This window comes from Mauremys mutica, chromosome 3 (assembly GCF_020497125.1).
Source record: "Mauremys mutica isolate MM-2020 ecotype Southern chromosome 3, ASM2049712v1, whole genome shotgun sequence".
In the NCBI taxonomy this organism is placed as follows: Eukaryota; Metazoa; Chordata; order Testudines; family Geoemydidae; genus Mauremys; species Mauremys mutica.
In genome coordinates, this window is record NC_059074.1 from 106,161,265 (window position 1) to 106,449,622 (window position 288,358).

Genomic DNA, 288,358 nt, shown 5'->3' on the forward strand with positions numbered 1-288,358 from the left:
GCAAACGGACGCTCCGGAGCCCAGCCCCAGACATGCCGCTTCTACGAGGCACTGCATGCCATTCTAGGTGGGTCTGCCACCACTGCCCCACCAGTGACCGTGGACTCTGAGGATGGCATAGTGTCAATGGGCAGTTCCTCGGCGATGTTCGCCGATGGGGAAGATGAGGAAGGGTTTGTGGAGGACGACGCAGGCGACAGCGCTTACAATACCGCTTTCCCCGACAGCCAGGATCTCTTCATCACCCTCACAGAGATCCCCTACCAACCCTCCCCGGCCGTTAACCCGGACTCAGAATCAGGGGAAGGATCAGTCGGTAAGTGCTATAAACATGGAAACATTTATTTTTTAAAAAACAGGAATAAAAACTATATAAAAACTATATAAAAAGTTTTCCATATAAAACTATATAAAAAGAAGGCCCACACATATAGGGATGGAACAGAAATCCTCTTGGGACACTTCCACGAAGCTCTCGTAGAGGAGCTCGAAAAGCCTCCGCAGGAGGTTCCTGGGGAGAGGTGCCTTATTTGGTGCTCCGTGGAAGCACACTCTTCCGCGCCAGGCCATCCTAACGTACAGCGGAATCATTGCCTCGACCAGCATGGCAGCGTACGGTCCTGGTCTGTGCAGGGATTCTCGCAGCATTCTCTCTCTCTCTCTCCGAGTGACCCGCCTCAGGGTAATCTCGTTCGGCGACTGCTGCATCTAATTAGGGCAATTAGTGTACTGTTACTATTGTGAATGCTTGACTTTTACTTTGCATAGCAATGACCTTCGTTTAACAGCCACGTGTTGGAGGCCGCAGAGGAAAAGCATACAGTGATCTTTCCCGGGCACAGCCGCGAGGGGCTGGAACAGGGTCAGACTTTATGCTTTCCAGATTGCCTTCAGCGGGAGGGCACAGCTATCCATTAACTGTTAAGCAGCCTATAGTGTAGTGCTTACCAGGCCTGGCTGCTACACGGATTCAGCTGTACCGCCCCGCTTGTCCGATCTCCTGTGCAAGACCGCAGCCAATGAAAGCGTATTCCGAAATCTCGAACTTGTCCTGAGAGCTCGTGAGACTAAGTGCCCTGTATGGTCTTGTTCACAGAAACTGAGTAGACTGTGTTCAGTGTTCGCAAACATGTATCTTTTCAAGGAAATCACTTCCTTTTTCCCATCACACAGCTGCGGCTCTTTCCCGAACTGCCCCGGCATCCCCCTCACAGAGGCTGGCGCAGATTAGGCGGCGAAAGAAAAAGACTAGGGACGACATGTTCTCGGAACTGATGGCCTGCTCCAGAGCCGAGGCGGCCGAGCAGAGACAGTGGAGGGAGACCCTATGTCAGCACCAGCGCTCACACAGCGAACGGGAGGACGGGTGGCGGCAGGAAGACCAGCAGGTGACTCAAACGCTGCTTGGGCTAATGAGGGAGCAAACGGACACGCTCCGGCGCCTTGTAGATGTTCTGCAGGACCGCAGGCAGGAGCAGAGAGCCCCCCTGAACTGTATCTGCAACCGCCCTCCCCCGCCACAAAGTCCTGTCCCCCCCTCACCCAAAATCACAAGAAAGAGGGGCGCTAGGGGCCGTGAAAACTGTCACTCCACCCCAGCAGAGCGCTCATGTACCAAACAGCTCTCATGCCATAAATTTTGAGAAGTGCTTCCCTTCCTGGATCACCCAGTCCCAAATCCAAGTTTCATCCCCCCACTGTGTAGTTGAGTATTAAAAGTAGTTTGTTGTTATTCACTGTTTCCGTCACGTTTTCCTTGTCAGAAGACTTTGTGTGAAGGGGGGGGGAGGGGTTTTTTAATTGCATAGGACAGCCTCCATTACCAGGGTACAGACTTGGGGGCAGGATCAACAGCAGGACACACACAGACTGCAGTCACTAGGCACCAGGGTCAGTCTGTGAGGTGTATGCTGCCCCGGGTCAGTCTGTGAGGTGTATGCTGCCCCAGGGTCCTAGCGCCTGCCATCCACAAATGGCAAGGCAGGCTGCCCTTACCATGCCCTTCCACCCTAGCCACGAGCCTCTCCGATGCCCTGAGCCCCAGCAAGAGCCCTCATCCACGGACACATACTCACCCTTCCCACACACCCCTCACCCCTTCCTACGCCCCAACCCCCAGCCCAGAGCCTGCATCCAAACTCTGTCCCAAAGACGGCACCCCTTACCCCTTCCTGCAAACCCATCCCTTCCTGCACACCCACCTGCAACCGTCCTCCCCCCAGAGACAGCTGTAGGAGCAGGAGCCTGTCATTCCTCTAGTGTAGAAGCGGTCTGTACATCAGTGCACACCGTACCCACCACAGTCTGCGTCCATGTTTCAACCCTTGAACAGGAATTCATAATTAAAGAAAACTTTGTTAATAATCAGTGTTCCATTAAATTTATTTAAAACGTGTGTTGGAAGGGGGGAAACCTGGAGAACGGGGTATGTAACCGCAGATCGAAGTCAACAGTCACTGAAACAGGCTCAGGTTCAGCTTCTCTGTAAATCAAGTGGACAGTCATAGGTTACCCTGCTCTCCGAGGAACCTAGCTTTCAAAGCCTCCCGGATGCACAGCGCTTCTATCGGCACGGCTGTCTGGCTGAGCGTAATCAGCAGCCAGGCGATTTGCCTCAACCTCCCATCCCGCCATAAAGGTCTCCCCCTTGCTCTCACAGAGATTGTGGAGCACACAGCAAGCAGCAATAACAACGGGGATATTTTTTTCGCTGAGGTCCGAGCGAGTCAGTAAGCTCCGCCATCTCCCCTTGAGACATCCGAAAGCACACTCCACCACCATTCTGCACTTGCTCAGCCGGTAGTTGAAGAGTTCCTTCTCACTGTCCAAGGTGCCTGTATAGGGCTTCATGAGCCAGGGCATTAGCGGGTAGGCTGGGTCCCCGAGGATCACTGTAGGCATCTGCACATCCCCAACCGTTATTTTGTGGTCCGGGAAGAAACTACCTGCCTGGAGGCGTTTAAACAGACCAGAGTTCCTGAACACATGCGCGTCATGAACCTTGCCCGGCCACCCGACGTAGATGTTGGTAAAACGTCCCCTATGGTCCACCAGTTCTTGCAGCACCATAGAAAAGTAGCCCGTTCGGTTAATGTACTGGCTGGCCTGGTGGGCTGGTCCCAGGATAGGGATGTGAGTCCCATCTATAGCCCCACCGCAGTTTGGGAATCCCATCGTGGCGAAGCCATCTCTGACGACCTGGACGTTTCCTAGAGTCACTACCTTTGAGAGCAGTTGCTCAACGATTGCGTGGGCTACTTGAATCATAGCAAGCCCTACGGTAGATTTGCCCACGCCAAAGTGGTTCGCTACTGACCGGTAGCTGTCTGGCATTGCAAGTTTCCAGAGGGCTATGGCCACTCGCTTCTGCACAGTCAGGGCTGCTCGCATCTGGGTGTCCTGGCGCTTCAGGGCAGGGGACAGCAAGTCACAGAGTTCAAGGAAAGTGCCCTTACGCATCCTGAAGTTTCGCAGCCACTGTGATTCATCCCAGACCTGCAGCACTATGCGGTCCCACCAGTCCGTGCTTGTTTCCCGGGCCCAGAATCAACGTTCCACACCATGAACTTGACCCATTGCCACCATGATCTCCACTGTGCGGCGTACCCTGCTTTGTGAGAGGTCTGCGCCACTCTGTGACTTCCTGTCCTCACCGCGCTGACGGAGCCTCCTCGCCCGATTTCTCAGCAGCTGACTGTGGAAGAGGTGGACGATAAGGTGCAAGGAGTTGACAACGGCCATAAGTGCAGCGATGATCGCAGCGGGCTCCATGCTTGCAGTGCTGTGGCGTCCGCGCTGTAACTGACCAGAGAAGGGCGCGAACAGATTTCCCGCCGGCGCTTTCAGGGAGGGAGGGCGTGATTGACGGTTCAGTGATGACAGTTACCCAAAACCACCCTCGACACATTTTTTCCCCCAGCAGGCATTGGGGGCTCTACCCAGCATTCCAATGGGCAGCGGGGACTGCGGGAACTGTGGGATAGCTTCCCACAGTGCACTGCTTCCAAAGTCGACGCTGGCCCCGTTACTGTGGACTCAGACAGTCGAATTAGTGTACTTAGTGTGGATACACAAATTCGACTTCATAAGGTCGATTCCACAAATTCGAGTTAAGTAGATTCGAAATAGTCTTGTAGTGTAGACGTACCCTTAGTCTCTCTCTGAGCTTCTCTGTGCTGTGAAATAGGGATAATAGTACTTCCCTACCTCACAGGATAAATACACTCATTAAAGATTGTGAGGTGCTCAAATACTATGGTAATGGAGCTAATGTAGTTAGCCTAGTCTACTTACAATAGATATTCCTCCCTATTACCTCCCCATCTTCTGCTTTTTGTTTTTCAATTTATACACCCTGTCGCAGGTCATGCACGCCCTGTCTCCTTTTGGGGACATGGTCAAGTCTGCGTAATGCCCTCTGGGTCTCAGAGTAATATGGCCTAACTGCAAAAGTCAATCCACCTGCCCTCTCTATCATGGCTGTGCGGCCTAGCGGCCAGAGTCTGTAGAGCAGCCCTCACAATCCGGACTGTACGGCCTAGCGGCCAAAGTCCATAGGGCTGGTAAGGCAGGCTGCCACCCCAGGGTGGGTGGTGGCCAGGATAGGGGGGCCCGGGCCATTCCTCTCCTGGTCCCAATCCAGGGCCCTGACAGTGGCGGGGTTGCCCACCACCAGCTCAGTGGGGATCTGGCTGAAACATGCCGAGCTAGTCTCTAGTTCTCCAATCACCTCCCTGCAAAGTCTCCCTGGGTTATTTCGTACCTGCTTCTCCATGGTTTGTGGTCTTGGAGTTCCCCCCGGTCTTGCCTCCCTCTGTGGCATCCAGTGCCTGGGGGTCACGGGTCACTGCTGCCTGGCTGGCCTCTGTGTCGTCAAGTGTCAGCAGTCCTTCAGCAGGAATCTGCAGCACACCTCCTTCCTCTCTGGCAGTCAACCTCAAATGAACTCGGCTGTTCCCTTTTATACCTTGCCTCCAACCGGAGCATGCCCAGAAGGGTTGAGGGTGTGTGGCCTCCTTAGCCCAAAGAGAGGAATTATTCCCTGCAGTCCCACTGTGGGACATGCACGCCCTGTTACACACCCTTTCCACTATGTTCTGGTGGAATATGTTTCTGTTCTTAGAGAAACACACCTTGATGAATACTGATGTCTGAGTAAGTGTTGCGGAAGAGGTACCTAATGGTATTTTTTCTATGAAACTTCCACAAAAAGTAATCATGCAGCCATTCATTAATAAGACCCAGTTGCTTTATGTCACTATATAGAGTATAGATCACTGTGTAGAGTATGGGGCTCATATTTGACTATAATACAGCACTGAAGAACTGCGTCTACATAGTCAGATGTTGATGCTACTGCTGCCACTTCTGAGTCCCCCCGCCCAAAAGCTGCTGCTAATAAATTACTAACACATTTGCTCTCATTAATCATTCTTTGAAATGGCAGAGCAGTCCTTGCTGATTGAAAATAATTATTAGCTTCTCAAAAGGATTAAACAGCCTGTTTAGATTTTCATTTATATCGCCATTTTGATGGAGTGATGTGGGGGTATATACACAGCCTTTGTCTTAAAAGTAATAATAATAATTAATGCTGTTTAACAAAGAGTTACAGAAAGTCACAGTACAAAGGGAGAAAGAAAAGGCAGACAAGGTGAGCAGCGGAATAAAGTAGGACACAGAAGACAGCATAAGATTGTGTTGGACAGGAAGCCTCCTACTGTAGCAGAGGAGTGATAAACACAAAGGAAAATGCAACATTCCCAACATAGCAGTGGAGAGACTTGAAATTTCTGGCTAACATTAAAATCTGAGCAGTGTAATTAATCTGGAATTGAAAGAATACCACAGATGTTTAAAATTATTTTTTTCTACTGACTCAGTATCCTGCACGTTTACAAATTGTAGGCTGTGGATTAATAGCCCCTGAGGTTCGTTGCCCAATGGGCTTTGCTCCAAGCTTTGTATTTGCACTCAGTGAAGCTCATTTAGAGTTAGACTCTCGCCTGAGATCAGGCTGTAAGAAGTTTTTAAAAATAAAATCTGTTTGGTCTCACATTGTTCCACAGACTCTGTGGGATGGGTTTACTCATATGAAAAACAAACAAACAAAAAGAATAAAATTGCTGGGTGAAGAGGAGAGGCTGGAAAGCAGCAGTGTGACTGCATAGAGGTTTTGTGGGATTCTGGCTTTGGGATAGGAGGGGCTGCAGCAGAATGAGGGTAACTAATAATAGCTCAGATTGGCCTGATTCTTCAGAATCAAAATTGCGACCCTGCCAGAGCATCCAGTTGGACTGCTTACTACAAATACTAAAAGTTAGGAGATGTAAAATATAACACTTTTAACTGGGCCTTTCATATGAGGATCTCGACATGCTGTACAATCCTGAATGGAACATCACACAACACTTTTTTGAGGTAGGGAGGTGTTTTTATCCCCATTTGACAGATAAGGGAACTGAGGCACAGACAAAGCACTGTGGCTTGTCCTCACTTCGCTCAGAGTCAATGTCATAGTTGGGACTAAAATCCAAGAGTGCTGACACCCAATTCCCTGCTCTAAACACTCAGTCACACTTCTTCCCCACTAAAAGAGAAATCTAATACGGCTCCCCTAAAGCATTGCTTCTTTTGTTCTTCAGCCTGAATTTGTATTGGATTCCAAAATATAAAAATCTACCTATAAAAACCTGATAGCTTTTATAGCTCTGGACTGGGACTCAGGAGAGGCAGCTTCAATTCGTGTGAGCTTGGACATGTCACTGAACTAGTCTCTATGCCTCCCTCTCTGTAAAATGGGAATAATATCACTTCATTTCTCCCACACTTTGTCTATTTAGACTGAATGCACTTTGGCCAGGGACCATTTCTTAGAGCATATAGTGCCTAGTGCAGTGATTTCAGATGGGCCCTCTAGGTACAACCGTAATACAAGTAATAACAACATAGGACGTGACAGAGGCCCTGTACAGAGGTTCTGTACAAACATGGAATTAAAGACAGTCCTTGTCCCAGGGAACATACAGTCTAAATAAAAGTGGGTTTTTAGCAGCTATCCACATAATTCTGATGTAAATATGAAAACTGTCTGTGCAAATGTTTGGAAGTAAAAAAATGGTTCCTTCTCCCAGAGTTAAATATTTGACTGACTATATTTGTTTTCTCATCCAGTGTCTATGGGTTAGGTCCAGATGGGGGGGTTATTTAATACACATTTTAATGTAATCACGAACAAATGTTTTGTATGGTTATCATATATGTGTAGTATATCCTTTTCCCACTCTTCCGTGTCTTTAGATTCCTACATGCAGGATCTATTTTGAGTGTATTCTTAGCACTGGAGGTTTTGTTTTTCAGAGTTCCCTTTTCTACTCTGAGATCTCCTTTCTGAGAACTCACAGTACTGAAACAGGGTCATGACCTTTCCTTTTCTTTCACCAGCACACTCACTAAGTTTTGCGTTAGTACTACACCACATTCATTTCTATTACACTATGTGCATATTCTTAATCAAGCATTTCCATGCTTTACTTTTTTGTTTAAATGTATGCACATTAATATGAAGAAATATATCTGCCAATTACATTTTATATATTCCCCTTGCATAGGCCCATTGATTTCACTGGGAGAAGGAGCCAGTCTAAACCTATAAGTAGCTAAGTCATGGGTCAGTGCCTTCTCTCATGAAATCAATGGCAAAATTCCCTTGACTTCAATAACAGCAGGATTGGGCTCAGATTAATTAACCTAAGGAAAATATGTGTCCTACCTTTAAATTTATCTACCATGTAAATAAAACAATACAATTTATTCATATCCTCCATACTGCATCCTAATTCCATTGGGCTCCATTGTGAGCTGCTTTATGCACCCATGCAGGGGAGTATGCCCCTGTGTGGGCTCCCCTCATCCCAGCCTAAGCAGGAGAACAGCATCGCTGCCATGGCCATTTGTTCCTTTCCAGGACTAAGGAGTGGGGAGTGAATGAACAGAGGCAGGGAATAGGAGGAGCCGTGACTCCACCTCCCCCGATGCACTGGCTAGCAGAGTTGAACCAGTGCGGAGGAGGAGGGAAGCAGAGAGCGGTATAGGGTTAGTGCAGCTTACCTGGACAAATGGGGAAGGAGGAACCAAATGTCAGCTTTCTGATCTACTGGTGCGATTCACGAGTAAGACAAGAAGATTGCATATTAGCTCCCATTTATATTTATACACTACTAAGATGATATGTCTATTAGAATTAGATGGTGCCTGGTGAGTACTTCAACCTTTGGGCTATCAGGGCTACTAACTGTGAACTATATACAACAAATATAATTACAAGCCCAACAACCCTACAATAACAGTGCAAGAGCACAAGGATGGAGAAAAAATGGTGGTAAAATAGCTTGTCTGTCTTCTCTATAAACTTCAGGATGATTTACTGAATGTCAAGCTGTATATATGGGATATCTTTTTGGATTTTATAGAGCAGAACACATTTGCAACTGCTAACAGCATTGAGGAAGTGGGAGTATACAGGGAAGCAGTATATACTCAATTTTAATGTGGTCTTTCATTATTAACTTGCATTACCATGTCTGTTTTATCATCAGTTGTATTTATTATTATGATTGTTATGTTCTTTGGGCCTGATACTGTACTTGTTACTCAGGAAAAAACATGTAATGGCAGTTTTTCCTGAATAGGGAGTACAAGATTTTCCTCCTTTGTCTGTTGTTTTGTCTCCTTTTGTTCATGCAATTAATAATTTTCCACAATACTGATTGCAATTATTTTATATTGGAAAATAATAAACTTAAAATTAAAGAATCAAAAAGATTTCACTTTCAAGAGGGTTGTTAACAGGAAAGAGTGAAAAATCCCTATAACGTCAATAGAAAGTATTCTGACAGTGCTCTTTTATATTTAACAGGAGCCAAATACATTTTGTGGGATGAAGCTAAAGTGCATTTAGACTGTTTTATTTTCAGCACATTGTCTGGTGCTAAGACAGAATGTAAAACCAACTATATTCATCCAAAGATAACTTAAGTTTCTGTTCTCATTTAGATTTCATCATTTGTTAGAAATCTCCTAGGTGATTAAACTAATGCCCTGTAAAAGAATGAAACAGTCCCGCAGAGCACGTCTCCATACAGTGAATAACTTGCTCAGTTAAACACTATTGGAGTTTTACCAAATTAAAATCCTAGGACTTTTTTAATATAATATATTTTATCTGTAAAAGCGGAACAAAATTTTGTGCGACTCTTAAACTAAATTCCTTCTGTCATTAATAAAAAAGATTTTAGTACATTTCTGTTAGTGTCTTCTCTGACCAATTTAATAACTTATTTTCCTAAAAGAAAAAAACCCTTCTCTTTCAAGGCTTGTGGTAACACTGGGATACACCATGAAATTATAGAGTATCACACAGTTCATATTTCTTTGTTGGGAGAAGATAAATTCAGTCTGGGAATTTAACTTTTACTGTTTCAGGTGAAACACTTTATTATTATTTAATATTTATATTGTAGTAGCTACCTATATTGCAGTAGAGCCCAGAGGCCCTGATCAGGAGGATCAAGGCTTCAGTGAGATAGGAAATGTGCCTACACATATAGAGATATGGCCCCCTTCACATAAAACTTACTGTTTGGGGGCATGATCCTGAGACTGCTCGCCTGCTTAAAGTTGGCTCATTGAGATTACTCACATGCTTACAGTTAAACATGTACATATATATTTGTTGGCATGGGGCCTTAAAAGACAGGTGAAATTTTATGTATATGGGAGGGGAGCCAAAGATATGCTCAAATATATATCCTTGTTACATACATGTACACATTTGCTTTTTTATTATTATAAGTAGATAAATTGTTAGTTATCCCCACCTGCTTCTGGAAAATTTCTTTTAAATGGTGGAAGAAAGGTTGGTATTGAGTAGGGATTTGAAGGAGAGAGCAGTAACCTTATCAGTTCAGAGAGAGAGTCCCATGAGTGTAAGGTAACATGGAAGAAGGGGTGGACATATTTTTGAATTGACCTGAGGACTGGCTTGGTTTTTGGGTTTTTTTTGCATCTTGCACACCCAATTTAAACCATTCCTGTTCATCATGATCACATCACAATATGTAACGGTGGAGTAAGACTATCTGAAGCCTGGATACAACTCAACCTCTCATGAAGTGCTCATGAATGTGTGCATTTCCTGACTGTCGCAATCCGTTGCACAGTTATGGCTATGTATGGCCACTTGTCGGTCCATGGCCATCTTGTCCTGTTAAAAGGACAAGGCAGCCTCCATCTTGGACCAGGTTCTTGTTGTATAGGAGAGGGCAGAGAGTCAATCCTGCCCAGCAACACTGGCTGTGTATGCTCTCTTGTGTTTTTTGTTTTTTTTCTTTTTCTGTTGCTGGGCCATCTAAAGGTCAGGCTAGTTCTGTGTATGAAGGCCTGATTCTGCCCAGCAACCTGTTTTTTTTGGGTCGGTCGTCTGGAGGTCAGGTTAATTCTGCCCAGAGACTCACTTTCCTGCTCTTTTTGGACCCAGTCATCTAAGGGTCAGGTTTGTTTACTCGTCAACTCCAGTGTGCCGTGTGCAAACCCTTCTGACGTGGGGTGGCAACAGCTCGAAACCTGAAGGGAGGAGGGACCAGGGAGCCAATCAGATGCTGACACGAGGGAGTGAGACCTTTCTATAAAACTAGATTTCCCCCCAAAATTTGTGTGGAGCATCCGCGTGTTAGCTGAAGGACCTGATCACTCGTTCGGCCAGGGTCTCCTCCCGGTAAAGTGCACTCGTGTCGTATCGTTTGGATTCGTTGTCATTTGGACCCGATCCCTGTCTGCTCGTCATGCTTCTGGTGTCTGTTCTGCTGGTCAGCTGCGCCTGGAGTGCGGTATTTGCTTTTTGATATCTGACAGTTAGCTTCTTTAGCCTCTTATTTTTTCCCCTCCCTAACTTGGTACCAAATATCTACTCAGGATATCAGGATTGCATTAGTGAGCTCAGAATTGCACAATTGCTTAGCTAGCTTGTATAATAGTTCTAGTTGTTATTAAATTGTTAATTGCCAACTGCTTTATGTGTTTGAATCACTGCTCTGTCTGTGTCCAGTGTGTGTGTGTTTAACTGGGGAGCTGCCTCTACTTAGAGGGTAGCTGACCAAGGGGGTCCAGTCCCCGCGGTCTGAGTGAGTGGAATCTGCCCAGCTGCAGCCGCACCACTCTCTGGGTTTACCCTCTGTGTGAAAGCAAGGGTGGCTGAGGCAGTGGCCCGTGGGTCTCTTTTCTGTGTTTGCACCGGGCACCGCCCTGACGAACCCGATTCCTATCTGTGTGATTGGTGTGTCTGCCTATTTGGTGTGGTGTGGTGAGCAGTATAAAGTGTATTATTACTGTGTTTTGGGGTGTGTTTGTACTTTTGATACCATCCCAGCCCTAAAGTTGCCTACTCCCCCAGCCCACGTTGTAATTATCCCCTAAATAAACGCAGCCACTTGGCTTTTCAGTGTTACCCTGGTCCTGCCTGTCTTTTCCTCACTCAATACCAAGCTTGAACGAACCCCCAGCTAATTCAGACACTGACTAATTCTAATATACACTTTGATTTACAGCAGTAGAAAACAGGAATAATTACTTCATCTGTTTCATAGGACAATCTCATTTCTTAGGCCTGGTCTACACTACGGGGTGGGGGGTCGAACTAAGGTACGCGACTTCAGCTACGCGAATAGCGTAGCTGAAGTCGAACTACCTTAGTTCGAATTTCCTACCTGTCCAGACGCCGCGGGATCGAACTCTGCGGCTCCGCCGTCGACTCCGCCACCGCCGTTCGCGGTGGTGGAGTTCCGGAGTCGACGGGAGCGCGTTCGGAGTTCGAACTATCGCGTTTAGACGCGATAGTTCGAACTCCGAGAAGTCGAACTCTCCGCGTCGACCCGGTGGGTAAGTATGGACCTATCCTTAGTTTTAAAATTTCATACAAACATATTAACATAGTGCACCCTCTAAGTGCGTTCACAATATGCATGCTTTGGTACATTGCTATATCAGTGCCAAATCTGACTAGAGCTGATTGAATTGTGGGAAAAAGTGTATGCAATCATTCATTTGAATTCAAAAGCAAATTTTGATCTGATCATGTCCACAATCCTTTCTGTGAAAACTCAAGCACGATTGTTACAATTGTGACTACTCCAGAAAAGCTAATTTTAAGATTGAATGCTTGAATATTTACTAAATTTTAGCAGTATAGTCACAAAGGGGTGACTCAGTTCTCCTTCAGTAAACCCTCTGAGGGTATTGAGGGCCAATGCTTGTTTGAGATAGTTGACTTGAGTTGGGGATCATTTTTTCCCAAGTTCAGTAGACCTATGCCGTGCTTTCTAGTAAACTAAGTTGATACTTTTTCCTATGAGAATATTACAGAGTGCACAGGGCTCTGTCAGAATGATTCAACTTTTAAGAAGTTCCTCTCATGAGCTTTGATCTTGAGGACTTCAAAGCTGTCTGAGGGATGAACATTTGCTGGAAAAGGATTGGCCTATCTGGAAGAAGGAGGAGTGCCACAGATATTCAGCAAATGAGGCTCTTAGCCTCTTGGGGAAAATTAGAATCATCTGGCAATTGTCTCGCTGTGCTTTATTTAGTCTCTTCCAGATCAGTGGGGGTAAATAAAATATCTGCTATTCAGGGGACTGAGAGAGCCTCCTGATTTCAGGTTTTTGGCTTGAGGTATGTACTGCCCTGTGAGCAGGAAGTGCTTGGACTGGGATGCAAACAGTCCATGGAAGGAAGACAGCTATAGGAGATACAGTTCTGAAGATTCCCGGGTGAATGACCATTCCTCCAGGTTCCTTCAGTCACCCTGGAGGTTCTGTTTCTCCAGAATGTGTAATGTGGAAGAAAAGAGCTGATTCTAGCAACAGGATCTCACCCTTTGTTCTGCTTTGGTTGTTCAGATAGGTGACCACTGTTGTATTGTCTGTTCTAACAAAATGTGGTGGTTGTTATAGGACTCCTTGAAGATCAGAAGGGCTAGTTGGACCATCCACAGCTCCAGGATGTTGATGTGAAGCCTATGTTCCCATGATGAGCATTGTTCCTGGTGCACATCTCCATTCCAGGAGACTGATACTGGCTAATAGATTAAGTCAGGGCAAATCCTGAAGGAGGCACCCTTTCAGAGGATGGCATTTTGACATCCACCAGGTTAAGGAATTTCACCTTTAAGGCAATGAAGACTTGGGAGTTAAGGGTCTCTCTGCTCATCTGATGAGATGACACTATAAATTGCTGAAGAATCCAAACATGATAAAGCGATCAGCTAAAAATAGCAATATGCCCCAGATGGTATATGCCCAAGAATTCTGAATGAACTTAAGAATGAAGTGGCAGCTAGTAAAAAAATATGCAATTTCTTATTGTCAGCTACTATAGCAGGGGTTCTCAAATTTCATTGCATCACAACCCCCTTCTGACAAAAAAAATTACTACATGACCCCAGGAGTGGGGGACCAAAGCCTGCATCTGCCTGAGTCCCACCACCCCGGGGTGGTGGCAAAACCTGAGCCTCACTGTTCTGGGTGGGGAAGAGGTCAAAGCCCAAGCCCAAGGGCTTCAGCCCTAGCCAGGGGGCCTGTAACCTGAGCCCCACCGCCCAGGGCTGTGGAGCACGGGCTTCAGCCCTGAGCCCCAGCAAGTATAAGTCAGCCCTGGTGACCCCATTAAAATGGGGTCACAACTCACTTTGGGATCCTGACCCACAGTTTGAGAACTGCTGTACTATAGCAAAAGATTGGAGGGTAGCAAATATTGTACCTACATTTAAAAGAGATAGAGCAGTGATTGGGAGAATTACAGACAAGTAAGCCTTACTTTTGTCCTTGGCAATTTGGTTGAAGTGATAATTAAAAACAGAATTACAAAAGACCTAGATGATCATGATACATTGGGGATATAATAAGCATAGCTTTTGCAAAGGAAAATTGTGCCTCACTAAGCTGTTCAGATCCTTGAATGTGACAATAAAATAGTGGATAAATGGGAACCAGACGATATAATTTATTTGGACAAAGTCTCTCTCAAGAGGCTACTAAAGTAACTAAGTAGTTATGATGTGTAAAGTAAAGTATTGTCATGCGGAAACTGGGTAAGAGACACAAAACAAAGAGAAGAAAATGGTCAATTTTCATCATGGCAAAAGTTTACCTGTGGGATGCCTCAAAGACAAGTATTGGGTAGTATACTTATTAATAATCTGGAAAAGGGGGTGAACAGTGTGTGAGGTGAGCCTGGAGAAGACTATGAGGAACTTCAGCAGGACTTAACCAAGCTAGGCATATGGCTAACAGGATGAAATTCAGTGTTGCCTAAAAAAAAGTGATACATATTGGAAGAAATAATTAGAACTATTTGTACATTTTATTGAAATCTGAGTTACATAAACTCAGGGAAAAGACCTGGGCATCACTCTTCACAGTGAAGGAAGACCTCTGCTCAATGTGTAGTGGTGGTCAAAAAAGCAAACAAAATGTTAAGATTCCTGGTAATGTGTGCTTAGAACCACGGAGGGCCTCCTGACTCCCACCCCCTATCCACTGGACCATGTGTCTCTCTATCAAGACTGCAGCTTTAATTTGATTAAGGGCTTTAAATATCAGGAACCTTGAGGCTGTTCTAGTTGTAAGGACCCTGAGTGGTGAATGGAACTAGAAACCTGCACTTGGGCAGAATATAGTTTGAATACTTGCATTTTATGCCATTAATTGTCTATCAGCTCTACTTCAAGTTTGTCAATTTGTGCTCAGCTCCTTCGTTATACCCCTGCACTGAAGATGGAAGGGAAAGAAATTCTGGAGCCATTAGAACATACCACCTTTCAATCTAATTTCCTCCCTTTTACTTACAATTTAAAAAATTCAAATGGATGGGCTTCTGAGGCTTGCTGGGTGGCACGTGCTTGAAGAAGCATCTGGGGTGCAATATACTCAATGCAGTAAGAGGTGATATCGCAAACTCTTCCACACCCAGGGTACAGTTATTAATCTCTTGGTAACTGTGTTCACATTTGAACTGTCTGTTTCTTTTGTGAGATCCAATAATCTTTGCTTTTTCTCCTTTTCTAGGACTAATTTTCCAAATCATTAATTTTCAGTGGCCAGGCTTCAATTAGCTTAATCAGGCATTGATTAGATTTCTCAACTCCCTGACATTTATTTTCCACCTTGCCTATATGGTTCCACGACTCCATTACCCGATTGTTCACTTATTGCGTATCAGGTTTATTACTCTCCATTAAGACTACCTGATGAGAGGTCTCTTTTAGCCATCCAACTAGCCATTTCCATTAGCGATGCTGTCATTTCTCCATCAAGGCCAGATTCTACCATCCTTACACTGAATAGTGTTTCCTTCTAAGTAGTGCCCTTAAGATCAGTAGACTCGTCACAGAGTAAGGTATTATTTACCATGAGAAGTGGTAGCAGACTGACCAAAAAGGAAAGTGTTTGACTTGGCACACTCTTAGTAACCATTGCTTAAAAACTTGTGAGCCTTAGAAAACTTACCATAGAAGCAGACTACTGTTATTTTTCATAATATGCAACATCCCTTCAGTTTCCATTGTTGTTTTCAGCTGCTTTTGTCAGTTTCAAGACCTACACTATTAAAACAAGAACAAAAATCTTCAGCATAATACTTTTTCATAAACAGTACTTCCACTTTCTGAGGGAAATTCATTAACTGATGCAGTTTCACTCTTTTTGCTGCCCTCATCTCATGAAGACATCTAACTCCCTTCCTTTATTCCTTTAAGGGTTTCACAGATACCATATGTGTTATGATAGCTAAATCTTCATTCTGAAGTGTAAACTTTACTATTATTAGTAATAATAATAATAATTCGATTCCTGCTTAATAATCGCTTCAAAAGTTCAGAGTTAGCACAGATTAATGATTGATAAAATCAAACATTGTTTTAAGGAATGATTTGCCTAACTGCATAGTAGACATGGTGTAATGTCCAGAGAAAAGAATTAGTCAGGACTCCTGGGTTTTGATTTTATCAAAATGTAGCAAAGGGAAAGAAAAAACAAAACCAGACCTCTGTGTTCTTCAGTTTTCCTATTTATAAAATGAGAATAAAATAGGGCTTTGATCTTTGAGCTTTCTGGATCAGCTCCTCATATAAAAAAGTATTATTGTAATACACCTCAATGTATTTCATTATATATTTGTAGCATAATATATAATCATATACCAGTATTAGTACATACATATGCCTCTTTATTTAAATTATAAAAAGATCTTTCTACAGATTTGTATTTCACCTCTTTCCTTCAAATTGTGACCAATAATAGTATGAGAATTAGTTTCAGCCCTTTACCCTCTCATTTTTACCAGGCAAATTTAATCTTTTTTTAAACCCTTTTCCTGGTCCTTTTTCTCCTTTCTGATGATGGAGAATAGTGATTGCATTTCAGTTCACTATTGCTATTACATTCACTTCCTCTGGCCTTATTCCCCTTTTTAAAGAGTTAGTTGCAACTCACAAGTACATCACTTGTATGCGTGCATACTTGGCTCACTGTGTCAGCAGTGCACGTACTCACCAGAAATACTTGTGATGATGAGCAGCTCGAAGAAATCCCAGTGTGCAATCCGCTACTGTCCAGCACACTGTCTTTTGGGAAATTTTTGCAATGCATGATGGGACAGAAACGAGTCATGCAGGGGTGAATGGGAGGAAGGGGTCAACTTATCAGCCCATAATGTCAGCCCAACTGTCTCCATCCCATAATGTCATCTATATCCCATAATTTTCACGCCTTTTTAAAAAATCTCACAAACTCACATGGCCCTACTTTCTGTCCACCATCTCTGACAGAAGCATGGAGCCTGCACAGCTCTTCACTATTGTCATGAGCATTGCAAGCACAGGGTGCACGATTCTGCAGTATCTGCAGAACCATAAGAAGAACCAGATCATCAGGGAATATGACAATTTCTGGGAGGGCAGATTGGTGTGGTAACTAGCGAAAACCTATTCAAGGTTTCTGGTGGCTTTCACAGAGCAGCTGCAGATGGTGGGTCCAAGAAACAAGCACTGACTGGTGGGACTACTTCATAATGCAAGCTTGGGATGATGAGCAGTGGCTACAGAACTTTTGGATGCACAAGGCCACATTCCTGGATCCGTGCCCTGAGCTCGCCCCAGCCCTTCAGCACAGGGACACCAAAATGAGAGCTGCACTAACAGCAGAGAAGTGAGTGGCAATTGCAATGTGGAAATTTGCAATTCCAGGTTGTTGCCAAACAGTTGGGAATCAATTTGACATAGGGAAATCCACCTCAGGGCCGTTGTTCTGCAAGTGTACAGGGCCATCAATCACCTCCTGCTACTCAGGACTGTGACTCTCGGCACTGTGCAGGACATAGTGGATGGATTTGCAGCAGTGGAATTCCCTAACTGTGGTGAGGCGATAGATGGCACACATATCCCTATTTTGGCATCCGACCACCTTGCCACAGAGTACGTCAATAGAAAGGGCTACCTTTCTATGGTAATGCAAGCATTAGTGAATCACCAGGGCCACTTCACTCACATCAGTGTTGACTGATCAGGAAAGGTGCATGGTGCTTGCATTAAGAACACAGGACTGTTCAGAAAGCTGCAAGCAGGGACTTTCTTGCATGACCAGTGGATTACCATTGGGAATGTTGAAATGCCAATAGTGATCCCGATGGCCAGTCTACACATTGCTCCCTTAGCTTATGAAGCTGTACACCGGCCACCTCAATAGCACCAAGGAATGATTCAACTACCAGCTCAGCAGGTGCAGAATGACAGTTGAATGTGCTTTTGGTCGCTTGAAGGGATGCTGGCATTGTTTACACACCAGACTGGATCTCAGTGAGAAAAATATCCCAATGGTTATAGCTGCCTGCTGTATCCTGTATAATATATGTGAAACAAAGGGGGAAAACTTTCCACCAGGACAAAGAGTAGATGTGGAGTAGTTGTCTGCTGAGTTTGAACAGCCAGACCCAAGGGCTATTACAGTAGCTGAATGTGGAGATATACGGCTCAGGGAGGCTGTGAAAGATCATTTTAACAGTGAACATTTTGTTGTACTATGCTCTACCTGGCCCTGCTCTTTTGTGGCCTGTAAGGAATTGTATGGTGATTGCTGTACATGTAGGAATATAACATTGTCAATACAGCTATTAATTTTGTTTGTGGCTTATCCCATGAGTTGTGTCACACTGTTAGTAACAACTAATTGGTTGCTTTCAGACCTGGTAAGCACTTGGTAGCAGATGTTGCAAACTAATAAAGATGAGTTATGTTTTAAATAATGGATATTTATTTTGTAACAGAATTCAGTGCAAAAAATTAAATTAAAAAAAGTTATCGCTGACTGGCATGGGAAAATGTCCTTCCAGGAGGAAGAAATAAGTTTGTCCTCCCTAGAACCCTGCAGAGGATTGCAGAGTACCTCCATGAAAGATTCATTGAGAGCTCTAAGGAGAATACAAGGGACATTCCTGTGTACATAAACAAACTGCTCTGCATGCCCTTGCCCCCTCTCCTGCCCCCTCCCCGCTTAATTCTAGAGGAGACTCAGACAGATAGCAACTCTATCTCTCTTGGTTGTAGCACTGCCTCTGATAGCTTGAATAAGTTAATGAAAAGTCAAAACTGTGTCCTTCTATTTTGGGGGGTCCATCCCTGTAATGGAACATTTATGTTCACAGTTACCTGAGCTTCCTTTTCCTGTTCTGGGCTTGCCCATGCTCAACTGGCTGGACTGCGGTGGAACCAAAAATAAATTCTGACTCTATGCCCAGGTAGATTCCCAGTCACCTGTCCCCCTTCCTCCTACTCCTCTTCCTTGTCCATCTCCTCCTCCTTGCTGCTCACGGTAGAGGCCTGCAACTTGGGTTCCTTAGAGGTATCAATGGTGTTGTGGGGGAGGGGAATAGGGATCTCTGCTGAGTATGGCATGCAATTCATTGTAAAAGCAGCAGGTCTGTGGCTCTGCACCAGCTTGATTGCTGGCCTCCCTGGCCTTCTGGTATGCCTGCTGCAGCTTTTTGACTTTCATGCGGCAATGCTGGTGCTCCCTGTCTTATCCTTTCTTCTGCATCCCCCAGGTATTCTGCTAGTAGATGTCTATGTTTCTATGATGGGTTTGAAGCTGTGCTTGCACAGTCTCTTCTACCCACAGGCCCAGGAGATCCAATATCTCTTGTCTACTCCAGGCCATATCTGAAGCATGTAGCTGGCATGGTCAGCTGGGCAATTGCACACAACAATGTATAGCTGCTAGGTGTCCTTGCAAAACTGAGCAATGAGGAAAAGGAGTTTCAAAAATTCGCAGGGCATTAAAAGGGGTGGGGACTTCCTGTCTACATGGCCACTGGGCAGTGGAGTTCACAGTGGTGACCAGAGTGGTCAGTGTGGGGTATTGTGGGACAGCTGCTGGAAGACTTTTAGAGTTGATGTAGGTAACGCAATGTCTACATAGGCGTTGCTTCAACTTCCATACATTGACCTTGGCTCAGCACCTCGTGGGGAGATGGTGTTATTTTGTCGGTGTAACAGACCACTTACATCAGCGGGAGACAAATTTAAGTGTAGACACATGAACAACTCGGTCGACACAAGGCAGCTTACATTTGACATAGCTTTGTAGTGTAGATCTGGCCTTAGACTATTTGTAGTGCTGTATGAATGGATGCTGGGGTAAGGTGCTCGTAATCTTTAAGGAAACTATTGTGAGGCTCTCCTTGCTCAGGAATCCATTCAACCTTGCCAACTATCAACATGTTTCTCATTTTCTCTTTTTTTGGGCAAGGTCATTAAGAGGTTGTGGATGGATGACACAGAAAATACTAATCTTTTTAGATGTGGCCTGTCTTGCCATTGACCACAAGATTTTATGGCCATCTGTGGTCCCTAGCAGATGTGGAAGTATTTGCCCTTGAGTGACTCTGTTCTTTTCTTCTGAGAAGTTCCCGAGAGGTTTCCAGAGGGTAGTGTTGGGAATGGCACTTGGGCCTCAAGGTACGCCATTAGTGGTGTATCACAGGAATCTGTCCAATGTGTACATAAAAGTGTGATGGAGGGTTAGTGACACCTCCTCATCAATTATTGGGAGTGGACTACATCCACCCTGATTGAATTGGCCCTGTCAACACTGGTTCTCCACTTGTGAGGTAACTCCCTTCTCTTCATACGTCAGTATATAATGCCTGCAGCTGTAATTTTCACTCCATGCATCTGAAGAAGTGGGTTTTTTACCCATGAAAGCTTATGCCCAAATAAATCTGTTAGTCTTTAAGGTGCCACTGGACTCCTTATTTTTTTTGAGAACACACAGATCCTCAGTGCAGGGGGTTGTTAGACTTGTGCTGCTGCTGAATACTCAGGTAGGAGCTGTAGCCAATGTTGCTTCCTCCCCCCCCCCCCCACATTTGCACTTGGTGAGGCAATTGTAATGATTTATTTATTATACAGACCCTAAAAACATTTATATCCATGCCTTTGTCATCTCAGGACCAATCTACAGTAATGTAGTCTACGTGGAGCAATATCTGGAGCCCATTTGAAAATTGAAGCTAGGGTGACTGCTTGGTTATTGAACCAAGTTTCTCACAGAGAGCCTGCTACACTGCAGAGTTGGCAGCTCAAATTGAAGCTCAAGTTATTGATTTTAATGAGACCTGCTCAGAACACAGACCAAATTTCGGGAAAATTACCCCACCATTTCATTTCAATTTTTCATCAAAACATTGTTTCTGATTAAATTTTCTGAGCAGCTCTAAACTGAAACAGTTTGTAACCCATTTCCTGAGAAAGTATCCCTCTCACCATGAGATATTGGCAAAGCTGTAAATTTCAACAGTGGCAGTCATTTTAAATGAAAGACACTGGCTGTCAGAGTTTTTTGTTTGAAGACTCCTTTGGAATTTGGCTTCGCCAGCTTTTCTATAGGCATTTGTGGAAAGGTTGGGTTGATGGACTGAGAAATAGAGGTTTGTGTCTGTGTATGTGTGGGGGAGGCTTCTATGTCAATTCAATTAATAGATTAATGGTTAGAATTTTTGAATTCAATATTGTTGTTTTAAAATTTTTTAAAGTGCCAAGAGCCTGATTCTTAACAGTGCAAAGCACTCACAAGTTCAGTTGACTTCACTGGAAACTGTGGATACTCAGCGCTTTTAAAAAGCAGGCCCAGAGAGTCTGAGATTGGTGCTATACAATCTAATTATATACACAAAATAAATAATATGGTCCAAGCTTCCTTTGACTGGAGAAAGTCAGGATGTATCCCCTCTTCAAACTGCACACCAGTACACAAAGTGTCTTATTCCACAGGGTTTTACCTTTCTGCCTCCGCAGTGCTCCCGCTTCTTTGTTGTCTTTGTTCACAAACAACCAAATAGAAGTCAGTGGAAGTATGACACTCTGATAATCCTCAGATTATTGACATAATAGATTGTAGGGCCCCACAGGGCTGCACTATCTACTGTGTCAATAGGTTTTGTGTATTAAAATGTAGTAATTTGTGTAATTTATGTACTATAGCTCCCATCTGAAAAACTCTTAGGGTAGGTTTACACTTACCTTCCGGGTCGACGCAGTGAGTTCGACTTCTCGGAGTTCGAACTATCGCGTCTGATCTAGACGCGATAGTTCGAACTCCGGAAGCGCTGCGGTCGACTCCGGTACTCCACCACTGCAAACGGCGGTGGCGGAGTCGATGGGGGAGCCGCGGAGTTCGACCCCGCTGTGTCTGGATGGGTGAGTAGGTCAAACTAGGGTACTTCGAATTCAGCTACGCTATTCACGTACCTGAATTTGCGTACCCTAGTTCGACCCCCCTTCTTAGTGTAGACCAGGCCTAAGAAACATGAGTTACTTTGCACATAGGAGCAGTCCCACTGAATTCAATAGTACAACTTGCATGCGTGAGAGTGTGCAAGATTGGAGCCATAGCGTGCATTCACACACAGTACCACACATACTTGAAGATAAGTTAGATGCTTAGTCTTGCTCAATATTTGCAGGATCATACTATATATGGGCTGTTTTAAAGATACAGTTATGATTAAGGCTAAGATTTTTTCATGGTTATTTTTAGTAAAAGTCACGGCCAATAAACAAAAATTCACAGATGCCGTGACCTGTCTGTGACTTTTGCTGCTGTGGCTCCATGGTTTCCCCTGCCACCATGGTGGCTGGGACCTGTGGGGTTCCCCCTCTGCCCGTGGCAGCTGGGAGCTGCAGGGTCACCATATTTCCCCAAGAGAAAATGGGACACTCCCAGCCCCTCGCCTGAAGTGTCCCCCTCGCCCAGTGTGAGGCTGTTGCCCCTCACTGGAACCCCCAGGAGGGCCCACTCAGGAGTCTGTCACCTGTGGGTGAAACCTTGTAAGGGGGCCCCTGTTGCCTGTCACTGCTGTCACCGGAACCCTGCCAGGGCCCTGCTAGCTGCGAGATCCAGAGTCTGGCAGCTCCTGGGGCTGAAGTAGAGAATGTCATGGAGGTCTCTGGAAGTCACTTCCATGATGTCCGTGACATAAATGTAGCCTTAGTTATGATAAATCAGGTAACTACAGGTGACTCATTATAATGAGCATGCAGTGTGCCAGAATGGTGCCATCTATGATGATGACAACAATAAAGAAAGCTGCAGCTACTACCATATGGAGGATGCTTTGCATGAAGACATCAGTGCAGACAGTATATTAATAGCAGGCTTCACCATTTGTTTGATAACTCTCTGAATTGCAGATGTTGGGTTTCTGAATTGCTCTCATCAGTGTACAGCTGACTACTGTGCTGTTAATAAAACTCTGTGAAGCTTTGGGATGTTGACCTGAGCTTTTGTATTTTTGTTGTTTTGTCCTGCAAATTAATAAACTGCCTTACAACGAGGTACTCGTTTTTTACCTTCAGATGTGTCTACGCAGCTGAACTTCTACTGAAGTCAAAGGGCTAGACTTGAAATGCCTAAGCCTTAAGTGGCTGTTCAGAGGAGTGGTGAGGAGTAACCTACCCTGCTGCGAGGTTTTGTTAGGGCAACTTGGGTCACAGTTCTGAGTCCCCTGCAGAGTTAAGGCTCTGCCCTGCTCCTGCTCTTCCCAACGTGGTGGCTAGGGCAGGGAGTGGGTGGAACCATGGCTCTGCCACCACTTATGCTCTAGCAACTGGAACTGGCTGGGCATGAAGATAGAAGTGAGCTGAACCCTTATCAAAACTGCAAAAAAATTATTATTCTCCCCCTGCCTTGATCAGGAAAAGAGCAGGGGAGGGATTGTGACATAGTCACAGTTCCTTCTCAATGCTCCTCCTGTTGAGGCACAGCTACATGCTGAGCCTAAAGGCTCAGCCTAGCCCCAGAGGAGTTGAACATATGGGTTTGAGCACAGAATTTGATTTTTATATATTCTGTTGTTTCAAAACACACAAAACCCTGGACACACTTCCTGCATCCCCTCCTCCCTACACTTTATTGAGTAGTTTGAATACAAACTTTATGGCTCAGGCCCACCTCTCTATAAAATAAGAGCTGTACAATTTTCATTTTCATAAAATGTCTCACATTTTGCTTGTCTCCGAAAAATGGTAAATGTTAGGCTTATTAATATGAGCATTAATGCTGTGAATTAGAAATTACTACATACCTCATTAACTGCTTCAACTTATGTGATAATTAGAAATGAGAAGACATATTTTCTGAGTGGAAAGAATAATTTATTGCACTAAGTATTATATATATATATATAAAATGCAAGGTGGTATGATGTGGCACAAAGGTTATATTGAGACATATCTGGGATGACTCACTCAATAATTCACTCAGTAATAATGTAATTAACCCAAGTCATGCTATATATATATATACATAATCATGTATATATATATATATATATATACATATGTACATAATCTTATATATATATAATGTATATAATCTTAGCGCATATATATATATAGTATGACTTGGGTTAACTACATTATTACTGAGTGAATTATTGCAGGTCATCCCAGATATGACTCAATATAACCTTTGTGCTACATCACACCACCTTGCATTTTGAATGGACTACCTGTGTTATGCCAATAGAAAAACTATTTGAGAAATGAGTTCAAGAGTTTGAAAAACGATATCAGAGTAATTTCATGTTTGTGTCTGTCTGCAAACCCAGATGCATTAGTTACTATGAGTCTATCTGTATAGGTCTCAGTGGGAGCTACAAAAACCTCTGAAAATTAGCTAAAAACTTCAGGAGGTTGAAATGTGATATGTCAGGAAATTTTCAGGGCTGGAAACAAGCCTTGGATCCACTGGGAAAATGGCAGTGTTTCCTGTTTGGTGCCCTGCAGGGCTGCAAGGTAGCAGGTTTTAAATATGTGACATTTTAATGACTATAATATCTGTCATTGGTTCAGTACAGAATTTGCCCCTCTTGGTCCTTAGGTAAGTGCAATTTTGGGAGGAAGAGAAGAAGAATGATTTTTTAACTGATACTTTTTTGAAGCTCCTTCTGGTTCTGGAATGTTAGATTAAGTTCTATAGAGATGGATTAATGGGTCAAGAGGAAAGATGTGCAGAGGTTGAAGGTGCATGATAATTTATAATATTACACAAATATTGGCCACAGATCAGAGTTATACCACACCATATATTCAAACTGCAGTTATTTTATAAGTTGGGTGTGTATGAAAAATACTACATTTGGGGAGAGAAGGAAGAAATGTTTTTCTGACAGATTGGCTTAGAAAGGAACTGGTTGCTGTTAGATACTACTGAGTTTTTCAATGTTTAACTAACTCTGAAGGAAAGGGTGGAAGGACGGATTAGTGGGCAGATAATGCAGTGAAAGGGGAGTGATGAATACATGTATCATATGACTGTCCAATTTACCAATTACCCTTCCAGTCCATCACATGTACAAGCAGGGTCTAAATGAACTCTCCACTGACATCTGGGGAGCAACACCTCCAGTGCCAGAGACTGACCAACCTGCCCTATTATTGAGACTCCTCCACTAACTGCTGACACCACTGAGAGCTGTGTTAAGTGGTGGGACCTTGCAGGAGCTGTAGTAGAGTGACACAGCGTCCAGTGGTCCAGCAGCACAGAGGCAGAGTGAATGACAATGCAGTGGCCAGTGATGGAATGGATGACGGTGCAGCGGCCAGTGTGGAGTGAATGCTGGAGTGGTTGTGGCAGCAGGTAGCCCTGCAGAGTGAGCAGCGCAGCAGTTCAGGCACTGCTCAATGACTCCTCCCACTGGGGTGGGAGGTGAACTCACGCGAACGCTCCTCTGAACTCTGGGTCTTTGCTGACCAAGGACAACAACTGTGAGTGGGGTGTGGTGAAGGGAGAGGGGAGTGGCATGTTAAAGGAACATTTGTTTCTTGGATTTTCACACCGTGAGGTGAGAACCTGAGGCAAAAGCCCAACATTCTCTGGGGTAGATGTTTTGCTTGTCGTCATATGTTTGTGGTGTTTCCCCAAATTAATGCCAGGTTCATTCCCTCTTTTTAATAAAGGTTTAAGACTCAGTGCTTGCAAGAGGGGAAGTATTCCCTCTTAAAGGCACCCAGGGGTAGTGTGTAATTTTCCCAGAATACTAGGTGGGGTGGGCAAGCCAGTTCTATGTTGTATTGTTAAAAGGAACCCCTAGATATGGAACCTGGCCCTTGTTACTGCCAACTCCACCTGGAAGAAAGGCTACACATGTATATTACCACCATCTTTGAATCCCTGTATTTGCATCACATTAAACTTCCCAGCTTCACCTATAGGGTCCTACTTAGTTAAATTTCCACCTATATTTCCTCCTATTGCCCTTCTCATTCCCTATGATCTTCCCTTGGTCTCCTTCTCCTACACTTGGCTTTATGCTTTCTACCATGCTGCCCTTACAGCTGAAACAAATCTTCTTGCCCCACCTTGCCTCCTCACTCCAACCAATCCTTTGTCCTCTCACTATCTATAATCTTCTCCCACTACCTCTTCTGAAATGCCCTTTGTTTCATCTTCTGTTTGCCTTACATTATATAGATTGAAAGCTCTTTGGGGCAGCATATGTATCTTTTTTATTTATGGTGTGCGATAAATTAATTACAATAATAATTAATAATGTATACAATAGAGATGGACCTGAACCCAGAATCTAAACACCCTGACAATTTTGGTGGACAAAGTTCACAATCCAGCTCCAAAACCCAGCTCCATATTTTTCAGATGACACCTTACTTCTTTATAATTATGGCCCTACCAAATTCCTGGTCCATTTTGATAAATTTCTTGGTCATATGATTTAAAAAATCTTATATTTCATCATTTCATAGATTTAAATCTGAAATTTCACAGTGTTGTAGCTGTGGGGTCCAGACCCAAAAAGGGGTCATGGGGGCGGGTCACAAGGCTATTGTAGGGTGATCGTAGTATTGCCACTTTTACTTCTGCACTGCTGCTGGCAGCGGTGCTGCCTTCAGAGATGGGCAGCTGGAGAGTGGTGGCTGCTGGCCAGGAGCCCAACTCTGAAGGCAGCGCCATCACCAGCAGCAGTGCAGAAGTAAGGGTGGCATGGTATGGTACTGCCACCCTTACTTCTGTGCCGCCGCCGGAGGTGGATGTTATCCGGCCCCAGGAGCAGCCCATGCAGGGGGAGAGGACGTTCTGTCCCTCCTCAGCCTGCTCAGGACTAGCAACTGGAGCCTGGTGTTTAGTAGGAGCCATGCCCTGCTCCTCCCCAGCACTCAGGGATTAGAGGGGCCTTGGGCTGACTGTGTGTGTATAGGGGTGACCACACCGCCCCCTTGAACATGGCACCCTGGGGGTTCGCCCACATAGGCCAGCCCTGCACCACCTCAAAAAGTGACAACCCCCCATACTATGCCACCCTCACTTCTGCGCTGCTACTGGTGGCGGCGCTGCCTTCAGAGTTGGGTGCCAGGCCAGCAGCCATTGTTCTCCGGGTGCCCAGCTCTGAAGGCAGTGCAGAAGTAAGGGTGGTAATACTGCAATCCCCCTACAGTAGCCTGATTTCCACTGGGAAGACAAGATTTCATGGTCCATGATGCGTTTATCATGGCTGTGAATTTGGTTAGGACTGTATTTATAATGGACTATGCCAAAACTCAGAATTCAGCCTACCCTGGAACTTACAGATTTGGATTCAAATTTTATATCTTGATCTTATCTCTAGTATATTCCCCTAGATGTGTCCATCTGTAAAGGTTTCTAGGTTTAAAGTGTGAAGTGGAGAAAAATAGAGGAGGAATCTCAGGGATTCAATAGGGATATAAGGAACTACTACCCTATTCTCCTTTCCTCCTCCATATGAACAGCTTGTGGCAATTATTTTTTCCCGTCAGAATTTTTTTCCACACTTAGCAACATTATGCCATAAATAGTAATAAATACAAACAGGAACCCATTTATCCAGTCACCCCCCACTCCCAAAACTTTGGGGGCAGGATTAAATGGGCATGCAGATATCAAACCTTCCCTTATTTTGACTTTTTAAGCCAAAACCCCGACTGATGATTTTTACAAAATAAACCAAACCTCTCCCCCACCACAAAAACACCAACCAACCAACCAACCAACCAAATACGCCCCCCTCCCGGGTTCTGTTTCAAAAAGAGATGGGGGATAGCTTCATTTAACTCCTCTTTCCCCCAACTAATCTTTGGAGGTTTGCATAAGATGGGGCCTGCAGCTGAACAACCCCTAGTTTAGCAAAACCCCAAACCCATTTTCCCCCATCAAACAAACAACATTATATTTTGAACCCTGTTGTTAGTACTACTAGAAACTACAGGTTTTTGTTTAACTAAAATTGCTCTTTGAATGTTTATTTTTACTTTCAAATTATTTTCTTAATAATTAAGACTAGTAAATTTGAATGGTCTCTTTTTACAGGAAGTAATAGGTGTAATAAGATATCCAGCTTAAAAACATTAATCAATCAAACTAATTAAAAACTGTAATTTCTGTGCATTCCAAACACTGGGTGAAAAAAAAGTTCTTTCCTGAGTGTAAGCAAATGCTTGACATATGGACTAAGTCAAATTCCAAAATGTAGCAAAACAGTGCCTGCATATTTGGCAGGAATTACAACCAGTTCAGGTCAGTGTCTGTTTCAGCAGAAAGATGAGGCTCTGCTTGTGACACAGGGCTAGGAAAATAATTCAGAGGAAAACATGAGGAACAACATGTGACATTTTGTAACTGCAGCAGGACTGTTACCCAAGGAACAACATTTTGCAGTCACTCTCAAAACACTTCCTTCTATGCAACCGAGTTTGAACACATTTTTTTTCATGGGGGGAGGGGGGAGGAAGAGGTCAGGATGTTCAAGCTGTTACCATATAAATGAGCTAAATGGTGAGTGTGACTTTTTAAAAATCTCTCACAGCAACACACACATCAGAATCTTCCACGGCAAACGCGACATACAGACACTACTTAAGTATTTAATCCAAATAGAGGCAGTCCCACATTCCACTGGAGTAAAAGCCAGGCTAGGTTTGGGGTAAAGGGGAAGAGAAATGCTGCATATGCCCTTTAAGGATCCAATCCTGCAATGTCTAGTACATGGGTGGACTGCTGGGCCTGCGGGAAACCCCATGTTTTCCACACAAACATAGCAGTTCACCCACACACTATTCACTGCAGGATTTGGGCCTAAATGAATCTAGCCTCTCCCTTCAGATGGTTGCAAGACATCTTTATTTCCAGGAGCTATTGTTATTTAGATTCCACACTCTCTATATTCAATCATTGAAGGGTCAGATTCTGCCCTTGCATATGCACCCATTGACACCAGTGAGAGATGCCTGTATCTGAGGGCAAAATTTGTTCTATAATTAATTTAGGAACAAAACAGGTTTTTAAGTCTCTCCCACTCCAAGTTTTTAAGTTGCATTGTTTGGGTCATTGTCTTTATTTATTTTTTTAAAATTTACATTTATGTGCAATCTACTTATGTTAAACTGTTTTCGTTGCTGAGGAGCTGATATTTCTTCAGAGATGCGACTGAATCACTTGTTATTGTAACACTTATTGGTGATAAAGTTCAGACTAAAAATTAAGCAGCTGCAATGTTGCAGCACAAATTAGTTTAATGTAAGCAGTCAGGAGCAGCTGTTTGGCTTGGGACTCGGATTTAGCAGTGGGGGAAGGGTTCTGTGATGCTGACAGTGTTTTTTTCCCCTCTACATAAACATTTTTGGCTGTTACAGCTTTTGTGCTGATCATGTGACAGTGTCCCTAGGCAGATAATTTATTTCTGTAGCTTTCATGAGCAATCATTAACCTTCAGACACTGAGCTTGCTTTCTGCTTTGTGGCATTTGTTATATTATTTATTTATTTATTTATTTATTTGGTATCCTAACTAGTTTAATTCATAGAGCGTCAGGAGAAAATTACAGCCAATTTACAATAGACTGTAATGCATAATACTTATGTTTCTATTAAAACAAACCTTTGCTTACAAGATCACTCTTATGGCTTAGCTTGTGTCCCTGGATCAGAATAATTATTTTCAGTGATGTAAGTGCAGCTGTCATCATGATACTCCCTTAGTGTCTTATTCGAGAGGCAAGGCCTTGCGGTGTCCTGATCTGAGACCACCCTTTTGAGTTCCCCCCTCATTCCCCGCCAGAGCAGTGACACCTGGGGAGTTTTTGGAGATACAACAGGGTTGGTTTTGGGGGGAGAGCATCCGTTTTATCATTGTGACAATTCCCATTGCCCCAGGATGGCTGATCTATTGAACTGGTATTGATGGCAATCTCAGAAAATGTGTCTGGAAGAAAGGTGATGCACTGGTAATAACAATAATAGTTTGCATACGTACAAGCCTGGCTGAAGACCTCAAAGCATTTTGCAGACACTGATCAATCTCACAACACTCCTGTATGTTGGGAAATTGCTGAATTCTTATGCCCATTTTACAGCAAGGTAAAAAAAATCTGTGAATTGACTTGGTGAAGATCAGAGAATAAATTAGTGTCGGCACAAGAACTGCATCCACATGTCCTGTGTTTTGGCCACTACAAAGAAGATGTTCAGAGATTGAAAATACTGTGTTCAGACAAAAGAAATAAGAAGTAGGCAACACAAATCTGCTAAGAAGCTGGATGAAAAAAAAGTCAAGAGCTCAAAAACAAGAGCACTGTTGCTACTAATGCTATTTTTATTCATTTCTGAATGTGTCTCTTGCTATTGTTCCTGAGCCATTTGGCTAGCCTAATTCTTTCCGCTAGCTGGTAATTCACTATTTACACTCTTGAGCTCATCTTTTGATGTTAGTGAGTTGAATAGTCTACCTGAACATGCTTTCAGGCTGGGGCTCTCCATCTACGATTCTTGTATTGCGGTAGCACCTACCATCCTCAGTCTCATCTGGAGGTCTGTTATGCTAGGTGCTGTACTGACATTTAGCAACAGACAAAAATCATGCAATCTAAACAGACAGGACAAAGGATAGAGGAGAAACAGGGCCAGAGAGGTGAAGTGACTTGTTTGGCTTGTCAAACAGAGGGAAACAGACTTGTTCAACAACACACAACTGGTCAGTGGAAGAGCTGGAAATGACTGACACTTTAGTTCCTTGTCCACTGGACCACACTGCCTCTCATGACTCATTGGGCTCTTGGTATATCTTGCTGATTATTTGTTTATTTATTAAGAGGCATGTAATCTGAATAAGACCAAATGTACCAAAGCCCAGAGAAGATGTAGTTACTCTAAGATAAGACAGTGATGGATGCCATATGACCTCATTAAATAGAAAGATGAATCGACAGATTCTGCTGTCAACACCAGGAAACAAAATGAATCTTTCTTCCTTCATTAATTTTAAAAATTCAATAATTGGTGCGTGATTGATCCTAGCATTCCATTTGGAAGGATGAAGAAAGGGCTGGCTCACAGAAAGGTTTTCTGAAACCTCCATCTTTCAAAATGTTTTATGCAAATGAAAACTTGATACATGGCAAATGTGATGTGGAACCAGGAAGAGAAAAGGAAAAGACTGGGACACTCCATCTGTAATTGTTACAGTCCTAACAAGACATGGAGATTGTGACCGTGCTAACCTTTGGAGTATTAGTAGTGTGCTCGATGCTGTATATACATAGAAGATGATATGGGGTAAAATTTTCAAAAGCATCTAAGTGAGTTAGATCTGGAATCTATGAGTATGTCTACACTGTAAATAGACACTTGTGGCTGGCTTGTGCCAGCTGACTCGAGCTCGTGAGGCTCGGGGTACGGGGCTGTTTCACTGCAATGTAGACTTTCAGGCATGGGCTAGAGCCCAGTCTCTAGGCCCCTGTCAGGTGGGAGAGTCCCAGAACTCAGACCGCAGCCTGAGTATGGAAGTCTGCACTGCAATGAAACAGCCCCGCAGCCTGAACCCCATGAGTCTGAGTCAGCTGGCGTGGGCCAGCCACGGGTTTTTATTTGCAGAATAGTTATACCTCAAGTTCTATTGACTTTTAATGAGATTTAGGATCCTAAGTTCCTAAATCACTCTTGAAAATAAAAGTGAGGCTCCTAAGGCATTTAGGTGCTTTGGAAATTTTATCTCTGATCCCTGTCCCTCCCTGCCAGGGGATTCATTTGCAATAAGGTGAGTCATATGTGGCTTCCTTGTGCTTACCACTTTGAATCATACAATTCAGATCTACACTAAAAACACTCATGATAGTCTGAATGTAACATAACCCCTTTTCCTAAGACCATTCTTTTTTTTTTTAAATTAACCCCCTTTTTTTTATGTGTTTAAAAGGATTCAGAAAGCAGTGGGGCAGAATGAGGGTTGGCTTGAAGGGGTCATTTCTGTGGCCTTGTCTTCACTAGGTTTTCGCCTGAAAACAATTCCCAACATTGCTCACCTCAGTACATCTCCACCGGTGGTAGCAACAGTCGGTGTTCTAATGGAAACTCTGTGTTGTGTAGACCTACTCTTAGCAGGTTTAGACAAAATGGTGGACAAGACACCACCAGCCATCTGGAATTTTGTCCATAGCAGCATATTCACTGAGGGAGCTACCACTGAGGGAGCTGTACTACTCTTAGCAATGATGGAAATTCTTCAGAAGAAAGGCTAGTTTTCATGCAGCTAGTAGGTAAATACATGCTGACAAAAAATTAAAGTCACCTAGGCTGCCACTTCAAATGCAATCAAAAGATGAAATGAGATTGTCAGCATCCGACCTACTGGAATGCTTCATTTGCTGTAATTAAAGTAAAATGTACTGTAATGTTTCACATGGTGAATTTCTTGTTATTGCTGTCTAAAATCCATCCCTTGTTAGGAAGCATGAGCAGGAATAGCAGCCTGTGTACGTATAGCCAACATATTAGATAAATCTATTTATACTGTTTCTCTTGTTGGCAGCTTTATACCAAGGTCAGTTTCCATTTCCATTATGAACCCTTATGTTTCAGAGTTTAATTGACAATTCTAAAGCTTTGCTGGAGTGAAATAAACACTTGCCAGCTCATATCAGCATTAACTTTCAAAAACATTAGGGCCTAACAAAAAAACAAATGTTAGAAACTCAAGTAATTCAGAGTTAAGGTTGCAGTTTCACAAACCACAGCATCCACTCAAATAGTCAGTGTGGCACTGCACCCCATATTCTTCATAGTGATATTAGTGTGATATAATTATATCATAATTATGATGTATTTTATGCAAGGTAAGGCATGTGAGGTGTCATTGGAAAGGTTATGGTTTGCTGAATATGATTATCCTATTTGTATGCATGTATCATTTTTGTATCCAAAGTTATGAATATTGACTATGTATCTAATTTCACGTGTAGCTATTCCTGGCAACATCCACTGGGCAAAATGCTTTCAGTCTAGAAGGCTGGCTGGGAAGGGTCCATTCAGGTTAATGAGCCATTAGGAAGAAAGAATAGGCCTTAGGAGAAGCTGATCTCTCACCTGGTGAGCCTTCCTGTGAACACTCCAAACAGTCAGTGGGCGATGGCTGCTGTGATTCTACAGGGACATTTGACCAGGTCACCTGGTGCTGGACTCCATCTTGGGATGTCAGTATTTTTCCACTGACTGGTATGGGAACCAAGCTTTGAAACAAAGGGTCCCTGGCATATGCAAAAACGATATAAGGCAGATGAGTGACATCATCTTGGTTCTTCACTGACTCCCCACCCAAGAAGACTCCTGGAAACACCTGAGGAACAAAGACTGAACTGGGGGAAGTGCTGGACCCAGGCTAAAGGGATTTTTAGCCTGTGAATGAAACACCTGAGGATTCCAATCTGTAAGCAAGTGGAGCTTGCCCCTTAAGAATCTGCAGCCTGCCTGTGTCATCACTTACATCACTGCTATTCAGATCCAATCTATTTAGTATATTAAGGTTAGTTTTCATTTTTTGTTTATTTGCTAGGTAATCTGCTTTGATCTGTTTGCTATCCCTTATTATTATTTAAAATCTATCTTTTGTAGTTAATAAATGTGTTTTTGCTTTATCTAAACAGTGCATGGAAATCATAACTCAGGGGCAGAAAGCTGTTGCTTTCCACATTGAGGAAGGGGGAGAATTTTATGACCTTATGCTGTACAATTCCCTGTGCAGTGCAAGATGGTATATTCTGAGTTTATACTACAGAGGGGGTGCATGCCTGAGGAACTGGGAGGTGCCCTAGCTGAAGCCTTCCCAGGCAAGGGCTGGTCAAAGAGCCTGCCTGCATGTAACTTCATGAAGAACATCTTGGAAGTGAAGGTGCACCTTCTCCAATCACCGATAAATGGTCTGACAAACCAAAAATAAGTCACTGGGACCAGCGAGTCAGAGCAACATTACTATTAGGATTTAGAATTACTTGTCAAATTAACTGCAATCAAATCACTTTTATTTGTGTACAATAGAGCCTAGCTAAGAGAGTCCAATAAAAAAGGTGTTGAGATCTCTTCTTTTTGGTTTCTTGTTACAACATGGCAAGAACATTAGTACAGTTTTGGAATTCTGGTGAATACCTTGATTTTTAGGATATCAATACAAGAACTTGTTCAATTCATTTCAAATAAGATAAAACATTTCTACCTCAGCCTTTAGATCTAACTGGCCAACTTTGAGGTTGATAAGACTTCTTTGTATTTTGGAATGGGACGTGTGTAAGTGTGTGTGTGTGAGAAAGAGAGAAATCCATTTGTGGGTCAATTCTGGTGGGTTAGCTGTGGTGCTATGGATGGATGAAGGGCACCTGAACTTAGTCTCTTACTTGCTGGGCTGGCAAGGTCTGGAAGTACTGCAGATCACTCACCCCCTGGGGAATGTAATCCCTTGTGTCAACACCAATCTTTGCTGACAGTTCTGGCTCACTGGGAGTTTAGGGCAGTTGGCACTAGACAAGAGACAGGCGACAGAGCTATCTCAGGTGCTGGCCCAAGACTGTAGAATGAACTCCCACAGGAATGACGGGCCATCACTAATCTTATCACCTTCCACTCTTTGACCTTGCCTATAATATCTCCAAACCAAATCACTCCATTGCACACACATCTTCTCCCAAAGAGAGGAAGAGAGATTAAACATGTGACAGATGTGTCGTCATGGTGCTTAATGCACTACTGGAAGATGCTCGGATACTACAGTAATGAGCGTGGTATAATGACCTGGATAGAATGGAATAGACCAAGACCTGAAAGGGTGAGTATTGATGGGTTTCTTTATTTTTCTCTCTCTTTTTTTCTTTTTCTTTTTACCCATTTCAGAAAAAACAAAGAAGAAATAAAAACACAAGAACATATAAAGCAACTAATTTGAAATGCCTAACTTACACACAGCCTAGGAAATTCGCAGATGGAATCTACCTTTCTCCAGTAACAGACACACTGGGCTTCACCTTTTACTACTAAATACCTATGATTTAGTTACACACTTTTTTACCGTAGCAATTTAGTTTTGCAGAAAGAAAAAAAATGAAGTTTGCCACATTTATTCCATTCATTTTCTTCACTGCTACACAACAGGACATCCTGCTGACTAGTTCCAAAGGGCTCTAACGGTTTTGAACTGTCTATCATTCCAGAATGTGTATTAAAAATAAAGAAGGCTGAGCAAATGGAACCTATTTTCACTAGACAAAGGGACACTTATAGAGGACCAAATGTTTATATTATAACTTTTGAAATTTTGAAGAGTTTCACTTAATCCAACCCTCTGCCTTTGCAATGCATAAAGGGACTTGACCGTATACAACAGGAAACAAGGACTAAGTGTATATTTTTGACAAAACTATTTTGCTCAGAAAATTAATAATACAAATAGATACCAAGGTCTCAGAAACCAGACACATTGGCCCTGGATGCCTAAAGTTGAGTTTTTATTTTGGCTACCTAACTACTGAATTAAGTGCTGAGCTCTGGAGTTAGGGACCTAACTTTAGGAACTCGGGTGTGACCCTTTTGGCCAAGGTTCTTTTTCCAACTGAGGATGAGTGCAGATATGCTTGAAAAGGGACAGACAGACTACAGAGAACGAAGGGTTGTAAGCTTGAAAGAAGAAGGCATGCTGAGCTGAGTGTCCTTTTCCGGTGTCTGTGTTCCAAATCAAAGGCTACAACTCTGAAACAAAAAGCCATAACATTTTTACTATTAAACATTTCATTAGCTGAATTTAAGGTTAACACTAAACTCCTGAAACTTACTTGTTCTTTTGCGCGCTGATGGTTTGGTTTCTCTTTCTCCCATCGTGGGTTTAAGTGTTAGATAAAAAGATAAGTGTGCATTTCCTTTCCTGGTATTTTTCTACTGTTTTGTAGCAAAAATGCATGAAAAATTTTAAAGGCTTTTCAACAAAGTCCTCAACTTTCTTTACACAGGCATGAAGGGTTAAGCTGCTGGAGTCCCTAAGGGATCGTGAAAGCACAGAAGAGTGGAAGAACAATAATAATTAACATTTTCAAGAAATTATGCCCTTCACTGTAATATCTGGGTGTACGTTACAAGATTTAATAACCCATGATGGTTAAGTGACCCTCCACAGAACTGACCTTGCCTTCCACACAGCTACATGAAAGGAGGTCCTGGAATCTGCAGTTATCGTGAAATAGGGCATAAATGGGATTAAAGTGGTACATAGGCCTGTGCCAATCTTCTGCATAGAGATGATTTTCACTCAGATAATAATTTGGACAAATATATGATTTGCATCATGTCCTGTAAGAGGGAATAGACATTTTTACCCCTTAAATGTGAACTACAATGCAATTTGCCTAGCAGCTCCAGAAGGTTAGATTAGCCAGGGGTGGGTGGGGAGGCAGATTGGGGTCTGAATTGTTTTCTAAGTCCCCAAGTGAATTTGAGAGGCAGACAGCCTTGTATGTGCAAAAACCTAACATTTGGTAGGGGAGGGGAGAATAAAGTGTTCGTTCCCCCCCCCCCCCCCACACACACCGAATTTAAGTATCAGATTAATTTTTTTGCTCATTGTCTAGGGATAAAAGGACTTTATTGTGGCAAACCAAATGCTGTCTTCTCAGTTTACATCCAGTAACTTTACTGAAGTTGGGATTTAGCCCAATATCTCACTCCAGTAGGAAAGAAATGCTTATTGGCATGTGAGATTAAATGACGAAATAGAATCTTATATGAACCATATGAAATGGGCCAGCAGGATATAACTAGACCCTGGTCTACAATTTGGGTGGGGGGAGTTCGATCTAAGTTACGCAGCTTCAGCTATGTGAATAACATAGCTGAAGTCGACATACTTAGATCGACTTACCTTGGTGTCTTCACCGCGGTGAGTCGACTGCTGCTGCACCCCCGTCGACTCTTCCTGCGCCTCTCACAGCACTGGAGTATGGGAGTTGACAGGAGAGTGCTTGGGCATTGATTTATCACATCTAGACTAGACGCGATAAATTGATCCCCGCTGGATCGATTGCTGCCTGCTGATCCGGTGGGTAGTGTAGACATACCCTAGGAGTAATGGGATGAAACTGAATGAAGAAAAAAATATGCAGATCCCCAGAAAAAAAATCCTAGTAGTGAAAGTTGTGAGGTTGTGGAATAGTGTCCCAAGGGAAGCGATGGAACTCTCATTGCTTGAGTAATTTAAAACTGAACAAAATAGTCAAGGATACTAGAGGGAGAAAGCCTTAATTAATAAGAAGACAGGAAAAAAATGACCAAATCGGTCTTTCCCCATCTCTAACAGTCATAGTTTTGTTATTTTAAGGGAAACTAGGTTGGGCAATAAAATTATAGATTTCTAGCCATTCACTGCAATTGCTGTGCACTTTTTGTTCCAGAATAACAGCATTACTTTCTCTCCATAAACTTTGTATTTTATTTGTACTTAAAAAAATTATAGTATTACCTATGGACTAGAAGAGATGTTGCCTAGCTGAAAGGATGTGTTGCTCTGTGAGCATGGTGGAGATGATGTTTCACTTTTGCTGGCACCTCTTGATTTACTGGGCCATGTTCACATGCCCTTGTGCAGGTGGCATCATGTTAACATTCCAGGTGAGATGCTCCCTTTGTCGTGAAAAGATACACAAATAAAAAGGGACAGGAGCTTAAAAAATTTCCTCCAAAACGGAGCTGCATAAATTAATATGTATCATGACATTCAGTCATGAGAAAAAAGTGTTTGCAGTTGCAGGGAGTGGGCATGGCCGAATATTGTACAGAAGAAATGTAAGAAATTGATACTAGGCCCAAATATTCAGTGTGATTCAGGCAGCTTAGCCAACCACTGAAGGACTCCCTATGTAATAGGAGACTTCATGGGTGGCATAGAGCTGCCACAGCAGCTCTGACATCACCCCTCTCCTGATGATTGGGATAGGAAGTATGGGCTGGGGCAAAAGGAGGCATTGCTGGGGTATTACTATGCTCCAGCAATCCTCAGCTCTCTGGGGGAAATGTCAGCTGGAAATATTTAGAATAACCTGAATTTTTCTCTAATTTATTCAGAGGACTGGATTGACACCTCAGTATCCCAGGGCCAGTGAGTGTAAGGCAGTGTTTGTACCTTGCCCCCTCTTGATTTGCACCAACACTGCCCAGTCAGACCCCAGGATTAGGACCAATCTGTTAGGCAAAAGGCTAAGTATTATTAGACTTACTGTACATCAGCATCCGAAGCAAGAAGCCATGGCAATATTGAAATACATAGCCAATGTATTTAATGCTTGTTGGTTACTACAAATAGATATTATATTAAAGATTGGATGGCATGATATATATTAATCCATGCAACACAATTTGGTAGTAAATATTTAATGCTCTTTACACTCTTTGAGCGGCTCTTTATGACCCAGTCTGGTAATAAGATGCCAGTGAGTGCAGAGGGCTTCCATGTTATAATGAAAGCTATTTTGCTATGGTAGATTTACACTTTCGTTTGTCAACTGAGTAGCAAGAGATCAGAAATTAATGGTGAAATTCTACTCTCCCTTACAACCAGGGAACTCCAGTTTAAGTTCATGGATTTCCACAGGTGTTATCGAATGGAATTTGATTCCAACGAATCATGACGATAATGTCCACATTCACATGATGTGGAGACTATCCATTTCTGCAATATGAAATGGTGTGATTGTACCAGTGGCAACATGAACAGGTACAATAATGATAGTATTTGGGGGGCTGGATCCTCTGCTACATTACTCCAGATTTATGCCACTGATTTCCATGGTTTCACACCAGCATAAAACTGAAGTAAGGCAGCAATGAGTCAGGCCATATATCTTCAAAGAGCTGTGCAAACATTTACCAATTAATCTTCACAACATCTTTATGAGCTATCTACTATTGTTGCTGGTTTAGCAAATCAGACAGAGGTAAAATGCAAGAAATTCAGGTTGTTTTGTTAAAATAATATAACAAAATTAAGCAAATTGTAATGAAGTCAATACTATAAAAATGGCCCTAGATTGTTTTTTGAGTGCAATATGATGATGATGGTGTGAGGATAAAATGGAGAGTGCTAATGTATACATTAGTGATTTACTGTGATGACTGTTCACCCAAGAGTTAATCCAGGAATATCCAAACCACTGTAATTATCCCTGCACAAAGGCTCTCTATTATTTGCCTGCTAAATAACAAAGCCTTCTCATTATCTGACACTGACATAACTTTAGCAGTAAGGGTAGGTAGAGTGAATGAGCATTCTTTGTTTGTGGGGGAGGAGGCATTGAAAACAATCTATGGAATAAAAAAACCCAAGCAGAGTACTAATGGGGTGACCAGAAGATTTCCCTGCACGAAAAACAATATAATTGCTAACACACGGAAATGTTGGGTCACAAACAATAAAAGTTTTAGGAGCAATATGAAAAACATAGAATTTCTTTATCTCACATAGGAGGGAAAATCTAGAAGTACTGGCCACAAAAATGTATCAAATGGGAAAAGGTCCAAAAATTGCAGTAGCTCTCTAATCTGCCACATGAGCAAGGATTTTCAGTATGCTTTGCATTCCTCAGAAGGCTTTGCTTTGCAACTCTTATGCAAGTGGTGATGCGCTATATTGCATTCATAATGATTTCAAAGATATGAATGCTTCCAGGGTTTGACCTATTTTACCGCTCATGCATTATACACTGAGTAAAGCTATACTCATAAGGCATAGTCATTAGTGCTTAAAATGTATCATTTTACTGCTAACCTTTTTTGGTGTAAACCTGAACATTTTTTTTAAAATTCTGAATCAGTTTTTCTTTTCAGGAACTCATATATATTGAGGTATCTTTCTAATGCCATCTATGGGAGCCTGGCATTTTAAGTATAAGCAAGAGGTTTGGTCTTATCAGGGACCTCTCTAGTTGTGTTTTGTATTTAACCTCAGAAAGAGAATGATATTTAGGGTAGTGATGTACATGCCAACATAACCAGGGCCAAATTCTGTCCTTGGCTTTGTGTGCAAGAAGCTCAGGAGGAGTGGCACATACATATGTGAAGACAGAATTTAGCTCATGGAGCTAGTTTTGGTGGTTCCAACTGATATTAACTAAGATCAAGGGTTTTTAAAGTGAAGGTTAAATTCTCTATTGCATTCTGTGGTTTATGGAGGACAGAAAATACAGAGAAATGCTTCACATCAAGAGCACCAATGCAGCAGCAGAGAAAGGTCCTTCTTACGGCAAAGCACTTAAAAGACATGCATATGTGCTTAAATCCATTCCTGTTCAGCAGATCATTTAAGCAAATGCTTAATTTTAAGCAAGTGCTTCAGGGCCACCAAAGTCAAGGGACTTAAGCACAGGCTTCAGTGTTTTGCTGAATCAGGGCCCAAGTACTCTCTTGAACACTAATAGAGGGACCCAGTTAATGAAGCCGCAGAGCTGGACTAACAGTATACGACTGGGCATGCTGGTTTTCATGTGTATGGTGTAGTAGGCATTGCAAGGGCACACCTTACTGTTCCTTTTGGAAGTAGCCGTATTGTGTGCTCTCAAGCTCACGCCCCTCTGGACTCCATGGGTCAACCTGCCCTGTACTGGTAGGATGGCTCAGTAACCATGATCTGCAAGGCTGGCACTGATTTCCCCACCCCTTTGCCCAGGGCAAGATAGTAAAGGCATGATTCTGTCCTATGCTGTTCTAAATATAGGACAGACAACCCTCCTCTGACTGTCTGAGAACTGTGCACTTAAGGCTACTTCTTCAGGCCTATGTAAGCAGGGGCATAGGATGCATTAACACTTTACGCCAGCTCATTTGGTATCGCAATCAGCCTTACTGATTTCAAGCATCATGAGGTCTATGCGGAAAGTGCTGCAGAGAGGCTCAGTGCTTAGCTTTGTTGTGGGGACCCATGGAGTTTCTCAGGGGTAGGTAGCTGATGCAAATGAGCACCCTCTCCCCCAAAGATCTTGCTGTTTGCTGACCAGTCTCCCTCTAGCTCCCCAAAAGCTGTAGTAAGCTCCAGAGAGCAGCTGCAGGATGAAAAGAGAACAAGATCAGAATTGTTTTCTTAAATCTGTCCCCAGCCTTCAGATGAAAAATACCTGCGTGGGAAGGGTGATGAGGTGTGCAGATATGCCCTTTACCTATTCTTTCCCACCTGGAGTTTCTTCACAGTGATACCATCACTTCCATCTTATCTACTCCTTATTTTTGGAACTGCCACCTGATGGTAAACTTGGGGCTGTGTGGTCCCCTCAAAATCCTCTAGTGCTGTACTGCAGAAGACCATCCTGTCACCATCTCAGGGCCAGAGAGGTCTAGTACATGCACAAGACTTCTCCAATATCGTCCCCTTGGGGTGAATTCACAGATTTCTCTGGCCAGGACAATGGGGGTTTGCAGTCATGGTACACAATCATCACTCTAAATCCCCCTTCAAAATTCCAGTTCTGCTTCTTGACTCCCTGGCCAGGCCATGGAGTTCTGGCTGGCTCTGTGCTCCAAAATGCCACGGGGCTAAATTTGGCCTCTAATGACAAGCGGAGTGAGACCGTCACTGTCACTCTGGCCTGCCACAAATGAGAGTGAAGTGAAAATGGGATGCTAAGGTCAATGTTCCAGTGATAATGGTTTTTAAAAAATCTGTGGAAAGTATGAAAGAAGAAGCAGACTTGATTGGAAATGAATACATGAAAACAAAACTAGTGGAATTTTCAGGTCATTTACTTTTACTTTTAACCTTTAATGGTGAGTTTTAAATTAAAGAAGAAAAGGATAAAAAGGACTTCAGTGTAACTCATTTAAGTGTTACTTGATTCTTGAAGCCCTAAGCAAAAACTGAACATTTCGACAACTTTATAATAAATTAGTGAAGCACAGTTATGGTGCTCTGTGTTTAAAAAAAAGCTGTTGAATAAAAGAACAATAGCTCTGCAGAAATTTATTTCAACTGAAAAATGAAATCCCAGCACAGAGTGATCTATGAGATTCTGCAGGAAATCTGCATTATAATAGTACATTTTCCTTTTCAGGGAGGACTAGCAGAATGGCACACTAAGGGGAAAAAAAACCCTTTACCCTCTATGCTTAGGCTTTATGCTTAGATAATGGGCTTGATCCTACTACTCTTATGCTGAATTACTCCATGGAAACTCCTACTGAAATGAATGGGAGTGTTTGTTGAGTAAGGGCATGAACAAGGGAGACAGACTCAGTCCCTGGATAGATAACCTAATGATAATGTAGAGGCTTTGGCTTAGTGGACAGAACTATTTGCTCTTAAGCACAGTCCTTAACATGAATCACTTTTCTTTGTGTCCAAATTCCAGACTGGTACACAAGATGATTGGGCCCAGTCCTGGACTCCTTATTAACACAATGGGAGAAAGTGATTGAAGTCACTAGGAAACTTGGGTGGAATTAGTACCAAATAAAAACTGTGTAAGCACTTCAGGATTTGATCCAATAGGAGTTTTGTGTGAGGGAGTGCTTCAGGCTCAGGAAACTCGAGTGGTAGAAAAAGAAAAATAGTTTCTATAAGATTTCAATAATATTGAGAAAATAATGACTTGAGTCAAACATTTAATGATCAATGGCTAATTACTGACATGGATGTGCAAGGGTGAAGTCACTGCTCTCTTTTCTTGGAAATAGCCACAGGAAACAGGAGGTAATTAAATGGATGAGTAGCAGGCTTCTGATTCTGGCCTCACTTCTGCCAGTTTGACTCTTGTGTAAATCCATTGTTGTCAGTGGAATTACTCTAGTGAGACCAAAATCAGGCCACATATTGACATGAATGCTATTTTAGGTCATTTATTAGGTGTTTTAAATTTGTTATAAATTCCATAAGGGAAAAAGAGAAGAGGGACCAAGACTTGAATTAGGTTTTCCAAATATAATTTGGGAGAGGGATTCTACTTTGGGGGCATATAACTGGAAGGTCTCTCTCCTCCCCAATCATCATATAGGTACCCAGGAGAAAGCTTGATTAAGGAATTATCAAGGAGGAGATTTATGGTCTTTTACAGTAGACACCTAGCAGATATCTGGGCCTGGGTTCTAATTCCAGCTCTGATACCAACTTCCTATATCACTTTGTGCTTGATGTTGTTCCATCTGTAAAATGAGTATAATTATATCCACTGCCCTTCTGAGAGTGGTGTGGCCCCTAGCTAAGTAAGCTTTGTAAAATAGTATAAAGCTCAAGGCCAGTGAATAGAAGAGCTGGGAACAGAATTCTGTGCCTCCTAGCTCCCAGTTCCCTCTTGTAGGCGATTGGGGCTTATTGTTAGGAAAGCAGGAGCAGAATCTTCCCAGATCACTTACATTCTCATGCAGTTTTATGTGGCTGCATGCATATAAAGTGTTGACGAAGAACAATATTGCCTTATTTAATCTTCAATATTGTTCTGGATAAATATGAGGCTGTTTGTACAACATGCAGTATGAAAGTGTGCTACTCTTGTAATAAATTCACTTTATTTCTGCAATAATGACTTAGAAGGTAATTTCCAGGGCTATGTGGAGGGGCTGCAGAAGGCCCATGACACTCTGGAATGGCTACTGTGCTGCTCTCTGGAGCAGGAGATGCAGAAGACCATGCGGATGAACTTACCAGTTTTTTATGAATCCTGGATCTAACCTCCTACAACAGCACACTGTACATGTCAGCATAGGAGTTATGTGTGGGGCAGACTCAGGAGCAGATCTGTTTGGCCCAGTCTCCATGTGGTGGGGAATACAATAGGATAAAGGTGCTACCAAACCCATAGGCTGTAGGAAGCAGATGGGGGGCAATCTATGTAGATGATTAGTGCCCAGGATACCATCCTCCTTCACCCCATATTGATCCCACACACAAGCAGGGACGCCTGGTCAGGCAAATATTTAAAGTAAGAAAACCCTAAACCAGACAACTGCTAGCTATTTCTGCTGTCAGTGTTTTTGTGAATAGTGATGAGGGCACAAAGGCTGACCATGACCTTGATTCCTGGGAAGCAGAAGACTTGTCCTGAGGATAGGTCACAGTCCGTTCTAGAACTTTGGTATTTATACATGAGTCTGTTTAGATTGCCAGCTTTTTCTTATATTTCAGCAGTGGCTCTGTAATTCTCCTGAAATATAGTCCAGTCAGGAGTACTGTCAAGTGAAATGTTTGTCTGACTTACACACACATCATGTGCAAAGCTTACCTTGCATAAGATAACCTGCTAAATAAATCAAAGTGGGAATTTCAGCTCCAAATTAAAGTGCATTCTGGAAAGAGCAATGATTGGGTCTAAAGTGGTTCTATTAAATTCATGAGACTCCATACACTTTTATTCATGTAATCTTCCACTCTTGCCTGAAAGACGTTTTTAAAAAAATTCCTAACTACTAGCAGAGAAATTTGCAAAATACTATGAAAGGAAGGGCAAAGGTCACTTCTCTTGCCAGCCTTTTTTGAGTTTCATTTTTGTTTTTTCCCCCTCCTCCTTGCAGTTTGCTTGTGTACATCTGCTAAACTTAAATGACAGAAAGTAGGAGTGGATATAGTCTCTTATTCAACTGTGCTGAGCTGGTATTTTCATGAATGACATTAAACTCACATTTAGCATGAAAATTCAGAAAGTCCACAAACAGAAGCATGCAGCAGTTCTTTTCTTCCATTTTTCTTTTTCTACACATAATACTTTTTAAAATTAACATCTATTTCTGTGTAGCTAGATAAATTTGTTATCATTAAATACAGCAGCACTGGTTCTGTACAGATACTTCAAAGACGAGACCATGAAACAGTTGCAGTATACATTTTCTTAAATAAGGTAGATGGTCCATTGCTCTGTGTATAGGAGTTGTTTGTACAACTTAAGTTCAAATTCCAAACTTGCTTGCTTAACTCTTGCAATACGTGAGCAGGGCTGCCAAACGGAGGGGCAAGTGGGCAATTTGCCGCAGGCCCTGGGCCCCTCAGGGGCCCCCATGAACATATAGTATTCTATAGTATTGGAACTTTTTTTTATGGAAGGGGCCCCCGGAATTGCTTTGCCCCAAGCCCCCTGAATCCTCTGGGCGGCCCTGTATGTGAGAACTGGCAAGAGGATTTTTAAAAGCAAAAGCTATCATTTTCAAATGTGGGTGCCTTCATGCCAGGCATCGGAGCCCAAACTTAGGCACTTGGATAAATGGCATGATTTTTCAGAGGCAGTGCACATTTGCAATTCCTTCTGATTTCACTTGGAGTTGTGATTCTCAGCAACTCTGAAACTCAGATCACTTATGTAGGTGTCTAACTGTAGGTTGTCAGTTTGAAATTTTTTGTCTAAACCTTTTTTAGCAACAGGTCTCACATTCAGACTTCAGCAAAGCACCTAAACACATGGCTAATGTTACACACATACTTAAGTATATTGCAGAGCAAAAATATATTTAAGCATGACTTAAGTGCTTTCCTGAACCAAAGCCTCATTGTTTATTATAATTTTGCCTGTCTTGAAATGAGATGTCCATGCATTTTCAGAAGCATATGCAGAAGTTGTGTAGTTTCATAACAGTATCAATAGATATCTCTCCATCTTTTACTGTATCGTTGGTTTGCACCTTCTTATTGCTATAGGCCTTCATGACTCATAACGGATGAGTCATGATATCCCGACTGCAGGAACTGTACCCTAAAGGGACTGTTTTTCTTTGAGACTCTACGATTGGAAGTAAATCATTGTTGAAAAGTTGTGCTAAATAAGAACAGAAACAGCTGTGTTTCTAAAAAGATACCAATCAATAGACCAGGACCCAGTTGTACCAACTCTCACACAAAAGTCTGCATCAGTAAAAATTCAGTGGAACTGGCAGAGAAATGGTGTGTGTTTCATTTGCAAAGAGTGAAGCTGAACGTAGGTTAAGTTGAACAAGTAGAACATTATTAAATCCTGTGGACTGCTCTGACCATATGGCTAAGTGCTTCCAGCCTAACTCCCCACATTTCCTGGTCTGCTGGTATCCCTCAATAACAGCCCTTTCAGGATTTGGTCCTTAGTCCCTTCAGTGTTTGTGCTGGACTGTGTTGGCACCTCTGTGATGGGGTAGTCCTGTGTGCTAAGAAGTGGTCTGTGTAACTGTCTCTTAAGCTGTTTACACAGCTGATTCCACCTTACCATTATTCTGTGGCTATGTTGAGGAGGAGGTATGATGGTCAGACTCCCATTTGCATGCAAATTGCATGCAAACTGGGGGTCCAGAGTCAGTGACTACCATGTGTGGAATGCCATATCTTGCAAAGCAGGCCCCAGTTTGCTAATCACTGGCTTATTTCTTGTAGCAGGCAGGACATCGACCTCCCAAAAGTTTGAATATAAGTCCATTGTAATCAAGTACTGTTTTTCATTGACGGTAATGAGTCTGCTACCACCATTTTCCATGGTCAGTTGGGCAGCTCATATGGTGAGTCTCTTTCTGTTGGCGATTATCACATAGATTCAGAGACTCTAAGACCAGAAAGGACCACTGTGATCATCTCGTGCTGAGGTTCTCCAGCTGTGGACTGTGACCTCAAAATGGCGGCTGAAGCCTGGAGCACCCAGCTGGGCTGAAGGTAGGAGGTTGCAATTTTTTCTAGTAGGGGGGTCAAGATGATGTCCCTAGCCTCTGTTTGCCAGAAGCTGGGAATGAGCGACAGGGAATGGATCACTTGATGATTACCTGTTCTGTTCATTCCCTCTGGGACATCAGGCATTGGCCATGTTGGAAGACATGGTACTGGGCTAGATGGACTTTTGGTCTGACCCAGTATGACTGGTCTTATGTTCTTAAGATTATTTTTTTTTAAGTGCAAATGGCACACAAAGTTTGAGGAATGCTGATCTGGTCTGACCTCCTGTATAATATAGGCCACAGAACTTCCCTAAGTTAATTACTAGTTTTCGTTTTAGAAAATTGCCAGTGATGGAGAATCCTTAGTAAGTTGTTCTAGTGGTCAAACTGTTAAAAAATTACACCTTATTTCGAGACTGAATTTGTCTAGCTTCAACTTCCAGTCATTGGATTGTGTTGTATCTTATTTCTGCTACATAGAAGATCCCACTACCAAATATCTGTGGGTACTTACAGATTGTAATCAAGTCACCACTTAGCCTTCTGTTTGTTAAGCTAAATAGATTGAACTCCTTGAGTCTATTCCTTTAAGGCATGTTTTCTAATCCTTTGATCATTCTTGTGGCTCTTCTCTGAACCCTTTCCAATTTCTCAACAGCCTTAGGGTATGGCTACACTGGCGATTTGCAGCGCTGGAAAGCCTCCACCAGCGCTGCAATTAGTAAGTGGCCACACCTGCAGGGCACTTCCAGTGCTGCAGCTCCCTGGCTGCAGCGCTGGCCGTACACCTCACTCAGCATAAGGAATAAGGATTCCAGCGCTGGTGCTGCAGTGCTGGTCATCAAGTGTGGCCACACACCAGCGCTGTGATTGGCCTCCAGGGTATAAGGATGTATCCCAGAATGCTTTTATAAATTACTCTCTTTGTTTTGTTATGCAGCCTCTCTTTGTTTTGTTGTGAACGAGCTCCGTGCGGAGCTCCGTTGCCGTTGCCGCTGCTGCTTATCTAAAAAACAAACAGAGCTCCTGTTTGCTGTGATCATCTGTACCTGGCTGTAAACAATCAAATGAGATTGCAGGCAGGGAGTGAATGAAACAGCGGGGAGTCGTGTTGGCTGCAGGCTGTTTGCAATTAAGAGTTAAGACTAAGGGGTTGGAAACATGTTCTGATTTTTCAAGGCAGGAAGCTAAACACACAGTGTTGGCTCCAAAAATCCACTCTCTCTCTCCCCCCGCTCCCTGTCACACTAGACCCCACTCCACCCCCCTCTTTTGAAAAGCACGTTGCGGCCACTTGAATGCTGGGATAGCTGCCCATAATCCATCACTCCCAGCAGCGCTGCTAATGCTGCAAATGTGGCCACACACCAGCGCTGGTAGCTGTGAGTGTGGCCACACACCAGCACTGCTCCTACACAGCTGGATGACCAGCGCTGCAAACCGTAAGTGTAGCCATACCCTTAGTGAATTGTGGACACTAGAACTGGATATTATATTCCAGAAATGGTCAAACCAGTGCCAAATACAGAGGTAAAATAACCTCTCTACCCCTACTTGAAATTCCCCTATTTATGCATCCAAGGATTGCATTAGCCCTTTGGACACAGTATTGCACTGGGAATTCATGTTCAATTGATTAACCATCACGACCCCCAAATCTTTTTCAGATTCACTGCTTCCAAGGATAGAGTCCCCCATCCTGTAAGAATAGCCTACTTCTCTGTTCTCTGATGTATACATTTACATTTAGCAGGATTAAAACACATTCTGTTTGTTTGCACTTAACTTACCAAGTGATCCAGATCGCTCTGTATTGATGAAGTGTCCTCTTCATTATGATGATTTTATGTTTTCTTCCAGGTCATTGATAAAAATGTTAAATAGCATAGGGCTAAGTACTGATCCCTGTAGGACTTCACTAGAAACACACCTGTTGGATGGTGATTCCCCACTTACAATGTTCTTATCAGTTATCCAGTTTTTAATCCATTTAATGTGTACCATTTTAATTTTATATCTGTCTAGTGTTTTATTCAAAATGTCATGCAGTACCAAGACAAACTCCTTACAGAACTCTAAGAAGATTACGTCAACACCATGACCTGTATCAACCAAACTTGTAATCTCATCAAAAAACGTTATCCAGTTAATTTGACTTAAAGAAGAGTGCTGTGTAAGCTCGAAAGCTTGTCTCTCTCACCAACAGAAGTTGGTCCAATAAAAGACATTACCTCACTCACCTTGTGTCCCTAAAATCCTGGGACCAACATGGCTATAAAAAACACTGAACATGTATACACATTCATGTGAAATAAATCCCGTTCTCTCTGTTGGTTTCCTGCTAAGTCCTGTCTTAGCTAGGTCTACTTTCTAAATCGTAAGATCTTTTGGACAAGGACTTCCGTGAACTGTAGATTGTGCAGTACTGAATATGAAAGTGGTGTTTAACAAATAATAAAGGAAACTAATTTTGTTTGTCAATGTATGTATGTGGAATGTTTAAGGCTGCATAAACGGTACATTTGGTTGGAAGTCTTACACACAGTTGTTTGTTTATCTTGTTAAACTTTGCTGTTTACCTTTAAAACCAATAATTTCTTAGCATCCTAGAAGCAGAGTAGAGGTAAAGGCAGGTGATTAAATGAAACAGATTGAAACACAGAATACAAAGATCTTAAGTTTGGTCTACACTACAAAGTTAGGTTGATGTAAGCTGCCCTGCGTCAAGCTAGTTGTGCATATGTCTACACTTAAATTTGTCTCCCACCAATGTAAGTGTTCCGTTACAATGCAGTAATACCACCTCCCCGAGATGTGATGAGCCATGGTTGATGTACTGAAGTTGATGCAATGCAGGTGTAGACACTGTGTTGCTTATGTCAACCCAAACAGTCCTTCAGCAGCTATCCCACAATGCCTGACACAATTGTGACCTCCACTGTGCAGGGGTCATGGAGAGTGGAAAGTCTCCCCCCTCTTTAAATCCACACAAATTTTTGAAATGCATTTTCCTGATTGTCCAACTTGGCGAGCACACCTAGCAGCTCTCCATTGTGTGCAACTGCCCTGCTGACCGTGCCAGGTACACACTCCAGATGCCCTCCGGCTTGGAGTAGTCATTCTGCACCTGCTCAGCTGGTAGTTGAATCTTTTCTTGGTGCTGTAAAGGTGGCTGGTGTATAGCTTCATGAATCAGGAAACCAAGGGGTAGGCTGGGTCACTATTGGCATTTTAACATCACCAGTGGTAATCCACTGGATGGGAAAGAAAGTCCCTGCTTGTAGCTTTCTGAACAGTCCTATGTTCTTAAAGATGCGTGTGCCATGCAGCTTCCCTGACCAGCCAACATTGATGTCAGTGAAGCATCCCCGGAGATCCACCGGAGCTTGCATGATTATAGAAAAGTAGCCCTTTCTGTTAATGTACCGTGACAAAGTTCCTCCTCTACCTTGGTGGGTCCCGCGCTTATTTGGCAGATTTGCTCATCTCAGTGATCTTCCCCACAGTCTGGGTCAACTTCTCCTGTGTCTGATCAGGAGTTGGGAGGTTTGGGGGGAACCCGGGCCCGCCCTCTACTCCGGGTTCCAGCCCAGGGCCCTGTGGATTGCAGCTGTCTATAGTGCCTCCTGTAACAGCCGCATGACAGCTACAACTCCCTGGGCTACTTCCCCATGGCCTCCTCCAAACACCTTCTTTATCCTCACCACAGGATCACCTCCTGGTGATATCGCTTGTACTCCTTAATCCTCCAGCAGCACACCCTCTCCTTCTCACTCTCAGCTCCTTGCGCCTCTTGCTCCCAGCTCCTTACACGCACTTCCTCTCCTCTGGCTCCCCCGTCCCTGACTGGAGTGAGCTCCTTTTTAAACCCACGTGCCCTGATTAGCCTGCCTTGATTGGCTGCAGGTGATCTAATCAGCCTGTCTGTCTTAATTGGTTCTAGCAGGTTCATGATTACTCTAGTGCAGCCCCTGCTCTGGTCACTCAGGGAACAGAAATCTACTCATCCAGTGACCAGTATATTTGCCCTCTACCAGACTCCTGCACCCCACTGGCCTGGGTCTGTCACAGTACTCTGTGGCAAAGTGGGCTGGTGCCAAAATAGGGATATGTGTGCCATCTATCGCCCCATCACAGTTCAGGAACCTCATGGCTGCAAATCCATCCACTATGACCTGCATAATGCCAAGAGTCACAGTCCTATGTAGCAGGAGATGACTAATGGCCCTGCACACTTGCATGACAATAGCTCCCACTGTGGATTTTCCAACTCCAAAATAATTTCCCACTGACTAGTAGCAATCTGGTGTTGTAAGATTTCCACAGGGCAATTGCCTCTCACTTCTCTGCTGTCAGTGCAGCTCTCGTTTTGGTGTCCCTATACTGGAGGGCTGGGGCGAGCTCATTGTACAGATCCAGGAATATGGCCTTTTGCAATCGAAAGTTCTGCAGCCACCACTTGTCATTCCAAGCCTGCATTATGATGTGATCCCACCAGAGCTTGTTTCTCAGATCCAGAAATGGTGCTCCACCATCTGCAGCTGCTCTGTGAATGCCACCAAAAACCTTGAATAGGTTTTTGCTAGGTACCACAGCAATCTGTCCTCCAAGAAATTGTCATGTTCCCTGCTGATTTGGTTCTTCTTATGGCTCTGCAAATACTGGAAGATCATGTGCCTGTGCTTGCAATGCTCATGACAATAGTGCAGAGCTCCATGCTTCTGTCAGAGATGGTAGACAGTGAGGAGGGCTGCCCGGATTTGTGCGATTTAAAAAAAAAAAGGCTTGGAAAATTATGGGGTATAGATGACATTATGGGATGGAGACAGTTGCACACTGGGAAGTTGACCCCTTGCTCATAGTCACCCCATGTGCCTTGTTTCTACCTCACCATGCATTGCTGAAACTTTCCAAAAGATAGTGTGCTGTATGGTGGCAGGTTGCACACTGGGATACCTACACATGCTACACTGCACCATACATTGACTCAAGCACTCCTGGTAACAGGGCCAGCTTTAGGAACTGCGGGGCCCGATTCGAATACCTGGCGGTGGTCCGGGTCTTCGGCAGCACTTTGCTGGCAGGGGGTCCTACACTCGCTCCGGACCCCCCGCCGCCAAAATGCCACTATAGACCTGGAGCGAGTGAAGGACCCCCCACCACCGAAATGCTGCCGAAGACCCGGACCGCCGCTGGGTATGTAAAAAAAATGAAAAAATTAAAAGGCGCCTAAGGCGCGGGGCCCTCTTAGGTGCAGGGCCTGATTCTGGGGAATCGGGGGAATTGACCCAAAGCCTGCCCTGCCTGGTAAGTACATGCAGCACCAATTCAAGTATACACATGTACAAGCAATATATCAGCTGTGGCAGCTTTATGCCAATTTAACTTGCATTGACCAAAGTTTGTAGTGTAGACACAGTCTGAGTCTTCTAGTAATTTTATGCCTCTGTTTTTTCCATGAACATCAATTCATTTCACCTACCAGAGGCTCACAATTAGAATTCTAGTCCCCCTGTCTAATCAAGCCAGCTAATCCACTGAATTATATACAGTTAGAAATAATCAAGGAAGGCTGTGAAATGAATCCAATTTTGTTTATAATGATAAAATGAGACATTTTATCTCCTTCCTCAAATACATGTCAGTTCTTGAAGAGTTTATATTTGGCCTGCTTTCTCCTCCTTGTGCATGCTTACCCTGGGCTCTGCCCCCACACTTTCTGGCCAGAGGTTCTAGCCAAGTATGAGGTGCCAGGGGGAGAAATAAGCTGCACAGTTGCAAGGACTGCAGCATCTTACATCCCCCACTCTCAGAGTAAGAGTGGGATGGGGAGGTGGTGTGACTCAGAGGCCTTCCTAGGACTGCACCTGGGACAGTGCAGTAGTGTGTCATCTCTTATTCATGGCCAAGTCCTAAAGGCTCAATCTAGCCTAGGGAGAAAAGAATTGAAGTCTATACACTTGATTCTATAACTTATATGTGCCCTTAGCTCCAACTTAAACCAAGGGACTAAATGTAACCCTGGAATGAGTGTGCTTATGTCCCACTGAGCTGACTTCTATGCTGTGTCTGCTCACACCATGGCTGAATTTGTCTAATACGCTCCCATTCACATGCAAGCTGTGCTTGAAAATCCACCTGCATCAAGGTGAAATAGGAACTGCTTCCATTTTTGTATACAAGTCAGAGGTTCACCCCATTGGACTGGGGTGTTTTTGTAACCCAGTCATACTCAAGTCAATTACATAAAACCAATACCAATGGAATTTCTACCTCACTCCTGTACAACATCAGGAATTTGATTGGTGCCGAGCTCTTAACTGGGTGCAGACAACAAGGAAAACAAGTCCTAGCAGTGGTTTCTTTACTGAGCCTAACAAACCACAGCTGATAAGCTATATAATTTGCTGCAGCAATTTGTGCCAAAAATAAATGGCACAGTCCTACAGCACAGCACTGTTTCTGAGAAAAACAGAACCCCACCCCTTCCCTTAGTAGCATCTTTCTTTGTTTTGCTTCCTCTTGCTTTTGCTTTGTCAGTGAATGAAGGATGCCATGATATGTCTTCCACCTAGTTGATTGACTCCACCTGGGTGCAGTGCAGAGAATCAGGCTATGTCCTCCCCTGTTTACCCGAGTCTCCCTCTGCCACCACGGTAAATCTGAAGCATTACCAAAGGCAGAAAGACCGGCATGTTTTAAACAAAATGACAGTTACACAATGACTTTAACAGGGTAGTAGATTCTTAGCTGAGTGGCCCTGACTAGAGGAGAGAAAGCTCAAGAGCTCTAAATCATCAATTAAAGACATATCCAACTATTCCAGAAAACCAGCTTCTGTTTTGTTGTTAATATGACAAAGTTATTTGAAACTTTTTGTACTTCTGTTTACGGGGGCAGAGGGTGGAGGAACCACACAGACACAAAGTTCTGAAACATGCAGACTGCCGGTTGCCCTGTGACATAATTTAGAGATTAAATGAGAATCCCTGCAGCATGTTCTCTAATTTGGATTTTGCCCAGGGTATCGCACAAACCTTGATGTTTTTTGCAGTATTTACAACAAAAATTGCAAATCTGCTTCTCGGTTATTAAAAGCAAAGGCTAGAAAAAGAGGGTGGGGAAGAATAAAAGGTCAATGATTTTAATTCTACCTCACTGAATTCAAATGTTTGAAGGGATATATATTTGCTGGAAAGGTCACGCTATGGAAGGTAAGCACCGTGAATACAGCTTGTTCTGAGGTTTGCAGTGAGATAAACAAAAAGGTAACTTGTCTAGGTTGTTTGTGTGTCAAAGGTGACAGGGAACTTGTCTTTCCTTTCAAAGTCTCTCAGCCCTGTACAAACTTACTGGGATCCGAGCTGGCAACAGACTGGTGTTTGCTTTTAACTCCTTACATAAACCCAAGCTCCAGAAGCATTAGTGCCGTCAGCCCCTGCCAATATTACATTTCTCTTTTGAAAGTGACTGAAGGAGGGAGGCAATTGGCTGCATGTCTGAGGAATCCTTAAAGCTCTTGAGTCTTGCCTTTTTGTTTCGTACAAATAAATATAAGAAACTTAGAAAAACAAACATCTTTCAGGGCAGAAAGACACGTGTCACAGTGGCTTAGATTTATATAATGCCAGAAAAATATCAGTTCTGATGATGCTTGACTAAGTTTTGGAGGTCAAGCAGCACCGGCTTTTCATTCTGCATTTGTAAAGTGCCTGGCACAGTGGGGTTCTGGCCCATACCTGGGGCTCCTAGGTACTACGATAAAACAAATAGTAACTATTAATAATATTAGATGTTCTTTAATTATGGTCAATTGGAGGGGAGTGAGAACCATCATGATTTCAAGAAGCTCCCTATTTTAGATCACCCCTCCTATTTTTATGTATGCCTCATCATCATGAATGCATTTTAGCTGCATAACAGCGTTCTGAGGAAAGGAAGTACTAGCCCCATTCTATAGATGGAGCACTGAGGCACAGACTGAGGCTGCGCCGCTGTAAGGTCTCCTGTGTAGCTGCTCTGTGCCAGCGGGAAAGAGCTCTTCTGCTGGCATAATTAAACCACCCCCAACGAGTGACGGTAGTTATGTCGGTGGGAGATGCTCTCCCACTGACATAGCACTGTCCAACCGGCGCTTTAGTCGGTGAAACTTTCGTGTTTTTTTTCACACCCCGACCGACAAAAGTGCTAGTGTAGACAAAGTCATGCAGAAAAAATGTGTCTGAAACAGGAATTGAATTCAGGATACTTGAGTGCATATCCAATACCCTGTCTGCTAGACTACCCTTCCTACTTACTCATGTAAACAGAATAGAGCTACATTAGGAAACCATTATTAAGGATGTAAACTCAAGCACTCAGAAGTTAGGAAATGCCAGAATTAAGGTTGCCTGTGCAGCCCCTTTGGGCATAGGCATTATTACACAGTCTTTAATTACACTATTATATATCATATATTTCAAAATCTAAAATAGTCTCTACGAAGCATGTATGAATTGCAATTTTTCAAAGGTTTGTAACTTTATCACATGTGGTCAGATTTTGATGGGGATGCCAAAAGGCATGTCTCTGACACAAAGGCCAACCCCCTGCCAAAGTTCGAGTCTCTGATCCAAAGCCTGGAAGCCTGAGAGCTTTCCAAAGAAAGAATCACCAGAATTCTTTAACCTGGGTAAGGAAATGTATTTTTCCCTAGCCTCATTCTCAGAAATGGAGGCCTGAGGCCGAAATCCAGCATGGAAAATTAACCGTTAAAGTTTGGCAAAGTTATAAGGAATCTCAAACAGGATCTTATAATGGGAAGTGTTGAGCAACCTTAGTAAGAGGCGGTGCTAGCAGCCTGTACCCCTGAAACCAATTGGAGTTTTGCCACTGCCTTAAATGGAAGCAGGATTGGGCCCTCCAGCAGGGACCCCTATTTCATGTGAAGACTTACTCAGTGACCATGTTTTGGAAAAATATCAGAATGACCTTTTAAAAATGTGCCCAAAAAATGCAAAAAAAAGGAAGGGCTTTGGGAACTGCCAACTAGGAAACATTGTTTTGTTTGCTTAAAAAAAAACACCAGCAACCCTGGCCAACATTTTTTGTGTAGGTTACAGGCTAAGTCACTCTCTCCTTTATAATCACTTTTTAAACTTTTTAAAGGATACTATGTTTTCAGTGAGGGTAGATAAAACTCTGGCAATATTCTTTCTGGCTCAGTGTTTGGATTTGGTCCTCTTGAGGCTCGTCTGACTCCATAAATTTCCAGCTCCTAAATTCAGTGCAAGCTCACCCAGGAAAGAAAAAAAGCAAGAAAAACCTGGCAAACTGCACAATAAAAATCCAAGTTGCAGCTTCTGTCATGACTCAGTGAAGAAAATGTTAGCAATGGCCAAGAAGAGCAATAAAATGCTATAAATCAACCAGCATTATTTCCTGTACGGGAACCCAAAATACAGATGAAGTTCTGGCAATCTCTAGCCACATACAGACTTTGCAAGTGTGATCATTTCATCAGATTCTAATGTGTTTAACATTAACAACTATCTCCTACAGTACCTTGAATACAGACCTAAATGTGAAAAGCAGTACAGTATATACTTTTCCTTCTCCTTTTGCTTCCCTTCCCATTCCTTTCTCCCTTCCCCCACACCAGCTGTTTTGCAGCGTCAGCCTTTCCATGCATGATCAGTTAGCTACAATCTAAGGAAAACCCCTCCGCAGAGCTTGGAATCCTTGTACAAAGCCCTATTACTTAGCTTATGGTGCATCTCTTATCCACATGTCTCTCACTGTTTATATGTCAGCTCATTTCTCACATTTATGTTTGCATGGAAGTAAAAAAGATGCTATTAAGTAACGGGGACCTTTTAAACAGCACTGAAGTAATATTTCCCCATTGTTCTTTTCTAATGTGACCCTGAAACATGCTGAATTTTTACCAGGGGTTGTCAACATAATTAGCTTTTAATAGCTGCATAACTATTTTAATGACATTTTATGTTAGTGAATAAAACTGTTCAAAGTACATTATGAATTATTTTATTGGTAATTTCTAATGTAAGTGGAATAATTGCCTTTTCATTAAACATAAGTCAGTCTGACAAAACCATTATTTCATATATTTCACTGAGAGCTTAGCAATGTTTCTTATGCTGTTTGTCCAGGGTTCAAAGAGACATGGTCATTTAGTTGAGACCCAACACTTAAGCCACTTTAAAGTTGGTTCTAATTCCATAAGGAATTTCCTCTGTTTTACAGATACCTGTTGTTTTTAATCATGCCATTTATCACAGAGTAATAAAAAAAATCTTCAGTTGTCAATGTTTATATAGGACCTATTCAAAAGCAACATTTTATGCTCATTCTACCTATGTGGCACCAATCAGCTAACAAATCACTGAGTAAAAATTCTGCCTCTGTAACACACACTCAATGTCTGTTGACCTTAACAAGAGTGCCATGCATAAGTCTGAGGGCGGAATCTGTTCCATTATTTCCACAGAGAGAGGCCACATAGGTGGCTTTTTGTGTGTGTGTGCTTTGCTTTTTTGATTGATGATAATGGTGCACCAGCACAAACAAGTGTGGTACATATACAGACATGAATGCAATGTTAATTTCAAGGTCTATTAGAAACACCAGGAAAAAAATAATGTTTGATAGGACAAAATCTGCAGGGGAAAAAACAAACATTATTCTCAAGCTTCTAAGAGGTTATTATTACAAACAATGGAGAATCAATAAGTAATATTTAATACTATTAGATGTACTTGACAGTGTTCTTTTGAGTAAGTACAGTGAGGTTCTGAACAATATGTGATTTGTACTCCAGGCCTCTTTAACTGTTTATTAGGTCAAGTTAAGAACAATCCTTAGAGCATTCTTGGAAAGGCTGTTGGAAAGCAGTCTGTACCTAACACACACATTAATAACTGAGAGACAGTCTCTTTTCTGAGTTTATTATGCTTAAGTTTTGAATTGGTGAAGTAGGCTGGAGTATGCCCTCGGTTTTTATTTGCAAGCAAAGGGGAAGACTAAAGCAGACTTTTGGCTATGAAAAGATGACCTTCCTTGTAAAGAATTTAAGTCTTTTAACTTCAGAGGGGAATGAGACTGGAATGCTGTTTGTATCAGAATTCCAACATGAAGAAAGAGCGGGGGATGGGAGCAGCATCTTCCCCTTCCTATCAGCCTGGTGGCTTTCAAAGTTCCTGATTCCCCAGAACTCTCCCTTTAGCAGGAAATATAATGATTAGCAGCTGTTCAAACAAACAAACACACACACAAAAATAAAAGAAAGCCCACACTGGGACTGGCATGGCTGCATAAGCCTGAATGCTCTGATAGTTACATAGAAACCTCGTAAAGAGCCCTGTTTTTCTCACACCACCCGTCATAGTGAGGCATGGTATAGCAAGGGCTTGGTAAGGCTGAATGCAGACTAAAAATGGCTACCAGATGCATTTTTTTAAAGATCATTCCAGTTAAAAATGAAGAACCTCTGTGTTTGAGGAGTAAAGCAATGATTCTCTTCTCCTCAAGCCTCCCATCATCTGCTTTCCAATAAATAAAGGGCAAAAGAGATGATTTGCTGCAGATTAAGGGGAAACGCAAAGAAAGAACAAATACAAAAATCTTGATGACTCAGAGATACTACACTATGGATTACTCTCATGATTTTACCACAAATCTCACAAAATTTGTCGTCTTTGTTTTTAAAGCCCCCGTTCCTGAATCATACAATTACATGAGAATCTCAATTTTTTTTAAAAAGGAAGTTTCTGATCCTCATGATTGTGGAGGAAAACTTGCAAACATAACCCCTTAAAATCAGAAGGCAAATAAACGAATCCTAAATTTAGTATTTATTACATTTTTCTGATTTTTAAGCCAATCTTTAAGGCCCTACTTGAATTGAGGGATGATTGCCAAAAAAGTGCAGCTGAGTTGCGGACAAGCCATGGAAAATTGCAGAAGAGTAATAATGGACCTTATTATTTATGGCAATAAAGCCCACCATTATTTTTCTGCGATTTTCCGCTGTTGGCCACCCAGGGCTTACAGCAGCTTCCTGGGGCTGACAGCAGGGGCTCCTGCTCTCAGCCCTGTGGAACCTGGGGCTCCCACTATCAGTCTCGTGCACAGCGGGATTCCCACTGTCAAAATTGCAGTGGAAGCCTAATACTGAGGAATCCGCAATTTCTGCAATATCACAAGTGAAGCAGGGCCTTGCCAATCTTATTTTTGTGTGTGGCCAGATTCATAATATTTGAATGTTCAAGGACAGCAATATTAACACAGAGTGAGAACCTCAAACATTCTGCACCTGAAATGAAACACAAAATAGGAGCTACAGTAGATCTAGCCTCTTTAGGAGGAAGGGAGATGCCTCAACGTTTAAATTTACAGCACACAGAAGCAGAATAGACATTTTCTACATTATCACAGTTGTCATTATCTGTGTGGACTGGCGAGTGGGCAAGTGGCAAACCGTTTAATAATAATTAGAGATGGGCCTAAACCCTTGAACTTTGTGGAAGCTTAAATTCAGGTTTAAACCTTATGGCAGTCCCCATAGTATATACTGGGCCAAACCGGAATACTGGATCCAACTATCCCCAAACTTTGCAGCTTGGAACCATCTCCAGTAATAACCCTGGTCACTCTTGTTATCATGGACTTATTCCTTTGTCCTTTTCCTGCCTACTAGGCAAAGAAAGTATGCTGCATAAATTTTCTTCTTGACCCTCCTTGTCCTTTTCTCAAGTGTCTCTTATGTTGGCTAGATAAAAGGTAGCACTGTTCTAAAATGCTGTGTCTGTAGTTTTGCGATGTAAAATGACATTAATCCGAAAGAGTGGTAAGAAAATAATGATCTCATTAGAAGAGAGTTTAGCTGTGGAGAAGTGCTTCCTCTCTGCTGCGGAGATTAAATAGCAGCTAACTACAAACAATAGTCATTTAAACAAAGAACCCACATCAAAGTTATTATCTCGGTTTCTGCCCTTTAAGAACATCATCAGAAATTGATCCTCTCACCACTGCACATTTTCATCAAAAGGCCCCGAATTTTAAGCTTGAAACACTAATTGTTTTGGGGTTTTTTTTTGTCCTCAAACTGGTTCCTTGGGTTGGTGTTTTTAACTAATTATTGGTGACATTTCACTTTTCTTTATAATGAACTTCCTCAATTGTTCTTTTTTCTCCCTGGGAAAGAAATTAAAAAAAGGCTTGACACGATACCAGAGGTGAAATGCCAGAAATAATTAAAGGAAATAATAGTGTAAGCAGCTTTCCCTCCGCCACATCTAAAGAATGCATGAAGTACGTGTCCACTGGAAATTTGGGAAACTGAGCTCGAGTGATGTCTCAAAAGAAAGTTCAGGCGAAGTCAGGCAAGTCCCCAATCCCTGCATGACAAGAAGGGTGGATGGTACGATAATGATAGCCTCCCTCTGGCTGAATGTACCAATTCAGCTCCCAACCCATCTGAACTTTAAAGCTTGGTTGCAAGATGAACAGCTAATAAGTAGCCCTTTAAAATAACAACTAAAATAGCAGGAAGATATTAACTACATCACTTACCACTGGAGGGGCCTTCACTTAAACAGGAGTTATCCGCATGTATTTTGTCAGTAGGTTGCTACCCTTAGTAATCATACCTCCTTTTCCCCCTCACCCATGTTACAACGCCATGGGCAAGAAGACATTCCCAGCAGGACAAAGACTGGGGGAGGGGGAGGGGGAGATACGATGACAGTAAATCAATTAGCATGGGTGAAGCGTTGCTGCTGGTGCTGTTATATGGCTGCCACGTAGCACCATAAAGGTGTGTACATTTCAATGATGAGAAGGTGAGGCAAAAATGATCTCTATGGGTGTGTGTATATAGTACAACTCCAATTATCCATCTTCTGGTTGATTAAAGATCAGGAACATGTTCCATCAGCAGTGCATACAGTGAAATGCACCTCCAAAGTCTTTTTCATCTCCCATACCCCATACCATAAACAAATCAATAAAAAACAGCATATTAGGCTTTGCACTTTATTGGGAACCAGTGAAAGTGCTTACATGGTAAACCCACTGTCATTAGCTATTATATCAGCAGAGGCCTATCACACAGGGCTAACAACAACATAACAAACAAAAAAAGCCAAACTTCTGTATGGATACAAATCTCAAGACTGGAGATGGCAAACATTGTTGATTATTTTTCATGGGGAGTTTTTTAAAATGTGCAGGTTTTTGTTTTTGTCAAAAATGTTCATCAAAAAAACTGAAAAACAATCTGTTCTCAGAAAACATTTTTTGTTTGGGACATTCACCAAAAATATTCAGTTTTTGGTGGAAAATATTGTCAAAAATTAATGTTCATGTTCAGAGAAAAAAAGTCAACCAACTTGACTCAAGACATAAGAATACAACAATGCTAATAGCAGGGCTACATTACTGGCTTCTGATCAGGAGAAGGGTCCTGAAGGCACAATGATGAGGGACATGAAAGAGGCAACTAAATATAATTAAAATAAAATAATAGTGACTTCAACTACCCACAGGAGTCAGCAGAGAGGTTATTTAAGAATATTGTATCAGAAGCCTGGTCTACACTAGGCGTTTAAATCGGTTTTAGGAGCGTAAAACCGATTTAACGCCAAAACCGTCCACACTAGGAGGCACCTTATATCGATTTTAATGGCTCTTTAAACCGGTTTCTGTACTCCTCCCTAACGAGAGGAGTAACGCTAGTATCGGTATTAACATATCGGATTAGGGTTAGTGTGGACGCTGATCGACGGTATTGGCCTCCGGGAGCTATCCCACAGTGCACCAGTGACCACTCTGGACCGCAATCTGAACTCGGATGCAGTGGTCAGGTAAACAGGAAAAGCCCCGCGAACTTTTGAATATTTCCTATTTGCCCAGCGTGGAGCTCCGATCAGCACGGGTGGCGATGCAGTCCGAAATCAAAATAAAAAAAGAGCTCCCGCATGGACCATGCGGATGTGATCGCTGTAAGGGCAGGCAAATCCGTTCTATCAGCGCTCCGTTACAGAAGATGAAATTCAGAATCCTTTTTTAAAAATCTCCAGACAGACGCCATAGCAGGGACTCAGCGCACTGCAGTGTGACAAGCGTAACGGAAAGCCAAAGAATCAAATGGATGCGCATGGACTGGAGGACTGAAGCTATCCCACAGTTCCTGCAGCCTCCGAAAATTATTTGCATTCTTGGCTGAGCTCCAAATGCTTCTAGGGTCAAACACAGTGTCCGCGGGTCAGGGCATAGCTTGGCAATCTACTCACCCACCCCCCACCCACCCCCAGAAGCGAAAGGTAAAACAATCCTCTGACTCTTTTACATGTCACCCTATCTTTACTGAATGCTGCAGATAGACGCGATAGTGCAGCACTCAACACCAACATCCTTGCTCCCCCCCCCCCCCGCCATGGGCGGCTGATGGTACAATACGATGGAAATCCATCCTCATCATCAGCATAAGCTGATCGTACAAAAAGATGGAAATCCATCCTCATCATCAGCCTCAGCTGATGGTACAAAAGGACTGGTAACCGTCCTCGTCATCAGCCTATTGGCCCTAATTTTTTCTGGTGGATGGATGGTGCAATATGGCTGGTAACCATCCTCATCATAGCAACAGGGGGCTGAGCTCCATCAGCCCCCACCCTTCATGTGTAAAGAAAAGATTCAGTTGCCCCTGGACTAGCAGTGGGATGCTGGGCTTCTCTCCTACACACTGCTTAATGTCCTGTCTGGACTATCATAGCAGCTGGAGGCTGCCTTCCACTCATTTCTCACTAACAAGTCAGTGTGTCTTATTCCTGCATTCTTTATTAATTCATCACACAAGTGGGGGGACAATGCTACGGTAGCCAAGAAAGGCTGGGGGAAGAACGGAATCAACAGGTGGGGTTGTTACAGGAGCACCCCCTGTGAATAGCATACAGATAATAATTTCTGCAGGCTCTGACACAGAGCAGCTGTGCTCTCTGGTTCTATGATACGGTGGTTCTCTAGCACACTTGCCTATATTAGGCAGCACTGATTCTATTTTTAGATACCAAAAAGGAGGGATTGACTCAGGGAGTCATTCCCAATTTTTGCTTTTGCGCCCCTGGCTGATCGGCCAGGGGCACTTATGACAGCAGCTAATGGTACAAAACGATGGAAGGTGCAATATGGCTAGTAACCAATCTTGGCTTTTGCGCCCCTGGCTGATTGGCCAGGGGCACTAGCAGCAAATGGTACAAAAGGACTGGTAGCCATGATCATCCTCAGTTCCAATTTATGGAAGGGTTTGGATGGTGCAATATGGCTAGTAACCATCTCTGCTGTCATGCAAAAGCAAAAGCATGCTTCTGTGTAGCGCTGCTGAATCGCCTCTGTGAGCGGCATCTAGTACACATACGGTGAGAGTCACAAACGGCAAAACAAGCTCCATGATTGCCATGCTATGGCATCTGCCAGGGCAATCCAGGGGAAAAAGGCACGAAATGCTTGTCTGCCGTTGCTTTCCCAGACGAAGGAGTGACTGACGACATTTACCCAGAACCACCCGCGACAATGATTTTTGCCCCATCAGGCACTGGGATCTCAACCCGGAAGTTCCAAGGGGCGGGGGAGGCTGCGGGAACTATGGGATAGCTAGGGAATAGCTACCCACAGTGCAACGCTCCAGAAATCAACGCTAGCCTCGGACCATGGACGCACACCACCGATTTAATGTGCTTAGTATGGCCGCGCTCCACCCGATTTTATAAATTCTGTTTTACAAAACCGGTTTATGCAAATTCGGAATAATCCCGTAGTGTAGACGTACCCAGAGACACAGAAGGCATCAGAAAAGGAAGCTGGGAGGCAAGAATAAATCCCACTATGATTAAATAGCAAAGTTCAAGATGCTATTTGAGCCAAACAAGTATCCTGCAGATAATGACAATCCAGCACAGATGAAACCAATAGAAAGCAGAATAAACTAGGACAGGTAAGCAGTAAAATGGAAAGTCTGAGGAAGAGCAATTAGTCATAGATATAAAAACAATTAACAAGGAATTATTTTAGTATATAAGCAATGGGAAGCCTGTTAGAAAATAGGTAGGGCTGTTGGACTATCAAGGAGAGAAAGAGAGCAATTGAGGAGGATAAGGATATTGCAGAGACGTTGAATGGTTTCTTTTCATGTTATCAGGGCAACATAACCACCTTTCCTTTCTGCATGACCCCCTTAAACCCCTTTCTACTCTCTCACCATATAGCAGAGGGTATCTACAGAGCCATCACTGAAATCAACGATAGCACCATTGAAATCAATTTACTGATTTACACAACTGAGAATCTGGCGTTTGTCTTATCAGGATGACTAATGGGCATACAGTGGATCCCTTCACTACATAGTGTGAAAGCAGGGCCGCCCAGAGGGGGGGGCAAAGGGGGCAATTTGCCCCGGGCCCCGGGCTCCGCAGGGGCCCCCAAGAGAAGAGCGGAGGCTCCCGCCTCCGCCCCTCTCCTGGAGCCTCGGCGCATGAAGCGCCGAGACTCCGGCCGAGCCCCTGAGCCCCGCCCCAAGCCGCGTGGTGAGAGGGCGGGGCTGGGAGCTCCAATGGGGCCTGAGCCCCGCCCCGCTCAGAGCGCCGTGGGGAGGGGGCGGGGCAGCTGCCTCCGCTCGGCGTGGCGCGCCCAGCCCCGCCCCCCCCCCCCGCGGCTCTGAGCGGGAGGGAGCTCAGGCCCCGCGGGCGACGCGCTCGGTAAGGGGCCGGGGCCGCGGGCGGGTGGGCGAAGCCGGGGCCGGGGCCGCTGCCGGCCTGGCGGGCGGGCGAAGCCGGGGCCGGGGCCGCTGGCGGGCGGGCGGGCGAAGCCGCGGCCGGGCGGGCGGGAGAAGCTGAGGCCGGGGCCGCGGCCGGGCAGGCGGGCGAGGCCGGGGCCGGGCCGGGGGGGAGAAGCGGGACCCGCCGCCGAAGCGCAGCCCGGTCTTCGGCGGCGGGGGGCCCCTTCTGTTCCGGGACCCGCCGCCGAAGTGCTCCGAAGACCCGCGGCGGGGGGCTCCCGCCGCGGGTCTTCGGGGCACTTCGGCGGCGGGTCCCGGAACGGAAGGGCCCCCCGCCGCCGAAGACCCCGGGCCCCCGGAATTCTCTGGGCGGCCCTGTGTGAAAGTGATGCTGTGAAGATGCCTAATTTTTACCCTCCACATCTGCTGAACAGGAGTTCAAAGATCCTGCGGAATGGTCTGTCTAAGCGGCATATGCCCGTCTTAAGGAAGCATATGTTATGATGCAAAAAGCATTGCCCTGTGCAGCAATAAATTCACCTCTGTGACATTTATCTAACTTGGATGGCATGGGGGCAGGGGCACAGCTAAAAGTAGCTGGATAGGAACAAGAGCAATGCTGCAGCATAGAAGCATGTGGGAAATGTGGATGGGCTGAGATCCTCTAGATGGGAACTGGACCATTTATCCCTGTGGCTTCTGACATTCTGCTCCACACTTCTGATCACTTAGCTCTGCTGCTTGTCCTGATTACTGCAGAGGAAAATGCATTGGAGTGGCAATCCAACTAAAAGTGAACAACTGTGCAGGGTCTGAACTACCCTTTGTCATTGTTTTATCCATGGCGGCTCCAAATTTGAAGAACCTACTAGATAGTTATTTTTTGGGCTCCCTGTTGGCTGTTTACTTCATGATACCTCCTCCATCCTCAATACAAGTTTTAATACACTCTGATACAGTGCCTGGCTACTGTACCTTGACTTTCAATTACATTAAATCCTATTATAATCACTTTCTTTGTAACAAATCCTCTTTAACACCTGAAAAGCTCAGCTCCCATGGGTAAAATGCTATGTTCTCGAAATCAAAACCAGAAGAATTCTAATGGAAATGAGTTAACTATGTGGAGTACTTTGAAAATGTGACTGGCATGAAAGGCCTTCAACATGCAGTTTATATTCATAGTTAGCAGTGGAAGAAAAAAATATCCAGAACCAGCCACTTGTACGTTATCTGCCTTAAGACAGAGCATCTGAATCACTGTGTTATCATGCCAAAACATCTTGTATGGAAAATCATCACTGTCCAAAGACAGGTCAAGTACAAGTTACCCAAGTACTATTATTATAGAACTGAATGTTCTCCATCAAAACTGGAGCAAGAATTTGAAGAGATTTACAATGATCCCCAAAGAGCTCTGTGGTATAGTGAATAAAGGATGACCCTTCTTTACGATTTTGTAATTTATTTTTTGGTTGGCAAGATGGATCTAGAGGTATTATATCAGTTTCTGTGAGAGATCTGTTCTTTTGTTCTACTGACCTGGAAAAATAAGAGGTTTCACACACCATTCACATGGTGTTTGGTTTTCCCCATATGAAAACACCTTACATTTACCATACAGTTATCTACCATCACTGTACCAATTTTTGGGGGAGTGGCATCTGGTGAAATCTGGGCTAATATAGCTCTCGGATTGGCTGGTGGAGGATTATTTCTTATAGTCCTTCAATATAGATGTAAATCTAGCACCTTCAACAAAAGAAGTGGAAATTTCTCAATGTACATAGTATATGATTTGCATCAGAAATGCTGAATCAGCAATCTAAGATTACAGAAAATATTACTTTAAGAAATTAATCCAAAATTATGCATTTTTTGTCCTGTGACCCTCATTTTGATTCTTTGTCTCACATTGGCAGGGATTACTAAGAAAGATCCCACCTGACTGCTCCATTCCTTCATTTTCCAGTCACTCTCAGATGCCTCAACATCCACTAGCCAAATAGACCAGTCATCAAAAATCAGCTGGTGTCTTTATCTATGATTCCCATATAGCAGCTATCTTACAAAATCCTCACAATGGCTGAGCACCTAACTTTTCACCTCTGTGGATTCAATTCATGTCCATATTGTACCCTGCATCAAATTGCAGGGACAGCAATTGCATTAAATGGCTTGTTACACCTCTGATCCTTGCAACAGCTTAACATGCCCGCAGAGCAACACATGCATTTAGGTGCGTGCACACACAGCATGACTTACAACTGTTGATCCTGCTTCCTGAAACATCTCTCTCATGATGGCTAGCACTGTTGCTGAGATCAAGAGCACTTCATTGTGAGAGATAGGAGGACTGACTGAATAAGCTAAAACACTACAATGGAGCTACAACCCTTACAGCTTCATATCCACACTGAGGAGAAAACTTTATAAACTGATAGTTGAGCTAGACCTGAGCTACAGATCTTGTACTAGCCACTACAATGCATTAAAACAAACACTTGGGAAATGCTTGTAGCAGCTGTTGTATGCAGTTGCCAGGGGTTGTACATGTATAATCTAGGTATTAAAAGACAATGTCTTTTTCAATAACCTTTCATTTAGTGTAGACAGGGTAATAGAATTGGCCCTAGGTAATGCAGTGTGGTCTAGCAGATGAGTTGCTGATCTCTGAGTCAAAAGACCTACTTACTAATCCTAGTTCCGCCATTGACCTTCTGTGTCACTATGGGCAGGCCCTTTAAATCTTTGTGTTTTCCTTTCCCCTCCCATTCCCTAGTTACTTAGATTATAAACTGTACGGGGGTGGGATTTCCTCATCATGTTTGTACAGCCCCTAACACAATGGGTCCTCAATCAACTATAAATTGTCATATTATATATACCTGCTGCATACATGACTCTGTCAAATGTCATACATATAGGTTTACAAAAGACAGGAGAGACTGGACAGTTGCACAGTTTTAGCCAAAATATTCAGAAGCTGTCATGGATTTTGGTTGTCTCAGTGTGCATGTGCCTGGATTTGAGACAGCTTGGACTTCATTTTAAGAGCTTCTGAGCACCCACAATTACCACTAATTTCAGTTGAACCTGTGGGCGATCAGCAACTCCAAAAATCAGGCTCAAGATATCTGAAGCTGGGCAGCCAAAAATTGAAGCACCCCAACTTAATGGCTACTTCTGAAAATGTAGCTAGACTAAGGGCCACAGTCTGTCATTGAGTATGTACACATTTCCCATGGTCTCAAAGGTAGGGAGACCTCAGTTCTGTGGTTAGGATCTGCCATAATAGAAAAATGGTCACAAATAGGAGAAAGACTGATGGTTTCGCTGCCAGTTTCTGCACCCTCAGTATTGCTACATTTCCAAAAGGTTACAACCTGGAAAAACTATTTTTTTATAAAAACTTTTTATAGATTATCATCCACATAGATCTTCTTAACAAGCGATGCAATTCTTTTAGCAATGCAAAGCTCCAAAAGTTATCCTGTGATTTTTGTGAACAGGTTATGTAACTGTACTATTACCTTAAATAGTATTTTTTATTTGAACTGCCAACTTTTTCATCAGCAGCAAAGAAAAAAATGCATATTTCAGGCATAAAGATAATTTTCAAAGGGTTGTAATTAGCTCATGATCACTATTTTTTGCCATGTCTTCTCTGGTGAACTAGAAAGAATGTGGACTTCTTTCATTGTTAAAACCAAAATATGGCACCTGTGGTGTGATAGCCTAGACAAACCATAAGACAAATTGAGTTTGAGGGTTTGCTCTAGCTCTGTGGAAAATGATAGTGCAGTAATATTGTGAATCCTTGAATTTTTACTTAGATTATCAGCTTTGGAAAATCGGAAGTGGCAACTGGCACCTATTTCTGTTCCTCTCTAGTGTAAGTACCTATTTTTATTGCCAAAGAGGGAGAAAGAGTTTCAACACCAATGAGAAAACGTAATGGGAAATAGGAAGAGAAAAGGGAATTAAGGCCCCAATCCTCCAAAGACAGAAGCATGTGCTTAATTTTAAGCATGTGAGAAGCCCCACTGTGTCCCAAAGGTAAGCACGTGTGTAGCAAACATCTTTGAAGGATCAAGATCTAAGTGTCTGATCCAGATAGGTGCAGAGTTTCCTGAATTTCCATTCAAGTTAAAGGGCCAGATTCTCAGCTGATGGAAACCTGCAGAGCTCCACTGAAGTCAGCTATGTTTTTATTTTCACCAGCTGAGGATCTGGCCCAATGTGAGTTGAAGTTTCTCCATGGGCAGTGGGTGAAGTGTCCCCTGCGGGAGGCTAGCTCCCTGTCTTGCCTCTTCCATCAGCAGCCTCGCCCCAGGCCCCCCTCTTCGGTCCCTTCCCTGCTCAACCCCCGGCTGCTGCTTGTCACTTCCCTCCTCTCTTCCCCCCCATGAGGCCCCCACCACTTGACTTCCCCTCCTCTCCTCCATCCCCCCCCCCACAGGAGCAGGGTCTGAGGGGGGATGCGGTGAGTGGTGGTGGTGGGTTCTCACGGGGAGAGGGTGGAGGACAGGAGCGATGTGGTGAGCGACGGGGAACTCCAGAGGGAGGGGAGGTGGAGTGGAGGAGAGGAGCGAGGAGGAACTCACCAGGCAGCAGCGGGTGGTGGGGCCTCTCAGGAAAGGGGCAGAGTGCAGGTGGGGCCACCACGGCCCAGGCATCTGCCAGCGGGTTGGTGGCAGCTGTGCCAGGGGAGCTTAGCCTCTGCTGGGCTATTAGTTTCTCAGCTTTTGAATCTGACCCTAATTAGAAGGACAAAGATGATAGTGGTGGATGGAGAGATACTAGGGAAGGGAAGAAACAATTTATGGAAAAATCATAGTTTTAGCAATAACCTTCTCAGTCCTTTATCCAATTTTGGGAACATTCTATGTAGACATAAAATACTTTACTGTTGCCTTTCATAAAAATTCTTGCATAGTAAAGTTTTTGTCCTAATTCTGCCCTCAGACATGCAGCCAATTCACATAACAAAGAGAGAGAGATTGTTTGAGTGTGGGGAGAGGGAAGAATAGGTGGAAGCTTCATCCTTTCTCACTCACCTTTCCTTCTTGTGAATGTTTATAGCAAGGCATGGAAAATCTGCAATTTCTTTTATAACAACAATCATGATGCAACCAATCCTGTTATATTCGCCAGACTATGACATTGGAGTAAGAATAATCAGGAGGAGGAAGAAGTGTCCTATGAAGGACAAAGGGTCCTCTTTACATACAAGTAGGCTCCAGCTACAAAACTCAAATCCAGATTTAGAAAACCTCCAATTTTCAGGGTATTTGGAACCATGTGTTTTGTCTCAGCTCATCATAAAGATAGAGGCTGTTTGTTCATTTCACATCACACTTCACATTATGAATGCATCTAAAGTCTGGAGTTTGTATGAGATTCCATACTTCAGTTTGGGCCCATCTCTAGTGGATGAATGAAATCATCAAAAGTTATTAATTTGCCAATTACAATCTAATCAAGTGGCATCCATAATATACATTGAGCCATTATGATAATAAAATTGGTGTAGGTAGGAAAAAATATAAGAATATTACAAGATGCTACACGTGCATCGAAGAAGTATTGAAAACTGTGGCATATGGAAAACGGTGCTAAAGTTACAAAAGTATCACTTCAGTTTGCAAGGCATTTCCTGGTCCTGCTTGCAGTGTAGGGGGCTCTGTAGGGAAGCGTGCCATCGGAGTGGGCCTGCAAAGAGCCAGCCTCAGTCAAGATGTACTGAGTTGTGCCTCTTTGCTTAGGGGTGAGCAGCCTGCTTTGTCTCTCTCTCTCTGTTGTTTGCTCTGGATTTTAAGAGAGAAAGTTGTGCTATTTTGCAACCTTCCATTGAGAATGTTTCTATCTAACTTCTCTCTGTGTATCCTGTGAACAAAAATAGTATACAGTAAAAAGAATGAGGAGTACTTGTGGCACCTTAGAAACTAACACATTTATTTGAGCATAAGCTTTCGTGGGCTAAAGCCCACTTCATCAGATGCAGATGAAGTGGGCTTTAGCCCAGTGGTTCTCAAAGTTGGTCCGCCGCTTGTTCAGGGAAAGCCCCTGGCAGGCCGGGCCAGTTTGTTTACGTGCCACGTCTGCAGGTTTAGCCGATCGCAGCTCTCACTGGCTGCGGTTCGCCGCTCCAGGCCAATGGGGGCTGTGGGAAGCGGCATGGGCCGAGGGATGTGCTGGCTGCCCTTCCCGCAGCCCCCATTGGCCTGGAGCGGCGAACCGCGGCCAGTGGGAGCTGCAATCGGCCGAACCTGTGGACGCGGCAGGTAAACAAACTGGCCAGGTCCGCCAGGGGCTTTCCCTGAACAAGTGGCGGACCAGCTTTGAGAACCACTGCTTTAGTCCATGAAAGCTTATGCTCAAATAAAATTGTTAATCTCTAAGGTGCCACAAGTACTCCTCGTTCTTTTTGCTGATACAGACTAACACGGCTGCCACTCTGAAACCTGTCCCCATACTATACAGTGTTATATTGTATTATGTGAGAAGCAACATGGGATCCTGTAACTGAAATCTGTTTCAGGATTCATACACACAAGGAAGGGCAGGTAGAGTTATGGTAACAAATGGTGTAACTCAGTACATGGAGCTATGTGAAATTACAATGACTGAGGATCTGGACCTCAGAGTGTTTTATTTTGATTTCAGAGTGTTTAAACTTCTGAAAAAGTTAATAACACATCCAGACTCCCCACCGCCCCAACATAAAGCAAGAAGCCTAGTGACAAAAAACTAGGCTGATTTTTGAGAATGTATCAAACACACTTTTTCCCAGAGAGCCACTCCGGACCTCCCAGCCAAATCTCTTGAATCACTGGTTTGAGGACATAGAAGAGGGGAGCTTGCCTGGGAAATTTGGAAGAAGGGCCACAACATGTATGGTAGACGGCTAACACCCTTCCATACCGTACACTAGAATATTAACTGTTGGAAAGAAAATGGGTTAGGGTTCAGAGGAGGTATAGGGTGATTCTTAATTTTTATGACTCTATTTGCCCATCCTTAGTAGCGATGACTCAAAGTCTTATTGCTTTTCTGCTTGGGTGACAGCATTTAGCTCTTATGCCCTCAAACAATGATTCTTCAGCAATAGAAAATAATATAATAATAAAATCCCGAGTGAGGTATATAATTCAAAAGTCAGGATCTGATTGACATCCGCACCAGGATCCAATCCTCAAAGTGCTGAGCACCCACTGAGGGACCTCAGCACTTTACAGGATTGGACCCTTAAGCAGGAGACAATTCATTTACGTTAGAGTAATATCTCTGTGAGTGAAGAATTAGGCCCTCAGTCTCTGTCAAGCAAAAGGAGAGTGATTTACAAAAGGAAAAGTACAACGTTTACAGAATTGGTATTCAAAATTTGTGAGACAGCATTTTAGAAATTTTAACCACCTTCCTGTATAGCTTCGTCATACTACCCAGGACATAAAAGGAGAATTGGATCAATTAATGACAGGCAGTTGAATCTTTTCAAATAGCAGACTTCCTTTAAGTCTCAGAGATGATATCCTATGCTTTTGGCAAAGGTTGATAAGTAATATAAATTCCTTGTGTGTTCAACATGAGGATCAGACTAAAATTAACCCCACTCTTAGATGGGAGGTAGCCAGCTTGACTCTGTGATCCATTATGTGAAAAGAGGAATGCTTCTGTCTATACCCAGAGGTAAACTCCACAGACAAGAAGTCATTGAAATGAATTATGTCGCCAATCTTGCTAAACCTAGGTCAGTAGCAGAGATACCTCTCTATTTCTGTATGCCCACCACCTAAGTACATTTAGCCTTTAAACTTTGAGACTTCCCTGGGCCCTTTTTTAAAATGTCACCTGCTGTAAAATTCCAGTAGTTTGTATTTTTAGATGCTGGGGTCAGGATGAGTGCAAAAATAATGACATTTCTGGTCTAATAAGTAATTCCTTCATTTTACTGTTACTAGAAATGAAGCATAATATGGATTGAGGAGAACTGCTTCTGCCCATTTTAACCTCTTATGGTCCGAGATAGAAAATCAGAAAAAATGAGCACCTTCCTGACATAAAAGGCTACACATATCATATCACCTGTGTGGAAAAAAAAAAAAATTCTCTGTGTAATTCCAGTGTAGCTGATCTTTGTGGTGTGTTCTAAACCATAGTGTAGTGTAGCGAGGCGGTGGGATACCACACAGCCCCGATGAAGGACGAGCCTCCCCTAGCACCAACGTGGGCGGAGCCAATGGATCCTGCACCCGCCCCCCCAGAGGTCATGGCGCAGGACAGGAAGTAGAAAAGCCCCGCTGCAAAGCTCAGTTAAAAGCAAGCTGCCGGAGAGGCCAGATGCCTGTGGCCTAGCTCCGGGTTGGGGGATGCCGGCAGGCTGCGGCCGACCTGACGACTGGCCGGGCCAGCTGTGCCTACCCCTCGCCAGCTACCCCGAGGAGGAGCCGCGCCCTATCCCTCGCCAGCTACCCCGAGGAGGAGCCGCGCCTACCCCTCGCCAGCTACCCCGAGGAGCAGCCGCGCCCTACCCCTCGCCAGCTACCCCGAGGAGGAGCCGCGCCCTACCCCTCGCCAGCTACCCCGAGGAGGAGCCGCGCCCTACCCCTCGCAAGCTACCCCGAGGAGGAGCCGCGCCCTACCCCTCGCCAGCTACCCCGAGGAGGAGCCGCGCCCTACCCCTCGCCAGCTACCCCGAGGAGGAGCCGCGCCCTACCCCTCGCCAGCTACCTGGAGGAACCGATGGTGCTGGGAACTGCTGATGACGCCGGCCAAACCCAGGTACCTTACGAGGGGGAGTCTGGAAGTAGCCCGGGGGCAGCCGACCCCGGCCTGGCCGCAGCAGGGCCAGAACCAATGTCAGTGTGTTGCGATCAGGATCCTCACTGATGCAGCAGCGAGTCTTCTGCCGCTGTCAGGGCCCCGGGCTGGGATGCAGTGGAGCGGGTGGGCCTGTGTCCCCGCTGCCACCCCACTCACAGGTGGCAGTCTCCCCCTCGCACCAAACACTCAGAAACCTGAGCTCCTGACTGTGTGTTTGCTGCCCTGCCCTGACCTAGGGCCTGGGCTCCGATTTGACTATTGGCTCAGCCCCGCCTAAGGGCCCTGAGCCCCTGACTGTGTGTTTACCAGCCAGCCCTGTCTCAGGACTTGGGCCAAGAGCGAACTAGTGCGAGACGGTGGGATACCCCACAGCGCTGCTGAAGGACGAGCCTTGGCCAAGCCCGTCTGCATGTAGATTTAATTTTCACTCTTGCTACCTTGATTCTTCTCCTGAAAGCCATCTTAACTCAGAAAACTTTCTGCCCTCATGCTAAAACTATTCTTGTCTACCTTGACTATTTTTCATCTTCCAGAGCAAGGGGAGATGCATGCTCCAGGCCCCTCTCTTGGAACAAGGATCCCACCTTTTTATTACCTTTATACATAAGGCCCTCCACTGCTCTGAGCCTATCTCTAGTGAGGAAATTCAGCTGCATCTCGCTGTAGAGCCTGTCATTATCCATTGATCTTTGAACAGAGTAGGTGGGGAGGAGAGGGGCATTGCTGGAAAGCACTTCCTTCTGCTTTCACAAAGGTCCCTGCTCAGTTTCCCCACACCCAATACATAAATAAGTGCAGCTATTGTACATGCCTACTAGGTTCCAAGGCTGGTCATACAGAGTCTAAATAAAGGCTTCTGGGTGTAACCATGCTTCAGAGAGGGACCGTGGATGGGGGAGCCCTGGGTTTTAGTCTCAGCTCTGCCACTGATCTACTATATGACTTTGAACTAATGCCTCCATTTCCCCATCTGTGAAATGGGGGAAATAGTTATTATCTATCCTTAGATGGCAAGAGATATACAAGTTCAACATAAACATTCTTTTGCTTGCAGTTGCTAAGCCCTTCATTAGCTTAGAACAATATAGATGGCCTTCCCCTACACATCCCCTTTAAACACTAATGGCAAGAATTATTTAAAAAAAAAAGACATCCTCTGAGGCATATTCTCAGAAAGATCCATTAAAAATTTCTGGGGAATGTTTTTATACAGATCCAGTTCATAATACGGCTATCTAGCAGTGAGTTAGCCTGGTTTACTTTGCCACAAGAGGATACATCCAAGTGTGGTGGTGGAATAGAAAAAAGCATGTGTTTTTTATTAAGCTCTTCTAGCCTTTTACCATTTTGTAAGGGAACACCACTGCAAATCATAACTGAGCTAGAGAGAGATCATATTTTAAATGAAATCCTATGCAAACAATGATGATTTTTCATGCGTTTTCATCACTTTTATTAGTATTTAAAAACATTAATATAGAATATTTCAAGCTATTAAAACCTTAAAGCCCTCTATAAAACCCTGCACTCAACTAAAAATTTCAAACCATTCACTATCGTTTCAATGTATGTCAAAAACAGGACTTAAAATAGAAATGATGGCGAAATTACTCGTCGATCTATTTTTAGTCTAATCAGGCTTTTGAATGAAGTTTTTAGGCTCATATTTTCATAATTGTGTGTGTGTGACTGATTGTAATTTTATGGCAGGCAAGTTTTCCTTGAGGGGAGGGAGATGGATTACTAAGTCAACATTTGAGCACTCATTTGGTTTGGTTTAATATTATTGGAAAGCACACAGTGGCAACCATGATAGGTACTTTGTAGTTCAACAAACAGAACAAATAAATACATTTGCGCAGTCTGCAGCCACTTGATTTTGCATGGCTAGTATCTGGGAACTACAGTTTAAAGCTTTTATCACAGGATCTTTACTCACGTGAGTAGATTTTTTGCTCTAATCGAAACACTATGTAAATTAGTGCTACTAACTAGTATTATTTGCTTGAGAAAAGGTTGCAGGATAAGGTTTTATGAGGACTGACTTATACTTTCTAGACTTTCAAACTCTGACCCCCTTTCTGTGCCCTTCCTGAAATGCTATGTACAAATGGTGTAAGAGAAACACTAATGGATGTCGTGATATGCTTTATGGTAAACATAAAAGACAACACATTTTAAGGTGTTTGGTTTTATTAAGTGAGAACTCTTTAAAGATTAAAAAAAATCCACTATTCCTGCTACCCAAAATGTGGCCTTCTTAGAGCAGAGTGCCCTTAATGTCAAACAGTTTTGGTTTTGGTCTTGAACATATCTCCAGGAAAAAGAGAGAGTGAGTGAGCAAATAATATATTTTCCAGGTCATCCTAGCAGGATACAGGTGACCCTTAGAATGCTGTTGCCTACATATAATATTTTAAGGATTCTGGGAAACTCATTAAGGAGTTGCACTTCTGGAAGCAATACTGTCCTGTCAGAGCTTGTAAAGCGTTACAAACAAGAAATATTCCATGGACCTCAAAAGTTCAGTCCAGTCAGATTTCTCTAGAAAGGCGACACCCCTGCTGCCTTCGTCCCTGAGTAAAAGTATGCCATGCCCTCTGATAAAATAAAGCCCTGCATCAAGGGGCATTGTCAATTACAGTTGTTGAAGGCCCAGATTTAGTTTTCTTTTTGAAGGTTTTATAAAACCTGATATTTATTGAAATATATGTATATTTACTCTCTGAAGTTATTTCTAGGAAAGCAGACTGGGCCCAGTTCTACATTCCTTGTGCTCCCAAAATTCTCACATAAATCACTTTGTTTACATTTATATATATTTTACATGATACAAGACCACTGGTTTTTGGAAGCCCAACTGGAGATACCTGGGGCCCGATTTTTCAGAAGTGTTGAGCAGCCACACCTCCCATTGATTTCAGTTTGAGTTATCAGTACTCAGCACTTCTGAAATCTTGTCTCAGGCATCTAAACTGGGCTTCCCAAAATAGAGGCATTTAAAATCAGTGGCCATTTGTGAAAGAGTGGCCTTAATACTTTGCTGCTTGTCTGCACTAATACACCCACCATGACAGTGTTAACATCAGGACATTTTTCAGCAAAAAAGGGCCAGTCATTAACCCTGTGTCAGTCTAGGCTAATAATAATAATACCTAGTTGTTATATAGTGCTTTTCATCAGCAGATCTCAAAGTGCTTTACAAAGGACTCATTTTACAGGTAGGGAAACTGTGGCATAGAGAAGTAAAGTGTCTTGCCCAAGGACACCCAGCAGATATGGAAACAGAACTCCTCCTGAGTGCCAGTACAGTGTTTATCCATTGGCCACACTGCCTCCAGACTAAAAAACACTCTTTGCTAACATAGTTATAGAACCGTATTTCCCATCCACATTGGCAATGAAAAAACATATAGTAGCCCACAGTCTTGTTTCATAACCATTTGTAATTATTGTGACTGACCAAGATACCAAACAGCTAGGGTGCTGGTAGCATACCAGTGGTACTGCAACTCAGAAATAAGCACTGTAGGTGCTTTAGCAGCTAGATTTTATAGGCGCTAGCCCTGGTGGATCCCAATAGCCACTCAGACACATGACTAAGGGAAAGAGTATTGTACTAGGGCTGGCAGGAAACAGACAGGTTGCAGATGCTCTAGGTACAGAGGCTTTAAAAATGACAGTTCAGAGTGAGCAGTAGCAGTTCCTGTTTGGGTCCCTGGGCAATCCAATTGAGAGTCAGGGCTGTTCAGGCCTAGGGCCTGGGGTGCCCTCTCCAGTCCAGTCTCTATTCCATAAAATAGGTGCTTGCAGGGGTCCAGGCCAGACTCTGTTAGCGTTTCTCATTGGGCCCCTCTGCATCAGCTACCTCCACAGCTGATCCCACATAAACTCCATATAGACCTGAACCCAGCTGTAATATCCAGCACTCACAGCCTGTTCCACGTGAGGCTCTGCATCTTTTTTCCTGAGCCTCTACAGCTTCCTGATGCCATGCAAGTCCCACTTCCAAGCAGAACCCAGCCACTTCATTCATGACCTCTTCCCTTACTTGCACAGGGGAAAGTGAAGTGCAGGGGTGGGGGCTCATGGGAGTTGTAGTCCCTGCTTTACAGATCCAGCACATGTTTTTAAACAGGGTTATTTTAGTCAGTGACATAGGGCATAACAAGAGCGTCCATTAACCCCTCATGCCAATTATCCACTGACTATGCACAAGAATGATTTTTCAGTTGCTTACCATTTAATATTTTCTTATCCCACAGCAAGCATAGGCAATTGTCCTCAATGACGATTATGTCCATGCTAGGTTTCACATCTCAAAATGAGCAATTTTTGCTGTAGCCATGTTAGAAATTTTTATAATGAAAAAAGTGTATTTTTTCTCATGTTCCATAACTCATAAAACTGCTGAAGGCCTTTTCCACAAAATTTCCTCACAAAACAAAAACATCAGTTCAGGCAGTGTCCAATAACTGAAAAACTGAAAATATCAGCCTAATGACCAAATATTTGGGAAAATTATGTGTGTGAAATGAGGGTTTCCTAAAAACAACATTTAGATTTTGGGCATACCCTGGATGTGGCAGTAAGCAATGGATGTATCACCTCCACATTATTAGAAATGGAATGCTGGTCTGGCAAAGCATGCTGTCATTTTCCTCCAAAACAGTGTGTTTCCTCTGGACTGATTGTGCTTTGCCCATACTGAGGCTATGAGGAGTCAAGAACCCAGAGTAAACTATGAGACCTACAACTAAATGAGACCTACAACAAATCTCCTGGGAACTAGACAAAGGCACCAGCCTTCGTCATCAAGACTAACAAATTAAACTTATGTTATTTTGGGCTTATGATGGGTCAAAGAAAGTTAAGAAAGTATTTGAGAAGTGAGATCACATCTTTTTTTTTACAAAAAACCCTGTCATACCTTCCAAATGTCCTGTTTGATTTGCTTCAAACTTTCAGGAAAAAAAAAATCTATCCTGATGGAATAGACATAACATCACCCCTATAAAATTTCAGGTGGATTGGTTTAGCTTTGCATCGAGTTTGGTGAAGTTAGTGTATGTCCAAAACTAGCATTATATCATTAGGTTAACTTCATCCTTAACTATGAAGAAACTATGTTTTCTTTTTGCCATTTTTTTTCTGACAGTGGGTAGGAGAAGAGGAGAGATAGAGAGAGAAATGACATGAAAAAAATCTTTATTTTCATAAAATTACATTAAAACTATTTAAAATGTTATAATTTTACAATATATACACAAACGATATGAATAAAATAAAGCAAAACATCTTAAGCAAACATACATAGATCATTAAAACATCATCATCACCAAGTTTATTCAAAATCTTAACACATCAAATCAACTAAGAAGTGTCCAGGTACAAGTCAATTTATACAAGATGTAATCAATCCGCAGCTGGGCCACAATCAGTGCGCTGAACAGCCCCAACACATCACAACCCTAGCCATTCTGTTCTGGTTAGATTTCAAAATGGCTAGTTTTGCTTGACCCAGCACAAAGTTAGCCAGACAGGAAATCAGCCAAATATGAGTACTGTATCTCACTTGGAGAACTACCAGTCCCAAACCTTGGAAAAGCTGCTGTAAAAAAACCAAAGAGAGGAATCAGTTGGGTGCAATGTAGGAAAAAAATGAAACACTACGTCTGAAGCCAAACAGAAAGGGGACTACACAGACATCTCAAGGGTAATATGGTACACAAAATAATTGGTTGACATGATATTATGTGGGACCCGATGAGCTTTGGAAGAGGAGCTTTGTACAACGTCCTCCAGGCCTGGGCTATAGAGTCACCCAAGTACAGAGGCACCCTCCAGGCTGTATCATGGAGATTAGAGAAGGTGGCATAATTCTGCACCTTGACACATACCATAGAGCTGTTTCTTGGTCCTGATTACAAAAGGAACATATTCACCAAACTCTTCCAGGACAACAATCTGCCTGGTTGCACAAAGATCTCATCAACAGAAGGGGAGACAGCTATTGAGGGGAACACAGGATTTCCGCCTGGAAGAACTATTCCTGCAAAAACTTTCTGGAAAGACCGAGCAGTCCACTGAGGGAGCGCTGCCTGGAATTCAGAGAGGATCTTATCCAAAAATCACACAGGCCGGATTCTAAACAGCAAGAGCTGTCGCTGACTTCCAGCTTGACCAGCTAGGAACAATGAGGTGGTACAGCTTGGTCAACCCAGCCTGAATAAAGGCAGAAAACAGACTTCTGGAAGAGAGAGCTTTAGTGGGAAAAAGAGGGTTAAAAACAGCGGCTCTTCTGATTACACACTCTGGAGAAGTCGCCAGGCATCAAAAAGGCCATTATAGAATGGAGGCAAATCTAGATTCTGTAATCAACCAGGTGCCAACAAGGTGAGAGTCAAAGCCCATCCCCTCAGCACAATGGAGGAGAGAGAAGGAAAAGGATTTTCCAGGCCAGTAGAGAGTAAGGGCTTGGCTACACTTACAAGTTGCAGCGCTGGTGGAGGCTTTCCAGCGCTGCAACAACACCCCGTCCACACTTGCAGGGCACAACCAGCGCTGCAACTCCCTGGTTGCAGCGCTGGCTGAAAACCCATCCCGGCAGGGGTATAAGGAGTGCAGCGCTGGTGATCCAGCGCTGCCCAGCAGGTGTGGACACTCACCAGCGCTTTACCTGTCCTCCAGGGAATAAGGAGGTATCCCAGAATTCCTGTTCAGCCACTCTGCACATCAGTTTGCACTCTACTGCTCTTGCCTCAGGTGACCCGCCCTGTAAATGCCCCGGGAAATTTAAAAATCTCCTTCCTGTTTGCTGCAGCCAGGTGTGGAGTGCAATCAGTTTTAATCAGTTACAGGTGACCATGCCTCCACGCGGCAAACGAGCCCCAGCATGGAGCACTGGTGAATTGCAGGACCTCATCAGTGTTTGGGGTGAGGCATCTGTTCAGGCACAGCTGCGCTCCGGCCGTAGGAATTACGATATCTTTGAGCAGATATCAAGGGCCATGCTGGATCGGGGCCATGATCGGGACGCAGTACAATGCAGGGTGAAAATTAAAGAGCTGCGGAGTGCCTATTACAAAGCCCGAGAGGGGAATCGACGATCCGGAGCTGCTCCCACGACCTGCCGTTTTTACAGGGAGATGGATGAGATACTTGGGGGTGACCCCACTGCCAATCCCAGGATAACGATGGACACTTCTGAGCAGGCTGGGGGACAGGAGGAGGAGGCGGAGGAGGCGGCGGAGGCGGAGGCGTGGGGGGGGGAGGAAACCGCGAGTGAAGCTCCTGGCATGGGGGAAGAAACCGCAGATTCCCTGGAGGCATGCAGCCAGGAGCTCTTCTCAAGCCAGGAGGAAAGCACCCAATCGCAGCAGCCAGCAGTTGCAGAAGGACAAGCAGAGGAGCGTGTTACCGGTAAGCGGCTTTTATTTTCTGGGTGAAATGTTTCTGGAGAGGAGGGGGGGTTATGGATGCATGCATGCCAGCCTCTAGATGTGGAATAGCCCGTTGATGTGGTCTATCACGTCGCGGTAATCTGCCTCAGTTATCTCAGCAAAAGCTTCATCCAGAGCGTGGGCAATATGCCTGCGCAGGTTTATAGGCAGAGCCACTGTGTCCCTTGTCCCAGTGACGGTGACGCGTCCGCGCCACTCTTCTGCCAGTGGTGGGGGGACCATTTCTGAACACAGGCAAGCCGCATAGGGTCCCGGGCGGAATCCACATTGCTCTAAAAGAGCCCCCCGCTGTTCCCTAGTGACTCGCAGTAGGGAAACATCTTCCAGGATTAAGTCCTGTGAAAAATGTTGGGAGACTCTTTAGTGAAGAGATAGGGAGATAAGATCACCCCTGCATCTGCATCTTCATTTCACTCAACCCCTCTAGCACTCCAGATTACCCGAAGCAACCAGCTCCCCTCTTACACCCAAGCCCCACTTCTCCCCATATAAGCACTGCTCACTCACCATGTCGTGGCTTCTGTAGTGTTATGCGTGTGGGTAAAAGAATGCTTAAATAAGAACTCACTCCCTCAGTGTAACAATTCATGTCTGGAGATAGTGGATACAATGCTGCCCGTGTTAAATGTTGTCATTTCTGTTTCTACAGTGACCTTGACTACTGGACTGCCCAGATGTTCAACATCACAGAGGCTTCAAAATTTGAGAAAAAATCCCCGAAAGAGCAAAGAAGACATGCTGAAAACTGTTCTTAATCAGTCTGCTCGAGAGAGTAAGGACTTGAAGGATTGGCGAGAGAAAGAAAGCAGGACACGCAAGAGAAATGCAGTGGCCAAGAGGAAAACCACGGAGCGGCTGCTAAGCATCCTGGAGCGCCAAGCGGAGTCTATAGAGTCACTCGTTGCCATGCAAGCAGAGCACTACCGTGCTACTCCCCCACCCGCCCCGTCCTTTGTGCCTTGTGCCCCAATGTCAGCTCAAACCACCTTTCCCCAGCATCCAGGTTCTTACCACCACCAGCTGCCTCCAACACCTGTATGTTCCCCAACCAGCCCTGATACCTACCACCACCCTTACCCTCTGCATTCAACCCCCATCACCATGCAGTATATGAACCCTGAAGTGCAGGATTCATTAAACAGCAATCCAGACAGGGCATATGCAAACTTGTGACTGTACAGTTCACCAACCCACACCCCTGCCCTCTTGTGTTCATGAAATGTTGTGTGTCTGTCTGTCTGTCAAGGAAGTTTTTTTCTTTTCAATAAAACAATTCTTGGCTTTGAAAACAGTCTTTATTATAGCAGATAGTGAAAGATACCTTAGCCCAGTAAAGAAAGAGGCACTACAAATCATATTATTATTATGGATAATAGAATAACAGTGTAAGCAGTGCAATTCACTCCCATGCAAGGCAGCAAACATTATTGTTGGCTTTCAGCCTCAAATTCTTCCCTCAAGGCATCCCTAATCCTTGTAGCCCTGTGCTGGGCCTCTCTATTAGCCCTGCTCTCTGGCTGTGCATATTCAGCCTCCAGGACTTGAACCTCGGTGGTCCATGCCTCACTGAATGTTTCACCCTTCCCTTCACAAATATTATGGAGGGTACAGCAAGCGCATATAACCGCGGGGATGCTGCTTTCCCCCAAGTCTAGCTTCCCATACAAGCAACGCCAGCGGGCTTTTAAATGCCCAAAAGCACACTCCACAGTCATTCTGCACCGGCTCAGCCTGTAGTTGAACCGGTCCTTGCTCCTGTCAAGCTTCCCTGTATAGGGTTTCATGAGCCAAGGCAGTAACGGGTACGCGGGGTCTCCAAGGATCACAGTGGGCATTTCGACATCCCCTACTGTGATCTTCCTGTCTGGGAAAAAAGTCCCTGCCTGCATCTTCCTGAACAGGCCACTGTTCCGAAAGATGCGTGCATCATGCACCTTTCCAGGCCAGCCTGTGTAAATGTCAATGAAACGCCCGCGGTGATCCACAAGCGCCTGGAGAACCATAGAGAAATACCCCTTCCGATTAACGTACTCTGATGCCAGGTGGGGGGGGGCCAGAATAGGAATATGCGTCCCATCTATCGCCCCTCCACAGTTAGGGAAACCCATGTGTGCAAAGCCATCCACAATGTCCTGCACGCTCCCCAGAGTCACGGTCTTTCTTAGCAGGATGCGATTAATTGCCTTGCAAACTTGCATCAAAACGATTCCCACGGTCGACTTTCCCACACCAAACTGGTTCCCGACCGACCGGTAGCTGTCTGGAGTTGCCAGCTTCCAGATTGCAATAGCCACTCGCTTTTCCACCGTCAGGGCAGCTCTCAATCTTGTGTCCTTGCGCCGCAGAGTGGGGGCGAGCTCAGCACACAGTCCCATGAAAGTGGCTTTTCTCATACGAAAGTTCTGCAGCCACTGCTCATCATCCCAGACTTCCATGACGATGTGATCCCACCATTCAGTGCTTGTTTCCCGAGCCCAAAAGCGGCGTTCAACGGTGCTGAGCATTTCCGTAAATGCCGCAAGCACTTTAGTGTCACACGCGGCAGGCAAATCCATATTGATATCATCGTCGGAATCCTCACTGTCACTTTGGAGCTGAAGGAATAGCTGGACTGCCAAACGTGTTGTGCTGGTGACACTCATCAGCAGAGTCCTCAGCAGATCGGGCTCCATTTGCCACAGAAATCGCGATTCACACAGAGAGTAACAGAAAGACACTCACAATGGCGCCAAACGCTGCTGGAAAGAGTGAATGCTGGGATGTGAAGCGATGCACCACGGGGCGCTGGCAAACAGGAAGCGGAATGACCCGCACACTTCCTTCCCCTTCCCACAATACTCAGCGCCAAAACGGCGCCAAAACGGGACGAGGTGCTCTGTGGGATAGCTGCCCACAATGCACCTCTCAATACAGCGCTGGAAAGTGCTGCAAGTGTGGCCACACTGCAGCGCTGGTAGCTGTCAGTGTGGCCACACTCCAGCGCTGGCCCTTCCACAGCTGCATGACCAGCGCTGTAACTCCCAGCGCTGCAACTTGTAAGTGTAGCCAAGCCCTCAGAGTACAGGAGTACAGCAACCACTCAACAGACCGGAGGCAAAAGGCTTCCACCCTGCTGATTAAATCAATGAGCCTCTGACCCCCTTTATCTAATGGAAGGATCAGCAAAACAGGGCACAACCATTGGTAACTATTTTCCCTCCCCCCAAAAAAATGGTTACCATGCCTCTGAATCCACTCTAAAAGGACTGTGTGTGTGTGTGTGTGTGTGTGTGTGTGTGTGTGTGTGTGTGTGTGTGTGGTCCAGCTACACTAGCTGGAGCAACAACATTGAGACCACAAGGTTGTTGGCAATCCAAATCCGTCCCCAAAAAGAGAATCCAGGAAGGAGCCAGCCCCATTTCTGCAGGTGGCCTTGCATCTTCTCCTCAGGCCACTCCCAGTTTTATTAGCATATATTGTTCAGAGCCAAAAAAGCCCCCAACACCTTAATCCAAGAGGTGCCCCATTGCAATTGTTTGGGCAATAAAGGGGGATGGATGCACTGCCAAGGGTCCAGTAAGATCAAATTGATCTTAGCTCAGTTAATGCAGGCAGAAGATGCCTGTTCATACACTTGTAAACAAGCACAAAGTAACTGTCAAATGTGATAAAGACTGAGATATCATCTGCATAATCTGACAGATGAAACAGGAAAGCGTTCGGCACTCCTGGCACAGAAAGGGCAGTCAGACGGCTTCTCAGGTGGTGCAGGAATGGCTCCAAACTAAGATCGTGCAGCATTCCAGACAGACAACACCCCTGCCGAATGACTCTGAGCACTGGGAAGCAGTGTCTAAGACCCCCATTAATCTTTAGAACACTAAAACATTACGGTACAATAAAGAAATATGTGAAGAGAACACTGGCCCAATCCCAAAGCTTCTAATGTCTTTAAAAGATAACTATGGTTAACTCCTTCAAAGGCCTTCTCCTGGCCCATTGAAACAAGCTGCATATCCAGAGTACAAAGTTTGCTAACAGTAAAAACATCACAAATTAAAAGCAAATTATCAAAAATACAGCTGTTAGAGATACTATACGTTTGATCAGGGTGTATCAAAGAATCCAGACAGTCCTTCAGCCAGTTGGCTCAGGCCCTGGATGAAATCTTATAATCAGAGCAGAGAAGGGAAATAGGTCTCCAGCTCCGTAAATCCCAAAGTTCCCCTTTTTGTGCAGCAGGGTCATTACCACCCTGCAGCAACTAAGGGACAGCTATTTCTTCTGGATACACTCCAGTACCACTAGAAAAAAACAGTCAGGACCAATAAGATGCCAGAAATGCTTGTAAAATTCAGATGGCAGCCCATCAATACTTGGGACCTTGCCTGCAGAGAGCTGATGGACTGCAAGAGAGCCCCTTTTCCTAACCCCAGTGCAGCTCCTCCATTGCCAGCCCATCACAGGCTTTAGGTAAGTGCAGAGTACTGTAAAAAGAAACCGCTGCTTTCCAGGTCTCAGCAGGGTCAGCCATCAGATGACCATCTGGCAGCAGCAGGCAAAAATCTGCCCATGGTCCATAGACTTTTTTTCCAACCCAAGAAAGAACCTTGTAGGAGCATCAGTTTCATGCAGCTCAGTAAAACAGGCCTGAACCAGGGCTCCTTGCACCTTCTCTTCCAACAAGCACCTCAGGGGCCAGTACTCAGTTAAGGTTTGGTGAATCTGCACTGTGTTTCCCACATGAAGATTGCCATGAAGTTCCAAGATGTCTCGTTCCAGAGCACTCATGGCCTGATGCAAGGACAGCATGGCAGCCTGGATATGCTGTTGGCATAACAGAACAGTTGGATCTGTATCTTTCCCACATCCCAACACTGTCTCAGAGATTCATACAGGGCCTTGTGCTGTTACCAATGCTCCCAAAACACAGCAACCATCTAGGTGAAATTCAAGTCCTGTAATAATTTGGTATGAAAGCGCCAGTGGGAAGCACAGACAGGAAGAGGGAGGGACACATTGACAGAGACATAATGATGATCAGACAAGTGAGTGGGAGACATGGAAGACTGAAAAAACATATTCACACTAGCCTGCCTGGAATAAAAGCAATCCAATCTAGCTCCTGAGACTTGGTTGGGAGACCCTTCAGCCAAGAGCACGGCCTAACAGTGGGGTGAGAGATCCTCCAGACATCTACTAGTTCAAAAGTCTGCAGGTGACAACACAGTTCCCTGCCTGACTGAGCGTGTGGCTCCTTGTGGTTCCTGTCTAAAACATAATCTGCAGTGCAATTGAAATCCCCTCCCAGGACAATAATAGTATCAGGCTCATGGCCAAGCATGGTCTGGGCAAGTGTCTGCAGAAGGAGTCACGATCTCAGGGTAGTGACATTCACAATAAAAATATTAAAAACAATAGTGCCAATACATGCCTTCATCTGGAGGAGCTGGCCCTGCAAATCTTCCCAGAGAGGATCTGTGTCCTGGCACCCTGGGGAAAAGAAAACAGCAACCTCAGCCAGGGCTCAAAAAAGCTTCCCCTTCCCATTCATTCAACCAGTTCCCCTGATTATCAGGGTCTGAGTGCATCTCTTCCAAAAGGACATCAGTCCATTTTTGTCGGAGAAATTCAGAGTTGTGCCCTTTTATGAACATCCTTCATCCATTAATATTTAGAGAGCCATAGAGACTAGAAGGAGAGAGCCAAGCAGCAGAGAGAGACAATGGAAAGTGGAAGTACTTTGAAGAAAATGAGCCTCTTTATCTTGAATAATCCCTGTACGCTTCCTCACCTTCCTCAACAACTTTTGGAGAAGGAAATGTTTCCTACAATCAACTGAGGTCTCTCTCAAGACAAGGGCAGCTCAGTGAAAATCAGGGAACTAGGCCTCAACCTCAACCCCTCGCTTCCTTTTAGTGCTATCCAAAAAGTCACTATCTCTTTCACACTGTATCCACCCTTCCTATCTAGCTGACTGTGTGGGACATTAGGAACCAGTGATGACTCAGAGAGCTCTTCATAATCCTCTTAATCTACCTCAGACTCCATCAGCTCAGAAGAACCATTGAGCTGCCACTGTAACATTCTCATCATTCACAAAGGAGGGACATTCAGTGGGAGTAGCTAGCATATCTATTTTCCCAAGAGTGGGAGGCAGTGCAGCCCCAGGCTAGGACCCAGTGTCATCACTGCAGCATGGAGGATTGGCAGCGGGAGGAGTTGCCTTACCAGGAAAAGACAGGACCCCACTGGGAGCCTTAGACATGGAGCTATCACCCAATGCAATGCTGTCCTCCTCCTTAGGGCACACAGCTCCATACTCAGCCACTGCCAGCAGTTCAGAGGACTCCAATGTCTTAGCCTTTTTAGAAATTGTCCTGCATAAATCCATATTGTCTGTCTGTCCTTCACCCCCATATCTGGAACGTATTTCTACTTCCTCTGCAGGGAGGTGCTCCTCAACCTCCAGGACTTGCTTCTGTGCAGGCACAAGTGATCAGGTCACAACAAAGCATTCCTCTGGAGGTGGGCTGCTCCTTGGACAATGGCAGACCACAGAGTGGGGGAGATGGAATCTGGCAGTGCAGATGCAGGCTCTGTCTCCTGCTGGTCCCTTGATGTCCTAGCCCCCTCTGCACTATCTTCCCAGGGACCCCTGAGCCAGTAGTGCATGGCCAGGAACCCCTCAAATGACCTGGGTCACCACATAGGAAACATTTCATGTTTTCAGAAGTAGCAAATACTATATAAACTGCTCCATCTATATGGTGCTTGAAAGACAGGTTCAAGGGCTGTTCAGGGTTATTTAGAACCACATAAATCTGGTGCAGGAACAACATGACATGCCTCACATCTGGGTTCTCACAGCCTAACAGAATCCTCATAACACCAGAAACTACTTTCCCATAATGGGAATGATCACACACTAGCATCTTGTTGTGGAAGTTGGGCGGGGGGGGACATTGGAAAAAAACCTGCTTTAGTAGCAGGTGTAAACAAGGGGAAAACTTGAACAAAAGATTCCTTGACCCCGAGTCCCTCCTGTACCAAACAATTCACTGCTGCTCCTGGGCCAAGAAAATCACTAGATTTGCTCATTCAAGAGGCACATTTTATATGAGCACAGCCAATAACCTTACCTACACACAGCAACACATCCTCCATAGTGCAGGAGACAGGAGACAGCAGGCACATGCCGAACCCCATGCTTGTGGGTCAAATCACTAAACTCATCTGAAGTGGACCCCTCATCCAACCCTAAGGAAAAGGGGTGGGGGAACAAACAACATCCATAAAATGAAGAAACACAAGTAACAAACACACACACACAAAACCCCCCAGTCTAACAGAAATCCAGTATGTACCAAACACAGCCTCACTCTCAGAAACTCCCTCAATCCCGAGAGAGAGAGAGGGAGAGGGAGAGGGATGTAAGATGGAAGGGTAAAAGATAGTATAAGAAACAGACTGGGTCAAATTAATCTCTTGTGTAACTTCACTGATGTCAGTAGAATTACAGCAGAGGTGATCTGGGCTTAGTGTCTTTTACCAAAATTTCATGTTTGTTATCTTCTCCAAAGAACACCTGTGCTCACGGTTGTCACCACCAGTCTGAGAGTTGTGACATACTTTCTATGCAGTCTGATTTTTCACACTAGAATAATATTTACTACTCTTACAGTCATATCCTGCCATCGAGTTTCACACAAAGTTGCCATTGACTTCAATGGGAGTTCCGCGTGTGGAACAATGACAGGATATGCCTCCAGTACTGTACATACTGACACTGTATCCCATGAAGGCGCCAAAAGAATAATAACTAAGGGCTTAATTTGCCAATAAAATTATGTCTGGCTTCTCTGTTATTTCTCATGAGGTTTCCATGGCATTAGGTGTGAACTTTTGGGCTGTTAGTTTTGGGCATCCTTTTTACTGAAATTAGGTCCTAATAATATGGCAAAAGCATAACAGTTCTACGGACCTAGCATGAAATGAAAAAGCTTCTAATCTAATAGTGTACACTATTGAAACGTGTACACTATTGGATTCTACTACTAAAAAGGAAATTAAACAACTTTGTTTTACTAAAATTAAACAGTGAGCACTGACAACAGGAATGAAACTGGACTTGATCCAAAGCCTATGGGAAGTCAACAGAAAGACTCTTATTGACTTCAATGGCTTTTGGATCAGGACCATTCTGAGTTAAAGATGGAGTGTGAGCATTACTACAAAAATGTCCTTGCTCTTCTGTTCTCTGTGTTACACACCTAAAGTTCACATTATGTACATGTTTTTCTATTTAATTTCCTTTTTGGTAATGGCACAATGAAAAATAAGAAGCCAGTTTTACAGTATGTATATAATTCATGGTCAGAAAACTCATTAAAAAAAATTGTCAAAACCCACAGTTGCAAAAAAGTTTGATCCAGGGACTTTGCATCCTTCTTCTTTCCTTGACTCCTGAGTTCTGATAGGTGGAATATGATACTGGAGAGCAAAGCGGTAGCACATTTCATTCTTGTTGGTTGATTTTCCAGATACATGGGTATTTTGTCTCCCTTTTCCCAACTAGTGTCTCAGCAAGGAATTCTATCTGGGCACAGATTTCCATCTCAGAAATCTCTTTGGTTAGAGAATTTCCCACTTCAAATGGCCTGCATCTTGCCCATATTCTGACCCACTTGCATCCCTTAGAAAAAAACAAAAACCAGCAATCTGAGTCTGAGAAACCCAGAACTTGTTTAGTCATGTAATCTGCCCTCTGGATTGAGGATTCATGTGAGTAATTTAATGCTCACAAATGTGTCAGCTCAGTGCAGAAAAAACAGTTATGCTAAAAGCAGCAAAGAGTCCTGTGGCACCTCATAGACTAACAGACGTAGTGGAGCATGAGCTTTCGTGGGTGAATACCCACTTCGTCGGATGCATGCATCTGACAAAGTGGGTATTCACCCATGAAAGCTCATGCTCCAATACGTCTGTTAGTATATAAGGTGCCACAGGACTCTTTGCTGCTTTTACAGATCCAGACTAACACGGCTACCCCTCTGATACTTGACAGTTATGCTAAAGTTCTCAACTATAGCAGCTAATAACTTTTGTTTGTTAGTGAAACCACTATTTCAGCATGAGTTTTAATACTATGTGCTTCTCTTAGGATGAATATTGTGCTTTGAAATGATAGTTTCCTCTATATAAATTGCGGTCAAATTACCCACATACATAAACTAACAGCAGGATGACTCCAGACATCCAAAGAATTTATATTTATGTACAGGAGGAAAACATATATATTTTAAGATCACATTGCAACATATCAGATAATGTTAGCCCTCATCATTGAATTCAGTCCATACTGTGCCCATAAATCACTCAATCTGACATAAGTGCAAAGAACATTCATTTTTCTCTTTGAGCAGAATGCAATCATACCTCAGATACAGCCTTAAAACTGGTGAGGAGTCATATCCAATAACTATCCCAATTATCCCTTGGCACAATGTTTTCCACCTGCAAGGAATGGTTATGTGTCAGTTATGATGATAAAGTCCTTAGAGTGATGTTGATGCCTCATGGAAAAAATTGAAAGACATATTGTTTAGAGACAGTTCTGCTTATAGACTGTATCATATATTTAATGTATTTCTTTTCCCTATTTTTTTATTACTAAGGACACATGCACAAAAAGACAGTGTCTTGGGAAAATAATGATTATGTAGCTAAAGTATAGAGCTGACACTCATGAGATATGGATTCCATTTGTGCACTGCTACAGACTTCCTGTGTAACCTTGGGGCAAATTGCTTAACTGCTCTGTGCCTTGATATTGTCATCTGTAAAATGGTGATAATACTTATATACCTCACAGTGAGCTTGAGGATTAATTCACTGGAATTCAAGATGACCTTGACAAATTGGAGAAATGGTTTGAAATCAACAAGATGGAAATTCAATGAAGACAAGTGCAAAGTACTTCACTTAGGAAGGAAACATCAAATGAACAGCAAAATGGGGAATAACTGAAACTAGCCAATAGTACTGCTGAAAACAATCTGGGAGTTATAGTGAATCACAAATTGAATATGAGTCAACAATGTGATGCAGTTACAAAAAAGGTTAATATAATTCCGGGGTTTATTAATGGGAGTATTGTATGTCAGTCATGGGAAGTAATTGTCCCACTCCACTCAGCAGTGGTGAGGCCTCAATGCAGTGTCCACTTCTGGGACAGTGTCCACTTTAGCAAAGATGTGGCTAAACTGGAGAGAGTCCAGGGGAGAGCAAGAAAGATGATAAAAGGTTCAGAAAACCTGAACTGCCAGGAAAGGTTAAAAAAAGCAACTGGGCATGTTTAGTCTTGAGAAAAGAAGTGCTCCTCAAAATGGGTTCCAAAATCCACATATAAATATTAAGTGTAAGTAGCTTGATTTTCAAAGGTGCTGATCACCTGCAGTGCCTATTGACTTTAGCAGGACTTATGGGTGCTCAGCACTTCTGAATATAAGGTCACTTCTATTTGGTTGTCTATATATTGATTTAGATGCCTAACTTTAGGTCACCAGGTTGGGGAATTCTGGCTGAAAATATTGCAGGAAAGCTGTTATGATAAGATTTACAGTTCAATTAACAGGCTACAAAGGTTTCCACAATCACCTGAACGTTTAGTTAAATCTCTGAACCGAATTAACCCCTGAACATTTTGAAGTTTACCCATCCTTAGTTGTAATTTACTATGCTCTGAAATCTGGCTGCCCCGGTGCAAATTATATTTTTTAATGGTTTCAATAACATTGTATATGCATGGCAGACAGTCTCTAGAGTGAGTTAAGGATAGCATGTCAGCCTTAATTGTCTGACTTAATACTAAATTTCCTTGCTTTTGTGGGTTTAAATCAGATTCTTAATGCTACCTGAAATCTTTTTTGTGGTTTCATTTTAATGCTTTTGTGCTAAACCTTCCAGAACAATGTGCTTTCCAGGCAGCAGATACACTGAAACCACTAGTGTCAGAGGGAAAAAAAATGTCATTGAAATGTATGAGAGTTTGAATGACAGACTGTACTCTCAACTCAGACATTCATAAAATGTGTATTTTATCCTTGCCAGATTGCAATGGCTGCTTTGGAGTAATTGTGGTCCCATGTATCACATCAGTCCATAGTGTCAGAGCCATTATGATTTTAATAGAGATATGCATATTAAAAAAAACTCAAAGAAAAAAAGTAATTTCATATGCACAGCAGCTGACATTTATATGATAATAATGTCTATTTTAATTTTAAAAAAGACAAAGAAATACCGAATTGAACAGGACTATTACATTTACTAAGGTGACTGGCTACAAAATTTCATTTAAAAAAAAATCAAACTTTTTCATTTAAAAAAAATCCAACTCCAAAGAACCGGTTATTGTCCAGAAAATTTCATAATTTATGAGATATGCTAGATTGGCAGCCCTGGAATCTCTGCTCACTCACAGAACAGGTATAGCATCAGCAAAGACAATACAAGGTTCCCCACACTGCACTGCCAACGTGCTTCAGCCTTGACTTTGAGTGACTGTCTCTAGGGATAACTCATTCTTTATGTCCACTGAACACTTAACCTCTCTGCTGAGGTTGACAACTAGTGACAATTGTGGTGGCTTTACACCTGGACATTAGGTCCTCAACTGAGATAGAGTCAATTCATTTCATATAGAGAACTGAACAACATTAATGAATTTTGGCCTGTAACCAACTGATTCTCCCCTCTCCCCCCATTAACCTACATCCCATTATCAATCCCTTGATTCAGTCTGTCTGTAAACATGTGCATATATGCTTAATTCTTTTATAGTACTGGGATGGTACATAGAAAACCCCAACGCATGACTTTAAAATGCCAGGAAGGATTTGTTTGATATAGAATTATTTAAAGAAATGTGCTTTAAGACTCGTCCTGCACCCATCGCCATTGCATCAGAGTGTCTGCAAGTTCACATTTCATTCCTTACTCACCTCCATAAAAAAAAAGAAAAAAAGAAAGAAAGAAAAAGGGAATGATGTGACTATTAGATTAGTACAAATACATTCAACAACAGTGGAAAGTGTTGTGTATTTGGTTGTCATCGTTTTTGTCGCTATGGCAACTGAGTTAGATTATTATGGGTTAGCTCAGCCAGCTTCAGCCGGCTGAGTGAGCTCTCTCTCTCTGTAAATAAAATGGTGGTTTTGTTAGCTGTCAGCTCTCTGGCCTCAACTGATTTCTTCCTAAACCGGCTCCCCCCAAGGATATAACAAGTGGCGACGAGGGTGAGATTCCGGTGCTGCTCCAGTAACAGAAGGAAGTAGAAGTCAAGGTAAAGAACAAACAAACAAAAAAGCTGCTTGTTTGCACTGACTGTGAAAGTGAAACTAAAATCATGGCTACTCTGACCAGGCCACTGGAACCTTTTGATGAGAATATAGAGCAGTGGCATGTGTATACTGAGCGTTTTGAGCTTTTTTTTTATTGCAAATGACATTACAGAAGCGAAGAAGGTGCCAATATTCTTAAGTGTTGTAGGGGCTAAAACCTACTCCCTGCTACGCAGCTTACTACACCCTGTTAAGCCAGCAACTAAATCTTACAGTGACATTGTGGAAATCCTGGGGTCCCATTTTTCCCCAAAACCACTGGTAATTGCTGAAAGATATAGGTTCCACAAAAGAGACCAAAAGGAAGATGAAATAGTTGTACAATTTGTAGCCATTTAAAAAAAGCTAGCAGAACACTGTGAATTTAAAGAAATGTTAAATGATGCCCTGCGTGACAGGTTACTGTGTGGCCTCTACAGTGAAGCTATACGGAAGCGCCTACTGATAGAGGCTCAGCTGACCTTACAGAAGGCTGTTGATATTGCTGTCTCCATGGAACTGGCTACAAGGGAGGCGCAATACATCAGTGCATCCCCTAGGGTGCAAAAAGTGTTACAAGAACCGACCCACAAAACTGTGCAGAGTCAAGAATGTTACCGCTGTGGTAAGCCGGGTCACCAGGCATCAGAATGCTGGTGTAAGGACCTGGTGTGTCGACACTGTGGCAAAAAGGGACACATTGAGTGTGCCTGTAAACAAAAGAAAAAGAGGCCTGTGGTCTGGCCGACAAAAAGAGGAACCCTGCATACCCTAGAGCAGACCCAGGATGATCAAGGTGACACCTCATCGCAAGAGGAAGTGCTACTGCATGTTTTGTCTTTGGCAATGGGCTCACATGAATACTGGATAACCCCGTTATTGGATGGCAAACCTATACGCATGGAACTGGACACCGGTGCAGCTGTCTTGCTGGTCTCAGAGACTGTGTATAAAGAAAAGCTACAGCATCTTCCGCTTAAGGCAACAAAAACTGTTCTGAAGACGTATACGGGAGAAGCTGTGCCCATGTTGGGCACTATTGATGTTAAGGTGGAGCTCAATGGACAGGCTGCTAAATTGCCACTGTTTGTGGTGAGAGGTAACTACCCAGCCCTAATGGGTAGGTCTTGGCTTGGGAAGATTCAACTAAACTGGGCAGAAGTGCACCGGATGACTAAAGAAGAAACCAGTCTAACCCCTATACTAAGGAAACATGCTGCTGTTTTTGGAGATGATTTGGGAAGTATGAAGGGAATCACGGTGACATTGAACATTAAACCTGACAGTCCACCAAAATATCTGAAAGCCCGAACTGTGCCATATGCCATCAGGCCAAAAGTTGAAGCAGACCTGGAGCGCCTGGTCACCAATGGAGTCCTAATACCAGTTACCCATAGCTCATGGGCCACTCCTGTCGTTCCAATCGTGAAGAAAGATGGCTCTCTCCGGATTTGTGGTGATTTTAAAGTCACTGTCAACCCAGTGTTGTGTGCAGAGCAATACTCGCTTCCCCGCATCGATGACCTCTTCGCAGGCCTGGCTGGGGGACAAAAGTTCAGTAAGATTGATCTGAGTCAAGCATATTTACAGATGCACGTTGATGAAAAGTCCCAAGAGCTGTTGACTATTGCGACTCATAAGGGGCTTTATCGATACTGTCGCCTACCCTTCGGAATAACATCTGCTCCCGCCCTGTTCCAGAGGGCTATGGACCAGATCTTGTGTGGCTTGTCAGGAGTTCAGTGCTATCTGGATGATATCCTGGTCACTGGAAGAAATGAAGAGGATCACTTAAAGAATTTAGAGGCTACCCTACTGTCATGGGTCTACCCTCACTTGAAACTGGGGGGTTTCAAGGTGAGGACCCGCATGCCACCATGTCAAAGGTCTCACCCCCACTTGGAGCTGTTCGGCTCCAATGTGGGGACCTGACTTGGTTTCCCTCTAAATGTCAAAGTCTACACTCACTTGAAACTGGGGGGTTTCAAGGTGAGGATCCGCATGCCACCATGTCAAAGGTCTCACCCCCACTTGGAGCTGTTGGGCTCCAATGTGGGGACCTGACTTGGTTTCCCTCTAAACTAAAATCCTAGTTTAGATCTAGTAAGCTGCCACCACTCAATTAGGAAATGTGAATTGAGACACAGTCCTTCCCCAAAATCCTAGGGGATTCCAAGAGCCCCAAATCCATGGAGTTCTTACACCCAGGAGAAACAAACCATTCCCCCTGCTTCCTCCCCCATCCCTTTTCCTAGGAGAGATACCGGGATCTAACTACAGAGGGATACCTCCCCCTTCTCTTTCCCTGAGAATCCACCCAAGGAAAGACCAAACAAGTCCTTAATAGAAAAGAATTTATTAAGAGAACAAAAAGAAAGTACAGAATCTCTATGAGCCCAAGCTGGACACTCATAGGGGATAACCTTATCAATCTCTGGAGAGAATTCCCCCTCCCCCCTTTCTCAGTCAAAGCAAAATCAGCAAACAGGAATAAAGCATTTCCTTTAGCAAACACACAATTGCAAATATAGAAATTAAATCATAAGACTAATTCGCCTTTCTAATTAATACTCACTATTAATTAGTAGAAACTACTCCAGGAGAACTTGGAGACATGACTGTCCTCTTAGATCCAAAAAGAGTTCTCTCACAGACAAAGGCTTCCCTCCACAGAGATTTGAAAAAATCTTATCTCTGATTGGTCCTCTGGTCAGGTGGTCACCAGGTACTACATGTTAACCCTTTACAGGTAAAACAGACCTTAACCCTTAACTATCTGTTTATGACACCTACAAAGACTGGAAGAGTATGGCCTACGAGTTCGCAAAGACAAGTGTGAATTCTTCAAGCCCTCTGTTGAATATTTGGGACACATCATTGATTCTGCAGGTCTTCATAAGGCCCCTGCAAAAGTTAAAGCTATTGTGGAGGCTCCCCCACCTCGAAATGTAAGCCAGCTGCGCTCGTTTCTAGGACTCCTGAACTATTATGGAAAGTTCATCTCACAGTTAGCCACACTGCTAAAACCACTTCATGAGCTCCTTGGGCAGAAAAAGGCCTGGAAGTGGACTGAAGCCTGTGATGTTGCATTTAACAAAGCTAAGGATGCATTGCTAAATTCTGAAGTTCTAACGCACTTTGATCCATCCTTACCACTGCAATTGGCCTGCGACGCCTCCCCTTATGGAGTGGGAGCAGTCGTGTCACATATTATGCCTTCAGGAGAAGAGAGACCTATTGCTTTTGCTTCACGCACTCTAAGCAAAGCAGAAACTAACTACGCCCAAATCGAACGTGAGGCATTAGGAATTGTTTTTGGAATTCGGAAGTTTCATCAGTACCTGTTTGGGCGAAAGTTTACTCTTCTCACAGACCATCGACCTCTGACATCAATTTTTGGACCCTACACAGGCATTCCCCCATTAGCTGCTAGTCGTATGCAACGTTGGGCATTGTTACTTTCAGCACACACATATGAAATCAAATATCGGAAATCCACTCTGCACGGCAATGCAGATGGCCTCTCAAGGTTGCCTTTGCCGGTCAAACACCAAGATAGTGCCCAGAAGGAAATCTTCTACTTTGAACAGGTAGAGAATACACCCATCACTGCTTTCAGATAAAGAAGGCAACTCGCGTTGACCCAGTATTGTCCCAAGTTATGGACCTGGTGATGCATGGAAAATCTCGACAAACCTCTCCGGTCTCATCCGACCTTGTTCCCTACATGTCCAAGCGGACGGAGTTATCGGTCCAATCTGGTTGTTTGTTGTGGGGGAGACGTGTCATTATTCCACCACCACTGAGATCACAGATGTTAGAACAGCTACATTCCGGTCACTGTGGAATAGTGCGCATGAAGGAAATTGCTCGAAGCTATTTTTGGTGGCCTGGATTGGACAGCGCTATTGAAGAGAAGGCAAAAGCTTGTATGTCATGTCAGGGTGTGAGGAATGCACCCCAGTGGGCACCCCTACACCCATGGGACTGGCCTGAAAACCCGTGGCAACGTATTCACGTTGACTTTGCTGGCCCCCTTGAAGGAAGCATGTTCTTGGTGGCAATAGATGCCCATTCTAAATGGCCAGAAGTCTCTATAATGCAGTCCACTTCTGCAGAGAGTACTATCCAAAAACTACGAGGACTCTTTAGTCGTTTTGGTCTGCCAGAACAACTTGTGAGCGACAATGGACCGCAGTTCGTTTCTCAGGAGTTTCAAAATTTTATGAAGGCAAATGGGATACATCACATCACGTCAGCACCATATCATCCGTCCACCAACGGATTAGCTGAAAGATTTGTGCAGACAGTGAAAAACGCTTTGAAATCAGCAAGGGGACAACACTCCATTCAAAAGCGTCTGGATACCTTTTTACTTTCCTACAGAAACACACCTCATGCTACGACCCATGCATCTCCGGCCTTTCTAATGATGGGACGACAGCTGCGCACTTGCTTTGATCTCCTGAAACCTTCTGAACCCCGACAAATTGTGCAACATCAGCAGCAATATCAAGTCATCAGACGGGCACCCAGAGAAAAAGACCGAACCTTTAGCCCGGGACAGCTAGTTTTGGCTCGGAATTATACTTCCAGAGCTAAATGGGTCCCGGCCACAGTCATCACTCAAACAGGACCTGTTTCCTACACAGTCCGGACTGCAGAGAATCTTACCTGGCGGCGACATGTAGATCAGCTGTTGCCAGGTCATGCCAGTCCTCAGGACCCATCTGCAGTTGAGGGGTCTGACTTCACCTCTTCTGGTGAGGCACCGAATCATGAGTCACCTGTTCCTGACTGTTCTCCTCCATTACTGCTGGTGGCTGAGATACCCCTTTGCCCAGCACGAGCTGATACCACCTCCTCACCCGTTCGTGCTGCGGACCCTGAGCCCCTAGTGCTTTTGGGTGCAATAACACCAGAAGTTCGCTGTAATCCACCTAGAGACAGAAGGCCTCCTCATCGGCTGGATCTTTAGCTAGGGCGAACCCACGGTTATGCGGCAAAATAATCCCCAGGGTTTAGCCGGGAATGGAGGCAGTCTACCCTCCTTCTCTAGTCTAGTGTGTGTTTTATTTAGGGGATGTTCTTACTAGGGGGGGAGGAATATGTTGTGTATTTGGTTGTCATGGTTTTTGTCGCTATGGCAACTGAGTTAGATTATTATGGGTTAGCTCAGCCAGCTTCAGCCGGCTGAGTGAGCTCTCTCTCTCTGTAAATAAAATGGTGGTTTTGTTAGCTGTCAGCTCTCTGGCCTCAACTGATTTCTTCCTAAACCGGCTCCCCCCAAGGATATAACAGAAAGGGTCTTTACATTTTGGCATGGGAAACACAAACATACACCTCAGTTTTAAACTCTCAGGGGAATGCTGTTCAGTCAAGGAAATGCTGAGGAGTTGATGATGGCTACTGACAATGATCGAACAAAGGTTTTGGATTGAGAAGAGGGAATCTAGTGACTGTTACAGCTGCTGAACAAAGAAACAGAACTTGCTCTTCCAACATATGTTGAACAAATACCAGAGTGAGTGGGTCCCAGACAGATCTTGAAAAGCATTTGAAATTCTAGCTTTGGAAAGCCAAGCCTCTTGGCCTGTGTCTTTACTGCAAGAAACCTTTGCATAGTACAGAAAAAATAATATTAAGGGGGGAGTTAAGCAAGCTATTAAAACTTAAAAATAGAATAGATTGTGAAGAGTGGATGTATTAGCTGTGAATATTTAAGATGTCTGTACCCTAGTAATGGGGTTCTTGATATGAGTAAAAGAAAGAAAAGGAATTGTGAATGGGTCTCCCATATATTTAGGGTGACCAGATGTCCCAGTTTTATAGGGACAGTCCCGATTTTTGGGTCTTTTTCTTATATAGGCTCCTATTGCCCCCCACCCCCGTCCTGATTTTTCACACTTGCTGTCTGGTCATCCTACATATATTCGAAGTCAATTTCAGTAACAGGATGCAAAATTTGTCAACACAGGATGGACACAGAGAAATGGATGCTTGCTACTAACTGGACACTCAATTTATAGACAGGAGTGTAGTAGATTGTGACAGAAATAAAAAAAGCCCAAACCTGAATGACTGAGGGAACAGGTAAGAATTAGAACTAGAAATGAGGAAGAGAACATGGGTTAGAAAGCAAAGCATGGTATAAAACCAAATTAGGAAGCTGCCAAAGAACGGAGAACACAAAGCCGTGGGTGAGGCAGACTGCCATGCTGTGACCGTGTTCTGCTTCACTCCCTCTCCCTCATGTACCCTCTATGTGGATGTGATAGATCTGGCTATACCCAATGTTTCCTGTTAGTGGGGGAAATCTATGGCTCCCCTTTCAGAGAAACTTTCTGATAGCAGCAGGCAGAGCGGGAGCCAAGAATCTGGTCCAATGTGTATAAGACTAAGAACTGTTCCAAGACATTTGTTACACCTAAGGAAAAAATAAATAGTTATTGATAGAATGATAGCCCCAACTCAGACTCTTTAATTTTGTGGGTTTAGGGTCAAGCCATGAAATGTAGTTTCCTGTATTTAATCTAAATCCCATATGTCAAAAATATTTATTTCCATGTTATATTTTAAATAAAACAGGCCCCATATATATATTTAAGTTATATTGACAATGTATGATATAAATGAAAGTCTGTAAAACATAATGAGATTGACCAATTTTCATTACTTTGCGAATATATTGTGTGTCAGGTTATATTTCACCTATTTGTATGACCGTGCATGCTGCAACTTCTGCTGTATAACTAGGACACTTGCGAATACAACATGCTAATGTGCTGCAACTACATGCTGGGGAAAGCATTTATGTATCTCAGAGATGGGATGTCATCAGACTTTAGAAACGGAATTAAAGTAGAGGCTGAAAAAAAATGGAAGTAAATCAACACTATCAAACTGTATCTCCTAGCACCAATTAAGGCAGCTCCATTCCAAATTCTGGGAAAATGTGATGGGCATTAAAACTGAACAAAATATTTGTTACATTGAAAATTGACAATAATGCTCTTGTTTCATGGAATTAGCTGAATACCAGCTGTGATTTAGAAGAAATCCAATTTCTATCAACTGTATCTATCTACCTAGGTATTTACCCCTGCTATGGCATGGTATTGCATGCATTATGGATAAAGATAAAAGGCCCAAGATGGATCTGGAGTTGGAAAGTTTGGATGGGCATTTGGAGCTAGGATTTTAATCCAGCCAATTATAGAGCTAGGCTTTAGCTACTACATTTGGATCTGGCTTTAGATTTACAATTCCCACAAAATGTGTGGGCATTTAGATCAGGGATTCTGGTTGTTGCAAGTCTATAATAATCATGTGTATGGAGTTATGTTTGGAGGGGATTAGTGAGCCATACACAAAGCCAAAAGAAGGGAGCGGGAGGGAGACCATGAGGAAGGGGGTTGGAGGAGTTGGAGCAAACAGCCAATCAGCACAGGGAGAGAATGTTTAAAACACAAACTACTGAAAGCAGTCTGATGATGTCACCAGTGTCTGTTGGTCCCTGCTTGGGTTATTTATTAATTGACCAATTTACTTTATCAAATTATACAGTATTTGGATTATAGCTCGTACCTACCCTATCTGGCATTGCTGCTTCATAGCTAGTTCACATGCATGAACCCTTTGTTCTTTACAAAGGCCTGAATTAAATTACATTTCTAATTGTATTTCAATGAGAACCATTGTTTTTTAATCAACCTTCAGCAGTGAATGATTGAAGGAGGTTTAGAAGTCTTGGATTTTCTCAGGATATATTGCAGATGAACTTACATCCTGTGTCCTTGTTTCATTTGAAAAGAATAATTACTAATCAATAGTGAAGGGCTAGGTGACAAAGTAGGTTAATACACTAGCCTTTTGCCTCTGGAGAGCTCGATTGTAGCTTAGGTCATATGTAACATGGGTTCGGTGGTTTCAGTCTCGTCCCTAGTGGGTGTCTGGCCATACCACAAAAATCAAGCCACAATTTGATATGTGTCACATGGCTGGCAGTTTCTGCTCAAAGAAGTCCTGAGATTGGAACAATAAGGGTGTTGCAGACCAGACAGGATCGGGATGTATTGACATCAGTGTGAGGAAAATACTATACAAGATTCTGCCAAAGCATCATATATGTATATACATTATAAGCAGCACAGGTAATGCTACTGATCACTAAAGTTCCCTGGCACTTCTCATGATTTAATCCTGATTCAGCTTATAATTTTGCCTAAATTTCACCATTCAAACGGATGTTTTCCCTGGGTGGGTGCCTCAGGCTGAATTTTATTTTGAAAGGCTCAGCAAAAATGATTCAGCTATTTCCAGGAATGAGATTAGGGGAAAATATGTTGTTTTGCCCATGTAAAAAAAATTCTTATAGCTACAGTATTTTGTTGAAAAGTTCTAGTGCCTCTGTGTTTTGGTGCAGGGACTTGAAATTTGGCAGGGACATCACCCTGGTGTCAGAGACATACTTTTTGCCATCCCAGTGAAAATTCACCCAAATTTGGCCAAGTTATGAGTCTGGAAATTCTCAATTTGCACATACCTGGTGGAAACTTATGGGAGCTTGAAATCTAAATTCTCCAAAGATTCTATTTGCACTGAGCATGCTCCAGCACCTCATAATTTCTACATATCAATCTGACCGTGCCTCTGACATCCTCACAGACGCACTGAGCATGCTGTGTCCTGGAGCTGAGCAGGACTTCCCTGCAATTGCTCCTTCTTTCAGCCGGGGGCAACTGTGGTGCGGGCAATGGAATAGCTGCGGTCTCAATGCTCCCCTTCTCAACACCCAGACAGCAAGAAGGAAACAGCTTGACTGACATGCAGGGGTGGGGTGAGGAATGGCAGGGGGTTCTAGGTTGAAGGGAACCAGAAAGGGAGGGTATAAAAGCCCAGAGTGGGGAAGGGTTGAGATAGATAGGCACCAACGTGCAAGGTGGTGGATAGGAAGGGTAAAGGCAGGACAAAAGGGGATAGAATCTGGGAAGAAAGTAGGGTTAGAGCTGGAAGGGGATAGATATGGATAGAAGGAAAGGGACAGGAAGATCTAACCACAAGTAACTAACACTCCCCTTCAGTACCTGGAATTGAATGCAGGAGTCCTGAGTTCCTACATTCTTCTGCTGTCAGTAAATAGCTGCAAAATTCACTGACAAAGTGTGTGCCTCATCCCCTTCTAGCGCTGGTCCACCTGCATAATATAACAGCCTACTACTGCTACCAGTTAAGCTGTGAGTTCAAGCACTAGAGATCTGTGCTGTGGATCTAACAGTCCAAACCCCGCTGATGACCCACTTTGGGAGTCAGTATGATTCCACATGAGATAATTTCTATTCTTTATTTATTTTTTAAACTAAGAAATTACATTTTAAAAAAACCAACCTGTATTAAAAGAATGTTAAGGCTGCATAGCCAAGCATTCAAAAGTTAGGAAATTCCAGAATTAAGGTTGCCTGTGCAACCTTAATTCAATCCCTGTGTGCATATGCATTATGTTACAGTCTTTAATGACCTGATCACATATTATTTTTTCCAGAGGATCCTTGCCTCATTCAGTGCACAGGATGATGGTGCTCTGTGGAGGAATCAGGGCCATGTAGGAAACAAGGCTGTTGTCTGTAGGACCCCTGGTTAAGACAGCTGTGTGCTGCCCTGGAGAATTGGAATCTATCCCTGCCTGTGCCTATATGATGCTAGGCAAGTCACTTAAATCAAATGTTTCACAGGTGGCCACTAGCTGTGTGTTTCTCATTTGCCCAACATGATTTGCAGAAGTGCTGAATGCACAGAACTGCAACTGGAGTAAGTGGGCACTGTTATTTGAACATGTGAAGTGCTATAAAAATGCTAAGTATTCTGGAAAATCAGGTCCTTGGTGTCTCAAGTTGAGAAACCAAAATTAATAGACATTTTTGGCAATTTTGGCCTTAATCTCCCTGTGCCTCAGTTCCCTTTCTGTAAAATGGGAATAATAACACCTCTTCTCACAGGGGTGTTCTGAAGATATATTCATTATTTGTGAAGCACTCAGATACTATGGTGAAAGCACTCTAGAAACCCTCACGGGAAATTAATAGTTCTGTATTCAGTGAAAGGCTTGGAGGTGGTGTGTGTTAAATAAGGCTTGGGGCCACACATCAGATGAGGAGGATAGCAACAAGTATCTACCCATTCACTGAATGAGATAGGAATCCTGTGGAAAAAATAGTATGTGATCATGTAATAAAAGACTGTACCATAATGCATGTGCACAAGGGACCAAATTAAGGTTGCACAAACAACCCTCATTCTGGCATTTCCCACGGCAATGTTCTTTTAACATAGTTTTTTGTATGTAATTTAATTATTGTGCTTAATAATTCTTACATGGACAGCCAGCCTCTGATGGCTCTGTGTGTGTGTGGTTTTAGGGAGTGCTGCTTCTTGCCTATTACTAGGTGGTGACTACATCATAATTTTCATATTGCCTGGCTGGCTATGCTAAGGGCTTTGCTGACTCTGCCTAGCAACAGACTAGCTGTAGTACATACACCAATACCACAGTTTGTGTATCTGTTTGGAGGAGTACTGTACTGTTTTTGCTGGTTGCTTGCAGGAGCAGCCTCTGAGCAAACAGGCTAAGCTGACTAACCTTTCTACATGAGCAGTGAGCTGGAATGGAAGATGCTCCCCGTAAGGGCCAAATGCTGTCTGCCTTACCCTGATAGCTTCAAAGAGACTTCTGGTGTGAGGAAAAAGGAATCTGGATTTGACCCCACAATTAATTGTTGCATATTTTTAAAATGCTTAAATATTTCAAAAATGAATTTATGGAGCATAGTTCTAGTTCTGCAGTATATATATGGGACTCCTCATATCATGCATTTTAATTGTAAGTTCTAATTGACTGGTTTAATGATACTTTGCAAAGTAAACTCCACATGTAGGTCCTAAGTTCACAATGAATGAATCCCTGGATGTTTACCAAACGCCAAAATTAAATTACATTCTTAATTGTTTTGCAAATACTTTGGCCTAACTAATTAAACAGGAATGACTTTCTGCATTGCTATAGTGCAAGGAATATTAAAGCCTTTAGGACTCGTTTCAAATTAGCAAACTCTACTTGTTTCATTTTACACTATGTGGTCAACTGACACTTTAAAAAATCTGGTATCATGATACAACTTAAGTTGCCAGAGAAAGCTGTTAAAAACAATTACTGTACTGAGGCTCACTGTACAAAGGGACTTGGCATTGCAATGCTGAGCATTGCATCACTTAACTTTTAGGCACCTAGCCACCCTGTAGAAGCCACACAGCCTGAGTTAGGCATGTAGGTTCCCTATGCAATGCATGGGGCAAGATAGGTGCCTGGGAGTGGGCGGGGAGCTGCTTAAAATAGCCAATGGGAGATGCTGAGGAAAGGGGTGGGACCTGAGCCCCACCCTTTTCATGGAGTGTGGCACCTAAATCCAGGCTGGAAGGATGTATTTTTTCTCTGCTTGCGATTCACAACCAGCAATCCTATCCTGGAATCAGATGTTCTTGCAAGAACAGTGGCAGTGCATGCCTGATGCTACACAAAATGGCCAGGGGGAAATAGCAGCAGGGACAGCAGCCTCCCTTATAACCTTTAGCCCAGTGGTTAAGGAACTAACATGGGATATCAAAGACCAGGCTTCTATTCCCTTCTCTGCCTGCTGAAGAGAAGGAAATTGAATCTTTATCTCCCACCTCTCAGGTGAGTGCCCTACCACTGGGCTATAGAGTCAGTCATTCTAACACCTTCTCTTACACACTGCATATTGAATTATTTATACACAGTGGAACAGCTGCAACAGGAGAAAGACCCTCTTCAGACTATCACATAGCCTAGTGGTTAGGGCACTCACCTGAGAGGTGGGGAGCCATGTTTAACTCCCTTCTCCACATAAGGCAGAGGGAGGAACTGAAAGCAGGTGTCCCCCAGCCATTTTATGTGGGGTTAGGCATGCATTGAGAATGCCTACCAGATCAGTCCCTGCAGGTAAGGTACACTTCATGTGTGATGACTGTGCTGGGACTTCGGCATGAGGTAAACACTCAGGTGTCTATACTGAGGCAGTGTGTGTGTGTGTCAGAAATTTAGGTGCCATGGGGACTTTTATGGAAAAAATTTAGGTGCTGAGGGATTTTAAGCACTTCCAGAGTTAGGTGGCCACTGAGCAGGTGTTTTAAAGATCTCAGTGGCACCAAAATTTTGGACTTAGGTGCCTAAGTCTTTCTGTGGCTCTGGGAGTGAGTGCTTTCAGTATTATTAAATTTTTATCTGATATTTAAGACAGACTTAACTTAGTTAGGTTCTTATGGTTCCCTGTGGTGACCTAGCAACTCCCAGAATTATACAGTGTATGGATATTGTACTGTGTATATCTTTCTCAATATTCCTTCAGTCAGTAGGAATCTGTGCTCATGTGTATTTGGGTGCTGGTGTTATTGGGGAAGGATGGGTCAAAAAGTGGGTTTCTGTTAAAGTGTTGAGGTTTATTGCCATCTTGATCTCTTGCAGGAGTGAGCTCCAGATTCATGGGCCAGTTGCAAAGAAAGCTCTCTGTCCTCCAGAAGTGAGTTTCTCCCTTGAGGGTAACAGTTTCATTGTTCCAGTGGAAGGGAATACGGTTGTCGTGGGAGGGCATGATCATACATAGTGAGGCAATCACTCAGGGAATTAGGGCTGTTCTCATGGAAGTCTTTGAAGATGAAGACTGAAATCTTGAATATCTCCCAGTATTCAACAAAGAGCAGAGAAGAGAAGTGACGTGCTGTCAAGGGCCTGTGATACTGAGCAGATGGGCTATTGTGTTCTGAACCATTTGGAGCTTTTTGTTTCTTTCTTTTTTTGTAAGGTAGATATTAGCTCCAACGGGTTACAATGAGGTCCTGAATGCGTGGATCACTGTGACTACATCTTAATCCAACAGGAGGGGACGCAGTCTCATAGCACGCTCTATATAGAAACATATATTTTTCACAGCCATGGCTATTTGTGCACCTAGAAGCAGTGGGGAGCAGAGCTGTGGACTCTTTGAAGGATATGAGGGTCAGACACTGTTCCTGGAAGGTGATGTTATAGTGGTGGCAAGTAGAGCTATCCGGAGGATGAAAATTCTGTTTCATGGCAACGTTAGACATTTATTTTTCTTCCACACTGGAGCAAAACCATGACTTTTTCTAATATTTTTGCAAAAAATGGCTGTTTGAAATGTGTGCGTAGCCTGGTCATCAGGGATGTGGGAGACTCGGGTTGATTCATGTCTCTGCTCTGCATGATTCATAGCACAGTTTTTCATCCCAGATCATTCTGAAGCAGGCAAAGCAGGGATATGAACTAGCCTGGGTCTCCCACATCGCAGGCTGTAGTCTGTCTTCCTCTCAACCTTTCTGATGAAACTTCACTGAAACAGGTACAGCTCCGTGAAATATTTCAATTTTGACAAAATTCCTTTTTGTGCCCTGCTAGAAGCTGATACACTGTTTGGGTGTAAAATGATCAAAAAGGGCCAGCTAACCAAGTTATAGTCTAAGGAGAAATTCCTGACCTTTAGGATTTTTATGGGATGTGTTTTGCAATGTTTAATCTGAAAATCCATCACAAATAGACATCCTTAAAGCTGTTGCAGGTGCTATGGTTTTGGGTGTGGCATAAGCACCTGAATAGAATAGAATTGAACCACATCATCTTCCAAGAAAACAACAACAGAGCAGTGACGTGAAAATCCAAGTTGTGAGGGGAATAATGTGTCAGAGACCTTAAGAGTAAAACTTTCCAAACTCTACACAAAATAAGGGTTTGGATTTAGGTATTTGCACAGGCAATTCATATGTGCCACAGGGGTCACTGTATGTATAATTTTTATTGTTTTGATGTTAGGGTTGAGGAAAACAGACAAATGCATCCCTTTTTTAAACAAGGCTCTCACTTTTATCATACAATGGTGGATGACAAAAAGCCAATTGCCCCATGGAATATTAAGAGGTTGTATTTTATATGTGTGAAACATCATGTTCTATGCCCTATATCTTATTTTTGTGGTAGGGCCTTGACTTGTTCTGCATTCAGCATACTGGAGATAGAGTGGGGCGTAATCTTCTTTGTACAGAGATTGTGCCAAGCAACTTTAAAAATATGATTGTTCTAAGTTTAAGTATATATATTATTTTAAAGAAAGTGTATTTGATTTATATCACACATCCTTTTAAGACTGTCTTGGCTAGTTAGGCAACACCTGTGTCCTATATTTCTATCCTGCTGGGTGAAACCTGATATGAAGGTTGAAAGAGTTGCTTTTGTTTTTAAAACAAAAAGTATGAATTGGGCAATCTAATTTTGATAATGAATGGTTGAAAAGAGTTTGTCTTTTGTCTGCTAAGCTCCATTTTCAAAAGCTATATTTTAAAAAAGGGCATGCAATAAGCCCTTATATGGAGTGGTGTCTTTGCTGTACTGAAAAAAAGAGCGAGTTTACAAATAGTCCCAGTATTTATATGTAGATATGAACTGCAGTGTATGCTGAATAGCTAACCTACTAGCTAACCTACTGTAGCCCACGAAAGCTTATGCTCAAATAAATTTGTTAGTCTCTAAGGTGCCACAAGTACTCCTGTTCTTTTTGCGGATACAGACTAACACGGCTGCTACTCTGAAACCTATTACTAGAGTTCTGTGTAGCTTGAAAGCTTATAACTTTCACCAACAAAAGTTGGTCCACAATAAAAGATCTTACCTCACCTGTCTTGTCTGTCTTATGGCACATACTCTTTCTATTTTAGATGGGTCTGCGACAAAGTTTGTATCTCAAATTTAAATCTGAATAGTTTTTTCAAAATTCAGCTGTGTATGGAGTTGTTTCACATCCAGGATTTTGGTAAAGCTTGTTGTAGATACAAGGAATAGAAACAAACAATTACAGTAAAATCCAGATAAGATCTTTCCAAATATTGGGTGGGGTTGGGTATAGGACCAGAGTTTTGATTCAGGCCCATCTATCTATTATGCAATACTCAACACCATAGCAGCCTATCAAACATAAACAGGGCCACATTTTCAAAATGCAGAGTCCTTTTTGCAAGTGCAGTTTGTGTATGTTTTTCTGCAGATGCACGCCTTTATGCCTCATTGTGGGAAGAAATTAGGTAGTAAAGCAAGCATATGTTTATACTTGAACCCATGAAAACAAGCTAAGGCCTCATCTCTTTTGATAATGTATCCCTTATTCTAATAACTTGAGCTTCTGAGGCTTATATTAGAAGAAGCCTAGATGAGTAATATTTTTAGTGATCTCTTTTCTGAGGCCAGATTACTCTGTGATGCTTACAGCTACCATGAGTACAAGGCACAACTTTTTAAAGAGACATAGTGATTTCAAATACTAAAAATGACTAACCATTTTAATAGTGTGTTCTAATTGCAATAACCTCTTTCTTTTCAGCAGGCTGTACTGAGAGATAATTGACCTTTGTGTCTGTTAAGCACTCTCACATTTGGCTCAGGATGCATAATTCACATCACAGCCAATTACCTTGTGATATAGCCCACAAAGAAGCTTGACTGTTGGCATATTGTTGCACAGCTTTGCTTTTTTTTTTCTTTTTTTTTTTTAACCTGTATTTAAATATCTTCATGTTCAGGGTATAAGATCTTGGCTGTTTCAAAGCTCAGTCCATTTGCCAGACTGGATCTGATTTATTTTGTTCCGATCCTTCTTCCTCTACTAAATCCAAACAGGGAAACCCCCAAAACAAATCAGTTTTTTTTTCAATTCATACAGCCAAACTGTGATTTACAGTGCAGTAGAAAATAGGTGTCTCTTAAATACTGCTGTTAGTTAATCTTGTCTATAATGTCTTTCAAACTGGACACTGCCTTATGCATGAAGAAGTGCTCTAATAAAGAAGATTCCATATCGTAATCATCTATTGATATCATCTATTATAATATCGGGGGGGAGGGGGTTTGGTCATGATTTAACCAGAAACCAGTCAATTATTCTTTAATTAGTTCTTTAAGATTTGGTACACTGCCCATCTCCTTAGCATGTAGGCAATTTGCAGAAATTAAGTCGTCTTTTTTGCTTTGTCCTGAGCTCTTGTTCTTCATCTCCAAGCATTCCTGTCAAGTGTGCCTTCCAATCTGACACTGACATTCTTCATGTCCTCCTTCACCACCTCGACTATCTTTTTCTGGGTCTTCCTCCTAGTCTTTGTCCCGTGACTATTAGATCTTGTACTCTCTGGCCAACTTATCCTGTGTCTCATTGTCTCACATGACTGAACCATTTCAGTTAATACTCTCGCTCAGCTTTTCCATGATGGAGGCTACCTGCACCATGGCTTGCATCATTTCATTGTATAGTCTATCAATTTTCATCTTACTCAGCATTCACCTGAGCATTTTCATCTCGGCAGTATGAAGCAGCTGTTCTTCTCTCTTCCCCATTGGCCAGCATTCTGAACCATATGTCATCATGGCTGGCCTAGTCATTGTTGGTATTATATGGCCTGGTCCATTCTGGAGACAAGAGACTGGCTGCACTGAAAAGCTTCTGGGCGCTTTTCAGAAATAGCACTATGTAGAGCCTTGAGATTACAAAGGCCTGGCAAGGTCCTCATCTGAGATGAACTGTCATAGCTCCAAGCTTACTGCAGATGAGAGAGGCATTATATTCCACAAATGTCTGGGAAATCTTGGAGTAGCAAAGGATCCAATATGTCCCCACATCAGTGAATTGTATTGTGAAAATTATACATCTACCTCCATTACAAGACACATTCATAACTCACCAGCCCCAGTCCTCCCGACAGCTTCTTATCTGAGTTGAATCCAACTTTTCCTATTCAGATCATTACCTCTGTCAGACACTGGGAAAACAGAGACCAGAGCAATCAAAATTGAAGAAAAGGAGATGTAGCCTCTGAGCCCTGCACTTTGTGGATTGTAGCAGAGTGGAAAACACCTGGGACTCTCCAATACACAGATTGTCAACACCTTCTTTAATCTCATGCAGGCTAAAATATGCATTAGTATGTTTTGTACTAAAGAAACTCTTGTTCAACACCAGAGACCACCCAGGGCCTAACTTCTTTTTTCTAAGCAAGTTAATTGAGAGGTAGCAGATAATAGTCTCCAGTACAACCTGTCAGCTCCCAGAATCCTTCTCAGTCAGACCTCAGGCCACATTATGATACTGAGGCAGCACTTTTTGCTCCCATAAATGACCTCCTCCTATCTCTAGACAAGGGAACTTTATCAATACTTATCCTGCTATACCTCTGTGTAACATTTGGTAGTGTTACCTCACATCCTGACTCCAAAAAGCTGCAAGAGTGATTGGAAACTCTCTGAAGGAGCTCAAGTCTCCTTTCAGACCAAACTGAAAGGTTGTTTATAGGCAATTTTTCTTCCATCAGGAGAGTCTTACAGAGCTCAGTGCTTTCTACTATATTATACAGTTCTAGAGACTGCTGGAAGAGCTGGTGAGACATCATGGGCTGAAGTGTCAGAGGAGACCCACCTCTACCCTCTCTTTTTCCTCCAAATATAACCTGCACCCTATCTTAGCTTGGTCAGTGATTACCTGAGTTTGGCACCTGAACTCAGGCAAAACTGAAGGGAGATGCTGGTTGCAAGAGGAAAGTGCTTTGTAGGATCTCCTTCTTTAACATCCTCCACTATCAAGAGATTCTACCTTCAGTTAGTTAAATTGGTCTGCAGCAGCCTTAAGTTCTTTCAGACTCCTGAATGCTGTTGGATGCCCAAATAGCCATGGTAGAAAAAAACAAAACAAAGGCTATTTCCATCTGCAGCTTGTCGGGAAAATGCACCCTCTGCAGGGTGCATTTGTGACTTCTAGGCTTGATGATCTCAACTCCCTTTATTTAGGGATAGCTCCAGTTACAGCAGCCTGCCTGTTTAGTAACACATGGCATCACGAACACAGTATCCTTGTGTTCTGCTTTCTGCACTGGCTCTGTGATGAACCCATAGTATAGTTCCAGGTCTCTGCCTCCGTATTCAAACCCTACTATATTGTTAGATAACTGAGAGAATGGTTATTCCCATGACATCTACATTCTCTGGAACTAGGAACCTGTCCAAAAATCGGAATGGGATGGTGAGTATACAAAACAAACTTCCACAGTATGGTATACTGAATCCTCTTCCCTTGGGCCATCACTGGTGCCATCAATGTCTTAGAGAGAGTCTTTTTCTGAGCACAGGCTTGTGCCTTCCAGCTCTGTGCATGTTCACATTCCATAACAGGGCACTCTCTCCTCATGTGTCTTATCTGCCCACAGGAGTCACAAGTTACTGGCTGGTGCTTCGAGTATCTTTCCTAGGTCAGGGGATGAACTCAGTTGTGGAATAGTGGCTGAACTGTGGTCTGCGAGTCCTACTCTAGTTTTTCAAGGTGCCTGGTGGTCCCATTGGTGGTATTGTGTCTCCTTGGACTACCCCTTGTTCTCCTTGGACTACCCCTGGTCTAATGGGTGGTTTGACCTTCTGGAATGGCATCCTTGGGTTGGACCCCTCAGAAGGGGTTTACTGGTTTGAGTTCACCCACCTGGGTCTCTCTCCAGTTTGTCTCCTGCCCCCTGGAGGCCTTGGGGGATTCTGCTTCTAATGACCTTTTGGCTTCTACAGAGTCCTCCATTAGCTGCACCACCTTTGATAACATTCCAGGATGGTGCCAAAATACTCACTCTCTGCCTTTTATGGGTGATAGCTTTATACATTGTTCCGTCACAATGGCCTTGGCCACTTAGGCCTCTGATTGTTCCTCCAGATGGAGCCACTTCCAACAGTGTTCTCTGAACTCTTGCAGTACTATTCGGGTTCTGGCCCCCTTGGGGTAGCTCTCAGATCTGCATAGTTGGCAGTGGGTTTCTTCAGAAATGTCCAAATAGTCCAAAATGGCAGACTTTACTTGTTTATAGTCCTTTGACTGTTCCAAGGCCATATTAAGATAGGGTCCCTGTGTTGGACGCTCAAGTATGAGACTAAAATCAAAATTTGCTGTTCTGGGGGTCACCAGGAGGCTAGTGCCACCTTCTCAAATGTAATTAATAAGGCTTCTTGTTATATTATCATAGAATATTAGGGTTGGAAGGGACCTCAGGAGGTCATCTAGTCCAACCCCCTGCTCAAAGCAGGACCAATCCTCTGGATCCTCATCCAGCCCCACTTGGTTAGCTTCACAGGTACCAGAGGGGAAACCCCCTTGGTGGAAACATGACTGGCTGGGACTCCCTGGGGACATAGTGCTGACCCTATCTGTTGTAGCATTTCTTTTTGAAACTACTGTTCCTGGCCATCCGTTCCCTCAGTAGCTATTGCTGTTGCGTGGTCTGAACCTGCTGTTGGGTGGTCCACTGCTGCAGAAACTGCTGTTGCTAAGCAGCTTGCTACTGTTGCTGCATCTCTGCTAGCCACTTATACCACCATTCTGGTTCCATCTTATACAAAGCTGCTGAGTTCTATCCCCTCTGTGGCTTTTTTTTTTTTAAACCCCTTGTATCAGGCATAGTCATGCCCACATTCTCCACCACTTGTGGGGACTAGGGTGTTCCTGTGTCCCTACCAGACCATGTTTGAGTTGTTCACAACATCCTTCCCCCATTTGTAGTACACTAAGTGTTCTCCAAACAAAACAAACAAGGGGGAAATGAGAGGGAGAGAGGAGAAGCAGAGTAAAAGAAAAGACAGGCAAAGGTGGCTTGTTTCTTAGGCAGTCTTTTGGGTCACCCCTTGACAGCTTGGTTTATTAGCTGGTATAGTGTTTTTAATCAGGATTAGGGTTTTCCTCCAGCACCTTCTCTTGGGTCACCTCTCTTTATAGCTAATCCATGTGGTCTCAGGGATGGTGAGGTCTGTGACTGGCTCCCTCTTTGCTGATCTGTCTCTGAGGTATAGCAGTCTTCTTCCTGTGGCAGGCTTTCCTTTTTTAAGCTTCCCCTTCCAGGTAGAGGAAATCTTACGGTGCCCAAGTGCTGGCTGAGGCTAGAAGAGCTCATTAGCCTCCTCTCTACTAGAGTGGGCATGTGCCCCTTCACATGAGGCAAATCTGGACATGGAATGCCTAAAATATGGGGAAAATTTGGATTTCAATCTAGATTTCAAGTGCCTAAATTCAGGAGCATTTGGAATTAGAGTTTGAGTGCAGCCTGCTGCGCAAAGAGCAAGTTTGTCTAGAGATCTAGGCGAAGAGTATGTAGCAGGATGGTCTGCCCCTTTGAGGGCCTGCAGAGCCTTGGAGCAGCAAGCCCTATCCTAGGGAGAAGCCCAACTGGCAGGTGTTGGGAATCAGTTGATCCAGCTAAGCAGCAGTTAATGATTGGCTCTGATTCCCATCTGGAAGATATAAATAAGGACCCAGCTCTGTAATGGGGAGTGTGGGGCCAGGACAGATGGATGGACTGACTGACTTTCCTGAACATCCGTGGACGGCTGCAACAAGGCAGATAGGCGTTCCACCGAGGCAGGAGGCCTGAGGCTAAGAGAGGATCTTGAGCTACAGAGGAGTAAAGGGACCCTACAGTTCCAGTCCAGGTCAGGACTAACATTTTTGGGTTACTCTTCAATATTTCTTGCATTTGTGTTGTAGAAGAATAAAAGATCCTGCCTTGAAGGCAAAAACAGAATAGGCCATGGCTGCTGGTGGAAAGGCCCATTGACTACAGCTCTTATCTGGAGACATTTGTGCCCATCTTTAATTTACACAGTTCTGGAGAAAATCATCATGGTATCTCTAGCTCACCCACGGCTCATGCAGGCCCAAGCCTGTTGCTTCATCTTTTCCCTTCTACCTAAATCTAATAGTAAAAACAAGTATGGGAAATTGCATATATGTTTCTGATTTAAATAGAGTGCTTGATGTGAACCTATTAGATTAATAGTTATAATGAAACTTGCATGCATTTTTCTTGGCAAAGGCTTCAGTCACTTCATTGTAAGCAATCCAACTTTCCTGTGTTTCCTCAGCAAAGCAAGTTTCCAGAGAGCTCAGTCTTTCCAAATGCATTGTCAACTGCTGATAAATTTTTATGAGCTTCAGCTTGAGAAGCTGTGGGTGGCAGCAGCCATGGATATCAGAAATGTTGGGAGAGCACTTAGTGTGTGCTGCTCCTCCTTTGGAGTACATCTGCTTCAAGTGTCAAATCATGACTGGATTTTGTTATAATCTGCATTTTTCCCCCCTGCAGAGTTGGAATAATATCTAAAACGTTATGCCTAAAGCCCAACCCAGGTTTCATTAGGAAAGTAAACATGTCATGGAGGCTCGGATGAATTTCTCATTGAAGGTCTTGAATCTCAGCTCAAGTTGGGCTGGCTCAGGATCCTGCCTCCCTGCTTGCCCATTCATGACTCATTGGAACATTGCAGCTAATAGTGCCCAGGCTGATGCTTATGAGAGCTGAGATAAAACATATGTGCGAGCCTTCAACTCCTAAACAAACAGAGGTATCAAGACCACGGGAGAGGAGAAGAGCAGAATCCAATATGATATTCACTGTCTTAATTATTGAATTAGGTGCTTGGATATATAGTGATAAGCACTCTGCGTATATTTAGATCTTATAGCTCTTTTCATCCACAGATCTCAAAACTCTTTTTACAAATATGAGGAAATTAAGGCACAGAGAAATCAGGTGACTTGATCAAGGTCCTATAGCAGTTCAGAAGCCAGGACTAGCACTCAGGTCTCTTGACTCCCAATCCAGTGCCATTTCCACCAAACCATGATAGATTCCTCAGAGTGCCTCAAACAGTCATAAGGTACATTTGATTAGAAATCTGTCACTTTTTCATAAGCACTGAATACCAAATTGACTGGAGTATTCTTTAAATACCGACTATGAATATAGAGGGGCAGTGGTAGTGAGGTAGGTTAGTGAGAAGGATTGGAGCCTCTGGGTCCCAGGAGATGTGATAGGAAGGAGCTAGGCCGGGGGTTCTCAGACTTTTGTACTGGTGACCCCTTTCACACAGCAGTTGTGACCCCCCCATTATGCATTAAAAACACTTTTAAAAATATATTTAACACCATTATAAATGTTGGAGGCAAAGCGGGGTTTGGGGTGGAGGCTGACAGCTCGCGACCCCCCATGTAATAACCTTGTGACCCCCTGAGGGGTCCCGACCCCCAGTTTGAGAACCCCTGAGCTAGGCCCCAGAAGTGGGTCTTAGTGGTCATTGGTGTCAGGAACGAGACATGCTTATAGAAGTGAGTGGGATGGGAGCCGGCCAGAGTGCAGCAAAAGGATGTGAAACAGAGGATGGGTGGTGAAATCCTGGGCCAATGGGAGGTAGTGTGAGGTTGAGAGATATTAGGAAGGGATTTATAAGTAGGTATTGGTATTTGGGATAGCTAAATGTCTGCTATCACATTTAACTATTTGGCCTTCATGCCCATCACATTTCTGCCTCTGGTCAAATGAACCCAACACCAAGGAAAGGTTTTGTCATATACCTGGTGGACTTTAGCACAGTTTATTATACTGACGAGCACATGCTAGTAAGTAAAAATAAATAAATCCTTACATGTGACAAAAGTCATCCAGATTAATGTTTTGGTATTATTTCTGATTAATCGTTGATACTGCCCCTACAGTCCTCAGCCAGGATGGAGTCCTGCTGGGTGAGGCACTGTACATAAGAGTCCTGGCTCCAGCTAGCTTACTATTATTTATATTAACATAGCGCCTAGGAGCCACAGTCATGGACCTGAGTTCCTTTGTGATAGACAATGTACAAACACAGAACAAAAGGACAGTTCTTTGGGGCAAGGACTATCAGGCAAGACGTAACAGGCTAATGAAACAAACAGGTAGGCTGGATGAGGGAGGAGTATAAGATAACAAAAATAATAGTTGGTAAAATGATCAAAACTGCCTTTGTGATTTAGGAGCTGTCATGAATAGTTAGTAAAGGGTTAAAGCATAGTACCTGGTGGGCATCTGACCTGAGGACCAATCAGGGAAGAGAATTTGAAACTCCTAGGAGGGAACTTTTCCCTCTGTTTGGGGGGGTCTTGGTCTTTGGCCGTTTGGCGTTCAAGAGACCAGACGAGTTAATCAAGTCCCTACAAGTTCCACCTTTCTGAACTAATTTCTTCTAGTCAAGATAGTGAGTATTAGAAAGATACTTTGTGTCCTTATCTAATAATCCTATGTTTGCAATTCTGTGTGTTTGTTATTGATTATTCTTAATTCTGCTTGTACTGGTTGTACTGAGAAAGAGAGAGGATTCTCTCCAGAACTTAGCAAGGTTATATCCTATGAGTGCCCAGCTTGGATTCATAGAGATTCTATATTTTCTTTTGTTCTCTTAATAAATTCTTTTCTTTTCTTTGGACTTGGTTAATTCCTTCCCTTGGGGAAATTCAGGGGAAGGGGAGGGGGAAGTGGGCTGCTTCCCTGTGTGTGTGAGATTCAAGGCGTTTGAATCCAGGCACCTCTGTCTCCAGAGCAGGCTGGAGAGAGGGAGGAGGGGGGAGGTTCCTCCTCTGTGAATTGATCTGTGTTCCCAAGGGGGGAAACAGGGGTGTCCCGGCCCACGGAATTGACCGGGTGGTGGCAGCCGAAGGGGAGACCTACCCTAGGATTTTGGGGTGGGGGAAGACATGCGGGTCCTCACTTTGAAACCGCCCAGTTTCAAGTGAGGGTAGACTCCTGACATGGTGGCAGTGGTGTTTCGGACCCAGAGAGAGAGGCAAGGCTTTTCTACCAGAGGCACTCTGAGACAGTTTCAGGGTTACAAGTATTTTCAGTTTTTTGCAGGGCTTTCTGTTACAAAGCCTCCGGTGGAGAGGTACTGGCGTCCATTGTGATACAAGGTACCACTCAGGATTCCTGAGGTGGGGGGAAGTGCTCGCCAAAGTACATTCCCATCCAACAGGAAAAGCAGGTTTGGGGGTTGCAGAGAGAAACCCTCCAGCCAGGTTTTTTTTTCTCCCTGTGTCTTTTGAAAGGATCAGAAGACAGGAGAACACAAATCCCTAAGGAATAGACCAGATTTTTCTCAGGGGTATTGTTAGCAGCAGCCTTTCAGCTGGGCTGCTGAGTACAGCAACTCAGAGCAGAGGGAGACAGAGAATTTTTTTTTTTAACTCTTTCCCTCTTTCTCAGTACAAACCAGTAACATTACACAAACCACAATTTGCTATACAAAGGATTGATTTCTCTTTCTTTACTCAAGTTATCATAGGCAGGGGTAGGGACTGTCAAGCAACACATACGGTTCACTGACTGCAGAGGGGTGTGACCAGCACCTGAAGGCACAGACATGACTGACTCAAAGACCGAACTGGAAATTGCTCAAGTAAATTTAAAAATCCTACAGGCACAAAAAGAGAAGGAGGAAGCTGCCCATCAGAGAGAGATGGAAAAACTAGAAGCTACCCAAAAAGCCAAAGAGGCAGAACACAGGAGGGCCATGGCAGCCAAAGAGGCTGACCGGGAAACCAAAGAGTTAGAGCTACGAATCCAGACACAGGCTTTGGAATTAGAAAAAGCTAAACAGCAAACTCCACCCAATCCAATCCCTCTTCAACCTACTGATCAACCTTCTCGGAGAAAATTTCCCGCCTACAGGGCCGGGGATGATGTTGAGGCCTTTTTAGAAAACTTTGAGAGGGCCTGTATTGGATACCATCTTCCTAAAGATCAATACATGCTGGAGCTGAGGTCACAGCTCAGCGGACAATTATCCCTGGTGGCAGCTGAAATGCCTAGAGACCTGATGGACGACTTTCCACTGTTCCTAACCAAGGCCAGACTCAGAATGGGCATCACCCCTGATCACGCCCGTCAGCGTTTCAGAGCCCAGAAATGGAAACCAGTGATGTCATTTCCAGAGCACGCTGCTTACCTGGAAAAACACTATTTCTCCTGGATATCAGGATCCAAGGTTAAGGAGCTAGACGACCTACACCTCCTGATATTGATGGAACAGTTCCTAGATGGTGTTCCTGAGAACATTAGACGCTACATCCAAGATGGTAAACCAAAAACTCTCACTGAGGCAGGAGAGATTGGAGCCAGATGGATGGCATCGGTAGACAACACGAAAGCTACTGCCAAGGGGAGCGAATCCAACAGGGTACACACCGACACTAAACCCTACCGTCGCGGACCAATCAAACCCACACCTACAACCCACGGACAGTCAGACTCTACCTTTCCTTCTACCTCACCAGTCTCCAGTAGACCAACACAAACTGGTGACCCATCAACTGGGCGATGTTTTCAATGCAATGAATTGGGGCATATCAAAGCCAAATGCCCAAAGAACCTAAACCGAGTGCAACTCCTTGCACCTTCACACCAAGGAAAGCCGGACATAGATGTATCTCAAATACCCTTAGAACATAGGGAAACTTTGAGAGTGGACGAAAAGGAGATCATCGCATGGAGAGACACTGCAGCACATGTGTCAGCTATCCACCGAACCTTCGTGGACCCCAAATTCATCAACCAGAAAACCAAAGTGACAATTCGACCCTTCATGTCAAAACCTGTAACATTACCTACAGTGCGTTTACCTGTCCAGTACAAGGGCTGGTCAGGGAAGTGGACTTTTGCTGTCTATGACAACCATCCGATTCCCATGCTACTGGGGAACGACTTGGCCCGACACACTGAACAGCAAAAAACAGAGGGAGTGGTTACACGCAGCCAAGCCAGACGAGCTGCCGGACCCATCCCTGTTCCTGAGCCATCCACCGGGACCCCGTCTGTGTTACCAGAGACCCAGACAGAGGTGGTGGAACCGGATCCCAGGCCAACACCTACAGCAGCCATAGTACATCCAGTCCCAGAACCGGAACTGGAAGAGCAACCAGCGCCAGCACCGGCGCCAGCGCTTGCAACTCCACCGCCAGAGGGCGCCAGCGGGCCTGAACTGGCAGAAGCAGCAAACAACCCTACCCAAGAGGCTCAGCCGGAGCCTGAAATGACACTTTGTGCACCAGCGGGGAGCGGTCCACAGTCAACGGAAACAACCTCATCACCTACATCGCTTCCAGAGGAACTGGTGTCTCCCGCCTCAAGGGAACAGTTCCAGAGAGAGCAGGAAGCTGATGACAGCCTCAAGAAAGCATGGGCGGCGGCACGCAGCAACCCACCGCCTCTCAGCTCTACTACCCGATCCCGGTTCGTTGTGGAGAAAGGACTGTTATACAAGGAATTTCTTTCTGGTGGACACCAGGAGGGCTGGCATCCTCAAAAACAGTTGCTCGTTCCGACCAAGTACCGGGAAAAGCTCTTAAGCTTAGCCCATGATCACCCTAGTGGCCATTCTGGGGTGAAACGAAGCAAAGACAGGTTGGGAAGGTCCTTTGACTGGGAGGGGATGGGCAAGGACGTTGTCAAGTATGTCCGGTCTTGTGAGGTATGCCAAAAGGTAGGAAAACCTCAAGACCAGGTCAAGGCCCCTCTCCAACCACTCCCCATAATGGAGGTCCCATTTCAGCGAGTAGCTGTGGATATTATGGGTCCTTTCCCAAAAAAGACCCCCAGAGGAAAACAGTACATACTGACTTTTGTGGACTTTGCTACCAGATGGCCGGAAGCAGTAGCTCTAGGCAACACCAGGGCTAACACTGTGTGCCAGGCCTTAACTGACATTTTTACCAGGGTGGGTTGGCCCTCTGAAATTCTTACAGATTCGGGAACAAATTTCCTATCAGGGACCATGAAAGACCTGTGGGAAACTCATGGGGTGCATCACTTGGTTGCCACCCCGTACCATCACCAAACTAATGGCCTAGTGGAAAGGTTCAATGGAACTTTGGGGGCCATGATCCGCAAATTCGTCAATGAACACTCCAATAATTGGGATCTAGTGTTACAACAGTTGCTGTTTGCCTACAGGGCTGTTCCACATCCGAGTTTAGGATTCTCACCATTCGAGCTGGTGTATGGCCATGAGGTTAAGGGGCCATTACAGCTGGTAAAGCAGCAATGGGAGGGGTTTACACCTCCTCCAGGGACTAACATTCTGGACTTTGTAAGCAACCTTCAAAACACCCTCCGAGACTCTTGGGCCCTTGCTCGAGAGAACTTAAGAGATGCTCAAACGGAGCAAAAGGTCTGGTATGATCGACATGCCAAGGAGCGGTCCTTCAAGGTAGGAGACCAGGTCATGGTCTTGAAGGCGCAACAGGCCCATAAGATGGAAGCGTCCTGGGAAGGACCATACATGGTCCAGGAGCGCCTGGGAGCTGTTAACTACCTCATAACATTCCCTGATTCCTTTTTAAAGCCTAAAGTGTTTCATGTTAACTCTCTAAAGCCCTTTTATCCCAGAGAATTACAGGTCTGTCACTTTACAGTTCAGGAAGGAGATGACACCGAGTGGCCTGAAGGTGTCTACTACGAAGGTAAAAGAAATGGTGGTGTGGAAGAGGTGACCCTCTCCACAACCCTACAACGTCTACAGCGGCAACAGATCAAGGGACTGTGCACTGACTTCGACCCCTTGTTCTCAGCCATCCCAGGACGGACTGAGCAAACCTACCACTCCATTGACACAGGTAATGCTCACCCGATTAGAACACCACCCTACCGGGTGTCACCTCATGCCAAAGTTGCTATTAAACAGGAGATTGACAACATGTTGGAGATGGGTATCATCCGCCCTTCTACCAGTGCATGGGCATCTCCAGTGGTTCTGGTTCCCAAACCAGATGGGGAAATACGCTTTTGTGTGGACTACCGTAAGCTAAATGCTGTAACTCGTCCAGACAACTATCCAATGCCACGCACTGATGAGCTATTGGAAAAGTTGGGACGTGCCCAGTTCATCTCTACCATTGATTTAACCAAGGGATACTGGCAGGTACCACTAGATGAACCCGCCAGGGAAAAATCTGCCTTCATCACCCATGCAGGGGTGTATGAGTTTACTGTGCTTCCGTTCGGACTGCGGAATGCACCTGCCACCTTCCAAAGGCTGGTGGATGGTCTACTAGCAGGATTGGAAGACTGTGCAGTTGCATACCTCGATGATGTGGCCATTTTTTCTGATTCATGGCCCGAACACCTAGAACATTTGAAAATGGTTTTAGAGCGCATCAGGCAGGCAGGGCTAACTGTTAAGGCCAAAAAGTGTCAAATAGGCCACAACAGAGTGACTTACCTAGGACACCAGGTGGGTCAAGGAACCATCAACCCCCTACAGGCCAAGGTGGAGGCTATCCAACAGTGGCCTGTCCCAAGGTCAAAGAAACAGGTCCAATCCTTCTTAGGTTTGGCCGGATATTACAGGCGATTTGTACCACACTACAGCCAAATCGCTGCCCCACTAACTGATCTGACCAGGAAAACCCAGCCAAATGCAGTTAAGTGGACTGATGAGTGTCAGAAAGCCTTTACCCAGCTTAAGGCGATGCTCATGTCGGACCCTGTATTAAGGGCCCCAGACTTTGACAAACCCTTCCTAGTTACCACCGATGCATCTGAACGTGGGGTAGGAGCGGTACTAATGCAGGAAGGACCGGATCACAACTTCCATCCTGTCGTGTTTCTCAGCAAGAAACTGTCTGAGAGGGAAAGCCACTGGTCCATCCGTGAAAAAGAATGTTACGCCATTGTGTATGCCTTGGAAAAGCTACGCCCATACGTTTGGGGCCGGCAGTTCCAGCTACAAACTGACCATGCTGCGCTAAAGTGGCTTCACACCAACAAGGGAAACAACAAGAAACTTCTCCGCTGGATCTTAGCTCTCCAAGACTTTGACTTTGACATTCAACACATTTCAGGAGCTTCCAACAAAGTTGCTGATGCACTCTCTCGTGAAAGTTTCCCAGAATCAAGTGGCTAAAAACTGTTCTTAATATGTTTTCATGCTTAGTAGTCGATGTAATAGTGCATGTGTTTTCTTACTCTGGTTGTTTTACAGTTCTAGGAGGAAATCGCCGCCAGTGGATCCCACTGTGACGATTTGGGGGGCCTGTCATGAATAGTTAGTAAAGGGTTAAAGCATAGTACCTGGTGGGCATCTGACCTGAGGACCAATCAGGGAAGAGAATTTGAAACTCCTAGGAGGGAACTTTTCCCTCTGTTTGGGGGGGTCTTGGTCTTTGGCCGTTTGGAGTTCAAGAGACCAGACGAGTTAATCAAGTCCCTACAAGTTCCACCTTTCTGAACTAATTTCTTCTAGTCAAGATAGTGAGTATTAGAAAGATACTTTGTGTCCTTATCTAATAATCCTATGTTTGCAATTCTGTGTGTTTGTTATTGATTATTCTTAATTCTGCTTGTACTGGTTGTACTGAGAAAGAGAGAGGATTCTCTCCAGAACTTAGCAAGGTTATATCCTATGAGTGCCCAGCTTGGATTCATAGAGATTCTATATTTTCTTTTGTTCTCTTAATAAATTCTTTTCTTTTCTTTGGACTTGGTTAATTCCTTCCCTTGGGGAAATTCAGGGGAAGGGGAGGGGGAAGTGGGCTGCTTCCCTGTGTGTGTGAGATTCAAGGCGTTTGAATCCAGGCACCTCTGTCTCCAGAGCAGGCTGGAGAGAGGGAGGAGGGGGGAGGTTCCTCCTCTGTGAATTGATCTGTGTTCCCAAGGGGGGAAACAGGGGTGTCCCGGCCCACGGAATTGACCGGGTGGTGGCAGCCGAAGGGGAGACCTACCCTAGGATTTTGGGGTGGGGGAAGACATGCGGGTCCTCACTTTGAAACCGCCCAGTTTCAAGTGAGGGTAGACTCCTGACAGGAGCCAAAGGCCATTTTTTTAAAAAAGTGATTTAGGTACTAAGGACTAGCTCCACAAAGGGATTTGGACTTAGGCTACTTTAGGTGCCTAAGTCCAAAAAGTAGGTCCTTAACACCCCTGTTCCACCCTGTAGGCATCTAAAGCCAGTAAAGGACCTAAGTCTCCACTGGTAAAGTCCACATGATACCTACATATCCACTGTGGGCATGTGCAAAGTTGCTTAATTTCTTACACCACAAAGTGCTTGGTGCCTAAGCCCCAGCAGGATCACCAAGGTTGGCACTGCCCCACCTATCTTGTCTGAGGGGCCCAATTCAGCAGGCATTCTCAGAGGGTGCCTAAGAGCATGCCTACTGAATTGGGCCCTGCACAAAATGGAGGAGGAGAGGTGTGTGCCTGTAGTACAGTGGAGAGGGGCTGGAACCTAAGGCTACCATGCTTTCTCTGGTCCAATGACTATTTAAATATTTTATACAAATATGGAGATATACCTATCTCATAGAGCTGGAGGGGACCTTTGAAAGGTCATCAAATCCAGTCCCCTGCCTTCACTAGCAGGACCCAGTACTGACCCTGACAGGCTTTCCCCACCTCCTATCCCTAAATGGCCCCCTTACAAATTGAACTTACAGCCCTGGGTTTAGCAAGCCAATGCTCATACCACTGATATAACCAGCCCAGAATACTTGATAGCCCAGTGATTCAGGCACTCACCTGGGAAACTTGGGTTCAAGATCATCCTCTGAATCAGCTAAGGAGGGATTTGAACCTGAGCCTCCACCTCTTCAGGCCAGTATTAACCAGTGGGCTATACCTTTTTCAATTTTTTGTGAGAAAGGACTGACCTGGCTTAGGTATCTTATTCTCTTTTAGGGTGCAACCTAAGCCACAGCCCTCTCCTCAGCATTTCCTACTAGGCTGCTGGCTTCTATGATTCCTGTTCTTAGGTGCCTGACTTTCCACGTGCTTTGTATAGGGACCCTACCCCCCTAACTAAGGGCTGAGTGTTCTATTGGGCATCAGTTCATCTAAAGACAGGTGTTACAATGCTGAGCCCACCCTCAGGCTTCAGAACCTGAGCTGCAACTTGAAAGGGCTGTCTACACAGCTATTTTTAGAATGCTAGTGCAAGTCTGAGTCTGATCCAGGCTGGGAGGCTCACTGTTGCAGACTGTATCCTAAGTCCCACTGACTTCCAATGGAACTAACCTCCTAGGTTATGTCTATACTGCATTATAAACCTGGGCTCAGACTCAAGTTTGAGCCCAAACCCTCCTACTATCCACACACAAATCAGCCTGATTCAGGTCAGCTGAATCCTAGAACCCACCCTCTGAGCCTGAGTCCACTGAGATTCAGGTCCAAGGCTGTCATTTTATACAGTGGGTGCAGTTCAAGCCGCAGATCCGAGTCAGGTCTGCATAGTGCAGTATGGATATGTTAGCATGGTTATGAGACCCAGGTCCAGCAATTGTAAACCCAGGTTTACAATGCAGTATGAACACCAAATTCTTAAGCACGGGTTTCACAGACCTGGGTTTACAATGCAGTGTAGACCTACCCCTAAATGCTAAGTCACTTTTGAAAATAGGACTTAGGTGCTTTTTGAAAATTTTACCCAGGGTTGGTTAACTATGTGCACAAGTTGCAGTCAAACAGTAATCACATTTCACTACCTACCACACTTAAGTTTTGGGTTATATTTTGAGATTTGGAGTTTACACAAGCCTCAAAGTAAAAAATGTGGGTTGCTGAATTCAGGTGAACCTAAACAGCTAGTCTGATTCACCAAGATGGAAAATATCAGGTTTCTCAGTGAGCTAGGTAATGTCCTCTAAAAGTTCTTTTATGTTGTAGAGAAAAGTCCAGTAGATGGTGTGCTTGCTAAATTGCTCGTAATGCTTCTTCATAAAATTGATGGCAGCGTCCACAATGATATTGAAAAATTTGATTGAAAAATTGTCCTTGAGACCTTGAGGAATCTTGTCTGCATCTTTATCAGCAAACTCTTTTACACACTATGTGCAATCTTGGGTGACATATGACCTTGAACCCTTGTTCTACTACAATTTTTTCCTGTCTGGTCTGCGGTTATCAGTGCATCAGTGAACGCTTTCTAATGATAACTCTCAAGGTTAATGTGCATAATGATTCAAGGAGTTTGAATGATGTAACTGTTCTAATTCAAAGATCCTGGACTGTATCACTAGGCTGATCTGGAAGAATGTGTAATGCCATATTGAAGCCACTGGGAATGCAAGTCCTTCAAATCTTGTGGCTTCAAGTTAGAGGGAGGCATTCTCTCTTGTGGGAATGCAATGTCTGTATGATGCATATTTTGATATTAAATATGAAATGGCTTCTGCTTTTTTATCTTGATCTTCCAGTATTCACAGGGGTTTAATAGCATGTTTATCAAAGGCTTCTGTTATGCCAGAGAGTATCAAACAATGTCAATGAGTGTTCATCACAGCACAATGTGCCTTCCCTTCAAATGTTTGCACCATTTGGCCTCAGCAAATTTGAGAGTGCTCAGTTCTCTAACTCTGATCCCGCCCGCCCCCCCAGTGCTATTTTGTCTACTTCATAGACATAGATACATCCATAGAGGTAAGAAAGTGTTCTCTGATGTTGGTACATGACCAACTACAATCAAATATTTTACAAGTGTAGGAATTTGCTACTGATGATATAGCTCAAGAACTAGTGTAGTATTTAGCACTGATCCGACTATGAAAAATTATCAATTAGCTATTGGTTCTTTATCCTAGGTGATGTGCTATTGCCAAAATTTTCAAATTTGAGTGTCTGAAATTAGGTGGTCTGATTATTTCAAAGACACTGTACTCACAATTCCTAATCAAGGCACCTAAGTTAATGAGCAGTGCATATGCTCAGCAAATTTGAAAATCAGGACCCATTTAGGCACCTAAATAACATAGGCATTTAAGGTATCTAACCTAGTCAACTAAGTTTGAAAATAAGGCCCATAGATTTCAACTTTGTAAACAAAATTCCTATCAGAAACAAAAGACATGCACGGAGAGAAAAACTGGACTTTTAAATGTTTTGGGTAAGCTGTAGAGCAGGGGTCGGCAACCTTTCAGAAGTGGTGTGCTGAGTCTTCATTTATTCACACTAATTTAAGGTTTCGCGTGCCAGTAATACGTTTTAACATTTTTAGAAGGTCTATTTCTGTAAGTCTATAATATATAACTAAACTATTGTTGTATGTAAAGTAAATAAGGTTTTTAAAATGTTTAAGAAGCTTCATTTAAAATTAAAATGCAGAGCCCCCCTGATCAGTGGCTAGGACCCAGGCAGTGTGAGTGCCACTGAAAGTCAGCTCGCATGCCGCCTTTGGCACACGTGCCATAGGTTGCCTACCCCTGCTGTAGAGAGATACAGTAAAAAAAAGAGAATGCAAGCAAGTTGTGATTTTATCATTTTTGAAGTAGTACATTTTTTATACTTCATTTCCTCCACAATGTAAAATCTACAAAAAGAATCTACAAGGGAGCACTACAGTAGTGTGGGGGTTCCTGAACATATTAGAATTATCCTATGACCATTTCTTGCTGTGAATCACAAATCTACAGCATTTTCTAAAAATAAAAAAGTAGGATTATTATGAACAATTATTTTTGCCCTCTCCACACAAAACAAGGGAGTTTTAAAACCCTACACTGTTCGTTATAAGTAAGTTTTAATTTGTATCTACACTGTGTTCTTCTCACTTCATTAGCCTTAGAATTTGTGACTGAACAGCAATGTTTGGGCAGCCTGCTGCCTAGCTGGAGATGTCAGAAGCAATTACTTTCACAGATTTAAGATTTTATCATACAAATTCTCTTTTTAGCTATCTGAGTGGACAGTACAAGCAATAGCATTCATTGAACATTTCATCCTATCTTATCGACTCTCTAGAGCTTGCATCTCGCCAGAGATTGTATCTCACTTTGCATGTGAACAACGTGTGAAGTTAGGACTTTGGCTAAATTAAGTCAGCCAAATGCTTGCTATTTTAGCGACTTTTTTTGAATGCAGTTGCCCTTGGGCTATTGTAGAAAGACTTATGATGATGAAGGGTACGCAGAAAGCTCACATTTGACTTGTATCTTCTTGAGTCTCAAAGAGGAACATGTTAGGTTACATAGGACAGCTTTACATGCACAGGATTACATCACTTTGCTGGCTTCATGATCAGACTTATGGCCTGGTGTTTACAAACATTTATATAAGGACATTAAAACAACTGAAGAATGACTGCTGTTCTTGGGACTCCCATGCACTCTTTAAAATGGAGCTGTAATCTTAATAGTTATTTGTAGTATGAAAATGAAACTGAAAATAAAAATTCAAGAACATTGTAGCTTACAAACATTAAGACAGAATGAATGAGTCACTCAGCCACACTTCATTTTAGTGGTCAGGTTTTGGCTTGCCAGCTTTGAGCCTTAAGTCCTCTGTTCATCTACAGAAAATATACTATATAGCACATCATCAGGCAAGCTTATGCCATCTTAACAATTGTGTCAACCTCATTGTGCATGTGTCTATGCTCAGATTTGTCTCCTGCCAATGTACGTGCACTATTCCGGCAACACAGTAACACCACTTCTCTGAATGGCATAGAGCATGATCACTATACTGTGGTCAACACCATATGTGTAGATCCCATATGATCTAACTGTCCTCCAGCAGCTGTCCCACAAAGCCCATCACTGACCGCTCTGGTCACACTTGTGAACTTCACTGCTCGAGGTCAGGAAGACTGCAAGCTGCCGCTCCCATTCAGAAACCCTGTGTATCTTTGAAATGCCTTTTGCTGACTGGCCGTCTTGGTGAGCACACCTAACATGTCTCACTTGTCGTGTGCAACTGCCCAACTGATCCTGCCAGCTACACACTCCAGATGTGCTCCTGCCTGGAGTAGAGAGGAGGTATTGGATCTCTTCGGCCTGGGGGAAGAAGAGGTTGTGCAAGCACAGCTTTGGAGCAGTCATAAAAATGTAGACATCTATGAGAGGCCTGCATGGGGATGCAAGAGGCATGACAGAGATCACAGCAGTGCCGCGTGAAAGTGAAGGAACTGCAGCAGGCACACCAGAAGGCCAGGGAGGCAGACAGTTGATCTGGAGCTGATCCTTAGACCTGCCACTTTTACAGTGAGCTGCATGTATTTGGGGGAGACTCCACCAGCAGCCTGCAGGTCACCACGGATACTTCAATGGAGCCTGAGACACAAACCCCTGCTGTGAGCACTGTGGAGGAGGAGGAGGAAGAGGCAGTGGAGGATGAGAGACATGCAAGCCAGGATCTATTTAAGACTCACCACAGTCAAGTCATTCCCAGCAGCTTTGCCAGGGTGAGCCTGAGGTAGGGGAAGGAACCTTGGGTAAGTGTGACACTGCATTTCCCATTACAGTGTTTAAATGTACAGCTGGTGCCTGACCCCAGTGTAGCAGGACACAGGTAGTGACTTTTCATTAATTTACTTGCACTATAAGAGAGGTAGAGTTCTTATCTACTTTTAATTCCCCTGTAGAGTTAGGTACCTGCTGGGGAGCAGGTGGAGCAGTTTGTTTATGCACACAGGGATGTCCTTTGAATTCTCTTGAGACATCTTGAGGAAATTTTGATGGAAGTACACTGCATTCCTTTCCCGAAGGTTTCTAGGGATGGCAGCCTTATTTCTTTCTCTGTGGTAGGATGCTTTCCCATGCCAGTCCATGATGACTTTGGTAGGTATAGTTCCAGTAAACAGGTTAGCAGCATATGAGCCGAGGTGGCTTCAGGATGCCAGCAGCAGTTCTACTCTGTCCCTTTGTTACTCTCAGGAGAGAGATCAGCCAAAATCACCACTGCCTGGGGGCGGGGAGGGGGAAGTGCCAGGACTTGTCTTGTACCCAAGGAAATAGGGGGTTGAAATTTTATTTTTTCATGAACAATTCCCTCCTTGTTCTTGCTCCACCCACCACCCCTGCTGGGCCATACCACTATGGCTGGAGCTGGAAAGCAGGGCTGTGCAGAGGTGCTCCAATGCTGAAGTGTCAATAAGTGTGTCTTGTTTAAAACTTTAGGGGAGCAACAGGAGTTCTGAAACTTAATTTTTGCCTTCCATTGTGACTATTCTGACAATATCGCTATGTGTTTTATCTGTACCTGCTGCCTTTATGGCTTCCCTCCCTCCCCACCTCCCGATGGAATACCTGACCATGATAAGGAGGAAAATGATGCGGACACGGGAAGATATGCTCAGTGAGATCCTGCAAGACAGTGCTACGTCAGACTGTGAATAGAGGGCCTGGAGAATGAATATTTCAGACTGTATAGAGAAGGGAGGAGAGGAGAGGAGAAAGTCCCAGCGGGAAAAGGAGAGGGAGATGCACAAGAACATAATGGGGCTTTTCCAGCAGCAAACACAAATCCTTCAAACTCTTGTTGACCTACAGGTTCAATAATCATGGACCTGCCTCTGTTTGCAGCCAATGGAAAAACTCCATTTTAGCACCGCCCCACACCTCCCAACATTTCATGTGGCGTCAGGGGCTGCATCTCTACCTCTACCAGTCCACACCGGAAACAGTAAGGACAACTACAGCTTCATACGTGATCTCCTGTGAAAGCCTCGCACGCTATCTGTGTAGCCAAAATGAACATCAATGTTCTCTCCTCTTAAGTTCTGGCCCATTAATTTATTTCAGAAGTTTTGATTGTATTTGTTTGTTAACTGCACATAGTTTTTTGCACTGGCTTTGGTACACAGTAAAAATATATTATTTGGTATAATTCATGTTTATTGCTTCACACTATCTGCTGCAGGATGACTAGCACTACTGAAAGCACCCACTACTTGTTACTATTTGGGGTGTCAGACCTCATAGCATCAGTGACAAACACTGCAATAATTATAAAAGTACAGCAAGCACTGGAAAATGAACAGGTGCATTAACACAGTGTCATATTCGTACATGTACACCAAGCACCACACAATTCCTAATAGCCCCCAAAATGTCAGGAACAGGGAGAGCGCAATCTACCATACTACATTACTGTTGCTGACTGTTAAAGTGCTCTTTCAAGGCCTCCCTGAACCAAATAGCTGTGCTTTGAGCTCTTCTAGTAGCCTTTGCCTCTGGCTCTTCAAACGTTGCAGACAGCCAATCTGCCCTGCACCCTGAAGGCAGCTTTTCATCCTTTGCCTCACAGATAGCTTTATGCAGGACACAACAGGCAGCTATACCCATTGGGATATTTTTCTCACCATGATCCAAGCTTGTAAGTAAACAATGCCAGCATCCCTTCCATCTACCAAAAGCACATTCAACTGTGATTTGGCTCCTGCTGAGCAGGTAGTTGAATTGTTCCTTGTGCTGTTGAGGTGGCAAATGTACAGCTTCATGAGGCAGGGGAGCAAGGGCTAGGCTGCATCCCTCAGGATCATTATTGGCATTTCAACATTGCCAATGGTAATCCACTGGTTAGGAAAGAAAGTCCCTGCTTGCAGCTTTTTGAACTGTCCTGTGTTCTTAAAGATGTGAGCAACATGCTCCTTCTCTGACCAGTCAACACCGATGTCAGTGAATTGTCCCAAGTGATCCACCAACTCTTGCATAAGTATAGAAAAGTAGCCCTTTCTGTTGATGTACTCTGTGGCAAGGTGTGCTGGTGCCAAAATAGAGATAAGTATGTCATCTATCACCCCACCACAGCTCGAGAACCCCCTTGCTGCAAATCTATCCTCTATGTCCTGCACATTGCTAAGAGTCATGGTCCTGCATAGCGGGAGAAAAGTAATGGCCCTGCACACTTGCATGACACTGTAGGTTTTCCCACTCCAAAATGATTTCCCATTGATGGGTAGCAAATCTGGCATTGCAAACTTCCACAGAGCAATAGCCTCTGACTTCTCAACTGTCAGTGCAGCTCTCGGCCCTGGAGGGCTGGAGTGAGCTCCAAAACAGATCCAGAAATGTGGCCTTGTGCATCTGAAAGATCTGCAGCCACTGCTCATCATCCCAAACCTGCATTACGAGGTGATTGTCACACTGTCTGAAGTGACTTATGACCATGAGTGCCAATCTCAGGGCAGACTGGCAAAAAACTGACAGAAACCCCAAATTGGTTATATGTTCTATAATTAGATTTCACCAACCCAGTAACAAATGTGAACTCCTAAAGCACTCTAACAGTCTTACCATGGACTCACAGATAGACTGGAATGCTCCAGGAGACTATCTTGCCACCTAGGCAAGCTGGACTATTTGATAGGTGGTCACTTTACAACAAAAATCACAGCAATATTCAGGTTACTCCCAGTCCCAAAGGACCAGTCACCTACCCCAGGTCAGTTGTACTCAGATTTCAAACCAAAGACAACCTCTGAAGCCAATCCTGTAATAAACTAACTAAAAATTTTTTGGTCCCAGAAGCAGCATTCCACCTTCTGCAGCTGTTCTGTGAACACCATCAACAACCTTGAATTGGTTTTTGCTACATCCTGCAGCAATTTGTCCATTGTTGAGGGATTTTTTCCTGCAGCACTGCTAGTACTGGAGGATCTTTCATCCTGTGTTTGCAGTGCTCATGACAATAGTGCAGAGTTCCATGCTTCTGTCAGAGACAGTGAAAAGTTACCATGTGAGTGTGTGGGATTTTGGAAAAAGGGGTGAAAATTATGGGATATGGATGGTATTACAGGATAGAGAAAGTTGCATGATGGAAACTTGACCCCTGACTCCTAATCATCCCCATGCAACTAGTTCTGTCTTACACACTGGACAATGGCGAGGTGCACACCGGGATACCTGCCCAGGGTGCACTTCACTGTGCATTGACACAAGCACTCCTGGTGAGTACACACAGTGCTAAGCCAAGTGTTCATGCCAAGTTGCATGCGCATAAGTGATACAATGGTATAAAGCTGCCGCAGTTTGTGTAACTTTTCAACCAAAATTTGTAGTGTAGATGTGGCCTAAGTGTGTGAGTGTAGACTGTCTCCATAACTATTCAGTATTTGCTCTCTCTGCTGAAACTGCTATAAAAGTACCAATTAGTTCTAACCATGGTGGCTGCTTCTGTGACATGAACACCTCTTCAGTAGTAAAGAACTTGAGAACAACAACTCATTTTAAATAGGTCACCAAACAATCATCAGATGGGTAAGGCCTTTCACTCATTACTGACACATGGGACAGATAAGCATTAGCGGGCTATAGCCAATCTTATTATTATAAATCTGAACCAAGTCTTGCATGATAATTTTCTAAAATAGAGTTCTTCACAGTGTGTCATAGCATTATTATTATCATTTTATCACAGTAAAACTATGCTATGAAATGTGTAAAATCCAATGACGACTTCTATTTTCATACAGGTAAATTTGGTGTAATTCAGATAGGTTTGGAGGTGGAAGAAAATGCATATTAGAGATCTATTTGAATGGAGACAGTTTTCCTGTTTATCTGCAGAGTGAAAAAAACCTGATTGTATCGCATTAAAACATTTGGTTAGCATTCCATTTTTACCAAGAACTTCCTCCCCTCTACCTCTGGCTATTTTATTATTTATCTTTCAGTGATAGCAGTCACCTGATGAGTCAGATGATACATTCAGATTTAGGCACAGGGCCCTTGTGGCAGGCTGAAAGAACTTGGCAAAGAATTCACAAGAAAAAAATTATTTGATGAAAATACCACTTTCTCCTGATCACAAGTTCCCCAGGAAAAGACTGCAAAAGGTGGGTTTTTTTGTTTTTGTTTTTCGCTAGTCACAGTTGTTCACACAAATTTCAGCTTTTGAACTGCTCACAAATAGTTTGCTATTGATATTTCTTAAGTAATTTATATTACTGATTCAATATTTTAACTGAATGCCTGGCCACCTAAATCATGTGGTATTGCTTCTATTTTCTGACTAGGAAGACTTAGTCTTCATAAAACACTATTGTTTTCAACTGAAATAGACTTTATTTAACTGTGGCTAGTTTTTCAAATGTGGCCACTGATTTGACAAACCCAAAATGAAAGGGAAAACAGTTCAAATAATATCTCTGCCTGATAACTTAGTACTAAGCCCCCAAAACTTGTTTTCCCAGTACTTTTTAAAGGGATCATCTAATCAAGCTGACCCAATGTCATCACACTTTAGAAAGCAATGGAATATCCACCTGTTAAACAGATATTTTTCAAAGTGGAAAATACAAACGCTATCCTCTATTTAGACAAAACATACCTGTGATACAAACCTTCATTTAAAAATCACTTTAATACATGACCCACATCATAGTAAATTGAGGTCCTTCAGAAAACCATTACATGTCACATGCAGAGATTAGGGCCTGATCCTACAATCAGATCTGTGCCCATGTAGAGAAACACTAATTTCAGGAGGACTCCAGATGATCTCAGGGCCCTGCCTGTTTGCATCTAATTTCAGGATCATAGTTTAACATTCCTCCTCCTCCTCAAAATAGATATTGTAACTTCATTTCAGAAACAAAAACTTTTGATGTTTGCTCTGTAACAGTACAGCTTCCCTCTTATGGGCTACAGTCTGGGGCCAGTCAACCCTCATTACTAAGGAACCTTTGCTGATGAGTGATCACCTGGTTCTCCTACGAAGAGCAGCAGGAAGCTACTGGGGTGAATATGCACTCGGGGAGATCAGAGGTTGTTGGGAGCGAGTAGGGTATGAGTGGAGAGACCTAGGAGTGAGACTACAGGCAGGAAAGGCTTAGGAGGAATCATAATAACAGGTATATGTGTGGACTTGAGGAGACTTTAGTTTGAACTGTTCTGTGGATAAAACCAGATCCCAAGGTATGGGATGGAAAGAGAGCAGTTTCCACAGCAGGAAGAATAGACTTCAGCCAGGTAGGAACAAGAATGGCTTGCCAAGGCAGGGAAGACCTGCAGAGAGCAGACTTGGTGGAGAAGAGCCCCAGGACTAAAGGTTTAATTTTTTTTTTAAAGTCAATAAATTAGACCCAGGGAGAAGAGGCATGGGGTGAGGAAGGCCCAACTTGTATGGAGTTCATTTAAGGAGCTTCTTAAAAAGGTAAAGTGAGGGACCATTTGTTGGGCTTCTGTGGGGCCACCAGGGCATTCCTAGGAGGAGGCCACTCATTCAACTACCTGATACCGATCTGCTGACTCATCTGATCTACCCCTTATGATATCTCTTCAGTTCCATTGCCACTCGCTCCAATCAGTTTTCTTCTCCTTGTTCAACAATCCCATCCCCAACCAATTCCATCTTTTCCACTGAAAAATTCCACCTTTCACCTTAAGCCTGACTACCCTTTCTCTCCTGACTCACTGTGACCTGGGATTGAGGAGTCCGGAAAAGCAGGGTATAGGGAGAGGGGTATCTGGCCAGACAAAAAGTGAAGGTGACTGCTGGCTTGGTGATGTGGACAGACTGGCTGAGGACTCATTTGCTCCTTTGGTACCAGGTGTGGTTTCAGCTGTGTTACATCATAACTCTGAGGAAGAATTACACACCTGTCTTTTAGATAGTAGCCATAGGGGAACAATAAATCAGCACAAGGCTAGCTGGGTATGCTGAGTTGTGTGAGGAAGGTGAGGTGAGGCTCCCAATCAAGCCAGCAGAGAGCTATGGCCATGCTGCTTCATGTGCTCCCAGCCTATGATTTTGTCACACCCAGGAGAAAGAAGACAGGCCCAGGGGCTCATGACAGGAAATGAAACATGAGGTTAATGCTTCCTAGTCTATCCCTGTTTATGTAACTTACATTCTACCTCCCTTACACTAATTCTGTTTCTGTGTTTTGTCTATCTCTTTTAGATTTGGGAGTTTTTCTTTATTCTGGTTCACTTATGGTGCCATATAAAAACAATATTTGTGTGTAATCTCTCATTCCTTCCTTTCACACCCAACTCTTTTGCTTTAAAAATAGCTTTCTCTACTTTTTAGTCATTTTTCTTTATTGTGTAACTTAAGGAGGGTTTTTATTGCTAGTGAAAAGCAAAGACAAGCACTAAGAATCCCACCCTAAAATGTATGGCTAAATCCAGCTTTCTGTTTGTTCCTATGCCCCCTTCTCTTACCTAAAATCTACTGTAAGACACCAGTCATGGGTGGTTCACTCAGGCCTCTTTGGGGGAAGAAATTACTCATAATCAACTATCCAAAAGAATTAAAATCTTCCTCTTCTAGTCTATCAATCTTCTATTTAACTCACATCTGTTGCAAAACTTGGTGACTCATTCCCACCTTTTAACAGGGGGGAAAAAACTTTTTTCCTTAAGTAAACCCACATTGGTTAAATTAATCACAAAAACCAATTCCTTCAATGAAAAGTAAGTAGCTACCACCTCCCATCTCACTGGCCCATATTGTTGCATGATAAACAAACAACTTTTAAATGGCAAACAACATAAAGTATCTCTAAAAATACCTAAATTGTTACATTATACTCTCGCCTTTTCTGGGTTGCATAATATTAGATTAATGATATAATCTGACTCTTGTTTCTTTAGTGACTATCCAATCCTTGATAACCTTTAAAAAAAAAGTTAAGATCAAAAGTCCTTTTAAATCCAGAGTTTTAAAAATGACCTATTTATCCACTTTATTCCCAACCACAGTGTAAGACTCAGTATTACTCTATCTGCCACCAAAAAACAAAACAAAAAGTCTTGTGGTCAGCAAAACCTGTTCTATTTTTTCCATGTATGCACCCTCCCCCAGCTGTTCTACTTACTGGTAATGACTTGTTTCTAGCTGCACAGTTTGCATGAGCAAATGAGGGAAATGTGGTGGAGCTGAAATTACTATAAAATGGGTGCATAACTGATTGAAAGACTGAACTCAAAGAATAGTTATCAATAGTTTGCTGTCAAACTGGAAGGACATATCTAGTGGGGTCCCTCAAGGGTCTGTCCTAGGTCTGGTTTTCATTCATAATTTGGATAATGGACTGGAGAGTATGGCCTAGTCTACACTACGAGTTTAAACTGATTTTAGGACCGTTAAACCGATTTAACGCCGCACCCGTCCACACTAGGAGGACCTTTATATTGATATAAAGGGCTCTTTAAACCGATTTCTGTACTCCTCCCTAACGAGAAGAGTAGCGCTAATATCGGTATTACCATATCGGATTAGGGTTAGTGTGGCCGCAAATCGACGGTATTGGCCTCCGGGCAGTATCCCACAGTGCACCACTGACCACTCTGGACAGCAATCTGAACTCGGATGCAGTGGCCAGGTAGACAGGAAAAGACCCGCGAACTTTTGAATATCATTTCCTGTTTGCCCAGCGTGGAGCTCCGATCAGCACGGGTGGCGATGCAGTCCGAAATCCAAATCCAAAAAGAGCTCCAGCATGGACCGTACGGATGTGATCGCTGTATGGGCAGACAAATCTGTTCTATCACAGCTCCGTTACAGAAGACGAAATTCCAAAGCATTTTTAAAAAATCTCCAGACAGAGGCCACAGCAGGGACTCAGCACACTGTTGCGTGACAAGCATAACGGAAAGCCAAAGAATCAAATGGACGCTCATGGAGGGAGGGAGCGGGGACTGAGGACTCAAGCTATCCCACAGTTCCTGCAGTCTCCGAAAAGCATTTGCATTCTTGGCTGAGCTCCCAATGCCTGTAGGGTCAAACACATTGTCCGGGGTGGTTCAGGGCATAGCTCGTCAATTTACTCCCCACCCCCAGAAGGAAAAGGGAAAAAAATCGTCTCTTGACTCTTTTAAATGTCACCCTATGTGTACTGAATGCTGCTGGTAGACGCGATGCTGCGGCAGTGAACTGTAGCATCCTCGCCCCCCTCCTTGGTGGCTGATGGTACAATATGACTGATAACCATCGTCATCATCAGCCCATGAGTGCTACTACTTCCCAGTAGATGGTACAGAACGGCTGGTAACTGTCTTCATCATAGCAACAGGGGGCTGAGCTCCATCAGCCCCCACCCTTCATGTGTAAAGAAAAGATTCTGTTCTGCCTGGACTATCATAGCAGCGGGATGCTGGGCTCCTCTCCCCCACACTGCTGTCCTGTCTGGACTATCATAGCAGCTGGAGGCTGCCTTCCCCTCATTTTATCTCACTAACAAGTCACTGTTTCTTATTCCTGCATTCTTTATTACTTCATCACACAAATGGGGGGACACTGCAACGGTAGCCCAGGAAGGCTGGGGGAGGAGGGAAGCAACAGGTGGGGTTGTTGCAGGGGCACCCCCTGTGAATGGCATGCAGCTCATCATTTCTGCGGGATCTGACACGGAGCGGCTGTGCTTTCTGGTTCTCTGATACACTGGTTCTCTAGTACACTTGCCCCATACTCTAGGCAGGACTGATTCTATTTTTAGATACCATAAAGGAGGGATTGACTCGGGGAGTCATTCCCATTTTTGTCTTTTGCACCCCCGGCCAACCTCAGCCAGGGGCACCCATGATAGCAGCAGACAGTACAGTACAGAAGGACTGGTAACCATCATCTCATTGCTAATTTACAATGGAAGCAGATGGTACAGAACGTCTGATAACCATCTCTGCTATCATGCAAAAGCAAATGAATGCTGCTGTGTAGCGCTGCTGAATCGCCTCTGTCAGCGGCATCTAGTACACATACGGTGACAGTGACAAAAGGCAAAACAGGCTCCATGGTTGCCATGCTATGGCGTCTGCCAGGGCAATCCAGGGGAAAAGGGCGCGAAACGATTGTCTGCCGTTGCTTTCCCAGAGGAAGGAGTGACTGACGACATTTACCCAGAACCACCCGCGACAATGATTTTTGCCCCATCAGGCACTGGGATCTCAACCCAGAATTCCAAGGGGCGGGGGAGACTGTGGGAACTATGGGATAGCTACGGAATAGCTACCCACAGTGCAACGCTCCAGAAATCGATGCTAGCCTTGGACCGTGGACGCACACAACCGAATTAATGTGCTTAGTGTGGCCACATGCACTCGATTTTATACAATCTGTTTTACTAAACCGGTTTATGTAAAATCGGAATAATCCCGCAGTGTAGACGTATCCTATGCTTGTAAAATTTGCAGATGACACCAAGCTGGGAGGGGTTGAAAACACTTTGGAGGACAGGATTAGAATTCAAGATGACCTTGACAAATAGGAGAATTGGTCTGAAATCAACAAAATGAAATTCAGTAAAGACAAGTGCAAAGTACTACATTCAGGAATGAAAAATCAAATACACAGGTATACAAAATGGGGAATAACTGGCTAGGCAGCTGCGCTGTTGAAAAGGACCTGGGGGCTATAGAGGATCACAAATGGAATATGAGTCAGCAATGTGATGCAGTTGTAAAAAATGCTAATATAATTCTGTGGGGTATTCACAGGCGTGTAATATGTAAGACATGGGAGGCATTTGTTCTGCTATAGTTGGCACTGGTGACATCTCAGCTGAAGTATTGTGTCCAGTTCTGGGAACTGCACTTTAAGTTGTGGCCAATTTGGAGGGAGTCCCGAGGAGAACAACAAAAGTGATAAAAGGTTTAGAAAACCTGACCTAAAAGGAAAGATTAAAAATCTGGGCATGTGTAGTCTTGAGAAAAATGAAGACCGAGGGGAGACCCAATAAGTCTTCACTTATGTTAAGGACGGTTATAAAGGGCACAGTGACCAATTGTTCTCTATGTCCACTGAATGTAAGACAAGAAGCAATGGACTTAATCTGCAGAAAGGGAGATGTTAAGAGAAACTTTCCAACTATAAGGATAGTGAAATACTGGAATAGGCTTTCAAGGAAAGTTGTGGAAACCCTGTCACCAGAGGCTTTTAAGAACAGGTTGACAAACACCCGTCGGGGATGATCTATGTCAGTGGTTCTCAAACTTGTGTGTTCGTGTCCCCTTTCACACAGCAAGCCTCTGAGTGAACCTCCCCCCAATAAATTAAAACCACTTTTTTATATATTTAACACCATTATAAATTCCAGAGGCAAAGTGGGGTTTGGTGTGGAGGCTGACAGCTTGCAACCCCCCATGTAATAACCTCGTGATCCCCTGAGAGGTCCCAACCCCCAGTTTGAGAACCCCTGTCTATGTATACTTGGTCCTGCCTCAGATGACTTCTAAAGGTCTCTTCTAGCTCCACATTTCTATGGTTTCTAATCACTCGCATTCTGACCCAATGCAATTATCTGACACAGTGCATGATCATCTCCTAATGCTAACTTTATACTGTGTAACTCTATTGACTTCTTTGGAGTATCTCATCATTTATACAAGGCTCATAATATTTAGACCACAACACATTGTAACAAGCTATGTGGTTAGAAAGTCCTATGCTTCACATTAAGTTACTTTGTATATGGATGTGCACTCCCCATTCAATATATATTTTTGAAAATGTTGCAATGTTCATATTTTTTTTTGACAATTAGAACGTAATGATCAAAATCAGCATAATGTTTTATGGGCTATTTTCATGGCAATCAAGTTTAACAGTATAACAAAGCAGGTTTTTTTCCCTATAAGGCCATTTCTCTTGGATTCTATACTATTAATGTCTGTATTTTTGGCCTTGGTTCTGTTTAATATGAGACAATTAGTAAGACATTTGAGTCATGCTGTTACTAACAAGAATGTTTTCTGGGGCACAAGGGCTAAAACAACCAATCAACCAAAAAACCCTAAGGTTTTGATGCTCCATTGTTTTCAGATATTTACATTGATTTATTTCCCTATATAATATAGTAGAACAGTGCAGATCTGACTGAAACTTCCTGAAATGGATAAAGCTTTGTCCTTTTAATTTTCTTTGTAATTGCTTTTGAAAAATACTTCATGAGATCACATAGTAAAGACTTTAAAAAGTATATGGAACAAATTGATAAACTAAATAGTAATAAGTCACCAGGACGAGATGGTATTCACCCAAGAGTTCTGAAGGAACTCAAATGTGAAATTGCAAGACTACTAACCAGTGATGAGCTGCCAGAATGTTAATAACTGGTTCCCTAACGGGTCTTCGGCTTCACTTCGGTGGTGGGTCCTTCACTTGCTCCGGGTTTTCGGCAGCACTTTGGCGGTGGGTCCTTCAGTGCCGCCGAAGACCCGGAGTGAGTGAATGACCTGCCGCTGAAGTGCCACCGAAGACCTGGTAGGGAACAAGTTATTAAGCGCCACCCAGTGAGTACAAGCCCGAGACCCCCCCCACTCTAATTGCCCCCCAGGGCCCCACTCCCTGTCCCCTGACTGCTCTGACCCCATCCACCCCCACCCCCACAGACCCCTGGAACTCCCACGCCTACCCAACCCCCACCATTTCCCGTCTCCTGACTGCCCCCCCAGAACCTCCGCCCCTCCAACTGCTCCCTGACCCTTATCCAACCCCTCCTCCTAGCCCCAGCCTGGCCCCCTTACCATGCTGCTCAGGGCAGCGTGTAGGGATGCCGTGCGGCCCGCTGGAATTCGCAGCCAGGAGCTGCAGAGCTGCACAGGAGCGGTCCAGAGCGCTGGCACCGGGCTCTGAGAGAGGGGGGAAGGTGGGGGAGGGGCCGGGGGAGCCTCCCCAGCCGGGAGCTCAGGCGGGCCGGACAGGATGATCCCACGGGCTGGAGTTTGCCCATCCCTTGGAGTTTGCCCATCCCTTTAACAACTGGTTTACGTGAACCGGTGCGAACCGGCTCCAGCTCATCACTGCTACTAACTGTCATCTGTAACCTATCATTTAAATCAGCTTCTGTACCAAATGACTGGAGGATAGCGAATGTGATGCCAATTTTTAAAAAGGGCTCCGGAGGAGACCCCAGCAATTACAGGCCAATAAGCCTGACTTCAGTACTGAGCAAACTGGTTGAAACTATAGTAAAGAACAACATTATCAGACACATAGATGAACATAATTTGTTGGGGAAGAGTCAACATGGTTTTTGTAAAGGGAATTCATGCCTCACCAATCTATTAGAGTTCTCCAAGGGGGTCAACAAGCATGTGGGCAAGGGGAATCCAGTGGATATAGTGTATTTAGATTTTCAGAAAGCCTTTGACAAGGTCCCTCACCTTGCTTAAGCAAAGTAAGAAGTCATGGAATAAGAGGGAAGGTTGTCTCATGAATTGGTAACTGGTTAAAAGATAGGAAACAAAGGGTAGGAATAAATGGTCAGTTTTCAAAATGGAGAGAGGTAAATAGCCCAGGGGTCTGTACTGGGCCCAGTCCTATTTATCATATTCATAAATGATCTGGAAAAAGGGGTAAACAGTGAGGTGGCAAAGTTTGCAGATGATACAAAACTACTCAAGATAGTTATGTCCCAGGCAGACTGCAAAGAACTACAAAAGGATCTCTCAAAACTGGGTTACTGGGCAACAAAATGGCAGATGAAATTCAATGGTGATAAATGCAAAGTAATGCAAAATGATGGGGTGTAAATTAGCTGTTACCACTCAAGAAAGAGATCTTGGCATCATTGTGGATAGTTCTCTGAAAACATCCACTCAATGTGCAGTGGCAGTCAAAAAAGCAAAAAGAATGTTGGGAATCATTAAGAAAGGGATAGATAATAAGACAGAAAATATCATATTACCTCTATATAAATCCATGGTACGCCCACATCATGAATACTGTGTGCAGATTTGGTCGCCCCATTTCAAAAAAGGTTCAGAAAAGAGCAACAAAAATTATTAGTGGTATGGAACGGCTTCCATATGAGGAGAGATTAATAAGACTGGGACTTTTCATCTTGGAAAAGAGATGACTAAGGAGGGATATGATAGAGGTTTATAAAATCATGATATGTGTGGAGAAAGTAAATAAGGAAGTGTAATTTACTTCTTCTCATAACACAAGAACTAGGGGCCACCAAATGAAATTGATAGGCAGCAGGTTTAAAACAAACAAAAGGAAGTATTTTTTCACACACTGCACAGTCAGTCTGTGGAATTCCTTGCCAGAGGATGTTGTGAAGGCCAAGACTATAACAGGGTTCAAAAAAGAACTAGATAAATTCATGGAGGACAGGTCCATCAATGGCTATTAGCCAGGATGGGCAGGGATGGTGTCCCTACCCTCTGTTTGCCAGAAGCTGGGAATGAACGACAGGGGATGGATCACTTGGTGATTACCTGTTCTGTTCATTCCCTCTGGGGCACCTGGCATTGGCCACTGTTGGAAAACAGGATACTGGACTAGATAGACTTTTGGTCTGACCCCATTTGGCCATTCTTATATTCTAACTCAAATTGGTAGATACATATATGTGTTAATATCTTTTGATTTGCTTATTGTTTGAGGGTATGAGTGTAAAGGTACAGTGGGGTAATGCATTTATTTTCCAAATTCATGCTATTGCACTGTAGTGTAAATACCAAAATTATTAATGAGATACTGTCATCTTTAATCAATAAGGAGCAATGTTTTATCCCAGCCTATGACAATGAAAATTCTATCTACATCATTCTGTACTACAATATGGATCATATTTGTTTATATTTGATCCATCATAGAAAGTTCATAAATGGAAGAAATTAAGCATTACCTGCTATCAAAGGAATGACATAATTCATGAAGTGGTGTCTTCATCACTATGGATTTCTCATTCACCAAGTGGCTACCTATTTCCCTCTCTCTCCAAATATATATGCGAGTGGATCTGCTTGAGGATGGACTTTGGCACCCCTGCTTACCCCCACTGAAGTTTACAGGCCTGGGCATTGGCCCAGCAGACTTCCCAGGCCAAGCTTTTTGCAGGATTGCAGTCTGTATTATGTTATCTTTTATTGTTTATGTTCTCCTCTCACTTTCTTTTAAGCTTCATGTATTTCCTCTACTCCACTCCAATCTCTCTCTTTCTTCCATTTTGCTTTCTCTCCTAACTTCAGATATCCATTTAAGAAACCCACAATAATAAACACAGTAGGGTTGGCTATTTTTTGCTCCTGTACCTGACCTCTTTTATCCTTCCATCCCATTAAGTGAATTGTTTATATGAAATTGAGTTTAGTTGCTGTAGCTGTACTCATTTTTGTTTCTTAAAATGAAAGGAGAGGGAAAAGTGGTTATGGATTCAAGACCAATGCAAGTTCTTGTGCTCACTGCTGACATTTGCAATGCTGTTCTAGAGGGCTGTGCTGTTGTATTCTTTTCCTGAGTGACAAGATGATGTAATAGGTGATTTCATCTCTAATTTCAATAATTAAATGAAAGTCCCTGGTCACTGTTCAGGTGGGAGCTCAAGTTCCCATTGCGTTTTCCAAAAGGACTAGGAGATAACCTGAGTGGCTCAGGCAATATTCTGATTCAACAGTCATCTTCTGCTCCCTTTGAAAGCAAGTCCATCGAATTTCTCAGTCTTAATAAACTTGTTCTTGCATCTACAGCCCCGATTCTGCAAACATGGATATATGTACTTAACTTTAAGCATACGGGTACACCCATTGACTTCAAAGTTAAGCACATATATAAATGTTTGCAAAATCAAGGCCTAAGGTTGTATGTAAGCTGCTTTATTAAGCCCTGATTTTGCAGTTGCAGTGGTATAGATGGACCTCCATACAGGGTCCATCTTTTTGTTCTGTGTTTTTACAATGCTGCACACAATAGTGTCCTGGCTCATGGCTGAAGCTTTTAGGTGGCCTTGCAAGTCAAATAAATAATAAAAATATGATTACTGCATTTCCTACAAAATCATTCATAATAATGAGTCAATTCTCAGGTGCACTAAGGCCCTTTTAAGCTGCTCTAAGGAGCCTGAATATGGGCAGAAAATAGCCCCCTGACAATAGCTTCTGCACAGAGGGCTCCTTGTGCTGGTGTAGCGCTGATTAAGGTCTCTACATTGGCTCTGCTCCTGTTTCATGTACTGTATGCTGGGTAATAAAAGGACTCTGTTTCTAAACTAAACTTGATCTTTATTAAAGAACTATTTAGAGATGCTGCAGCTGCGACTAGCATTCTAGCCATGTACACACAGACTGACTTCCTGGTGCCTCTTCCAAATTCTTTCCTCCTGCAACTGGTGCTCCTCCCTCTAATTTCCATGCACATGGCTACAACTGTCAGCCCACAATGTAGGGAAAGGATCAGAGGCATGGCTGAAGTGCACATCTTTATGGCAATACTTTACTTTCCAGGGGCCATGGAAAGCAGAGTGTAAGTCAGAATAGCTAAAATGGAAGTCTGGGTGTGTTTCATTCATAAAGAGTGAAGTTGAATACAGGTTAAGTTTAATGAGTCGAACTTTTCTAAATCCTGTGCATTGCTCTGTCCAGGTGGCTGAGCTGCTTCCAGCCTAACTCCCTGCATCACGTGTTCCACTGGTGTCTAGTCAATAAAAGTACTCACAGGAAACATTGCCCTTGCTTCCAGTTCCACTGATCATGACACAGGGAAGGTCTTTCTGAATGGCCTCAGTATAGAAATATGTGCTTCAAACTAATTTTGCTTCCCTGCTCCACCCCTGCACAGGAATGGAGTAATTGAGAACTGGCTCCCCAGAATCTATCTCATTCCTTTGGGACACAGTACATTGAGGGGGGGAAAAAGAGCTGTATATAAATTAAATGCTATCTTATTGTTTGAAAAAAAGGCGTTACATACAAATTTGTGTGGTGGTGATAGCCATGTGATAAATTGCATAATGGTGCAAATTGTGTATGTACAAAATTAAAGTATTTGAAGCTTAGCATGATAGTTCAAACTGGCTTATTTTTATGTGGGACAGTGTGATCCATCAGCTGCTTTGATAAGCTTCAACAGTTTTTTGGAGACGACCGTGTGATGATCTCATAAGCTGAATCAATTTGATTATTACAAACAAATGTTCTCTAAAATGCCCAAATGATGTATGAATAGATGAGTGCTAAGCTTATGCATAGAGATCCATACATTTTTCTTCATTTGTGTTATGCTGTGATGCCGCTGCAGCTTTCAGAGACCTAAGTTGCATCTCAGTAGAACTTTGTTGATTTATTTTTAATTTAATTTTAATCATTTCCCTCTGTGTGTTTTATCCATTTTCTTTTTGCCAGTTTATTTACTTAAGCATCAGTGCAGTTCCTCAATAAGAGGCTTGGAAAGAGAAAGCTCACACTGTCTGGCTTCAGCTGTATTACCACTTGCACATCTATCAAGATTAGCTACTTTTACAGTACATAAAATCCATTTATGTAACCAGAAAATCAAATAAACTCCTAATTTTTTTTTTAAAAAACCTCTCATGTCTAGGTCTACTGTTGGCCATATAAAAATTATTTCTGGGAATATAACAACATGCAGTTTAATTATTATGTTAAAGTTGCAAGTGATCAGAAAAAAATGAAACTATCAAATGTCATATCTGAAAAGAAAAAATAGGAGATGTAGTGAGTTTGATCACTGGCTTCTTATATTTGGAGAGAGATCAGTTTAAATTTTTTATTTTATTTGTTTTTTAATATTTGCATATGTGTTTCTGATTTCCTCACAGGAATTGGTCTCATCCACAACCATTTGTGTTTTCTTCCATACCACTCATGTGTATGGAATGCTTTCCAACTCCAGCCCCTCATATATCACTCTCTTTTGTTCATATTCCTCCTAAAGACTCTCTTCTTCCAGGGTGCCCACCACAGGTGAGTCAGTGCTATAATATATCAATGTTAGTGATTCAGTGCTATAATAGGATGAATGATAGACTATAATAATACAACTGAAGGGCCTCATTCATGGTGTGCCCTTATGCTGATCCTGACTTCAGGTAGACTTTGCAGGTAAATGGACCTTTTTGTGCTTATTCCTTTGTAGGACTGAGCCATAAATGAGATTCCTTCCTCTAGGCTTCCTAGTGTACGCTGTCTATTCTGTGTCTCTTTTGCTTGGACGCAGTACTGTCTTGTACAGCACTGAGTATATTGCCAATGTTTACCAAATACAGCAATAAATAGGAATGGAAATCCTAATCCTCATTTAGTCACATGACAAAACTAACACATAATTTAGCATCACAATTGGCAATCTTTAACCAAGCAATTTTCACAATTGTAATAGAAGCATGTCATACAGACCAAGCAATTGGGTTGGCTTCTTATACCTTGATAGTTTGGGAACACAATTTTCCTTTAGAAAACAGAATTTATTAGTTCTCTTTATCATGAGGAGAGGAACCAAAGACAAGGCAAGACAAAACAAAACAAGTCCCCCACACAACCTAGGTTACCATAAATAATGGCAGAAGGGTCTTGGTCCAAAATCATATTGGTGACTCTATCCAGTTTTGGACCACATATCCCTTTCTTCATGATTTCTGTTCTTCTTTTTTCTCTCTCAGTATTCTAATCCTGTTTCCTGTGTCTCAGGGTCCCATTTGCTGACCTGCTGAACTCATGCTTCTAGCAGGGCCTGACTAAGTTGGCTCTTCCAGTTATTCATAATCAGCCAACCTCTCCCCTTTCTTTTTTCCATGAAAGGACAGCACTAAGATTCAGGGGTTGGGGTTGGGAGGGTGGAATTCTGCTGTATTTAACAACAACAAACTGTTACTACCATGTTTCATTCAGCTTATGCTCGCTCTCACCACACACAACAAAACACAGAAAGGAAAGTGGATGGAATTTCAAAGGGAAAATCTAGCAACCAAACTTTTCCTTTAGCTCAGTGACTATTAATTGTCATTCATAATAGTCATCCCATTGCCAGGGCACACTCCTGCCATGTGGGAAACCCAGATTCATATTCCTACTCCACATCAGGCAGAGGGGGGAAGAGAAGGTGGGTCTCCCACATCCCAGGTGAGTGTGCTAACCACTGACCTGAAGGTTATACAGGATACCACCTCCACCACCATGTGAATAGAATCCAGGTTCCCAAAAATTTTTTGGCTGAAACCATTTGGCAAATTCATGAATAGGTTTGGGTCGACCGAAACTGCATTTTTCAGTGAAACTTATTTGAAAAATTTCACCCACTCTAGGCAGGATCTGATTATCAGTACATTATACCACACTCACAGTAACTGCGGTATCTGGATCAAAATGCACTGATAAGAGTTGTATGTTTGGGAATCTTGCATAGTTCCTGCCTTGCCCAATGTTTGGGGGGGAGGGTTGAATAGAAATTGGGGTGTGCACAGGAAGTTCTGTTTGCTATGGCACTGTTTGTATGTCATCTCTGTCAGCTCATGTTTTCTTTTTACTTATGTTAGAATGTCTCCCTTCTGAAATAAACAGGTGTTTCAGACTGGAATCCGTGCCCTGGGATGGGGGAAACAGTCAGGGCAAAAGAAGTATTGGACTAAAACTGATTACTTGCTTAAAGTAATCTTGTTTTGAGATGCCATGTTTTGACTGGCACTTCAGCTCAGTTTGGCTAAGAAGCCATACTGCATTTCTGAGCCTACTATGATCCCTAATTTCCCCCCTCACTTCTTTTGGCCTCAACTTGCTGTCATTTGACAGTGGACCCTTTTGCAGACTGGCATTTTGAGGTGGGGAAAGGGAATGGCTGGGGTAGTCTTGTGCCTTGATGATTCTGTGAATCCATGCCATGGGGCATGAATTAGGGTATTTTCCAGGCCTGAACCAGCCCCTGAAAAGGAAAGACACAGGCTGCATTTATTGTCTTCAGACCAGATTGATCCGTGCAGTGGCATACATTTGAATTGGTTGGTATTTTCAGGGCAATGCCCCCACATCCCCCCTCGTTTGTTCCTTTAGGAAATTTCATACTTATGAGGGCAGGAGAATAACATGCAGTAAATGAAATCTGTTTTACATTAAATTGTGCATGCACAGGACTGCTCTGAATTAGAGAATACACTTTGAACTTTATAGATGTAGCAGCTTAGAACATCTTACACTTCTATTGCATAAAACTGTAAGATCCGTTTGATGGCCAAATTGATACCTGAAAATTCCCACAAATGTTAACCAAAGAATAGCTAGAATGAGTAGATTAAGTTTTTGGTTTTATATTTCAAAGGTCTGGAGTTAAATTCTTGATGGGGCTCTATTCTGTTACTGACATTTCCAACACTTTTCCATTAGTGCAGTTCTAAATTAGTTCTTGCAACTTTCCAAAGCATCCCTCAGCGCTCATCATCTGCGGCAGTGTGCTGTAAAGGATGGCAAGTCCATCTACTCCCAACTTGTGGGAGATGGGGATATGGTTCTGTGGACCCAGCCAACTTTACCCCTTCTGAAGTGGGGAAAATCCATCCTCAAGGGCACTTTCTGCCATCTGGTTCTGAGATGCTGTTTAGTATTCTCTCTCACTTATACCCAGAGGCGGCTCTAGACATTTCGCCGCCCCAAGCATGGTGTCATGCCGCGGGGGGCGCTCTGCCGGTGGAGCTGTGGGACCAGCGGACCCTGCACAGGTACGCCTGCGGGAGGTCCACCGAAGCCACGGGACCAGCGGACCCTCCGCAGGCGTGCTGCCGAAGGCACCCTGCCTGCCACCCTCCCGGCGACCGGCAGAGCGCCCCCCGCGGCATGCCGCCCCAAGCACGTGCTGGGGCCTGGAGCCGCCCCTGCTTATACCCCATATGACCCATCTTCTTTTCCTCTTTCCTTTTATTCCCATTAAAATAAAAATGTCTGGTGCCCTTATGGTTTCCTTAAAGCAACGACTTTAAACACACTTTTGCCAGTTTTATCTATTCTTTCTTTAATCCTGCCTCTGACAGAAAATTGACCACATCACAAAAAAACACGCAGTTTCATACAGTACAGTATGACAAGTAATATTTGTTCTAGAGAGGACCTAAGACAGTAGAAACAGGCTTTCAAGTTAGGGCTGAAGAACCCTGCAACAGTGTTTTGTGTGTGTGAATTTCCATGTTGCCTGCACAACTTCATACTGTGCTTGGCTTTAGCCCATGTTTTAAATCTTTTGCTTTAATGAGCACTACATTTGTTTGCAAATTTTAAAAAGTACCTTTGTTTTGCTAACAGCTGGAATAAAACTGAAGACATGACAAATAGTTTGGCTAACTGCCTTGATTTACTTGTACCTGATTAGATGAAAGCTATGGAATTTATTTCTTTAGTTATATTGTTTGCAAGTAGCTATTTTAAAGTGTTTTTATTTTATATAGAAAACTTTGGATAATATTATTAACAATTGTTTAGGATGGTTTTTATAGATCTAATACTGTATTTTCTTATGCCTTCTCAGTGTGTGATTAGTCAGTCTAGTGCATTTCACAAATCCAGCAGGTTTCTTCCACATGCCTTGCAATCTGCTGCTCACAGGTAGTGTAATCCAACATGATCCTTGTAGGCTTTTGTTTACTCTGCACATCCACTAATAAATCCTCAGCAAGCTCTTGTTTACAGTTCCAAGAAAGCTGGTGTGTGAAGATAGCACAGCCACACAATCCATGCTACCTCAAACCCTTTTAACAGAGTTATGGGGCAATCCATGTCAAGTCCTTTTGAAGGATGGTGGACTGCAAAGTGAAGCATTGAAAATGCAATAAATGGCCATTCAAGAAGTCAAAGCTTTAAGGAAACAAGGAAAAATCAATCAAATGTCAATCTAATGAGCCTGACAAGTCACACCATAGCTTCAAGCAGCCTAAGGGAAAAGATACTTCATATGATATATTTCTGGTAGATGGAAAGTGTTTTATATATTTCTAGAATGAAGAATCTGTCTTATGTTTCCAATATCATGTTCTTTGCTGGGAATAGTTCCTGGGAGAAGATGCATGCAATTCAGAAGTCAGGGATGAATAATCTCCTTCATAATTCATGGTCTTCGATTAAATAATAGCAACAGTTATCATTTGTATTGATGGTAAACCCCAAAATATTGGGATGTTCAGTTCAAATAATTGTCCTAATTTTCAAGTACACATTAGGATCTTATCAGAATTTATTTGAACACTGGAATAATTTTACTGTCAGGTTTTGTCCAAAGTCTTTTCAGCCTGGATGAAACAAGGAAATATCAAATACCATGAGAAAAATCCTTTTTGGGGGCCTCTGGTACTTGTGCGTCTGTCCCCATCCAAAACTAGGAAGTGCAGAGGCATACGGAACATTTAATACAGAGGTTGAGTTTTGGGTGAAGGGGTCAGGCTGGGTCTTATTTCATCCTAGATGGTTTTCCCTATCCTTAGAGAAGTGAATATCCATTGAAAAATGAAATAATAGGTTCTATTTGGTATATATGTTATCTCTGTAGATATGCATGAAGGCAGAATTGTTTGTACTGAACTTGTGGTATATGGGGCTGCGTAACTATTATGATTCTGATTTTGCGCAGTGCTGCTTCAAAATTCTGAGTTGTCTGCATGCCTATTTACCACGAGGCCCTCTATTTTGGGCAGCATATTCAGTTTAGTCTGTTAGTGAGATTTTCACAATGTGCATTCTCAAGGAAATGTGTATTTCTTTTTTGTTTTGTTTTCCTTAAACTAAGAGGTGAGTCGTTTGGAATGAAACTGCACGTTCTCTCAGGTGTGGGAGAAAAACATAAGAATTTAGGGCTGGAAACTAGGAATCTTCCCTTCTAATGTTGCTTTGTCACTGACGTGCTTGGTGACCTCAGGCAAGTGTCTCAATTTTCCTGTATGGAAGACAGGGATAATACTTTACAAGCAGAAATGGATTGGCCTTTAAGGTCTCCCAGTAGAAAGACGGGACTATATCCTTACATCAAGTCTCTCAAACAAAAACAGTTCTATCAATTGTAGTGATTATTTAAGAAGTATAAGCAATTTTACAAATGACTCCCATACAAGTACCAAAAAGCAATATTAATAAAGAATTTTTTTTTTAAAAGAAAGCAAGAAGTGGGATGGCATCCAGAGGTCTGGTTCTTTTCTGTTTCAAGTCTGTTTCAATTAAAAAGGGTGTTCTGACTATAAATAGTTAGTGCTTTACTTTTTCAAAGCGCTGTCACACAATCAACATTTTTAATTTACTAGTTATACAATAGTCCCCAGTATGATTTTTATACAATGCATGCGGAAATAAATAGATGCAGACATGGGCCTGAAGCAAAATCCCAAATGACCAAAAATTAATGGTCAAAACCTGAATCCAAACTTTCAGATTTTGAGGTGTTTGAGTTAGTTCATTACTGATATTCAAACTGCAAACTCTGATATGAACCTGAGTTCAGATTTGAGGTTTTAGTCTGGGCCATCTCTAAAATTATCCATCCTTTTAATATAGACTCAATCCGCTATTTCTTATTCATGCCCAAACTCCCAATGACTTCACATGAAATCTCGGATGTGAGAGGTCATTGAGAGTTGAGGCAGCACTAGGAATGTAGTAATGGCCCTTTATCAGTGCATTTGTTTTAAAATGAATTTTCCGGAGGTAATGTTACAAAACCATAGTGACATAGGACTGGAAGGGACCTCCTGGGTCCATGAGTCCCATCCCATTTTATGGCAATCAACTCGTCGTAAAATCCTATTAAAAAATTTCAAGATCCCACTTGAAACTAGTTGGGTTTCTTGCCCCTACTACTTCTATTGGGAAGCTGTTCCAGAACTGTACTTCTCTGATGGTTAGATACCTTCCTCCAATTTCCAGACTAAATTCATTTATGGCCAGTTTATACCCATTTGTTCTTGTGCCAATATTGTCCTTTAGCTGCAACAGCTCTTCTCCTCCCTGGTGTTTACCCCTTTGATGTATTTATAGACAGCAATCATATGCTTATAAATACATCAAACTCCCCCTGCTCCCCAATAAAACATTAGGCAGCAGAGCTGATAAGTACTTTGCCAATATAATTTGACTGATGCAGATTCCATTATTCATTTTGTTTTTCTTAAGCAGTAAAAGTAACTTGCAGGCTTTGCAACTTTTATGGTAAGATGGGAAACCCTTCTAAGCTCTTTATCAAGTGGATGAGTGCATGTAGTCTACCTCTAAAACATTCCAGAGTTGTAACCATCATGTGTGTAGGAGGAAATGCCTGGCACTTTGTATGAGAAAAAGCATTTCTTAGGAATTATGTCATCATACATTATAACATACATTTCTTAATTTCACTAGTTAGTCAGCAGGTTACAAAAGCTGAGCTGTGTACCGACCCTTAGTATTTGTGTTTTAAGGGAAAATTGAATCCTACTTTACTATACATTAGCCTAGGTCAATCCAAGACATTCATTTATATCAAGTTTAATTAAATGTGTGAGTTTTAGTCATATGTGACTAAATATTTTGGATGCATAATTTTCAAGCTATGGGCTATTTGCAAACTGTTCATGTTGACTACTTGCTTTTCAGGTTTGTGTGACTAATCAGATGGTACAGTTTCTGCTCTGTAATTGGATTACTGAAGCTTTTAAGCAGTAGAATTAATAGTGTAGAATGCATGTCTGATATGAATTTCAGGATTTGTGGACTTTTTTATGAATACCCAGTGGTCATCTGAATATTCATGAATGATGCAGCGTATAACTACATGGACAATGAATTGAAATCAAACCATGTATTAGATAAAACACTTGTGAACCTTTTTTCATTATTCAGCCATCGCTACAATAATATACCTACAGTACAGTATCTTGATTATAATTGTGCATGCCAAAAAACCCCAGTGAGATTTAGAGACCATTCACCATGCAAAAATGTGTTTGTGCACATTTTCTTTTTCCTTTTTTGGTGGCATATTGTATCTGGAATATGGATACTAAACTCTTAAACACTGACATGCAACAACTATTTCAATGCAGCTCTGGAAAATGTGTCATATGGAACAAGTAATTAGTAAGTGGTGTGAACAAAGAGAAATCACTCCTAGTTAAGTAGAATATTGTAAATAATGGATTTTATTCAAACAAGCAAGGATCTGAATTACTATAAAGTAAATATCAATTATTCATACAGTTTAATATTTTATTGCATCCCTCACAACATTTACATTAGAATGGCAGTAAGCTGTACTCCAGAGATTCAGACTAAGCAAACAAGTCTCTTCTCTCTCCCCCCTCACCCTCCCAGACTTTCCCAGGCTTACAGGCTCACTGTCTGTCTATCAGGATGAATTGAGCTAAAAATTGCATCACTTGCTGAGGCCCCAGGTAGTGCCAAGCTCCTTCATAATGCAGGCAGTCAAAGGACTACCCAAAACTATAATGTCATGCTTAGAATGAGATCCTTCGTATAATAACCTCCTTTGGAATGTGTGCATATGTTGGAAGAACAGCATGCATTCAGCCACATGAGCACCTGTATTTGCTTCTTCTGAAGCATCAGACTGAAAGACTAATGTCTATGCAAAAGTTTTATCACATTTAGGGCTAGCAAAAGTTACCAGACTGATAGTCCTGGACAATGAAATCTCCTATTCATCTTAGGATAAATTCACCCCTCTGACTAGGTCCAGTTGAAGACCTGGCTTGTGTGGTGCATAGACTTTGTACTGCCTCTGTGCACAAGCGTGAATTGCATCCATACAGAACAGGGAAAGCACAGACAACAGCCATGTAAGTTTTCTAATGCTACTGTGTCTGTTGTGCCTTGTTCCTGGCTTGGAAGGATTACCTCTAGAGTTATAAGGGTGATTCAGTCTTCATGGCCATTCTGTTCATGCCTAGCCATGGCCTTTCCACTAAGATTGTCAACAAGGGTACAAATTCCTGAGAATTGTGACAGTCATAGTTTTGTGATATGCAAACTTCGTGTGTGGGGGTATCTCCCTTTTATGAACACCCAGCCAGTTAGTTATGAAATCCCTCTTGGTAGTTGTTCTCTACTTGCTTTACCTGTAAAGGGTTAAAAAGTCTCCCAGGTAAAGGGGAAAAAATTGGGCACCTGACCAAAAGAGCCAATGGGAAGTCAAGAACTTTTTAGAATTGGGAAAGAAACTTTCCCTTTGTTTGGTTGTTCTCTCTGGGCTGCAGGGACATGGAGCAGCAATGCTTATGTGCTAGAAGATAGCTTGGAGGTGTTCCAGGTGTTCTGCTCATGAATCTGAGAATATAGACACATCGTCAAGGTAGGCAACTGCAAATTCCCCAAATCCAGTCAGAAGGTTATTTACCAGTCTCTGGAAGGTGGCGGGTGCATTTTGCAGTCCGAAAGCGAGCACACTAATTTCATACAGGCCTACATGGGTGATGAAGGCTGACCTTTCTTTGGCTGGGTCATCTAGTGGCACTTGCAAATACCTCTTAGTTAAGTCTAAGGTGGAGATGAATGGGGCACATCTCAGTTTCTCCAATAGCTCATCTGTGCATGGCATTGGATACTTTTCTGGGCGAGTTACAGCATTTAGCTTACAGTAGTCCACACAAAAGCAGATTTTCCCATCTGGTTGGGAACCAGAACCACTGGAGAGGCCCATGCACTCTCAGAGAGGTGGATTACACCCATGTGTAACATATCCTTGATCTCCCTTTCTATCGCAGTTTTGGCTGACGAGCCATCCAGTAGGGTTGGGCTTTAATTGGGCGAGCATCAATAGAGTGGTATGCCCGTTCTGTCTGTCCTGGGGTGGCTGAGAACATTGGTGTGAAGCTGGTGCACAGCTCCTGGATTAGCTGTCGCTGCTTATGCCCAAGTGTTATGGAAAGACTCACCTCTTCTATGCCACTATTGCTTTTTCCTTCATAGTATGTTCCTTCAGGCCACTCAGCGTCGTCTCTCTCCTGGGCTGTAAATGGGAGAACCTTGATTTCTTGGGAATAAAAGGGCTTTAGAGAATTAACATGGTATACTTTAGGTTTTAGGGCAGGGTCTGGGAATGCTTTGAGGTAATTAACATCTCCCAGGCACTCTCAGACCATAAATAGTCCCTCCCATGATGCTTCCATCTTATTGGTCTGGAGTGCTTTCAGGACCATGACTTGGTTACCTACTATGAAGGAATCCTCTCTGGTATGTTTATCATACAAGGCCTTTTGCTCCTGCTGAGCATCCTGTAGGTTTTCTCGAGGAAGGGCTTTGAGTGTGTTTTGCAGGTTGGTTACAAAGTCCAAAAATTTGAATTCCTGGAAAAGATGGAACTCCCTCCCATTGCTGTTTCACCAACTGTAATGGCCCCTTAACTTCATGAGTTCAAAGGATGAAAACCCCAAACTGGGATGTGGTACAGCCCTTTAGGCAAAGAACAACTGCTACAACACTAGGTCCCAATCATTGGAGTGCTCATTCATGAATTTACATATAATGCCCCTCAAATTCCCATTAAACTTCTCCACTAGGCCATTTGTTTGATGGTGGTAAGGGGTGGCAACCAAGTGGTTCATCCCATGAGCTTCCCAAAGACGTTTCATGGTCCCTGCCAGGATATTAGTTCCCGAATCCATAAGGATGTCGGAGGGCCAATCTACCCTGGCAAAAATGTCTGTCAATGCCCGACTCACACTTTTAGCCCTGGTGTTGCTTAGAGCTACTGCTTCTGGCCACTGGGTGGCAAAATCCATGAAGGTCAGTATGTATAGCTTTCCTCTGGGTGTCTTCTTAGGAAAAGGACCCAGAATATTCACAGCTACATGCTGAAATGGAACCTCAATGATGGGGAGTGGCTGGAGAGGGGCCTTGACCTGGTCTTGGGGCTTTCCCACCCTCTGGCACACCTCACAAGACCGGACATAGGTAGAAACATTCTTGCCCATTCTCTCCCAGTGTAATGACTTCCCCAAGCAGCAAAGAATCCCAAACAGTCTTTGGTCCTATTCACCCCAGCATGGCCACTAGGGTGATCATGGGCTAAGCTCAAGAGCTTTTCCCTATACTTAGTTGGAACTACCAACTGTCTCTAAGGATGCCAGTCCTCCTTGTGCCCACCAAAAAGGGTTTCCTTGTATAAGAGTCCTACTTCTATAACAAACTTGGACCACAGGCAGTGGGTTGCTCTGTGCTTCCTGCTCTGCCTGGAACTGCTCCCTTGATGCTGGAGATATTAGTTCCTCATTGGGCTGTGGACTTGTTCTCGGTCCCTCTGGAAGTGATGCAGGTGATAGGGGTGTTTCCGTTGACTGTGAACTGCTCTCTGCTGGTGCCCTAGGTGGTATTTCAGGCTCCAGTTGAGCCTCTTGCACTGGTTTAGCTGCTGCTGCAGGTGCAGGCTTTGTGGTGCTCTTTGGTGCTGGCTCCCCTGACTCTGGTGGGGTTGCAAGCACAGGCTCTGCCAGTTTTGATTCTTGGGCTGGTTCCCAGGAACTGAATTTACAACTGCTGCCATAGACTCTGGTCTGGAGTCTTGTTTCACTACCTCTGGCTAGGTTCCTGTAGGAGGCTTAGGAATGGAGTTAAGTGTGGAGGCTTGTTTAGCCTGGCTGCGGGTGATCATCCCCACCCATTTTGTTAGCCTCACGTGGTTGGCTAAGTCTTCTCGCAGCAGCATGGGAATGGGATAATTGTCATAGACTGCAAAAGTCCATATTCCTGACCAGCCCTGGTACTGGACAGGCAACCTATCTGTAGGTAAGTTAAAAGAGTTGGCCTTAAAGGGTTGCACCGTCAGTTGGGCCTCTGAGTCAATGAATTTGGGGTCCACCAGGTACTGGTGGATAGCTAACACCTGTGTTCCAGTGTGTCTCTATGCAGTAATCTTCCTCCCGCCCACACTCACAGTTTCCCTTTGCTCTGGGGGTATTTGCGAGTCATCTGGACCTGAAGGCTCTTGGTGAGACTCTGGGGTAATGAGTTGTTGTCAGCTGGTGCTCTTGGGGTAGTTGGCCTTCACATGCCCCAACTCATTACATTTAAAGCATTGCCCAGCTGACTGTGGGCTGGGGCGAGGTGGGTGGTTGGAGAGTGTGGTGGTGGGACAAGAGGGCATCCGGGGTCTCCCTGGCTGTGTGGAGGGCTTCTCCTTGCGAGGTGGGGTTTTGGGCTGACCCAGATGGTGGGGTGTCGTCTCGGGTTGCCCCTTCTGGTATCCACCCCAACTGCTACTAGTTTTCTTCTTCTTCACCACCTCCACCCATTTGGTTCTGATCTTCCCCACCTCAATTACAGTTTTGGGCTTCCCATCTAGGATGTACCTTTCTATTTCCCCAGGAACACCCTCTAAGAACTGCTCCATTTGCATTAGGAGAGACAGATCTTCCAGAGATTTAACACTTGTGGTAGGCGTGTCAGGAAAATGCCACATCTGGTTTCCACCTTAGGGCTCTGAACCGCCGATGGGCATGCGCTGATGTTAGCTCCATTCTAATTCTGGCCTTTTATTTAAAAAGTTTGTACTCGTTCATGTGTTCTTTAGGCATTTCAGCTGCCACCTCTGCTAACGGCCCACTGAGTTGCAGCTGCAGCTCCACCATGTCTGTAGGGGTGTTGTATCCAAGGTAGGCCCTTTCAAAATTTTCTAAGAAGGCCTCTGTATTGTATGTGGGGAATTTGTTGGAGTGGGGTGTGGGTACCTGGAGAAGGATTATTAGGGTTACTTGGTGGACCCAGTTTAGCTCTTTACAGCTCTAAGCGCTTCAGCTTTAATTCCACCTCCAAGCGCTTCACCTCTCTTCTCTCCTCCACTTCTGCCTCCAAGGGCCTGTGCTCCACTTCCAAGTGCTTCATATCTAGGTTGAAATCTCTTTCTGCCTCCGTTAAAGATGTACGAGATGCCCAGTATGTACTAGGATTAGTTTTTGCATTGCTGTGTTTGAGTTAAAGGCATCCCTCCATCCTGGGACCAGGATCTCAGTTGGGGGAGGGCTGACCCTTCCCTCCTGGGAAGTCCCTGTTCCCCCATCCCCTCCCTTCATTTCTGTCATGGAGCTGGATGTATGGGCTTGATCTGGGTCTGTCTTCTCTGTGGCATGATGCTTTGGGCTCTGTGGCTTTGCAGGCTGATCCCTTTGCGGCCCTGTTCCCCCTCAGGCAGAAAAGAAAAGAAAGGCGGGGGGGGGGGGGGCGGAAATGCCCTGGCTTTCAAACAGCCAAAAGGAAAAATGTGTCCTTTTAAAATCTTGAGGTCTGTGCTTTTAGTTCAAAACTATTCCATCGCCACCACCATGTCAGTGCTGAATCCCTACTCTGTCACTTTGAGTGCAGAAGGTGGGGGCCTGCAAGGATTCTAAAAATTAATACTTGGTACTCCAGGCTTGTATTAAACTCCCAAGGCTACAGCTTTTTTCTGACCTTGGCTTGGTAAACATTGTCACCACCCAAATGCAAAACCCCCCTTTGAATCCAGGAAGGAGCACTTGAGAATTCCTCCCTGTGGGGTACCCTCAAGCCCTTTCACCCCCTTCCAGGGAAGAGCTGAGACAGAAAATGAAGGAAATTAGCTGTCACTACCAGCTAACTAAACAACATTCACAAACCTCTTAGGACTCCAAAAATCCAATCCTGTTTTTTTAAAAAAGATCAATTTTATTAAAAACAAAAAGGAAGAAAATACATCTGGAACTTAGGCTTTTGCTAGATTTTAAAAGAGCAATTCCAAAAATTAAGTACCAAGAATAGCTTTCTTGTGGTCCAGCTTAAAAGTTACGAGCAAACAAAAGCATCTGGGGTTAACACAGAGAAGCGCCACCAAAAATATATATAAATAAATAAATAAAAAATTAATAAAAAAATTATCTGATCGCATCTAGCTAAACACTCTTAATTTACTTACATACTTGTGGGGTTTAAAATAAGTAATTCTAGGTATGATGTGATGAATTTTCATACCTGGTTCAAGCCTTACCCAGCATTCCTGCTTATAGCATTGCTGCTCCATGTCCCTGCAGCCCAGAGAGAACAACCAAACAAAGGGAAAGTTTCTTTCCCAGTTTTTAAAAGTTCTAGCCTTCCCATTGGCTCTTTCGGTCAGGTGCCCACTTTTTTTTCTTTACCTGGGGGACTTTTTTACCCTTTACAGGTAAAGCAAGTAGAGAACAGCTACCAAGAGGGATTTTTTAGCTAACTGTCTGGGTGTTCATAAAAGGGAGCTACCCTCCCCCCCCTCCCACTTCATTTATCACACTTGTCTACTAAAGAATGGCCTGCAGACAGGCCACCAAACAGAGTCATTGTCACTCTGAGCTAGATGTAAATCGATGCCCAAGCACTAATTGTATCTCCTTTAATTAGGCTCTTCTTCAGTTTCTGGGGAAATTGGTAAATTTTGGGGGTTTCTCAGTTTAGTGCTAGCTTGTTCACTAATACAATACTAATTTACTCAAGTTCTCATCTGTCTTTGAAAACATGCAACATAACTTTGAGTGATGCAGAATGATTTATAGAGAAGCAGCTATTATGATGAAATTCTGAGCCATGCATCTCAAGGACCGGGGAGTACACCTGCCTGTCCACCTTCCAGAATGAAGTTAGGAGATGGAGCTGTCTCCAAAAAAGGTAGCACACATCTCTGCACAAATTGCTAGATGCCTTACTGTTTGGTTTCTGTGACTGAGGGTCAGATTTGCAAAAGTATTTAAATGACTAAAGATGCAGATAGGTGCTCAGTAGAATTTTCAAAAGCACCTGTCTGCAACTTGAGGAACATAAAGACGTTTGAAAATCTGGCCTTGGATGTCCCATAGACCAACAAGAATGCTTTCACAAGGTGTCCATGAATTCTGATTGCTGTTCCACCTTCACTCTCATTCCGAAGAAAAGTAGATTAGAGGGTTGATGCTCTAATTATTGGCACATTCCAAAGAATAGAAAGGTTTTTTATTTATAATTTGTTCACTCATGACAGCCTTCCCTGGCTGGTGGATCAGTGTATTGGAAACCAGCTTGGTAACAGGAGATTGTGGATTAACTGATTAACCTGCTCAAGGCTCACAATTAAATAGGCCCTACAGACAGGCACTACAGTAAGTGTGAAGATTATCTAGCTATAATATAATACAAAATGGTCTCCATAATATTCATGAGAAAGGTAAAAGTCTAAATTGAGGAACTAGCTATTTGACTTAGTTGACTAGACAAGAACCCTGCAATTGACTATAAAAAAAAATCACCTTTAATATTTGTAATGCTGGTGTACGAGATGCCCAGTATGTACTAGGATTAGTTTTTGCATTGCTGTGTTTGAGTGGGACATTGTGATGGGGTGTCTACCCAACAGGACAAGACCTGATTAGGAAAAAAGGGCCAATTAACCTTGTGAAGGAGAGTCAGGATTGATAAGGCCTAATGGCTGATGAAGCTCAGCTGGGGAGGACCTGGGTTAAGCATAAAGAGAGGAAGTTGGTGTTAAGAGGGGGCTGAAAGGAGGAGTTCTGCAATCACTGTCTAGAGCTGAGCTGGTAAGGTAAGGTAAGGTAAGGTAAGAGACAAAGAGGAGGCCCAGAGGGGAGTAAAACCTGGGATCCTTTCTGGGAATACAGACTGTGGCAAAAATCTAAGAGGGGGTAAAGAAGTCATGAGGCACAGAGGATGCTCCAGGGGTAACCCAGAGATGGTCCAGAAAATGGGGAGAAAAAGCAAAAAGGAGCCCAGGGAAACAGCAACAGGGTCTGAGATTGTGTAGACCATGGTTGCTAGACATAGGGTCCCTGGACTGGGGCCTAGAATAGTGGGTGTGAAAGTGTCACAGACTGGATAGTGGACCAGAGGAGTGTCTTAAATAGTTGTCCAGTGGGACTTTGATACTCCAGAACATGAGGACTATAATTACCTGGCTGGAAGGCCAAGTTATGGAGAGGGAGCAACCTGAGTCGTGAAGAGGGAATATTCTGAGTCCAGAGAAAGAGACCACGGGACGAGCAACTGAAGGAGGAGGCGTCAGACTGGTCGAGAGCTAATCCCCAGATGAGTCACTCCAAGGTGTCCTACTGGTGAGTTGTAAACCCCATGGCAGACATGTTGTTTTTGTTGTTGTGGAGGTTTGCTGCAGAATGCTGGGATATCCTTGTAAGTGCCAGCATTCTATTGGAACCCTGGGGCTTGAGCTGGCCAAAAAATTGTGGTAAGTCTGCAGGGAAAAAATGCATTGAGATTTTGCATTGAGATTTTGAATTTTCAAAAATCTTGATGAGCATTTCAAAATGGATGCCCAAGGTACATCGAGGTTCATGTTGCCCCATCCACTTATTGGATTAGGCAATAATGAAATGGTTAATAAAGAGTTATTTTCTGGAATCTGTTTTCTTTTCCTAGAAGATATCAGGATGACTAATATCTACTGTGGCAATTTAAATGAGTCAGACAGTTTTGAGTGAGATTGTATCTGCCTCACTGGGAAAAAAACCCCAACAATTATTTTAAATACTTTTTAACTTTTGAGGCAATTTATAAAATTAATCCAAAATGAAGGAGTCTCACTTCATATGAGGTGTGTTGGCAGGTATGTTACACTCTGCTCAAATGACTGAGTATTACTGGCTTCATGAAGAAATGTTCTTCAGGCATAACATTACATTATGGCTAATAAAGGGGAATAAAAGTGTCAGGGAATCTGATTGTAATAGGGAGGGAAGAGAAAGGAAAGAAAGGTACTCTACTTCAAAATGGGACATGGCAGGAAGATGTGTGAACTGAGGAATGGGCATTTGAGAAGGAAAATGAGTTTTTTCAAGATGAGTGGCCATGGTTTTTCCTTTTCATCTTACTCGCTGGCCTCCTTATGATAGAACTTCCAAAGCATCTAGCAACTGGGAGACAGATCAACTAGATATAATATATTCTCTAGGTTGGAGGGGAAGGACCGACCATTCTAATCCTGTGGAAAGAATGTCTTGAAAGTAGAACTGCAGTATTTCCAAAATGCCTAGCAGGAAAAGTATCAGAGGGGTAGCCGTGTTAGTCTGGATCTGTAAAAGCAGCAAAGAATCCTGTGGCACCTTATAGACTAACAGACGTTTTGCAGCATGAGCTTTCGTGGGTGAATACCCACTTCGGGGTATTCATCCACGAAAGCTCATGCTGCAAAACGTCTGTTAGTCTAGCAGGAAAAGGTACTCTCACTTCTATTGAAAAGGTGTCATACTGGCCTTTGATTGGTAATGGGTCTCCTTTAGATATTAATGGGACTCGGGGGTGGGGGGGAGGCGGGGGATGACCAAGGGCAGTTCTGTTTAGGAAGCAACTACTCCATGGCTGGATCATATTTAAAAGACAATGTTATCTAGTGAAAGCAAAGAACTGACAATCTGGACCCAATTCAGCATGGTATGTAAGAAGTGTACTTAATGTTAGTTACCTGCTTAAGTAACTTACAGAATTGGTGCTTCTCTTCCTAGTGCTGCTTTTGGATGAGAGATTCAGGGCAAGGTACATACCCTTTCTGTGTCTCAGTTTACTCGTATCTAAAACAGGAGTAATATTTACCTGCTTTACAAGGTTGACTGATTAGTATTTATATGGCACTTGGAATTCTCATGTGAAAGCTGTTTCTTAAACATGAAGTATTAAGATGAATAAGATCTGTTTAGCATAAAACTGGGCTCTTGTGCAAGATCCTATTCATTTTGGCAATATATGTTTAGAGACAAGAGTGCCAGTTTGGTATTTCTGGAATAATAAAAATAAATTGATTTCTTAATATTATATATTTTAGTTTACGGGACCTCACAACAAGGTCACGTAACCTGTTGGTTTCCCCCCACACCCTCAGATGTGGCATAGGGCAAAGATTGGTCTTCAACTCCATTATTTTTTTTAAAGTTGCTTGTAAAATGAACTGTCTAATCTTAAGAAGCTTTCACAGTGTTTTTGACAACTGTTAAAAATTTTAACTTATGACCAAATGCTTGAAATATCCCAAAAGGGACTCAGTCAAGAGAACATTCATAACTACTTTATGAGCTATAACTTTGCTTAACTTAATTTAGTTCTCTGCCAATGCCATGTAATAGTCAATATCTAAAGAATATTTGTCCTTGGTATTGAGGTCTTAACTTTGAAGCTCTTTTTTGATCTGGAATCTGAACATGTGAGAACAGGAAGAGGCCAAGAGTCATGCTGAGGAAGCGGAATAAACTAGTGTCAGTCTGTATTTTGTTCTAATGGTATCTGGAAAAAGAGTTGATGAATAAGTCAGGAAACAGCTAAGTGCCGAAACGAATTGCAGTATTGGGTATGGTGCTGAAACTGCTGCTAGTATTGCAAGTGCTGCCCTAAATCTCATGAGGAGGGGTAACAGGATGGCTATCCAGTGCATCTGTCAATTCTGGTGCTATATTTTACTGTAGATCTATTAGGTTGCTCTATGACGTCTTCAAAGCTTTGTTGATAATTATGGCACCTAGTTTTAGAAAGGGATGGATGCAAGAGAGAAACAATAATGTTTGTAGTTTCTCTAAACATTTCTAAATAGTTTTTTCTGTAAAGCCTGTGGCATATACACAGTCCAGTAGAGTATGTTGAAGTAAACAAATTTAGTCAACACTCATTTGGGATGTTCCATGTAACTCACTCAACACATGCAAATAAAACCTTTGTCTCCCATTACAACATCATGTAATGCCTATAGCTATCCATTAAACCCCTGCCTACCTCCTAAGGAAGAGCCTGAATAAGCAAAATAAGCCTTGCAATGTACGCTGAAAATCAACCAACTTTGGCTCTCAGACTTGAATTTCAGCGTAATGGACCACAACCAAAATCAAAGACTGCCAGCTGGAGACTCAAAGCATGGAGAGAGAAGTTCTCTAATATACCAGGGCCCAAACTGAAAAAAATGCTATAGATCATCATCAGCCCAAAATTAATAGGAAGCTGGGGGGCTGAGCTCAGGTCACAGGTGTAATATACTTCATGTGTGAATTATCACTAAATAGGGAGATGTGTTCTGCCACAGCTGAAATTTCCAATCCTCTTCAAAGGTAGCCCCCACATAAGGTATAATGCATGGATGCAGACTGGAGATGACAAAGTCATACATAATTGTGGTAAGCACCAACTCTTTTAGGAAACATGCCGATCTTCTTGGCCAGAGAGGGTCTCTACTGCTAATCAGGAAATCCAGAAGAAGCTGAGAACTCCTAATTTGGGAATTTTAGTAGTCCTTTGACAGATGTTCTCTCTGCCATCTCCCCCAGTTGTTTTCCTTCAGCCAAATAACATCAGCCCCCTTTTTAAGGTTTGAGATTTGGCCAGTTTGCTGTCTTCCACCAATTTTGCATCTTAGGTAGACCCTGGAAGAATCAAATGACTTCACAACCTCTATTGCCCTTGATCATGTGCTCACTCAAATGTTAGCTTCCTGTGTCTTGCTGAGGAGCTTCAGAAGTGATTATCTACAACATAATCATCTCCACATCCAACTGTCATTACTTAAAAAAAAAAGATTTAACTGGGGAAGCACTGAAAATGTGCAATAAAACGTGAAATAAAAGCTGCTTAAATAGAAGTATCCAAACGAAACAAGGGCACCCTGGAAATTTATTACACTAACAACCCTGCCCTCCTCATCCTGCCATTCATATCTATAAACTACGATTAATTCTGGGAAACCTTATGAGAACAGCTCCTCTGTTTTGTTTTTGTGACAGTGGAACACTAACAAATAATCCTATGTCCTTAACAACAGTCAGTCTGAGCAAAATGAAATGCTTTTTCTTTCCCTACATCTTACCGCTGGACTTTGCTCAAGGTTGAGGGGTGAAAGTGGCAATGATGCTGCTAGCTGACATTTATGATAATGCTATTTGCTGTCACTTACAACCAGCCATACTGCAGGATTAGCAGTAAAGGTTATAGAAGTGCCAGGAACATCCACAGAACATAATGGGCCTGATTCTGCACTTTCTTACACTGCTTTTATGCCCACATTAATCCACTGACTTCTATATGCCCCTCAGTTAGGGATGCTTAAAGATCCCTAACATACCTAAATGCAGAGAAGACATAATTGTAAGAGCCAGTTTTTGTGATGTTCAGTGATCATTCAGAGCCAGGGAGCCTGACCGAGGTCTGCTTCATTCCATGTCTGGTCAGCATTGCTTCACATGATCCTCTGCATAACATGAAAACTGGTTCTGGTTGGCTAGTGTCAGAGCCTCTTAAAGGAACACTTCCCCATAGTCCTAGGCCTATGTCTCCCCCCCTCCCCCCCTGCAACACATACACTAATTCTTGTCATAAACTGCCACTTGGCTGATACACTGGTGCCCCTTCTGTTTTCTCTAAGGCCTTTATTGACAATGATGAACCAAATGGAAACAGCTCAGCTCGACTCTCAGAATCCAGTTTGGATTTGCAAAGCTGACAGAAAAATCATAATTACACTGAACACACTTGACATGGAAATTGGAAGATGACAATTAGGAAATGCTCCAATGACATTTGTCATTTTCCGGCAGCAGAACTGCACTTTAATAATGGGATTATGCTATAAAGGACTGGGATTTCTGGTCACATTAGGGCAATATAATTGATTGCAGATGGAGAGGTCTAATATATTTACCTTGGCAGTAGCAGCTTTTAGATTTGGGGGTGCAGTATTTGGGACTGTGTAGTTATTCAAATTTATAAGCACATTTTTATTAGCATGTAAATCTGAATGCCAAAGGAATAAACCATGCCATCTTTAACCTAACAAAACTATGTTTGCCAAGAAGACTTGAAAGCAGTTTTTTAAAACATTTCCCTTTAGTGTGTACACTTTTTATGTTCTTAAACTATTTTTCTCTTCCCTTTATTTCTGCAGGCTTCAGTCTGTGCTCTGGAATGGCGTAGTTCAAATCTGTAGGTCTCAACTGGAGGTTTTGCATGCAGCCAAATTTTGGACAATTTATAAAATCCCACATTTAGATTGGGGAGTCACTAGGAGTTTGGAAGTTAAGGGGGCAAAAGTGACTTCAACCTAAAGGACCATCTGGGGTAGTGTCCACCTTAGGAACATGTTGTGCATTTTAGAAGTAACCGTTTAGGTGTCAGTCAAAGACTCATCCAACACCGGTTGTTTTGTTCAATAATACAGAATTTAGTGATTAGAATACAAGTTTGGGTCCCTCTCTTCTTTTATTCCCAGCAGCTATGGCAAGGGTAGTAGAGATCAGTAACTCCCCAGGTCATCTTCAACACCCAAGGTGGAAGGGAAGTGGTGGTGGGGATGGTAGTACGGAATAATATAGCATCGTGCATTGTTGCCAATATTCAAAAAATATTTTCAAGGGAAAATTCTCCAAATAAGCCAGGTATTGACTGTACCTGCATAGTTCAACTGAGAAGAATGATTTGTAAATGACACTGTAATGTGTCTTGCCATTGCGATGGATCTGCAAAGCAAGGGGTTTCACATCAGCCCCTCCCAACTGTTCATCCCCTTCCTCTTGGCTAAGTAGGGACTATATTTCCCATCAGCCCTCTCCCCACTGCACCTCCTTTTCTCCTTGTCAGGTAAAGGGAAAGGTCCTGAACCAGGAATTGGTTGGGCTCTTCTTGGGAGTAGGGGAGTCTCATGGCAGCAGGGTGCTGGAGAGAAGCCCCAAGAACTGTGGCCAGAGTTGCATGTGAAATAAGCTGTGTGACTGCTGGACATCACAGCTGGGTGCAGGTCTGTGGAACACTTTGGGGGGGGGGGGGCAGCAGTACTGTGCAGGGAACCAGTGCAGAGGGGCCTCAGTGAGAGACACTAATTGAGCCTGGCCTGGAAACTTGCAAACGCCTATCTTACTCCTGGGGGAATTCTGTGCCACTATGCATGTGCAGAATTAATGTCTTCCACAGATTTCTTTGCTTCTCTGCAGAAAAATGACTTTCTGACAGAGAAGTAAAGGGAAGCTGCAAGAACAGTCATGCACCACTCCCTATCAGCGTAGGTATATCATTTCAGGCACCTGGAGCAGCCAGTGGAGAGGTAAATCACCATGGGGCTGGGGACACCCCAGCCACTGGCTCCTACCCTGAGCTGGGATCATCTGCTAGTCCCAGCTGGGCTGGAGGAAGAGAGGATGGGACTTCCTCTTCCCCTGCAAGGAGTGGCTGGGGCTTTGTCAGACCCACCTCCAGAAACCTCCCCAAGCTGCAGGAAGCTCAGCATCCTCCTCTGCTTCCTCCCCACATAGCTCCTCAGCTGTGGTGGGAGGGGGCCACTGTATGGGGAGCTGCTCCCCAATCCACCCAACCCCTGTGCATCTGGACCTCCCCATACCCAGACACCCCTGCCAAGCCTCACCTGGTACATCCAGAACCCCCCTGGCCCTCCATACCTATACCCAAACCCCACTCCACTGAACCTCAACTCCTGCATCTGGAACCCCCCTGAATCCAGATGCCCTGCCTCTGGACCCCCACCCCTGCACCCAGACCACCTGAGCTCCCTGCACTCAAACCCCCACTCTGATTCCCCACCCTCTGCACCACCCTGAGCCTGCACATCCAGACTCCCTCACCGCTTACCTCCAGCTAGCTACACCAAGACCACCACCTCACCAAACCCCACTTCCCCAGTACCCAGACTCCCCTGCTGAGACCCCCACAGTCAGACTCCTCTGCTGAGCCCCTACCACTTTCACCTGGAACCCCCTGTAGAGTCCCATTGCCCCTGCACCTGGAACCCCCCCACAACATGCCTCTGTGCATCCAGATCCCCCCCACACCTAGACCCCACACTGAGCTGCCTGTACTCAGATTGTCCCACACAGAATCCTCTCACCCCACACCTGGATCCCACCATGTAGAGCATCTCCACACGTGGATCCTGCCTGATTGAGCCTGCCCTGCCCCATACCTGGTGCGCCTGGGGCAGGGGGACAGGGACCCAGCATGTTTCTGGGGGTAGGCCCAGGCCTTGTGCTGTGTCAGGGTTGGGTGCAGCCTCCCCACTGAGTCTGGGTCTGTGGGTGGGGGTGGGGTCTTCAGGGTGATATCTCACCTTTGTGCAGCCAGTGGCCTGTGCTCCCCACTGCCATACTGGATCCTCTGCTTTATTGACAAATAAAACTTGCAGAATTTTAAAATATTGTGCACAGATTTTTTTTTTGGTGCAGAATGCCCTCAGGAGTAATACTATTTGCTGGAATAGAGACAGGGCTGGAGAGGGCACCCCAGGCACTAGTCCTGAAGAGCCCTGACTCTTGACTGGACTGCCCTACAGACGCAAACAAGAACCGTTATTGCTCGTTTTGAGCTATAATCATTTAAGCTTCTGTATCTAGAATATCTGCAACCTTTCCTTTTCCTGCCAGCTTCAGTAGACTCCCTTTCTTTTAGCCATGTGTTTGAGTGGTTACTGGGACCCACCAGTGCTAGCACCTACAGTGCTTGCCTCTGAGATGTTGTACACTGGGCACACTACAGAGTAACCCCAGTAACTACACTATTCAGGACTTTAACTTTCATAGGATGTTTTCTAGTATTATATAATTCATGAGTCCCCATTTAACAGCATGTATATCAGGACTGGTAATACAGTAAAGGAAACCTCCATATCTTGGTGGAGGTGGTCTCCTATCTAGTTGTGTTTATTTATGGGCCACTCCAAAGGTCACTCTTTAACTGCCTGGCTCCTTTGCAGGCTACAGCATTCAGAGCTTAGGAAGTGGCAGGGACCTGCTAAAATCAAGGTCTTAGACAACTGTACCAGTTTACTAAACTGAAAAGGGTGACTGATCTACTGAATATAATGAGAAAACAAACTTTCTTTATTCTCTAATCACCTTTATTATCATCAGGCAGGGAACAAATAAGTTGGAGCCTTGGGGTGTCCATTGCCTTGCATCTTACATAGTCATTTATACCATTGTGAAGAGGCAGGAAATGACCTGTGTATTTACATTCTCTTCTCTGCTGCTGTAAAAGGCTACACAAGGACAGAGGCAGACCTCTGATGATCACTGATGAGTGAATGAAAGCAAAAAATATTTGCACTTTTAACATCTGGATTGGCTTCAGCAGAGTTGAAGGGAGTCCAAAATGTTTCCAATCTTGTGTGCTGAGTAAAAGGGACATGGAAGTCATCTTGTAAAGCGTATGCACTAAGGGAAAGGCATTATTGGCATCCATATGTCTTTATTTCTTCAAAAGAATGTTCTATTGTATAATAGGAGAGTCCAGAAATGCTGCCATTCCTAGGCTTTCCTCTTCTGGTTTAGCCAGACTTAGTATAGAGAATAAATAGAATGAAAAGAATCTGAGAAAGTTATTAAAGTAACCAATAGGAGGGATCTGTCATGAATTATCCACTGATATAAACTGTAAATAAATTGCTCTATATAAACTTCCTCAGACAGCTGCACCAGCTATTTACCATTAGATTTGCCCCTGGGTTCCCAACCTGACATGAATTATATGGTGCTTCATGACTCCAGTAGTGCATCAGGTCTTACGTTGTGCGTCATTATGTGATGTTATATAAGCATTTGTTGTGCTGCAACACTACGATGAGAGATTACATAAGCAATGTAGCTGCACAGAACAAAGGGGTTCTGAGCAGATGTCTCATCTGCAGAAACGTGGCCAAATCAAACAATGAGCTATGGAATGTTTACTGTGGACTCCATCAACTATTCAAATGATTTTCAGATTGTTCTGCATGTACCGTACTTTAAGCAAACCAATATTGGGCCAGATCTCTCTGCTCCCAACCAGAATTCTAAATCCATATGGCTTAGGCCCCCTTTCAAAATTACAGGCTGTAAGGAAGGAGCTGTGCCTAGTTTGCTGCTCACTTACATGTGCCTGATTGGGGGTGGGGAAAAAATCAATAGCTTTCTTTAATGGAGGTTCCCTTGGGAGCAGCACAATGCAGGATCCTGATAGCTTACTAGACTGCATGTGGTAGCAACACTAGCACCTACTGCTTGACCCTGGCAGCTCCATCAGCCTGCTGTTACCTCACTTTTCTCCCCTTCTTGTATGACTTTGCCTTTGGGTAAAATTTTGGTGAAACTGATACACTTGACAATGAAGTATATAATCATTTTAAATGCGATCCTTTTGCCACGTGTTATCAGCAACAGTACGAGCCAGGTTCAATGCTGTGTAGAGTTTCTTTTTTAAAACAAACAATGTTCGGCTTGAGCTCTCACCTAAAACTTTACTGACTTCCAGGTTTTAGAAACTTAAATTTTAAATCACCTGGTCACATTTCCAGGTTCTTCCCCAATGACTAGTGCTTGGGAGTCCCTAGGAATATGAAACTACAAACACCTTTTATTTGGGGGAAAAACAAGATAAACATTGATTTGCCTAAAACAAAGCATTTAGCAATATCCATACAGTATATGGTTATGGCTGACCCTACAATCCCAGTTATTAACTGCATGATTTGTTGATTCCTTCCCTTGACTTCAGCATAGATCCTCTATCCCCAGTTAATTCAGTCACAGATACACAGTTGTTTGTCAAAATAATGATTGCTAGGGTGGCTATATATATACAATCTGGAAAAATAAGAGTACTCTATGGCTTAAACTTAAATATAGTATCCATTTCATTATTTGCTTTTGAGGTTTTGAGGAGGCTGTTTTCTTTTATTTCTCCAACCAGCCTAAGTCCAATAATTATAGTCTGTTTTTGTTTGAATCTATATACTGGAAAAAAATAGGGTGAAGATAAAAGTGTGAATAGCAGGAGGAAAATGGTAGGAAAAATAAACACTATTTACTGTTTTTGTTTTTACAAAGTAATTATTTGGGAAACTGAGGAGGAAAAATTAATTTGTATTTCCACATCTACAGTATCATCCTACCTTTCCAAAAACCCTGGTGCACCAGTGCTTTCTCTCTAGTGTGTGTGTATTAACTTATTTACACACACACACTCATGAACTTTTAATAGCATTGATTCAGGCCAAGTTGTGTGTGGGGGTTGAGGCTTTGGGAATGTATTAACTGTTCTAGTTGCCTGAAGCATAACTGACAACACTGTATGGTTTTCTCACTGGTAACAAGGTCAGTGGGCTGCATGACCAAATTAAATATACTTTGTGGGAATTGCAGCAGTTTACATTGCAGGGAACTGTGAGCAGAGTGGGTTTTGCCCAGAATGTGTAGGGCCAGAATTCACTTTTCATCCTCAAGTGCTGTTAGTCATCTCCTCCTCGTCTCCATCATTGAAAATGAAAAACAGTGGCTACTCAGGTCATTTACTGTGCCTTTCCCTCTTTTTGAATATTATGTAACAAATTGGCTAGCTCAGACATAAAGCTCCAGAGCTTGGCTCCCAATAGAATTGCTTATTAAAACATGTACCTTGCTATAACAATCAACTAGAATGGCATCAGAATTGATAGTGCTACTGTACTGTATGTATGCCATAGCATTATCCGGTCTCCCTGCCCATTTACTGGGCTGAAAGAAACTTAATTAAATAATGCATGAAAATGTCCATGCCTGGGGCCTGATTCTGAGAGAGGCCGAGCACCTGTAACTTTCAATGAGGGCAGGTCTTAAAGCAGACATCAGGAACATAGGAAACACGTTCCTGAATGATGTTTGCAAAACAACACTAAGCAGTGGTCAGCATTTAAAAACTTGCCAGTTTTACCTTGGGAAAATAATTACTTTAGAAAAGGCCTGATCCAAAACCCAATAAAGGCAATGCATAGACTACAATTCAAACTCTGGTTGCGGTGTTTCTTAAACAACCCTATACTCTATGGGGAATATCTACAATTCTACTAATAGCGTGATGAAATCAGTTATCTAAGGCAGGTGGCAAATTTTTAGGGGTGACCATGAATGTGTGGTTCTGTTTCTAAATAATATAATTAATAAAGTGTACTACATCTCTCTGGAAATTTCTCTGTAAAAAAAAAAAAAGACGTCAGTCTGTCAACTTTTTGAATGGATAAATATAAGTCTACATCAAGCAGACTTCTTCAACATTTTAGAAACCATTCCATGTAAACTTTCCAATATGTTTTAAGAGAGACTTTGCGCACCTTAAAATGAAAGGCAGCAAATACCTATGCTTACCCTCTCTATCTTCTTCTTGCATGGATTCATACTGTTAGCTTAACAGATGCTATTCCTCTTCTAATTCCTTCTTATGCATTTGAGCAGATATACACTTTCTACAAGCTCCAGTTTGCATGCCCTCTTCCCAGGGCCCTCTGAGTTCAAAGTTGCAGTCCCTGACCATAAGAACTTCCACCAACACCAGGTGGGTGCCATCAGTCACTTCTAAATCACATCAAAGGTCATCATCCATCAGTGTTGCCTGCACCTATTATCTCATTTCTTCCTCAAGGGTTGCTACTTTGCCCTTATTAAGAGAGTTGTGAAGCTTAATTTGTTTATAAAATGCTTTGAGATTCCAGGATGTAAAGTGTTGCTTCTAAAAATACACCATGTCCTGCCTTATCACTCTGATCAAGATACCCTTCACCCTCTATTTTTGTACACTGAGCAACTATAACAGATGAACAGTCAGGTGCCTTGCAATAATCATTTATAACAATTTTTATTTAATTTAAATTTATGTAAACTTTTAAATTCTTAACTGCTCAAATTTACAAGAATTTATAAACCATATTGCAAATACTTTACTTCACCATGCTTCATGCTGACAGGTACAATAGTCACATCTTAGCTCTGGTTACAGAAGAGTGCATTTTGAAACCCATTTAATAATAGGTAACACTGTGTGAGCTCCACAGAGCCCACACCCTGCTGAGCAAGCTGTCAAATGTTTGCCATAGCACTTAAAGTCATAGTATAGTCAAGTGAAAAGGAAATATAGGCAGGTCCATAAAATTAAATGGAAACTTGATGAATCGCTGTTTAAAAAATAAACCGTTTATGCAGATACTTGGGGCCTGACTTTTAAATTAAGCTTGTACAAAAATGAATTTACAACTGCAAGCATAATTTGCACCTTTTCACCACCTTTTCCCATGCATGTTCAATACTTGTGGGTACATATGATCAGTTAGATATGTCACTTGGCCAATTCCTACATCTCAAGGATAAGACCCATTGGCAGGGCAGTGTGAGAGAAGCTAGCAATGCTGCTGCCTGTTCTGTATGAGTCCTTTAAACAGAGAACTTCAGTCTTGGAGGCCTGTCAGTTTGGCACCTTTTCACAAGCTTGAAATTTACACAGAAAACTTTGCCCTAAAATAATCTTATTAAGTGGGGTATATGAAGCCCAATCTCTGCTGCCCTAGAATGGAAATATAATCTAATATGTTATGAATAGCTCAGTTTTCAAATAATACCCAATTTGCATGTCTAGTAAGGTGTGGCTATCACAGAATATAGATGGATTTCCTCCAGGACACATGCAAGACTTGATTTTTTTTTTTTTAAATTAGATGCATGAAAACTGAATGTGTGGTTACCATGGTTCTGTAAGCCTATGCAAATGGCCTGTTAGATCTCTAATGGGCCATTTTTGAATGCAGTTATTTCATTTGAGCATACACTTGTGGTAATTGCACACATAAACTAGGTGCTCAATTATGCACACATCTTGTGAGCCCCTAATTTGAAGAAAAGGTCATTTATAGTTGAATTTGTGGAGCTCATTGCCACAAGATATCAGAAGAGGACAAGAGTTTGGTAGGATTCAGAAAAGGATTAGAAGTTCATATGGATAATAATGAGACTATTCAGTTATACTAGGAAGTATTAAGAGATTTTTTGAAGCAATACATAGATCCTCATGCTTCAGGCCATAAGACCTTCAATAGCTGTGAAGGTCAGGAAGAAACTTCCTTTATGAGCAGGTTGCTCCATAACTGTCCACTACAGGGTTTCTTGCACCACCCTCTGAAGTATCTGTCCTGTTAAAGATAGACCTGTGTCACAATCCCACATAGATCCTAGGCTGATGTATGTCTTGGGAGAAACTCCTGTATTCTGTGTTTGATTAAATTAATATTGGAGTCTATTCAAAGTTTATGGTACTGCTTGGTCTTTTAAAAATACCATGCTATTTTCTCACTTACTGGATTGTAACTTCAGCAGCATTTGTCAGTTTGAAGGTATTTGTTGGGCATCCATGTTTATGTAACATTTTTGTGGCTTTTTCATTAAGTTTGTAGTAGATATATTGTATTTTTGTGATTATCCAGTCCTTCACAGATGTTGAAATAGGGGGAGCTGCCTTGAGGCTGAACCTATTTGTAGTAGACGCAACTGTATAAGCCTTACTCACAGTGGTCATGTGATGTCATTGCAGTCAATGGGACTGTTTACCACAGACCGTGTTCACTGACATGAGTGAGACTCTCACACTGGGCCAGGTGTTAGCTCAGGTTACTGCTCAGCAGAGATTAGATTTCTTAAAAAGCCTGGCCCAGTTAAAATTTAACTTCAACCTATAGAGCCTTTTCCAAAGCCCACTGAAGTCAATGGGTGTCTTTCTATTGACTTCAATGGGCTTTGGGGTCAGGTCCTTATTGTGTGAATTCATTGCTCATAAAATATGCCAAATTGACAGCTCTGAAGACTGCAGCTCTCTATTTAACAATAGGTTGAGGTAACTCTATACATCTATGCTGCTCTGCCAATATAGTGCAATGCTGATTTAGAAGAATCATTGAGTCATACTCATTCTTTCATAGATTCCTCAGCCAAAATTTCCAACAAGGGTGCCAGTTACAGTTCTTGTACTCTTATAATATGAATGTACATTTTAACCACTTTGATAAACATGTCAATGAGTGCCAGGCTAGAATCTGGAATGCTTAGTTCAGACTCTGAAACAGCCCAAACAACCATATTCTTAGCAGCTTTTTCTCTTTAACTTTCACAGATTTCTTTACTGATTAAGATGAGAAGCTGTTTGTTCCCATTATAACCTTTAATAATATCATTGTTATAACAAGGCTGTCCTCTTGTCTATATGGAGACATTCTGTACATGAGCCTTTTGGTTTCCAAAAATTGAAAAATCCAATGGATGTGAATTTGGAGGCGGCACAGTACATGTTAAACTGTATTTTATTTAGTTATACATCCCAGTCATAGTCTACATCATAAGACTAGATCAGTCTCAAAGATTTCTCCTTCTGCCTTAGCCCCTCATCTTCACCTGTCAGCACCCACCCCATTCATTACTAATGCTGTCAGAACTGACATCAGAATCTGAAGCAGGAAGAATGGCAGACAGAGTGGAGTCTGCATGAGATGTCTCCTAGTTCACCTTTTGGAATGTCAGTTGTTCTATATTCTTAGCATTTAGACTTGCTCAGAGGTCAGTAACAACATTTGTAGCAGCACTGAACATGCATCTTGAATAAAAACCAGAAGATTGCAGGAGGAAAGCTCAGACACACATGCCGCTGCTGCAGATTTAGCATTTTACAATATCAGTGTATAAAGCTCCCTTCTAGTCTACACATGTTCATTTGGCTTTTAAGCAGGCTTCAATTGTAGCCCGAAATGGCAGGCATACAGTGGGGTGTCCTCTTTGCTGAGCACAGATGACAACAGTTCAAATACATTGCTTAGAAGGCTATTATCAAGGACTGATGCTATTCATAAGGTCTATTCGCTACTATGTACCAGTCATCCCCAACAACTGAAAGTTATTGTTAATGACATTGTAGGATGAAAATATGGACACAGCTTTTAACTCCCTTGATATATCTATATCTATATCTAGATAGATATACTACAAAATTTGAAAGGGGTGGGAGAGAGCGAGAGAAAAGGACAGTCTTTCCAAAAGAGGGACAATTGCATGTACTGAAAACAGGTAGGCCTATAATATTTAGCTTTATCCTCTGTGTGTGCATCTTTTTGCTGTATTAATGTTACAGGGTGTGGGCCCCTTTAAGGGGAATCTGGGCCCAGGCTACTTGTGATGAGCTAATTTAAGGGAAATGGGACTGTAGTTCTTGAATGATGACCTACTGGGCCTGATAAAAGGCCATTAAGGGTCAGTTGCAGGGTGGTGCTCACAGAGGAAGAAGCTCTCCTAAGAGAGAGGAGCTTTCAGAGACCACAAGCCCCGAGGAGGAGAATTGTGCAATTCCTGAACCTGAGAGGAGAGACTATAGGCCAGAGAGGCCAGGACTGAGAACCTCAGGCCCCAAAGATGAGTTCTCTGCAACTGAGCCCAAGGGGAGAGACTTTATTTCAAGTTTATTTGTATTTAATGAAGTAGAACCCCAGCAGGGGAATGTTGTCTTCTATCCTTTTGGATCATGTGGTGTTTTTAAGGGAGCCTGAGAGAATGGAAATTGAGACAGAGAGTGTCTGCTGCACCACTGTAGGTCATTGCAGGACACTGGGACAGACACCCTCTGACAATTTAATCACTGCAATGTGTCAATAGTGAAGTCCCAATGTCATCCTGCCTCACTTTATGAAAGGCTGATCTACTCAGGTGCTCTTATTCTTTTTGGGGCAAGTGAGTCAAACAGTGGTTGTTCTTGCAAAGTGGGACAACCTTGGTAGCACTTGAAACGTGCCGCTACCTCAAGACATACGGGTGCGGAACTGGAAGATGGCTGCTGGACTTCCTACTCTTGAACTTAATTGATGTTCGCACTTGTGATGCCAAGGACAGGATGGCTTACAAGTGCCTTCTGTTTGAAGTGAAACCAAAAGCTTTTATTAGTGAAAATATTTGCCAAGGACAACTGTCCTATTTAGGCTTAGGATTTGTCATGTGACAACAATAAAGCATCATCAGAAGTGCCACTGTCTTTTAACGTGGCACAAGAAGCCTTATTAAAGGAATAAAGACAACAGCCCTAAAGACACTCTACTTCACTGAGGAAATTCTTCCTTGAATGTTCACTCCTGCCTTGCTGCAGCTTTCAAGAAACATATACCTTGTATTTTTCCTTTGGCTACATGTACTTTACCTCTTGTGCTAGGGTTTTGGGAGGGAGTGTAGAGTCAGCTAAGTCAGTTCTATGCCACTGGAGGATTTCACTATTGAATAAGAATCCTCAGTCAGCCACTTAAACTGCCTTTAAGTCATGGGGTTGATTGCGGGTAGGACGACATTGCACTCTTTCCAAGCTCTGCCCACAAAGTAAATTCCACTCACATGAGATACCATTCACAATAGGTTGTACAGATGTTAAAAATATGACCATGCATGCTCTCTGGGTATCTTGAGCTTGGCTCCACCTCACTAGGGTCTGAATACACCTAATGCTCTGCCTCTGCTGGGCTCTTCAGAGTTTGCTTCCCCTTTCTAAGGCTCTTACGCATTATTAGACTTCCTGAGCTCCGCTTCCTAGAATGGGAAGGGATAGGCAAAACTGACGGTAATCTCCAAACTTCTCTCACTGGTATGCCACAGTAAACTGTCACTTAGGGCTTGTCTACACAACTGATTAAGTTGATGTAACTTGCATCACTCGAGGGTGTGAAAAAGCCCTCCCCTGCCCCCAGCGACACAAGTTTCATGCTGTCCACATGGGCACTATGTAAGCAGGAGATGCGCTCCCACCAACATAACTTACACTTCTCACCGAGGTGGAGTAATTGTGCCGAGGGGAGAGTGCTTTCCCATCGGCATAGTGCGTCTTCATCAGACGTGCTACAATTGGTGCTGATGTAGAGCCATAGTCTAGATTGTGCAGATCTTCATAATATAATCCTCCCTCTCCATTCTCACATGCTTTGAGCAGTGAATTAACTATGTTGATGTTTTAAAGTATTATCATTGGGCATCTAAGTTAGTACCCACTGAGATGAATGGGGCAGGTCTGAGTTTCCTGAACTGTTTCAGGTTCTGTACACACAGATAGAGCTTACTGAATCAGTTGCATTCAATTCAGGATTTTGATGCTATTTCACCAACAATAACAGACTTTTTTTTATGATAGCTTAGTGACTGGAGAGCAGGAAGGTGGCAATAAAAAAGTGCCTGTATACCATACCATTGTGTGCTGGTCCAAACCAAGACCTGTACTAAGTCTGTTTCATTCTTACAGAGACTAATCTTGTAATGAAGCAAAGGTTTGGCCCTTCTTTTAGCAAGTTCTCTTCTGGTATCAATGAATTAAGTTCAATTTACTTTAGTGGAGTAGCACCCATGTATATCTGCAGAGAATTTGGCCCCTTATTTCTAAATTAGTGTTTGGTTTTCTTTATCTCTTCTTGTATAACCATTGTCCTGTAGTGTAATAGCTAAATAGTAGAGTTTTTTCACTCTATTTTTGTGATATAATGAACAACTGCAGCACTGGGGCCCTGTCCACCTTTTCTAACACAACAATGAAAACTAAGACCATTTTTTGTTTGTGTATTAAGTTTTGTAAATGTATGCCTGGTTTCATGGCATTTGGATCTCCCAAGTGCCACTCTTCCAAAATTTATTTATCTAAAAAAATAGCGTTTCCTTTGGAGAGAGCCATTATGGAAGATCAATAAAAACAAAAATATCACATTACTGCTCAGACCCAAGACACCAAAGAATTATTTGCAGAAGGTTGGGGACTGATTACAAAACTAATGGGTAAAATTCTTGGTTGTGGTAATTTCTGGTCAAGGATTTTCACATCATTGACTCAAGAACATAGTAAAACAATTTTCTCCCATTCAGGGAATGTGTGGTGGGGGAGCAGGAGGATTGTTTGAAAAGTGAAATCATATAGTTGAAAGTCCTCATAGAGAAGAATGATAAACTCTAACCCCATGTTTCTTTGGGTGGAAGGCTTTGTGATGAGGTGCAGACAAAGTCATCATTGGTGTCTAGAGGAAAGATGTTTTTTTGATTAAAGCACAGGACTGGCACTATGGAGATCTGGGATAAATTTGTGACTCTGTCACAGACCTTATGTGTGACCTTGGGACATGCCACTTAATATTTCAGATTCATTTCCCTGTCTGTAAAATGAGAATAACAACACTTCCTTTCTCCTACTCTGCCTTATTTAGATTTTAAGTTCTTCAGGGCAGGTTGGTCTTTTATTATGTGTATGTTCAGTGCCTAGCACAATGGGGACCTGATATTGGTTGCATCCTTTAGGCAATATTGTAATACAAGTAAACAATATGGAAATAATGAAACTGGTTGAACGCTTACCATAGTCACTATTAAAAACTTGCCAATTGGCTTAGATAACAATTTTACTGCACAATTCCAGATACTGCAAATATTTTGGAAGTTACCCTTCTCTGTTTATCTCAGGCAAAGAGGGACCACTGTGTCTTGTCTTCCCTTGTCTTTTTTTTCCCTGCTCCTTTTCATTCTGTCTCATTACTTTTATTTTTATATTTCTTTGTAAACTTGCAGGATGATGCATTCATGTAACTGTTCTTGGAATTTATATGTATCCTTAATTTTTCTGTACCATTTGCCAAAAAAACTCTGCTAAATTCAATTTATAGTGAAGTAGATACTATATGTGTAAAAAAAAAAAAGTAAAAGGTGAAAGGTTAAGAATTTGCATTGCCCCATGTACAGCGCTTTCTAGAATGCTCGCTACTTCCTTCAACGACCTATGCCACAACAGCAGAAATCACTCATAGCTGATGTTAAGATAGGGCTTGAGTTTTACGATGAGTTGCTTGCAGCATTTCATGTTTAGGATCAAAGTGTTCCTTCTCCTCTATTTCTTTTCTCTTCTTGCTTACCTCCCCCAATGGTGGGGTCAGATTTGTAAATATAGCCAATCTCACTGCAAAGCGTGTTTTTTTTTTTTTTTTTTTGGTACTCTGTTTTCTTTATGAAGAAGAGTTACTGCAAATCCCCCTTTGCATAATGGACGGCTTTGAGAAGATGTCAGTCATACAATGACTTCTGAGATATCTAGGGACCATAAGGACCAGGATGTGGATGTCTTTATTTTCACCAGGAAAATGATCCCTTACACTTTGAAGAAGGTGTATGTGTTTGTATGTATATAATACCAGGCAGACATGAGTGAGTCCTATTAGCTATGCCTGGCCTTCACAAAAATGGCAGGATCCTCAGTTTTTTCTCTACTACTAATTAAGGTGTCATTAAAGCTAATGGGGAAGCAGCAGTGGTGGATTACTGCAAGCGCCGAGGGGCCCCGGCCAATTTGGGAGCCCTGGAAAAATCTTCCCCCACTGTGGCCCCAGGACTGGAGGAGCTCTCGTTCCCCACGGTGGCAGTAGGGCCGCGGTGGGGGCACAGAGCTTCACCAGTCTCAGGGCTGCAACAGGGAGGGAAGGAGCAAGCAAGGGGCAGAAGGGGTGGGGTGGGGCCACAGTTCCAGCATTCCCCTCCCCTCCCCACCCCCACCCAGCTTGCTCTAGCCCAGAGCGCCAGAATACCTTAATCCACCTCTAGGAAGCAATTATGGTCTTTTTGTCCTGGTCCTTCAGCCATCAAGGGGATAAGATATAGGAAACGCCTAGTTTCTGTGGACGATCCCATTTTAACTATTGTCACTGGAAGCAGAAGATACTGATTAGGGCTAGTTGGGGTTTGCTCAACAAAATATTTTTTGTGAGAAAAACCCGATTACTCAAAACTGCAACTTTTACCAAAAATGTATCTGTTTTTCACTTGAAGGTTTCTCAAGTCCACATTGATTAGCCAATAGCTAGGTCTCCCGTATCCCAGGAGAGCGTCCTGATCACTAGGCTATTGACTGTTTTGGGATCCCTCTCTTTACACTGAAAAATTTCCAAAGGTCTCATTTCTTGTCCCAATGTAGAGCGAAACCAAATGTTGAAACCTCCATATTTTTCACAAAGTGGAATTCTTGTTTTACAGCCAGCCCTAATAATGGTGTCTGCAATCTGAACCTGACTGATGCCAGGTGACTGGGGACAGGGAGTAAAGACTAGCACTTCTTAACTGCACTTGTGGATGTCACACATTGGCATAATCTGCCCAAGTTCCAGAGCAGAAGGAAATTAGGTTTTGCAAGTGTAAATGCAACACCTAGAGCTAGTGACATTCCCAGCCCATACTACTATATTCAGTCATGCTTTATCAAGTATGTCCAATGGTGAATGGGTGTGATTAAATACACTTGCGAAAAATTTGGAATTTAGCCCTTTTGTTTTTTCTCTAAGAGCAATATTTTCTCCTGAACAGTTCAATTAGTTCGAATCTAGTGGAAGTGTAGGTAAATTGTGAGGTCTGCATATGGAAAGCACACATGCAGATGTATGGACACAAATTACCTTTGTGCAGGGCCGCCCAGAGGGAGGGGCAAGAGGGGCAATTTGCTCCAGGCCCCGAGCCCCACAGGGGCCCCCATGAGAGTTTTTCGGGGCCCCTGGAGCGGGGTCCCTCACTCGCTCCGAGGGCCCCGGAAAACTCTTGCGGGGCCGGGCGCAGGAGCTTCTTCGCTCCCGGTCTTCGCCGGCGAATTACCGCCGAAGACGGACCTGCCGCCGAAGCGCAGCCCGGTCTTTGGCGGTAATTCGGCGGCGGGGGGCCCTTCCATTCCGGGACCCGCCGCCGAAGTGCCCCGAAGATCCGTGGCGGGGGCCCCCCTCCGCCGAATTACCGCCAAAGACCGGGCTGCGCTTCGGCGGCGGGTCCTGCTTCGGCGGTAATTCGGCGGAGGGGGGCCCCCGCCGCGGGTCTTCGGGGCACTTTGGCGGCGGGTCCCGGAACAGAAGGGACCCCCGCCGCCAAAGACCCCGGGCCCCCGGAATCCTCTGGGCGGCCCTGCCTTTGTGGAGTTTCTTTGTTGAGCAACTGTGTAGTTAAACTTTTTTCTTTTTTAACCTGAGCAAAAAGCATTGTACTTTATTTAATTTCTCTCTTTTGTTAGCACAGCAGAGTCAGGGGGATGGCTGCTTTGTCTGACCTCCCCTCCACAGGGATAGTAACTATAATGGGTTTAATTAACTGTGTGGTATTGACGTAATTAGTTATCCGAGTGATTATACTACTTTAATAAAAGCACTTCATTTGGGATGCATTTCTCTTCTACATACACAGAGCCCTACACCTATATTTCATAACTGTCTAGACATCAGAACCATGTGCATATTTTAACATCAGCCCTTGAGAGAGAGGTTATTTTGCATGGCTTAAGATAATTGGGAAGTAATGATTTTGCCCCCTGGTTTCAGACTTGCTTGCCTACAAAGAGCGAAGGAGCTGTGGGGGAGGGGAAGTTGCTCATTTTATGTAAACTAAAAGAGATGGGGGAAGGGATGCATTTTAGAAACCTTGCTCTTTAGGAACTGTTTCTTTTTAAGTTAGCAATTCACAGAGACAGTAATACTACAGGGAATTTGGGGTGTTTCATCTGTGGGTGAAGTAGATACTATGTGTGTAGATACTATACGTGTGGATTATTTATAAACATTCATAAACAGTAATATTTCTCTAGGTATACATCACATAATCATACATACTAATGTATGTATAAACTAGCCATCCATTTATATTATGAATGGTAGTTAAATGCATACATTCTGCCTAAGTAGCACTAACTCTTCTTATCACACAGCCTAGTGGACAATAGAGAATTAATTTTGGTTTTTGTGGGGAAGCAATCCAGTGTGATTGATCCCTTTGGCTAATCTTTAAGAGCAAACGTACAATGAGAGATTACCATATGAAAATGTCAGTTATATCATATGAATGACCTCAAGAAAAAGAGAACAAAGGTAAAAGGTTTTAGGGAAGAGATTAACTAGCTGTGCATGGATCAATCCACAACAAAACACCATGCATGAACTCCTTTAGCCTACCTCACACTTCATAGCTTGCGGGAGGAATTCCTAGCTGATAAAATATACTAAGAGAATAATACGTTCCATACAGTGTATTTTGCAGGTAGGAGGTGTCATTTCTTTCCCCTTTGCTTTGCTTTATCTTGCATGTTTAAGCATATTTTTCCTCTGGTCTCCTGCATCTCTTTAGTTTGCAGAACTGTGCTGCAATCCCTTCAGCCTGCCTTTCTTTCCCTGTTTTGAGAGAGAGAGAGAGAGAGAGAGACTGAAATCACTGCAGGCATTTGACTGCTTCATGCAGCACAGGATTGAATGCTATGGGTCATCATAACAGCCAAATACATAAGCAAGTTCCCATGAAAGCCAAGCAAACAGGAAAGAAATGCCTGGGAGATGGTACCTGCAAACACTGCTTGTTCTCTAATCACGAGGGATGCTCCTCTAAAGCCCCCATCCCTCATTAAATCAATAAAATCAAGTGTCCTTTATTTTAATCCTCTAATCCAGTAGCAAGAAGAGAGGCCTTGGCTTTTCATTTCATTGTTTCAAACAAATTGCTGGGATGAAACTCACAAAGGTTGATTCCTTTACCTTGATGTTTGTGAAAATGTCACTAAGGCAGCTGCTGGGCATTTAGTCACTTTCCTTCAGTGGCAAAAAAGGAGATCTGTGACAGCCTAGCTGCAAATACTGTAGCTTTCTAAGACGTTTTGTTTGGTTTGATGTTGTGCTGCAATGACGAGAGAAGAAGGATCTGTTATGTACCAGCTGCATGAATCTCTGGATTGAAGTTTTACCGCCTTAGATCCTCTTTTATACAGTAAAGGGGAGATGAAAGCAAATAACTCACATGTCATGAAACAGAGGTACAGTGCAGTTCTGAATGGCTTAGCATTCTTAGTAAGCATTTGATCAAAATTCTGACAAGGAAACTGCACTGTATTTAGTAAGGTTGTGAACATAGTAAAAGTATCTCTAAAATCTTACTGCTTCTTGGTCAGTCTTTTGTCAGTGTGAATGTGATTGCATTAACAAGGAATAATAAATAGTTAGAAAAGCACCAAACCCTATTTAAGCCATTCTCTGTACAAATATATTAAAGCTAAAGTGGGAAAGAGACATGTTAGATCTTCCATTTACACTTCAGTTTGGGAATTATCTGGCCAGGGACATGGTATTGGCACTCTTCTTGTAAGGCCATGTTTAAAAATTGTTCTTTAGCAAGACAGAGAAATCACTCAAATCTATCCACCAGAGTGATTCATCCAGTGTCAGTGATCTTACATGTCTTCCATATGTAAATTTCAATACACTTAGATGAAAATGGTGAATAACATAAGTGGGGATTGGCTCTCTTCTATTTTCTCAATATTTGATATTTGTTTTGTGCTAGAAAAATTCTTGATATACATTTCTTACCAGACAGATGCCACTCAAATGGTTTTGCTGGCCAGTTTAGATAGGGTCTAATCACATTATAAATGGTACAGTTACAAAACTGTTATACCCCGGGTAAGGGACTAAGTTATTTAGCCAATAAAATCTTGTGCTATCACCTGGGGAAACATCAAACTTTGTAGTTAGTCTCCAGGGCTATAACTCTGGCACCTTTCATGAGCATTAAAATGCACTAAATTTGAAAGAGAAAATGAAACAGTGATGAATAATCCCTCTGCTACTTGTGGTTTGTGCCAGATGTCATAATAAGAAAAAAGTCCTCTACCATTGCCTTCGATTTAGCTAACCCTACAATTGAACAGTGTGTAAATGTAGCTCCTAAATATAATATATAGAGACTCTAGCACAATATTTGGAAAAGTTTTTAGATGTATCAGTTCTTCACAAGCAACATGTCTCTATGAATCCAGATCTATTAAATACAAAGATTGCAAGGAAGGAAGGCTTGATGGAAGATTTCCTCTAAATAAAAGTTCTAAAAGGATTTAAAACAAAACAAAAAAGCATTGATGATCATAGAATCATAGAATTCAAGATCAGAAGGGACCATTATGATCATCTAGTCTGACCTCCTGCAAGATGCAGGCCACATAAGCCGATCCACCCACTCCTTTAGCAAGCCAGGATAGAATTCAGCTCATTCTTCCAAAGCTGAATTAGCATTGTAAGGCTAATATGACTTTTGTCAGTAAAATAAGCGGATGTGACTCTGAAAGAGAGAGAATGTATTGTGGTCATGGCACCTCAGTGGGTCTCAGAAAAATCTGGGTTCAATTCTTGGCTCTACTGCAGTGACCTTGGGCAAGACACTTAATCTGTCTCTGCCTCAGTTCCCTACCTGTAAAATCAGGATAGTCTTAACAATACTTTCTTTGTGTTGTCTAGTTAGATTGTAAACTATCTGACACAAAAATTCTCTTTCTATGTGTTTGCACATGTTTAGCACACTAGGGTCCTGATCTCAGTTCATCGCCCTAGATGCTACTGGTGCACAAATAACTACAAACAAGGTTCAGGTCTATTGGGTAGGAAGGTACTATTTTTATTCAGTCAGCTCTCAGAGTGGAACAGCACACTGAGCACCAGACCCAACTTCTTAAAAGGTTTTCCAGACTCCAACTGCTCTGCAACACTTTTATGCAAACCAGGCCAAAACTATGCCTCAAGAGATGTACATCTCTCTCTATACAGGCCCTAAGAAATAACTTGATGACCCTTCAACCAGTCTCTGAATCAATGTAATGTTAGACTCAGGAGTATTTGTTTAATTAATAATTAGCTGCCGCTCTCCAGCTGCCCAGCTCTGAAGGCAGCGCTGCCACCAGCAGCAGTGCAGAAGTAAGAGTAGCAGTATCGCAACCCCCCCTACAATAACCTGGCAACCCCCCCACCACCACTCCTTTTTGGGTCAGGACTCCTACACTTACAACACCATGAAATAGCTGAAATAATAATGAAATTTATGATTTTTAAAATCCAGTGACCGTGAAATTGACAAAATGTATGCTGAATTTGGGAGGGCCATACTAATAATGTATTCCTGCTTGTAATAACACCATTACATACAAAATGCCAAGACATGTATGAAGAAATTTGGGGGCAGGGCTAGGAGAGATCTGACAATGCTGAAATGTCTTATTTCAACATTTTTCAGAACAAAACATTTCAATTTTTTATTTCAAAATGACTTTTCATTTAGATTTTTTTTGGTTGGGATTTTCTTTTGCAGAGAATTTGTAAATTTTCAGATTTATTTCCCGATTGGAATCAAGGCAAATTTCAAAACCCTCCACAAAATAGAAATTCCATTCTCTGCACAGCCCTAATTAATCTTTCTAGTTCTCTCAAATCACACCATCTGGTAAGACAGGATAATAAGATTTGTTTTGATACTGAAGTACACTTTAGCTTTAGAAGATATAAAGGACTATGATGTGCTTCAGATTGTACAAAATGTGAATGGCATGGAACATCTCACAAAAGAGAGTGAGATAATGCAGACAATGAAGGGCTACTGCCACAGTTATATGTATGAGTCTAAAATGCATCTGAAATATCTGACTGTTCTGCCTAGCCTCCTTGTATTAATAACCATAGATTTAACAATCTAATACTTCATTAAAGTTTTTGAAGAAAACCTTACTGAAAATCTGGTAACATGACTTAGTGACACAACTCTTGGTCCCCGTCATGCAATCCTTTTAGTAGCAAAATTCCCAGGAACTTGAAAGGCTGTTTTGACTAAGGATAACAGGCGTGGCCTTTTACTACCCTCATTGCTACATATTAGAGAACCAAAGAAGCACATTGCACTTAGATTCTTGTGTTTATACAGTGTCATTTTACTTTGAAGACTGATTGTGTAGAAATGGTACCTTTTTATTTAACAGAGCTGAGTCTTGATGTATTAAATCATATTTTCCCACCTTAGTGACATAAAATAAGTTTGTATTTCTGTTGGTTCATATTAACCATGCAGAGCCAATACAGCTGTGGGTGAGGAACCTGGATTTTACTCTAATACACACCGGTGAACTGAATAACTAAACACAAATTTCTGCTCTGTTATGTGTGTGCCACTGCACTGAAGGCAAAGGTGTTGCACAGGTGTAATTGAAGTAGAATTTGGCCTGCAGAATGTTTATTATGAGGCATGAATCCCAAAAGACACAGCTTGACTGTCAAAATCCAGATTGAGTTTGCAGAGCTGGCTGTTGAAAAATGCATCTTGTTACATTAAACTCAACAAATGTGACTTGGAAGTCATTTGAGAGACTATAAATATGGAAGCCACAATGCCATTTTACAGTTATTTTTCAGATTATGACTGCACTTTCAGATTCAGAAACATTTGAAGAGGATAGTTTCAGTTCTGGGAACTGAACCAGAAATGCCTTAGATACTGCAAAAAAGGCTGATCTTATGATCTATCCAGCTGTGACCAGAAGCAGAAGCACTGGAAAGCTCAAGAGAAAATCTGTTCTTGTAAATTCTCCAATCCAGTGTTGCAGACTTGAGTATGAGATGGTTCATATATACCCTAGAAACCTTTCAAGATTCACTCATTGCTTGTTGCAATTTACCAGTTCAAAATTGTTAATAGAGCTAGTAAAATAATTTAAAAATTGCAAATAAAATATTATTTTGGCCAACCTTATAGATTTTTTTCAAATATGTGAAAAAATATTTGTCAAATAATGGACAAAAACATACAAATCAAATAAACCATATGAATATTATCTAACCAGCTGTAGTGATAAGAATCATTGTTATCTTTGATATGCCAGAATGGCTAAATTCATGATTTTACTTTTTTAGAAAGTGCTCAAGAATCAGGTTTGTCAGCTGAAAAGACACTGTGCTTTTATTAATTGAATGAGTTCAGAATGCATCTGCTCAGGCTAATGGATCTATCTAGTTAACGTTACGCATACTAGTAATAGATCAACATGGGTCTTAAAAAAACCAAGAAATCCCTACTCAAAGATACAGAACAAGGAACCAGCGATACCAAAGTAGCAATAAAAATAAAGAACCATAAAAAAGAACATAAGAACAGTTATACTGGGTCAGACCAAAGGTCTATCTAGCCCAGTATCCTGTCTTCCGACAATGGTCAATGCCAGGTGCCCCAGAGGAAATGAGCAGAACAGGTAATCATCAAGTGATCCATCCCCTGTTGCCCATTCCCAGCTTCTGGCAAACAGAGGCTAGGGACACCATCCCTTCCCATCCTGGCTAATAGCCATTGATGGACATATCCTCCAAAGTAGTCTGGGCAATGATTATACTCACAGAAGAAGGCACAAGTAATTACCTCTGGAGACATTTCCTCATATAGCTTTGCGTGGATCAACGTCCTGCAACTACTTTTAAGATGCTCACAATATTAAGTCTCAGCAATATCTTCTATAAAGCACTGTAAATGGAAACATGAATTCAAATTAATCATACTTGTACATGCAGGAATTATCAGTGTAAGCAGAGTCTGGATGAGCTCTCCCCTGACATCTAGTGGTGAGCTGTGGGAAAAGACTTCAGAAGCTGATCTCATTTGCATGGACACACCCACCCTGCCTAGGTGCTCAGCATGATGGGACTGTTTGCCCAAATGATCACTTGTGGCTGGTATTGGGTCCCCAGTCTCCTTGTTATTGGAGCAGGAGAAAGGTTGCTATCCTTGTTGTGTGAACCAAGAGCAGCAGAACTGTACCTGGCATATCTCAATGGAGGGACTCACCCTCAAGTGAACAGCACTTGCTAGTCAGGGGGCATGGGTTCCAAAGCCCAATGAGTTGAGAGAGGGTGGGGACAGGTACTTGTAGCGGGGAGGAGGGAGAGAGGGGGTGTGTGGGCGGGCCCTGTTTAAGGGTCCTAGACACCATTTGACCCTTCCTCTCCCCATGGTATAAGAAGAGCTAATTTAGACTCAATTGAGAGTCTTGTTACATACTGCAGAATTGAATTCAGTGATACTTACGTCTAAGTATTAGATCTACTTTGGCACAGTGCCTCTATTGCAAGACATGCATCTGACGAACGTCTATTAGTCTATAAGGTGCCAAAGGATTCTTTGCTGCTTCTATTGCAAGAGACTGCCCAGTATGCACCAGCAATGGGGCTCCCCCACTAACAGCTGAAATCTCTGAGAGTTATGTTAAGTGTATGTGGGGACCCTGAAGACATCTTGGTGAGTGGGCAGCTGGTAGAGAGGTGTGGCAAGTGGCGGCTGGCAGATAGATGTGACCAGCAGGGCAGCTAGCAGAGAAGCTAATGGAGAGGGCCAGAGCAAAGCCCCTCAAAGGCATGGCAATTGGCCGTGGGGCAAGGAGCGAGTGCCCGAGCAGTGCAGTGTGTAAGGTGCCTCCTCCCCCCCCCACCCCGCCTTCCACACAGGGTGGGAGGTGAACTCTGCAGATGAACCTCTGAACTCTGGGGCTGCACTGGCCAAAAACAGCAACTGTGAGTGGGGTACAGCAGGGGCAGGCACGTTAAAGGGACTTTTGGGTTGCTGGACTTAAGAACCTTCGGGGAAAAGGACACTACCCAGCTTACTTGGAGGTGGGTCTTTTGCTCATGGTTTGTTTATCAGCCCTAGTTGTGGTGTTTCCCAAATTAATGCTGAGTTAATTCCTTCCTTTTATTAAAACTTTTTGCTTCACTCAGACTCTGTGATTGTGAGAGGGGAAGTATTGCCTCTTATAGGCACCCAGGGGGTGATGTGTAATTGTTCCAGGTCATTGGGTGGGGGCTTGAGCCGGTTTTGTGTTGTATTGTTGAAAAGGAACCCCTAGATACTGAACCTGGCTCTTGTTGCTGCTGGCTCCACCTGGCAGAAGGGTTACATCAGCAAAGATTAGAGTTAATAGATTCAGTGTTTTAGGCCAAAACAGACCATTGGATCATTCTTCAACTCTGATAGCCGGCATTCCATGTTCCTAGATATATCTTTCGCATTTCACTGTATTCAAAGGCATTTTGCAAAGAGCCCAGGTTTGTTTAATAGCATTGAGCAGGGCCTTGAAGGTAAGGATGAGAAGCTTGAAGCCAGTATAAAAGTCTTTTACATAAGCACAGTGGGATATAGTTTTGGTGTGCTCATTTGCTTGTCAGAGCTCTGTCCTCTCATTGCACTGCTGGTATCTAAGTTCTTGGAACAAAACAGATTTAGATCCTGCCTGTGAATGCACAGAATTCTTTTAGTGCACATTGGAATTAAAATTGCATCTGTACGACACTTTTTGTATTTTGTAAAGGAGACAAAGAATTGCAGTGTTGCAGGGGATATTAGTTCCTTAGACATTGTGTACACTGTGGAAGTTTACAAAAAAACCTCCCACTGAATGTTTGCATGAATGGTAATCATAGCTAAGATAAGGCCTCATGGTGCCTCTCTCAAATTGTTAGTTACAAATGCTTTTATCTAGATTTTCAGCAAGCTTAACTAATATGATGGAAGCCATTGAGAGTTCTCTATCCTAGGGCTCCCATCAGTTGAGTTGAATTGGAGATAGGGGCGTGTATGTATGTATATGTATGTATATAAAATTTGGTTGGTGTTTGGGGGGGTTGTTTACTTGTTTTTGGTAAATTTCTCTTTTTGGTAATCATGACCTAAATTGTGATATCCCTTGATGTTAGATGAAGGGAAAAGGTGATGACACATCTCTGCCCCACAAAAGACAAAGTACAGCACTTCTCAAAGAAATCAAGTGAGGTGTGACAACAGTTGAATGATAAGGGAAATTAGAGAAAAAGAGAATTCCCAAGTGGCCTCATTTTTATGTGGGTTGTTGTAATAGAAGACAGGTAGCTTGTTATTTTAAAACCTGGAGAGGGTTCATGGAACGTTAGATGTGAAATAGCTTGAAATATCACAACACAGAACGAATTTAACAACATTCCTTCCACTAGGTTCAGCACATTACTAGGTTATATGGTTTTGTTAACTACATCACAAATTCACATTGCTTATTCAGTGTGTGTATGAATGGTTTCAGGTGCAAAACATTTAATTAATTAAATAACCTCCACAAAGACATTTCATATTTCATGTGTCAGACACAGGATCATAAGAATGGCCATACTGGGTCAGACCAATGGTCCATCTTGCCCAGTATCCTGTCTTCTGACAGTAGCCAATGCCAGGTGCTTCAGAAACAATGAACAGAACAAGGCAATTATTACTTGATCCACCCATCATCCAGTCCCAGCTTCTGGCAGTCTGAGTTTTAGAGACACCCATAGTATGATGTGGTGCCCTGACCCTCATGGTTAACAGGCACTGAAGGACCTATCCTCAATGAATTTTTCTAATTCCTTTTTGAACCCGGTTTTGCCCTTTATAACATCTCCAGGCAATGAGTTCCACAGGTTGACTGTACATTGTGTGAAGAAATACTTTCTTTTGTTTTAAACCAGCTGCCTATTAATACCCCTGGTTCTTGTGTTCTGTGAAGGGGTAAATAACTTCCTTATTCACTCTCTCCACACCATGCATGATTTTATAGACCTCTGTCATATTCCTCCAGAGTAGTCTCTTTTTCTAAACTGAATAGTCCAATGCTTTTTTAAAATCTCTCCTTATACAGAAGCTGTTCCATAGAACTAATTATTTTTGTTCCCTTTTCTGTACTTTTTCTAAGGCTTTGCCTATACTAGCGCACTTATTGATAAACCTTTTATTGGTCAGGGGTATGAAAAAACCACCACTGACAAACATAAGTTTCACCAACAAAAGCACTGATACAGACAACACTATGTCAGTAGAGATCCTTGGGGGACTCTATTTACATCTACCCATTGTGAAAACCGACCATTTATTCCTACCCTTTGTTTCTTCTCTTTGAACCAGTTACTGATCCATGAAAGGACCATCCCTCTTATCTCATGACTGCCTAAGAGCCTTTGGTGTGGGACCTTGTCAAAGGTTTTCTGAAAGTCTGTGTAGTCTGCCAGCTGGGTCACCCTTGTCCACATGCTTGACACCCTCAAAACAATTCTAATAGATTAGTGAGGCATGATTTTCCTTTACCAGGCTATGTTGACTCTTCCCCAACATATGTCATTTATATGTCTGATATTCTGTTCTTTACTATAGTTTCAAGCAGTTGGCCTGTTACTAAAGTTAGCCTTACTGGCATGTAATTGCCAGGATCACCTTTGGAATTTTTTTTTTTAATTTAAATTGGCATTACATTAGCTATCCTCCTGTCATCTGGTACAGAGGCTGGTTTAAGTGATAAGTTACATATCACAATTAGTACTTCTGCATTTTCATATTTGAGTTCTTTCAGAACTCTTGAGTGAATGCCACTTGGTTTTGGTGACTTATCTAATTTATCAATTTATTCCAAAAACTCTTCTATTGACACCTTCAATCTGGGAAAATTCCTTAGATTTGTCACCTAAAAAGAATGCCTCCTTCACATCCTGATTCAATAAATTAATTTAGCTTCTCCACAACAGCCTTCTCTTCCTTGAGTGCTTCTTTAGTACTTTGATCATCCAATGGCCCCACTGATTGTTTGGCAAGCTTCCTGCTTCTGATATACTTAAAAAAACGAGCAGCAATTTTTTTTTCTTTTGCCAGTTGCTTTTCAAATTCTTTTTTGACCTGCCTTATACTTTTGAATCATCGAATCATAGAATATCAGGATTGGAAGGGACCTCAGGAGGTCATCTAGTCCAACCCCCTGCTCAAAGCAGGACCAATCCCCAACTAAATCATCTCAGCCAGGGCTTTGTCAAGCCTGACCTTAAAAACCTCTAAAGAAGGAGATTCCACCACCTCCCTAGATAACCCATTCCAGTGCTTCACCACCCTTCTAGTAAAGTTTTTTTCCGAATATCCAACCTAAACTTCCCCCACTGCAACTTGAGACCATTATTCCTTGTTCTGTCATCTGATACCACTGAGGACAGTCTAGATCCATCCTCTTTGGAACCCCCTTTCAGGTAGTTGAAAGCAGCTATCAAATCCCCCCTCACTTTTCTCTTCTGCAGACTAAACAATCTCAGTTCCCTCAGCCTCTCCTCATAAGTCATGTATCAGAGGGGTAGCCGTGTTAGTCTGGTTCTGTAGAAGCAGCAAAGAATCCTGTGGCACCTTATAGACTAACAGACGTTTTGCAGCATGAGCTTTCGTGGGTGAATACCCACTTCTTCGGATGCAAGCAGAAGAAGTGGGTATTCACCCACGAAAGCTCATGCTGCAAAACGTCTGTTAGTCTATAAGGTGCCACAGGATTCTTTGCTGCTCATAAGTCATGTGCTTCAGCCCCCTAATCATTTTTGTTGCCCTCCGCTGGACTCTTTCCAATTTTTCCTCATCCTCCTTGTAGTGTGGGGCCCAAAACTGGACACAGTACTCCAGATGAGGCCTTACCAATGTCAGATAGAGGGGAATTATCACATCCCTCGATCTGCTGGCAATGCCCTTACTTATACAGCCCAAAATGCCATTAGCCTTCATGGGAACAAGGGCACACTGACTCAGATCCAGCTTCTCATCCACTGTAACCCCTAGGTCCTTTTCTGCAGAACTGCTGCCTAGCCACTCGGTCCCTAATCTGTAGAAGTGCATGGGATTCTTCTGTCCTAAGTGCAGGACTCTGCACTTGTCCTTGTTGAACCTCATCAGATTTCTTTTGGCCAATCCTCTAATTTTTCTAGGTCCCTCTGTATCCTATCCCTACCCTCCAGCATATCTACCACTCCTCCCAGTTTAGTGTCATCTGAAAACTTGCTGAGGGTGCAGTCCACGCCATCCTCCAGATCATTAATGAAGATATTGAACAAAACCGGCCCCAGGACCGACCCTTGAGGCACTCCGCTTGATACCGGCTGCCAGCTAGACATGAAGCCATTGATCACTACCTGTTGAGCCTGTTTTGCACTTGACTTGCCAGAGTTTATGCTCCTTTGTATTTTCCTCAGTAGGATTTTACTTCCAATGTTTATAGGATGCCTTTTCCCCTTTAACTGCCTCTTTCCCCCTGTTTAATCATGGTGGCATTTTTTTTTGGTCTTTTTACTTTTGTGTTTTGTTTTTTTTTTAAATTTGGGATATACCTTTACTTTGAGCCTCTATTATGGCAGTTTTAAATAGTTTCCATGTGGCATATCATTCTTGTGACTGTTCCTTTTAATTTTCATTTAACTAGCTTTCTCATTTTTGTGGTGTTCACCCTTTTGAAGCTAAATGCTACAGTGGTGGGTTTCTTTAGGATTTTCCCCCTACAAAGATGTAAAATTTAATTACTTTATGGTTGCTATTACAGAGTGGTTCAGCTATAGCACCATTTTGACCAGATTCTGTATTGCACTTATGACTAACTCAAGAATTGAACCTCCCCTTGGGGGTTCCAGGACTAGATGCTCCAAGGAGCAGTCAATAATGATGTCCATAAATTTGATCTCTGCATCTTGTCCTGAGGTGACCATGTACCCAGTCAATGTGAGGATAGTTGACATCCCCCATTATTATTGGGTTTTCTGTTTTTTTTAGTATCTCTATTCTCCCTGAGCATTTCACAATTACCATCACCATTCTCGTCAGGTGGTCGGAAGAATTTTCCTACTGCTATACTCTTATTGTGTGAGCATGGAGTTTGTGTTCATAGAGATTCTATGGTATCATTTGATTCATTTAAGATTTTTCCTGTAGCCAGTTAGTTCATTTTGTCATTTAATTGTGGTGTTGTAGTTAACTCACATATTATTTCATATATAATCAATGTGTGATGAATAGATAAGTAGGATAGGATTATAGGAGTAGAAGTTTGACAAGTATTTAGGAGTGACGAGTGTGTATTAAGAATATAAGTAATGGAAGGCCTTCAGGCTAAGACCTATAATTTTTCAGCTTAGCCACACTAGGCTTCAGGTTTAAAGAGACTTGACATAAATGGGTGACCTAAGACTGACCCTACATCAATAAGACCTCAAGATTACTGTAAAGATGTGCCAATAGGTGATGTTATGGAAAAATAGACCACAAGACACCTGATTGTAACATCATGGAAAGTTCTGACCACAGGTTACCCTGGAAACAGGTTGACGTAAATGTTAATAAGATGCTAATAAGGAAAAAGGAACTAAGAGAACAACCTATAGAAACGGGGGCACCCCAACATTTATGAGGTGTGGAAATACAGATAAGGAAAAAGAGGTTGGAATGCTCATGCATGTGGATGCATGTTCAGAACAACAATGTAAAAAAGGTTCCCTGTTTAGGTAAAAGTGGAAAGACCCGAGCAGGAACACCCACTCTAATGATGACCACCTGATGAGAGATCAACTGGACTCTAGGGGATGTGAGTATGAATGCAGCCTTGGCTATGTTGTAGGCTCTCTCAGGTTGGATATGCAGGTGTAGCTTGTAATACAAAGAAGACTGTTTACTTGTAACTTGTGTTTGTGGTCACTGTGTTCATTCTTCATGTGCTCCTCAAAGTCTCCCAATCGAAGAGAATCATAAATGGCAACGTTCAACCTATTAATTTGGAAACTGTAATGACTGGAACTGAACGCATTGCAGGTTAACACAAAATCATTAATTCAATTTAATTTAAAATAAAGGCTATATTACTATATCATAGTCTCTCTGCTTTCTTTCGCATATAGTACCACTTCCCCACCAGTGCAACCTATTTTATCATTGCTATATATTTTGTACCCTGGTATTACTATGTCCCATTGATTATCATTGTTCCACCAAATTTCTGTGATACCTATTATATCAATTTACTCATTTACTATCAGTCACTCAAGTTCACTTGTCTTCGTTTTTAGGCTTTTAGCACTTGTATACAAGTGCTTATAAAATTTGTCAATATTTATTTGTCTGCTTTCATGTGATGTAATTGAATGGGACTCTTTTCCATTTGACTGTTTCTCTTTGGTTCCTACTTGTACTTCATATACTTCTATCTTCTCCTCTTTTCTAGGATATAGTGTATCCCCTTTAATAAATCCTCCCCTAAGGGGCATCTCAATCCAAACCCTGAATTCCTCTGCACCTGTCAGGTTTCCCACAGTCCTTAGTTTAAAACTCATCTATGACCTTTTTAATTTTACATGCCAGCAATCTGGTTCTGTTTTGGTTTAGGTGAAGCCCATCTTTCCTCTATAGGCTCTTCCGTTCCCAAAAGGTTCCCCAGTTCCTAATAAACCTAAAACTCTTCTCCCGGCACCATGATCTCATCCATGCATTGAGACCCTGCAGTGCTGCCCATCTAACTGGCCCTGCACGTGGAACTGGAAGCATTTCAGACAATGCTAAGATAGAGATTTTGACAGGTTTCAGAGTAGCAGCTGTGTTAGTCTGTATCTGCAAAAAGAACAGGAGTATTTGTGGCACCTTAGAGACTAACAGATTTATTTGAGCATAAGCTTTTGTGGGCTACATAAAGCTTATGCTCAAATAAATTTGTTAGTCTCTAAGGTGCCACAAGTACTCCTGTTTTTATGGAAATTCTGGACTTTAATCTTTTACCTAGCAGCCTAAATTTGGCCTCCAGGACCACTTTTTTTTCCCCTACTTTTTCCTATGTCATTGGTACCGATATATACTATGACCACATAAGTCTGTCTAGAGTCTCAAGAAGTATGCAGCCTTCAGGCCCAGCAAGCAATTTATCATGCAGTTTTCCAAGTCATCGCAAACCCAATGATCTATATTTCTAATAAATGAATCACCCATTACTAGTGCTTGTCTCTTCCTAGTAACTGGAGTCACCTCCCCCAGAGGGGTGTCCTCAGTGCAAGAGGATAATATGATGTCATCTGGAAAGAGGGTCCCAACTATGGGATCATTTCTCTTCATTCCACACTATAAACTTCAATCAAGTAGGCACATAGTAAGCAAGTAAGCACACGATAAACAGAGAAACTAATTTCCGTAGTTTCTATTCTATCATGTCCTTCAGTGTGAATACCATATAATCAAGTATGTTCAAGAGGCCCTACTGCTACACCGTAGAGCCCTATTTACTTTAATTTAGAGGTTGTCATAGAATTAGAAATGTAGGGTTGGAAGGAACCTCAGGAGGTCATCTAGTCCCTTGTCATCTAGCCCCTTGTGCTGAGGCAAAATCAAGTAAACCTACACCATCAATGACCAGCTTTTGTCTAACCTTTTCTTAAAAGCCTCCAATGATGGCAATTCTGTCGCCTCCCTCAGAAGCCTGTTCCAGAGCTTAGCTACCCTTATAGTCAGAAAGTTTTTCCTAATATCTAACCTAAATCTCCCTTGCTGTAGATTAAACCCATCACGTCTTGTCCTATCTTCAGTGGACATGGAGAACAATTAATAACCATCCTCTTTATAACAGCCCTTAAGGTATTTGAAGACCATTTCAGTTCTCCCCCTCAGACTTCTTTCTGAAGACTAAATATGCCTGATTGTGGTGGGGTTTTTTTCTTTTCTTTTCTTATTTTTTTTTTAAACCTTTCCTCATAGGTCAGATTTTCTAAACCTTTTATAATTTTTGTTGATCTGGTCTCTCTCTCTCACTCCAATTTGTACACATCTTTCCTAAAGTACGGCACCCAGAACTGGACATAATACCCTTCAGTTGAGACCTCACCAGTACTGAACAGAGTGACAATTACCTTCAGAGTCCTACCTATGACACTACAGTTAATGCACCCCAAAATATTAGCCATTTTTGTAACTGCATCACATTGATGGCTCATATTCAGTTTGTGATCCACTGACACCCAGATTCAGAGGAACAGAATGGTGGTCTAAAGCTACTTCCATCCTGGCCCCCTCCCATCCCATCCCCAGATGTTCTGAGGATCAAGCCCATGATTCCCTGTTCACATCTCATGTGCTATTACTTTTTATACATTTACTTTTTCAGTCACGTGTATGTTAACTCTTCCTAGAGCCCACTCCTATAGTAGCTGCACAGGGCAGACTTCCATTGACTTAAATGGGAACTGTGGGTGCTCAGAATATCAGACCTATAGGGGAGAGAGCGAGAACCTGGAACATAGGGCCTGGTGCAAGGCCTGAGGCTTGAACCAAAGTCAGCAGAAGCCATGCTATGAGCAAAAGTCATAAAGCAAAGGCTTGCTTACAAGTTCGTTGTCTGGTACATGAACTTGGCAAAAGCATGACTAGTGTTGCTAAAACACAGGCACTCCTAAGAAGTAGTAGGTACTGGATGTTCATGTAAACACATTCCAGAAGGATAGTACAAGTACACCCCAATATAGTTATGGCATAAACACAATCCTGGGTGATGAGCACCCAAAACTCCCACTGAATTCAGAGAGATGGGTGCTCAGCACCTTTGGAAAGCAGGCCAGTTGTAAAATATCTCTGGGCACTGACATAAGTCAAATCTGAAAATATACAGGATTTAAGCTCTTCACAGCCACACCAAGATAAGTAAAAAGACAGCATTATGTCAGTCAGGGAGCACAGGAGTGCTGACTCCTCATCTCCCTGGGTCTCCTCTAAATATTAGATCATGCTCATTCTCCAAGATTTACTAGTGTGACACTTGCCAGGGTACCCAGAGTTGTGAGGCACTTTGTGCCACCAACCCTTAGCATGAGGAAACCTTGTTTGTGTCTGCTGTGGGTGAGCTCCCTGACTCCACCAGCCTCCAGCAACACAAGCACTGGCCTCTAGGTCTCAATCTCTCTGTACAGGATAGGCATGCACCAACTCCCGAGTCCTCCTAGCATCTTTCTGGAGTCCCCAGCCCCTGTTCCACTGAACACTCTCAGGCTCACTGCTCCCAAAGGAACAGTACACACCCAGCTTGCTAGTTTTAACACAGGATCACCACTCTGCTCAACACACAAGGCTTAGAAATATTTATGGTGAAAACAAGAATAAATTTATTAGCAAAGAACAGATTCAAATGATGATATTGGGCAGGAGCGGCTCTAGGAATTTGGCCGCCCCAAGCAGGGCGGCACGCCGCAGGGGGAGCGCTGCTGGTCGCCGGTCCCGCGGCTCCGGGGGACCTCTTGCAGATCTGCCTGCGGAGGGTGCGCTGGTCCCGCGGCTCTGGTGGAGCATCCACAGGCACGCCTGCGGGAGGTCCACCCGAGCCGCGGGACCAGAGAACTCTCCGCAGTCATGCCTGCAGGAGGTCCGCTGGTCCCGCGGCTCCAGTGGACCTCCCGCAGGCATGACTGCGGAAGGTCCGCCAGAGCCGCCTGCCGCCCTCCTGGGAAAATGCCGCCCCAAGCGCGCGCTTGGCGCGCTGGGGTCTGGAGCCAGCCCTGATATTGGGGAAAAAATGGTTACCTATAAAATCATAGGGGGAGGGATAGCTCAGTGGTTTGAGCATTGGCCTGCCAAACCCAGGGTTGGGAGTTCAATCCTTGATGGGGCCATTTAGGGATCTGGGGCAAAATCAGTACTTGGTTCTGCTAGTGAAGGCAGGGGACTGGACTCAATGACCTTTCAAGGTCCCTTCCAGTTCTAGGAGAAAGGTATATCTCCATATATTATTATAACAACTCCATTTTTAAACTTAACTTACAAGACATTACCTTATCCCCTACAGCATAGCTTATCCCAAATCTTTTCCCCAGCATTGTCACCCAGGATGGCTGATATCCACCTTTGATAAGATGAAGCCCACTGGCAGCTTGTCTTCAGAGTGATGGGTACCAGAGCATCTCTCTACACCCTCAGATATACCAGACCTTGATCTTCACTTGAAAACAGAGTTTTCTCTCCACCCTGTTCAGATGTTTACCTCCTCCTGTTAATTTCCTTCTGAAGTCTCTATAAATTCTTCATTAGCATTTGATTCCCTATGATAATAGACTTCTGTTGTGACACACACAAAACACAATGGTCCACCAGGGAGCAAATGTCTCCCACTTCCTGTCTGGAGAAGTTAGTCTCAAGGCACACTACCTTTGATTAACCTGCCGTTAACTACAAGGCCTAAAGAACATAATTATCAGCATAAAACACAACACCTCTTATTTTCCATACATATATCTCACAATAATTATAGATGACCAATGTGACACAGGCTTTAATTAGAGACCTTACTTGATGTTCTTTTGGTGAACCCAGTGGATTGCTGCACCCCTATGTATCCTTATGTCCCCTGCCAGTAAGCATTCTGAGGTCCTTTGGTTACGATCAGTGAACCCAAATTCACCAAAATAATTTCAATGCAAAGTCTTAAAAGATAATATTACAATTTGAAAATTGGTACTACAGCTTAACAAATGTTTTATACTGCACAAATGAAATGCCACCCTTAACAAATCTGTGTAAAAGATGCTGTCCTCAGACAAAGAACAAAGAAATGTAGTTCAAGTTTACTGACAGTTTATGCTATCGAGGCTACAATAAGTGTGCCAATGCCAGCTTTTCTGCCACTTAAATGAACATGTGAAACGAAACTAAATGTCAAGTGCCAGCTCTTTGGCTGGTGGACACAGATGTGATCTGTCCTCAAAACCATATTAAAACAATATTACAGTTGAGAAATAGGTCCATAAGATTAAGGAAATGCTGAGTTTAGCTTGCCACAACTCTCTCAAGTGAGCCCTTTTGTATCTCAGGACTGCAGCTGGTGATAGTGCAGTTTGGGTTTGCATAATCAGCCAAATCTTATCAACACATATCAAAACCAAAATGGTCAAAAAATTCTGCTGGAGAGCTTGCAGTATCTGGCCGCATCTCATGAATTTCTATATTCTGTCTTTTTGGCAATAGCTTAGTGAGAGAGAGAAGGTCTTTCCTCATAGTATTTTTGTATTGACACCCCCAGTCTCAGCATAAGCCAGAAAATGTATGTAGCATTGTAAAACCTGAAACAATGAAAGCTTTAGTTCAAGTTTTGGATGGATGTTCAAGTTAATTTGATCTGAAGCACTTTCTTCCTGCAGCACACAGTGTATGTTGAAGTACTAATTGCTGCAAAACATGTTTATTTCAATACTATAGGCTTTAGAATGGTTATTTTGTGGACTGCTCAAACTACAAACATTTCATTGTATTTATAAAGAACCACAAAAGGGTATGTAACCTTGCCCAAGATCATGGGACTTTATGAAAGGGGAGATCTGTATGCTGCAGCCATAGATGCAATGGCTCTGATTCTAACTTTCTACCAAGGCAATTTTCTTAATCAGTTCTAGTAATATTACCATAGCATCTAGGACCCCAAGTCATGGAACAAGACTACACTGTGCTAGGTGCTGTACAAACAGAGAATAAAACGATGGTCCCCACTCCAAACAATATACAACCAAAGTATAAGACAAGAGACAATAGATGGACACAGAGCAGGAGAGTACAAGGAAACAATGAGACATTACTGGTCATCAAGATAGGCAGTGGTTGCGGCACTCCAGCAACGTAACCATTATCAAGTATTTTGTAGGCATCATGGCAAAGGAGGATTTTAATGAGGGTTTTGAAGGAGGCTAACGAGCTGGTTGCAACATGGGAGAAAGTGCAAAGGTGCTTGTTTGAAAGTTTAACAAGCATGTGATAGAGGTTGGCATCATGGGCCAATTGGAGGCAGGAGTTGACATTTCAATAGTGAATGAGAGATGATAGGTAGAGTAAGGGTGGGCCATGAAGGTCCTTAAGCTTGTCTTCACTTGCGTGTTTCATTCAACCGCGAAGGGGAAGCCAGGGGAAGGATCAATGAGAGGAGAGACGTGGTCAAAGTGGCTAGAAAAAGGATATTTGTGACAGTTTTCTGAATGGCTATGAGCAGGGCAAAACAGCATTTGTCAAGACCAGAGAAAAGATGCTGCAGGAATCGAGATGATAGCCTGGATGAGAGTTTGAGCTGTGTAGATGGATAGGAAAGTCCATATCTTAGATACGTTCAGGGTGAAAGTAATCCGGTACTGGCCAGTACAACGTACTGGTAAAAAGTGGCTGCCAGTACTGGCCCATACCCAGCTGACTTTAAAGCCCTGCCGCGGCAGTGCTTTAATGTTGTTGCCCCTTTTGGCCCCCGGCTGCTGACGCGGGGGGCAAGAGGAGCAGCTGCCCCAGGGCCGGCGATTTAAAGCAGCCTGGGGCTCTGGTTACTGCTACTGCAGCAGCAGCCAGAGCCCCAGGTCCTTTAAATCACTGCTGGAGCCCCGGGAGGTGCAGGCCAGGCAGCATGGAAGGGCTGGCTGTGGGACGCTGGCCCCAGCCCCACCCTTCCACCCGAGGCCCCGCCCTTTCTGAAGTCCAGAGCCGGCCCTCGTACCGTTAAGTCTTTGGCTTTACTTTCACCCTGGGATATGTTGGGCAAAAAGAATCTGTAAGTTTTAAATATAACCTGGATGTGAGGACTTATAGAGGGGATGAGTCAAAGGTTGCATGCTTGAGAGCCAGGCAGGATGGCTGAGATGTCCATACTACTCAAAAGAGGATGTAGTTGGGAGGGTTTCAGGGGAAACGAAGATTAAAAGCTTTGTGTGAGCCATGCATAGCTTGGGCTGGTGGCTTGAGCAAATGTTGGAGAGACAGGCCAAGATTTTAGTTTGGGCAGGAAGAGAGAAGTCTGGAGTAGAGAGAGATCGAGAGAGATCTGTGAATTATTAGAATAGAAAAAGTAGTTGAATTTGTATTTGCAGATGAGATTACCCCAGGATAAGGTATAGAGAGTAGAGCTGGTCAGAAATTTCCAACTGAATTACTTTTCTGTCAGAAAATGTCAATTTGTCAAAAGCAAAATGTTTTGCAGAAATGTGTCAATTGTGACCATTTTTTAAAAATAATGGAGCATTCGGATAAGGCTGAATACCCTATTTTGACTTTTTCAAAATTGAATGTTTTGATTTTCCATTTCCAAATATTTTGATTAATTTTTTTAAAATTATATTATATAAAATTTTGAAATTGGAATCAAACATTTTGATCAAAATGTTTCTTTCAATAAAATCAATCTTAAGTTATTCTCTCCCCTCTACCCCCAGAATTTTGTTTGAGGGAATTTTGAAACTTTGTCTTCATTTGATTTCAGAATGGAAACAATTCAAAATTATGGAATTTCCCAAGAAATGGAAAATTCAATTCCTACCCATCTCTAGCACAAGGAGAAGAGAAGGGGAGGAAGGACAATGCTCTGAGGAGCTCTGCAGAAAGTTGGAGGGGGTAGATGTGGAGGAGTCTCTGAAGGGCATGCTCAAGGAGTGATTAATGAGATAGGAGAGGACACTCATGGAAGACCAGAGATGAAAAGATTTCAAGAAGAATATTGTCAAAGATATTGAAAGTGGCTGACAGGTCAAGGAGGAATAAGATGGAGAATCGCTTTTGAGCTTTAGCTAGGATGGAATCATTACAGTCTTTGAGAGCAATTTCATTGGAGTGTAAGGAGTAAAAGACAGATTGGAGAGAGTCTGGAATGGAATTGGAGGAGAGGAACTTGAGAAAGAGATTGTAGACAGTGCTGCTCAATGATCTTAGAGATAAGTGGGAGATGGGGCGGCAGTTAGAGGGGAAAGTGGAGTCGAGTGGGTTTTTTAAAGCTGGGAGAGACTAAAGCATGCTTGTACTGTGAAGGGAAGAGACAGAGGAGAGTGAGAGGTTAAGAGTAAGGAGAATGAGAGTGGCTGCAAGAGGGATCGGGGGATGGGATGGGGTTGCTGGGGCAAGTGGAGGAGCTAGGGAAGGAGAGCAGATGAGAAACTTCTGCATCTGTGATGGGGCAAAGGAGGAGAAAGGGAAGGTGAGCTGAGAGGAGAGGAAAGGCTACATGGCATTTTGTCAATTTCTTCCAGAAGAAATCAACAAGATCCTGTGCGGAGAGAGAAGGGAAAGCAGAGGGAGCACACAGATACATTGACTCTGATAATCTCTTCTACTAGAGCCACTTTATGCCTCTTCACAAAAGTGACATAATGGCTCCTACAGAATATTCCCCCAAATAAGGGGTTTCCTGGTTGGTGGACCGCTGGTACAAGGAATCTATGTAGAAATTATCCAAAATTTGGAGAGGGAGGGGACATGGCCACAGTGCGCTGTGTTCTGACTATTCTTTGCTACTCATGTTTCTTACAGGAGTAATAGTTCAGCTTGCACTGGGACCTGCTTGACTGCCCCACCCCCGAAAGTGTAGAGCAAAGATGGGGCTCTAAGCCACCTCCCCTCCCGCCCCCCCCCCCCACCATACTTTTCTTGTTCCTGTGCTGAGTGTAAGAATAGAAGAAAAGAGAATTGGGCTAGTACTTACTGTGGCTTTCTAAACATCTCATTTTCTTGCACTGGCGGATTTTTCCTTGCCTCGACCTTCGTATTTTATCTTATCTTATTTTTGGTGCTTTAATCATTTTTATAAAATTGTGTGACAAGGATGAGGGAGGAATCCATCACGGGGTAAAAAAAAATCTTTTGTTACATGCTCAGCAAAATACCGCAGTATACAACAGTCTCTGTTTTGTTTTCACAAGAAATGTGTGAACGCCACCTAACTACATAACCAAACTCTTATGAGCAACTTCTGTCTCTGAAATAATAGTATGTTTCACATGATATAATAATAGAAAAAGCTTTTGTGTGTGAACAAGTTGAGTGTACTCAGAGAGAGAAGAGCAATACTATGCCTTTAATAGCTTTATCCATTCAGCTTTATAGCTTGCCATTGGGTGCAGATGTTTTATGACTTGTAACAGTTTAATATGTCCTGGTGGAATACCCTCTAAGTTTCTCTTCATCAAGGCAGTTGCTCCAGGTAACTGGAATGTCAGATTTAAATGAAGCACAATGTGAGAATGGGATTGTCAACTTTTAAATGCATCACAATTGTGCTGTGTAAAGTTTCAAGCAATGGGTGAAATTTCCCTTGCCCATCTTGGGATCTTTTCTCCTCTTCTTCCCTATAAGCATAACCTAACGTGATGAAAGATTTAAAATAATCACAGACAGTGCTGTGGGTATTGTACATCATACAACCAAATTAAACTGAATACCAAATTAGTAGCATCTATAAAGAAAGAGAAGCTTTTGCTCAGATTAAGAATAAAACAAAAATAATGTAGTGAATGATATAACACAATTCCATTTTCAAGAGATGAACTGGCAAAAAAAAAAAAAAAAAAGGCTGAGCTGCAAACTCATGCCTGGATCTTCCTCTTCCTTAGGGACCAAGAGAGAACCCTCTTCCTCCTCCCCACTTTTCCTCCAAATGCTGCTTCCCCCTACTCTTTCAAACACACGTACACTTTTTTTCCTCTGCTCATCTCCAGCTCTGGATTAGCACTGGCAAAACAGTTGAATCCTAAGGAATGTTTTTGTTGTGAAGCAAGCCCTGAGTAGTCAGGTGATCTCATGCTGGCAATCCCCAGGGTTCTCAAGTACCTTCTTTTATTTTTTTCCCTTTTGCAGAAATTTACTGGAGCAATAAATCTAGTGCAATCATGGAGAAAAATTAAGGCAGGGGATCTCTGGAGACAGGGAGAGAAAAAGAGCACAAACAGTGCAAAAGCAGGCACATAGCAGTTGTGCTATTTTTGCCTGGCTATTGTCTTTCTGGCATGTTTTTCAGTAGTGCTTATCCACGGTAGGAGGGGGAGGGGGGGTGGAAAAAGCCTTTTTGATCCAGGAATCGGTGCCATGTAGGTACTGCATAGTTGTAAAGTCTAGATTTCTCAACATCTGGATAGTGAGTGTTAAGTAGGTTATCTGATACCAAAAGAGTCACAAAGGTGGCACAGTAAATGATATCTTCTCCTGAGGCTAACAACAAGGCAAAGATAATCACTGTGCCAAAAAGAGACAATGCATGTCACACTGAGGCAGAAAGAATACAAACCTCTAAGAACACAGAGTGTCTCAAAGAAGAGACCTTCAGCTCTTTTTGACAGATTTTGTATGCTTTCCTGTTATTAACCCAACAAAAGGTTGCACACAATTATTACCGATGTGGCAACCTCCTACAATTTGTGTTTGTCTGTTGTTCTAGAAGCAGTGCAAAAAAGCCCCTGTTTTGTTTTTACACATTTAATCCATGTTGGTTGCAAAACGGATTTCAGATTGAAATGTGAGCTAGTGAACAGTCATGGACATGAAAAGAAATTAAGTTATTTTATATTCTAAAAAGATTTTTTGGGAGGGCTGTGGTGGAGTATTGCATTATAAATAGAGCTGAGCAAATAACTAATAATAACTTGTTCCAATAATTTTGCCTTGGTTTCTGGTGGTGGAATATCGGTGAACAAAGTCTAATATTATTACTATGATTTAAATTATTTTATTTTTCATACTGTGATTAACATCAAAAGACCTGAAGCAGGATTATGCCCCCATTGTGCAAGATGCTGAACACACAATTGCAGATAAATTTGCTTGAAATTATTCAACAATATTGTTTGATTATTAAACTCTGGTTTCTTAAATGTGTGCTTTTGCACTGTGTTGTAATGGGTCAAATATTGTAAATCACAAGGTATTGTCTCTTCTTCTAGCGCTGTGGGCGTGACTGCTACAGGCAAGAACATTCCAAATTTGCTTTAAATGTGGAAGATTAAAATGTTGCTCTCCATGAGCATTCCATGAATTGTTAACAAAGAGGGGTGGGATGAATGTGGCTGTAAGTAAATTTTGTTGAAAAATGTTCACCAAAAGGCTTTTTGCCCTATCCTCATCGGTGGCACATGACTCCCACATTTGGGGAGGTTGGGCCTGAGTGCCGGAAGCTCCCTAGAAGTAAGAAGGGGCCCACCGGGGCCTGGACATTGCTCTGCCCTGAGGCATGCCCCCGCTCAGCCTCCTTCCCCCCAGACTCCCCCCATGCTCCACCCCCACTTCATCCCAGGCCCCGCTCTTGCTTGGCCCCCTCCCCCAAGTAGGGTTGCCAACTTTCTAATCGCACAAAACCAAACGCTCCTCCCCCACCTGCTCGCTCCATCCCCTCTCATTCTGTCGCTCGCTGTCCTCCACCCTCATGCACTGTGACCAGGCTTGGGCAGGGGGTTGGGATGCAGGAGGGGGGTGAGGGCTCCAGCTGGGAGTGTGGGATCTGGGGTGGGACCAGGGATGAGGTGTTTGGAGTGCAGGGGAGGGGCTCAGGAGTTGGGGTGTCGGGGTGTGTGTGCAGGTGTGACGTTCCCCCTGGTGTTATCTGGACCAGTGATCTGCTCTGGGAACCAGCTTTACCCTGCTCTGCTATGAGAACTCTCACTCCTGAGCTATTCACACACAGCCTCTGGCATGTAAGTTGCTTGGATTGTGAAATCGAATGACAATAACCAATATCTCCGGTCCCAGACACAACCCTAGGAACCTGTGTCTTGCAGTGTCCAATTATGCCCGCTGGATGCTGCAAGCATATATGAGTTCATCAATTTAACAAAGAAATTGATATGTACCAGGCTTGTTATCCCAAGGGGAGTCTCTGACATGCTTCAAACCAAACGCACTGCATCAGGTAGAATAAACAAACAAATTTATTAACTACAAAGATAGATTGTAAGTGATTATAAGACAAAAGCATAATGAGTCAGATTTGGTCAAATGAAATAAAAGCAAAACACATTTTAAGCTGATCCTAACACTTTCAGTGCCCTTACAAACTTAGATGCTTCAGCCAGGCTCTCCCCTTTTGATCAGTGCTTCAGTTGCTTGGTGGTGATGTCTGGAGATGGAGGTGGAAGAGAGAGGAAGAGCGTCACAGTGGGGTGAGACCTCTGGGAGGGAGTTTGGGTGTGCGATTGGACAGGCAGGGCAGGGGATTGGGGTGCGGGGTTCTGGTGCTTACCACAGCTCCCAGGAAGCGGCTGCCAGGTCCCTGTGGCCCCTAGGCACTTGGGTGGCCAGGGAGGCTCGGCAACCAATGGGAGCTGCGGAGCCGGCACTCAAGGTAGGGGGCAGCGTGTGGAGCCTCCCTGATTGCCCATGCCCCTAGGGGCTGCAGGGACCTGGTGGCCGCTTCCGGGAGCCATGTGGAGCCAGTGCAGGCATGCAAGGACCCTACCTTAGCCCCAGCCCCCCGCTGCACCGCCGACTGGACTTTTATGACCCAGTTGAAAACCGGATGCCTGGCAACCCTATCCCTGAGGCCCCACCAGCCACCCACATCTCTCTGACCCCTCCTCTGAGGGGCCCCCACACCGCTCACACCTCTCTCTGCCTCCTCCCCTGAGGGGCCCTGCAGCCCTCGTCTCTCTGCTTCTCAGGGGGTGAAGAGGCGTGAGCAGTTGGTGGGTGGGGCCGTGGAGAAGAGGCAGAGCAGGGACTGGAAGAAGAACAGTGGGGGCGAGGCCACGGGGTACTAGTGGGACCTGGGAGCAAGACCTTGGGGAGGAGTGTGGGCGAGGCCACAGCCTGGGTGCCCTTTTGGCAGCAACGCTCCAAAGACGGCATGCCAGTGGCGTGCCTCCAAAGGGAGGTGTGACACATCCTGTTTGGGGAGGCTTAGCCTCGCCTGGCCTATTATACCTGCTGTCTACGCCTAGCTTTTCCCCGGTACTTAAATCTGTGATGATCACTTGTGGCTGATCTCAGTGAAATGAAATGCAGGTGAAGAAGTTGGTGAGCAGAAGGAGCAGGACATAGTTTGAGGATGACAGAAGTATCCATTAAGTTTGGGTGCAGACGTAGTGTAGTATAATGAAGGCAAGGAAGTGTTGTTTTGCCTTTAGTCTTGTGATGGTGAAGTTTCACCAGGTGGAGCTACTGAGATTTTGTTGTCAAGTTAATGGCAATCATGAGCACCTTATAAATGAGAATGGGTTGGAGGTGGTGTTTGTAATAATTCTCCATGAAAGTATAAGGTGACATAGAATTAAAGTTGTACAAATATATTTTCTTTCAACACAAAATGACCAGTTAAAGCAACCTTGCCACCTAGGCCAAACAAAATTCACGTCTTTGCACTTGAACACCATTATCGCCAAACACTCTGACTACTTAGCTCCATAACAAATTCCCTTTCAGGTGCAACATATACAGCCAAGTACAACGCACTTGTCCAATTCATCACGGTCACACTCAAATGAGCAATCTAAATTCCATCCAGAGCTAGATCAAGATATGCTGCCTACAGCCATACCTGTAGCTGTAAAGTCTGTTAAAGTCTATAGTATTTTATTTGTACATGGAAAAATATGAGTTGTATGTTTGACTTGACTGGAGCTGACATAAGACCTGGAACTGACATAAGACCAGAATTTTACCCAGGATATCAGAGGGCCCAGTTCTGCATTGAGAACCATTTGGTCAGTTCTCCGTGTATATGTGAAGGCCCATTGAAGTCAATGAGGCTCTGTATGGGCCCAGGGGTCTGCCCACATTGTTCTAATATAAGATAGGGACTTAATTTTCATTATATTGTAAAGTGCTTTGTTACCTGGCATATGAAAGTTATGGAATGAAACACATCATTCTAACCTGCAAGGAAATAACTTCCAAGATCCAAGCAAGTTTCAGTGTGCACAGACTAAAGTCACACTAGGCCAAAAAAGAACCGAGATTCAGCTGTAAAACTTGAATCTTTTTTTCCACTGTCATATCAGAAACAGTGATTATGCAAGGTGCTGAGCATTTTCTGCGAGGTGCTGAGTGCCTGAATGTCTCATTTGCTTCAATAACAAATGAAAGATACTTGGCACCTTGCCTAATTGGTTCCACCACACATAATTAAAATATCTGTTTTATCAAGATTACTAAAACTCAAATAATTCCTTAAAAAAAAACAAAAACCCACAACCAACAAAGAATCATTTTCAACATTTACTCTGTTTGTTTACCTTTTGAATTTAACTCCACTTGAATGGCTGAACTTGGCTGACTGGTTGGTGTTTACATTCCATTTCAAATCACAAGAAAAAAAGACAGATATCATTGACTAATAATTGTTAAATCTATTCCATTCCTGCTGGCTTTTGTAAAAAAAATAACTACTACTTTTAAAACAAAAACCAAAAGTCTATCTCTGGGGACTAATCTAATTTGAGAGAGTACTTTTAATTGCTCTTGAATGCTTTAGCCCAACAGCATTAAAAAAGAAAAGAAAGTCTCTCAAGTTGTTTTTCTTTTTTCCTTACTCCCCTATCCTTTCCTCTCTTGGTTCAGTCTGTCTTAGGCTCCACAGATTCTGTGGGAGGGAGTATTTACTAAATTCCTTCCTGCCTTGGTAAACATACTTTACACATTCTAAAACAGGCTAGTGTTACATTTCTTTGGCCCCATTCTGAGTCCTGAAATAAGAAGAAAATGGAAAAGTGAAAATTTTACATTTGCGTTTTGAGTAGCTACAACCACTATTTACTGAGCGGAAAGGGGATACTGCTCAGGATTTTGTACTAAAATAAATTGACTTGAATTTCCCATCCTCTTCATTCTCAGCTTCTATCCCTTGCCTGCAGGCCTTTTAAACCTGTATACACACTTACAGGAGGACAGTATTCCAATGTGCTTAGAACTCTTTCATCAGCACTGTCTGGGTACTTAACAGCAGGCGGGCTATGACTGAGAAATTTTACTACAGATGTGGGAGAGGTTTGGTTTCACATTCTTGATGGCATTCTCTTTCAATGGGGCTCAGTCTCAAGTCTCACATTTGGTGGAACATGGCTCCTTTTGTTTCTGCTTTTTGTGTTTGTTTCATACCTCCTCCTTTCCCTGCCAAATGAATTGTGTTCCACATGGAGGGTTAGAATCTATAATTATAACAATACCCTCGTGTTTAAATGGAGTTTAGATTTATACTGCAGGTAATGGAAGCTACTTATGACTAGAAAGTACTTGATTCTCTGTAATCATAAACTTGCAGTGACTTACATCTGCTTAGGAGCTGGGATCGCTAAACAACATTAAACCCCCCACAGTTCATGAATAGAGCTGCACGAAGCAGATCGCTTCCATAGTGATTTCAGCCTCTTTCTCTGCTCTCATAAATCATATTTCTTCAGATCCATTCATTATTAAATTTACTGCCAATTTTTGCAATATTTTTTTAACTCCTGTTGCAAACAGTTTACTGCAAATATTTGATATTCAAAGTTCAAGGCTGGTTGTGATTAATCTCAGAAGTGACATTGTCTCTGTTCTCTGATTGAATAAGTGTAATTCCCATCAACAGGAGGAGGGTTATAAGAATCCACTGAGGGTTTGCTTTTTCTCAGGGAAAGATAGCAGATAAACAAGATTAGGGTATTTCCACGCACTTTAAATCTGTGTTGATCAGGTCTTGCCCAAGGAATCATTTCTATAAAAAGCAGGTTACTGTAAGGATTTTATTGGCTGGATGCAGAGCAGCAGAGTCAACAATTAATTCCTCACGGCACACAAAATAATCACTGGTGTGTGCATGGTTCTAAAGGATTCTCAGCTCTGTGCCAGAGCTCTGCTGAATGGTTTGAGGAACACTTCCTTCCTGATGTGTCAAGCAGTACCCCAGATGTTTTACAACTCATGCACTCATTGCCCTATTGATCATGCCTTAATATTATTCACTGTTGAATTCAATGGGTGGTTTATGTAAACGGCTGAAAGACAAGGCCCGTAAAACTTCTGCCCACATTATGAAAGCATCACAAAGATCACGAGAGGAGCCAATTGAGCAGTAAAGTGTTCATTAAAAACTCCCTCAAATCACAAATAACTGAACATCTCAGATATTTAACCTATTTTGGTTTTGTGAGCCAATAAATAGCATTTTAAATGCTTTCCCCCCCCCTCAGTAAACATAACAAGTGAATTTGCTCATCCAGTGGGGTTTCACAATCTTTTAGTCTGTTTTTAGATGCTTTTGTCTCTTATTTATTTTAATCTTCACTACATTTGGATTAAACCAATGTACAACAGAGTCCTCAACCTCTATTTCTTTTATGTTGTTGCTATCATCAGCTCCGAGAGAACACTATCTCCTTTAGCCTTTGTGGTAAGTCCCTCTTTGAACTAATGTCCATGAAATCAGGACTGGGCAACAAGCAAGACTCTTGGCTTTGAGTTACCTATGGAGATTGTTCCATGTCGACTAAGATTATTTAAAAATAAAACTAGTACAAAAGATCTTTATTATATGGCAACAGTAAGCGAGATACTGTACAAAAATATAGTCTCTAGGTGACTGATAAAGCTATAGCATTGCTAAGATGCTATGCAGTAGATACAAATGCATCAGGTTAATTTTTTCCAACTTACTGCCCTTAATAATGCAGCCTTCATTTTCTGTTCTCCTGCCCACAATGCCCTTATAGAAGATGGTACTATCCAGTACTTGATCCTCCATTCTTTGTGTGCTACTGTTCCCATTGGCTTCATTGTGCAAGGAATGCAGTATCAGGCCCAGAATGTTTATTTAGTAACTATCCCGTTGGACAATAGTATATGGAAATTGTTGACTCTTCTTTTTCCATAACAGCTGTTTTCTCACTTACCAAAATTACTGCTGAACTTCAGTAAAACCACTGCATGCGCGCACACACAAATGAGACAGGCTAGCAGTCTGCGCTCTGTGTGTATTCATTGTTTTTTCCTTCCAGCAGATTCTTCTTATTCAGTGCAACGATACAATGTTTTAGCATAATGTGTTTTGTGTGTGTGTGTGTACACACATATAGCTCTTTAGAGGAGTACTCCTCTAAAAAGATGTCTCAGGGTACAACTGCATGAATGGTGTCATATCCCACAACCCTGCTGTACTGTGCAGGACAATAATGTTGTGAAAACCTTGTATCTGGTGTGTGGGGGGGAAGGGTTTAAAAGCATCATACTGAGGCTGGGCATTCTGCCAGGGGGAAGGGACAGAAGTGAAGTGCTCCTAGAGGTTTTCTTTTTTTAGACAATGATTACTGAAGGGGAAAGAAGACCAGTCATACTAGTGCAAAAAGAAAAGAATAAAGTATTTACTGTAGGCTATTGGCAAATCCTCAAATCTCACTTTAAGCAAGAATTCTTCATCTGTAAAATAAAGTGCATAAAATTGCAATGTTTGAAGAGGATTGTCTACTTCCCCCAGCCATTCAAAACTGATTAAAATTAATTATATCTATATCTACCCATTCCCCCACATACATATATGTATGTATATATACATCCCTATGTGGATGCACACACAACACATTTGTCAAAAATGTTCTGAAGACCTAAAGGAAAGGAAGCCACACAGAGTATCTCTTCAGGAATATGAGTGATCTATTTTTATTTTAAACTCAGTATTCATAACCAATGTACACATCCTATTTGAAATAACTTATAGAAATGGCGGATTGTTGAAAATCATTTGCCTTGAACTCACCAGAGAGCTTTGCAACTTCTTACTGCATTGAAATGGGGAATAGTTATACACACCAGCTGCTTTAACCTGGGAGACAAGTCTCATGGATCACTGGCAAGGTTGGGCTGGGGTGGGTAACAGGAGCATTTTGATATGTATTTTTGTGTGGGGAAAGTGCTCCCTAAAATATTCAGTAGCTTTTTGGAGACATAGTTTGTAATTGTGGTCAAGAGCAACTGAAAGACTTGGCTTCTCCTGCATGTATAGCAAAACATAATTATAAGGTTTGCACTCGCATTTCATAGAGAGATGTAGACAGTGTTTTGCAGGATTTTCACTATTAAAGCTTCTGACTTTTAGAAATTAAATTAGGCAGGGTGGAGAGTGGAGTGGGGGATGAGGATGTTTTTGGCAAGTAAATGCTAAGCTGAAAAGCCAGATTTGCCAAGCATTTCTCAGGGATGTTTGCCCAATTGCATGTCCCCAGTCAGCCCCATAGTGCTTCCTCAGTGTGAAATTGACTAGGAGTGGTATGAAAATGACAGCTGTGGCTGATGAGCTAAGGGTAACGTGAAAAATATTCAAGTTTTTTGGTATTAACTAACATATGCTGGTGAATCTGTGGAGTGTATGGTTTTTTTGTCCCTGAGGAAGCTCTTTTCTTTTTGTAATAGGCTAAAATTGAAACCCTGATTACTGTACTAGTAGTGGTTGGAAAACCTCAGAAAGAGGGTTAATTTTTGGGAGAAGTATTCAAAGTTCTGAAGCTGATCCAAAACCACAGAGCATATGCTGGTCTGGAAATCAGGTTAAAAGATCTTTCAAGATCAGGTTGTTTTGTGAGATTTTAGAATTCTTTCTAATTCCGGCATAGGCACCGACTTTCCAACGTGCTGGGGGGTGCTTGACCCCCAGTTCTGCCTCAGGCCCTGCTCCACTGCTTCCCCCATGTCCCCATCCACATCCCGCCTCTTCCTGCCCCTGCTCCACCCCCTCTCCTGAGCACGCCGCGTCCTCGTTCCTCCCCCTTCCCTCTCAGCCTCCTTCACGCAGCAAAACAGCTGATTGTAGCAGGTGGGAGGCATGGGGACGGAGGGGGAGGTGCTGGTCAGCGAGGCCCACCAGTGGGCAGAAGGTGCTGGGGGTGAGCTGATAAGAGGGCTGCTGGTGAGTGCTGAGCACTCACCATTTTTTCCCCATGGGTGCTCCAGCCCCAGAGCATCCACAGAGTCAGTGCCTATGAATTCCAGATGTGAAGAAAGTACCAAGAGAACTACCTTGCATGGGATCACTTTGCAGTGTTTTTTTCCTCACAGCTGAAGCTAGAAATTAGAGATATGTGAAAATTAAAATAAATAAATAACCAAATTCATAGGTTTGCATTCACTTCAAGTTATGGGCAATAGTACCCTATGGTTCATATGTTTTCTGAACTGTCTCGCTTTTCCTTTAGGACTTGATCTAGCAAAGCACTTAAAAAATGCTTCACTTTAAGCATGTGTATTTTTCCATTGGAGTCAGCGGGATGACTCACATGCTTAAACTGAAGCAGGTACTTTAGTGCTTTACTGGACTGGTAATTCAGAGGAAGGTTGTCAAAGACACAAATGGTCTTACACTGAGGATCAATGAGAGTTAGGCACCTGACGTTTGTGCATTTGAAAATCTCTTCTTTAATCAGTAGCAAACCTACCCTTTCGTAATGGTTGCAGCATTTGAGAAACATTCCTATCATGCCTGACATGGTAGAGCATATGAGGACCAATCCATGACATGATGACACTCCTGGATAAATTATATCCTCAGTTATGCTGGTGTAAATCTGGAGTAACTTCATTAACTATAATGGAGTTGCTCCAGTTTTACACCCTGAAAATAAGGGGAGAAGTTGACCTTCTGCCTCTTATGCCAGTGGTTACTTTAATTCTTGCATTAGTGATGGCAGTCACATTTCTCCAGGGCCGGCTCTAACATTTTTGCTGCCCCAAGCAAAATAAAAAAGAGCACCTCACCGCCCCCACGAGCATCGCGCCGCCGAACCCCTCCCCGAGTGTCGCACCGCCCAAGTCCCCGCCCCGCTGAGCGCCATGCCCGGCCGAACCAAAAAAAACCCCGAGCGCCGCCCCGCCCCAAGGTGCCGCCCCAAGCACGTGCTTGGTAGGCTGGTGTCTGGAGCCGGCCTTGCATTTCTCACAATGTAAAGGTGATGTATCATTTTTTATATGGCCTAAATGAGGAACTGATGCCCTCTTCATAAAGACAATCCACTGTGATTCTTGGCTCCATTCAGAGATTTTATATCATGTTTGGCACTAGTGACACCATACACAAGGTGATGCATTCAGTTCTGGGCATCTCAGTGATGTCAATAAACTGGAGAGTATTCAACAAAGAGCTAAAAATATTATGAAAAGGCTGGAAGGACTGATTTATGAGGGACGATTAAAATAACCAAATTTATATTGGTTGCCTGAATTACATCAAATCTCAGATCACCATGAATAAATATTGGAAGCCTGTGAACATCATGGAGAGACAGAAGTTATTTAGGGTTTTCAGGGAGTTATAAATATGAATGATGGGATGAAATTAAGCAATGGAAAATACAGGCTGAATATGAGGGGAAATTGTCAAATGGAGTGGAATAGTCTCCCAAGGGATGTAGTAGAACCCTGTTGGCTGAGTCACTAAAACTGGATTAGATGCTGGAGCCTTTCCCCACTGCCAGAGCCTTTTCCCACTGCCAGAGTCTTTCCCCACTTCAGGAATCCTTCACTGTGGTGGGAAAAGACTCCTTGAAGTGTGGGGAATAGCAGTGTAGATAGGGGAAGTGTGTAGAGGGCTTAGGAGAGTAAAGACACTCTACTTTGCTCTTTGTACCTAGTCTAGCTAGAGGGGGGATGTGCAGGGGATGGACTCTACATGCCACCGGGACGAATGTGCAGGGTAGACATACCTTCTGTTCTACCTCCATGTTCTATCCTAAATAAATCCTCTTGATCCCTGGTGTTCCAATATTCTTTCCTTAATCATTTCTCAAGCAGACTGTATGTATTTAGCTCTTGGTCTTCAGTTGATCCCGCTAGCACCTTATTTTTTACTGCTTCCTCTGGCTTACCTCCAGTATGTCTGTGATGCCCCAAACAGTGACACACAAGCGTGGGTACCAACCTCAGGGCAGACTGATGAAAAACCAGGACACAAACTTCACTGGCTGTGAATTCTAAAGTTAGATTTCGCCAACCAAGTACAAAGCTCTCAGGCACTTTAGCAGTCTTAGCACAGAGTCACAGACAGTCCCCTTGGGTACTCGGGTCTGTCTTGCCACCCAGGTAAGCATGTCTCTCTGACAGATGGCCCTTCCACCAAGACTTTCAGCAATATTCAGGTTACTCCTGATCCCCAAAAAAGTCACTTCCCCCAGGTCAATTGTGCTTTAGGTCTCATACCAAAGACCATGCTTGTAGACAATCCTATGGTAAACTATATTAGGATTTAATAAATAGGAAAAAGAAATTGGAGAGTTATTTACAGGGATCAAGCAAGCAAATATAGATACATGAATGAGTTACTTAGGTTTCAAAAGGTACTATAGACGTCTATAATTCAGCAAGCTGTGTTCAATCTTTAGGGCTAAGCAGCTGGGGAGCTTTTGCTGATGCCTAGAAACACCTTGCACTCCCAGAATCCAAGCAGCATAGATATCCTTAGTTCCTTCGGGTTAGGCTTTTTTTATCCCCTTCCTTCCATGTGTTCTGAGGTGCAAACTCAGCTGATGGCTGGAGTCCACTTGCATGACTCATCTTCATGGAGAGGAGAGCAGAACAATAGTCCTTTTGTTGACAATTCCTCAGTCCAGATGTGGGAAGTTTCCAGTTTTAAGGTCCACCCAGAGCCCTTGTGGTATCCATAGGTCTCCTCTTTTGGGAGGGCATAACAAATTCTATGAAGAGCAGCTCTTCACACTAATTAATAAGTAGCTCACAATACAGTTGCTCATATATTACATTACAGCATGGAACACAGATAGTACAAGAAAGATTAATGCATGCAGCAACTCACAAGCATTCAACAGAGTCTGAACAATTTCCTATAATTCAAATATCCATATTTATCAATATTAACCTACAAGTGAGCCAGCGAGATTTCAGCTATGTAGTTGTCAGTGTTCACTTGAGACATGGGGACCTTGGCATGAGATGGCACCTGCCAATGTCACAATGTCAATTTCTTACTGATAGTATATTGTGCATAGAACTGAACACAATATTTCTGTTGAGATTACATCAGAACTGTAAAGAGTTTGACCGCTTTATTCCACAGCTTGGGCCCTGATCCAGGAAAACGTGTTTAGATTTAAGCATATGAGCAGTCACATTGGCTTTGTTAGATTTGGGCTTTAATGCCCTTAATATATGAAACCTAAAAATTGTATTGGCTTTTTTTGGTGCCACATTACTTTTCAAACTGACATCTAATTCACTATCTCGTATTGCTCTTAGGTCTCTTTTGGTATTGCTGCTTTCAAAGTGTCTTTCTCCACTTGTCAATCTGTGTTTCAGATGTATTACATTTTAGATTTTAAAAAAAAATGTTTTGCTCATGTTTTGAATGGTTTTCGTTCTTATTTTTCTGCCCTCGCTATTAGCAACTCCTCCCAATTTAATATTTGTGAATGTAATGATCTGAAAGAGGGAATAAATAACTTAATTACTTACACCTTCTATTGCCCTAGCACAACATGTAAGAGAATTATATCATGGTAAAAGCACAGCATATAGTAATACACAATAGACATATCTTCAAAAGCAAAGCTCCTGGAAAACCTTCCTAGCCATAGCATAGCTCCTTCATATAATCTATTGTGTCTATTATGGACACAATCTCTATCTTATTCCACTCATCTTCCCCCACCCCTCTGCTCCGCCCCCAGTCAACATGCAGATCTTTTCCTCCTCAGGAAAAGCCTGAGAAACTCATGTCTCTTACAGTGCCCTGTAGGTTATTAGATGTGAGCTGGGCAAATCGAAGCAAAAAATGAATTCCCAAGCTATGGACTCTAGCTTATCTATAGTTTATTCTAGGAGGTAGCTCCTGGCTTTAATGCCTCTGAGGTTTGCAAGTGCTGATAGTCCACACAGAAGAAGTGGCAATCTCCTAGGTAAACAGACACAGGACTCTGACTGTATTTCACCGTGTTTAATGAAAATATTCAGTGAGGCCAGATTTAACATTCATTCTTTCAGTGTTCCATCTTAGATGTGATACGGGGCCATTTATCATCCTCCTTGGTTTACAGTTGTTTTAACCACAGGGCATTGGCATGGCATGAGTACAGCTTTCATAAGATTGTATCAGATGCTACTGAAAATTAAATATTACATCCACTGCACTCCATCTACTAATTTTGCAATTCTTCCCCCCCGCACCTCCCCCTCAACAAAACAACACAAAAACCCCAATCCCTATTCAGAAGTGGCAAGGTATTTTTTATTCAGAAACCCATGCCACTTATTACTCATGGGTCTATTTTCCTGACATTTAGTGACTTCTTGTCTCTTACTAGGAATAGAAGTTACTTATGGGATGATAATTGCTATGATCATTCTTTTTTCCTCCTATTTTTTTAACATTAATACTACATTTCTTCTAGTCTTCCAATACTTCCCCGTTGTCCATCTTCTGTATGATTCCCTGTCCCCTTCTGAATTGAGCCTAACATTTTATTCTATTTGGTTTTTCGACTACTCCTGCACATAGAGCAGATTCAGTCACCGAGCTGTCCATAATGATGCCAGATCTGAGAGGTTAACTATAGTAATTCAGAAGCCATCAGTGTGTACAAGTAGTTTAAATTGTAACTGCAATGTCCATCAACCTGTACTTATCTGTACTGACTTACATCTTCCGTCACATTCCCCAATTCTTAATTTGATTAGATCTTTCTGAAATTTCTCCCAGCGATGCTTCTCTCATAGGGTACGTCACCAACAAGTAAGTGAACTCGGTATTTTACCTTCACCTCAATTCCAAAAGGTATTCACAGCTATTCATTTACCAGTGCAATGCTTCCATTCCTTTAGCTAGAAGGATAATGCAGAAACAGCTGCTTCATTGCCCCAAACTGTCTTATATATTACATTAGGGGCCTCCAAAGCAGCAGGACTTCAGGGAGGGCAGCCAAACATCCGTGATGATCCTGGCAGCCAATGCAGAATACTTAGTGCATGTGCAGTACAGAAGGGTTACGCTTAGAGCTGGCTGAAGATTTTTTGTCAGAATGATTTTCTAACCAAAAAAACAGAAAAACAAAAACAAACCCCCAAACCCTGTCCTGTTCACAAAGCCATAATTTTCCCATGGAAAATTACAGTTTTGCTGGAAAATTTCAATTTTCTGTTGGGAAAATCAAAATGAGCGTTCTCTGGCTGCTGGCCTGGAAGGCTCTTATCAGTTTCACTTTCTGCCTGTGAAATTGACAAAAGCTTTCTGGGAGGGCTGCTGAGGCTGAGCACTCTGATTCTCTGCCTTCCTACCTCCCACCTAGTTCCAGTGTCAGAGAAATAGACAGCCCAGGCACTCAACCTCCCCACACACAGCCCCAGGGCCAGAGTCTGAGCACCCTAGCTGTCTGACTTTCTGGCCCTGGAGCTTAAGGGGGAAGGCTGAGGGCCCAGGCACTCTGCTTCTCTGGCTTCACTGCTGGAACCTGGATCATTGGGCAGAAAGAATGTGGGAATGTCTCTGTAGCCCAGTGGCAAGGGCACTTGCTCAAGAGGAAGGAACCCAGGATCCAGTCCCCTGATGAATGAATATTCAGTTTATACACAGTGGAACAGGAGAGACTGAGGGAGGCCCACATCAGAATATCTCATAGTCCAATGGTTACGGCACTCTCCTGAGAGGTGCTGAAATTTTAGTGTTAGGCAGTGTTGTGTATTTGGTTGTCATGGGTTTTGTTACTATGGCAACTGAGTTAGACTATTAAGGGATAGCTCAGCCGGTTTCAACCGGCTGAGTGAGCTCTCTGTTTCTGTAAATAAAATGGAGGTTTTGGTTAGCTGTCTGCTCTCTGGCCTCAAGTGATTGCTTCCTACACCGGCTGCCCCTAGGACATAACACTGGCGACGAGGGTGGGATCCTGGTGCTGCTCCAGTAACAGAAGGAAGTAGAAGTCAAGGTAAAGACCAAACAAAGAAAAAAAGCTGCTTGTTTGCACTGACTGTGAAAGTGAAACTAAAAATCATGGCTACTGTGACCAGGCCCCTGGAGCCTTTTGATGAGAATACAGAGCAGTGGCATGTGTATACTGAGCGTTTTGAGCTTTTTGGTATTGCAAATGACATTACAGAAGCGAAGAAGGTGCCAATATTCTTAACTGTTGTAGGGGCTAAAACCTACTCTCTGCTACGCAGCTTACTACACCCTGTTAAGCCTGAGACTAAATCTTACAGTGACATTGTGGAAATCCTGGGGTCTCATTTCTCCCCAAAACCACTGGTAATTGTTGAAAGATATAGGTTCCACAAAAGAGACCAAAAGGAAGATGAAACAGTTGTACAATTTGTAGCCATTTTAAAAAAGCTAGCAGAACACTGTGAATTTAAAGAGATGTTAAATGATGCCCTGCGTGACAGGTTAGTGTGTGGCCTCTGCAGTGAAGCTATACGGAAGCGCCTACTGACAGAGGCTCAGCTTACATTACAGAAGGCTGTTGATATTGCTGTCTCCATGGAACTGGCTACAAGGGAGGCACAATACATCGGTGCATCCCCTAAGGTGCAAAAAGTGTCACAAGAACCGACCCACAAAACAGTGCAGAGTCAAGAATGTTACCGCTGTGGTAAGCCAGGTCACCAGGCATCAGAATGCTGGTGTAAGGATCTGGTGTGTCGACACTGTGGCAAAAAGGGACACATTGAGTATGCCTGTAAACAAAAGAAAAAGAGGCCTGTGGTCTGGCCGACAAAAAGAGGAACCTTGCATACCCTAGAGCAGACCCAGGATGATCAAGGTGACACCTCCTCACAAGAGGAAGTGCCACTGCATGTTTTGTCTTTGGCAGCGGGCTCACATGAATACTGGGTAACCCCCTTATTGGAGGGCAAACCTATACGCATGGAACTAGACACCGGTGCAGCTGTCTCGCTGGTTCCTGAGACTGTGTATAAGGAAAAGCTACAGCATCTTCCGCTTAAGGCAACAAAAACTGTTCTGAAGACGTATACAGGTGAAGCTGTGCCCATGTTGGGCACTATTGATGTTAAGGTGGAGCTCAATGGACAGGCGGCTAAATTGCCACTGTTTGTGGTGAGAGGTGACTACCCAGCCTTAATGGGTAGGTCTTGGCTTGGGAAGATTCAGCTGAACTGGGCAGAAGTGCACCGGATGACTAAAGAAGAAACCAGTCTAACCCCTATACTAAGGAAACATGCTGCTGTTTTTGGAGATGATTTGGGAAGTATGAAGGGAATCACTGTGACATTGAACATTAAACCTGGCAGTCCACCAAAATATCTGAAAGCCCGAACTGTGCCATATGCCATCAGGCCAAAAGTTGAAGCAGACCTGGAGCGCCTGGTCACCAATGGAGTCCTAATACCAGTTACCCATAGCTCATGGGCCACTGCTATCGTTCCAATAGTGAAGAAAGATGGCTCTCTCCGGATTTGCGGTGATTTTAAAGTCACTGTCAACCCAGTGTTGTGTGCAGAGCAATACCCGCTTCCCCGCATCGATGACCTCTTTGCAGGCCTGGCTGGGGGACAAAAGTTCAGTAAGATTGATCTGAGTCAAGCATATTTACAGATGCACGTCGATGAAAAGTCCCAAGAGCTGTTGACTATTGTGACTCATAAGGGGCTTTATCGATACTGTCGCCTACCCTTCGGAATCACATCGGCTCCCGCCCTGTTCCAGAGGGCTATGGACCAGATCTTGTGTGGCTTGTCAGGAGTTCAGTGCTATCTGGATGATATCCTGGTCACTGGAAGAAATGAAGAGGATCACTTAAAGAATTTAGAGGCTACCCTACAAAGACTGGAAGAGTATGGCCTACGAGTTCGCAAAGACAAGTGTGAATTCTTCAAGCCCTCTGTTGAATATTTGGGACACATCATCGATTCTGCAGGTCTTCATAAGGCCCCTGCAAAAGTTAAAGCTATTGTGGAGGCTCCCCCACCTCGAAATGTAAGCCAGCTACGCTCATTTCTAGGACTACTGAACTATTATGGAAAGTTCATCTCACAGTTAGCCACACTGCTAAAACCACTTCATGAGCTCCTTGGGCAGAACAAGGCCTGGAAGTGCACTGCAGCCTGTGATGTTGCATTTAACAAAGCTAAGGATGCATTGTTAAATTCTGAAGTTCTAACGCACTTTGATCCATCCTTACCCCTGCAATTGGCCTGCGATGCTTCCCCTTATGGAGTGGGAGCGGTCATGTCACACATTATGCCTTCGGGAGAAGAAAGATCTATTGCTTTTGCTTCACGCACTCTAAGCAAAGCAGAAACTAACTACGCCCAAATCGAACGTGAGGCATTAGGAATTGTTTTTGGAATTAGGAAGTTTCATCAGTACCTGTTTGGGCGAAAGTTTACTCTTCTTACAGACCATCGACATCTGACATCAATTTTTGGACCCTACACAGGCATTCCCCCATTAGCTGCTAGTCGTATGCAACGTTGGGCATTGATACTTTCTGCACACACATATGAAATCAAATATCGGAAATCCACTCTGCACGGCAATGCAGATGGCCTCTCAAGGTTGCCTTTACCGGTCAAACATCAAGATATTGCCCAAAAGGAAATCTTCTACTTTGAACAGGTAGAGAATACACCCATCACTGCTACTCAGATAAAGAAGGCAACCCGCGTTGACCCAGTATTATCCCAAGTTATGGACCTGGTGATGCATGGAAAATCTCGACAAACCTCTCCGGTCTCACCCGACCTTGTTCCCTACATGTCCAGGCGGACGGAGTTATCGGTCCAATCTGGTTGTTTGTTGTGGGGGAGGCGTGTCATTATTCCACCACCCCTGAGATCACAGATGTTAGAACAGCTACATTCCGGTCACTGTGGAATAGTGCGCATGAAGGAAATTGCACGAAGCTATTTTTGGTGGCCTAGATTGGACAGTGCTATTGAAGAGAAGGCAAAAGCTTGTATGTCATGTCAGAGTGTAAGAAATGCACCCCAGTGGGCACCCCTACACCCATGGGACTGGCCTGAAAACCCGTGGCAACGTATTCACGTTGACTTTGCTGGCCCCCTTGAAGGAAGCATGTTCTTGGTGGCAGTAGATGCCCATTCTAAATGGCCAGAAGTCTCTATAATGCAGTCCACTACTGCAGAGAGTACTATCCCAAAACTAGGAGGACTCTTTAGTCGTTTTGGTCTGCCAGAACAACTTTGTGAGCGACAACGGACCGCAGTTCGTCTCTCAGGAGTTTCAAAATTTTATGAAGGCAAATGGGATACACCACATCACGTCAGCACCATATCATCCGTCCACCAACGGATTAGCTGAAAGATTTGTGCAGACAATGAAAAACGCTTTGAAATCAGCAAAGGGACAACACTCCATTCAAAAGCGTCTGGATACCTTCTTACTTTCCTATAGAAACACACCTCATGCTACGACCCAGGCTTCCCCAGCCTTTCTAATGATGGGACGACAGCTGCGCACTTGCTTTGATCTGCTGAAACCTTCTGAACCCAGACAAACTGTGCAACATCAGCAGCAATATCAAGTCATCAGACGGGCACCCAGAGAAAAAGACCGAACCTTTAGCCCAGGACAGCCAGTTTTGGCTCGGAATTATACTTCCAGAGCTAAATGGGTCCCGGCCACAGTCATCACTCAAACAGGACCTGTTTCCTATACAGTCCGGACTGCAGAGAATCTTACCTGGCGGCGACATGTAGATCAGCTGTTGCCAGGTCATGCCAGTCTTCAGGACCCATCTGCAGTTGAGGGGTCTGACTTCACCCCTCCTGGTGAGACACCGAATCATGAGTCACCTGTTCCTGACTGTTCTCCTCCATTACTGCCGGCAGCTGAGATACCCCTTTGCCCAGCACGAGCTGATACCACCTCCTCACCTATTCGTGCTGCGGACCCTGAGCCCCTAGTACTTTCGGGTGCAACAACACCAGAAGTTTGCCGTAATCCACCTAGAGACAGAAGGCCTCCTCATCGGCTGGATCTTTAGTTAGGGCGAAGCCACGGTTATGGGGCAAAATAATCCCCAGGGTTTAGCTGGGAATGGAGGCAGTCTACCCTCCTTCTCTAGTTTAGTATGTGTTTTATTTAGGGGATGTTCTTATTAGGGGGGGAGGAATATGTTGTGTATTTGGTTGTCATGGGTTTTGTTACTATGGCAACTGAGTTAGACTATTAAGGGATAGCTCAGCCGGTTTCAACCGGCTGAGTGAGCTCTCTGTTTCTGTAAATAAAATGGAGGTTTTGGTTAGCTGTCTGCTCTCTGGCCTCAAGTGATTGCTTCCTACACCGGCTGCCCCTAGGACATAACAGGCAGCAGCTGAGCAAGAGTTTTGAGGATCCTAGTGATGCCGAAATGTTGGATTTGGCCACTCAAATTCTTTTGTAGATCTAGTCCTAGAAGACCAGACTTAACATCAATCCTTGCAGTGCCCCACTAGATACTTCCTCACAGGGAATGCATCACCAATTTCTCTCTGTGTCTCTCTCACACACAAAAGTTACTGAGTTTTATATAGTTACTGGTACATATAGTAATACAACAGATATGCAGTCACCAGCTGATGCATGGAAGACATAGTAAGAACAGAGAAGGAGAGGAAGCTTTGGCTAAGGACAATGGAGAAAGCCTTACCTTTAAGAAATATGGAATAAGAAGCACCCTTAATTTCTGCAAACAACAGACCGGACCTTATCTTTTATGGTCTCATAAGACTGCTCCTGGGAAATAGCAATATTAATGGTATAACTCAATTGTTGAAAATTAAAGTATATAATAGACAAAATCACCTGTATTTAAAGAAAATACAGGACCTTTGTCTAAATGTAAAGGGTGCCTTTCTTTTGTAATTTCATGGACCTATTTCCATTAGTTCCTGACTATCTGGGAAGCAAATTCATACAGTTCTTTTGCTGGTATCTGAAGTATGAAATCACAGCCTTTATGAGAGAGGAATATTTTTTGTTTGATTGGGTTTTTTTATTACATAATCTATAGCTAGCCAATTCCTGTCTCTGACTTAAAGTACTTTGGGACTATAATGTCTTGAAGTCAGCAGCAGATCTCTGACACTGAAAGGCTGTTCCTGCCTGGTTTTTTAGTAGTGTTGTCAACATACATTTTGTCCCCTTTTTACCCTTTTGTTGGTCTAGCTACTGGTTGTAGTACAGTTAACCCAAATGGCTTAACTGCAATTTATCCAACACTATAATTACCCAAGTTGCTTACAGGGTCTCTAGGTTTCATCCCCAGCTGGGATACTTCTTGCTATTTTTATTTTTTTTTAACATGACAAAGAGAGACTTAACAGGCAGAGTTTTTAAACAACGTACACAGAATTCCTAATCCTAGAGTAATCTCAGGCACTGGTTCAGCAGTCCCAATAAGTCTTTTCATGCCATGTAATAGCAGTCTCTGTTAGTTAAGCATGTTTTGAGTTTAGAGATCTCCTTTTTTCAGAGGTTAATAATTAAACTACAGGAATCCACTTGCAGCTGAAACTTGACGAAGTTTGAGTGAATTTGAAAAGCTGGCTGGTTATTAGTAAACATTAATGGAAGGATTTGTTAATAGTTATTTTCCTCTTATTTCTTGATTTTGATATGAAATTAGGAAAACAAAAACAAACCAAAACAAAAAACAAACAAACCAACTAATTATTATCTACACATATATAATATACTCGGGTATTTTTAATAGAAAATGTAACATTTTTTTTTTTGCCTTTGGATTCATATATGCAGTTTGCATTCATATAACTCCTTTTTTGAAATTCCAATAGGTGTCAGATTTATATTGTAACTGTTCTGGAATGTTTTAAACCATTAATTAAAGATATGGATAGGCTCTTTCTGGTATTTTTTGCATAATATATTTTGCTACATTTTAAAATCAGTATGTCTTGAAGTGCATAGTGACAAAATATGATGTGGAGTAATGGACATCTAACTGAAGAGCTGTTATGGAAGCTTGATGGGTCCAGATGCTTGGGATGTTGAAAGCACCCGGCCGATCTGGTAAGTTGCACTGTATTTTTGGTTTTCCGAGCAACCGGTGACCATTTATGGTATGATGTCTTGTGAATCACTAGGGATACAAACTAACATTACACTCTATGGGAAAGCTTGGAAATTCTAGCTTTCCCGTGGTACGTGGCAATATTTTCTATTCCTGGTGGTTTGGTTTGTGACAGATCAAATTTGTAATCACACCATTCTTACAACCATTTGCCTTTGCATGTTCCTCCTGCCTTCCGTTCTGAGCTGATTTTAGTGACTATTATCACTGGAGCTATTAGAACTAGAGACAATGTTGCACAGGACATCATCTGAAACTTTGTAATTTCAGCCCTCAACTGGTATAAAATGTTATTCTTTGGTTGTCTGGTTTGCGAGAATATCGGCTGCTAAAATCATGCTGGGATTCAAGTGAGGGTGTGTGTGTGGTGTGGTGGTGGGGCGGGGCAAGGCGAGGGGAGGATAATACAGTCAGGGTGACCTGATTTTAGAACTCTAGTGTCATCTAATTTATTAAACTGAGTCTGGTTCCACCAGACTTAGAACCACCACCCACCCAGCATATGAATAAGAATTGCCAGGCTGATCAAACTGGAGGTCCAGCTAATCCCATATCCTGTTTCTGATAGTGGCTAATACCAGATGCTTCAGAGTAAGGGGCAAGAACCCACAGTAAGCAGATGTGGGATAATATGCCCCCCATCCTCAAATTAGGTTTCTTCCTGAGCTCTAATAGAGATTGACTTAAACCCTGAAGCACAAATTTCAATATTCCTTCCAAATTTTGTTGTCCAAACTCTAGATACTCTTGCTATCCATGTAAATATCACACCCCTTTTTTAATTTTTGCTAAATTCTTGGCCTTAGTGACTTCCTCTGGCAATGACTTCACACTCTAATTACACATTGTGTGAAAAGGTATTTCCTTTTTTATCAATTTTGGATTTGCCATGTTTTAATTTTATTGACTGGCCCCTTGTACTTATGTTACTATCAGCTGTAATCTCCAGCATTGCCACTCAGCTGCAACCATTACTACCTAGCAGTATCACCCACCAACAATGAGGACAGCACTTAAGGCAGATGTCACCCTGCACTGACTAAAGATGTGTTCACTGTGACCTGAAATTATAGCATAGGATTCTCACCTGGGCAGTGTGATTCATCCAAGAAATGATTAAGTAACCGAAGCTTCATCTTGTGAGTCAGGAAGAAATTTGGTCGTCTTAATCTTCTCTGCAGTGGTCATCCACAAGGTTCAGTTTTCGCTCCCTATTTGTTCAATATATGCACGTACAATCTTCCTGAAATGCAGGCTGAGAAGTACGTATATGACATCTCTGTATTGCTGGCACTGAAAATGATTTCCATGGGAATGAAGGGAATCTCAACCAAGACATGGACATTTGGACCACTTACTGCCAGCAGTGGAGACTAATTCTTAATGAAACCAAGGCAGTGGCAACTGCTTTCCATCTCAACAATCATCTTGCCAATCAACTCATATTGATCCATGTACAGGATGGTTACTGCCATTTCAATCAGCTGTCACATAATTGGGACTGTAGCCTGACATACTGGCCTCACCTGAAAATAAATCTCTTCCTGTACTGCTTTGTTACAAAAACTGTTGGGAACCTCCTGGGGGGCAAACCCATCAGTCTTTTGTACATCTGTATTGGGCCTGGTGTTTGCTCCAGTTGAATGCTGTTCTGAGCTCTGGGGGGTGCAGCCTCTGCACTCAGCTTGTTGACATGGAGCTGAATTCAGTCACTTGCATTATTAGTGGTTGCTTGAATTATACATCAGCCTTCAGTTTATATGTGCTAGCACACATAGCTCTACCAGACCTTCAATGAGATGTCATTACTGTTAAGTCTGCCTGGAGAGCTATGACAGATTATACCAACCTATTACATCTCCAGCTGACTGTCTGACCCATTTTCAGACAGGAAACAACTCGAAGGTGTGCCGCCCCAACTCGAAGGTGTGCTGCCCCAACTCATATTCAGGGGAAGAATCCCACTCCTGTGGACTGGCTGTAACACCATGTCTGATCTCTCAACACCACTTTGCCACAGCAGCTCATGCACTCCCGGACAAGAAGGCTACTGGCCCTTTACCACTCATGGATGAGTGGCACCACCAAGTAGCCGACAATAACATTCTTATAGCATGGAAACACTGGTGGGAAAGAGAGTCTAACATGGTATGTAAATTCAGGAGTCCAACACTGCACCTGCCTCCTTGTCCTCTTGATCATAGATCCTGGATCAGGTTCAACAGGGGTTATTCTCTGGCTCATTTAGAGTTGCTGCAGCTATACGGCAGATTGGTTTGGCTTCCTCTCCATGCTGTGGTGGTGTGTGGGGGGGGGGTTGAGGTGGGGGGGGTAGCATTGCAGACAATGACTCATGGAGTGGAAGAGTGCCCAATTCAACATCTGGAGGGTGGTTTGCAATGCCTCGCCTCCCTAAACACAGAAGCTAACCTCTGGCTATAGAACCTGGACATTGAGCTCTGACATCTGCACATGAGAGGAGGAGTCTTGCCTGTGGCCTCGCCACACACTTTTGTATAGTAGAAAGCGACCGCTTCGAGTGAGTTCTCAGTCTGTCCGCATACATATTCATGGGCATTCTGTTTTGTTAAAAGTACACTGAGAACATTAGGCATCGCATGACAAATAGTTAAAATTCATTATATTTTTTTCATCCCCCACTTTTAAATAAAACAATCTACAAAGTGGAAAACCTCCATTAACACTAACACTCTGAGCTTTGTTTTGTATTGCTGAACCTCAGATAGTGCCAAGGCTAAAATATGTGCTGTGGTGCCTTTTGCTCCCCCTAATGCTAGCCTGGCTTTGAAAACCATTTCAGAAATTAGTTAATGGCATTATTTTCCAAACTGGGTAAACACATCCACAATGTTGCTCTGTTCAAGGCAGGGTTACCGTGCTAAACAAATGAACAAGGCCAAGGCCTTTGAATGCATCTGGAACATAGTTAAAGTCCCTGTCTAAACTACAAAGTGGAAACAAAGTTGTACTTGGGTCCTTTGACGCAATTGTAAGTGCTCTCAGCAGGGTTCAAACAAATCCTATTTATTATTTTTACACTGCCTAAAAAGATGCATGGAAAGAGATGGCTCGCGCCTGATTTCACTTTCATGTGTAACAGTGGTCCATCTCCAATGGAATTACTCCTAACTAGTGCAAGCAGAGTGAGAATGAGTGAGCATTGTTTCTGCCTTGAATGGTTTATATAACACAATAAGGCTAATAAATCTACATTGCTAAATATACTCCTCCTTCCCATCACTGCAGTAGCTGAGTGTTTCACAAATAGTAATGAATTTATCCACACAATATCCCTGTGTGATAGGCTGTTCCCATTTTACACCTAGTGAGCTGAGACACAGAGACTAAGGACCTGTGATCCAAAGCTGAATGAAATCAACGGGAGTCCCTTTGTTTTTTTGTTTTTGTTTTAAATTCGGTTATAGAAGACTTTAATATTTGGATAGTGTGGGCAGAGTGCTGCACACTGTTAAGTCACACTAAGTTCTTTAATGTTATTTTTAAAGAGCCTATGTGTGGTTAGAGATTAAGACGTAAGAAGATGAGTCAAGGATAGTGTGTTAGAAGAGTTTGTTTTAATTCAGAATTTCTGTGGGTCTGTTAAACTCTTCATGTTACTTTAACACAATGTTGTATGATATGATATGATTAACTTTTATCTAAAGCTTACAGCTCATGAAAGAAAATACGATGTTTTCTACCTGGAAGATCTGGTGTGCTTCAGGATTATTAGTGTATTTTTATTGTGTTCTCTTTATTATCATTACGGAGAGAGACACAGACAAGAATGAGAACTTGCTATATTTAAGCACTGAGGCCATGGACAGGTGTCAATCCATATAAAAGGAACCAACTCTTCCTCTCCCTTCCTTGTCCTCAGTCTGCAAAGTTTTAACAAGTATGTGGCCACTAGGAGCTAAAATAAATGTGTGAAATGGATTTTCAAACAATTAAGCAGTATCACAAGGTTTCATATTTTCAGGATCAGAACCAACTGTGTGTGTGTGGTGTTTTTTTTTGCTATATTTGGTCTGCATGGAAATCTCCATATTATTACTATGTTAATAGGTAGCTGGTAGAGTTATTTAGATTTAAAAGTAAAAAACCCCAAATCAAAACAACAACAAAAACAAACAGAAAACTAAAAACCCCACACATGGTCAAAAATGTCCTTATTTCATTTTTAAGCAGTGTCTATAAAGTAACTTAGAAATAATTGTTCCTGATCTTTAATTAGCTAGTGTTTGAAAAAGCACTTTGAAGTTGAAAAATGGTGGATTATTTCTTTTGCCTAAGGTTGATTAATTATGGACAGCAAACCTTAGATTAGAACAGTGATAAATGTGACCAAATAGGCGGCACCTCCATGGTGTTACTATTAAAGCAAATTCAGGGCCCGTGTTCTGACTGAGGTCATGAAGGGGCTGGAGGGAATGCCAGCCCCCTCTCCCCTCAACCATGGGGAAGGCTCACTGCAGAGAATCCATAGGATTCTGGCTCCACAGTGCTGGAAGAGACAGTGGTTCAGGGGAAGGGAGCTGGTCAGTCTCCTTGAGGGGAAAGCAGTAGAAGTTAAAATGCCAGATCCTCAGACACAGCTTAAGGGTGCTTGCTGCTGCTGTTGAGGATCAGAGGAAGATGCAGAAGCAATTCTGAGCCACCTTTGCGCTCTCTTTGGGGCTGCTCTAACTGAAGATGGCTGCCTATGGACCCAACAGGCCATTATGGCAGCTGGGAAATCAGAAGGGTGCCTGGGTATCCTGTTGTGTATTTGGTTGTCCTGGTAATAGCCCCTTGTTGTTGCTATGGCAACTGAGTTAGATTATTAGGGGATAGCCCACCCAGTTTTGGCTGGTTTGCTTAGTTCAGTGTGTGTAAATAAATGGTTGCTTTTTAAGGCTTACAGCTCTCTGGTCTCCAGTGATTTCTTCCTAAACCTGCTGCCCCCAAGGATACAACAGATCCCAGTCACTTTCTCATTTTCCCCAGTGATTACCTCTTTATCTTCATGACCTATCAGGGAAATTAATGTAGGAACTGCTACAGTAGCTCTCTGCCACCTGCTGATCCCCTTAGACTTCCAATAGCTAGGTAAGTTGTCTTTGGGGCACCTTTGCACTGTAGAGAAGTAAAGAGAGACCCTAATGCAGTCCAGGATCTGGCCATGGGAACTTAGACTTCTTCATTCCTCTGTGCCATGAGTGTTCCGGGTCAGCTACTGTTCTAAAGGGGTTAATGGGGCTACGCCCCACCAAAAATGCCCCACCTGTCAGCTGCACTGTAGGCTCTGTAGTGTGGGTGATGCATTGCAGGATTCAGGACCACTTGCTGTCTTTAATGGGCTTTTAGTGGGGCTGATGCTTAGAGTAAAGAACAGATATTAGTCACCTGGATCAAACATGGTAAGTACCTCGAGTAAACTGACAGTTAACTTAGTAAAAAAGTCCAGTAAAGCCCATAGACTGTAGGCAGCGGAGGGAGGAAGAAAGGAGTAGGGAACAGAATAGGGGCAGATTCTGTTCAGCCCCACAAACAGACCGCATAAGGCTCTCTGTAGCCATAACAGTCATCTTCTGCCTCTTCCTCCTCTCTTTAGTTCCAGTAAGGACCTGGGTAGGGAGAGGTTCTTGTCTGGGGAAAAGAAGAGGGGGCTTCTGAACCTGATGGTGGTGGGTGGCAGGTAGGAATGGGCAAGGTTCTGAGGCTGATGTGTAGCCTGGCAGTTGGGGTATGGCAAACCCAGGTTCAAGTCCATGCTCTCCTTCATTCAGAGTGATTTTAATTCAATCTAAGATACATCGACTTCAGCTACGTTATTCTCGTAGCTGAAATTGCGTATTTTAGATCAATTTCCCCTCCCCTCCAGTGTAGACCAGACCTTAGATTGGAGAGGGAGAGACCTTGCAGAATTGGATGAGTTACTGCCTGTAATTTGAGAAGAGAACTGCATAAAAATATGCAACTTTCTTGTTTTTCTGGACTGGAAACTTCTGAGATCAAGTTAATTAAAGGCATGTAGTTAACTCCTTGCTTTTGATTAATCCTTCTCTTAAGAATGTGTGACTTGAGATCCTGAGGTGTAAACAAGATGCTGGAGACATACAGTCTTGGAATACTACACACACCCATTCTATTAGCACAGTTTCTTTAATGCCAGCATGTTCCTTTATTTTAAAACAAGTTTCTTTCTTCCTTTTCTGAACCTTCGCAAGGCAGAATCAGCAGTGCTGGAATGTATTCCTTTAAAAGGCATTATTTGTGCATCAGGAATTCTTTTGAAAATATGATTCATGATATCTGTAGTTCAAGGTTCTACAGAACTTCAAAACATAAGCCATTGCAAAGAATAAAATTTTGAAAAAACAATATCATAGATCCCTGGAAAAGGAGACGAAGCTCTGCTTCATACCCCCTTACACACATGCATTCAGTGATTAATTATGTCTATGTGGAATAGTGCAATGGATAAACCAAAGGTTGTCAAGATAAGAATTTATTTTAATAGCATGTTTCTATGGGAGAAATAAGCTTGTCTTAAAACCCAATGGGAGACATTTTGAGTATGAAACATGAATTTTAAACCCAAATTTCACTAAGAATTAAGGAAATACATGCAAAATGTGTTAAAACTGAGCTCATGGAGATGAAGTTTGGTCTAAGGAAATTTGCAAGTTCACCAGGGAAACTTTCTACAAAGTGTGATATTACACTTGTAGTGCATATGCACAGGGAAATGTGTTTGAACCACTGGCTCTGAGGCTGTTTCAGGGAAAGGGTAATTATTTTTTCAAACCCATGTTTTTAAAAAAAAAGCATTGGTATCCTGTAAAGTGTTGAATATTTTGCTGTCAATTGTTTGGTTTGGTTTGTTGGACTGTGCTTTTTGGTTCCAAAATTAAGATGTCCTAGTGCCTAAGTCACTTTTGAGAATGGGAATTTGGCTCCTAAATCATGCTGATACTTTTGAAAACTTTCCTGGGGTCTGGATTTAAAACACCAAGGCTTAAGGAAATTTTGAATTGTACTTTTGGTTTTTCCTATGCTAAAGTAGGGGTCATTTGCAAGATATGGATCTAGGGGTCCCTATCCTGCAATTGCCTATGTACAGGCAAAGCCTCGTACCCAAGTGGAGCTGATTGCAGAATTGGGTCCTAGGTTTTGATTTTAAGCTTGTTCAAAACTTCAGTGTGTAGCATCTTGGATTTTTATTTGATCATTTCTCTATTTTTCTTCTGAATTGGTGATGAGGGAAGCTGTGAGTGAACAGCCCTGCTCTGAGGTCAGTTCTTGGGTTTTAGTCATGATATATAGCTTCCTACACTATTTGCCTCTTCCCTTCCCCCCAAACTATTCATTACTAGCACTCTGTGGATAACGTGATGACAGCTGTTGCCAAAACTTGCCTGTTCATCCTAAGTTTGTTTTCCTTGGTATGAAAATGAAGATACGAAACTCAGCAGAGAGATCATTCTGTGCTATGAGAGCTCAAGGTGACTGGAACTGAGTAATTATCCAAGGACAGACTATGATGTAGGCAGCATTTTCCAGATTCCAGAGGGAGGGACAGAGGAGAAGAGAAGGGTATGGGATAGCAGAGGGAGGTAGGGATTGTAAATTGGGGGATGGGAAGAGACACAGAGCACTTCTTTTAAAGGAAAATGAGCAGCCAGCAGAGACTAGATGAGTCTCAACATGGGGTGAGGGTGGAGGGCCTAGCAATTGGTGAGACAGTCAATAGGCAGATTGTTCATCACACATTGCTAGGAGATTAACTGAGCAAACATTCAGACAATACTGCATAAAGACTTCATCCTGTGTGAGGGAAACAAAGAGACCGAATCATCACAATCCAGCCAAAGGCTTGATGATCGCCACACTTAATGAAATCTTTTTGGGTTTGAGAAAGAAAATATATGAGGGATTTTTTTCAAAGAATGTATTATCTGTCCCTAGAAAAATCACAAGTTTGAGAGGTTTTTATTTGTTTTGTTTTGTTGGTATCTTACATTGGTTGGTAAGCATTTCAAAAGCCAAATTGCAGTAACAGTGCAATCCCTTTTTAATGTGATTCTGTTAAAATGCCCTGGTTCTGATTTACAAATGGATCTTGACTCTTCTCTCAAGTGGGTAAATCCCCAGTATTATCACCTTGGTTTATAACTCTAGAGATGCTTAACTCCAGCAAAATACTTGACTTCCTGGATGCTATTATAATACAGTTTGATGTTATTTTTCCAGCAAAGTATTAGGAAGTACTCAGTCTCACAGTTTGTCAGTGCTTAACTCATTCCTAGCAGGGAAAACATGTATGAATTTTTGGATTATATAAAATAATGGCCCAGCATGCGTCCATGTCCCCTTTTAAAAAAACAGTACAAATATTATTAAAGAAATGACTTACCATCTAGTGTTCAGGAGGCTGAGAGAGCGATGAGAAATATGCTGCAAGAATATTAAAAGAATATCTTGCCAGACAAATTTGATTGCCTTTTTTAGATAGAAATGCAAACTTAGTAGATAGAGGGAACAATTTAGATACAAATGCCAGAACTGACCTGAAGAAGAGCTCCGTGTAAGCTTGAAAGCCTGTCTCTCTCAGCAGTTGGCTCACTGAAAGATTTTACTTCACTCACCTTGTCTCTCTAATATGCTGGGACCAACATGGCTACAGCAATAGCACATACAAAATTGTCAAGTGTCCACTAATTATGGGTGCCCAACTTGAGACACCCATCTTGGCCTCATTTGCGAGAGGTGCTGAACACATTGACTTCAGATGGAGTTTTCAGAATTTCTGAAAATCAAACTCTGAAAATTAGTGTCTAAAACTACCCGATTTATTTTGAAAAACTAGGCCATTGGCTCCCAGTAGCTTAGGACATTTAAAACTAGACTGGACTGTGTACTAGAAAATGTACATGAACATGCGTCTGATGAAGTGGGTATTCACCCACGAAAGCTCATGCCCCAATACATCTGTTAGTCTATAAGGTGCCACAGGACTCTTTGCTGCTTTTACAGATCCAGACTAACACGACTACCCCTCTGATACTAGAAAATGTATGGCATTGGCTGGGAAATGGGCATTTAGGACAGTTTTCCATCTCTAATTCCATGATCCTAAGCGTAAGTACATCAGAACTAATTTAATCTTTGGGTTGTGGCGACATGAATAAACCATTTGAGGTTGACTGTCATGATTCTTAATGTTATAAAACCCCTTCTGATAGAATTAAAGCCTTATTGCATACAGTTGTGGTACATCATTCCTTGTGTTTATGTTCTACAGTCTAGACTAGGAACATTGGTATCCTCCAGGGCTGTCCACATAATCTTTTATTGTAAATGTGTTATTTGGATTTTAGAAAAATAAATATAAATATACAGCAGGTTTTTAAACCAAATGGGTTTCTAATATAATAACATAAAAACCCTTCAGAATGTTATAGGGAAAACTTGTTTGTTAGAGCTGCCTTAAGGCTGTTAACTGATATGGTTTTTTGCTTAATTATTTGTATTTATTAATTTGCTTTTATCTTAGTTGTGACAATCAGCTCCATCTCATTAATACTAGCAAAGACATAGAGGAAGGGAGAAAGTAAAAGAGAGATTTTTCTATTTAACATTGTAAAACTTTAGGCAGTGGGTTAGGAAACAGATCACATACACTGGTAGCAGAACTGATAGGAATTTTAATAACACCACCAGCACAAAATTATGGGCATCAATATCTGATAGTTTATATATTGAAATAACTTGTAAATATAATGGGAACTGTTATGTACATGAACATTTTTATGGGTCCAATTGATGTGTTGAGGGGAAAATTAAGAGGGAAAAAAAAGGCAGAAAATTGTGGAGATACGTTATATACTTTATAATTGATTTTCCAATAAACTGTTAAATAGCTTCAGCTTCCAACATGCTGCAGCATTTCATAATTAACATAAATCTGCAAAAGATGCTCACAAATGTTTTTTAGTTAAATAGGCAGCTTTTAAATGCCTGGATTGGTTCTCTCAATATCTAGATCACCCCAACCATTATACGATCTTTGGCAAATAAAGTGAATACAGTTTAGATTGGTCCGCAAGGCAGGGGGCTTTCCGAAATCCAAGAAAATGATTCTCATTTAAAAGCTTCTAGTCCCTTGTAAAATATAATAGAATATATTTCAGACATAGATGATGCTGGCTGCTCTTTATAGTTACTATCAAGATTTACTGTTCCTGAAGTTAAATATTGACTTTGGCTTCAGTTTGGTCAATATTTATCTCTCAGATCAATACATTTTAATATTGACTTCAACCGAAGTCATCATTCTGCTCAGTATTACCTCTCAATGATTGATTTCAATATAGCTTCTCCTTCCCTTAATAGATCTTACTTTCATATATTCAGACCTGATAGTATTAGAAGATCTTTTTGGATCAGTAGTCTAACCCTTTGCATAAAGCACTACCCTTCCCATAAATCTGCTTTTATCCTTTCCTTGATCACTTTTACACACTGTACTATAATTACCTCCCCCTATGCAAACTGTTACCGTGTTTGGTCTTAGGATCAAAATGTTGTTCTTAAGGACTAAACAAAATATATCATTTTCAGAGAGCAGCATAGCCTGTAGCATTTTTGGAATTTTACGTATCAGAAATTAAATGCCTCATTTTTCAATGTTAGCCTTTTACTCTTTAACTTTTAGTGCCCAGTGTGAATAATTATTTTCCCTCTTCTATATTGTTGCCCTTCAGATATTTAGCACTATCTCATATGGCTTTTTAAAATCCTGATTTATTTAAAGTATTAAATGTCTTCAAATGGTCCTTGCAAATTTTACCTTCAAGATCTTCTATTATCTTGGTTTTCTCAGTACAGTTTATTTTAGAAAAGAATTTCACAACCAGTTTTACCCAAATGTTGTTTACCTAATGACACTGATATCATTTTTTTCTATTAGTAGGATCTATGAGGGCAATTGACTAACGTTTCTTTACAAAATACAATTACAAGTAAAGTTCCTAGTGGCCTCTGATGCATAGAAACTTGTTAATGCACAATTTTGTTGCCAATCTCCCCAGCTCCTCCTCCCAACCTTTAGAAAGATCTGTTCCTTTTACAAGTATAGTATTTACAGAAGAGGTCTCAGTGACTTTATTAACTATGCTCTGGCACATAGAAATCTTCAAGCTTGTTCCATTAAAATACACTAGTTCTCTTTGGTTCTTTTACAATTTTTTTTTTAATCCAACCTTTTCTTTTGTCCCTTTGGCTAAAATACTGTCCATGTTCTGATTATCTTCTATCTTTTCTGGCTTTCCTGAATCTCATCTGAGATGCTCTAAGATAGAACTGCCCATCATGCTGTGCCCTTTGAGTGTGATGTGTTGTCTGTCTACTTAGTCTATCCTTGGGGAAGGATCTTCCTTTCTGTATTGTGCAGCTCCAAGTACACTGTGAGTGATTAACTAATGAATAAATAATTTAGATGAGCTCTGCTAAAGATTTTCAACTCATAAAGATGAGCCATTTGAGTTATTGCCAAAGGCTTTAATCTTTACAGTAGTTTTTTAAAAACTCTTGAAAATTTAAAAATGAGTGAATGAATATGGCTCAATGTTCAAGAAAATATCCACTTCTGGGGCTGAGACCAATCATGGAAAATTTCAGCTGAAACGCAGAATTTTCAGAAAGATTAAGGATGTGAATAAATGGGGAACAGATGTCTCAATACACTTCTTACCCGTAGCCTTTGCTACCAGCAAAAGTTAAAATAAGGTTAACACTGACTAGTAGAATTATTAATAGGCGGAGCTCTCTGCTGTTCTACTGTTTTGGTGTGAGGTCTGTGTCCTACAAACTAAAATAAATCTCTTCCTCTTTGACTGAGAATGTCATGGAAAAATTGCCTCCTTCCCTCTTTATACAAACAGTCATTCTGTGTGTGATAAATTATCAAAAAGGATACAATCTTTTTTTCCTTCTATTTTTTCAGTGTAGTTCAGAGAACTTAGATGAACACATATTTTCTCTCTCTCTCTCTCTCTCTCTTTCTCTCTCTTTTTCTCTCTCTCTGAGAAACTGAGAGAAAATGGCTTCTGATGACCTTGCATGTTACTTGGGGTAGTTCAGCTAATTAGAGACACAGCCGAAATCCCATGTGACTTGCCCTATGATGAACTTTCCCAACTAACGCAGTTCAAAGTCTAAATGCATCAGCAAAGAGCATCTTAACAATGTTCACTGAAAAAGTTTATTTCCATCTTGACACACGTTTGTTACAGGAATGGATTTCCAGAAACATTGTTTCAGGAGAACAGAGACTGAATTTTTCAGCGGAACCAAATGCCCATCTTAAAGACTTTCAATTTCACTTTCTCCTCTTAGGCAGAAATTGAATTTGACAAGGTGGTTACCTGAGGAGCTGGCATTTTGATTTTTCCCAACAAAAATAGATTTAAAAAATTTGCAAAATTGAAATTTACCCACAGCCATCTTGATTTTGCGATCAGGGTTTTCTCCATTGGAATGGAAAATTCCTGACCAGCTCTGCCCATTGCATGTTTCTGAACCCAGGCTGAAGTCAAGCTCTAAAGCATCCTCGATTCAAGTTTAGTGATTTGCACAATTTAGTCCTTATTACTTGCAGTCATTAAGAATAGGGGTATTAAATTGAATTTCCTGGTCAAATTATAAATTTCCCACTGCATTAGCAACTGGAGAGAGGATTTTTCTTTGCTTTCTGCCCTAACCTGTTGTGTAGCATAGATGTGCAATGTTAAAAAGACTCTAAAATTCTAACCTAGCAGTGTCTGCTTTTCCCTATATATTCTTTACCTACCCCACAGGGGTATTATGAATCTGAATTACTGTTGATAGTATGCTTTGAAATTCTTGGATAAAAGACTTGGTAAAGAACACTTTACAGAATTATTGTTAATGCCAGTAATAATATCTATATTATTAATAATGCTATTAATGCTCTGGGTGTGAATTTAAAAGGGAAATGGAGGTTCTGTGTAGTAAATAATGTGCTAGCTCGTTAGAGAAAACTCTGAGAAATAATGAACTGTTTTTCAGGTTTAAGTCACACTTCCAAACAAGGCAATACAGAAATATTCCCTAAATGGTGGACTGGTGACTTATTTAACATGGAGGCCTGGCATGGTTAACTGCCTCTTAGATCTCTTAGAAGACAGGGCTGAAAAGGCTGTGCCACTGAACCACAAACAGCAACAAAACTGCTCTGCAGCTGAAACAGATGGTTGCTGATGGGGATGACAATACTAATGTGAGCTGTGGATGCTTTCATCCTGTATTGCAGCCCTTAGGGTGAAAAAAAAATGCCTTATTGCAAGTGGCCTTGTGTGCTGCCTCTTCCTTCTTCACAAACTTTGGCAAAACCATACTATCAATCACATGGAAGAGGATGATGAGATATTTGAGAAATTTCAGAGGAAATCCTGCCCCATCATTGCATGAACACAGCTGATTTCCTTCCCCCCAACAAGAATGGTCAATACATAGGAAGAAATTCTTCATCTTGTACCCACTAGCTGGCTGATCAAATTTAACAGCTTTCTGGCATGTCTGACCTGCTTTGAAGCCCTACATTCAAAGCCAAGAGAGACAGAGGAAATGTTATGATTCTTAAAAAGTCACAAAGGACTACAGGCTGAAGGGATTGATTAGAGATTAGAATAATTAAACAAGTTTTGCTTGAATAAAGAACTACTGATGGGTTGGGAGTGCACACAAGTGTCTACAAGTGTTGAGAGGAGAGGACTGTAAACCTCACTGAAGGAAGTATTATTACTTTTGCTGATACAAGGGGACATATCTGGGGAAATTCGCTGGCATATTTATATCTTTATATCATTCTTATACCAGTTATACCAGTTGTGATAGACCCAGGCCAGTTGGGAACAGCAGTGTAGTAGAAGGGAGATATACAGGCCACTGGATAAGCACTTTTCTGTTCCCTGAGTGACCAGAGCAGGGGCTGCTCCAGGCTAATGAGAACAACTGACTCCAATTAACCTGCTAAGGGTATGGCTACACTGGCGAGTTGCAGCGCTGGTGGAGGCTTTCCAGCGCTGCAATTAGTAAGTGGCCACACCTGCAGGGCACTTCCAGCGCTGCAACTCCCTGGCTGCAGCGTTGGCCGTACACCTTGCTCAGCATAGGGAATAAGGATTCCAGAGCTGGTGCTGCAGCGCTGGTCATCAAGTGTGGCCACACACCAGCGCTGTTATTGGCCTCCAGGGTATAAGGATGTATCCCAGAATACCTGTTCAGCCACTCTGCTCATCAGGTCAGACTCTACTGCCCTGGCCTCAGGTGACCCACCCTTTAAATGCCCCGGGAATTTTAAAAATCCCCTTCTTGTTTGCTCAGCCAGGTGTGGAGTACAATCAGTGAATCTTTACAGATGACCATGCCTCCACGTGGCAAACGAGCCCCAGCATGGAGCAATGGAGAACTGATGGACCTCATCAGTGTTTGGGGGGAGGAATCTGTGCAGGCACAGCTGCGCTCTAGCCGTAAGAATTATGATACCTTTGCCCAGGTGTCAAGAGCCATGCTGGATAGGGGCCATGACCGGGACGCGCTGCAATTCAGGGTTAAAATAAAGGAGCTGCGGAGTGCCTATTGCAAAGCACGCGAGGGAAACCGCCGCTCCGGCGCTGCCCCCACGACCTGCCGTTTTTACAAGGAGCTGGATGCGATTTATGGGGGTGACCCCTCTGTAAATCCGAGGACCACGATGGACAGTTCAGAGCCGGTAGAGGAGAAGGAGGTGGAGGGGGAGATCCAAACAGTGAGTCTACTGTGGTGGGGGGAGACACCCCGGAGTCCCAGGAGGCATGCAGTCAGGAGCTCTTCTCAAGCCAGGAGGAAGCTAGCCAGTCGCAGCACCTGGAACTTGGTGCAGAAGAATCACAGGAGCAGGTCCCAGGTAAGCAGCTTTTATTGGAATGCAAATGTTTTGGGAGAGGAGGGGGTGGTATGGCTGCATGCTAGATATGGAATATCCCATTGATGTGGTCTATCACGTCGCGGTAATCTGCCTCTGTAATCTCTTCAAAAGTTTCTGCAAGAGCATAGGCAATGCGCTTGAGCAAGTTTAAAGGGAGAGCCAGTGTGGTCCCTGTCCCAGTCAAGCTAACGCGTCCGCGCCACTGTTCCGGGAGGGGTGGGGGGACCATGGCTGCACACAGGCAAGCTGCATAGGGGCCAGGGCAGAATCCGCATTGTTGTAGGAGACCCTCCCTTGCTTCCCAGGTAACCCGCAGCAGGGAGATATCTTCAAGTATTAACTCCTGTGTGAAATGGAGGGAGGCACAGTGTTTCAATGCAGGTCCCAACAGCAGCTTCCTGCCTTTCCCAAAGCCCACAAACAGCAGTGCACCCATGAAGCAATAAGCCCCCTGCGCAGGCAAACCGCGGCAGGAACCCCAGGATTAATTCCTGTGTGAGGGAGTGTTTCAATGCAGGTCCCAACAGCAGCTTCCTGCCTTTCCCAAAGCCCACAAACAGCAGTGCACCCATGAAGCAACAAGCCCCCTGCGCAGGTAAACCGCGGCAGGAACATGTCTCCCAGGATTTATTGATTTCTACTCTACTGCCTTACCCTCACTTACCATTTCTGGGAGGCTGTGAATTCTCTAGCTGTGTTTGAAATGTCTGAGGAATGCTACAGTGTGAGACTGAAAACTAACTTCAGATTATACACAATGCAGGCTCTCTTAAAATGTATCATTTGCTGTATTTTTATAGTGTCCTTGACTAGTCCTGGGCCGGCCTTATCAGTGACGGAAAGAAAACTTCAGAACCTTAGAAGGAAGCCTAAGAAAAGCAAGGAAGATTTGGTGAAGGCAGTTATGAACCAGTGTGCAACAGAGAATAAAACTGCGCAGGAATGGAGAGAAATGCAGCACTGGAAGGAAACAGAAAGCAGGAGAAAGGCGTTGTTGCTGAAGAAAACCACGAGGCAGCTTATAAACCTCATGGCGCGCCAAACAGACTGTATGCAGTCACTGGTAGCCATGCAAGCAGAGCACTACCGTGCCAAACCCCCACCCTCCCAAACCTCTTTCCCCTGTGCACCAATGTCAGCTCCAAGTCCCGTTCCCCAGCATCCAGGTTCTTACCTACACCATCACCAGCTGCCCCTGACACCTGTACGGTCACCTATGAGCCCAGAGAACTACAACCCTTACCCTCTGCACTCAACCCCCATCACCATGCAACAGTACAATCCTGAGGTGCACAGCACTCCTGGCAGTACATATGCAAACCTATGAATGTACAGTTCAACAACCAACCCCCCTGCCCGTTTACTTTCTTTTTTTTTAAATAAATGATTTCTTTGATTATGAAACAGTTTTTATTATTGCATAAAGTGAAAGATAACAAACACCAAGGAAAACACAGGCACTTAAAAGCACTGTAACCAGTGCACGTCACTCCTGGGCAAGGCAAAAAACATTACTGTTGGCTTTCAGCCTCAAATTCCTCCCTCAAGGCATCCCTAATCCTTGTTGCCCTGTGGTGGGCATCTCTAGTAGCCCTGCTGTCTGGCTGTGCAAATTCAGCCTCCAGGACTTGCACCTTGTTGGTCCATGCCTGGCTGAATGTTTCACCCTTCCCTTCACAAATATTATGGAGGGTACAGCACGCGGATATAACCGCAGGGATGCTGCTTTCCCCCAAGTCTAGCTTCCCATAAAGCGCCTGCCAGCGTCCTTTTAAACGCCCGAAAGCACACTCCACAGTCATTCGGCACTGGCTCAGCCTGTAGTTGAAACGGTCCTGGCTCCTGTCCAGCTTCCCTGTATAGGGTTTCATGAGTCAAGGCATTAATGGGTAAGCGGGGTCCTCAAGGATCACAATGGACATTTCAACGTCCCCTACTGTGATCTTTCGGTCTGGGAAAAATGTCCCTTCCTGCATCTTCCTGAACAGGCCACTGTTCCGAAAGATGCGTGCATCATGCACCTTTCCAGGCCAGCCTTTGTAAATGTCAATGAAATGCCCACAGTGATCCACAAGCGCCTGGAGAACCATAGAGAAATACCCCTTGCGATTAATGTACTCTGATGCTAGGTGTGGGGGTGCCAGAATAGGAATATGCATCCCATCTATTGCCCCTCCACAGTTAGGGAAACCCATTTCTGCAAAGCCATCCACAATGTCCTGCACGTTCCCCACAGTCATGGTTCTCCTTAGCAGGATGCAATTAATGGCCCTGCAAACTTGCATCAATACGATTCCAACGGTCGACTTTCCCACTCCAAACTGGTTCCCGACCGACCGGTAGCTGTCTGGAGTTGCCAGCTTCCAGATTGCAATAGCCACCCGCTTTTCCACCGTCAGGGCAGCTCTCAATCTTGTGTCCTTGCGCCGCAGGGTGGGGGCGAGCTCAGCACACAGTCCCATGAAAGTGGCTTTTCTCATACGAAAGTTCTGCAGCCACTGTTCGTCATCCCAGACTTCCATGACAATGTGATCCCACCACTCAGTGCTTGTTTCACGAGCCCAAAAGCGGCGTTCTACGGTGCTGAGCATTTCCGTTACCGCCACAAGCAATTTCATGTCACCCGCATTAGGCAAATCCAGATCATCGGACTCCTCACTGTCTCTTTGGAGCTGAAGGAATAGCTCAACTGCCAAACGTGATGTGCTGGCGACAGTCATCAGCAAAGTCCTCAGCAGCTCAGGCTCCATTTCACACAGAAAGCGTGCTGCACTCACAATGGCAAGAAACGTGGACGGGGAAACTGTGACTGCTGGGAAGTGAAGCGATGCACCACGGGGCATTGGAACAGGAAGCGGAATGACCCACACACTTCCTTCCCCTTCCCACAATACTCAGCGCCAAAACGGTGCCAAAACGGGACGAGGTGCTCTGTGGGATAGCTGCCCACAATGCACCTCTCAGTACAGCGCTGCAAATTCTGCAAATGTGGCCACACTGCAGCGCTGGTAGCTGTCAGTGTGGCCACACTGCAGCGCTGGCCCTGCACAGCTGGACGACCAGCACTGCAAACTACCAGCGCTGCAACTCGCCAGTGTAGCCATACCCTAAGAGTCAGGTGAGGCTGTTAACACCTGACTCTAATTAGGTCCCTCTGATGCTATAAAAGGGCTCACTCCAGTCAGGCCGGGGGAGCCAGGGAGAGGAAGTGCGTGTGCGGAGGTGGGAGCAAGAGGTGCAAGGAGCTGAGAGTGAGATGGTGTGCTGCTGGAGGACTGAGGAGTACAAGCATTATCAGACACCACGAGGAAGGTCCTGTGGTGAGGATAAAGAAGGTGTTTGGAGGAGGCCATGGGGAAGTAGCCCAGGGAGTTGTAGCTGTCATGCAGCTGTTACAGGAGGCACTATAGACAGCTGCAATCCACAGGGCCTTGGGCTGGAACCCGAAGTAGAGGGGGGCCTGGGTTCCCCCCAAATCTCCCAACTCCTGATCAGACACAGGAGAGAGTGGTTACGGACCTTGAGGCCGATGGCAACTGGGACAAATTACAGCATGGTTTTACGAAAGGTAGATCGTGCCAAACCAACCTGATCTCCTTCTTTGAGAAAGTAACAGATTTTTTAGACAAGGGAAATGCGGTGGATCTAATATATCTAGATTTCAGTAAGGCGTTTGATACGGTACCGCATGAGGAATTACTGGTTAAATTGGAAAAGATGGGGATCGAAATGAAAATCCAGAGGTGGATAAGGAGCTGGTTAAAGGGGAGACTGCAGAGGGTCGTATTGAAGGGTGATCTGTCGGGTTGGAGGGGGGTTACCAGTGGAGTTCCTCAAGGTTCGGTTTTGGGTCCGATTTTATTTAATCTATTTATCGCTGACCTCGGAACCAAAAGTAGGAGTGGGCTGATAAAGTTTGCGGATGACACCAAGTTGGGAGGTATTGCCAATTCGGAAAAGGATCGGGATATCCTCCAGGGAGATTTGGATGACCTTGTAAACTGGAGTATTAGTAACAGGATGAAATTCAATAATGAGAAGTGTAAGGTTATGCATTTAGGGATGACTAACAAGAATTTTAGTTATAAGCTGGGGACGTACCAGTTGAAGTAACGGAGGAGGAGAAGGACCTAGGAGTCCTGGTTGATCGTAGGATGACTACGAGTAGGCAATGTGATGTGGCCGTTAAAAAAGCTAATGCGGTCTTGGGATGCATTAGGCGAGGTATTTCTAGTAGAGATAAGGAGGTGCTAGTCCCGTTATATAAGGCGTTGGTGAGACCTCATTTGGAGTATTGTGTGCAGTTTTGGTCTCCCATGTTTAAGAAGGATTAATTCAAACTGGAACGGGTACAAAGAAGGGCCACTAGAATGATCCGAGGAATGGAAAGCCTGTCGTATGAAAGGAGACTTGAGGAGCTCGGTTTGTTTTCCTTAACCAAAAGAAGGATAAGAGGAGATATGATTGCACTCTTTAAATATATCAGAGGGATAAATACCAGGGAAGGAGAGGAATTATTTCAGCTCAGTGCTAATGTGGACACGAGGACAAACGGATATAAATTGTCAGTCAGGAAATTTAGGCTTGAAATTAGACGAAGGTTTCTAACCATCAGAGGAGTGCAATTCTGGAACAGCCTACTGAGGGAAACAGTGGGGGCGAAGGACCTCCATGACTTTAAGATTAAGCTGGATAAGTTTATGGAGGGGATGGTATGATAGGATAACGGGTTTAGTCAATAGGCCAATAACGTGCCACACTGGTAATTAGTACAAAGGGTCAATGTTGGGATATTGTTAGCCTTTTCCAGAGGGTCTGGCTGGATAGTCTTGCCCGCATGCTCGGGGTTCAGCTGATCGCCATATTTGGGGTCAGGAAGGAATTTTCCTCCAGGGTAGATTGGCAGTGGCCCTGGAGGTTTTTCGCCTTCCTCCGAAGCATGGGGCAGGGGTCGCTTGCTGGTGGATTATCTGCTACTTGAAGTCTTTAAATCATGATTTGGAGCATTCAACAGCAGAGTCAAGGGAGAGAATTAGTTCAGGAGTGGGTGGATCGGCTTATGTGGCCTGCATCTTGCAGGAGGTCAGACTAGATGATCATAATGGTCCCTTCTGATCTTGAATTCTATGATTCTAGTTGACCCGGACTGTGGGTTCTACCAGAGGGGAAGATCTCTGAGGTGAGCAAATCTGCCAATAGGCGCAGGACCCACCAAGGTAGAGGAGGAACTTTGTCACACAGTATAACTACCTGTGTGGATGTTTTTATTCTGGAATAAGAGTGTCCACAAAAGGAGTTATACTGGTATAATTATAGTGGTAAATTTCCCTGAGTAGACAAGACCTAATGGAGTGAATATGGTCAAATCTCGACCGAAGCATTTTTTCACTACTGTAATAACAAATAATATTTAACCTAATGGGTGTTTTGTTATTATTTAATCCATCCCACTGCTGCAACTCTATTGCTTTTGTTCAAACCATTGGTGTTCCTTCTATTTTTTTTTAAATGTTCCCGTTTTAATTTAGGTATGCAACAAAAGTGAGGTTAGTTTTGCCCACAGTTAAACCCCACCAGGCCGCAGAATTAAACACTAACTTGCCATCTTTAAACTGGGGATATGAGATAGCACAACCTTTTCTACTTCTTAGTTTTTCCTTTCTGTTTGATGCTACCTTTTCTTTCATTTGTAGGTCCTTCTCTCTTTTTTCCCCTTCCCTCCTGGGGACTTATTTCCTTCAAAATTACCTGCCTTATTGTCCTGCTCTTCCTTTCAACCAATTGCTGGTCCAATAATCAATAGAATATATCTGCAATGTTCTCCTTTTCCTGAGTCATCATTCACTTTTGTCAACTAGATTGGCTTTTAGAGAAGCTGAGGTCTTGTCTTGACATAGGATTACCAACATAAGTTGCTAGTGTAGACCACGCACTAGACTTGTAGAACATATTAGTTAGGCTATGTTTATGCTACTAGTGCTGCAGTGGTACAGCTGCAGCACTGGAGTTATGCCACTGTGGCACTTGTAGTGTAGTGTAGATACTTGCTGCAGTGATTTTTCCATTGTTGTAGTAAATCTATCTCATCACGAGTTGGTAGCTATGTCAACAGAAGAATTCTTCCATCAACCTAGTAGAGTCTATACTGTGGCTTAGATTGGCTTAACTATGTCTCTCAGAAGTGTGAATTTTTCACACCCCTGAGCAATGTAGCTAGGTTGACCTAAGGTTTAGGTGTAGATGAGACCTTTAGATTGTGTTAGTTAATGCATTCTAGCAATATACCTTTTAAAATACCACTGTAGACAAAGCTTGAGTTAATGTCTGTCACTCAAACTCTGTTCCCTCCAAGCCAGCCTTAAAATGTCAGCACGAGCATTTTGACCACTACTAGAACCTCAATTTTTTTTTCTTCTGGAAAATATTGAAATCACAGTCTTCAAGCAGAGTTAAAATGTTCTGGAATGCTTTCCTAACTTAGGCTTTAAAATCCCTAAAAAAGTGAATGTGTTAGAGACACATTGTGGAAATTATTTTTCCTATAGTATAGCATTACAGTTGTACAATATTTAAAAGATTTAAAATTATTGCTGTCTAAAATTGCTACTAATGGATTTTGCTCTGGGGTAGAAATTGTCATGCTCAGTCTCCTGCCCTGATTACTAATTATTGTTGTCCTTGTCTCAGAGAAACTCAGTTCTAAGACCAGGCAATTTTATTTAGTTATAATGCTCCAAGAAAATTCAATGCCAGTCATGTTTAAAAATAGATGTTCAGCAGCATATAAATACAACTTCTTTACAGAAGAACACCTACTGAATTATTACTCTTTGTGATCTCCAAATGAGATTTTACTCCTGGATTCTTTCCTTTTTCTTTTTAAAATAAATGTAGTTTTTCACTTAACAGTCCTGGGGATTGAAGTTCTCTGCTTATGCCCAGAACAGGTAGCGTTGGGATGAGCAATACATGCTTCCTCAATACGTGAACCAAGAGAAAGTGTTTATAAGGCTCTGTTTACACTATAACTATAATCAAGTCCTGAAAACCAATTACAACATGGTTATCCCCCCTGACCTGACTAAAACACAATTCAAAGCCGAAAGACACAGGGGAGCTGTAACAATTTTTTACTAGGGATGCTAATGGTGGGAACCATGGATTTGGTTCAAACACGGGGTATGACAGCACCCCCAGAGCCCCTAGTTGTAGCACCACTATGTAGACATGGCCTAAGAGTATTCCTTACAATGGAATAAAATCCTGGACAGTCAAAGGTTTAGTATTGGTTGAGAGGACGTGGTTAGATCCCATTTAACTACAACTTTCAATTGTGTTGTAATCAGGTCAAGGTCACGTTGTAACATGGTTCCCTGCATCTAACACGGTGTAGGTGTGACCTGTGAGTTAGGTTAGCTTAGCTCAATCGTCAGGCCCATTCACTCTATGGCCTAATGAGTCTGCTGATGTTAGTACTAATTAGTGACAACTGTAGTGGAGGGAGTTATGAGGTGGACAACTGGAATGAGCCCACCAACTCACCAAACTGCTATCAAGATCCCAGGTGATTGTACTTGGGGCAGCTAGCCTGCTCCATCACCGATACTGCCATGACTACACTCTTATTTTTTTAGTGTGTTAGCTCAGCCAAAGCTAGTGCGTGTATGTTTACCTGAGCTGGGAATTACACTTCCAGTTCAAGTATACCCATGCCAGGACCATCAATGTTCAGCTGAGTTTTAAGATATGCAGGTATCCCATGAAGGCAGTGAGATATTTCATTATCAATAAGAGCTGCCATTATATATGTTTTTAATTAAACATGTGGTGGCCTGAATAACTTTGTGGAAAAAGAGAGAACAAAAACCTGAATGGATGACATTTTCAATAACATTACAAACATTCCAACTTCTCCAGACACACAGACAGTAAGCAAGGGATTGGTTGGTTTGTGTACCAGCTCCAGCTACAAATAATGGCAGTTTCAGCAATGAAACCCAATGATTTTTCAGCAGTCTAAATAGAGCACTTAGACCTCACTTCTACTCCTGGCCCTGTGACTGGCCTAGTGGGTCACCTTGGGTAAGTGACAACCTCTCTGTGTTTCAGTTTTCCCATCGGGTAAAATGGGGATAATGAAACTGACTGTGAAGGAAGAGATCTACTGATGAATAGTGCTATACACAAGCAAAGTATTATCATCATCATTTCATCTGCTCAGAGGGTGCAAGACTGGTGAGTCATATATGTCTTGCATGCCATAGCCTAAATAAAATGTGTTCAATCAAATAGAAATTGCCTCAAATGGTTGGGGTATAAGGTTGCTTTCCTGCACCATTCTTCCTTCAACCTCAGCCCAGGGCTGTGTCTGATATCAGACTTCCTTCTAAACTTACAAGTCTCCTGACTTCCCTGAAGCCTTAAGTCCAGCCTGAAACTGTGTATTTAAAAAGAGAAATTAGCACTGTGGTGAGGAGGTTTATGCCACTCTTATGCATGATTTCCCCTTCCTGCCACATTTCAGCCTTGTATCATGTATTCAGAACCACACTGTTCACCAGCAGCAGGTTCACCAGTAGCTAAGTGAGAAGGGAAGAGTTGAAAGGGGGAGTCACCGTACTAAGTTAAGATTCAGGTTAGGTGAAAGTTGAATTGAGATTGTATAGTAACTTCAGGATCAACATTTAAGGTATTTAATAATTCTAAATAAAGGCCTCAACAGCATCTAACAAAATCAAATTGAAATATGTAACCACTGTGGTATTTATCAGTTGTGTGTGGATCCTGCCAGTCTTTCCTGTGTAAAGCCAAAGATGTAAACTGGTTCCACTTGCATGAATGATTCCAGAACGTTGCTAAAACTTTCCAATTAGCACACTAGGTTTGACTCTACTAAAGTGCTGAGAGCTCACCTCTTCAGAGCACAGCTAATGGAGACTGGGAAAGCTCATCAGAGACTTTGTAAATGAATCAAAACTGAAGGATTTTCCCCAAAGAAAGGGGGTGTAAAGGAGAGGAGGAGTACAAGAATGAGGAGAGGCACTGCTGAAATTAGGGGTATCCCTTCAGAGGGAGAAGGTTGCATTTGTGGATCTTTCCAGTAGGTCGGGGAAATTTTCAAAGGCACAAATGGCAGACAGACACCTAGGCCTGGATCAGGGGTGAAAGTGAGCCAGTACAGGCTGGTATGGTGTACCGGTAAGAAGCCAGTACCGGCCCATACGCAGCCCACGTTAAAGCGCTGCCGCAGCATGGGGGGCATGGGCCAGGCAGTGCAGATGGGCTGGCTGGGGGAGGCTGACCCCTACCCCCGTCCCTTCCGGGGTCTGGAGCCTGCCCCCGTACCAGTAAGTATTTATTATTACTTTCACCCCTGGCCAGAATTCACAGAGGGATATCAGAGTCATGATCATGAATGTCACAATGCCTATCTCTAAGCACCTAGAAAATCACTGTAACAATGCTGTGAACCACCAGATCTAAGTTAGGTCCCTAGGCTCCCTATGCAATGACTGAGGAGAGATAGGCACCTTAGAATGCCATCCACAAAAGCCAGCTCGGCATTGAGCTACCTAAGATAAGCAATGTGAGATGCTGATGAGAGGGGTATGTTCTAGCTCCCATCTCTCTCACAGAGATAATCTGTTATCCTGCTTGCAGTCTACAACCAGGATCCCTGCTCAGGGAGCTTAGGTGCCTAAGTTGTTTCTTGTGATGGTCAGAAGAGGAGATGGTGACCTTATAACTTTTAGTCGATTGGTTAGAGCAATTGCTGGTGATGTGGGAGACCCAGGTTCAATTTCCCTTCTACCTGAGGAGGGGAGAGACTTTGAACAGGTATTTCCCACCTCCCGGCAGGTGGCTCTAACCACTGAACTATGAGGGAACCTTACAGTATATCCCAGTCTCTCCTGTTGAAGCTGCTTCACAGTTTATAAATACTTAGAATCATAGGGTCAGAGAGAGAGAATGACTCTATAGGCAAATGGTTAGGGCACTCCCCTGGGAGGTGGGAGACCCAATGAATAGTTACCCCTTCTCCAATGACTTGTTAATTATTTAGCCAAAGAGGAACAACTTCAACAGGAGAAAGTGAGGGAGGTCCCACCACCAACAGCATATCCCATAGCTTTGTGGTTAGAGCCCTCTCCTGAGAGGTGTGAGAGACTTGAATTCAAATCCTTTCCCCTCCACAGGCAGAGTGGGGAATTGAAATTGGCTCTCCCACATGTGATATGACTGCCTAATCACTGGGCTAAAGGTTACAAGTTGGGTGGCGCCACCTCCTTGAGCAGCAGATTTTGAATGGGACCTGCATTGAGAACTTACATCAGCATAGCTATGTCTGTCGGGGTGTGAAAAATCAGCACTACTGAGAGATTTGTGGGGTTTAGGAGGGAAGTTTTTGCTTTATTATGCCCCATGCAGGTTCTGGGGCAGCTGAGGAGGCAGTATGTGATATTCAGCTTCCCAGGTTCATCAATAATCTCCCTGGATTCTAGGGTATGGTGTGGCTGCAGCTGGCCCGGGGCTCATCTTGATGGAGAGTTTGGGTGAGGGGCACTTGGTCCTCTGGCTGGCCTGGGACTTCTCCGGCCAAGGGACGGGGGGCGCTCGGGGCTCCTCTGGATGGGGAGGGACTTGTGGCTCTGGCCGTGGGGAGGGGGACAGGTGGTCTTGGGGCTCCTGCGGGGAGGGGCTTGGGGCTCTGGCCATGGGCTATGTGTGGGCGGAGCTGGGGGTTAGCCTCCCCAAAGTGTGGCTCCACCTACTGCCCATGCCCCAGTATAGACAGCACTACATCAATGGAAGAATTCTAGCTACCATCTCTCAGGGAGGTGGATTACCTATGTGGACAGGAGTACCTCTCCCATCGGTGTAGGCAGTGTGTACACTGAAGTATTGCTGTGCTACTGTAGTGTTTCACACAGGGCTGGCCCACAACATTTTGGCACCTGAAGCGGGGAGCTCAAGTGACGCCCCCATGCCCCCTCGCTTGGGCCAAAACTTTGAAAGGTCTCAATTCTGCCTTCCTGTTCTACTCTCATGGTACTGCTCTGCTACCTACCCCAATAAAGGAGAACTAACACTTAACTTTCAAACACCTGAACAGCAAATGTAAATAGTGGCATTTTTATCTGTTTGAATAATCAAAGTGGTGCTTTCCGTGCCTTCCTGGTTGCAAAGATTTGAACTGCTTCATGCTGAAGGTCCACAGTCTGGGCCAGTTCATGCTCTATTGAGATGGTTGCAAGGCTGACCAGCCTCTCCTCTGTCATTGTGGAGCATAGATGTGTTTTTATTAACTTCAGCGTGGAGAAGCTGCATTCTCCACTGGCAACTGTTACAGGAAGTGTTAGAAGTATGTGCAGAGCAACAAAAGCATTTGGAAAGAGGGTGGTCATCTTATTTGTGCATATGTATTCCAGAACAGCCTTTGGAGTTGATCCTGCTGAAATGTATCTTGAAAGGGCTTTCAGTTCATCACCTAAATCATTTGCATCAATATCGTGCATGTCATCAGGTGTCAACACTGTCCTGCATTGTTGCTGTAGGTCTTCTTCAGGTATAGTGAGGAGTTTTGGAATATCATACAACATCCCAAATATACTGCTGTGTTCCTTGAGCTGCATGAAACGTTCTTCAACTGACTGCATTGCACAATCTAGCACCTGGTTAAAGAAGTCAACTTTAAATTGTTGTTTGGGGTCTCTTATGGGATTATCCCGTGCCTCGTGATCAAAATGTCTTCTTCTTCAGTGACTCTTGTATTCTTGAATGGGTGGGAAAATAGCTTCAGTGTGAAGTTCCTCAGCCAGCTTCTGTGAACGCTTCAGAACGTTTTAAAATCCTTGTATCTATTGGGTTTCCAGGAAATGGGGCGGGCGAAGCCCGCCCCATGCTAACGGAACCCCCCCAGCCTAAGGGGAGGTGCCACAGAGCCTCAGAAACCCACTAATTGCGGGGGACAACTAATAAAAGAACAGGGACAGGAGTGCGGTCAAAGGGTCATAAGAAGGGAGCCTGACGGGGACACCGAGCAGAGAGCCCCGGACAGCGCCCACTGCTCCTCGAAGGCGTCAAGGGAGCCAGCGGACGCCGCCCAGAGGAACTCCGCCCAGAGACGTGAACGGACTAAGGATCGGAAACAAGCCCCACAGTCGCAGGAGTCTCCATTGGCCAACCGCCTCTCCCTGGTCACGTAGATGGCCATTTTTTCCAGGGCGAGGAGGAGGTTGACCAGGAGGTCCCGCGACTTCGTGGGGCCACGGATAGGGAGTGCATGGATAAGGAGGTGAGGGGAAAAGTGCAGCCAGAAACGTAACAGAATGTCGGTGAGGAGCCGGTATAGGGGCTGCAACCTGGCGCACTCTAGGTAAACATGCGCCAGGGTCTCCCTCACGCCGCAGAAGGGGCAGGTGTCCGGGACAGGGGTGAACCGCGCCAAGTACACGCCCGTGCTCACGGCCCCGTGAAGGAGCCGCCAGCTGATATCCCCGGCGGGCCTTGGGACCAGGGTGGAGTACAGGCTGGCCCACCGGGGCTCCTCACCCTCCACAGGTGGCAAGAGTTCCCGCCACTTGGTGTCGGGGCGGGACACGAGGGTGAGGAAGTGAACGGTGTGGAGCACAAGTGCGTAGAGTTGTTTCCTTGGCGCGGTTTGAAAACGGACCGGCTGCAGATCGTGCAGCCGGCTTGCGGAGAAGGGGCAGGGGGGCCGGTCGGGTCTACGGGGCAGGGGACCGATGAAAAGGTCCGGAGGGCTCAGGGAGGGGGGCGGGCGGGGCGTGCCCTCACGCAGGACCCGGTCGAGGTAGGCCCGAGCAGCGGGCGGCAAAGCGGCCCTCACCTCCTGAAGTACGTGCCGGGGAGTACACGGTCTGGAGAGCCCCATCCGCCGAGCGAGCGTCAGGGGATCCAGCCAGTCTCCCCGGTCGTAGTCCAGGAGGTCTCCGACCCTGGTAGCTTCCGCCAGGACCAACCTCTGGCGCACCGCGGGGGACTCCGCCACCTTGTAGCGGGGCAGCTGCCCCACTCCCTGAGAATTTAGGCTGCTGCAGGCCAGTGGGCCTGTGCAGATGGACAGCCAATAAGAAAAGGGCTTATTGGGAGCCAATCAGGGCCCATATTGGAAGCAGCCAATCAGGGCCAGGTAATCTGTCCCAGGCCTTTCATAGGCAAAGGTCTGTCTCCAAAGCTGGGAGACTAGCACCTGGGACAGTGCAGCGCAGTGCTGGGCAGGCCCAGGGGAGCAGAAGGGAACTCCAGCCTAGTGTTTGCCAGGCTGCAGGCCCTGAGGGGTCGAGGGGTCGAAGGGGAAGCTGCCCAGGGACGTGGACAGACAGAGAGAGAGAAGGAGGGCAGGATGGCTGCCACTAGAGGGTCCCTGGGTTGGGACCCAGAGTAGTGGGTTCGTCTGGGTCCCCCCCTTGCCTTGCACCTGGCCAAAGGGAGTGGCCGTCTGGGGCTGCACCAACCCCCTGCCAAGAGGGGTGTGACTGGGGGATATTGGCTGGGGCACAGAGAGACAGCTGATTGGTCCGTCCGTCCCACCCCCCCAGAAGGGGGCAAGGATGGACTAAGGGGCACTGCTGGAGGGCAGTGGCTCGAAGAGGATGCTGCAAGTTGGGAGCAACGTGGGTCCACATGTCAACCGAGGGTGAGATGATGGACGGGACACTACCGGGAGAGGGAGCTCCACTAGACTGAGCTAATTCCCAGAGGCAACCAGCAGGAGGCGCTGCGGTGGTGAGTCCCAACCCCATCACAATCCCTCATCTGACCGGTAAGTTTGTAGGTATGACTTTGCTTTGTCCAGTTGTTCCATTGCTCCAGATACATCAAGGTCAGCACCTTGGAGTCTCTTGCTTACAACATTTATTTCAAACAGTATGTCATGCCACAACACTAAGCCACACAGAAATTTGAAGTTATGTATGTTTCTGGTGATTCCATTTCCCTCTGCCACTGTTCTCCCATGAACAGTTCTTGTCATAGCACTATCCTCCATAATGGCAACTATAGCATCATCTATCTTCCCAATTTGGTGTTTGATAGGCTTTGTCGCCTCCACTCGACTTTCCCATCATGTGGCACTCAGTGGTTTCAGTGTCAAAGAGGATGTTCCCAGATGTTGCTTCAAAATTTGCTATCGATGGGTTGATGCAGAGAAAAATACATAGATGCTTTGAATTACATTAAAAAATTCAGCAGCCTCACTAGAAGCTGACGCTGCATCATTGATCACCAAGTTCGATGAATGAGAACTGCATGGAACAAAAAAAGCTCGAGGGTTTAACTCTCGGATCTGTCTGCACTCCTCTGTTCTTTCCTCTCATGTTGGCACCATTATCGTCAGGGGCGGCTCTACAAATTCGGCCGCCCCAAGCAGTCATGGCCGGGAGGCGCCCCCGAGCCGCGGGAGCAGCGGACCTCCCGCGGGCATGATTGCGGAGGGTCCGCTGGTCGCGCGGCTCGGCTGGACCTCCCGCAGCTGCGGGCGGTTCGCAGGTCCGGCGGCTCCGGTTGAGCTGCCGCAGACATGCCCGCAGGAGGTCCAGCGGAGCCGCGGGACCAGCGAACCGTCCGCAGTCATGCCTGCGGGAGGTCCACTGGAGCCGCCGGCCGAGCGTCCCCTCCGCAGTCATGCCTGCGGCAGGTCCGCTGCTCCCGGGGCTCCGGTGGACCTCCCGCAGGCATGACTGCGGCAGGTCCGCCGGCCCAGCCTGCCGCCCCCCCGGGAAAGGGCCGCCCCAGGCGGGTGCTTGCCCCGCTGGGCTCTGGAGCCGGCCCTGATTATCGTAGTCCTGACCTCTCATGCAGCTATCGCAATTCCAGTATCTTCCAGCTTTTTAAGAAGCACATTTGTCATACCAGCTCCTGTAGTATCATCAATGTCAATAAATTCTAGAAAATGCTCTCTGACAGTCACCATTGCAGGGACATTTTCACTAGGTTCTGTTGTCATTACAAAACACACCATTAAAGTCATTTCTTCCGGATGGCTGATGTCAGGTATGCAGTCCAGAATAACAGAGTAATATCTTGCTGACTTCAGATCTGCCACAATCTTATGTTTGACTTTTGTTGCCAGTAACTCTATGATCTCATTTTGAATTGTTTTTTCCAAGGTAGTGGTGTATGTGTACATTTCTTGAGTGGTGACTTTTCTTAGATGCTCCTGGAGTACAGCATCAAGCTCAGCCATCAGCTCCACAGTTTTAAGGAAGTTTCCATTGTTTGGTACATATGGCTGATCTGAAGTGCCATGTAGTGCTAGGTTTTGGGTAGCAGGCATTCTCACAATGGCAATGAGCCTTTTCAGAACATTCTGCCAGTAAAGAGACTCTGATGCAACCTTATCTTGATGCTGATCATCTATGGTGGCAGGGGCGGCTCTAGGAATTGCGCCGCCCCAAGCAGGGCGGCACGCCGCGGGGGGTGCTCTGGCGGTCGCCGGTCCGTGGCTCCAGTGGACCTCCTGCAGGCATGCCTGCAGAGGTTCCGCTGGTCCCGCAGCTCTGGTGGACCTCCCGCAGGCATGCCTGCGGATGCTCCACCGGAGCCGCGGGACCAGCGGACCCTCTGCAGGCATGCCTGCGGGAGGTCCACCGGGGCAGCCTGCCGCCCTCCCGTGGGACGCCGCCCCAAGCACGCGCTTGGCGCGCTAGGGTCTGGAGCCGGCCCTGTATGGTGGCCTTTAACCTTAGTCTTATCTCAAGTTCTTTCCACCTATGGAATGCTCTCTGGTGATTTGCTGCCTTCTCATGGCATGCCAGATTTCTAGCCAGATTTTTCCAGTCCTTTGTTCCTGTAGAACCCAATGTGGCTGGAACATTAGACTGGAAGAGTTTGCAACAAAAACAGCATGCAGCATTCTGGGTTTTTGAGTACATAAGCCGTGACCTCTCCACTTTGTCACCATTGGGGATTTCATGCCAGTAATGTGTTGGATGGAAACTTCTATTTTCATTGTCTTTGAGGAACATGAAGTTTTTCACTTGTTGTGGCCCATGCAGTACAAGGAAGTCCCTCAGGCTACTGCTCAAGTGGGTCCTCAGTCCTGGATCATCTAGACTTAAGGAACTAAACTCAGCAGCAGCTGTTTCTTGCACTTCCACCACACTCTTCTCTGATCCACACTTTTCTTCAGGAATGTGCATGCTTACATCCATTTGAGATGGAGATATGGATGCTGCAGTAGCTGCCAAGTCACCTGCACTCTGACTAACTGGAAGATCAGGCATCTCCTCACCACTCACATCCTCACTGGTGCCGGAAGGCTCACCATAAACATTTGTGTCTATGTATCTCAGGAGAGCTCTTTCCTGCATAGCAAAGGAAGTTTTCTATCTTTCTTTTTCTGAATGTTGCCCCAGAGAGGCATTTTCTTTCACTCATGACTGCTGTTCTGTGCCAGCTATAGTGGCTCTCAACACTCAATTGAAGGGGACAAATAAGCAGGCTGGTAGCAGGGCCTGAGTGAGGGAAGATATCAGTGTCTTAAGGGCCTAACTGGCTCCTACAACTTCAGTTGACTGCCTGTTCTCCTCAAGTGGGTTCAGGGAAGCAGCAGGAAACAGGAAGCTCCCTGAGAAGCTGGTGTTAATCAGTCCAGGCTCCTGTGGGTGCTAGAGAGGTACATAAGAGGCTCCTCCTCCCCTCTCTCCCTGCAGCTCCTGCTGCTTTCTGTTATTCCCTCTCACCTTTTCTTCTGCCTGGCTGCTATGTCTCTTGTGCCCTCCTTCCTCCAGCACAGCACTCCACCATCTCTGTGCATCTGGAGCAGAGAGAATACATATGCACCAGCAGCAGACACAATTTTCTACACTCTGGGTCCTAGTGGTGCCCCGCCACAGTCTGGCACCTGAGGCGGCTGCCTGAGTTTGCCTCATGGTAAGGCCAGCCCTGGTTTCACATGTGGACAAGCCCCCAGTCCAGTGGCCTCTGAGCATGCCTCCTGTATTGGGCCCCACCCATGAGTTAGGTGGCCATAGGCCTGTCTTCCCTTGGCTTGTGGCCCCCTCTGGGGCTCAGGTGTGAGATAGGTATGTGGGAACCTAGAACGAGGCATGATGTTCATCCTCAGAAGCAGAAACTTATGCCATTTTAGAGAGCTGCAAAAACCTAGGCACCTACAGGGTAGAGGCAGCAGCTGAGCAGGAGTTTTTTTGGATTGCAGTAGATCCAAAAACTGCATCTAAATTAGATGTTTAAGTACCTTTGTGGCTGTGTTAAGCATCTTACTGAAATGCCCAGGAAACCCTTCACTTTTTATACCATTCTCAGGTGGGGTTGGGTGTTTCTGGTAAAATTCCTTTTTGACCACTTGCTTTTGGTAGCACTGCACTATTTTTTTCCCCAGCTGTTGTGATATCCTGCTAATGATAGGTACCAAAGTGAGTGATCAAGCCAAACAGTGTAAAAGTTTTGTATAATTATTACTTCCATTTTCTAATGTGACCTTTGAGGGAAACAAACTAATGTGCGGAAATTGTTCTAGAGGGGGAAAACATATAAATATTCTCAAATTCAGCAAAAAGTTAGTGGCAAAATCTCACTGAAGTGCAATTCTGCTGGGATACCTGCAGTTTTATAGGATGTTATTTCACAGTTCAGGCTTGACTTACCATGAGAGGAGAGCAGGCTGATTGTATCAGATGTAGTGCATTAGCAAGTCATTGAGAACTCAATGCCACAGAAAACATCAATGATTTCTCCCAGTGCAGTGACTCACAAATCAACTAGTTTGGCTGGTTTGGTGGGATGAAATCTCAAATTATCGGGGGGGGAAACAACAGTTGCCAACTTTATTTTTTAAAATAAACTCCTTGGGACTTTTTTCAGAAATCCTATGATGAAAGTGTCCTTAGGGGTCAATGATTTTTTTTTTTTAACACAGTGGAAGTGATAAATGTAAAACTAAACCAATTGCTTGTTTAGTTCTGAAATTGTATCCTTCTGTTCTTCAGATACAGAAATGGCCATATACATGTCCTGTACTGAATGTTCATATTGTGACAATATGTAGAATAAACTATAATTTTTGGTTCCTAGAAGATAAAATTTAACACCTGGAAACAGCAAATTATATTCTACTAACACTCAACCTGGGGAGAATTAATGATAGCCTCATAATGAAGAAAAAGGTTAGTTAAAAGTTTAACCCATGTGGAGGTCAACCTTTTAGATATAAAAAGGAAGTAGGATATTATCATTTTTGCAAAGATTTCTGACAGTACCATGGATAAAGTTTCTTTCTATAATTTTCTTTACTATTGGTTTGCTACTCTACTGCTGCTCTTCCACTATCACTGGTCCAGTCACATGACCAGTTTGTACATTCCATGTAGTGTTGTAAATGCAATGAGAAGCACTCAGTAATAAGCTGGGTATTTTAAATCACTGCCATTCAATTTATGAGGGCTTTGGGGAAAAATATATTTCCAGTGATTCCCTGTGAACCAAGTATAAATGCTGCATTCCAGTAGACTCAGCTATGCCTTAGTAAAACTGCAGTGGACAACAACTGCACAAAGGCTAAATCATGAACCAGCAGTGAAGCAGCCAAGACAAAATGAAATTGATTGGCTCATAAGGGAAAGGCTAAGAAAACCTCTCTATCTGGTGGCAGGTGTGGAGAAGGAAAATTTTAAAGAAACAGGAGACAACTAGAAGAAAAGGAGCGTGAGAGCATTTTTCAGATTAATGCAATGTAACTTTAACAAAAGAATAAGAGTAGATAATGAGTGCTTTAGAACTAACCAAAAATTGAGATGTTTAATGTATTAATCTTATTAATGAGCATGTGGATCACCTACACAGTGCACAAAACAAACAAAAAAAATTCAGGACTATGCTGTGGTGCTAATGACATACAGAGCCTACTTTATTAACCCATGCTAGTTTATAGTGTGCTTTTGGTCCTGTAACTATTATTATGGAAGGTAGTAAGTGAAAGAAGTAAATAATTTAAATGGTGCTGAACTGGCTATGTGTTTGCAGACAAGTAAAATAGTCACAATACAGTACTTTTATTTATCATGGGCCAGATTTTTAAAGATATTTAGGCATCTAAAAATACTTCAAAAACTACTCTGATTAGAGCTGGCTGAATATTTTTGAATGAACAATTTGTTCATCTTTTATTTTTCAAAGCTATAAATTTCACCCCCCAAATTGCTTTTTTAGAAATGTATGTTTTGTTTTGATGAAACTATAAAAGGCAAGACTTACTCCGTTTTTTCAGTGTATAGTTTTTCCTCCCCATTCTCATTTTCCCCTTCTCAATCACTGTTTTCTATAGAAAAATGGAAAAAAGAAAAAGAGGGTGAGAAGGAAATAGTAAAGGAGGAATTCCATACATTTTTTTTCATGAAAAAATCATCCTTTTAAAAACCTACGGATTGAAAATAGCTTAATTTGTTTTCCATTGTTTATCAGCTCTACCTATGATTCCAGGTACCTTCAATTTAGATCCAGTGTCAAATAGATGTCACATAGACTATACTGGCACTACTCATGTGGGCTTCAGGATAATGCCCTGTGTTAAATGAGAGATGCTCCTAACCAGACATGCTAATTAAATTACATGTATGCAAAAAATTATGAAACTGCCCCAAACCCGCATATATTTTGTGTATTACAAAAATAAATCTCAGACCAGGCTCTGGACATCAAGGTGTGTAAGGTTTATGAGTGTTTTAAGGGTCAGGTCCTCACAAGATAGTTAGATGCCTAACTCTCATTTAAATCAAAGGGAGTTAAGTGCCAAAATACTTTTGAGTATCTAGGCGGTAAGTGAGCAGTGGTCATGGTTTCAAGCCAGCTGGGATTTAGCTTCTGGTTTTGGGTTGAAATCATGCAACATTCTTAATTTTAGAAAATGGGCTTCCATGTGAAGCAAAATTTCAACAGAGGTTTGCATTGGGATCATTTGAACCTGAAACCCCAAGTGGAACTGAAGAGGTAAAAGTAAATCCAATTGGACTGAAATCAAAGAAAAGAACACACACAACTTTTTTGAGTGGAGGGAATCCTTTGGGAAAGTACTGGACTAGTTTTTAAAAATCCTCTATCTGTTGGCTTTTTGCTTGCTTGTTTTTCTGCATTAGGAAAGCACCAACAGTTCTTTCTTTGGATTTACCATAGCACAATCAAATCAACCTTCCTCAGTTTGGTTTTTCGACTTAAAGTGCTTTTTAATTGATTTCTTTACTCCACTTCCAAGGGGATTAGCGCTAAATCGGCCTTGCTGGGTCGAATTTGGGATAGTGTGGATGCAATTTGACGGTATTGGCCTCCGGGAGCTATCCCAGAGTGCTTCATTGTGACCACTTTGGACAGTGCTCTCAACTCAGATGCACTGGCCAGGTAGACAGGAAAGGGCCCGTGAACTTTTGAATTTCATTTCCTGTTTGGCCAGCGTGTTTGCAGAGCTCATCAGCATGATGTGCACATTGCCCGGCCCGTACTTTGTGAGAAGTCTATGACCATGTCCCTCTCGTCACCTTGCCTGGTTTTGCGCGAAACAATTGTCTGCTGTTGCTCTGACGGAGGGAGGGGCGACTGACAACATGGCTTACAGGGAATTAAAATCAACAAAATGGGTGGCTTTGCATCCAGTAGAAACACAAACAACTGTCACACAGAATGGGCCCCTCAAGGATTGAACTCAAAACCCTGGGTTTAGCAGGCCGTTGATTTCACAAAACAAATCAGGTCAATTTCTTGTTTTGATCCATGTATCTTTTACATCTTAGGCTGGCAGCAGACGGTGCAGTACAAGTGCTAGCCATAATCATCTCCTGGGTGCTCGGCAGAAGATGGGAATGACCTGGCTGAGTCACTCCCATGTCTTCCCAGGCGCCCCCTGACTGACCTCACTGAGGTTGGCTAAAAGAGCACCCAGGAATACAATGACAATGGCTACTAATTGTAATGCACTGTCTGCTGCCAAAAGGCAATGAGCTGCTGTGTAACAATGCAGTCCCACATCTGCCAGCGCCCAGGAGTCGTACGGTGACGGTGAGCTGAGTGGGCTCCATGCTTGCCATGGTATGGCGTCTGCTTAGGTAACCCAGGAAAAAAGGCACAAAATGATTGTCTGTCGTTGCTTTTGTGGAGGGAGGGAGAGGGGGGGGGGGCCTGATGACATGTACCCAGAATCACCCACGACACTGTTTTTTGCCCCATCAGGCATTGGGATCTCAACCCAGAATTCCAATGGGCAGCAGAGACTGTGGGAACTGTGGGATAGCTACCCACAGCTACCCGGAGTGCAACGCTCTGGAAGTCGACACTAGCCTCAGTACTGTGGACGCAGTCCGCTGACTTAATGCACTTAGAGCATTTTGTGTGGGGACACACACAATTGACTGTATAAAAATGATTTCTAAAAAAACAACTTCTATAAATTCGACCTAATTTCATAGTGTAGACATACCCTCAGTTCAAGTATCCCCTGGTTCCAGTGGAAACTACTCGTGCACATCTTAAGGGGCAATATACAGCTATTTTTTAAATGTAGTACTCCACTAAGAATTTAAAAAACAAAAGAAAAGGGGGAAAAAAAGAGAACCCCTCAATGCCACTATTTTTGCGACTCTTGAAACAATATGTTTTGTCCTCCTGCTGACTCCAGAGTAGCAATTAACCAACCACCCTATTTCTTGAGCAGGATAATGCTGGTATAAAAGGAAAGGTGATCTGGCATGACTAAAGGCCCCTTTCAGCTGAGATGTAAAATCAAGGCATTGAATGTTTGTGATTATTGAAGATCTCTGATGGCAGGGGTGTTCTGGCCAGATTCCAGAGTCAGTAGAGACCTTTGTGATCAAACTAAGTGAAAGACACTATATTAATATATAAGTTGAAGATATAAAACTGAAACAGATGTGTTTAATTTCAGCTTGTCTCAAAATAAGAAACCAAGGTTTTCCATTTGACAGAGGATAAAATCAGTTGATAAAATGTTATTTTCAAGCCTTTGAAATAATTTCAAGCTATGGGCAGTGAACAAAATTAAAATCTATAAAGGATAGGTTGGCAGTGACCTACACTTGCTTCAGAGGGAGGCAAAATTCCCATCAGTACACTAAGCCAATCATAGAGCTGTCATTTGTAAAGGGAAAAATGCCTTCCAATCATGAATTCTTCAATATATACCCCATAATTTGTGATTAGATAACTCTCATTTATTATGACTTTCATACACTGCAGAAGTTACTAATGGTTGTAACACTATCTTTTTTTTTAAAACTCTATCCTTAGTATTTCACATGATGACTTCATACAGTAGTGACTATATAATAAAAAAAATTTCCTTTTATTTTATCTGAATGTATTGCATTTCAATGTTATCATATGATTGGATGAGTTTAATTAAAGGAGAGACTGAGTTTTTAACTACACACACAGTAACTTTGCACAACTTCATGAAATCCTCTTTCTCTTGTTCTGTCCAGGTTAATCTCTCATCCAATATAAATCCAATCACACCTCTAACTGTCTTCACTGCTCTTCTCTAATCTCTGCTTTATCTTTCTTGAGGGGAATCAGTGACAACTGATCTTAGTAATCCAGGTAAGAATTTATCATTTTGAAGAGTAACATATTATTTACAGTACCGTTTCTGGTCAGTTTTTAACATGTAATCTTTTAAAGTTATTTTAAAAACTTGGCATTTTATTTTAAGGGTGGGGAAAAGTGTCTTTTGCCAAATATGGTGGCAGGAGTACGCAAACTGACTTTTTTTGTTCCTTTCAGCAAACTTTTTATAGAAAGACTCATTGGTTACCTCAGTAGTTACAAACTAATGTGCTCTAACAAAATTGGACTAGCCCCACATAGGAAACTGCTAAAGCATATGCTGATTAGCTTCGCTGAGACTGAAATGTATTGACAGTTCATTGTTGACTGTCCAAGGCAGACATTTGAGTTTATCTATCAGATAACACTTAAAATGTATTTAGCTAGCTATACTTTATAATAAGGAAATCACACTCATTCGGTAGAGAGAATGGAATTATATTTTGAAATATGAATTTTGGAATGTATAAGGATAGGTGTTAGGTTACTAGGTTGGGAGTGACTAATCTATTTGCTGGGTTACAGCTCTGAATGTACTTAGGCCTGGTTGACACTAGAAAATTAGGTCGGATTAACTACATTGGTCAGGGGTGTAAAAATCCACAGCTTATTTAAGCCAACCTAAATTCCTGTGTAGACAGAACTAGGTTGATGTAAGAATTCTTCAGTCGACCTAGCTACTGCCTCCTGGAGAGGTGCTTGCGCTGAAGTGCTACAGCGGTGCAGTTGTAGCATTTTAAGTGTAGATGGGCCCTGATTGTGAACTAGGGGTCAGATCTGTAAAGGTATTAGCCTCCTACTGGGATTTTTCAAAAGAGCCTAAGCCCCTAACTCCCATTACATTCAATGGGAGTTAGGTGCCTAAGGAGATGTCTACTCTACAAGTGCTACTGAAGCATAGCTACTTACCATGTAGGGAGTTATTATGTTTCTGTAGTAATTATACATGTGTTGGTAAAGTTATTGTTGGATTCAGCATCACTCTATGGAGGAAAAAAAGCATGCATATTAGTCAGGGCCATCCCTAACCATTTGGGTGCCCTACGCAGCCCCGGGTCTGTGTGGGGCCGCAGGCCTCCCCCCCCCCCACCAGGGTCTGGGATGCAGGAGCTGTGGGGGGTCCAGAGTGGCCTGGGGGATTAGTGGGGGGCTGAGAGCAGCCCGCTCCACTTCCCTTGCCCCGGACCCAGCCATGTCACTTGGGGGAAGGGATTTCACCTCTCCCCACTCACCGGGGTTTGGATCCCATTGGGAGCTGGAGGTCTGGGTGCTGGAGACAGGAGTACTCGCTGAGCTGTTTTCAGTTAAGTTTGCAGCTTTGGGGGCGTGATTCAGACCCTGGGTCTGTATTACAGCAGGCTGTCATGTCTGGCTCAACAAGACAGGGTTCTGGAGTCCCAAACTGGCAAAGAAAATGGGCTCAGAGGTAGTTTCAGCACATCAGATGACAGTCCCAAGGGGGTAGCTGTGACTGAACCTGTCACAAGAACTTATATCTATTCATGAACTCATGGCTGGCAAACAATACGCGGTCACTGATTATTCGGAAAGTGGGGGACGAATGGCAAGATAGACAAAAATCAGTCTGTCTTCTGGCATTGATGATTGTACTCCTTGTCAAGTAGTTCAAAGACTTCTGGAGGATTTATGAAGATGGGCCACCATATCCCTGTATGCAACAATAGTTGCTGCAATCTTGTGCCAGGACAGATCTGATACCTCATGTAAATATGTAGCTCTTTCTATTTGGTACAAGGCTTGATACAAACTTGGGCAGTGACCACTCACCAAGTCAAATTATTCAACTAAGGGCAAAATTTAACTCCTTAATATTCATTATCCTACTAAAAAAAAAAGATTTCTAAATTTTCTGCAGCATCTCTTCATTTATTTTAGGCTACAACTGAAATAAAGTGACAAGTTATTGCAGGCCATTTTTAGCTTGAACTAAACCACTTGAAGATGATTTTGTGCTAGGCAAAATGATTTCTTGGTGATATAATCAATTAATTGCTGGCACCTTTTTAAAACTAAACTTCCTGTATATAATTTAGATTAGTTCTGCTTTAATAATGGCAACTTGGAAGCATGTTTTATCTTTACTTATTTTAAAATAGGAAGAGAAATATGTCATAATGGTGCATTTATGAAAGGATGAATGATGTCTAAAAGCTACAGTCATCCCACAGTTTCATATCTATTTTTTTATTAGATCTATAATTAATCCTCGCTTACACTCAATGCGTGTGACTCATACACGCTGACAGAGGAATGATGACAAAACATGGTATTGTTGATATCATAGAAGTTTCACTGTAAGGCTCTTCAATGCATATAGAACGCCCCCTTGTTTAAGCTGCTTACCCAATAATCGCAAGTCACAACAAGGATTGTCTCAGTCCACTCTTTCAAACAATCCTTTTATTTTTGTGCATTAATCCAGCACTCAGTGAAATTCTAGAAACATCTTGTTTTTCCTTGTTTACTAAAAGTTACTCAATGGAAGTCTATTTTTAAACTATCAGTAAGAGTTACTAGGTATAACAGCTGATCAGGCAGGCTTCACAACTCTATTTGCATCTCTGAAGCCCTGGAGGACAGAAAAGAGTCTTTTAATTGGTTATTCAACTTTAGTAGATACATGCTTTTAGGAAATAAGGCCTACACTGTTGTCTTCACACCAGGCATACTAGCTCCTGTTGCCATGGAAATCTGCTATCGCATGCTAGGTCCAGTGATGTAGAAAACAAGATGGCTTCTTCATTTGTTTAGCCTTAAGGAAAACTACAGATATCAACAAATCATTAAAGGGCTAACAGACACTCAGAATATTTGACCTAAATAAACAACATTTATACTAAATTGTTAATATCTGCATAAGTTTTACCTTCTTGAGTGTTTTGTGAAAGTTCTCGTCCATTCTGAACTAAAAGATATTTAATGTAACTTATCTTAAATGTCTAGGTTTTTATTTAATCCATTTACAGACAGATCCTGTACCTAAATGTTCAAGTGGGGCTCCCACACACATAAATGGGTTTAATTGTTACTCAATGTAACATTATTAAAAATCAAATAATGGCCACTGATTCAGTGGGTCTCAAAACAAAATATTTTGTGTGCCTCTCCCCACAGAGCAGAATTAGTGAAAGTAGAGCACTATGAATTTCACACAGAAATCTTGTTTATTCTGGACTTGGTAACACATGATGCATTAGATCTCTGCATAGTGAGAGACTGCTGCCTGATCAGCCAGTCTCTGCTGGCTTGAAAAGGGAGTGACACTTCCCAGAAAAGGAGAATGTTATATGGAGTTGGTGCTTTGGGGAGTGGAGGACACTTAAATGCAGGAGAGAGAGAAACACACAGGAGAATGATCCAATTTAAAAATAAAATAAAATCCTAGGAATCAGTGGAAATTTCATAAATGCAGATATCATGGGTACATTCATATGCGGGAACCACCAGGTCAATAGAATAATAGACTACAACCTTAAGGTTTCCATAGTCAAGTGTTTCTGTGGTTCTAAAGCAACTGATTAATTGGTAGACTCCTCTTCCCCCACAACCAGCTCCACAGGGAATGATGTGGGAAATTTCACAAGCTCTTGAAAGAAACATTGATGAAAAAGGATCTGTTTTGGTAATTCTTCCAACAAAGTCCTTCACTGGGAGCTTTTAGCACTCTCTAGTCTGGAATCTGAATGATAAAAGAAACCAATTAACAGTGAGGGACTGATAGAAAACAAATGGACAAGTTTACTACTTCCTTGATTGAAAGCTATCAGTGACAGATACATATATGTATGCACCCCCATCTATGCTATTTATGCTTTAGTCTATAACTAGACAAAAAATGTATGCAGGTTTTGTTTGTTTTTTAAATTTTTAATTCTCTTTTGTTATTTTGGCCAGTCACTCTGGGATATCAGATGGAAATTCCTCTACTCTATTTCCAAAGCTTGATTTTATAAACTGTAGAAAATATTGAGTGTAGAGGTTCCTTGTTTCATTTACATGCTGCCTTGGGATTAAAAAGATCAATACACAGTCCTTGCCCCACCCTACACCCTTACAAATAAAAAGATTGGAAATGCAATCATTATTTTCCTGTACTTCTATTTGAATTTCCAGCAGTGTCACAGAATACTCTTATTGAAAATATGAGGGGAGGGGTGGTGATCAGGACTCATGATCGAGTAACAAGGTCACTCTTTACCCATAATATTTTTCTTTCTTAACAAACTCCAGGCATATTGACCCAGATCTTCAAAGCTATTTAGGCAACTAACTCCCATTGAAATCAATGGAATTAGGCATTTAAAAACCTTTAAGAATCTGGGTTATTGTCTGTGAATACAATTGCATTTGTGCTTCTCCATTATTAATTAAACAAATTAGTTACCAAGGGGGAATAGTCTCTGCCTTCCATACTGTACCCCAAACTTTTTATTTCAAATCTCCATAAATAAAGGTGTAAAACACAGTATATAATCTCCTGTGTTGGTTTATATTGTGGTTCAGTTCAGAGAGATAGTTGTCAGTAAATATTTTCCTAAACTCCTTTGTTACTTATTAATCAGGAATTTTACATTACACTTGCTTCTCAAATGTATTTGTGATGGAATGATTTGCGATTTTACCTCATTTAATATCTTGGGTATAAAGTTGCTAGAGTGCTCTGTGAGGTACCCTATCAATGCCTGATCCTCAATAATATGTGAGTATTAAGGATAATTCTGGCTAGGACATGCATGAACCCAAAACAATTTGGTATGACAATTTCATTATCCAGTCAAAGATTTGTGTGCTTAACTGAACTATTTCCAAACTGCTTGGTCTGCAAATGTTGGGCTGGCAATCTTATGTGAACAGGCTTTCTAATGAGATTTCTGGTGCTTCCTACATCTGGCTGAACTGGAGTATTTTGAGAACAGTCTGTCTTAGGTATTTTGGAACATTTGCTTCTGGTCCCTTGGAGAACTTGAAGTGCAGACATACACACATGAAAAACAATGAGAAATAACTACCTTCACGTTTTGAATAATAAGTTTGGGTCAGGTTCAATTTAGTGTTGGAAAGAAGCTTTGTGTACATAGTTGTTTTGTCTGAAATGGTTTGCTTATTACTATGGCACTGAACTCTCACCTGCTTACTGATGGTCACTGAAACTAATACTGTCTGAATTTATACTGAGAATTGTGGCTTCCCCAACCAGATAAGTGCCACTCTGCTCAGTGCCAGAGTTTGTAACCACAATTTAAGGGCTGGTAGATATCACAGGGAGAGAAAGGAGGACACAAATTTTAAAAAGAAAAGAAATGGAAGTTTAGATGGGGAAAGAACAAAGAAAATTGATATAATAATAATAATAATTAATAATACCTAGCTCTTATACAGCACTTGTCATTAGTAGATCTCAAACAGCTTTTACAAAGGAGGTCAGATTCAGGAAAAAAAGAGGAGAGGTATAGGAAAATGGTAGAAGAAGGAATTTCATGATTTAAAAGATGAGAAATATTCAATTACAAGTAAAATGTTTTCACTCACTACTGACTTCATAAACCTGTTCCTGATAATTAATCACCCCTTGTACTCTGGGGCAGTGATAGAGCAACTAATTTTTCCTTGGAATTCTGCAATGTCTCTTGATTCCAGAGTTCATTTTCTGGATTAGGAGGTGTTATGGAAAGAAGTTAGGGGTTCTTGAAATTCTCAGGGTACGTCTACACTACCTGCCGAATCGGTGGGTAGCGATCGATCTATCGGATTGATTTATTGCGTGTAGTGTAGACACGATAAATCGATCCCCGATCGCTCTCCCATCGACTGCTGAACTCCAGCTGGGTGAGAGGCAGAAGCAAAGCTGATGGGGGAGCCATGGCAATTGACCCTGCGCTGTGAGGACGCGAATAAGTTGAACTAAGATATGTCGACTTCAGCTACGCTATTCTCGTAGCTGAAGTTGCGTATCTAAGGGCTTGGCTACACTTACAAATTTGCAGCGCTGCAGCTGGGTGTGAAAACACACCCTCTCCAGCGCTGCAAATTGCGGCGCTGCAAAGCGCCAGTGTGGTCAAAGCCCCAGCGCTGGGAGCGTTATTCCCCACAGGGAGGTGGAGTACGGACAGCGCTGGGAGAGCTCTCTCCCAGCGCTGGCGCTTTGACTACACTTAGCGGTTCAAAGCGCTGCCGCGGCAGCGCTACCGCGGCAGCGCTTTGAAGTGCTAAGTGTAGCCACAGCCTTAGGTCAATCTCCCCACCACCAGTGTAGACCAGGCCTCAGTTGAACATACCTGCCAGTATTTGAAAGATCCCCAAACTAAGGATAATGTACTGCTAAAAGTGCTTGCTCTGGCCACTTATTACTCCTCCTTTGGTTTAACAGTTCTCCTGTATCTGCAATTGCCTTTCCTATACTTCCTAATATTGTCTTTAAACTTAACTTCCCATGCCAATCAGTTTAATTTTATATTGCAGCAATCATTCAAATACCTCCCTGGGTTGCAAAAGAGAGATAGTGGTGGAGTATGGGGATCTGAACTCTGTTTCATTTCCCTTTAATGCCAGCTAGCCAAAAAAAAGTTTTAAATAGGAATAAAGGGGAAACAAAATTCCCCTTGAACAACTCATGTTTTCCCTGCAGAAGAAACTGAGTTATGCACACAAGAGTGCAAAGTTACCTCATCACATCAGAATCATATGGGGGTGGGGAAGGAACCAACTCATTCTAAATAACCAGGAAGCCACTCCTCACAGGCAGCCTCAGAAGCAGGCTGAAAGTTTTAACTGTGACCTAGTAGCTGGGAGTCCCTGTACTAATTTGAGATGAAGAGAAGCTGGTGAGATTTCCCACAATGACTGTATGTTGGATGAGTTGAAATCATCCTGCTGGATTCATCCTCCATTTAAAGTCAGTTTAAATTGAGCACCGCTTCTCCACTAGTCCCTTTTCTCCCATGTGTATCAGGAAGTTATTACCCTTTATTGTATCCACAAGCAGCTGCTTCCTCAGAGTACATTTCAATCTATATGTAGAGAGTTAAAATCCTTTTTTATTATAGAGGGCAGGGTACCTGGCTAACAACCAGTTAATGCTGTACAGCAATTTTCATTACAATTCCTTTGTTTTCAGATTTTGTTTGAAAATTTCTGAAATAAGAACTCTTTGGGCTCATATTCTAATGATTTAGTCTCTGCCCCAATGTGATGATATTGTTAATTTAAAGTTTAAACAACAAAAACACAAATCAGCAAATTTTTGAGCAAGTGAGGAAAAATGTTTCCTATTATCTTAAAAAAATAAAAAAAGTGACTTTTAAAAAAAAACTGATAAAATGGGGGTTTGGCATGAAAATAGCCTACACTGAGGAGCAGGGCACAACCTTGATAGGGAAAAGGAATAAATAGCATAATATTGTGTTTTTTGAGATTTTGTATCTGATCCAGTAATAACAAATTAAATTAATGTTTAATTAACATTAGGGCCAACCGAGAATGGGGCCCTGTAATGGAGTCCACAGTGGGCCAAGGAGCCTAGCGGTTAGTGTTGACTCGGTTGTGGGGCTATGGTAGGGGAGCCTGGGCCTGCCAATCCACTGGGCTCTGACCCAAGGCCCTCCGAAGATCAGCAGGTTTTGGTCTCTGTGAGGGGCTCTCTGAGCTGCATTTCCTGGGTCACTTACTTCCACTGCTTCCTTCCCTCAACTTCTGCTCCCAGGTATGGGGGAAGGAAAAGGGAAACCAAAACTGCCAGCCACATCTTGGGCTCTGCACACAGAGCTCTGCACACTCCTTCTGGGAGGCTTCTCCAGCCCCTTTTGGCAGGAGCCTTCAAGGTAGGTCTGCACTCCTCCCCCTTCTGAGCTGGGTTGCACCCTTTTCAACCCTGTCTCCGGTTGGAGCATGCCCTGCCTGGTTGGAGGGGTGGGGCTAGCTGGACCCAATATAGTCCTTTAACCCCTCCCATCCCAGTGTTTGTATACACCAGCACAGGCCTCTCTGTGCTAGGCACTGTGCAAAGTGCCTCAATTTGCTGGTCATTAAAAGAAGGTGCCTGCCCAGAAGAGCTTACAATCTAAACAGATAAGAGACAAGTTCTATGCTAAGGGCTAATTCTTCCTGTGTGGCCACAGGTTCATTTTTCATGGCCACATAGCCAGTTCAGATGATCTGGAGATGTATTTGGGAAAAAAAAAAGCATCCTCTGCAGAATACTCATCACAAAGAGGAACAGTTGACACAAACAGATGACCGAAGTGAGCAACTGAGCTGGGTGGGAGGAAGAAAAGCAAATAATGATTGAGGGGCACCAAATCGTATTTTGTCCTAGCGCATATATGACGGACCCAGGATAGACTATTGACTAGCTGTGTTGCCCCTGCCTTCTAATGTGGGGTGAACTTTACATTGCTTTACTCTTGTCTCTACTCTTGGACTGCTCACAATCAGCATCTAGCGTGTAAGTCACTCCCAACTACATCTGTGTACACTTGCAACCTGCCAATCATACCCAGGCTTTTACCAGCCTGAATTATACTGCAGGTTGTCTCCAGCATACTCCCAGTCCCAGATTTTCCCAAGAAATGTATGTCTTGTACTTCCCAGCCGTCTCCTGGACAATACAAGCTCATATAAAGTCTGTCATTTTATTAATAGAAATGATATGTACAAATCCTGTTATCCAAAATGGAATTTCCCTAAAACTTCAATTCAAACACACTGATTTAGATAAAACAATAAAATCCATTTATTAACTACAAAGAGATTTTAAGTGAATACAAGTAATGAAGCAGAAAGGTCAGAAATGGTTAAAAGATAAAACATAACTAGTGCCTAACTTAACTACATTAAATTCAAAGCAAAGTTTTTCTCACCACATGTTCCCAGTAGTTTTACTGGCCAAATTTCATAGACCAGGACCCTTTCTTCTGTCTAATGGCTGTTTCCTTTGTTCCTTCTGGTGCAGTGAATTGATGGACAGAGAGCAAGAAGGAGGGGTCCCTTGGTGTGTTTCCTCTTTCTTTTTATAGTCCTCTCCCACCTTTTGAGAAGCATTTCCAGTTGGGATCATGGTGATAGGTAGACTCTGTGGACTTGTCTATTTGCTAAGATCTAGATTCTCCCCCCCCCCCCATCCCTTTCCTGCCAAAGAATAGCCACTTAGCAGGTAATGGCCCATTGATATTGTTTACACCTGGCTGAGGTGTCAGCTTGCCTTCTGTCTCTGAGGAACTGGTTTGGCCACTCCAGACTGGGAACATGTTTTAGTAACACCACACAGTAGAATCTTACAACTTTTTTCATATATCTGTGGCAACATTATTTTACCAGGGCAATAATGACCAGCAAATTGAGTTTTCAAATGATATCTCACAAGGCATACTTTGTACAAAGATTACAATAGTGTGCAAGGTGTGAATACAGGGGGACTATCTGTCATAGCATCAACCTGTGTTCTTTTTTTATCTTGTTCCAGCTTCTGGAGTTCTAATTTACTTCTACTATCTTCATCCAAATTCTCTCCAAGTCTAATGCTCTTTCTTGTTCCTATTGCTCCAATTTAAAAGAAACAAAGTAAAGCAACCTTTACAGCCCTGCCCACCCATTTCTGCCACCTGATTGGTTTCCTCCTTGTTTATAATGAGATCCAGCATGTATTTTCTTAAGTAGCCACTACATCAGGGTTCTATGGAGTTTTTCTGGCATTTGCAGTCTTCTCACAACTCCAGTTTATATTGAAAATCATAACATGTTGTAGCACCTCAGATGACTTAGAACAGTGCTTTCTTAGCTCTTGTCCCCATAATGCCCCTACTCTATTTGCACTACATTGATGACATCTTCATCATCTGGACCCATGGAAAAGAAGCCCTTGAGGAATTCCACCATGATTTCAACAATTTCCATCCCACCATCAACCTCAGCCTAAACCAATCCACACAAGCGGTCCATTTCCTGGACACCACTGTGCTAATAAGTGATGGTCACATAAATACCACCCATACCAGAAACCTACTGGCCACTATACTTACCTACATGCCTCCAACTTCCATCCAGGACACACCACATGATCCATTGTCTACAGCCAAGCTCAAAAATACAACCACATTTGCTCCAATCCCTCAGACAGAGACAAGCACCTACAAGATTTCTATCAAGCATTCTTAAAACTACAATACCCACCTGCTGAAGTGAAAAAACAGATTGACGGAGCCAGAAAAGTCCCAGAAGCCACCTACTACAAGACAGGCCCAACGAAGAAAATAACAGAACGCCACTAGCCGTCACCTTCAGCCCCCAACTAAAACCTCTCCAGCGCATCATCAAAGATCTACAGCCTATCCTGAAAGATGATCCCTCACTCTCACAGATCTTGAGAGACAGACCTGTCCTCGGTTACAGACAGCCTTCCAACCTGAAGCAAATACTCACCAACAACCACACACCACACAACAAAAACACTAACCCAGGAACCTATCCTTGCAACAAAGCCCGATGCCAACTCTGTCCACATATCTATTCAAGTGACATCATCATAGGACCTAATCACATCAGCCACGCCATCAGGGGCTTGTTCACCTGCACATCTACCAATGTGATATATGCCATCATGTGCTAGCAATGCCCCTCTGCCATGTACATTGGCCAAACTGGGAAGTCTCTACGCAAAACAATAAATGGACACAAATCTGATATCAGGAATCATAACATTCAAAAACCAGTAGGAGAACACTTCAACCTCTCTGGTTACTCAGTAACAGACTTAAAGGTGGCAATTTTGCAACAGAAAAGCTTCAAAAACAGACTTCAGTGAGAAACTGTTGAACTTGAATTAATATGCAAATTAGACACCATCAATTTAGGCTTGAATAGAGACTGGGAATGGCTGAGCCATTACACACATTGAATCTATTTCCCCATGCTAAGTATTTTCACACCTCTTGTCAAACTACAAAAGTTTTTTCTCTTAATTAATTAGCCTCTTAGAGTTGGTAGGACAATTCCCACCTTTTCATGTTCTCTGTATGTATACATATATCTCCTTACTATATGTTCCATTCTATGCATCCGATGAAGTGGGCTGTAGCCCATGAAAGCTTATACTCAAATAAATGTTAGTCTCTAAGGTGCCATAAGTACTCCTGTTCTTTTTTCAGATGTTAATGTGCAATCAGAGTGTGTGGATATGAATATATGTGTGCACATTCTATCTGTGTGCAGTCCAGTGAAGAGATTCGTTTTTTAATAGTGAGATTTGTATTTCATCAAATGAGCCATCAACATATTTGACTCATTTTCTGAAAGTGGTAGACTTCGCTTTTGTAGATGCCTTTGGAACAAATATTTGGACATTCTGATGTGTATCTGTGTCTCTTATTAGTCTCTCTCTTGCATATAGCATCTGCAGAGCAATGTTCTATAGATGCAGTTGTGGGTCTGTAAGGCCTTCCTTGTGACATTGTGGATATCATCCAATTTACCTTTGAATCCATATTTGGGGACCTGTCTTTTACTAGCATTAGAGAACTAATAAAGACACAATTCAACACTGCAGTAACAAGACACCTGTATAGGTTTCCTAGTACATTTCCTATTCAATATGTTGTTTTGCATGTTCTGCAAAGTAGCAAAGCCTGTGGAGAAGAGAGAATGCAGAGGAGTTACAAACCAGTCTTAAACATGCTGCTCTTGTGCAGAGTCTGCAATGTTAAAGGGAAAAACAAGCTATGCACATTTTTAATTTGGCAACAGCACTGGAATCCTCATCTCTAGCAGAGCATTCTGAAACAATTTTTAAGTAAACAAAGCCAGCAGCTAAGAAGCTGGAGACTAAAGCAGATTTACAGAATTATCAGATACATAAATGAACATGGTATGCTGGGGAAGAATCAACATGGCTTTTGTAAAGGAAAACCATGCCTCACCAAACTATTAGCTTTCTATAACGGTGTCAGCAAGCATATGCTCGAGGGTGATCCAGTTGATAGGCAGCAGGTTTAAAACAAACCTAAGGAAGTACTTCTTCACACAACATGCACTCAACCTGTAGAACTCGTTTCTAGAAGATGTTGTGCAGGTAAAAAGTATATCTGGGTTCAAAAAAATGAGAAGTTCATGAAGGATAGGTCCATCAATGGCTACTAGCCATGGCAGTCAGGGATGCATCTCCATGCTCTAGGTGTCCCTAAACCTCTGATTGTCAGAAACTGGTACTGGATGACAGGGGATGGATCACTCACTAATTGCAATGTTCTGTTCAGTCTATCTAGAGCATCTGTCACTGGCCACTGTCAGAAGACAGAAACTTAAAAATCTTACCCTTAGAACATTTCTGGTTGTGTGAGCCTCACCTCCATGCCTCAGTTAAATTTTTCTCTCTCATCCTTTTTGATGCTGTGTACTCACTTAACATTTGCACCCATGTTGTTTGTACACTGACACGCAAACCAGTGCACCATAGGACTGAGTGAAGTTGTAACCTGTTCCATTTCTCTACTCTGCAAATTAATAACCAGACATTGCTGACAGTTTGAAGTACAAAGCTTATTATCATAGCATTCCTGTGAACATCTTCCACTTACAGAGAATGCCTTACTGCTAAATGATGAACTAGCAATCAGCTGAGCCCTCAAGGGTTAACCCATTGTTGTTAATGTAGCCTCACACTCTACAATGCAGCAGGAATGGAGGGAGGGGAGACAGCATGGCAGACAGAGACACACACCCTGTGTGAGAGAGAGTTGCGCATTGCCCCTTTAAGTACACTGACCCCACTCTAAGTACACTGCCTTTTAAAGTAGATCAGCAAGTTGAGACAGAAGCTGCTGCCAGGAAGCTCCCTCCATCCTGAGCCCTATCGTGTTGTGTGTCCCTCTCACCCCACTCTATGGAATTGAGAGGCGCATGGGGGAGGGGGACACCCTGTCATTAGCCCACCTCATCCCTCCACCCCCGCACAGCAAGCAAGAGGCTCCGGGGAGCAGCTCCAAGGCAGAGAGCAGGAGAAGCACATGGCAGTAGGGGGAGGGAAAGCTGAACTGCTGGCAATTGATAGCCTGCTGGGCAGCTGCCACACAGGGAGCTTACGGGAGCGGGGAGCTGATGGGGGGCTGCTGGCCCACCCTGGTTCCAAGCCCCCACCAGCTAGGTCCAACGGGCTGCTGTTCCTCCAAGCAGTGAACAAAGCAGGCAGCTGCCAAACGATGTTATAAGGGAGCATTGTGCAACTTTAAACAAGCATTTTCTCTAATTGATCAGCAATGTAACAATGAAGCATTAACCGAGATGACTTTAAGTGAGGAGTTACTGTAGTCTGTTTGAAGTATTGGTTTCTATTAGTATTTCCAGGAGTTTTTTCTGCGATACCATTTCAGGTTAGGAGAAGTGACCCGTGTCTGACTTGAATCATTCCAAGTGTTTCATAGCCTGCCACTTGACTCTTTCTGATCACAGTTAAACACAAGAGAAAACAATTAATTTACATTGACCAGTTGCCCCAGAATCTTTGGGATAATCCTGGAAGATAATATTCTAAGGAGGCGGTGGACAATCTGATTCACCATTGCCCTGCGTCTTGCATACTCATTAACACTGCCGCAAAGCAGGTATAAAAAAATTATGCTACCTAATTAGTGTGGTTACATCTACTTTGCCTCACTTTGGCACAGGTGGAAATTACTACAAAAGGTGAAAGGCAATAGTGATCTGGGCCCCATGTGCCATTGCCAGAGGAACCTTATTCTCCATTGCTCTGCACCTTGTGTAGTGCTTCACCAGTGTAAAAAGTTGTTTCATCAGAATAGTAGTGTTTTACACTCAGTTTGCATAAGTGTGAACAACACCACAAATTGTAGGGCAACAGAGAATCAGGTCCCTGCTGGTTAGGCTCATTCTGTACATACATCCCGTAGAGAGGTGCCACTTGTTTAGGTTTAACAAACAAGGTGATTTCTATGGCTGCCCACTTAAACTTGCAGGGACAAATTCAACCTGTGACAGTACCTCCCATAAGGCTTTATGGAAATATGCTTAGAATATGTTTTATGCTACATATGCCATGTAACATATCTCCATAAAGGTTATGATCTACTGAATGTATTAATCCTATTTGTATGCATGTATCATTTTTGTATTCGAAGTTATGAATGTTATGAATGTTGGCTGTGTACTGGCTTGATTTCTAAATAACCTTAGTAGAGCATTTGGTCAGTTCCTAGAGAAAAGAATGTTGAAATTAAGTACCTAATCAAGAAACACTTAAAGGACAATGGATCTTGGAATGCTCCAATCCACTTAAGAAGTCTACTTGAGGATGTCCAAGGTAGCATGTAAACAACTGTAAAAACTGTGAGTCATGCATGGAAATGTGACTTGCCCAGGTGACTCCTAAACTCCATCTTGGAGCTGGACTTTGCAGAGGTGTAAGGAGGAGGTCTCCATCCACAAGAAAAAGTCTATTTAAACTCCTGGGAGACCCCTCCATTTGGTCTTCAGCTATCTAAAGAGAGAGCCTCTCCACCCCCCCAGGATACAAAGGACAATGTGTAAGGGGGTGAGTGATTGCTGGACCCAGGCTAAAAGGAGATTAGTCTGTAAAAGGGAGCATTCTGGAACTGGTGAGGATCTTATCCGTATTGAGTTTGATTAGACATAGATTTGCACATTTTATTTTATTTTGCTTGGTGACTTACTTTGTTCTGTCTGTTACTACTTGGAACCACTTAAATCCCACTTTCTGTATTTAATAAAATCACTTTTTACTTATTAATTAACTCAGAGTATGTATTAATACCTGGGGGAGCAAACAACTGTGCATATCTCTCTATCAGTGTTATAGAGGGCGAACAATTTGAGTTTACCCTGTATAAGCTTGATACAGGGTAAAACAGATTTATTTGGGTTTAGACCCCATTGGGAGTTGGGCATCTGGGTGTTAAAGACAGGAACACTTCTGTTAGCTGCTTTCAGGTGAATGTGCAGCTTTTGGGGCAAGTAATTCAGATCCGGGTTTTGTTGGAGCAGACGGGAGTGTCTGGCTCAGCAAGACAGGGTGCTGGGTTCCCGAGCTGGCAGGGAAAGCAGAGGTAGTCTTGGCACATTGGGTGGCAGCTCCCAAGGGGCGTTCTGTGATCTAACCCGTGACATACCCAGTGGGTGAAGAAAGCAAAACTGTCATGAATACAAGTGTGAATAAACATGTGCAAGACTGTTCACATTGGAAGTGTTCTCGTGATCATTTTGAAAAGCCTTTTGTCTTGTTCACACAGTTGTGAACTGTCAAACAATTCTGAATGTTCATGATTAATTTGTGAACAGAAGGAGAGACTTCTGATTATAAAGCTCAGGTTATCCAATTATGGGACAAAAACAGCACCATATAACTAAAGTGAGCAATCATACTGCTGACTACTAACTAGTGAATTACTCATAATCATCAGTTCTTGACTAAGCCATAGACCAACTCTACTTTGGGTGTAGTTCCTAGGGAGCCACTGAGAGAGGCTTCAGTATTAGCCCACTTTATTTACATTTTTCTTCCCTTCTTCTATCTGTTTTCCGAGATCAAAGAAAGTCTCCCCACCCATCCTACTCATTTTTAAAAAACAAAAATAACTTTACTAATGGTCTCAAATGATTGTGGTTGTGCTATATGCAGTTTTGCACGAAACATGTACAATAACATGTTTTTTATAAGGAAAATTTGGACATGAATGGGAATCATGGAAGCCCTTTTATGCCAATTGCTATAACTAAACAAGGCACTCACTGTGAAATCAGGTTCTAATAAATTCTCAATTAAAAAGGGGGGGAAAAGGGTGAAGCAACAAATCTCTCTGTTCAAAGCCTTCAGCTGATAGTTTGGTGTTCTTTGCAAAATATTATTTTCCCAGGAATGCTTGGCTTGGTGTAACTCTTACGGGGAGTTTCTACTTTGTAACTGAGTTTTACAGCTGAGTCAGCTGAGGCCCAAGGAAGTCATGTGACTTTCCCAAGCCCTGTTTTGCACCTAAAAGTTTTGCCAGCATAGCTATATTGGTTAGAAGGGGCGGGGAGGGGAACTACACCCCAAAGTGACATAGCTGTGCTGGTAAAAGCTACAGTTTAGGCATTTATACCAGCAGAAAGGTCCTTTTGCCCATGTAGCTTATTTTGCTTGGAGAACTGGTATAAGCTACACCAGCAAAATAACTCTTTCACTGGTATAAGCTGCATCTCCACTAGGAGAGTTTGTAGGTTTATCTATACTGATATGACTATACAGGCGAACCATTTCTATTGTAAGCAAGGCCCTGTGGTGAATTTCCAAAATTTCATGCTAGAACGCAGAACTCTCTTGGTTCACAGCCTTAATGCTCCATCTGTATATGTGTGGGATCCATAGACAGAAAGCTAGGAATTCTCTTTTCAATCCAGTGGAATTCTATGAAAACTGATGCCCTAAAAACTGCCCTCCCCCACTCCCTCAAAAACAGATGCTACAAGTATTTGTGGGACATTATGTTTCAGCTCTGGCAATTTCCACTTCTAAGAATAAAGTAAAGAATTCATTATTTATCTAAACAAGGCCCTTGTGCTATGGTTCAGTGGTTGCTGGACAGCCGTGTGATCTGTCTTGTGTAATGCCCTCGCCCCCGCCTTTCCCCATTTGGAGAAGAAAAAAAAGGATTGTACTAGCTTGAAACATACTTTTGCAGTTCAATGTTTCCTGTTGTGCACTTTCGTTCTATTATGGTCCATTAGATAAACATGGTGTTCAACAGTCACTCAGTTGTTGATATGTACAGCCACGCTGATAATATGCTCTATGTTTAGAAGGGAATTGGTGCATCACGCAGTATGTGGGATATGTTTGCGTATGTGTGTGTGCTTTTTCCCCAACAAAAGAGGATTTATATCACAAAGTCTGTCTCCTTGCAGGGAGTTCTTTGGGAGTTGTTTTTTATTTTGTGTGTGGGATTTTTTTCCACTTTGCTTTTTAAATTGCTTTCTTTGGATTCCTTTTGTAGGCAGCTGGGCAAAAGTGAAGTCAGGTGCAAATCCCAAACCTTCCCTCCTTCCGCAGGAAATTGTAATTTAAGTACCAGAAGGAGGGAGTCTGTTGGTTGAATGCATACCTTTCAAGCACAACCCAGTCTGTCAAAGTTTCTATGTATAGCGAGTAGATCAGCTCTTTCAGAAGTAAACTGGTCACACACAGTGAATCTTTCAAAAGCACCTAAGTGAATTAAGAGCCCAAGTTTCATTTTGAAATGTGACTTAGGCACTTAGGAGGCTAAGGCTCATTGATTTTTCATGACACTTAGAGAAGCTTTAAGTGTCTCTTTTAAAAGTGAGACTTGGACTCCTTACATGCTTTTGAAAATGTTACCTAAAGCCTGCAAGTCATGTTCTATTTAGTGTTGATATAGGCTCTCCAACATTCCGAATGATATAATTAATGCAATATTTACATTATTGTACATAGAAAACCAGTAAGCACAAATTGGAAATATAAATTGGGAGACATAAGGAACTCTTGAAACTTAAGAGGGACTGACTTTGTTATCAATAAAACCAAGTACTTTCTACTTTATTATACAAAATAGGACACAGAAGAGACAATTAAACTATCAGAAATAGTGCAAGATGTCCCATTACAAATCAAGAGGAAGACTGAGTTTTTCATCTTGTCCTGTGTCAGGAACAAGGTGTTGTTGTAGTACTGCAGGAACAGCTCATGGAAGAAACTGTTATTCAGTCACAATTCTTTCTCTGGCTCCCACTCAGTACTTCAGGGGGAAAGTGATCTGTGCCAGATGTTTACCAGACAGAGATTCCTCCTTACATTATGCTAGGGCAGCTGAGACAGCACACTTATTGAGAGGTGAGGAGAGAGTGAAGCAGCAGCAGCCACAAGGGCCAGTTTTTACTATGTAGTGAGCACAGAGTGGTGGTGTGTGGATACACCATGCTGGGGGATGGGGTTAGGGCAGTATTACAGTGCAAGAATATTAAAAAATAACATTTCAGAAATTCATTTGAAAGTGTCCAAAGATGAATTTAAAAGCACTGAAGGTTCATGCTACTACATTGGACAGCAAAGCCACTTAAAACCTTATGGTCTATAAAAATGGATTGACTTGAGTAGGCCTAATGTAGCTGATATGTATCTTCCCATAGTGATAATGGTTTGTGTTATGAGAATGACTGGTGGAAAAAGTGTGTGGAAAAAATAAATAAGGAAATGTTATTTACTCCTTCTCATAACACAAGAACTAGGGGTCACCAAATGAAATTAATAGGCAGCAGGTTTAAAACAAACAAAAGGAAGTATTTTTTCACACATGCAGTTACCTGTCCAACTCCTTGCCAGAGGATGTTGTGAAGGCCAATACTATAACAGGATTCAAAAGGGAACTAGATAAGTTCATGTAGGATAGGTCATCAATGGCTATTAGCCAGGATGGGCAAGGATGGTGTCCCTAGCATCTGTTTGCCAGAAGCTGGGAATGGGCTACAGGAGATAGCTCACTTGATGATTACCTGTTCTGTTCATTCCCTCTGGGGCACCTGGCATTGACCACTGCCAGAAGACAGATGGAAGGCTAAATAGACCTTTGGTCTGACCCAGTATGGCCATTCATATATTATGAGAATGCTGATGGAAAATGAAAATTAGTTTTAAAAAAATCTTTGAAAATTTTGAAGTTGTTTTCATTTTGTAGGGTTGTCAAATTGAACCTATTTTGCTTTCTTTTTCTTTCTCTTTAGACATTCATGGTGTTTTTCAATCAACATTTTAATAGAAATTGTTTTCAAAATAGTTATTTTTGTAGTCTACCAAACACTGGTTTTAAATAACCAACAATTCTGATAAAGATTCCAATAAAATATATTGCAGAAAATGTAGGAAAAATGTCATCAATTTATCTTATATTTTGGCATTAAAGAAATACCTTGGACATTAGAATTGCCTGACATTTTTCAAATGCAAAGTTTGTGTACTAATTCTCTCTTTTTATGAAAAAAAAGTTTAATGTTTAGAAGCGGTTTGTTTCACTGTGGCTGTCTTTTCCACACTCGTTTTGGTCAGCAGAGCATTAATTGAAGTTAAATGCCAGTTGGTGTTTGCCTGAACTACAGCCCATTCTCTTAATGCAGGACTCTCTTCTAAGACTCATAAGAGCACTATGTAAGTAATATGCTTTCTTTCTAAATGAAGAATTTGCACATAACTAAGATGTTTGGAATCTGTCCTGTTTGGTTATGTTTCCTGTTAACCTTTTTCCTGCTTTACTGTAAACAGAGCTTGTTTTGCAACCACTTTTGCTTTTAAATGACATGATTTAGAGATTTCTTCTCAATAGAGGAATGTTTTAATGTTGTTCAATTAAAAATAAGGAAAGAGATCAAGCACATAAAGAATGATATTCTGCCCAGGGTCTATCCTGGCTTTCACATAGTTGTTTAGTTACTTCTGTATTTCAGGCATATCACATAAAATGAATTGTAATAGTTCAGATCTGTATTAACAGGCACAAACATTGCAGACAGTATCTTTTGAGTTATCCTGAGCTGGGCAGGAATTGCACTGTCAATTTTGTGGGAAATTCTGTTATTTCATTTTTTTTTAAATGGAACAAAAAGAAAAAAGAACTTTGAAATTTCTCATGCAAATAAGCTCCCCCCCCCCCCGCAAGTTCATTTTGGGTCAATTGACATGTTTCATTTTGATTCTGACATTTAATTTTAAAAAAACCAACAAATTTCAAAACTAAACATTGTTTTGAAATGAAATATTGAAATGTTCTATTTCAAAAATAGACAAATGCTTTTCAGTTTTTTTTCTGAAATAAAATTTTGTTAAAATCCATGTGTTTCTACAAAACATTTGCTTTTAATGAAGTGACATTTTCTGATGGAAAAATGTTCTGTGGAAAATCTCTGACCACCTTTAGTTCTTCCAGAATTTCCCTCATAGGGTATATCTACACTTTGCTCAGGTATGTCTCCTCCAGCTCAAGCTCTGATTGAGCTAGTGCACTAAAAATAGAATGTAGCCATGCCAGTAGGAGGGGCTGGCCTCCTTGATTATGATCCCATCTTAGCCCTGGTCTACACTCGGGGGCGGATCAACCTAAGTTATGCAACTTCAGTTACATGAATAACGTAGCTGATGTCGAGGTATTTAGATCTCACCGAGCTGGAGTACAGGAGTCGATGGGAGAGCACTTGGGGGTCGATTTATCACGTCTAGACTAGATGCGATACATCAATCCCCACTGCCAATCTGGCGGGTAGTGAAGATATACCCTGAGATGCTAGGCATATCTGCCACTCCTACCATTGTTGCTATTTTTAGCATGCTAGCTCAGTGAGAGCTAGCCTGGGTACGTATCTTCAAGTTGTGAATGACACCCCCATCTTGAAGTGTGTACATATCATTTGTGTCAGAGCTTTGTGTGTGTTTGAGAAATAGTGAGCGTGAGGTTTGGCTTTGTTGGCTATGGTAAAATTGCCTACCCATCTCACATACATTCCTTACTGTCATGGGGTGCACGGCCAGCCCCTCTTCTTCTGGTCCTGGTTGTCCTCCCACATAAGTCCAGGGAGATTTCAGCTCTGCGCAACACCCGTGTCCTTTATTTTTTAAGCATTTTCCCACCACCAGTGTCCAACTATATACAATCCTTACAGGTTTCTTGCCTACCGCAGCCTGGGTCAGTAACCAGCTAGAAGGCTTCCAGCTCCCTCCCTGACTGACCTCTCTGTCTCTCTCTCTGTGTCTCTCTCTCTCTCTCTGGCTGCCTCCCTCCTTCTGGCTCCTTCCCAGCCTTTGTAGCTCCTGCCTGTCAGGACATAAGGCTTTTCAACCAGTCCCAATCTATCCTCCTTGATCGGGGCTAGCATGGCAGGGGCTGATTAGGTGTGTTTGCAGCAGCACCCTGCCACACATACATACTCATATTTATTGCTCACCCAATCTAGTATGGTAGGATTGTACTCATTCTTATTTCTGTTTTGAGATTGCGTAAATTCAAGGTTCTTGTGACCATATAAGAATATCCCTCATTAGTTTTCTTGTTTTTCAGGCACATATCCTTCCTGAGGCAGGGAAGGGGGAGGTTAATTACAAATTCAGTTTGAATCATGGCAGTATCTCAGCCACATACACACTTATATATTCTTATTGCCTAATTCCCACCTGATGAGTTGGTGTTTCTATTACTTAATCCCTTCTCTTCCTGCCAGTGTTGTTTTGTGTGGAATGCTTCTCCCAAGTGTAATTGCCATCAGGAGCTCTCTATTTCTCAAATTCTTTTTTGACCCCCTGTAGTCATTGCAAAATCAGGGGCACAGAGGACAGAATCACATCTTTGAACTACCCATTCTGTAATCCTTAGTGACTGTAAAGCTGAATGGGATGCCACCACTCCTTGAATGGGTCGCTTGCCTTGTCCTTCTGGCAACAGCACATCCTTCTGTAAGAATAATGCACAGCGAAGCTAGATGGAGTCATTCATGCATAGGAAAAGTGCAGTGGTGACAGAAGCAGGAAATCTGTTTGTATTGTGATTGTCTGTATATAGGGTTTGTGTACAAGTCCAGTATAATAACAGGGTGACTGTATAAATTTTATTTGCATGTGCAGTTATGGGTGTTGTGGCATTCAGCTCAGTATGTTAACATCTTGAAAGGAAAATATGACCCTATTTATACACAGGTAGGTCAGTAAAATGGCATATTAATTCTACTTTGATATTGACACTAGATTTCTTCTAGCCTTTTAGTCAGGGCACTTACAGAAACCGCTTCTAGTTTTATCATAATTTGCACATTATACACATGATAACATTTACTGCATGTATAAAGTATATTTTTATTAAGGCTGCACAGTATGCCAATATGGAGGACTGTAAATGAGAAGAGAGAGGACTGTGGAACACTGGGTGGTATACCAGGAAAGCATGACTTAAAAAATTATGCAAAATGTGTAGAATACAATTTGCAAGAGATTGTTCCCAGAATTCAAAAGGGAATTTTCACTCATAGCAGGATCACCTTCCATAAGTGCTGCTGAAAATCATAATCTCTTATCAGCTCAGAATACTCATATTACATGTTTGTAGCTTTAGTTGTGTGTAACAAAGGTCTCCCAACAGTGGTTTCCCCAGGAATTGAAATGGGGGGGGGCGTTCAAATTTACGGGGGTGTGTGTGTCTGTCAGGGCTGATGAGATATATAAAAGAGATACGAATAAAGTAAATGTTATGTTAAATTTGCATTATCCTAAGAAAAGGATACACAAAACACATAAGAGGTCTAGATATCTAAAAAAATATAAATTAAAAAAAAATGTATTTAATTTAAATTGACTTTTGAAAAGTAAGCCATCATGGGATAAGAGGGAAGTCCTCTTGTGGATCAGTAACTGGTTAAAAGATGGGAAACAAAGGGTAGGAATAAATTATCAGTTTTCAGAGTGCAGAGAGATAATAGTGGTATCCCTGAGTGGTCGGTACTGGGACCATTACTGTTCAACATATTCATAAATGATCTGGAAAAATGGGTAAACAGTGAGGTGGCAAAATTTGCAGATGACACAAAATTATTCAAGATAGTTACCGGTAAGTCCCATGCAGACTGCGGAGAGTTACAAAGGGATCACAAAACTGGGTGACTGGGCAACAAAATAGCAGATGAAATTCAATGTTGATAAATGCAAAGTAATGCACATAGGAAAACAATCTCAACTATACATACAAAATGATGGAGTCTGAATTAGCGGTTACCACTCAAGAAAGAGATCTTGGAGTCATTGTGGATAGTTCTCTGAAAACATCCACTCAATGTGCAGCAGCAGTCAAAAAAGCAAACAGAATGTTGGGAATCATTAAGGAAGGGATAGATAATAAGACTGAAAATATCATATTGCCTCTATATAAAGCCATGGTACATGCACACCTTGAATACTATGTGCAGATCTGGTCACCCCATCCCAAAAAAGATGTACTGGAATTGGAAAAGGTACAGAGATGGGCAACTAAAATGATTAGGGGTATGAAACAGGAGGAAAAATTAAAATGACTGGGAATTTTCAGCTTAGAAAAGAGATGATTAATGGGGAATATGATAGAGGTCTATAAAATTTTGACTGGTGTGAAGAAAGTGAATAAGGAAATGTTACTTAATCCTTCACATAACACAAGAACTAGCAGTCACCCAATTAAATGAATAGGCAGCAGGTTTTAAAAAAACAAAAGGAAGTACTTCTTCACACAACATAGAGTCAAACCGTGGAACTCTTTGCCAGGGGATGCTGTGAAGACCAAAACTATAGCAGGATTAAAACAAGAACTAGATAAATTCCTGGAGAATAGGATGGGGAGGGATACAACACCATGCTCTGAGTGTCCCTAGCCTGTTTGCCAGAAGCTGGGAATGGACAACAGGGGATGGATCACTTGATGATTTCCTGTTCTGTTCATTCCCTCTGAAGCACTTGGCCTTGACCACTGTTGGAAGACAGGATACTGGGCTATATGGACCATTGGTCTGACCCAGTATGACCGTTCTTATGTAAAAATTAATTATAATAATAAAAATGTTTAGTACAGAAACTCCCCAACATAATGACCTCTCAACATAGCAATAATGTGAGATAACAACCTTGGCAAATAATGCATTTTAAAAATCTTGGCCTACTAGGAAACATATTTATATAAGTTTCCATTCCCAGTCACAAATCTAGCATTCTGGAGCAAAGTCACTAAAATATAATCCAACAAATAAATGTTTATTTAATGTGCCCCTCACTTTTCCCTCCACCGCACCCCACTCACTGGTGTTGTCCTTGGTCAGTGGAGACTGAGTTCAGACGTGCTTTCACGTGAGTACACCTCCCAGGTTGGGGGCAAGAAGGCACCTTGCTCGTTCCTCCAGCTGCTCACTGTCCGCTCTGGCCACGGCTGTTCATTGCGCCACCATTCACTCTACCACTCTGTTGCCAATGGCCCTGCGCAGTCACCTTCTGCTGCCACTGTGACCTCTGCGAGTTGCTCTCTTGAGGTTCCATTCAGCTCTCAGAGATTTCAGCTGAGCTCTCAGTGGGGGAACCTCGCTGCTAGTGCAGTCTGGGCTGTCTCTTCCACAGAAACACTGGCCCCACAGCAGGACTAAGCACTTAGACCTGATTATCGGTGATTTTAGCTGCAGTGGTCACTTAACAGAACAAAAGACTATCTATGGAAACTAATCAGCTCTGTCTTTAAACAGTGGAGAGGGACAGGTTGCCACCCTCTCTCTTGATGCCCTCAATCAGCGCAGGTTAAGTACAGTTCTACTGCCCTTTACTCATACAATAAGAACAACATTTCACCCCTCCCCCCCACACATTCAAGTCATTTGTAACCCAACCCCAGCAAAAATCTATCACTCGGGCAACACAGCTAAATACGATCTGGTCCTGAAGCCTTTCCCCCCAGCCCCAGCTCATCACTAGCTCTCAGGGAGAACTCATTTAGACTTTGCTTACAAATCATCATTTGAAATTATTAAGTTGGCCAACATCACCGAAATGAATGTACTGACATTGTCATAAAAAACAAAAGCTGTACAAGGAAGCTAGTCTATGTTCATACTTTTCAAATCTATTATACTTTTTCAGATACACACATTTTATCATACACTGTATATGCTTTTAAAGGGTGTATTGTTTCAATTTCCATTCAAATTTCCAAACAGTCACTAAATTGGCATGTAACTAGTTCACAAAACTGGGGGGGAGGTGTTGTTGGGGAAATGCAGGGGGCGTGTAGGGAAATCACAGTCTCCCAAAGCCCCAGCCTCTTTCCCAGGCCAGCTTCTGTCCCTTTCCTAGTCTCTCCTTCAATAGGGACAACCAGCCATTTGCTCATTCAAGGCTCTTCACAGGAGAGAACCACCACAGGTTTTTCTCCTTAGTCTGCCTTGGATCATAGAATCATAGAATCTCAGGGTTGGAAGGGACCTCAGGAGTCATCTAGTCCAACCCCCTGTTCAAAGCAGGACCAAACCCAACTAAATCATCCCAGCCAGGGCTTTGTCAAGCCTGACCTTAAAAACCTCCAAGGAAGGAGATTCCACCACCTCCCTAGGTAACCCATTCCAGTTCTTCACCACCCTACTAGTGAAAAAGTTTTTCCTAATGTCCAACCTAAACCTCCCCCTCTGCAACTTGAGACCATTACTCCTTGTTCTGTCATCTTCTACCACTGAGAACAGTCTTCCTTCCCACCATTGCTTGCTATTTCCATGCACTGGGGGAATTAAAACTCCCAAAATGTCTCTGTTCTGTGCCAAAACTAGGAACAGTGTCTTGCTGGACCCACACACAGACTTAAAAAGCCAGCACTCTCTGTTACACAAGGA

General features: G+C 43.1%; 1 long non-coding RNA gene across 1 annotated transcript; it reads right to left on the minus strand.

Moving 5' to 3' along the window:
- Positions 1 to 85,982: 85,982 nt before the first annotated feature.
- Positions 85,983 to 203,183, minus strand: LOC123365609. The gene is made up of 5 exons (XR_006577656.1): positions 203,085 to 203,183; positions 187,195 to 187,318; positions 89,987 to 90,064; positions 87,691 to 87,808; positions 85,983 to 86,041 (listed from the first exon to the last, which is right to left on the minus strand). It is a non-coding gene; the product is annotated as an uncharacterized LOC123365609 (long non-coding RNA).
- Positions 203,184 to 288,358: the final 85,175 nt, after the last annotated feature.